Source organism: Myotis nattereri (genome assembly GCF_964212035.1).
Source record: "Myotis nattereri genome assembly, chromosome: 14".
NCBI lineage: Eukaryota > Metazoa > Chordata > Mammalia > Chiroptera > Vespertilionidae > Myotis > Myotis nattereri.
The window spans coordinates 28,596,574-28,882,016 of record NC_138089.1 but is presented as its reverse complement, the minus strand read 5'-3'; the positions used below and the strand labels follow the sequence as shown (position 1 = coordinate 28,882,016).

At 44.8% G+C, this 285,443-nt stretch overlaps 4 protein-coding genes across 5 annotated transcripts; 2 read left to right on the top strand and 2 right to left on the bottom strand.

The window, feature by feature from the left end:
* Nucleotides 1–21,341: 21,341 nt before the first annotated feature.
* Nucleotides 21,342–136,061, top strand: FGD5 (FYVE, RhoGEF and PH domain containing 5). Its single transcript, XM_081105673.1, has 21 exons — nucleotides 21,342–21,404; nucleotides 29,605–32,284; nucleotides 68,181–68,313; nucleotides 84,924–84,982; nucleotides 85,095–85,125; nucleotides 102,806–102,966; nucleotides 103,230–103,386; nucleotides 103,994–104,081; nucleotides 105,890–105,940; nucleotides 106,468–106,526; nucleotides 113,577–113,648; nucleotides 115,033–115,101; nucleotides 119,577–119,660; nucleotides 121,859–121,938; nucleotides 124,269–124,368; nucleotides 124,672–124,809; nucleotides 125,258–125,387; nucleotides 126,164–126,294; nucleotides 128,869–128,997; nucleotides 133,819–133,973; nucleotides 134,622–136,061. The coding sequence occupies exons 1-21, from the start codon at nucleotides 21,392–21,394 to the stop codon at nucleotides 134,656–134,658; spliced, it is 4,557 nt and encodes a 1,518-aa protein (XP_080961799.1). The 5' UTR covers nucleotides 21,342–21,391; the 3' UTR covers nucleotides 134,659–136,061.
* A 14,834-nt stretch (nucleotides 136,062–150,895) lies between these two features.
* Nucleotides 150,896–232,412, top strand: NR2C2 (nuclear receptor subfamily 2 group C member 2; the record flags this gene model as incomplete). Of its 2 annotated transcripts, none has more annotated exons than XM_081105671.1 (14): nucleotides 150,896–151,359; nucleotides 196,412–196,522; nucleotides 210,768–210,968; nucleotides 213,117–213,219; nucleotides 216,059–216,238; nucleotides 217,430–217,577; nucleotides 218,341–218,434; nucleotides 220,753–220,886; nucleotides 221,774–221,951; nucleotides 223,030–223,151; nucleotides 223,891–224,030; nucleotides 225,596–225,733; nucleotides 226,769–226,874; nucleotides 230,346–232,412. In XM_081105671.1, the coding sequence occupies 13 exons, from the start codon at nucleotides 196,451–196,453 to the stop codon at nucleotides 230,518–230,520; spliced, it is 1,791 nt and encodes a 596-aa protein (XP_080961797.1). In that variant the 3' UTR covers nucleotides 230,521–232,412. The 2 variants fall into 2 exon arrangements, with proteins under 2 accessions (XP_080961797.1, XP_080961796.1); XM_081105670.1 differs by lacking the exon at nucleotides 150,896–151,359 and adding an exon at nucleotides 165,519–165,578.
* A 6,900-nt stretch (nucleotides 232,413–239,312) lies between these two features.
* Nucleotides 239,313–251,760, bottom strand: MRPS25 (mitochondrial ribosomal protein S25). Its single transcript, XM_081105672.1, has 4 exons — nucleotides 250,196–251,760; nucleotides 245,472–245,578; nucleotides 240,279–240,366; nucleotides 239,313–239,598 (listed from the first exon to the last, which is right to left on the bottom strand). Exons 1-4 carry the CDS (start codon nucleotides 250,327–250,329, stop codon nucleotides 239,406–239,408), a joined length of 522 nt encoding a protein of 173 aa, XP_080961798.1. The 5' UTR covers nucleotides 250,330–251,760; the 3' UTR covers nucleotides 239,313–239,405.
* A 3,518-nt stretch (nucleotides 251,761–255,278) lies between these two features.
* On the bottom strand, nucleotides 255,279–283,636 carry RBSN (rabenosyn, RAB effector). Its single transcript, XM_081105669.1, has 12 exons — nucleotides 283,519–283,636; nucleotides 280,582–280,900; nucleotides 275,625–275,765; nucleotides 273,351–273,451; nucleotides 272,132–272,177; nucleotides 271,855–272,016; nucleotides 269,740–269,981; nucleotides 268,489–268,559; nucleotides 262,097–262,183; nucleotides 261,074–261,176; nucleotides 259,749–259,850; nucleotides 255,279–259,101 (listed from the first exon to the last, which is right to left on the bottom strand). Exons 2-12 carry the CDS (start codon nucleotides 280,727–280,729, stop codon nucleotides 257,965–257,967), a joined length of 2,340 nt encoding a protein of 779 aa, XP_080961795.1. The 5' UTR covers nucleotides 280,730–280,900; nucleotides 283,519–283,636; the 3' UTR covers nucleotides 255,279–257,964.
* Nucleotides 283,637–285,443: the final 1,807 nt, after the last annotated feature.

Sequence of the window (285,443 nt, the reverse complement as noted above, 5' to 3'; positions counted from 1 at the left end):
AGGGGCTGGAGAAATGAGAAATGGGTAGGGTGGGGGAAGAGCTGGGAAGGGACCTGGGGGGGGGGGGGACATGCTAACAGGTTGGGGTGCCCCAGTCACTCTAGTGAGGTGGGAGCCATAGAAGGTATGGAGCAGAGGAGGGACAGGACCTGACTTAGTTTTAACTAAGGATCCCTCTGGCTGTTGGGGAAGACAGTCGGTCTGCGGGTAAGGTAGAGGCAGGCAGAATGTGGCTATATTTTGAAGATCAAGTTAATAGGGTTTCCTAACAGATCAGATTTGCGGTGGGACAGAAGAAAAGCCTCAGGAATGATCAGTGTTCTGGGAGGATGGAGATGCTGTTCCTGAGTTGGAATGCTGTAAGGGGAGCAGGCTTGGGGAGGGGCATCAGGAACTAGGTTTTGTTGTGTTAATTCGGGAGGCCCACTAGGCACCCAGGTGAAGAGGGCTGATGCCACCTTCCCTGTCCCATCATCCCATCGTCCCATCAGTGCGGCTCCTCTGCAGGTGAAAGAGGAAAGGAGGGGACCTCTTGGGTCAGGGAGGAACTTTCTGGGGGAAGGGAGACTGGAGGGGCTGCAAGCACTAAAGGAAGTAGCAGAAAGGATCACACACACAGCAGCCCTGTGTGACAGGCTCTGAAACAGTGAAGAATCTCTTTCCACAGAGGCAGGTTGGCGTCCTTTTTGGGTCCCCGTCCACTGGGGGGCGTCCCCACACTGGCCTGATCTGGCCGCACTTGCGCCGTTGGGATGCACTGACTTCCCACTCACACCCTTGGTGCTTGAGGCTTCAGAGCAGCACCCAGTTTCGCTTTCTGTCTCCCAGGGCTATCCACGTCACGGCTCCCTGCTCTCTGCTCCGTCTCCACTACCCCTCTCCCTCAGCAGCCCTGTGATGTGGGGACCAACGCTGATGGTGATGAGGCTGGTGAGGTCGCCTGGGAAATGGGTGGCTGATTCCAGGTTACACAGTGATGATGGATGCTGGGCTTTTCCTCCCCTCCTTCCCGAAAGAGCCAGCAGGGGATAAACAGAGGGATGGGTCCCAGGACTGTGCCTCCTCCCAAACATGTGCTCAACCGTGTGGCCAGCCTTTAGTGACAAAGCCAGGTCCCTGAGGCGTTGGGATTTACTTTTCCCACTTAAATCTGACTCCAGAGATGACGATGCTTAACACAAAAGCCTATCCCATTTTGAAGATGGGGCATTGAGGCATAGAGATGTGAAAGGAGTTGCATAAGGCCACACAGCAGGTCAGTAGCAGAGCTGGAAGGCAAGCCCAGAGAATGTGGCCCCCCTCTTAAGAAAAGCCATGGGTCCGCGGGCAGAGGGGGCAAGGCTGTGGTCTCAGCCCTGCTGCAACCTCCAAGGTGCTGTCGTCTACCTGGGTAGAGGACAAAGCCCTAGAAGTCCGCCTGCCTCCCACCTGGCACTGTCAGCCTGTGGCAGCTTTCCTGTCAGTGGGCATGCCGCCTCTGCTTACACCCCCCAGTGATGAGGGCTCCCTCGCTCCTGCCCACCCATTTTCTCCCTGCTCTGTTCTGCCTGAGAGAAAACCCCTTTCTTCACCCTGTGAATCCAGTGCCCACTGGGGTCTGGCACTGTGGACCCCCAGACCTGCCTGCTCCCCCTGCTCTGTAAGGGCCTCTCTGACCTCCACAGATACAGACCTAGTAGGGTTCTCTGAACTCTAAAGCTTGTGGCCCACGGGGCTCTGTGTGTAGTTTGGGGGATTAATATAAAGACAGGCTGCGGCTACCTGTGTATGTGTTGTCAGGGAAGCACTGGCTTCAGGCTCTGCCTCCACCAGCCTCCCTACCTTTGCCCTCACCGTGAGGCCAGCCCAGTGCACTGTTTCCAGGGTCTGGCCCTTTTAAATTTAGCCGGAGGAAAAAGCAGTTTGTGCAGCCTGGAACGCGGAGACAATCAGCAACAGGAAAAAGTCATCCGAGGGGAGTTTTCAATGAATTATGGATGCATTGTTCCTGCGCCCAAGGAGCCAGGGCTGCTGGTCCAGGCCTCACTGACCCAGCCCAGGCCTCTGGGGCCAAACATTGCCTGGAGCTGCGTCAGGACAACACAATGTGGGCGTCTGAAGGCCAAAAAAAAAAAAAAAAGCAGAGGAAGAAAAATACTGGAAATTCCCTATGTCCCAGCTATGGAAGAGCCTTTCTTGAAAATCAACAGCAAGGGAAAGGTTGCTGCCCGCCCAGGCGGGGGACCTCGGGGAGGAAGTCACAAGCGATATTTTGAGATATTTTCAGTCTGGTATGATGCCGGTTGATTTTCCAAAACACGAGGGCCTCATGCTGAGGGGAGAGTTGAGGTTGGACTGGGGCTGACCGGGGGTGGGGCCCAGGCGTAGGATGGGCCAGGACAAGGGCATAAACAGAAATTGACCCAGTTGGAGTGCTCCGGTGTCCCAGCTGGCTGACCGCAGGCCCCTGGAAGCCAGGGGAGGCCCAGGGGGTCTCCTGTTGCCTGTTGATCCAAAGGCCCTTCCAGACCTTACCTTGATGAGAGGACCGCAGAGGAATCCTGGGGTCTCCTGCACAGAAAGCCTGCTGGGTGGCCAGGAAGTTCTGTGTGTTCATATCTCCCAATAGGGAACTCACTACTTATTGCTCAGCCCATCCCATATCTCCACAGATCAGACTGGAGGCACAATAACAACACCTCTGGAAGGGACAAAGTAATGAATAAAACAGAAAAAAACTGTGCTCACGGAGCTGACATTCTAGTGAGATGCAAGCAGCACACACAATAACATTTAGTGTGTTGGATATTGCAAGCGCGATGAGAAGATAAAGCAGGGAAAGGAGTAGGAGGTGCTTTGGATGCAATTCTGAAAATAGCGGTTTAAGGAGAAAATTTCTCCTCACTCTCAGCTGAGATCCAGCTCCCTGGGATGTCTCCCGGGCCCCCACTGTGCCCCCTGGACCCGCAGCCCTCAACTCCCTCGTCCTGGGACAGCCCTGCTCTGTTCCACGCTGAGCAGGGCCAGCTCCTCAGTAGAAGGGGGTCCCAGCAGCTCCTCACCCTTCTCCAGCAGCTCAGAGATTAATGCCTTTCCCAGGAGCGGGCAGAGCATTTTAAACCCTTTATCTCAATGAATGCACCCTGCGGCCCTAATTTAGCTGTTTTAGCAGCTGATCCCACTGTTACCTCCCACTGAGCTCACCATCCTCTGATGCCTTGTGCGGACAACAAGCCCCATCTCCTCCATCCACGGGTAGTTCAGCCTTGCAGACCCACAAAAAGAATTTGCATTTATTCCTATGGCTTCATCTTGTGCAATTCTGTCCTGGCAGCTTACAGAACCTTTTTGGCACAGAGGTGGATCATATATGAGACAGACAAAGAGTTAATACTAACATACAAAAAGTGCCTAAAAATAGGTAACAAAAATTAAGAAAGAAAGAAAGAAAGAAAAAGAAAGAAAGAAAGAAAGAAAGAAAGAAAACAAAAAAGAAAGGAAGGAAGGTGGATAAAGAATATGATCAGGCAATTCACTGCCGAAATGCAAATGACCAACAAACAAATAAAAAGATGCTCAACCTCTCAGGCAGTTGTGGAAATGCAAATTAAAAGAACAATGAGATGCCATTTCCTCCCATCAGATTTGAAAAAAATATTAAATATTGATGATATCCAGTGCCAGCAAGGAGGGGGGCAGTCAAGCAGTTTCAACTCTGCTGGTGGGAGTGTGAGCTGCTATAATCTTTTGGGACAGTCATCTGCAGTTTCTATTAAACTTTAAAATGCGTATGCCCTTTGATCTAGTAACTCCACTTTAGAGAAGTTATCCTGCAAAACCACATAGACACATAAGGTAATACCTACAAGGGTGTTTATAGCAAAAAGAGAGAGGGAGAGAGAGAAAACTAAATGTTGATTAATAGAATAATTTAATGAATCCTGGGATATTCTATAATGTGAGGCAGCTAATAAAAATAATTAGATATTAATGTAGGTATGTATAAATATATGAATGAACTTGGAGCCATGTTTATGGTATATTATTAGACCCAAAAAAAAGGTGCAAAGTCAGGTATATGGTGTGATCTTATCTTTGTAAATATGTTTGAGAGAGTAAACTAGAAAGAAATAGTCGCCAAACTGCTAACATCAGTTACCCTAGGACAAGAGGATTGCAAGGAGCAAGATATTTTTTATGTCACTTCTCTATATTTTTACTTTCACAATAACTTCTTGTACCTCTAATAATTTAAGTAGCAGATACTTTTTCTTAAAAGTCATTTTTAGCTGTTCTTATACATATCTGCTTGTCACATCGTCATAATGAACAAAGGACACTAGTGTGAAAGGTCGTGTTCTCCCTGCTGGGCTGGGTGGTGGGGGCTGGGGGACGGGGGTCCAGCCCACCGAGATCCCATTCCTGGGTCTTCCAAGAGATAGTCAAGTGTCCATTCCTCTGCTCACCTTCACACTGGCAGGAATCCCATTGCTCACTGAGCCTCATGAGTGATCCTTGCCCCACATCTGCCTTTCTCGTGCCTCATCCCACCTTCCCTGCCCTGTGAGCAGTACAGGTGCCAGAAACTGTGCAGAAGGGACTAGGCCAGGTTTTTCAATCTTGGTCAGGGATTTGGGGCCACCGAGTCTAGGCTCAGGACAACCACCAGCTGCCATCTTGCATGCCACCCCTGAACAGTGGCAGAGGCTGCTATGCAGAAAGAGATCCTGAGCCCATTTCTAGACTCACTGGCAAGAGTGCTGTGACCGATTAGTGGTGTCTGCTCTCAACAGGGGACTAGTGCACCAGAGCACCAAAGTTTCTGATTGGTCATGGTTGGTCTAGGCCAGTGACGCTCAGACTGACATCATGCACAAAGAGCACTGGGTGTCTTATTAACATGCAGGTTCCGGTCCAGCAGTTTTGGGACATGTCCCCAGATTTTGCATTTCCACCCAGCCTCTAGGAGATTCGGATGCTGCTGGCCCCAGAACCACTCTAGCACTTTTTATACCCATCACACCACTTGATTCTTGGAACAGCCCCAGTTATTGTTATCTTCTTTGACAAATGAGAAACTGGAGGTGCAAAAGGAAACAGGACTCTCCCATGGTCCCCCAGCTGCTGGTGGCAGAGGTGGGCTTGGATGGATGGCAGATCAATCACCAACCTCCCTCATCCCCAGCCATCTCCTCTCTGGAGCCAGAGACTAGCCAGAAAGACCCTTCTGCTCCCCGAAAACACTGCATTCAGTGCCATAAATGTCTCCACCAAGCCGGGTCCTTCCTCCCCGGCAGCCCTCACAGCAGGCTGGGTCTAGGGCAACACCGCGGAAAGGGAGGTTTGCCGACAGCATGAGTTATGGGCTCCGGGAAGCCCATTAGTCACTGAAGCGAGAGGAGTTAACTCGAGCTTATTAACTCTAAACGTTTATTATTCACATTGATCACCGCCGCAGACAGCACCCGCCACCCCACCTCCCAGGAGCCAGCCAGCGCATTCTAATGGCAGGTTGGCGATGCCTACATGTTGAGTCCCCAGGAAATGCAGCCAGAGCTCAGTCTCACTGCCCCTTCCAAGAGGCCAAGAAGGACTTCAGATTTTATTGTCAGTGTAGTGGGAGCCACTGGGTGATTTTAGGTTAAAAAGGTCATTAAGGGTTTCATCATACTTGACCTCCCTCCATGGCTATTTTCTCATCACTGGCCCTGTCACTCATATGCTCCCTGCTTATCTGCCAGCTCCTGAGCCAGACACCATCTCCACTGTTACCGGCTGGCCCTAAGGCTAAGGAGGTGGGGCAGCTGGTGGTCAGGAGCCCAACCTTAGGGTCTGCTTGGTTTGGTTTTCTGCTCTGCCACTTGGCAGCAGGTGCACTGTGACTTTTCAGAGACTCCATTTTGTCATCTATAGTATTTATTGAGCACCTACTATGTGCCTTAAAATTCAGTAGAGAACAGAAAAGCTCACCACTTTCATAGAATTTACATTCTGGAGATGGAGATGGGCATAAAGCTATTGAAGAAAATAAACATTAATTTCAGATAGCAGTGAGTATGATGAAAATAATCTGAAGTCACATGACAGTGAGTGACTAGGGGCATGGGAGGATGTTAGTGGCAGAGCTGGGGACACCTACATTTGAGCTGAGACCTGAATGACAGGAAGCAGCAGCCAGGGAGAGTTCTGGGCCACGGGGAGTCTAGGCAGAAGGAATAAACACCAAGGACGATGACCTTGGATCAGGCAAAGCTTAGAGTGCCTGGTGACTGGAGAGGAGGGTGGCTGGGATTTAAATGAGATGCAGAGGACAGAAATGGGGACCAGCAGCCATTGTAAGGACTTTAGATTTTATTGTCAGTGTAGTGGGAGCCACTGGGTGATTTTAGGTTAAAAAGGTAATTAAGGATTTAATCATACTTGACCTCCCTCCATGGCTATTGTGAAATATAGTGGACACTGGGGGTCCTGCCTAGATCCCTAAGTGCTCCTGTTCCCCAGCGACAGTGATGGCCGCTGATGCTGACAACTGCCCTTTCTCCTGAGCATGGCCCTCAGCTAACACCCTTCTTCATGGTGGGCCCCTCACCCAGGTGGGAGCCAATCTGTGGTGCTCTTTGCACTCCAGAGCTCCCCCAGGGACCAGGCTGAGGACACTCTCCAGCCAGGATCGCAGTCTTGCTTGGCTCCTGCATCCCTTACTCCTGCTGACAGCACTTCTTCAATAATTCACGTGCACCTGAGTCCCTGACTCAAGCTCTGCTTCCAGGGGACCTGAGGATTAGACCAGATGGTGGCTGTAAAGGCTGAACCCAGAACCTGCTGCACAGTGGTACTTCAGGTGACCAACTTGTCCTGGTTTGCCCAAGATGTGGAAGGTTTTAGCACTAAAAGTCCTGCATCCCTGGAAACCCCTCAGTCTTGGACAAACCAAGGCAGTTGGTCACCAGAGGTAACGGCTTGATGAAATGCATTTGTTCACTTAGAAATATCTCCTGGCCTCCCTGTGCCAGGTTCTATCAGTAGAGCCACAACAGGGTTCCATCCCCAGGAGCTCACAGACCAGTTGCAGGAGGCTGGCAATACCATCAGATGCTTCCTCAGGCCTGTGAGGAGGTCAGGAGAGTGACCTGTAGTGATGAGGTGGGGGCTGCCCTTGAAAGTGAAGGTGCTGCCCAATAAATGGGGCAGAGCACCAGAGAGAGGCTATGAGAAGCAGGTTTTGGGGTTCCATTGGCCTGGTCCTCAGCTATCCCACCCCTCAGTTCATCTAGGAAGGCCCCTCCAAATCCATCAGGAAGCCCAGAATGTCTGCAAAGCAGAGATCTCTTTGGGAGGAGCCCTCTGAAGCCACAAGGCCCCTGGGCCCTCAGTCAAGGCAGATAAGACAGGATAAGGAACCTCCTTTGACTCAGCAGGCACTGTACTGGTCTCTGGAGCCCCATCACAACCCAGACAAGTAGGCCTATTATCTACATTTGATAGACAGGGAAACTGAGACTTAGGGAGTAGTAACCTGCCCACAGTCATGTAGCCAGTGAGTAGTGGAGCTGGGGCAGAGTCTCAGGGCTCTCAGGCTCCACAGCCACTGAGCCAGTTAATTCATTAAAAAAGATAAGAGCCCTACCTGGTTTTTCCTCAGTGGTTAGAGTGTCAGCCTGTTGACTGAAGGGTCCTAGTTTCAATTCTGGTCAAGGGCACGTGCCTGGGTTGCAGGTTTGATCCCTTGCCCAGCCGGGCCTTGTGCGGGAGGCAACCAATCGACGTGTCTCTCTCCTGTCGATGTTTCTCTTCTCTACGTCTCTCCCCCTTCCTTCCACTCTCTCTAAAGAAAAAAAAAAAAAAATCAATGATAAAAATACCCTCCAGTGAGGATTAACAACAACAACAAAAAAAGAAGATAAGAAAGGTATTACTGCCCACGTTTGATTCATTCCTTTACACACACCCCTTTCATCCGTTCATTGATGTCAGAGGGGAATGGATAAAAGTACAGGATCCAAAACCAGCTCCACTGGGCAGAAGCTGTGGGATCAAAGGCAGATAACTTACCTTCTCTGTGCCCTGAGGTCCTCATCTCTCAGATTGGAGATCACAATAGCACCTCCCTCCAAGGGTTTTTATGAAGATTAAATGAGTTAATCCCAACTAAAACAGAGCCTGGCACATCACTTCAGCTATATGTGCTTTTCTTTTTTATTACTATTACTTAGTATGATACAAGTCATAATAATAAAACACTGGAAACAACCCAAATGTTCAGCAATAGAGAAGTTATTGGCCAACCATGATGTATTGATTCCAGTGGCTAGAATAGTAATTAACTCAGATGGTCTTGGTGCAAAACTAGACAAATAGACTAAGAAAACAGACCAGAAAGTCCAGGACTGGACCAACATGTATAGAGTCACCAGATTTATGACAACCAAGATGCTGTACAGTAGGAAAATGGTGTTGGATCAGTTGGATATGCATGTGGGGAAGGAAAGCTTCTTGGCCCCTACTTCACACTACCCACCCACCCCAATATCTGTTTCAGCGAACTCTAGGCAGCCCTCCACCTTGACCAGAAGAGTGGCTATGTGTGAGGTTACCCAATCCTACACTCTGAAAAAGGTGAACCCGGACTAATGAAGCCACTGTAAACGTGTGCACAGACTGATGAGAAAGCCAAGGTGAATTTCAGTGGTGTCGACGGCTTCATATGAATGAAAATTTGGGTTGTGATGGTTGCCCTTCCAGTAAAATGAAGGACAGTCCTTTATTTTGATGTTCACTCACACAACTTGCCCAATCCAGCATAATCACAGAGGGAAGATGAATTTTAGGCAACGAGTAATCAATAAGAAAGTTCCAATTTCCTTTGGAAAAAAGGAAAACATGTTTTGTTGTCCCCCGACAGGGAGATGGAAAAAAATAACATAACCAAGGGAAAAGTCACCCCACGCTTTCCTCACGGTGGTAGGCCCCCACCATTGTGGCGCCGTGAGGAAGTTGAAGGTTGAGTGAGCAAAACATGTTTTCCTTCGGCAGGACGTCTGTAGGAGCTGTTGGAATCAATTATTGGAAAACACAAACATAGAATAAACTTCAGCCCGTGGTAAACACTCACCCTTCTCTCTGGGATCAGGAAAACGAAGGCCAGAATGGGGGTCAGCATGGAACAGCAGGCGGGCACGCCGGGCAGGAGTCAGGGACCTGGGTTTGGGGTGAGGATAGGTGAGGCAGCAGCCTTCCTGAGTCTCAGTTTACCCATCCGCAAATCCACGATCGTGTGTCCATCTCACAGAGTTGGAGTGAACTCACTCAATAACCTGTTTAGTTCCTACCTTGTGCCTGGTGATGAGCTGGGGGTGGACACTCTGAGGTGCTGCTTTCCTAGTGCTGATGTGCTGGGGCCCAGCCTCATGGTGGATGCCCAGGGCAGTCTCAGTGGGCGGGGGTGGGGGTCACACTCAGGAGGGCCCCAGGCCTGGCATAAACCCCCATGTTCTGCTGTCACCATTTGAAATTCTTAATTTAAAAAAAATATACGTTTATTGATTTCAGAGAGGAAGGGAGAAGGAGAGAGAGATAGAAACATCAATGATAAAAGAGAATCATTGATCGGCTGCCTACTGCATGCCCCCTACTGGGAATCGAGCTCACAACCCAGACATGTGCCCTTGACCGGAATTGAACCCGGGACCCTTCAGTCTGCAGGTTGATGCTCAATCCGCTGAGCCAAACCAGCTAGGGTGAAATTCTTTCTTTTTGAACAAGAAGCAATGCATTTTTATTTGCATCGGGCCCCGCAAATTATGTGGCTGGTTCTAGATGAAAGGCAAGAACCAATGATGCTTTTCGATTGCTCACTGAGTGTGTCTGACTCCTCTTGGTTCCCTCTAAGACTTGGCACAAAAATGTGCTGATAAATGAGGGTGGAATGGATGTGAAAGGAGAAGCCAGGGGTTATAAACATTGCCCTACTACCTGTCCCAGGTGGTACCTCTACCACAGAAACCCTTAGGCCAGCCGTGGGCAAACTACGGCCCGCGGGCCGAATCCGGCCCGTTTGAAATGAATAAAACTAAAAAAAAAAAAAAGACCGTACCCTTTTATGTAATGATGTTTACTTTGAATTTATATTAGTTCACACAAACACTCCATCCATGCTTTTGTTCCGGCCCTCCGGTCCAGTTTAAGAACCCATTGTGGCCCTCGAGTCAAAAAGTTTGCCCACCCCTGCCTTAGGCCCTCATAGGTGCTGTGGCTACCACTATTTCAGGGAAAATTATCTCCATTTTGGTTGGGAAAGTCTGAGTTAAGTGCAGTGGGGAAAGCACCAACTATGTGATTACAATAGACCTGGGATCACAACCTTTTGCTGCTCATGGGCTGTGTATCCCTGGGCAAGTCTGTGAGCCTCAGTGTCCTCATCTGTTAAATGGGCATAATCATACCTGACATGGAAAGTGCTTGTGGAGATTAAATAGATAATGTTTAAAGCGCTGCAGCTGTACCATAGTGAGGAGGCACCAAGCTCACATCTCCAAAGGCAGGATCCTAAGTGAGGAGTTTATAGCTAGAGTCAAATCGTCCTCAGCCTTTAAAAGAGTTTGACTAGACCAGCCGTGGGCAAACTACGGCCCGCGGGCCGGATCCGGCCCATTTGAAATGAATAAAACTAATAAAAAAAAAGACCCTACCCTTTTATGTAATGATGTTTACTTTGAATTTATATTAGTTCACACAAACACTCCATCCATGCTTTTGTTCCGGCCCTCCGGTCCAGTTTAAGAACCCATTGTGGCCCTCGAGTCAAAAAGTTTGCCCACCCCTGGACTAGACCCTGGGACACTGTCCCTGCAGAGCAAGGGCTGGATGCTGCTGCCTGGTCATAAGTGAAATGCGAAAAGATTGTATTTAAAAATAGTTAAAAAGTAGTTAACCAAACTGTCAAGTCAGTGAGAAGTGGTGTGTGGATTAGACCTTCACAAACACAGGCAAATATCCACCTGCTAAAGACATCAAATCCTAACTGATTGCCTACTATGTGCCAGGTAATTCATTAAGAATACTTAGTAATAATATCTAATGTTTACCGAGCAGTTACCATGTGCCAGGCTAAGTGCTTGAGGGTCATTATCATATTTCATCTTCCTAATGGACATGAGCAGTAGGTGCTAGAAGCCCCCATTTGTGGGGGCTCAGAGCTGGGAAGTGGTGGGACTCGGGCTCGAGTCTTAAGGTGTGTCATTCACACCCTTGTCCAAACTCTGAGCTGTCAAAGTTCTGTCCCAGCTCTCACTGTGAGATCATCAGAATGATTCATTCACAGGTCCTACTAGGCCACACGTGAAAGGTCCTCTTGCCCTCCCCCACACACCATCCCCTCACCAGGGAACCCCCCTGAGCTGGAAAGGATCCGGCTCCAGCCTGCCGCACCTCCCCCCCCCCCCAACCCCGCCCTGCCACAAGGCAGCTCCGAGGCAGCTCCTGCAGGAAACCATGCACGCTGACTATAGTCTCTACTGAAAGGACGGAGGGCAGCGGCCATGGGCACGACTGGCGGCCAGAGCACAGAGCGTTTTAATGGTGCTCCCAAACTGGGCCTGATTCATTTCCCTAAGTGCCTGGGTTTCAGGTGGGAGGAGGTCACCTCAGCAATTTATGGTGTCTGTGACAGGGGGTCACATCAGCTCCCGGGTCCCACAACCACAAGGGTGTACACACGCTTATTAAGCTAATTAATACCGCCTTTCCAGAGCCGCTATCTCCCTGACCCTCTGCCTCGGGGCCAGCCAAGAAGCACAGTCTCCGCTCTGGAGCTCCCTGGGGAGAATAGAACAGGAGTCCAGCCTTGTGCATTGGGAAGGTGACATTGACACCTCTGTTCTGCAAAGCTATCCCGTGAGAGAAAGATGGCCTGTGAGGGTGTGAGCTCTCACTCCCTGGGGGAACTCAAGTGCAGGGGCATCAGAGGTAGAACATCAGGATGGATTGCTTGGCAGGGCCTTCCCAGGACTGCCCGGCTCCCCAGTGCGCAAAGGAGGGTTTGGACAAGCCTCCACCCTTCGGACATTTCTACACATTTCTTGGATTATTCATGGTCAGGTTCTTTCCTGTCTGATGACCCAGCTAGAACTTCTGACTCTTTGGCTAAAAAGGGTCCCTGTGTTTCTCCCACCTCAACCTCCACTGGCCTTTTAATGGGGCCACCAAAGTCTTAACTCCATGTTTCCTCAAATGAAGAATCTCAGTCGCAACCCCAGGCAGCCTTCACTCACTGGGTCTGGGATGGGGCTGTGGACTTTGTGTGGTCACCAGCCCAGAAGATTCTCCAGATGAGGACGTTCAGGTTTGCAGTTAACCCAGACACGCGGCCGCTAGCAGTGGCCTTGACAAACCCTGGGAGGAGATTTTTCAGAAAGTCATTTGTCATTGTCTCTGCCCACGGGCCCTTTCGGCTGGTGGGAGGGACGGAGAAAGGCATAGGCTCCTAGAAGTCAGTCTTGAATCCCCCTCACCTCTGCCACTTCCCAGCTGAGTGGTCTTGGGCAAGACTTTGCTCCTCTGAGCCTCTGTTTCCTCATCTGAAAAATGGGGATGATGATGATACATTCCTCTGGGCCCACTAGCCCCCCAGTGCAGTTTCTGGTGATGGTAACATAATGAGACAACATTCGCTTGTTCATTGTGAATAAATGTCAGTTCTTCCATAGGATGCACGGTTAATCCTGCTCCGCTCATCTCCAGCCAACTCCTCAGGAGAGCTGCATCCTGCCAGGGAGACTGCGGGAGCGTGGGAGTTTGGTACTCAGCCCAGGTCGAGGAGGGACACACCTCTGTGAAAAGGTGACATTTGAGACCTGACTGGTGAGGGAAGCTGGCCCAGGCATGAGAAAGTTTGAGAAGGTGTTTTCCAGAGTGCGGAAATAGCAGATGCAGAGTCCCTCGGCTGGAGGGAGCTGAGCAGGCCAGGGAGAGCGAGGAAGGCCAGTGTGGCCGGAGCGGAGAGAGAGGGGTGGTGGTGGGCGATGGGGTGGAGAGGGGGCCTGATGAGCTGCGGGAGTGGGGAGTCTTGGAGCCCATAGTAAGGAGAGCAGAAGTTATTCCCAAAGCCACTGTTGAGCAGCTGCTACATGTACCACAGTGCTGGGAGCTGTGTCCATGGCCGCCTCCCAGCAGCCCGTGGGCACGAAGAGAGGGAGGGGCATGCCCCGGTAGGCCGTCAAGGAAAAGGTTGGGTGCCTGAATAGTGCAGGCCAAAGGGTCCCTGCCCTGCCCCACCCCCCAAAACAACACAAATGACTGCCTCTCCCTATGACTCAGGTTTCTCCAGGGTCACAGCAAAAGGTCCCCCAGAGAAGACGCCTTTTGGAGTTCCAAGTCCCTGTCACGCTGAGCTGCATCCCATGGGTACAAACCTAAAAATGCAAATCAGAATGTGTCCCTCCATCAGGCTTGCTCTGAGAATGTACTCCCAAGGCTCCGATGACCAGCCCCTTCTTCCTCCTCTGTTTCCACTCACCTCTGCCCAGCATGGGCACTGCTCTCCCTACCTCTCCCCTGCTGGCCCCTCTGCCTGACCGCTGTCCTCCAGGTCTTCTCACGACAGGCTCCTTCTCATTCCCCTGGTGTCCTTGCCTCCCCTTGGCCACCAAGCTGAAGAGACCTCTCCACACTCGGCTCCACACCTATCACTCATAGCTCTGACCACTTACACTGATTTGTGGACTAGTTTACTGCCTGTCTCCCCCAACTACGACACTCACCCCATGGGGCAGGAGGTGTCTGTTGGTGGTGGTGTCACAGCTGCATGTGTGAACAGCTTACATAGTGAATATGTGTTGGATGAGTGAATGGTTTCAGTAAATCCTCGCAACAGCCCTATGTAGCCGGTGCTCTAATTGTCCCATTTTCACAGATAGAGAAACTAAGGCTGGAAGGTTAAGCCACTTGCCTAAGGGATGCAGCTTGTAGTGAGCCAAGACTTCAATGGACACAGCCTGACTTCTGCCCCCACACTTGTGCCTTGCTGCACTTGACTTGCTGTGTGGCTGGCCAGGCCTTCACCCTCTGAATCCACATCAATATTGTCATCCATGAAATGGGTACAAAATCCCAGCCCTGCCTTGTCTTCAAAAGGTGGTGAGATTGGAGGATATCATTGAAGAGTACCCCCCCCCCTTGTCACCTATACTGTACCACATCCACAAGAGGTTGGTAAAAAAGGATTCTTAGCCAGGGCTGCCCTCAGAAGGGTTAATGTGGCCTCTTTGTCCCATGGTTGCCATGGGGACAGTTCCTGTCCTTCAGGAAGCAGGGAGAGCAGTTTCCTGTTTTGAAGAAGGCTTGAGGGCTGTTTTCCTCCAATCAGCCTGCCCACAGAGGGGCAGGAAGCCCTGGGCCAGCCGCCCCTGTTGCTGGGTGTGTGGTGGAGCCATGCCCACACCCAGCCAGCCGGGAGGGGCCGTTGTGGAAATGCAGCCTCGGGAAAAAGCCAAACAGGCCAGCAGAAGGTAAAAAAATGGCTGGCCGGAAGAGGGTGGTCACTTCCTCCACAGACCTTGGATCCCACCCAGTGGTGATAAAAACGCCAAGCTGGTCCTGCCTAACCCCAGACTTCCCTCCCCCAGAGCTCAGCCCTTCCTTGGGGAGCCGAAGGCCTGCTGGACAAAGGCCTTTGAGGCCCCTACCCGCCCCTGTGACCTATATGCACTCCCACCCTGCCCCCAGTTTCCACCCCCACCCCCTGTCTTGCATGCCCTTTCCTACTCCCCTCTGCTTGTGTAATTCCTTCAGTGGGCAGAGCAAAGCCTTCCTCCTCCCGGAAGCCTTCCCAGCATGTATTTGAGCCCCCAAAACTATGGGTAAGAACATTCCTGAACTCGGGCCTAGCCTCTCTTTGGGGTCCCTACCACAGCATCCTTGAGTCATTATCTCCAGGCTTGTCCCTCCAACTCCTCTACCACACAGGTCTCACCATGTCACTCCCTCCCCTAGAGACACTCTATGGCTCCTCATCACCTGCAGGGTAAAGTCCAAACTCTTCGGCCTGCCACTGGAGAGCTTTTCCTCACACCTACCCCATGCATTGACCACAGTGTGCTCCTCCCCTTGCCCCAGCCCAGTCTTCCTCTTCCATCCCCACAGGCACTTGCTCAGGCTGTTTCCCTACCTGGAAGGGCAACCCTCCTCCTCCACCTTTAAAACCTAGCCAATGCCACCTCCTCTCCTGTAGCCCCTCCGTTCAAGTCAATCCCCTGCTTTCACCCCCAGCTCCACTGTATCACTGTGAGCCGACCCCAAGCCCCTCTCTCAAACTGTGAACTCTTCAAGGTCAGGAGAGTGAAGAGAGAGGGGAACATTCCTTTAATCCTTACCACGACCCAAGAGAAAGGTCTCATTATTCCCATTTACAGAGGAGAAAATGGAGGTGCAGAGAGATGAAGTGTCTTGCCCAAGGCCACAGAGCCAGCAACTGTTGGAGCTAGGGGTCTCCAAGCCCCGGCTCCTCATGCCTGGCCTGAGTGTGTGCAGTGGGGGTGGGGATGGGGGTGGGAGATGCCTGAGCAGAACTTATCTGCGGTTCCCTCCACCAACCTTTGGGGCACAGGAAGGGAAGGGTGGCCTTTTGAAGACATGTCCACCCAGCAGGTGTCTGGCTCAGATTTGTCCACCTCTGGAGCCAGGAAGGCAAGTCACTGACTTTCCAGGGGAAGATAAGCCCTAGAAGCTGATGCTGCAGCAGCCTGTGGCATTGCTGGGTGAGCCGTCCAAGGCTGCGGGGACCTAGGGGTCAACAGCTGAAGAGGCTGCAGGATCAGGGTCATTTCCTTTTTAATAACATGCATTTTATCCCTGGAGACAAGAGATATACCTGCTCCTTGGGGAAAACAGGAAACCCAGGGGGATTCAGCTATAGAGTGGGATGTAATTGGGTCCAGCTTTTTGGAAGAGCCCTCATCTCGGCAGGGAAACAAACCCTGAAGGTCCCCCCCTCTGGGTCGGGCCAGGAAGCAGAGCCCAGGCTTGCTCTCACAAGTCTCCCATGTTGCCCCCTCTCACCCATTCCAGTATACAGCAGGTGCTCAGTAAATGCTCTTCCCTGTCCCTCTCCTGCTCTGATTGTGGGGTTGAGTATTTTGTAAACATTTATTGAACACCAACTATGTAGTTGACATTTAAATAATGATTATTCTCATTCTCCCCGACTGTATGAGTGATTTCATTTAATGAACAGACACTATTTTTGTGTCCAATTGATGGGACAAGTGTGCTGAAGTGGGTAAGAAAGCCGTCTCCAGAGCCAGGATAGGATCCCCACCACTTATTAGCTGTGTGTCCCTGGTCAGCTGCTTCAGCCTCCCTGGGCCACGGTAGGCTCCTCTGTAACATGGGAGCAATAACCTTGCCTACTTCCTAGGTTCGTGGAGAGGATTAAATAAGCTAATAACATATGCAAAACACTGAGTGCACAAGATAAGCACCCAGCAAATACTATTTGATTTACCAATGGGGAAACTGAGGCTGGGACTTGCTCCGAGGTCAGTGTGGCTCCCGACCACCGCATTCTGCTGCCTGTCTGGGAGGTTTGTCCATGCGGCCTTCGCATGAGCTTACAGAGCCTGGAACTCTGTTTCTGACACGCGTGCGCGCGCACACACACACACACACACACACACACACGCAGCCACATCCAGATGCCCTGCTGGCTCTGTGCTTTGCAGAGGCTTCAGGCAGGTGAGAACAGGGAGCTGGATTTCAGCAGTTTCTATCTGAGGTTCCCTAAACTGTGTGCAGGGAGATAATTAGCCCCAATGGTCTAAGGATTATAAAAAGACAGGAGATGTTTGCTTACGTGGAGGATCCTGGTTTTTTTATGCTGAGTTATGTATGTGTATGAGTGAGAGGTATGAGGTGGGGACTTCAGTGGGGAGGAGCCTGGGTGTCTTAAAGGGTCCAGTGAGGGGTAACTTTGAGTTCAGAGGCCCCAGGGAACCGGTCAGCCTCCCACTAGGGGTCTAACGGCATCTAAGAGGAGTCTGTTTCCCCCATCAGTGCTCTCATCAAACTTATGGGCAATCTGCCATTGGGTGTCCTGCTTTCTCAGCCGGCCTGGGAGCTCGAGAAGGCCAGAGTGAAGGTGGCTGTTTACCAAGGACCTGACCCAGTGATTGGCACGGAGTAGGCACTCAGTGCACTTTTGTGGAAGGAAGGGAGGAAGGAAGGAAGGAAGGAAGGAAGGAAGGAAGGAAGGAAGGAGCGAGGAAAGTTGACTGCCTAGGACTCTGGCCTTGATTCTGCCACTGTGATCTTGGACAGATGTGGTGTACATGAATAGCACAGGCCTTGGGGACAGACAGACCTAGGTTTAGTCCCAACTGTATCACGAGCTCTGAGTCTTGAGTAAGTCTCACCTCTCTGACCCTCAGGTTTCTCATCTGTCAAATGGAGATAATGATGAAACCACTTCACATTCTCACAAGAAGCCTGTGAAGAGAGTGCTCAGTAGATGTAGCATCAGCATTGGTCATGACTGTCAGCATTATTACTGCCTGCTGCTATCCCCAGCCTGCTCATCTGGCAATGCCTTTTCCTACGAGTTCCTCAGGCGCGGAGGCTCCCACCTGGCTGTTCCTTGAGCATATCAGAACCTCAGCACCAGTTCCCTTGAACACCCCTTCAAGGGCTCCTGCAGACGTAGGCTGGGTCGCCCCTGGAAGCTGGGAGCTTGGCCGTTCTGACTAACCAAGGCAGATAGAAAGAAGGCGGGGTGGGGGAGAAAGAGGGAGGAAGAAGGAAGGCCTGACTCCTACTATGGATCAGTCGTAAAGGTGTCATGCCCCAACCCTGCCAGGCTCCTTTAGAAAAGCAAGGAGGGAATCCTGCCCTCAAAAGGCAAAGCAAGAGACTGTGCCGTGGGAGAAGGAGCGTGGTTTCAGGCTCCATGTGATTCCGACCGGGGCCTGGTGTCAGCAGGTGTGGATTCCACCACTGCCTGTCTCCCTAACTTGCTGTATGATCAGGCCAGTTATTTTTCCCTCGGGGCCTCGGCTTCCAGTCTGTCAAGCAGGTATAACCCCTACTCTGGGTGGCTCACGGTCTGCTGAGAGGAACAGTGTAATTTGGAAAACGTGAAAAGCTAGGCAGACATTTTGGCAGTTAGGAACCCAGACTATGTTCTCAGAGTGATGGGGTGTGCATCCTGGCTGGGCTGTAGGGGCAAGTCACTTCCCCTGTTTGGACCTTAGTTTCCCCATGTGTGAAATGGGGATATGATAATTCCTTTATAGGATTCTTGAGGAGAATACACATGTGTGAAAGGCTCAAAACAGGAGAAATGATGGCCATACTTCCCCACCCCCAGCCCCATGGTCATGTCCTTTTTGGGTATTTACAGCCATAAGGACTGAGCAAGTTCAAGCACTAGTATTACACCAGCCATTTGTAGAGCCTTATGGTCTTTCACATCCATTTTCTCTTGTTAGGAAAAGCAAACAAAGGAATGAGTGGTTCAGCTTCATAGCCCATCACTCCCCAACATGTGGTTTCAGCTCAACAAGTCCAGGCCTGTGTTTTTTCCCAACTGTCACTGGTGCTGTGATCTTTTCAGGTAGACTTTGCTTAGCCTCCAATCCCAAATTCAACAGCTGTGGAAAGGGCTTAGCAAGGCACGGAGGTCTCTTCCTGCCCTCCCTCCTCCTGTGCGCAGGCCCGACAGCAAAGGGTGATGTCGGTCATTGATCAGATGTCTGAGCTGAGCCTCCTTATTCTCCTGCCCTGGGATCCTAGGTCATTTGGGTTTTATTGCTAATTCCAGAAACAAGTTCAAATTTTAAGACATAGTTTCTTTTTGTATCGAATATACCCCTACCTTCTCCACCATCAGCTCCACCACCTCCCAACTCCATGACCTCACTCAACCACATTATCTCCACCACCTTCATCATCTTGACCAACTCTACCACCTCCATTATCTCCTCATGCCCATCTCCATCACATCTGTCAATTCTCCTACCTCTTCCACCACCAGCTATATCACGTCTTCCATCTTCACAATGACTTTCTTTAAAAAAAAACAACAACACTGAATTTATGGGGGACACTGGTTAATAAAATCATACAGGTTTCAGGTATACAGTTCTACAATACATTATCTGTGCATTTCACCATGATTTTCACAGCTCCTCTCACCTCACCACCTCAACCTCCTCTACCTCTTTCGACTATAACACCATGTCTCCCACATCCACTATCACTTCCACCATCACCTCTACCATCATTACCATCTCTATCATTGTTACCATAGAGTTGGAGCGAAAGGGGAGCCTCTCCTATTGGCCAAAATGGCATAAGGGGAGGTTCTTACATTTGAGCTTGATTGATGGGGGAGGCGGGGAGAGCCTTTCTGCATCACCTAATTGAAATTCATGTATTCCTACCTTCATTGTGTGCATTAAACCCTTCTGTGTGCTAGGCATCAATTGGCTCATGTAACAATTCAAACCCGACCTTCCTGCATGTCATAGATTTTTAGTGAGTACCTAATATACACCAGGAGCTCTGCTGGGTGCAGGCCCTCAGGTATCCAGAAACCTACCAGCTTTCCAATAATGTTTCGATGAGACAGAGGTCAGGGATCACATTCTCACCTCAGCGAGAAGATGGAGAAATCTGGGATTTTATCTATTTCTGTGTGCTTTGGCAGCACATTTGGCCAAAAAGAAATGGGGTGGCTTATCTAGAGCAGTGTGTCTCCAATTCTGATGCGTATACAGATCATCTGAAGATCTAGTTAAAATGCAGATTCCGGTTCAGTCGGTCTGGGGTGGGGGCTGAGATTCCGTATTTCTAACAAGCTCCTGAGTGACACCAATGTGTAGAGCCAAGAGGTGTTTCATATGCAATGAAAACATCTGATTATCTGGGACCACCTGACAGAAAGGATGGCAGTCAGAGCCCCTCTCACCCTGGCCCTTCTGAACCTCATATTGGGACACTACCACCCTCTATTCCCCCTGTCAACCACCTCTGGCTCCTGGAACAGGCCATGCCTTTTTACACCCCTAAATCTTTGCCCAAACTATTCCCTCTATGCAAAAGGCCTTCCCTTTGCTGAAGCCCCTCCACTTTGGAGCCATTTCAGAGTTCTCACAAGCTCCCTTGCATTCCTCTCCCCACCCCAGCACTTGCAGGAGGAAGCAGAACTATCTACCTATGTTTGCATGGACAGAGCCTAGCTCGAGGTGGAGGCTTGGTGGGGGTATCCGTATTGTCCCAGGGCAATGCTGGTCACACAGTGCGGAGAGTGAACACAAACAGGCTCCTCACCAACCAGGACTCCCTTTCAAACATCACCTCCTCAGGGAGGCCTTCCTGGATCACCCCTTCTGTACTCCAGTGATCCTCAAACTTCAGCTTTTATCAGAAAGACCGTAGGGTTTGTTAAATACGGGATTTCTGACTCGGTGAGTCTGGGGAGGGTCCCGGGAGTTTGCATTTTTAACAATTCCTGTGCTGGTTCGCTGCACACTTTTGAGGGCCACTGGTCTGCCCCATTGCCCCGGTTTTATCTCCCTCAAGGCACTTATCAGTCTCTGAAATGATAGTCATTGCTTATCTGCCTTGTCTCCCATCTAAGCTCCATGAGATACAAAAATTGGGGACTGTCTTGTTGGGCACTCAGCACAGTGTCTGGTGCAGGACTGAATCAATGTCCATGAAAATAAATAAACATAAAGATGGACAGTCCGCCTGGCAAAAGGACGGGGCTGGCTTCCCCCACCCCGATGCCAATCCCTTGAACCTCGCGCGGCTCCCCTGGCCACGGTCCCTTTAAATGTGCACGGGGACGCCTGCCCCCGACTCTCTCGATCCCTGACTGAGCAGAAAGGGAAAAAAAAGTCTTCCTCTTCGGGAGCGGGAGGAAACGTCTAGGAGAGGGCGGCGGCGCGGCGGCGGCGGAGGCGCGGGGGCCAGAGCGAGCGCGCCGGGCGCGGAGCGGGGAGTCCGAGCGGACGCCGCGCCGCGCGCTGCTCCGGCCGCCGCCCCCCACGCGGCGCGCGAGCGCCCCCTCCCCGCGCAGCCCGCGCGGCCCCGCCCGGCCCCGGCGGCTCCAGCCCCGCGCCCCCAGCAGCCCCGCGCCCGGGCTGAGTCCGAGTGGACGCGACGCCCGTGCTGTCCGGGCGGCCGCCGCGCGCGCCCCGCTCTCGCGCCCCCTCCCCGGCCCCGCCCGGCCCTGGAGGCTCGCGCCCCGGCCCCCGCTGGCCCTGCGCCCCTCAGGGAGTTCGGCGCGCGCCGGGGGGCGGGGCGGGCGCCACGGGGTGCGGGACCCGCCGCGAGGCCATGGAGTGAGGCGGCGCGCGGACTCGCGCTCGACTGACGGACGGACAGACGGGCGACCGCGGGCTCCTGGCGCTGGAAGATGAACAGAGCAGGTAGGAGGCTTCACGCGACCTCTCGGGCCCCGAGGGCAGCGCGCGAGGGGGCCCGGGCCAGGCGCCCGAAGTTGAAGCCCGTGTGGCGCCGGGAGCGACGGCCGAGAATCCCCGGACCGTCCTACTCTGCTGGGCTTCGGTGGAGATATGGGCGGGTCCCAGGAGGCTGAGAATCATCGGGGCCCCTGTCCGAGTCACCCCGCCTCAGGGACGGGGGCCCCCTCGGTCTCGGCGAGGCCTCACCCTGGCCGCGTACGCCCTCAGCCCACTCCCACGGCGGCCCCCGAATGGGGGTACCCTCGGCGATGGAGAAAGACGCCCCCTTCGCAGAGGCAGCTTGGTCGCACCCCTACACCCTCATCCCGCTCCTCGGGGCCCCCGCCAGACCCTTGCTGGCTTCTCTGGCACCGGATGCGTCCGCGCTCTCCCCGCGCCGGGTCCCCCATCACTTGGCGGCGCACCCCGCTCTCTCTCCACACCCCGACGTGGAGCTTACTCCCCGGATAGGACTAAAAAGGCCCCAATCGTCTCCCCTCTCCCCATAGCACCCCCGTCCCGGGCAGCGCCCGGCCGGCCTTTGTGCCTCCCCCGGGACCGAGCGGGGCCGAGGGGACACTCCCGGTCGGGGCCGAGCCGCACTCCGAGCGGAGTTCCCCCCCTTCCCTCGAGCCTCTGCCCGCGCATCTGACTCCCCAGTGCGGGGACAGGACGCCGTGCCGTCCAGCTGCACTTGGCAGTAAATATGCGTGGTCTCTCCGGCCATTTAACAGATGTAGCCACCGAGCCTCAGAGATGGGCGGTGCCGGGAATCTGCTCCCGGGATTCCCGACTCGTCCACAGGGAAGGCAGCAAGTCCCCCCAAAGAGGAGAGTTTGCAAGGGAACGGTCCGCTAACTTGCTTCATCCTCCTGCCAAGGAGCGATTCTTTCTCTCTCTCTCTCTCTCTCTCTCTCTCTCTCTCTCTCTCAGAATTAAGCAAAAGGCAGCCCTCTCCCCAGCCAACATCCGTGTCTGAAGCCATACTCCAAAACAGACATCCCTAAAGAAACAGGAAGCCACCATTTTGGCTGTCTTAGAACCATATATCCTGCTGCTGCTGCTGGTGTGTGTGTGTGTGTGTGTGTGTGTGTGTGTGTGTGTGTGTTTTCTTTTTAAAATCTTTAAAATGAAAAAAGTCATGGTGTTAGCAGTGAGATGCAGACAGGAGAAATTGCCTGGACTGACCTGAACAAGGAGCCGTTCGGGACTTGGGAGTGTGGCCGCCGCCGCCCGGGGTCCAGCTCCTGTTGTTGCTGAGCATGCGAACACCTGGACAGAGTGGGGGTCACGGGATGGGGGGCGGGTAGGAGCAGGTGTACTGCTTTGTGGGCCTGGAAAAGGTCGGAGAAGGGCCCCAGTGCCCAGCCAGCCACTCCTTGGAGGAAGAAGGTCGCCTCCCGCCTGTTCTGGCATAGCCTGGACAGAGCCGGGCTCGCTTTTTCCTACACTCCTAATAAAACTTGCTTTAAAACAATGGTGAGAGCGGTTCCAGTTTTCCCACGTTTCCCTGCTTGAGGCTTGGATGAGCTCTCCCTTCTCTGAGAATCTGGGGGATGGAATGAGCCCAGATCAACTGAGAGGCCTGTGTAGTCCCAGTAATTCTCAGCAGTTGCCACCCTGTGATGGCAACAATAGAAACCTCACATAATGATTTCTGTGTGCCGTGTACCATAGTGGTCCACAGACTGCATGGGACCATCATATACTTAGTTACGTGACCCTGAGCAGGTTACTTAATCTCTCTGTGCCTCAGTTTCTTCATCTGAAAAATGGGGATAAGAAGATCTTTGTCATTGAGTCCTCATGATTCAAAAAAGTAAAGCCTGTAAGGTGCCTGTGGTGTCTGTCACATTATAAGTGACTAATATTAAACACTACCTAATATTTATTGGGTACTTACTTAATATGAATCAGGTACTGCTTTAAGTGTTTTACTTGTATCAATGTGGTTTCCGTATTTACCTGATGAGCTGAGCACTATTGCTATCTTCATTTTATAGATGGGAAAACTGAGCTGCAGGGATTAAATGGTGACTGACTTAATGGGAAGCCAAGATAGGATTGAAACACAGACTGTCCAGCTTGAGAGCCTGCTTTTTTATCCAGTGCCCAACATAGTAGGTACACAGGAAATGTTTGCCAGTTGACTTTATTAGTCATCTTATGTCTGTTATTTCCCTTGAACTTCTCAAAAGCCTTAAGAAAAAAGGGAGTATTTCTTCCATGTTACCAAGAAAGAAACTGAGGCTCAGAGAAGCAAAGTGATGTGCCCAGGATCACACAGTTGGTATGTGGCAGAGCTGGGACTGAAGTCCAGGTATATCTGAGCCGGGGGCCCAGGCTCATCCACCTCTGTTCCATGCTGTTTTCCCATATAAGCCCTGTTGTGGATCACTGGACCAGCGTAATAGCAGCCTAATTAAGAAGTCATCTGGCTTGGCATGGACATTCCAGCAGGCACCCAGGAATGAAAGTTAATTTAAGATGCAATTGGAAGGTGAAATTGGAAGATAATTACTCTTGGAACATATGGTTATGAGAGTTCCAGGGGGAGTCAAGTGAACTGCAGTTAAAACAGGCTCAGGGACTAAAGACATGGATGTCAGGGGACATCATAAGAAGAGCCATGAGTTTAATAGTCTGCAGTTGGCCAGAGCAGAAGGCACTTACTGACTGGCGCAGCCCCCTCACTTTACAGCTGGGGAAACTGAGGCTCAGGGAGGAGAAGGGACTTGCCCAAGGTCATACCTCCCATTTAGGGCAGAGCCAGGAGTGGAGATCAGAGCTCCCAGTCCAATGCTCCTTCCAATACACCTTCTAATTGAACCTCTATGTAGCTGACAAGGGAGCAGTAAGCATGAACATGTGAGTGACAGATATTTAATTAAAATAAAGAAAGAAAATATAAACTGGTACCGAGGGCTGGCTGGGGATGATTTCTATCACCAGAAGCTGTTAAAAATCTCTTGCTCCTGTCGCTGAGGTTCTCCTACTCCCAGTTAACTCTTGGCATCTTGGTTTGAAGGGTATTCGAGTCATCCTCAGGCATAGCAAATTGCCAGGGGGTCTGGGGCACCAACTCAGGCTGGGGAGGTCATAACTCCCAGACGCTGTGATACAAGAAGAGAGGATTCATACAGCAGCCAGAAGCATTCAGGAGACAGCAGAGGACCACCAGCTCCATCCATGCTGTGTTCTGGGCAGTCAGAAAGTTAGATTTAACCAGAAGAGGGACCCCCAGCTCTGATTTATCCTATAATTCTCCTACCCCCACCATGTCCGAGCTCAGCCAAACTGGACTTTTTACCATACTCCCAAAGGTCTTTGTATATTACTGCCTCTGGGTCTCTTCACACTCTGTTCCCCATACCTGGGATACTTAACCTCCTTTTCAATTGTGAAATCCTCCCTGCCCTTTAATGTGCACCCTGGTGCAACCTCTTCCCTGAGCCTTCTCCAGGCAGAGTGGATCTGAGACCCAGATAACTTTGTACCAAGGGCAGGGGCTCTCTCTGGTTCCCTTTTGTGAGGGAGGCAGAGAGGGAGCAAAGCTGGAAGCCCTCACACTCCCTTCATTTTCTTTGTTCCTTCCTCAGTCTCCTTTGCCGACTCCTTCTCTCTCCCTCCTTGGTCTCGCTCTTTTCTCAGTCTATACTCCTTCACTTGGTGATCTCACCAGGTTCATGCCTTGACTTCCATCTCTGATGGAATCCTCCAGCCAGACTTCTCCCAGAACCCAGACTGGAATACCCAAGGCCCCGCTCGATGACCCCACTCTGGTGTGTGAAAGGTAACTCGGATCTAACATGTGCAAACTAAAATTCTGCTTTCCCTCCCTAGCACATGCAGACTTATCCGGCTCAGTTGGAAGCAACTTCATTTTTCCAGTTGCTCTGACTCAAAACCTTGGTGTTGTCCTTGACTTTTCTGTTTCTCTTACACGCAGTATCCAGATTGTCAGCATATCCTGCCAGCGATACCTTCTTGTTTGGAATCTGACCTTTTGACCACTTCCACTGCTACTAACCTGCCCCACCATCTCTTGCCTGGATTATTGCAAGAGCCGCTTCACTGTCTCCCTGTGTCCATCCTTGCCACTTCTGTTTAGTTCAACATATTAGCAAGAGTGAGCGTGTCCTTCCCCTCAAGGCCCTGCGTAATCTACACCCTCACCACGGCCCCTCTGACCTCATCTCCTGCTTCTCTTTTTCTCTTGCTCACTCCCCTCCAGTGACTCTGGCCTCGTTGGACATGTCCGGTGAGTCCTGGCCTCCCTTCCCTCTTTCAAGTCTTTTCTGTAATGTCTTCTCAGTGAGATCTATCCTGGTCACTCTATTTAAAATTGCAAAATCCCTCAACTCCTAATCTTTTTCCATAGACTTTATGATCATCTAACATAAAATATGTAAGAGTCTCATTTTATTTGCTTATATCCCACCAGTAAAAGATAAGGTCCATGAAGGACAGGGTTTTTGTTTAGTTTATTGATGTGTTCAGAGATTCTAGATGGGTGCCCACACATAGTAGGTGCTCAATCAATATTTAATGGAATTGGATGAAAGGAAATTGGATGGGAGCAGCGGAAAGTCACCCACCCTGTGGCCAGTCAGTGTTTCTGAGCTTGGGACTCAGGCTTATGTAAATTTCTTACCTGGCTAGTTGTTCCTGGTCTCTTTAGCCTCAATTTCCCTGCTTTGTTTCTTTTCTCTACCTCGCTAGAAGCTGGGAGCCCTGTAGAAGAAATGCTCAGTGGCAAAAGGGTTGAGGCAGAAGTTCAAGTGACTGCAGCAGGACACCCACATTCTATCTGAGCCCTGCTCCAGATTTGCTGAGTAACTCCATGCCAGTCGCCTGCCCTCTCTGTGCCTCAGTTTCCTCATCTTTCAGTGAGGGATCAGATAAGGCTTTTCTGGTTCTGGCATTTTTTGATCTCAGAACTGGAAGCAGGGCATGGACACTGCATTCTTGTCATTCGTAGGGGCTACATGGGGAAGGCATTTTCTTGCAGCATCACGCCTCAGACGCCCACTGTAACCTTTTCTGAGGAGACGGCACCCACAGATCAATAGCTTGATTGGATGAAGGATGGGGTGGGGGTGGGGGTGATGCAGCCAAGGTTTTGGTCATTTTTCAAGGCCTTTCTGTCTCTCTGTCAGGTCTCATGGCGCTCATGTGAAATACCACCTGTTAAGGATGAGAAATGAGAGTCCCTGCCCCTAAAGAATAATTTCATGCCAATGCCTAACACTTGATGTTAAGAGTATGGAGCTAATATTACATTACACTCTACAGCAGTATAGAGCAAGACTTACACCAGGGGAAATTATGGGGTAGGCAAAGACTGACTTCATTAGAACAATAGTAGCTACTATTTATTGAGTCCCCCTATGTGAATGTCTGCTACTAAGCACTTTTAATATGTATCTTTTAATCTTCACAACACCCCTTTGAGTGTAGGTGCTACTCTTGTACCCATTTTGCAGATGAGGGAATTGAGGCTTAACTTCATAGCTTATAAGTGGCAAAGCCAAATTTTGAAACCAGATCAGCCAGGCTCCAAAGGCTTACTCTGCAACTCTACATTGAGCTTAGCTGTTTAAGCTCCAAATTTGGGTTGCTGTTACTGTTTTTCCTAATGTGGACATACACTTTTCTAAATGAGGATATACTTGATTGCTTATGTAAACAAGGAGTTGGGAAGTCACATATTACATCTTGAAGATTCTGGGTTGTTATCTGGATGACAGTGGAAAGGCTGGGCATTGATGCAAACGAATGTAGTTATGGGTTAAGAGACTGATGTTATGGGTACATTAGCACTGGGTACTTTGACAGCTGTGCCTCTTTTCTCTCTTTTCTGCTGTCAGCTACTACATCTTATAGTCTTCAGTGTTCCTGCTCTTTCTCCCATACCCCTTCTAAATATCTGTGCATTGGGAAACCAGACAACCAAGTTCATTAGATGTATGTTCAAGTACAAGTAAAGAGACTCTGAAATGAAACCCTTTTAGGAACAGAATGCATGGGCTTTGTAACCTGTATTATGGTGACTCCAGGCCTTTTTTCTTTCCTTGGGGGCCTCAGCTGAATTTAATATAGTCCTGCCAGTTTAATACTTGTATCTTGAAATTGAGGTGACAATAGTACAGTCCCATGGATATGTCTCAAGTTAGAGCTGTGCTGACCAAGACCATAGCCACTGGCCCCATGTGGCTACTGAGCACTTGAAATGTGGCTAGTCTGAATTGTGACATGATGTATGTGTAAAATACACTTAGTTTGAAAAAGATTGTCAGTTATTTCATTAATAAATTTTGTATATTGATTACATGTTGATCCAAACATGATCCACTGATTACACGACGGTATTCAAAATAATATTGTTGATATATTGAGTTCAAAAAACTGTATTGCAAAAATTAATCTCACCTGTTTCTTTTTTACTTTTTAATGTGGCTATAAGATAATGAAAAATTATATATGTGAATATAAATGTGGCTTAAATTATGTTTCTGTCAGACAGCCCTGGATTAGTTTCGATTGGGGTTCGATGCTTCAAGGATTACCTGGGAGTCACATGTTGGGGAGGAGAAGAGAATCCCCTCATTTGCAGAATGGGTATAGACCTCCAGGCTCTCTGCTCCACCTTCTTTCTGTCACAAGCCAGGCTGTCATTCTGAAGCTGCTCTGTGTCAAACCCAAGCCTTAGTGGGGATGGAACTGGGAGGTGAGACTGGGCTGAAGTGAGACTTACACATCCTAATCCATGGGCAGTGGGGAACTAGGCAGTGCTTTTGATTTGATGGATTTTGATGGACTTGTATTCCTGGAAATCTGCCTTCCTCACTTTGACTGAAGTGTGCCCAGTGGCTCAGAGGTTCAGTAAGAGGCATGGAGGTGTGGGCTGGCTTGTGGTAGGAGAGATGCTGAACTTGGAAGTGGGTGACTACTCCCTTGACGCTATACTTGTCCAGGTCCCTTCCAGCCTACAAAACTTAGCTGAAATTTCTCCTTCTCCAAGAGGTCTTCCCTAACCATAGTAACTCTTGCTTCTCAAACTCCTGCTACGTGTACAGTTTGTACCACATCTTTTATTCTGCTGTGGTTAATAGATCCTCACCGTCCACAAGGGAAGAGGCCTTTTGCAAACATCCATGTTGTCAAATGCCATATCATTTCGCCCATGAAATTTGGATGCTGTAAAATTTGTATGCAGGCCACCTAGCTGGACACCATTCTGAGCATGTAGAATTCAGAGGTGACTCTCAAGAGAATCATATATCACTGTCACAAGCCTTTGGTGTGTTATTCTTGAGGGAATGAGATAATGGCTATTCAGTTATAATATTCCAAGAGTGTACAGCTCTGTCCTCCAATTGTTCTGTTAGTCTTCTCTCCCTAACTCAACTCTGAGTAGTCAGCAGAGGTGTCCTTCTCTTCTTCTTTTTTTAAAAAAAATACATTTTTATTGATTTCAGAGAGGAAGGGAGAGAGAGAGAGAGATAGAAACATCAATGAGGAGAGAGAATCATTGATTGGCTGCCTCCTGCACACCACCTACTGGGGATCGAGCCCACAACCCGGGCATGCGCCCTGATCAGGAATTGAACCGTGATCTCCTGGTTCATAGGTTGATGCTCAACCACTGAGCCATGCCAGCGGTGTCCTTCTCTTCTTGACCCTAGAAGACCCTACTGTATATAGTGCTATGGAATAGATACAGGTATCCAATGAGTTAATTGTAGAATAAATGTAAGCTCTATCAGGGCAGCAGGGATGGTGACTGTCAAGTTCAATATTGTCTCCTGGGTACCTGGCGCACAAAAAAAGTGTTTAATAAATGGTTGTTGAATGAATGAGCACAGTGATCTGCACACCTTTATTTGAGGGGTACAAGATGCCATTCGATCGGGTTTTGTTAGCTGGACTTTATATAGAAGAAATGCCTAGTCACCTTGTTTTCAGAATGAATTTTTAGTGGAAGATCAATGGATTTTAAAGATAATATAGAGGCATAAAGCTAAGCCAAAACATAGTAGATTGGGTTCACATGGGCAATTGGGAAACCATCTTCAGTGTTCTCTCAGAAATACTAAGTGGGAGTGGAAATAAAGGTAACTGTACTTTTTGTCTCCTTCTTTTCTCTATTTTCATCCTTTAGATTCACCAAAACCACCAGTTGCTCCCAAGCCAAAGAATGCCAGTCCCCTCACACCAGTGACTGCACCCAAGTTCCCTTCGTCACCCAGGCCTGACAGTCTTCACAGTCCCAACTCCATGTCGAGGGGGCCAAAACCCCCCATCGCCCCTAAACCAAGACTGGACACCCCCAATGAGTGGAGGGCCAGTGTGTACATGATCAACAGCTTGAACAAATGCAGCAATGGGAAGCTGCTCTGTGTAGATAAGGGACTTTATGAAGAGCAGCAGTCCAACCTGGAGTGCTCTGAGGCCGAAGCCGATGAGGATTACATCGTGGTCCCCAGGGCTCCACCGACAGAGGATGAACCCAGGGATGGGGACTCTGTGGAGAATGCAGTCACGGTGCCTCCGGATGCCACTGGGGAAGAGGAACCCCAGGAGGAAGGTGAAGAGGAGGGGACAGGAGCTGCTGCAGAAGTGGCAGCCCCAGCCGAAATGGCACTGGGTGGAGAGACTGATGAAGGAGTAGCCCCCATTCCTGAGAAGGTGAGGGCTGATGACTGCGCCCAAGACCCAGAGGAAGAGGAGCAGAAGCTCACAAATGAGGAGGAAGAGAAACTGGTGGAGGAACACAACATGTACAACCTGGAGGATAGGGGCCCATGGGATGGAGAGGCAGTCTTTTCGAGCGATATCATTCTAACTCAAGTTGATTTAGAGGATCCAGAATCACCTAGCAAGGAGCCTGGGCCTCTTGGGACACCCAGGGAGGCAGAGGAGGATGGTGAGGAAGGCTGTGCCAAGACAGAACCAGGGGTGCCAGATGAGTATGGGGAATCTGACAGGCCCACTGAGGAGGGTGCTGAAGATACCAGTGAGGAACCTCTGGAGAATGAGGGATTGGCCACGGGCATCCAGGAGGCGGAGATAGTCACAGACAACCCTGACGTCTCTGAGGAGGAGTGTGAAGATGCCACAGGCGGGGGCAACCGGGATGACCAGGATGAACTACCTGACCAAGAGGAGAAAACTGACCAAGAAGAAATGGCAGCAGTCATCCAAGAGGCGAGAGAAGACGTTGCAAAAAGTGAGGCCTCCGTACAGGATGAACCTGCTGAGGAGAGCTGCCAGATCATTCCTTTCGAGAATGACTGTATGGACGACTTTGTGACTTCTCTCTCAGGGAGTCCCTATGAGTTCTTTCCTACAGAGAGCACCTCTTTCTGTGGTGAAAGCTACTCTTCTTTTTCTGAGTCAGCGAAAGGCTTAGAGTCAGAGCAGGAATCAAAGTCAGGGGAATGTGCAGACCAGGACACCGTGGCTGGAACGTTGCGTGGCCAGCATGGCTCCCTGCAAGATGGCACTGGGGAGGGCTTCTCTGTCCCTAATGTGCTGGTCTTGCCAGAGGATGAGGATGCCACAGACGATGCGCTCACCAACCCCTATGAGCTGGGAGTCGACTTGGTGTGCGGAACCGACCCTGGAGAGGGAGAAAAACCCGAGACACAGGCTGCATCAGATGCCCTAAGTGGTTATGGCTCAAAAGAAGAACTGATCACTGATGCTGAGGGCGGCCTGATGCCCATCGACAGAAAGAACATCATCTCAAGGGCCAGGCCCCACTCTGGGAAAGTGCCTGGCTATGTCCCAGAAACCGTTCCAGAAGAAGCTGGACCAGAAGCTGTCTCATCGTCAGCCATTGGCATTGGCGTTGCCACCGAGGAGGCAAGAAAGATGGTTCTGTCATTGGAGGGGAAGCCACTAGAAGTCAGCAGGGCCTTACCAGCAAAGCCCAGAGCCTTCACTCTGTACCCTCGTTCATTCTCCGTGGAGGGCCGAGAGATCCCGGTCTCCGTGTACCGGGAGCCAGAGGCATCTGGCTTAGCCGACCATCGAATCAAAAGGAAGGATGACAACCTCTCTCTGCCCTGTGTGATTGGCTCCTCTGGGAGTTTCTCCCAGAGGAACCACCTTCCGTCCAGTGGCACTTCAACACCATCTTCCATGGTCGATATCCCACCACCTTTTGACCTGGCCTGCATCACCAAGAAGCCCATCACAAAGAGCTCTCCCTCACTCCTGATTGAGAGCGAGCCCCCAGACAAGCACAGCAAGAAGAAGAAGTCATCCTTTAAGCGGTTTCTGGCGCTGACGTTTAAGAAGAAGACTGAGAACAAAGTACATGTGGAGGTCAATGTGTCTTCTTCCAGGTCTTCTTCAGAATCCAGCTACCACGGGCCGTCCCGGCTCCTGGAAATTGACCGCAGGAGCCTCAGCAACTCCCCTCAGCTTAAGACCCGGACTGGCAAGCTCAGGGCTTCCGAATCACCCTCCTCCCTCATCTTCTACAGGGATGGCAAGAGGAAAGGCATCCCCTTCAGCAGGACGGTATCCCGAGTGGAGTCCTTCGAAGACCGCTCCCGGCCCCCCTTCCTGCCCCTGCCCCTGACCAAGCCCCGGTCTATCTCATTTCCCAACGCCGACACTTCGGACTATGAGAACATCCCAGCTATGAACTCGGACTATGAGAATATCCAGATTCCACCCCGGAGGCCTGCAAGGGCTGGGACATTTACAAAGCTGTTTGAAGATCAGAGCAGAGCCCTGTCTACAGCAAACGAAAATGACGGCTACGTGGACATGAGCAGCTTCAACACCTTTGAGAGCAAGCAGCAGAGTGCAGACCAGGAAGCAGAAAGGTACCGTGAATTCGTTTTCTATGTTGTTTAGCAGGTGTAACTGTCCCAGTGACTCGGGATGAGTGGTTTTTACCTCTCTGAGCCTCAGTTACGTCATCTGTGAAATGGGATTCATGCTACCTGATGGCAGAGTGTTTGACATCAGAATAGGTAATCTATGTGAAAGTATGATCTAAAATGCTAAGTTCAGTACAAATGTGAGCATGTGTATTTGCAATATTTGTGGGAGATTTCTGATCTAGGTAGATAGCTTTGGGAAAGTCACCAAAGAGAAGGTTCTGGAATCTTGCCAAACTAAATATCTTTCACCATCAGGAAAATACCCTAAATTGAGATTGATACCTTTTTATTGTGTAAATATACACTCTATTGAAGGGAACTAGAAAAGATTATTTAAATTGTTTCAAAAGCCAAGGGTGCCCTGAGCTAAATTTCTGAATAGAAGCCTTTAAGAGGTACATCCAAGCGGATTTTTTTTTTATTTTGAACTTGTTCACCTTGGAAGTGAGAGTGAAACACTGAAATAGGGGTTTTTCTGACCCCACCTTCCCAAGACTGACTGAACGCCCTTATTGATCATCCCAAGTAAATAATTGCCAAATCTTGCTGTTCCTTGTACATTATGAATACAACTTAACAGAGATGCAATTCACTCTCAACCAGTTACATTCTTTTGGGGCTACCTGATCTGAATTAATGAAAAGCCAAAATGGTTGTGATTTTAAAGGAAATCCTGATTCTTTCCTCTTGTGTGCACTAACTTAGCCCAGTCCCACACAGCTGTTGCTACTAGGTCTTCCTAGGGGACTTGCAGTAATGAATAGATAAGAATGATTTGCAATTAGCATTCGCTGTCACTGGAGTATAGATGCTAGAAGTGTTTCTATGGTTTATTCTCTTGAGTTTTTTTACATGGTTCCCCACGCTGGCTCTATCTTCTCCCTACCCCAGGCCCGGGCAAGACTATTATTAATTAGTTCTTTCTAGGATGAAAAGGTTTGTTTGCTGGAACAGAGGTAAATGCCAGCACTGCTGGAGGGACCAAATTCAGTTTGGAGAATGTGGATGTGTGGGAACTCTTAGAGGGCAAGAGGCACTGAACCGACAAGATCATTTCATTAATGGTTATCAGCAGGGTTTGATGACACCCGACCCTAGCTGAGTGCCTCTTAGCATTAATGAAAATAGAACCAAGCTTTGAAATCATAAAATCTCCATGCTGGAACGCATCTCAAAGGGTTCATGGTCAAGCCTCCCACTTCTAACAATCTCTACCTAAATTCCACAAGCTACAGGGAGCTCACTACCTTCCAGAGCTGCCTTTTCTGTTGCTAGGTACACTGATTACGTTTTTCTTTCTGACTGAGGCAAAAACTACCTCCCTCTCATATCCCTACCTCACTCATGCTGGCTCTCCCCTTTCGAGCCAGGTGGGTGAACCCTTTTCCTCTTTTGTGTGACAGCTCTTCAGAAATTGAAATCTACTGTAGAATCACAGAATGGTATAGCTGGAGGGGACCTTCAGGCAACATTTGGTCCTGTTACAGAGGTGGAAATAGAGGCACAGAGAAGGAAAGGGACTTGCCAAGGGTCTCTCAGCCATTTAGTGGAGAAATCAGCGCTAGGACTCAGATTTCCTGACTCCTTCAGGAATTTGCAGTGAATTATGCTGCGGGACGCCAAGTCTGGCTGTGCATGCAGCACACTGTGCGACCCCGAGTCACATTCACCTTCTAGTCGGTATATGGCGGTGCCCTCTGGGGTTGTGCACTGCACAGGTGTTGGCCATATGCAAAGGCCCCGATGTCTTGATCTGTAATTTGTCCAAACAAACAAGCAAAAAGCTTTCTTCACCCAAACTAACACAACAATAAGGGGACGTTACCTTACCTTGATTGTTTACTGTGTGACAGGCACTGTGCTAGGTGCTTTCCCTGCATATCTCACATTTGATGCTACAGCCTGGGGCTTTGGTTGAGTGTCCTAACTGTCAGACTCTGAATTTCCAAAGCACTGTCCCCCTCTCTGATACTGTTTCACCAAAGGCCAGACTGGCTGGGATAAATCTCCCATGCAGGAACCACATCCTCTTGGACATCCATCAGTGAGCAAAGCTTTCTTCCATTTTCCGGCATGAAACAGATGGGAGCAGAGGGGGAGAAAAATCCCTGCTTTGGGCTGGAACAGGCCTGGGCAAGGGATGTTTCAGACACATCAAGTTGAGAGACACAAGGGACTGCCAAGGGGGTGGGGGCTCCCCTGCTGGTTCGCCTGAATGAGAGCTTTGAGAATGAGTGGAGGGGTGCTGCTGATCTCAGACAGGGGTGCTTCAGGTTGGAACAGGGGCGAGAGGCAGTTCCTTCCTCCTCCTACTTGTCCTGCCCCATACCTTGCTTGAGTGTGAGGATCAGAGATAGAAGCCAAATAAATATCAACATCCTGAAAGAGCATAGGACCGTGCACCAGGAGACGTGAGTTCAAAGCCCACTCAGTCACTGACTTCCTGTGGGAAAGGGGTAGGCCACAGTTTGCTCATCTGTGAAATGGTGAGATTGGAGTAGGTTTGTATTCCTCAACCATTCACCTTTCCTGTACCACCTTTATATTTCTGTTATACTGCCTATATTCTCACTTACTTTTTGTCTTTCAAGCAGTCCATCTTTTTTATTTTGCAAAAATAAAATATTTAGAAAGGGAATTTTATGTCCTGATAGGATGTGAAAAAACAGTATCAGTTGCCATAAATAGAAGGCAGTTGTACAAATACGATACAAAGGAAAAGAAAATAACAGGTAAAATCTCGCTTGAGGTTATTACTTGCCAAGACTGTGAGCTGGAGGCTTGGTCCCTTTGTTAAACAGGGAGAGGTGTTAAAGACATCCTGGCCCCACACAGAGACTTTCTACTTGGCATAATCCAAAGGATTCATAAGGACTGAAAAGTGGTGTGATTCAATGTTATTTAAATCCAAGTTCTTTTTCCACTAAAAGTACTTTTCTTCAAGAAAGGGTAGAGTATATAATAGAATTCAGAGAGCCCAGAGGGACCCCTACATCAGAGCAGCAGCTCATCAGAGCGCTAATGGATGGTGATAAAGTTTCTTCTGTGCAGTTAGTTCCTCTGAGATTTGTATGCACAGATAATAACGTTTTAGGAGCTATAATAATATTCTTATTAACAACTTTCTATCTTATAAAACAAAATTGTATATACAGATATTGCCTATGTACATTTTCCCCATATACAATAAAAGTTTTGTCATCCATTAAATTATATTCTTTTTCCCTGAATTAACCCTCTTGGGGGAAAAAAGGACTAGAGATACAGTCCAATATTCCTACTTTTCAAATAGGTTGTTTTATGTCTTCAGTCAGTAGTCTTGGTTGCGGGAACCTAGGCTTGACTTCCGAATATCCATGTCACCTCAGTATGTTGGTTATGCACTAGGAGCTTAATAAATGTATGCTGATGGCCAGGGGTTTATGATTCTATAGGAGTAGAATTTTGAGCTTCAGAAGGGTTTGGGAAAGAAATATAATTTATTACGTACCTATCTTTGGCAACACAGTGCTAAGTGCTTTGTATGTACTTACAAAACACCCATTGCTGCAAAACACTACAAAAACTGATTTGTCCTAAGTATCTCATTTAAAGCCTCAAAACTGAGTTTGTGGATGTTTGTTGTTGTTGTTTTGCACGATGTTAATCACAGCATTATGTATCAGCACAGATCTCTGGTGTCACTTTTTTCTAACATTTCATAATGAAAACATTCAGACTTATAGGAAAGTTGTTTTTACAGTGAATGTTCATATGCTCAACCCCTAGGATATACCATTGCCAAATTGCCTTACTGTGTCGAGTGAAGTATGGAAGGAGATGGTCACACCATCACTGGGTAGGGGAAAGAGGGTCCCTGAAATGTGAGTAGAAAATACTTAGGACCAAACGAGTAGGAGTCCAGAGGAGGGTGGGATGGCTTCAAAGACAGGGCGGCATTTGAATAGACAGTAAAGGAAAAGTAGGATTTTGACATCTAGAGCAGGAGAGGAGAAAGGTGTGAGGGCATACAGAGAAACTTCGGGCTGTAGTTTTTAGCAGGTAAAGCTGTAATGAAAATTATTTTATCTTGCTTCAGAAGGTAGCTTGATACCTTTAGTCTGAAAAAATGGTTCAGATCGTCTGAAGACATGGAGAATATATGAAGGAAATTGGGTTAAAAGACTTAAGGACTAAACTCAGACACCATCTTTTTCTAATTTCTACTTCTTACCACCAAATCTTGCATCAGCTAATTCACTCCCTCCCGCTTCTAACATTTGTTCAGCCATCTACTAATTGTCAGCTACTGTTCCAGGTACCGGCTAGAGCAGGGGTGGGCAAACTTTTTGACTCAAGGGCCACAATGGGTTCTTAAACTGGACCGGAGGTATGGAACAAAAGCATGGATGGAGTGTTTGTGTGAACTAATATAAATTCAAAGTAAACATCATTACATAAAAGGGTACAGTCTTTTTTTTTTTTTTAGTTTTATTCATTTCAAACGGCCGGATCCGGCCAGCGGGCCGTAGTTTGCCCACGGCTGGGCTAGAGGGATGAAGGTCCCTGCCCTCAAGGCCTTTCAGTCTGGCTGGGGAGAGAGACTGATAGAGGTCATTAGAACCTGGTGTGATAAAGGCTTCGGTAGAGGTCCCTCCAAACAGTCCTGAAGGAGTCTATCGGAGAGACACTTGAGGTAGGTATGGCCAGAGGAATAAGAGTTTGTGATGGAGACAGACAGTCCAGGAAGAGCCACAAGCCTGTGCATGAGTTTGGAGATAAGAAAGAACCTCGAAGTGTGCAGATGGAGCTCAGTGTGAACATCTGTGAGATGATGTTGGGAAGGCAGGTTGGGGCCCAGCCGAGAAGGGCCTCATATATTGGCTTGGAGAGTTAGTACATACCCCTGGGCAGTGGGGAATCCAAGCGGGACAGCGGGGGCTGCTGCAATGGGGATGGTGCATTGTCACGGACACCTGGTTGACAGGGTGGAGAGCAGAGGGGATGGAGAGATGAGAAGCAGGTAGGTTAATCAAGAGGCTGTTGCAATGGTCCCCTCCAGAGAATATGAAGACCAAGCAGCAGTGGGAAGGGGAGGAGTGGAGTTCTGTCTCCAGAATGCCCACAGCAACCCAGTTCTCCAGTGTCCACTCCACGGCCAGCTTACGTTTGCCTTTGCTTTTCTCTTCTCATTCTTTTACTTACCTGTTATAGTCTGTCTGGTCCCAAATAAATAAAAGATTTGAGTTGGTTTTCAATAAGAGACAAAGCAGGAAATAATAAGAATCCAGTCCTGAGACGCGCCAGGCGTTGTGGGGCTGTGTCGTTGTTGAGGAGACTCGACGGGATTGGACTTGCGGTATTTTCACACTCGCTAACAGGTCGACATGCAAATCTTCGTGAAGACCTGACCGGCAAGACCATCACCCTGAAGGTTGAGCCTAGTGATACCATTGAGAATGTGAAGGCTAAGATCCAGGATAAGGAAGGCATCCCTCCTGACCAGCAGAGTCTCATCTTTGCAGGCAAGCAGCTGGAGGATGGCCGCACTCTTTCTGACTATAACATCCAGAAAGAGTCCACCCTGCACCTGGTCCTCCATCTGAGGGGTGGCTGTAAATTCTTCAGTTTTGCATTCACAGTGCCCAATGATGGCACTACTCTGCATTCCAGCCATTTGCCCCAATTTAAGTTTAGAAATTACCAGTTCAGTAATAACTGAATCTGTTCAGAGTGTTAATAAAAGTTTTGTTGCATGGTAAAAAACAAAACAAAAACAAAAAAGTCCTTAAAAAAAGAAGTTAAAGGATACAAGCCAAGTCATAAAGTTGGGCAAACCAGACCAAGGCTGGTAACTGCCATTTAAATTCTGAAATCCATCACAAAATCTAGCAAAGGGTGCCTTCTTCCCTCCTCCCTAACCCCCAGAATCTTCAGAATACAATAAATATTTTGATGAAGTGAGTCCTTGAGAGACTGAAACCTGACTTTCATTTTTTACAAAATAAAATTATTTTGTACTGCAGCAACAAATGTTCATATCATTGTAAAACAAAGGTGATTTACAGCCTCAGCGCAAAATCCTTTTGGCGGGAGGGGGAGATGTGGCAGAGTTGCATCTAAGCCTCCTGCTGACCATTGGTGCTGAGAGCTGCATGGTTGGATTTTCGGCAAATCCCCAACCATAGTTTTCATTGGCATTTTTGTATCTGCCTGTAAACTGGGAGCCTTCCTATGATTACTATGCTTTTGACAAATGAACTCATGCAGAGCTTTCATTAAGTTTCATTGAAAGGATCTGGAAATGCCATAAAAATTATTATAATCTCAAAACCATCACATTCCTAATGCATGCGGCCGGGCTTCTTGTTGAAATTGACTGATGAGAATATTCAGTTTTTAATTTTCTGACTTAAAATAAGACCATCTGCAGCTGTTTCTTTTAGCAATAATTTTTAATTAAATGCAATAAAACTTACAGGGAAGGACCCTAATAAGAAAATCGTGTCAGGAACACCCTTATTGTAACATTTACTAGAGTGATATTAAGGCCCCCCAACTATTTTTTTTTCCCTTGCAGAGCTATAATATAGACAGAATCCTGATTAAGTGTTAATCACAATGTGGTTTTACCTTCATAAAATCATGGTTTCCCCCTGTGGGAGGTGTGAAAATAATTCTCACTAATAGAAGATAGTCTCGTTGCATGAGTTCTTTGGTGAAATGTCAGCAGCAGGTCTCCTGGACCAGCTGAGCCCCAGAGGAGGAGCGAGGTCTTTGTTCCAGCCCAGTTTGGATGGTGCTGGATGTATTCGGGCCTCCCTGTTCCCTGCCTATTGATTGGGGATGAGCGAAATCATGCACAGGGTGCAGCCAAAGAGAAAAGTTATGCCTGCATTTCATGCATTCCTTCAGTAAATCCATGTCAAGTGCCTTCTAGGTGCTAGGCACTGCTCTGTGAACTTTGTAGCAAGCTGACAACATCCCTGCTCGGGCCCAGTTGATATTCTGGAAGGAGTCAGACAGTATACAGACTTAATAAGTAAATGAGGTAATTATAAATAATGAGATCATTCTTTAGAGATGAGATGATTCTTTTTATGAAAAAAGGAAAAAAGCAATGTGGTAGAAAGGGACTGGTAGATGGGGGTGGTCAGGGAAGGTTTCTCTGAGGAGAAGACATTTGAGTAAAACCTGGGTGATGATCAGACATCATCAGGAGGGAGGGCATTCCAGGCAGTGGCAACAGCAGGGACAAAGGCCCTGAGACTGAAAGCCCTTATAGGGTTTGTGAAGAGGCCAGGAGGCCAGTATGAATGAGTACAGAACACAATGGGAGAGTGATGGGGGATGGGGTAGGCAAGGGCCTATGTAAAAGATTTGGATTTTACTTTCATGAGATGCCATTGGAGGGAAGTGTTAGGATCCAGAAATGTTTGAATTATCTGAACTCTTCAGACCATTTCACAGAACTTGTACATTTAGGGCCAGATCAGCAAATGTAATTTGAAAATGTAGCAAAGAGTATTTCCTATTCAAAATGGTTCTTGAAGTGTAAAGAGGTCCCTGCCCTGACCCTTGGCTATGTGAGTTTTGGGTCTCAGGTCTCTCTTCCACCTGTGACTGCTCTGAAATGTGGAATTTGTGGTTCTGGGTTCCCCGTCTGAATGCTGTTTACAGAAGATGGTGTTCCAGGAAACTAGGAGGAGACTAGCCCAGCCACACCAGAGAAAGGATGGGAGGTGATAACGTTGGGGAGTTTCTTGAAAAGGAATGTGCTGCATTTGGACTTGTACTGCCTATGGGAACTAGTTTGATCTGTGAACCACAGGGAGCTATTGAAGGTTTTTGAGCAAGGGAATGACATCATCAGCTGTTTCTCCAGCAGTTATTGTCAGCTGCGTAGGGTGGAATGGAGGAAAAGAAGCTGCCACGGTGAGGTGTCTAAACATTAAAGGATGGAGGCATGGCAACAGGATCTAGTTCCTTCAGCCTCTGTAGTGTGATGCCTCCCAGCACGGCTACTGCACAATGTCTGGCTAGTGTGGAACTCCCCACTGTAGAGTTCTCAGGGTGGCTGATGGCATTTAGGCAGTACAGGTGACAGGACCAGAGAGTCAGCGTGGCACAGCAGGAAGAGACAATGAACTTGAGTTCAGTTCTGTTCTTATCATCTGATCTGAACCTCAGTTTCCTCACCTGTTCAACTGGTACAGTGGTCCGTTTATCACGGAGCTATCATGAGGAGTCAGAGATAGTGCATGAACAAGGGCTTTGTCAGGTATTAAAAACAAATACCGTCAGTCTTTTTGAAAAAAAAAAAATATATATATATATATATATATATATATATTGATTGATTGATTTCAGAGAGGAAGTAAGTGGGAAAGAGAGACAGAAACATTAATGATGAGAGAGAATCATTGATCGGCTGCCTCTGCATGCCCCACACTGGGGATCAAGCCCACAACCCAGGCATACGTCCTGACCGGGAATCGAACCATGGTCGACATTGAACCACGGTGGCCGGGCATACCATCAGTCTTGAACTTTGCTGCTAGGAGAACACATGCTGCTGTGCATCACAGCACACGAGGCTTTCTTGAGTGTTCACTATATGCCAGGCACTGTCTTAGACCCTGTGTATATATATTCATTCAGTTAATCTGACAAACAACCCTACAACATAGATACTTTAAAAAAAAATCTACACTTGGCAGATGAGGAAACTAAGGTACAAAGAAGTTAAGTAAAGGGCCCAAGGTTACACGACTGGTCAGCAGTTCCAGATTTTAACCCAGGCAGCTTCCAGCACCTGTGCTCTCAGCTCTGTTGTGAGGTCCTTCCTCGCTTTATGTGCGTAATTTCATCTAACTTGCTGAATTTCCTTTTGGAAGTAGCTACTCAGTCTTACTATTTTGATAGAAGAGGAAACAGGTTCAGAGTGGTGACACGGCTTGTAAGTCAGTCAGTGATGGAGCTAGGACCAGAAGGGAAGTATTTCTAGGGATGGATTCTTCCCTCATTCTGGTTTACCCTTTTTGAGAACTCCCCACTTGGAATTGACCCTCAGATGTCAAAGGTGAGGATACACATGGGGTATGAATCTTCAGCACTGAAATTGCCTTATGACAGGCAATCAGAATGAACACCTTAGGACTGCCACTTGCATAGGTCTGCATGGCCAGGGGATGATGTAAAAAACTATATATAGAGAGAACAGCACACATAATTGCAGCAGCAATCAATGGTTTGATATTATACTGAAGGTTAAGGCCTCCTTAGATCGCCTGGCTGGGCTCAGGAAGGGACCTTGGGGAATTTATCATCTGTGCTTACGATACTCTAGGTCAACAGGACAAAAAGCTCATAATAATTTCTGAGTGATGATTTAATGTGTTTCATCTGATTCTTTGAGAATGCCCCAGGACTGTTCAGCCTCCAAGAGATGAAAGCAGCCGCTGAGCCATGTGTCAGGGAATTCTGAGCTTGCAGCTGAGAATTGCGGTGGTTCCGTCTTGGAGACACATGTGTCTTGGCTGTTTTCCTGCAAGACGAATGTCTCAGGGTTGAGATTGTTTTGCAGGATGATGTGGCTGGTCTCTATGTAAACAGACCCCTTCTCTACATGCATAGGGTTGGTCTGGAGTCCTGGATAGGGCCCAAGGGAGATTTGTCCAGGTCAAGGCATGACCCAAGAACTTGAAACTGTAGACTTGCTTGCATGATTATAATTATGAAAACAAGACACGGGGGGGGGGGGGAATCCTGCATTACAGAATCTTCTCAGAGACCTTAAGTTCTGCTATATTCTGTTAGGATGAGACTTTCTTATACCAAGTGATGTCCTGTGAGCTCTCCGTCACGGTCAGTAGTTAAGAACAGTCATTGAGCTGTCCACCTGGTGAGTGAAAAAGATACTAGAATCTATCATGAGGCTGCTGTGACTTGCACAGGCCAGGAAGGTGGCATGACCTACCTTAAGAGGTTGTTGTGAGGTTTGAATGAGTTAGCAGTTGCAAAGGATATATAGCCAGAGATGAGTGCATTTTAAATGCCCAGTGTACCTAACTGTTCTAGTTAACACTATAGCAGTGTCTGTATTCATGAAATTCCAAGAAGACATTTGTGAATCCTCACCCACAGGAGCCAGAGTTTCTGAGGAATGCAGTTTGAAAACCGCACCTCACCTCAGGTAATCTGGGCATGTTTCTTTTAATAAGTGCTATCTGTTGAATATACATATTTATAAGGCTTGTTTACCAGTAATGTAATTGGTGCTTTATAGCACCCTGTGCCAGACACAGTAGGGGAGGTGGAGAAATGGTAGTTCCTACCCATCTTTCAGAAACAAGCCTTTTGTTCTGTTGAATGGGGAAAGGAAGCAACACTCAGCAGGTTCCACTATCTGCCAATATTTTATATACATCTGTACACTCCACTGCTTTTATGTGTTATCTCTTTGATAATCAGCCCCATTTACAGGTAAGAAGACTGAGGCTCTAGGACATCATGTGGCAGAGAAGGCAAATGGGACCCAGAGTGGGCACAAGAAAGCAGGTCCCTACCTCATGGAGCGGTGCATGCTCCTGGCAAGAGCTGCCCCCACCTTAGGAGGCAGTGAGTTACCCTCACTGTGGATATGTGCAAAGGAGCTGGGTGAACCCTGGCCAGAGGCTATCCTGGAGATTCCTTTTGTGAGCCAGAAAGCTGGGCTAGAGAACCCAGAGAAACCTTGATGTAGCAGCTACGTACGTGTGCACTGTACTTTACATTTTATAAAGCTTTCCATGCCTGTTAGCTCCAGCAATCACTCTAAGACATGGATTAAAAGCACAACTTAAGTGAAGACCTAAAGGAGTATTGGTGGTAGCCAGGCAGAGTTATTTTTTGGGTGGGGCCTTGGGTAAGCCATTTTCCTGGAAGGTTTCCCAGTTTCCTTGACTGTTAAGTGGGGACATCAATATGACAGGTATCTAATGGTTAAGAATAACCCATGCCAAGTGGTTGGTGCAGGGCCTGACATGTAGTGGGTTCTCAGTGAATGTAATTATGATTACTGTAATGCTTGTACCTACTGTGAGGAAAGGATCTGAGGCAATGTAGGAAGAGAAGGTCCCTATTAAGCCTGAGGGTTTAGGTAATACCAGGATAGGAGTAATGAAGAGCAGAAAAGGGACTGGAGGCTCAAAGAGTATTGTCCAAGATCACATAGCCGGCAAGTGTGTGAAGCTACCATGTCACATGTTCCATGGGAATTGAGGTGAACAAAAATGGGTCCCTGGGACTGACCCAGAGCAGGGTGTGGCAGGTCCTGGGCCACACCTGGAACTGCTCTGGGTGATAACAGAAGAAAGGAGGGTGATGTCATGCAGCTAGGGATTGTTCTGGGCTCATGCTTCCCTCTTGGGAAGCTCCTTGTAGATGCAACATCTGGTTTCTAGGGAGGTACCTGGTCCAAACCCAAGTTTCCTTGCTGGCCTGAGGCCAGAGGTCAAGGCTGGGTTCAGAGCTGCAGAGTGAGTCAGTGGTGTAGTAGGGAGTAGAGTTTAGGAGGCTGCTCAGGCCCCCAGGTTTCCATCCAAGGCTGGCCAGCAACACTTGTAGTGAAGAGACTTTTGCTCCAATTTTGGTCTTTCTTTGACCCTCCCTTATACACCAGTGTCGGGGAGGGTGATTCAAGATACCACTGAGCCCGTCTGAAATCCTTCACTTGACAGTAGAGAAAACTGAGCCCCAGAGAGGGCCTTCAGTTCCTCGACTCCTCCTTCCACCAGATGAGCTGCCTCCCTCTTAATGCATGAGGTGATGCTGGAGAGGACAGTGGGGGCAAAGGAAGGACATGGCATTCTGATGGGGGAATTTCAGACACTATGAAATGCTTAGGAAAGTGTTTTGGAACAGAAAGCTCTCTTTGTGTTCCTCAATCCCCAGCAGATGAAGGCATCCTTGCTGACCTCCTTTACCTAGGATGGATCACTTTCTCCTTTGCACTTCTGTGTATAATCTGTCTGCTGTGTTGTTTATGTAATAATCTTCTCTCTCCCTTACTGCACTGTGTGCCCCTCCAGGGCATCACCACCTACAACTGATCTCTGTGTACCCAGCACTTGGCATAGCTTGGTACCCAGATGGTGCTCAATAAAAGTTAGTTAAGTAAATGGATGTATTTTGGGGATAACTGTGTTATCTCATAGGGGCACATCCCACCAGGCTAGGATTTTCCATAGATTCTTCCCAAACCCTAGTGTTACTCTGGGTGTTGGGACAAGAGAAACAAGGCAGGTTGACAGTCGGCCTGGGGAGACAGACACAAAATGCCTGATTACACAATTAATTATTATTATTTTTTATTTTTTTTTTTACGTCTCCTTCTTTTATTGTAATGTATAAAACAAGGTGAAAAACTGCCATTCTCTGGAGCATTATCCGAGTATGCTGGGGTCCAACCCCAGCAGGTCCAGGGGTCCCCAAAGGTGTGGATGGAGTCGGCGAAGAAGGAATGACACGGAGACAGCGTTCAGTTGATCAGCAGCCTAGCCAGGATCTCTAGCCAAGTTCTGGTCAGGATCTCCAGCCAAGTTCTGTGTCCATGTTCTCTTGCTAGGTTCTCCAGCCAGGTTCTCCAGGTTCTCCAGCCAGGTTCTGTAGCCATGTTCCCTCGCTAGGTTCTCCAGCCAGGTTCTATCCAGGTTCTCCAGCCAGGTTCTGTAGCCATGTTCCCTCGCTAGGTTCTCCAGCCAGGTTCTTTCCAGGTTCTGTTGCCATGTTCTCTCGCTAGGTTTTCCAGCCAGGTTCTGTCGCCAGGTTCTGTCCAGGTTCTCCTACCAGATTCTCTCGCTAGATTCTGTGTCTAGGTTCTGTGGCCAGTTTCTGTCCAGGATCTTTTGCCATGTTCTCTCCAGCGAAGTTCTTCTGTCTCTAGGTTCTGTGTAGGTTCTGTGTCTAGGTTCTGTGTCTCTTGGTTCTGTCTTCTAAGTTCTGTCTCTGATTACACAATTAATTATTGAAATTCAACTGTGCAGAGTGCTCCAAAGAAGTGCGGGCTGTTCTAAGAGCTTCTGATAGGTGCCTTGACCTATTTGTGGCTGGAGAAAACTTCTGAGAAAATGAGACTTGGGCCTTAATATGATGAGGAATTAACTTGATAGGGGGGGGGGGGGGATCAGGAAGAACAGTCCAGGCTCAAGGAACACAGTGTGCACAAAGATCCTGTGAGAAAGGTAGTTAGTGTTCCCATTTTACAGATGAGGAAACTGAGGCTCAGAGCAGGGTCATGACTTACCTAAGGTCACATAGGTAACTCAAGAGGAAGCTATGGTTTGCATGCAGATCTATCTGACTCCAGAATCTAGGTACTTTCTTCTGCCGGCTATGCCCTAGATCGACGGTAAGCCCGAGCTAGCCTATGTGACATAGTGTGCCGGGCCAAAGCCCTCCCTTCCCACTGAGAAGGTGGACTCCACACACCCACAGCTCCACTCCCTCCCCACACCCAGGGCTCATCCACACACAAATCCTTCCTTTTCTCATTTGCTCTGCATTTCCTTTACCTTAGCCTCACCTACCTGTGTGACTCTTTCCTCAGCCATCATATTATGGGAGATCATGCAACAGACTCTCTCAAGCTCCTGACAGTCTGGAATTTTTACCACATATAAGTCTGACCTTGGAAAACTTCTGTGAGCCTCAAGCCTAGAAAGAAATACTCAAACCACTTTAGAGCAATTCACTGGGCATCTTCTGTGTGCCAGCCCCTGCAGGGTTGGGAGCTGGGGCTTACAGATGAGGCTCAGACTTAAGGTCTGTGGGGGAGGCAGATCCATAAACAGCTGACTGAATGCTGTTAAAAGTCTGATCGGATAATGAACAACATTCTGGCAGCACAGAAGCAGCAGCCAAGTGCAGTGAAGAAAAGGCTTCCCTGAAGAGTTTGCAGGGTTCACATTGGACATTTGAACTGGACTGGAAGAGTGAGTAAGAGTTTGCATGGTTGAAGAAGTGTAGGAAGGGCATTGCAAAGGGAAGGGACAGCATGTGCAAAGACACAGTCAGAAAAGTCCTGAGTGTACAAAGACTGAGGACAAGTACGCAGTGGCCAGACTTGCATGTGGTAGGGAGTGACCAAAGGTGAGAGTTTAAAGCCACTGGCTTCAGGTTCTAAAGTGCAGAGGGTAGACTCAGAGGCTGAGAGTGCCGGTCAGCAGAGGGGCCCTGAGATTCCGGGGTGTTGGGGGGGGGGGGGTGGGCAGAGGGGAGGCTTTCTCCTGCCCTTGTAGCCTCCAAAGGCAGTCCCCTGCTCTTTCAGCCTCCACTGAAATGATCTGGGATTATGCAAGACGCCCCTCCCCCACAGTTGGAAAAGGGGAAGGTGTGGATGTAACAATGTCTTTTGAGGCTGGAGTCTGGTCTACCTCCCAATTATCCCTGGGGAGGTGACTACTCAACTCACAGGGCTTCATTCTCAAGTTGCTGCTAATCAAGGATGCCTTGGTGACAGGCATAAATTAGTTTCCTTTGAATAGGCCAATTAGAGCTAATAACTGGGGGAAATGTGCATAGGTGGTTTTGGTCCAAGGGCCTTCTCTAGATTGTGGTTTTTCAGAGTCCTGTTCGACCCCCATCTCCCTGGTCTGAAAAGCAGCTAGGTTTCATGTTTTGTATAAATGATGTCCAGCCCTGCATGGACTCTCCTCCTTCCACAGGCTGGGCACTACTCTGTGACCCACCATATTTAAAGTGATTATCATTCATAAAGGTGTTCATGGTGTCCCACAGTTTGGTTTTGGACTGGCTTAGTCTCCCTCTGAGAGCAAGAACTGACTCTTTGTCGCTCTGCCTCTTGCCGTAAACCTTTTTGCTGTGCTCTGCTTTCTGGGCCTCATTTTCCCCATTTGCAAAACAAAGGGTTCCGGGAAGTAATTTGTATGGGCTGACATGCTTTTCAAGATGACATATTAGTTTTCTGTTGTGCCATAGCACTTGACCACACATTTAATGGCTTAAAACAACATCAACTTTTTATCTCAACAGTTCTTTAGGTCAGAACTCCAGTGGGCTTGGCTGGGTACTCTGCTTAGGGTCTCACAAGGCCAAAAGGAAGGTGTCAGCTGGCCTGGGCTTTTATCTGAAGGCCATTGGGGAGAATCCACTTGCAGGCGCATTCTGGTTGTTGGCCGACTTCAGTTCCATGTAGGAATTAGGTCCCTGGTTTTTTGCTGGCTTTTGGACAGGGACTGGGTTTTGCTCCTCGAGGCTGCCTGCATTCTTTCTCGTCCTGTCCATGTGGCCTTCTCCTGCAACAGTGGTTGAGTCTTTCTCACAGTTTGAATCTCTGACTCCAGTCAGAGGAAGTTTTGTTTCAAGGACCTGTGTGATTAGAGTGGCCCAGCCAGATAATCCAGGATCATCGCCCCATTATAAAGTTTGTAATCTTAAGTACATCTGCAGAGTCTCTCTAGCCATGTAATACAGAATAGCCATAGGTCCCAGGATGAGGATGTGGACATTTGAGGTCCTTGATTCTGCCCATGACAGTCTGCCCTCTGACCCTCAAAGATTCACGTCCATCCCAAACACAAAATTCACTTCATCCCAAGGTCCCCAAAGATCTTATCCCATGAAGGCATCAACTCATATCTCTTCATCTAAATCGTCTAACAGGGTAGGGTGTGGGTAAGGCTCTGGGTATCATCCATCCTGGGCATAATTCCTCTTCATCTGTGAACCTGGGGAACCAAAGAAGTAAGCTGCCTGTTCCCAAAAATACAAGATGGGACCAGTTATAGACATTCCAGTTCAAACAGGGAGAAATGGAAAACAGAGTCAGATGACATTCCATAGGTCCTCACACCCCTCTCCCAAAACAGTGGGGGAAAATACATAGAATTAGCCCCTCAGCTCCCCCCTCACTTCTGCACACAGTGGCTATCTTGTCGCTAGGATATGTTTGCACATCCTTGTGTCAGTTGATTAGAAGCAGTAGGGAATGCATTTGAAATGTAGCAAAGAGGATTTAGGTAGGACTTCAGAGCAAATTGGATATGAAAAGGGTTTGCTAGCTCTAGGAAAGGAAAAGCATGTGCTTCGGCACCTACTCTGTCCTTTCCTCAACACCAGGAAGTGGGAAATGCACAGATTTTCACATTAGATTTTCCACTTTCCAGCTGTGTGTAGTTAGGGGAAGTCATTTCACCCCATTGAGCCTCAGTCTCCTGTGCTGTAAAATGGGGCTATTACTGTATATGTCATAGACTTGTTGGGAAGATCCAGTGGGAATAGTATGTGGAAAGTACTTTGTAGACTCGGATCTTTGTAGCTGTTTGTGGTCTGAGCCCTGCTGTGCCCACCCTGGGGTGGGGGTGGAGGGTCCTAGGAAGCTTGGCTGTCATGGCATCTCCTCTTCCTTCTTTGGAATGACCACCACCCCCAAGCTAATCTGACAAGAGGTGCAGGATCCTGTCTTGTGTGGCATTAGCACAGAATTCTGGCCACAGAGGAGGAAGTCATGCTGTTGAGATAGTCCAGTGGGAGTTCATTTTGGTTCAGAAACGTTTTTAAAAATGTTTTTGTAAAAGGCAACATGCACTCCAAAAATTCAGATCTGCAGGAGAAAATCAAATCCTGCACCACTGAGTTCCTGTCCTCCAGCTCCCTCCCAGATATTTTATGTACGTGCAAATATGCACGGATACTTACGTATACATATCCCTCCCTGGCTCTTGACTTTTTCTCAACATGGGTAGAAATCTATTGAATTCATTTTCCCAGACCTTGCTTTTATCGCTTCAGACATTATTCCCTATCACAGCATATAGATCTGCCTCCGTCCTTTTTAATGACTGCGAGGAATTCCAATACCTAGACACCTATTGACAGATATCTAGTTTCCAGTCTTAACGCTTCTCTGAAAAATGTCACCATTGGTAATTTTATAAACATATTCGAACACATTTCAGAATATATCTGAAGGTTTTTTTTAAAAGACAATCCTACCATGCTAACATAATCACTATTAGCATTGGGGTGTGTTTTGTTCTTGTCTGGTGTGAATGTATCTAGGATCTCTTTAATGTGGATGTAGTCATGTTACGCATAAGATCTTTTATCTTGCTTATTTTATTTAATTGTGTATTATATTTGCCTATACAATATTATTGAATAACATAAATTCATAAAAGTAACTGTGAGACAGTCTGAGATAAGCTCTGCAGTACCAAATGACTGCACACATACTCCATTGGAGAGGTTGTGCCCCAAATTAATGTACTCATTCCCTTTCACTGTAAATTCAGTGTCTGTAATATCCTGCTACATTGTAAAAGTGCTTAGGTGACCATATTTATAATTAAAGCTTTATCCATGTTTGGGTTTGTTTCTCTAGAAGAGATTGCAAGGGGAATGGGGGTTCCCTGCTGCCAGGTGCTCTGCACTAACCCCCTGAGCCTGCTCAGTTAGTCCCATCTAAGACCGGAATGGTGGCACCATCAAGGGGCAGTGAGGAATGATTGTGAAGACTGTTCATAAAAGTGGAGGCAGTGGGGGTTATAATGGTAAAGTGCAGGATGAATGCTTGCCTCCATGTGGGGGCAAGGCCGGCATGCATGCATTTGCAGAGCGCTGCGGGGGCCTGCTGGGTTAAATGCGGCTCTGCAACTGGTTGGTATCAAGTTATGGATGGCTGACGAGCAGATATGGGTCGGTGTGAATAATTCAAGATTTTGAGACACAAAAAGGATTACTGGAGGGAGGAAGAAGATGAATAGGCTTAGTTAAGGAGAAGACAGATTTTGTAGGATAAGATTTCAGGAAAGATATAGGAAAAGTTTGACACCAAAGGGCATGAGTATAACTGACAATCGTCCTTTCTCGCTTATCTGGAAAGGACACAAGTAGGGAGTGGGGTCCCCAGCAGTCTCCCGTGCATCAGTGCCGTCACCAGGCACCAGGCACCAGGCAGGGCTGACCTTACCAGTATGCTTGAGGGGACCAGCCCTCTCCCACCTGCTTCCTACCATGTCCAGGGTCTCAGACCCTGGCTTCTTGCCGTCCTTTTTCCCCAAAGAAGACTCAGGCAGTTGCTAAAATCAGGGTGTTTGGCTTCATCTCTGCTTAGTGCAGCCCTTGGCCTGACAATTAAGTCAGTGCTGTTTTTGTTCTTGAAAAGGCATTACATCTTGGGTCACTACAGTTTTCTGGAACCCAGGAAATTATAACTTCACATTACCCTGAGGAAACACCAAGTTGTCCTCAAATCAGGTCCGTCCACTATTTCCCCCACAAAGAATGCAGGAGTGGGGCCTTCTCCAGCGACCTCAGACCCTGAGATTTCAGACAGCCTTCCTGCTGCACTGTGAGACCAGCCACTGCCTGGGGGCTGGGAACAGCTTTCCTGGGGGACCAGGCACTTCTAAGAGCGGCCCCCTCCGCATCACCAGGGCCACATATAGCAGGTCACACAGGCCCCATCTGGCTGTGAAGTTGATGAGGCCCGCTCCCTCTCCTCAGCTCCACTCTTCCCAGCAGGGCCCAGAGCCTACCTCAAGGCCTTGAATGCTTGCTGACACCCATTTCTCCCAAAGTCTCTGTGCTCCCCTCTCCATCCCTCAGTCAGAATTCCATCTTGTCCTCTTGCACCTCCTGAGCCTTTGCCCGAGCTGTGCTTTGTGCCCAGCTGCTCTGTCACGCCTTCTGCAGCTTCACATTCCTCCCAAGGGTACAGTTTGGTCTGTTTTAAGTACCACCTTCTCCATGAAGCCTTTGTTGTATCTTCTGAAATCAGCGGCACCTCCAGCGTCATCTGAATTTTCCCCACAGTTTTCTCTCCTCTTGCGACTCCAGGGCCTTTCTGCTGCCTTCCCATTTTGCGGCTATGTGCATGTTACTGAGTTAGCTCCCTGCCTCTCCCGTGTCTGGCAGGAGTCCTGCATGTTCAGTTTTGTGTTTGGATATGAAGATGGGCAAGTGGTGAGTGGACAGAGAGATGGGTAGATAATTGTACAGGAGGGTGAGTGTCAAGCACTGGTCCATTGTCCATGGCGTCATCTTGTCCAAGACGGATTGGCCCAGGGAAACCTCTGTGCCGTGCTTCCTCCCCACCATCTTCCTCCCCACTGTTAAAATAGAAAACAATTACTGTATTTTTAAGAGTTGTTATATTTGTCAAATGAAGTCTTATGTTTCTTGTTCTTAATTTTCAAACTCTGGGAGTTGAATACGTGATATTCCTTCAAGGGCAAGGGAATCTAAATCGAGTTGCCTTTTGCTCATGTTTGACATTTTGCTTGATTTATTTATTTTTCCTTTTTGGTTTCTGGCTCTCCATGAAAGGGAGGGTCTCCATCCTGGACTTAGCACAATACCTGGCACACAGCAGGGTCTCTGTGAATACTGAACAGCATCACAGTGTGCGGAACAGCCTAGGAGCCCTTGGGGGCTGTGCAGCTTGGAGATTGTCCTGCACATGTGTTAACAGTGAGATCTGAGCTTGAGAAGAGAATGAGGCTGATGTGCTGTGCCAGATGTCCTCTGCTGTGGTCTTCTCCTTTTAGCCTTGAAACCTTGGCCTGGGCTCCGCCTTCCCTCCCGAGATGCTCTCTTGGGGGCTGACACTGCATCAGACCCGACTGCAGACAGCCCTCCTCCGCCCCAGGACTCCACAGCAGGCATTGCATGCAGAGCACCATCTGGATGCCAAGAGACTCACCAGTCCTAAGGGGGGGATATGCCAGGTTCACCCTGCCCTTCTCCCCCACCTCTGCTATTGAGAAAGTCCCAGCCAGCCCCACCCCATCAGGGAGCAGTTTTCATGGACAAAGAACTAGGCTGGAGAGAATGTAGGAATCTTGTTATCTAGAGAGCTTTTCCAGCTTCTCTTGATCCTCACAGCAACCCTTTGGGATTCCCACCTGACAGGTAGAGAAACTGAGGCTCAGAAAAAAGAAGTGGCTTGCCTAAGTTTGCCCACTAGGGGAGCTTGGATTTGAACCTGATTCTCCTGATCCTTCCAGGTACAGCATTTCTTAAATCTTAATATGGCTAAAAACAGCAACAACAACAACAAAACCCCAACACCTATTAAAATGCAGATTTCTAAATTCCGAACCCAGAGTTTCTGGTCCCCAAGGTCTGGAGTGTGACCTAGGAATCTGCATTTGTAACAAATCCTCCAGATAACCCCAATTCACCCTTAGAGAAACACTCCCCTCCCTAACCATGTGCCTTCTCCTTAACTAGCTTTGTGGAGAAGTCACCTCTCCCTCAGTCAGGTCCATTCCAGAGGGAAGGAGGCCTTGGGACCGGGCTGACACTTCTGTGTTTCTGTAAAGTAAGGGATAGGAGAAAGGGTCTCTTCAAGGACGCCAGCCTGCACAGGTAAGTGTAGTTGGCAGTGCTTGAGCAGCTTGCTTTTCAGTCAGACTTGGTTTAAAACCCTGGCAACATAGTTTAGCAGTTCTGTGATTTGGGACTAGTCGTTTTATGCCTCTGCCTCAGTTTTTAAATCTGTGAAATGGAGCTAATAATCCCTTGTTGGGAAAACTAAATTAGTGTTGTGCTTGAATAAAAAGGAAACCCCACTTTCTCCAAAATAGAATACATAAAACCCCGTTGTCTCGCCATGCCATTGTTTGTGCTAGTTTTCCTTGCTGGAAAATCTTTCCCTCATCTCCCCTAGTAACCCAATACTACCAGTCTGGTCAGTTGCAAAAGTCCATGATGGGTGTTTGTTTTATTTTATTTTTCCTATCCTGTCACTAGTACATGTCAACAAAATGTTCTTGATGCCCCGACCCCAAATCATTTCCACTGTAAGGGTTCTGAAGGCAGAGGGGGATTCACCTGCAAGAAAGGCTTCATCCAGTTGCATTCTGAAGTCATCCTCAACGTGCTGGCCTCATCCACCCATAATTTATTCTACTCTGGGAAATTTGAATGAAAACTATGATGTTAGTCACTTTGCGATTGGAAGGGACTTTTGAGAAGGGGCGACCCACCTCTCACTGAATGCTTCAGTTCTCACCAAGCCAGTGCTTGAGTGCCTTCGGGGGCGGGGTTCGCATCTCCTCATGCAAGGCTGTGGCATCCCTGCAGTTGTGTCTATTAGTTCCTCTTCCTGCTCTGAGAGGTTTCAAAAGTTTCTCAAATAAGGGAGTCTGGGAACAGGGATGAAGACAGCAGGACTCCACTTACTGAGGCTGGTATGTGAGAGAGTTTATCCAGACAGGGACCCAGACCCTTGAGCAGGGTCACAAAGTGGGCTTTGTAGCAGAAGCAGCCTAGTTGAGGTGAGCTCTGGAGTGGAAATCACCCCAGTATGCTGTTTTACAGGCTTTCCCATTTGTACACCACCTTAATACACTTTATCATAGGATCCTGCGGAGCTCAATGAAAGTCTCCAGTTCTTCCCTGACTAGTGACAAAATGAGTCCCAGAATCTGGAGGGGCTAAGACTAAAGTTGGGGGCCAGGGGCCCCGTAGGTAGAGAGAAAGGGCGAAGAGATGAGGAGTCGGGCTGCTTGCAGGCTGGATTGGAGCTGGGTGTAGGTGCAGAGGTGAGAACCCATGCCTACCAGACCCTGTTGATTTAGGTAAAGACAACTTGCTCCTATGAAAACTCTTCCCTAGTTAATGAGACTTCCAACTTGCTTCACATAAGACTTTTCTCCTTGAATCGGTAACTTGGGGTTTTGTTAGAAACGCAGATTCTGAGGCCACACCCCAGACCCTGTTTTCATTGAACCTGAGTACACAGTCTGATCTTGATGTAGAAGAATATGTTTCAGCCAGTTTGGGGGCTGAAGGGATGCTCCACAGGGGAGCTGAAAGATGGGACTCGTGAGGATGGGGCTGAGGGAAGAGGGTGCCGTGCCGACCTCTCGGTTTTGTTTTCCAGCTCATTGCCTCATTTCCAGCACTTTTCTTTCGTCCCAAGCCAGAATGGCCTATGTGATGGGTGGTTTTCCCAGCCTTCCATTGTTGTAGTCTCTGTCCTGGATGTGTGGGGAGCAGGCTGTGCCAGATGGTGTTGCGGCCAAACTCTCAGAACCCATATTTCAAAGCAATTACAAAAATAAAAAATAAAGGAAAAAAAAAAAGAAAAAAGGCAGGCTTAGTTGCTTAGCTCATAAATACTTCCAGATACTGGGCCACAGGCCCCAAAAACTGCTCACATGGCACCCAGGCCCATGGCCGGGAGTCACCTGGCATGCCCCTGCACTGAGTCTTGAGTCGGGAACCACCATTCAGGGTTAGGTCGCTCAGCCTCTCTGGGCCTCAATTTCTCCTCTTAGTTGGAAGTAATGATGCCTACCTTACAGGCTTGTAGGGGGAATCAACTGAGAGTAAATATGTGGAAGTGTTTGTAGACTGTCAAGTGCTGTGCAGTTCTTAGAGCTGAAGGTTTTGGGAAAAATCAAAGGAGGCAAAACTTAGGGAATCACTCCCCTAGAGGCAGCATATGCAGTTTCTTTGGAGTCAAAGATCGGTTCTGGTCCTGACTCCACCACTTCACAAGCCTCAGTTCTGCCATCTGTGACATGGGCTGATAATACCCCATTTGCAGACCCGTGTGAGGAGTAAATGAGGCCGTGCAGGTAGGGACTTGGCCAGGGCTTGGCGCACAGGACGCTCTTGGGGTAGCCACAGTCTTAGCGCTATGCCATGAAGGACTTTATCGTTAAGAATGAGATTTTTGTGATGATTTGCTTGGGACTGTTGTCCTCTCCATTAAACACCTAACGTGTCAGTTTGCTTTCCTGCCCACTGTCCCCCTTGACCCCCCAACAGTCTGTGAGGTAGGTAGGCAGAGCAGGGATTTTCGCCACCATTTTATAGACGAGGAAACTGAGACACGGAAGGAATGGTTTTGCCTAGGTCACAGGGTGACTGGAAGAACAAGAATTTCTGGACTCCCAGAACAACCTTTCCAAATCTGAACTATTTTGAGGTTGAAAATCCAATCCCAAAATGTATCCTTAGTGGGCTGTAGTCTGGAGACGTGGGTCTGTCCTGGATGGAGCTTTCAGTAAACATTTAAAACAGCAACAACATAGCTCCTATGTTAAGAGTCACTGTTCTAGATGCCTTTTATATGTTAACTCACTAAATCCTCACAAAAAAACAATGAGAATAGGTACTATTATTCTCCTCACCTCACGGATGAGCAAACTGAGGCAGGGAAAACTCACCCCAGGTTGACTAGCTGGGAAGTAAGTGGCAGAGAACTAGGTTTGGAAACAGGTGGGCAGGCTCCAGATTCTGTGCTTCTAATCAGCATTCTCACTCAAGGACTCATGGCAGTTCACGTAGAAGGTGCTGGGGTACAGAGGTGAGGGGACATGACCCCACATTTTGCTGTAGACTTGCCATGCAGCCTGGGGCAAATCTCTTTCCTCCACACTCCCGGCCTTACTTTGCCTACCTTTGTCATGGGAGCATTAAACTGTCCAGCTCTAGCAAGGGTGGCATTTTTCTGCGTCCCAGGGAATGTCTGGGGTGTGGAGTGGCCGGCTGGAGCCCCAGCCAGCCATTGTGTGTTAGACTCACAGGGCGGCTGGGTGTGGCCCCAGCACTGCCAGGCTCTCCCCAGGGAGGAAGTGTCCATGTTTACAGGAAATGCAAGACAAGGCCTAGGAGGTGGGTGGAGGAGGGGCAGCCTGCCTCGAGGAGCCCTGAAGATGTGTCTGGGCACTGGTGGGGATGAGGGCAGGTGCCCCTCTTCTCACCTCAAGAATGAGGCTTTTTGTTGGTGTTGAACAGAAAGGTCTGACTTCCCAGGGACCCCAGTCCCTCCTCTCCCCGCCTCCCCACTAGACTGCCAAGCCCTATAGGCCTCTAAAACCCCCTCCTCCCATGGGAGGCTCCTGGAGCAGTGGAAAGAGTGTTGAGCTGAGTGATAGATCTACTTCTATTCCTTCTGGCTCTGGACCTCAATTTCCCAACCTGTTAAATGGGTGACTTGTCGCAGCCCTAATAAATGCACAGCAAAGCTCACTGCCCTCGTGGAGCCCACAGCCCAGCTGTGAGGACAAGATGGGAAAGGAATAGGCCAGTCCCATTCAGCCCTGTAACCCAGCAGTACAGGTTGACCTCACAGAAATGTCCCTTAAGAAGAGTGTGTAAATTGAAATTTTGTAAAAAAATGGGTCCTGTGTTGATTATACTGGAAGTAAGGGTTATTTTTTTTTTTAAGCCTGAATAAAAATTGGAAAGGAAACTAACTTCATTGAGTCCACGCCAGGCGTCAGGCACTGTCGTCATTGCTTTTACATGCTCCAAATCACCCTTGAAGAAGCAAGAATTATATTTGGGGACAGAGGACCTGAATTTAAGTCTTAGGACTGCCACTTGCCAGCTGGGTCACCCTGAGCAAATCCCTGAGCTTCTCAGAGCCTCATTTTCTCGTGTGTGCAATGAGGATACTAGTTTGTTATGTCCTGCACCTTCGTCTTCATCACACAGGCTTGCCACCGGCTCCCCAGACAGTAACCAGCCTCCCGTGGTCTCCAGCTTCCAGGGTGTCTCCCTCCCTTCGCTGTTCACAGGTGGGCAGGATGAATTCGCCAGGGAGCACAACTGGTCAGGTCCTTCTCCTGGCTAGCACCCTTTGATGCTCGCCAGTGCCGCTGGGATACACAGTCCAGGTGCCTTAGCCCTGCATTTGAGGCCCCGGCTGCCTCATCAGCCTCTTCTCCCAAACCTCCCTACCTCATAGTGGGTGACTGTGGCTCCCCATACTCCCGCCCTGGCATTTCTCCTCCCTGTGCCTTTGTGTAAACTTCCCTGGAAGGTTCTCCCTTTCCACTCTTTTCTTTGTCTCCTACTCAACCTTCAGACTCAGCTTAGATCTCACCCTGGGCTAGAACCCTCCTGTGTTCCCTCCCCTGCAACACACAGACTGAGGATCCCTTTTCTGTGCTGCTGTCTCAAAGCACTCATCACCTGTCTCCTATCTGTCTGCCTGTGTGCATCCCCACTAGGCCATGAGTGCCCTAGGGTCAGATAAGGTGTATCTCCTTCACCCCTGTACCCCCAGCACCACGTAGGGCAGAGCTGATTTGGGTACATTTCAATCTGTGTCTGTTCACGGATGTACACAGGGACCTGGCTGGAGGTGTTCCCCATGAGTCAGTTAAAACCAGGAGGTATTAAGTGAGCACCTGCTAAGTGCAGAGTTTAACATGGTGGACTGTCAGGAAGGAGCTCAAGTTTGGTGAGGAAGAGAAATCTTGTCAAAAGCTAAGATGAGGGGTGTTTGTGGGTACTGGGACATGTACGGTGCCTTTGCAAGTAGGTGTGGCTGGGCAGGGCAGATTCTGAAGCTTACCCAACTTGGGAGGAGCGGTCTCTTTAAGAAAAAGATTATGCAATTAAGAATATAAAATAATTTGTAGAGCCTTGAAAGAGACCCATGCAAGTATGAAGCTTACACCTTACTATCTTCCTGGTAGACCTGCATTAGTAGTCAGAGAAGGCTTCCTGGAGTAGGAGGTGAGGTAGGCACTGGGTCCAGAGAGGAGACTCCATCAGCAAGGGCATTGGGGCCCTGGCCAGTGTGAGGGTGTCAGGTCAGCAGACGTCCCAGGCATCTGTTCTCGGCTGTAGCCCCCGCCCTGGAGAAGCAAGGTGGATTTATAGGATCTTAAAGGCCTTTGACAAAGGGAAGCATTTTTCTGAAAATGCTTGTTTCCCATTTGACGCAAAGGAAGTGGATGGAGTTCAACAAGACCATAAGATAAACCATGTGACGAGAGTGCGTGTGTGTTATTGTGTGTCTGGGTTAAAGTGTGTTGCCCTTGCTTCATCACCATTCCTTCTGGATCTGAGCCCTAGTGTGTTTGTCTCTGTCTGGCTCTGTGTGATTGATTTCCTATGTCCTCATCTAAGCATTCCACTCTGGCCACATGTGACTCATATGGTCATGCATGTCAGAAAGGCCTTCAGCTCCTGCCCTCCTGTGCTGGTTGCACTGTGGATACTTCTCTGTCCTGGCACCTTTGGCACATGTGCATGTCTGTCTCCCAGCACAGGGAAGGCAGCAATGAACCAGGGGAATAAATGGGTCTAATGAGTAGGTCCAGCTATAAGTCATCTGCTTATGGTTCTGTCTGGGAAAAGTTGATGGAAGGGGAATAGCAGAGTGGACCTTGGGCAAGCTGTTTAACTTCACAGAGCCTCAGTTTACCCAGATGGAAAATGGGGATGATAATGGTGTTTGCCTTATTAAGTGGTGGAGAGGATCAAATGGGATAATCCATAAGATGCATTCAGTGTTCAATAAACATTAGCTGCTGTTGCTGCTAGAAGCAGTGTAGAGTAGGTTCTGTAGGACAGGCTCTGAAACCAGATTCCCAGTATTCAGACCCCAGCTCTGCACTTACCCTGCTGGCACCTGTTTCTCCATCTATAAAACGGGCATGTTGCTACCTACAGGATACAGTGGTTGGAGAGAATTCATAAAGCATCTGGCACAGAGTAAACACCCTAAAATCTCTGGCTTCTGCTTCTATTATTGCTGCTGCTGCTACTATTGCTATTATTATTGCCTGGCTGTGCCCATGTGGAAGGGAGAGGTGGGACAGGGTGACTTTTTCAGATACCACACACAGAAACCACAAACTACCCCTCTCATAGTTCCTGGCGGCTTCAGATGTGGTGTGTGGTTATGGAATTATAGTGCCCTTCAAAGGAATCTTCAGCCATTGCATCCTCTCCGGCTGCTCCAGGCGGCAGCAGTGGCTCCCTGCCCCTCCCGCCTCCCCTGTGGCCTGAATCCCAGAGCAGAGACAACAGGGGGAAGATGTGTTCCAGTTTCCTTGTGTTTTGGGCTGGCTGCTCAGGATCAACAACCAAGGAGCCCATTTTGCAGATGAGGAAACTGAGGCCCAGAGAGAGGACACGGTCCACCCAGTGTCACACAGCAAGTTGGTGTCAGAGGTGGGCCTAGAGCAGTCTGTAAGACCTTGAAGAGCTATGCCTGATTAATTCAGCCCTTGCCATTAGATCAAACTGATTGTAACAAATAAAACTGCTAGGCACTGTGCTGAACAGTCCAGCTACCTCATTCATGCACATCATCTCATAAACCCTGAAAAGGTAATTACTGTTACCAGCTCCATTTTACAGATGAGGAAACCAAGGCAGGGAGGTTAAGCAACTGACCTAGGGTCATTGGGCTGACAAGTGGCAGACCCGGGTCCTCACCTCAGAAGATGGAATTCCAACACTTGTGCCCTTTATCATTAGCCTCTTCTGTGGTCGCAGAGAAGGCCAAAATGCTCGGGTCAGTGGTCAGAGTGAGGCCAGGCCTGTGTTCCAACAGCACGCTACTGCTAAGGGCCAAAAATGCAGGACCCTTTCTCTGCTGCCCACATCATATTGTTTCTCAAAACCAGGACTTTAGAGACCTCTGTACTGGTGGGTTGGGAGCTCTAGATTATGATTTTTTTTTCTTGTATGTTATCTCTTTATATTAGCCTGTCATTTTCGTGAGGCTTCTGCAGATCTTCTAATCATAATATTTTTCTCCCTGGACCTCTGAACCTCAATTGATTATCTGAAAAGAAAGCCTTTTGTAGTCACAGTTATATTTCACTTTGGCTAGGAAAAACGGCAGTGTTTGCTTGGGGTGGGAACAGACTGAGCTGAAATCAAGGAAAACAAATTTCTTTGAAAATCCTATAACCATTTCAAGTCCACTAGGGTGGCTAAAATATAAAAGACAGATAATGGTAAGTGCTGATGAGGATGTGTAGAAATTGGAACCTTCAACACTGCTGATGGGAATATACACTGGCACAGCCACTGTGGAAAACAGTCCGGTAGTTCCTTAAAATGTTCAACATTGAATTACCATATAACACAGCAATCCACTTCTAGGTATATCTCAAGAGAAATGAAAATATATGTCCACACAAAAACTTGTACATACTTGTTCATAGTATTATTCATTGGTCAAAAAGTGGAAACAATTCAAATGTTCATCAACAGATGAATAGATAAACAAAATGTGGTACAGTGGAATATTATTCAGCCATAAAAAGGAATGAGCACTAACAGGTTTGGCTCAGTGGATAGAGCTTCGGCCTGCGGACTGAAGCGTTCCAGGTTCGATTCTGGTCAAGGGCATGTACCTTGGTTGCGGGCACATCCCAGTAGGGGGTGTGCAGGAGGCAGCTGATCGATGTTTCTCTCTCATGGATGTTTCTAACTCTCTATCCCTCTCCCTTCCTCTCTGTAAAAAATCAATAAAATATATATATATATATATATATATATATATATATATATATATATTTAAAGGAATGAGGTCCTAGGACATGGATGAGTCTTGAAATAATTATGCTAAGTGAAAAAAGCTAGATACAGAATGTCATATATTGTCTGATTTCATTGATATGAAATGTGCAGAATAGGCAAATCCATAGAGACAGAAAGTAGATTAGCGGTTGCCAGGGATTGGAGGGAGGGAAGAGGACTGCTAAATGGTGTGGGGTTTCTTTCTGGGTTGATGGAAATGTTCTAGAATTAGATGGTGATTGAGGATGGTTGCACAACTCTGTGAATATACTGAAAAGCACTGAATTGTACATCTTAACAGGGTAAATTTTATAGTATGTGAATTATAACTCAATGAAAATGTTATAACAGAAAACAAATCCCTATAAAACCATTGACACTGTGTTTTAAGAGGAAGGGTGGAGATGTCACAGGTCAGAGAGCAAGGATATACTTCTGTTTTTACTTAGTGAAAAATGGAAACTAATTTTTTTAAAAAGCCTCTCCTTCAGTGCTGTTTCTGGGAACCATCACAAGCACTATCCCTTGGCTGACCTGGGTGCAGACTGCATTCCCTCTAAGAGGGAATGGAGCAAAGCCTCACTCTAGAAGTGAGGAGGCTCCAGACAGGCAGCCGCTCTCAGAGCCTGGCCTCCATGCTGTGGGATGCATGCAGTCTGACCTCAACACACAGTTTCACATGTGACAGTTCAGGCCCCTTGGTCTCCAAACTTTCAGCGCTGACCACATGGCTCTGTTGCCTATTTTCCTGACTGACATCTTTCATGACTCCTGATTTACGGATTTTAAAAAATGGAAAAATGAAGACTGAGGCGTTTTGTTTCTGAGAGTTGTGTTTCTCTACCTCTAGTTCACAGATGTGCACACTGAGACCCAGCAGGATGGTCCTGTAGCCCCGATCATGCAGAAGATTAGAGATGAGTCCAGGACTCCCAGTTTGGGATCCCTCTCCTCTTCAGCTCTTTCCATTGTCTCAGATTGAGGGTTCCCGGCTACAGTGCAGATAGCTCTACCTGTGAAAATCCCAATGTCCCTTTGAGAAAGGGAAGCATGGGAGGGGTCAGTTTTGAGTGACAAGGAAGCATCAGAGCAGAAGGTGCCAGCTGGGGAAGGCCTAGAAGGATCATTTGAGTGAACTCTGAAAGGGGAATGGGAAGTAGGCAAGAGACAGGACTGAATGTCTGAAGATTTGGAAATCCCTGATTGTGCACCTAGCCCTCCCCTCCATCCACTTCCAAACTCTTCCAGCCGCTCTGCTAATTAGGATAGTCATGTTCGCCAAATCGTCGTCCTGTCGTTCTCCATCTCAGACTTTCCAGCTCCCATCCCTGAAGCTCCTGCCCCTCCCCACTAAGCTGGCAAGCTTTAGAAAGGTCCTAGTCTATCTTGGAGGAGCCAAAGGATGTTGCATCTGCACTCTGGCCTCCTTCACACATATTATAGCACCGGCATGGACAGACTTTGGGGCCAAAGCGCCTGCTGAGAGATCCCTAGTGGGGGAAATGTTCCTTTTTTATGAGTTATTAGGCCCTTTTGGCTGTGCTGGGGGTTATGACTCGCAGCAAGTATCATAGGACAGGATTTAATAGGCTGAGTTGGATAGCCCTGGGCTGGGTTGCAAAGTGCTGGTCTCCCCACATGGATGCACATGTCCTTTTATGACTCTAGCCTGCTGGAAAGGACTGTGCTCATTTGAAGGGTCATTTAAGGTAATGAGCTCTGGGCAGCTTTAATTTATGTTCCCTTTAAAGCACAAGTTGACCCAGAGGGAGGACACAGCTCCCTGGAGATCAGTCTGGGGGTTTATAACTTGGGCCTTGTGCAGGCTCTTCTGGGCTGGCCAGAAAGGACTTACTACATGCCAGGAAGTGTCTCTATCATGTTCTCATTTAATCCCACAATGAACCTACAGAGTCTTCCCCACTTTACAGATAAGAAACTGAGAGGTTGGGTGACTTGCCTAAGTTACACAGTGACTCTCTTCTATCTGATGCCAAAGTGTAGGCCCCTTGGTCTCTAAACTTACAGCCCTGACCATGTGGCTCTTTTGCCTGTTTCCCTGGCATCTTTCATGACTCTTGATGTAGAGATTTTAAAAAAATTAAAACTGAGGCGTGGGAAGGTTAAGCACCTTGCTTAAAGTAGAGCTGGAATTCAAACCAAGCAGTCTGACTTCTGAGTCCACCCTCTTAACCAGTACTTTACACTATACTTTCTTTGAGGCCAGAGAGAGTACTTCAGTCACCTCTGATTCCTCCATGAGATAGCTCCTTGAAGTAGGTGCTAATCTATATTTGTTGAATAAGTGAGTGAGGGAATGGGTGGGTAGAAGGGTGGATGATTGGATCGCTGGATAGCTAAGGGGGTAGATGGAAGGATGGCTGGATAGATGGCTAAGTGGATGGGAAGTTGGATGGATGGACAGATGGGTGGGTGAGTGGATGGAAGAGGATATAGATGGGTCAGTGGTTGAGTTAGAGGGCTTTCTTATGTGTAATATATTGGTAGATGCACAGAAGCTGTCTAGAAACAACACCTCACTTAGTTATGATTATAATAGGTATTTTCTTTAGAGAGGCCATAGAACAAAAACATTGTGTGTTTGTTTTCCACTAGTACCTATAAGACAGAGCCTGGAACATGGAGGGCTCTGGATAGGTGTGTGTGTGTGTGTGTGTCTGTGTGTGTGTGTGTGTGTGTGTGTGTTTAATGATTGAAAAACCAAACAGACAGGCACCAGGTAGCCAAAAATATAAAGCTTTGCAGTCTTCCTTAGACCATACCGTGCAAAGGACCCATCTCAGAGTTGTATGTTTACAGACCGGGGAGATGGATGTGGTATGTAAGGTTCCCAGTCAGTTTCCTCAAGGGAAGAAGTGGTTACTCACCCAAGACACGAGTTTCTGCCAGAGCCTGCCTGCCAGAGCATTTGGACAGAAGGTGTCAAGGAAACATTTCTCAGAGCTGTTTTCTTTCCCTGGGTGTGAAGCTCAGCCTGGTAACAACTATCAAGGGTCTGAAGGAGCAGATCTGTAGACACTTGTGGTCTTAGAATCAGAATGTGTTGGTTTGCTTATTTAACTGATTTCTCTCCAAGGTCTGTCACTACAACTTTCATTGAATCTTCAAAGACACTGGATGATACTTGCTCTTTTCTGTTGTGAAAGCACATTTTTAATGGAAATTTATCCTCATTTGTTGTGTTCACAGTGAAATAAAAAAGTCAGAAATAACATCAGAGCACCTGAACCTTTGCCTCCTGACTTCTGTTTAAGGGATCTTTTGAGAAAACAGAAGTTACAAGAAGAAGTAGAATTAAAAGAGCATGGGCCACATTTCTAGCCAAAGCTGAGGTTGGATTGAGGACAGATGGTTGGTGGGTCAGAGGTCACTGGGCTTATTTCTGTGAGATCTGGGAATTTCCAATGCTGAGCAAGATCATTTGAATCAGATGTTATAGATTAATAATTATATGGTGTATTTTATCTTATTTTATTGTTAATCCTCACCTGAGGATATTTTTCCATTGATTTTTAGAGAGAGTGGGAAGAAGAGGGAGAGACAGAAACATCTATGTGAGAGAGACACATTGATTGGTTGCCTCCTGCACACACCCTGACTAGGGCCGGGGAACCTGCTACTGAGGTACGTGCCCTTGACCGGAATCAGATTCGGGAACCTTCGGTCTGCGGGCCGATGCTCTATCCACTGAGCCAAACCGACTAGGACTATATGTTTTATTTTAAAGCAGTGGTTCTCAACCTTCTGGCCCTTTAAATCCAGTTCCTCATGTTGTGACCCAACCATAAAATTATTTTTGTTGCTACTTCATAACTATAATGTTGCTACTGTTATGAATCGTGATGTAAACATCTGATATGCAGGATGGTCTTAGGTGACCCCTGTGAAAGGGTGGTTTGACCGCCAAAGGGGTCGCGACCCACAGGTTGAGAACCGCTGTTTTAAAGTGTTAGAGGAACACACAGGGTGACTTCATGGGTATTATCACTTAGGATGGGACCAGAGTAATAGCACATGTTAAAAATTAGTTGACTTTAAGACAACAGTAGGTAAATAATAAAATAACTCATTGAATCCCTCAGCTGTTCAATTAATTAGGCACCGCTGAGGCTTGGAAAAGTTAAACATGGCCAATAAGTGACATGCCAGAATTGGAACGCAATCTCACATGGGAGTGTGAGCTCTCATCTCTGCAATCCACTGCCTCTTGAAAATAAAATAAAAGACAGCACAAATAACAAAAACAAAACCTGCTTTGCCCTTGCAGCCTCACATCCCACGCCACACCTCGGCACTCTGAGGGAACCCAGGTGGGCCTCTGTTTCCATGTCTGTAAAATGGGATTGAGCATTGGGAGAGTCCTCTTCGGAGGCAACATGCGTTGGCCTAGATTTGTCATGTGACCCTGACCCAGTGCCTCCCCCTCCCCGGGGTTGGGGAGGTGGCTTTCATGAGCTCTCTCCCCAGTGTCACCCAGGGCTCAGCGGGGCTCCATGGAATACAGTCCTGTGCCCGGTTTGAGACAGAGCCCCCAAGTTCTGTGATGCCCAGCAGCATCTGATGTTGGACAGACTTCACAGCAAGCATCAGGGCCCAAGGACACCCACCTTCCCATGTCCCAAGTTGAGCAGAGCCTTGCCTGACAGCCTTAGCTGTTGGATTTGAATTTCAACAGCACTGGAATATCCCTGAACAATTTAAGCAAGAGGGTGACACAATCAGATTGGGTTTGACAAGGTCCCTCTGGCCACCGGGTGGAGAACAGATTGGAGGGCAGCCAGGGTGGGACGGGAAAGAACAGAAAGCAGCTGTTACAGATGTCTGTCCAGGCAACAGATGGCTTGGACCACAGAGGTTAGGATAGAGATGCAAGCAGAGGTGAAAGATATTTAACAGTAAAACTGGAAGAGGTTTAATGCTTAAGTGGCGGCTGGCTATGCAAGGAGATGCGCAGATTTCGGGCTTGCTGCTCGGGAGGATGGTGACACCACCACCCTGTGGGAAGCTTGACTGGGGAGTCCTTTCCTCCTTTTCAACACATTCTAGGAAAGGCCTGGCATGTACCTTCTTTTCTTGATGAAGAGGAATGGTTTAGGACACAGTGAACTGCTCCATCTCTTACCATTACTGGTAATCCTCCACAGGAAGTCATGGGGCCTAATGTAGCCATTCCTCTTAAGAGGTAACATGTGTTGGCCTAGATTTGTCATGTGACCCTTAAGGGGAGAGCAGGGTCCACTCCCTGCCTGCTGGACATATGGTTGCAAATCAATGCAGGTGGCTCTCGAGGGAGGGGAGCTAGAGCTCAGACCAGCCCATGCAGTCACTTTCCTGAATGTGGTTCTGAGCTTGCTGAGCAAGTACAGTGTGCCTAACCTTTAAGCTAGGGACAGACAGCTCCTTAGTGGAGGGAACTGGTGGTCCCTGACCGTGAAGGAGGTATAGGGAGGTCCTTGGCGGGCTCTCTCATGCCTTCATACACCTTGGCGATATATAGCTTGTTGCAAAATATGTTGTTTGCTCTCATAGTTTGAAAGAAAAAGGCCAACAAAGTATTTTTTTGAAAAGAAAGAAAAAAAGGTCTAACCAGCAGAGTAGCCAGTTGGATAGTAAAGTAGATCTTGCCTCAGCCTAGGGTTCAGGGTCAAGGCTCAGCCGGGGCCAGGACTGAGTTTTGGCCTCTGCACGCAAGTGCACAGTTACAAGTGCCCTCCACACATACATTATGTCAGCAGACGCCTAGGCAGGAGCAGGCCCCACCATCACAGGCCACCTTATCCTTGAGCTCTCTGGCCTCATGGCCCCCATGTGGACCAGCAAGTGGATGCTTCCTTCTCTCCTCCCATTCATTCATCTACCCATCCATCCCTCCATCATCCCAGCATCTCATGCTGGCATTCCCAGAGGGCAGGAATAAGTGTGTGATAAAAAGTTAACACATTAAATGCCCAGTCAGTCACCGGTGACTGACACTATACTTTCCGTCCGGAAGACAAAATAGGCTGGGCGCTTAACGTGTTAATAAGACTAGGTGCCTGGATTTTGAGTATGAAGAGAAGTCTGGGACCACATTGCCAAAGGCAGGAGGGAGCCATTGAAGGTTTTTGAGCACGAGAGGGGTATGGCCCAATCTCTACTGTGGAACAATTACTCTGCTGTGTGGAGAGGGAGGCCAGGAACAGGGATCAGGGCAAGGAGGATATTATGGGGCCAGAGCTTCCTCTGTGGGGATGGCTTGGAAGTTGAGAAGGGAGAATTCTTCTCCAGGTTGGTCTGTGTCACATGCTAAGCTCTTTGCTGCCTCAGTGCCTTTCCATAGCTGCCTTCCCCGCCTGGAACACGTCCTCGTGCTATCACAAAGCTGGCTCCTTCTCCTCCTGGTCTCACACTCAGAGAGGCCCTCCCTGAACTATCTAAACAGTTCCACTTGGTTATTCTCTATGAAAGCACTTCCTTCTGCCTTTGGCTCAGCGGATAGAGCGTAGGCCTGCTGACTGAAGGGTCCTAGGTTCAATTCTGGTCAAGGGCATGTACCTTGGTTGCGGGCACATCCCCAGTAGGGGGTGTGCAGGAGGCAGCTGATTGATGTTTCTCTCTCATCGATGTTTCTAACTCTCTATCCCTCTCCCTTCCTCTCTGTAAAAAATCAATAAAATATTTTAAAAAAATAAAATATAAAAGAAAGCATCTCCTTCCCATCCTTTACTTATTACAATTTATGATCATACATTTAGTTGTTCCTTTTTGAGAACAGGGACCATATCTGCTTTAGTCACTTGTGTTTTACTGGTTGTCTAGCTCTGTGCTTGACATAAAGCAGGCAATCATAAATATTTATTGAATGCATCTATGGATTAATTAATGGAATGCCTACATAGTAGCCATAGCAGTATAGATATGAGATTGTTATCATACCTGTAGAGCTGACCCTTGAACAGCACGGGTTTATACTACACTTAAACACGTTTGTTCAAGGGTCAACTGTACTTTCTTTTTTTTAAAAAAAATATTTTATTGAGATGTGTCTTGTCCATGACCTAGCTGATGGCAAGCTGGGATTAGGGGCCGGCATGTGTATCCCACACTTTGTCTACCACATCCTTGAATTTCTTCTTAAGCTCAGAGAACATGGCCACCTGTGGACTGACCCTGTTGTCTGATCAGCCAGTCTAGACCACCAGATCAATCATATTGGATATCTCTTGTCCTCATAGTAATTATTTCTACCTTCCTTTAGCATCACAGCCTGCCTTGTATCTAACAGGAGAAGGATCTGTCTTAGACAGCATGTGTAAAGGCACTGAGGCAGAGTTTGGCATGTTCAAGGAACTAAAAGGAGGCCAGCATGACTAGAATGGGGGCAGGTAGGAAGGTTTGTGTCTGCATGTTACCCACTTCTGAGCCTCCATGAGGGCACAGAGCTCTCTGCACAAAGAGCACTTGTTATTGGCTTATAGCATTAATTGGGCCCCTGGCCTATTCCCTTTGTCTTTGCTGGACACAGAGCTCTAACCTTTTCTCTCCTCTGCTCTGACCCCAGTGCCTACACAGAACCCTACAAGGTCTGTCCCATCTCAGCCGCAGCCCCCAAGGAGGACCTCACATCGGATGAAGAGCAGGGAAGCTCGGAGGAGGAGGACAGTGCTCCAAGAGACCCCAGCCTCACCAACAAGGTAGGGTGCCCCACCCAGGGTAAGGGGCCCATGGGATGTGGGGGATCAGAGATGTGAAGGTGGAGAGAGGATGGCAAAGGACCCACTCCATCCCCTTTTGATGTGGAGGGAGCTGCTGGCAAACAGCCAGGCCCACGCCGGATACAGAGGCTGAACCACAGAGCAGCTGGGGCTGCAGCATTCCGACACATGGCAAACACGGGGTCCTGTGTTGGTGATGCAAGGGCGGCTGCTCCTGCTGAGACCTCGTGGGTTGAGGAAGTGTGGGCTTCCCAGAACCTTTGTGCATGAACTAGAACAAAGCCTCCTGAACGAACCCAGACAGAAAGTGGGGAACGTGAGGGTGAGATGAGTTAGAGGAAATGAATGAGTTTCCTTAACTGTGTCCAGAAATCTGGAAAGACTGCTGGTTTCTCCATACCCTGCAGTGGTGCACTAGGAGGTGGGGCTGAGAGAAGGGCTGCCTAGCCCTTTGCTTGGAGGCAGACAGTCACTTGGACCCAGACCTTCCTGTGGAGCATTGGTACGTGGTGGTAATTGCAGTTGTCCTGCAGTACCCTTGGGCTTGGTTCCAGAACCCCCACAGATACCATAATCCACGGCTACTCAAGTCCCTTCTATGACCTGTCTTCGCGTAGAGGCTACAGCAGGGTGTGCCTGTGTATCATTTTATTCATGTGCCTTCAGCATAGTGCTCAGAGTGTGGCAAATTCAAGTTTTGCTTTTTGGAACTTCCTGTGATTTTTTTTTTTTAAGAATATTTTTGATCCTCAGTTGTTTGAATCCACAATATATGTGCTCACTATTGGGTGCTCATGGCGAGCCCCGTTTCACTCCCATCCACTGACATCATCTCATTCCTTCCATACTCCCTTTCTGGAAACCGAGAATTTCTGTCCATATTTGACATTTGAAGAAACAGAGAGGTAAAGAACTTGCCCAGGGTCACACAGCTGCTATTCAGTGTTACCAGGGAAATATCTCAGGGTGATGAGAGCCAGGAATTGAGACCACAGGGACACCCCTGCTATAGGGGGACAGGCTAGGAAGGGTTCGGTGCTTGAAATTCTCTCTACTCCGTCTTCTGGGCCCCTCTCCTGTCTGCCTGTGAGGAGTAGCTGGGAAGGCAGGGGAACACTGCCTCCTATCTGACAGACCTCCTGTAGGCACCTTGTCCTGTGTCTGTCTTCCACACTTTGTCATCTCCTTCCCATCCTAGGCTAGGTGTGTCACACTGATGAAAGACTGTTCGTGTGGAAGCACTCAGCAGGAGTGCCTGGCCCTCACCCAGCATTTTATAACTCGTTATGTCTTTCATTTTGTTTTTATACCCTTGATTTCTTTTAAAACTTCATTTATCTCTCCATACAGTGCTTTCATAAAGTGACCTAGCCAGTGCTATGGGGAACCCTGAAGGGGGCTTTCCCACCTGGCCCCTCATCCCCTTCCCCTTTCGCTCTTGTCCCTGCTTCTCCCCCTCTAGATAGAGAGTGAGTGCTTTCCTGGCACCAGACGCTTCCACATTTGTTATCTCTTTTATTCCCTGTAACAGTTTCAAAGTCAGTACCATCATCCCTGTTTTACAGTTGAGGACACAGAGGTTCGGAGAGTTTAAGTGGTTTGCCAAGACCACACTGCTAGTGATTGAGGGGGTCGGGATTCAAAAACAGGTCTGGCTGGCTCCAAGCCCAGTGTTTGTCTTTTGCTGCAGTCCTGGGGGCCTTCTCTTACCTCTCCACCCCTCCCTGTTTCCCAGAAAGGAACCACTGGCTTTTTGGGGAGAAGGAAGGGGAATGTTGAGTTAGCATGCCTGTGCCTGTTTGGAGATAGATTTGCCTTTTCTGGGCATCCCTGAGGTCATGGGACCTGGGAGCAGAAAAATTATGGTAGTTCTTGGGAATGTGGTCTGAATCTGAGATCCGAATCGGATGTGGGTACCCTGTCTGGAAGAGTTGAAGAACTGATGTGACTTTCTGTGCTCTAAGGTCCCCCACCTCGTGTCGGCTTCTTACCACAGTTACAGAGTTCTCTGTTAGATCTTCTTCTGGAATCATCCTCTTCTCCCCTCCAGCTGTGTTACCGTTGACCAGTCGCTTTCTTTCACGCATCTCAGCCTCCCGTCTCTAAAATGGGAGCATTAATAGTAACTGCTGGGCTATGGGTTGAATAAGAACACAGATGGGAAAGTGCCGGCCACATGGTAGGGGCATAATAACGATCTGTTGTTTCCCTCTGGCAGAGGCAGAGGGAAAGTGGGAGAAGGGAGGGTCTGGCCTCCCAGGACCCCTGTGAAGACATGAGGTATTAGAGCCCTGGACACTGGTGATCGGCAAACTAGCCTTCTGGTCTCCAGGCTGCTCCTTGGACACCCCCAGGAATAAGAAGCTTATAAGAGGCAGGATAGCATAGAGAACAAGAGGTTCACATCCAGCTTTGCCTCTTGCTAGGTGAGTGATTTGAGCAACTTCTTAACCACTCTGTTCCTCAGTTTCCCATCTACAAAATCGGGAATACAATCACAGTACTGCTTCAGAGTAGTTATGAGAGTAAATACGACTATGGAAACGGAGAACAATGCCTGACACACAGGAAAAGGACACACAAAGGTCAGAGCTTTCGGGTGGGAAACAACCTGCCTCAGTTCATGTGGGACTCGGCCACAATGCCAAGTCCTGGAACTAAGGCAGCTCCTGCCTCTGTCAGGGGCCTCTGCTACATCCCGCTGGGGACAGGCCAGTGTGGCCAGCCAGGTGTGGGGCCTACATAGGGAGCCCTGGTCGAGACAGGAGCATCCTGTCATTCTGAGCACAGAGAGAGAAATGCGGGTCCTGATTCCCCACGGCAGGTCAGTTCACTCTCGGGAGCCCAGCCTTCTTATCTATCAAACGAGGCTGAGCTTCTCTGTCCCACCACCCTCTCCTCCTTCTTTGTGAAGTTTTCATCATGTGCCAAAGTCGAAATTACCTTTAAAAGTTGCGTTTTCATCACACAAGATGTGCTCTACTAGAAACTCCCTGTAGCATATGAAATCATTACAGGTGAAGGTTAAAGTCCCTTGGAATCCTCCTTCCCAGTCCCTGTGCCCTTACGGAGGTAACTGTAGTACACAGTTTGGCATGAATCCTTCCAGAACTTTCCTCCTGAATTCACCTACATACTTTATTATGAGTGGGAAATGGGTAGTATTGTTTGTGGAGTTATTTTTCCATAAATTATTTAAAACTGTAAGAAACCTGGAGTAACGTGGTTGGGTTTGTACACAAAATTCTTATTTTCCCATATTGGTATATAGAACTCTAAATTATTTTTTAGTGCTGCATAGTATTCCATTTTATGGCTATGCTGTAGTTTATTTCACCATCCCCCTGCTGAGGGACCTTTACAGTGTTTTTCATGTGCTTGCTTCACCAACAGCATTGCAGTGCACTACTCATACACCTCCTTAGATGCATGTGCAAGATTTCCTCCAGGGTAGATCCCAGAAGGGAATCAGTGGGTCAGAGAGCAGTCCTTGTACCTGCCGCTAAGCTGACCCCTAAGAGGCTGTTCCAGAGCACTTCCTGGCTCTTCCAGAGAACTCAGTGTGGAAGAGCTCCCAAGTTTCCAGGCCTCAGGGCAAGCGTGAAGGGAGATTTCCAGAGTGAGCAATCTTTCCCGGCTCCTTTTTTGCTGTAGACACTTGGTGGGGTGGGAGTTGGGGAGGAGGAGCATTTATTCCTTAGTCTTTGTCTCCCATGGTGTCTGAAAATTCTATTTGTCCAAAAGGTAAAGACCTCTCCTCTCTGTGCCTCATCACATCATTGGGAAAATGGGACCCAGATTTCCATCTCCAATCACCTTCCAGGACAGGCCTAGAGAAGGTGTGAGTGATCAATAGAATTGCTCCCCACCCCTCCCCCTGCCTCAGGAGTCAGGTTGGGGGAACGGAGGGGTGAGTCTCACCCTTCCTACAGTTTGATATGGTTTATGTAAAAATAAAGGGCGGTGAGCCCCACCTTCCTAGATGTTTTGGGGTGACCAAGTCAGGATGGGAGAGGTTGTTGGAGCAGGATAGGAAGCTGAACCCAGCTAGTCCACCCACATGGGACCTCTTTCTCTCTCCCACTCCTAGACATACAAAGGGTGTGGGTTGAAGGAAGGAGGGGGCAAAAAGGAAAAATGAGAAGGACTTAAAAATAGATCTAGCTGTGAAAGGAGACATTCAAAGGCTGGCTGGCCTGTTGCTCCTCCCTGACAGTGAGCCCAGTTCTCAGACTAATGGGTACTTTTCAAGCTAAATACCAGCTCCCCCGAGACCAGCCCAGGGGTTGGCGGCCCCTCCCTAGCCCGAGACCCCTCGTCACTGAGTTTCCCTGACAGGTCCACCCCTGAACCCAGGCAGAAGTTAGTGGCCTGCCTCTGGAGCAGACTCTCCTGCCATCACGCCCTCCGTGGCTCCCCATTTATGCAAGTCTTCTCCTCCCTGGCTGCACCCGAGGTTGTCAGCCTAGCCCAGGCCTCCTTGCAGACCTCACACCCCTAGGCCTTGTACCTTTGGCCTCACCCTGACCATCTGCCTAAGTTAAAGGGTCCCCAGGAGACCTGGTTATTTCCAGGGGCCAGTCTCCAGCCTGGGTTAAGTGTCCCCATGGCTTTCTCCATGCCACAGGCCTCGGAACCCACCTGTGAGGTCCTGCACATTGGCCCCGCTGCAAAGGCTACTTCCCCTGGTCCCCGGGAGGCCGTTCTAGACTTGCATAAGCTTCCTCAGGCTGCAGCCTGCTCTCCTTCCCAGACAACAGCCTTGTCCCCTTCCCAACATGAATTCCCTCCCATCTGCAACTCTTCTCTCTGTATCCTCACTCGGTTTCTCCCTGTCCCTCCTCTTCAACAGAAATTTATTTATTTACTAAGTATTCACTGAGCACCTAATATGTGCCAGGCACCCTTCTATGGGCTCAGCATACAGCAGCCACAAGTCAGACTAGGCACCTCCCTGTCCTGGTGGCATTTACATTTTAAACAAGAGGAACGGTCAGCCAGAAACTCCTGAGGTGGCACAGGTGGTGAAGGTGGTGAAGGTGCTGTAACCAGACAAACAAAACACATCTTGATGGTGGAGGACAGAGCACCAGGGGTGAGGATGGGGGGGGGGCGAGGGGAGAGTTAGGGAGGTTAGAGTAGGCCTTTCCCCCCATTTAAAAAATTATGTTAAAATACACATAATGTAAAATCCACCAGCATAACCATTTTTAAGTGCATAGTTCGGTGGCATTAAGTACATTCGCACTTGTGCTACTGTCAGCACCATCTGTCTCCAGAACTTTTTCATCTTCCCAAACTGAAACTCCGTGCCCAATCAACATTAACACCTCATTCCTCACCCCACCCCCACCCAGTCCCTGCCGATCGCCCTTCTACTTTCTGTCTCACTACTCTAGGGACCTCATACAAGTGGAATAATACAGTATTTGTCCTTTGTGATTGACTTATTTCACTTTCCATAGTGTCCTCAAGGTTCATCTATAGCAGTGGTTCTCAACCTCTGGCCCTTTAAATACAGTTCCTCATGTTGTGACCCAACCATAAAATTATTTTCGTTGCTACTTCATAACTGTAATGTTGCTACTGTTATGAATTATAATGTAAATATCTGATATGCAGGATGGTCTTAGGCGACCCCTGTGAAAGAGTCGTTCGACCGCCAAAGGGGTCGCGACCCACAGGTTGAGAACCGCTGATCTATAGTATAGCATATGTCAGAATTTTTTTCCTTTTTAAAAAAATTTAAAAATATATATTTTTATTGATTTTAGAGATGAAGAGAGAGATAGAAACATCAATGATGAGAGAGAATCACTGATCAGCTGCCTCCTGGACACCCCACACTGGGGATCAAGCCCACAACCCAGGCATGTGCCCTGACCAGGAATCAAACTTTGACCTCCTGGTTCATAGGTCGACACTCAACCACTGAGACACACCGGCTGGGCAGAATTTTTTTTCCTTTTTAAGGCTGAATAATATTGCACTGTATGTATAGACAACATTTTGCTTATCCATTTATAGGTTGAGGGACACTTGAATTGCTTCCCCATCTTGGCTATTGTGAATAATGCTGCTATGAACATGCGTATACAGATACCTGTTTGAGACCTGGCTTTCGGTTCTTTTGGATATAGATCCAGAAGTGTAATTGCTAGATCATATGGTAATTCTATGTTTAATTTTTTTTTTTGATTTTTTACAGAGAGGAAGGGAGAGGGATAGAGAGTTAGAAACATCGATGAGAGAGAAACATCGATCAGCTGCCTCCTGCACACCCCCTACTGGGGATGTGCCCGCAACCAAGGTACATGCCCTTGACCGGAATTGAACCTGGGACCCTTGAGTCCTCAGGCTGACGCTCTATCCACTGAGCAAAACCGATTAGGGCAATGTTTAATTTTTTTGAGGGGCCACCAGACCGATTTCCATAGCAGCTGCACTCCCACCAGCAATGCATGAGGACTCTGATTTCTAAGGGAATGCCTTCTTGATGAAGAGGAAACCTCTGAGCAGGGAGCTGAATAGTGTGAGGGAGAAAGCAATCGGAAGATCTAGGAACAGAATGTTAGAACAGCTGTGCAAAGGTGGGCTGGTGGGAATGGCCTTCTTGAGCAAGAAGACTTGGCCAGTGTGGCTGGAGCAAAGAAGAAGGAGGTGGGTGGAAGAAATTCTGTAGGACTTCCCTCAGCCCACAAACATATTCAAACCTTCCCCATGCTTCTCCACTTCATTGTTGTCATTTGTTCCGTATGACCTCCCCTGACCTCCACAAACCAGGCCCTCTCCACACTGTCCACCTCAGACCCCCGTCTTACTCAGCTCAATGGCCTTCCCTCTTCCTTTGGCTTCTCAGACTCTATCCTCTCCTGGTTCTCTCCCTACGCCGTCACATGAGACATTTATTTTCCAAGGCCTGAGCTCTGGCCCTGCCTCTCATTTTGTGTCCATTGCTCAGTCAGCCCGTTCCAGGGCAGTGGCCAGCCCTACTTAGATGGCATTCCCAGAGGTGACTCTCTGGCCTGACCCTGCTGTGCAGCCCCACACTCTAGCTTCCAGCTACCCTATTAAGCCCTTCTCGGGAGCCCTGCAGACACTTCGAACTCCACACATCCCAACCTGAACTCGTTATCTTCCCACCCCACCTCCGACCTGCTTCTCCTCTTTGTTTCCTCTTCTGGTTGTTGGCACCAACCATTTCATCTTCTGTTGCCCTGTGTTAATCATGGATCAAATGAAATTCAACAAATGTGTAGACCTTTTGCAGATATCATGAAGGATATAAAAATGAGTTCTATCTGTTCTTTTTTTTTTTTTTTTTTAGGTCTGTCTGTTCTTCAAACTCACCCCAGGGCCTTTGCACTTGCAGTTTTCTCTACTTGAAACACTATTCCTGCCTTTTACACAGTTGGCTATAGATCTTAAGTTAATGTCACCTCCTTAAGAGGGCCTACCCTGCTCACCTGCTGTGTCTGGCAATGGGATTTCTGTTTATTTTCTTCTTCATGCTTACCTCAAACTGTGATTGTATTCTTTATTTTTCTGCAAATTACTTGCCTCTCCCTGTCAGAATAGCTCCCTGGAGGACAGGGACCTTGCCCAACTTATTCACAGTTGTGTCCTTACTGCCTGGCACATAAAATAGTATTCCGTGAATAGCTTAGAATAAACTAATAAAGAAATGAATACATTAGACTTAGCTCCTGCATTTAAGTAAGGAAAACAAACTTAAATGCAAGACAGTTTAATAAAATGAAAACACTTATTTGGTTCTGTGTGGTTTACTTGGCATAGTGAGGGGCCAAGCTGCGCTCCAGCCCTGCTTCTCACCAGCTGCCCAGTAACCATGCAGAGAGTGCAATGTTCAGTACAGTCACACAAAGAGATACTTCAAGGCAGCATGAGTGGAGGAGGATGAGGGAGGCAAACTCTCAGAACACAAGGAATAGGAAAGGATAGGGGCTCAAAGGTTCGGGAGGTATCCATGTACCCACATGTCTCACACAACTTGTTCCAGGTCTTGGAGGGCTTGGGAGCTGTCAGGAGCCAAAGGGCCGGATATGGGGACAGTGAGAATGCCCTGGCACTGAGAGAGCTTGTTCTGTGGCTGATTTTCCTCTCTGCCACAGTGCCCCTCCACCCACTTGTTTATGATTTGGGCCCCAAGGTCATACTCAACCTTGCTTTCTCCTTCCTGACTTCGTGGCAGTCACTGTGTACACCTAGTATATAACCCTGGTGCTGAAAGTTCGCCATGCAAGCCCCACACTGGCCTTTTCCTGTTGTCCAACAGTCCGAGCTTGCCATTCACAATCACAGTCACTTGGAGATTCTGGAAGGTGAGAGAGCTAATATGGGCATTTGCAGATCACTTTGTTTTATTTTGTCTTTTGTTGTGGTAAGAACACTTAACATGAGAGCTACCTTCTTCCATTGATGGATAAGTGGATAAATAAAATGTGGTGTATACATATAGTAGAGTATTATTTAGCCTTTGAAAGGAAGAGAATCTTGTCACATGGATGAACCTGGAGGACATTATGTTAAGTGAAGTAAGGCAGTCACAGAAGGACAAATGCTGCATGATTCCACCAGTATGAAGAACCTAAAACAGTCAAATTTATAGGAGCAGAGAGCAGAATGGTGTTTGCCAGGCACTAGGGGAGAGGGAAATTGGGGGTGGCTAGTCAATGGGTAAAAAGTCTCAGTTATGCCGGAGATTGCTTTGACTTACAGGAAGGAAAACTAAAGCTCATAGAGAGGCCATCACTTTGCTCAGGGTTATTTGGCAGGTCAGAGGCAGTCAGGAGTAGAAATCAGGCTTCCTGTTGCCTCATTCAGGGCGTGCCAAGACAACTTGATGCTTCTAGTAATGTATTGCACATTGCAGACAGAATCAAAGATTCTGTCCAAAATTAGAAGTTTTCTTAAAGTATCCAGGCCAAACCCAGACTCACACTAGCCAATAACCAGAATAAGGCAGGTGTCCACATGAATTAGAAGCTGACCCCTTGGTCCAGGGGATGGGCCTCTCTTTGGTCCCACTTCTTCCCCCTTTGTCCTAGCACGCATTGCCTCATCTTCTCCATCCGCATCCCTTCTCTGCCCCTGTGGGAGCACAAGTAACAGCTAGGATAAAAAATGAGCCATCTTTCTCTGAGCTCCTCTCTCTGAATTTTCTAGCCTTTGAAGGCTGTGCTGGAAATCCCCATCTGAGTTCCAAGGGGGAAGGACCATGGCCCTGACAGTGGTGCCCAGAGGCACGTTGGAGACAGTGTTCTCCTGGAGTCAGGCTTCCTAGCACTCTTCCTTTTCCAGGTGTGACTTCAGAATCCTCCAATGCGCCCTTCAATGGGACCCTCAAAACAATGAAGACTCGTTAAGAATATTTCCCCAAGGCTTGAAACAGCCTCTTCCCTCTCTCTAGAGATGATTCTTTTTTCTTTTTTTTTGATGGACTGCAGAGCAGAGGAGGCTGACAGATAGGGAACATGGGGTGCCTGCCTTGTCTTAGTGGGTGACCTAGAGACACTTACTGAGTCTGGAGGGGATTCTGGGCATAGGAACTTGCATGTGCCAAAACGGCCCGGAGGTAGGAAAAAGTAGGCTGATCTTAGGAATAAAATAGGGTTCCCTGGGGCATGAGGAGCGCAGGAGAAGTGCTGGAAGGGTCTTCAGGTTAAGTACAGCGAAGGGCAGGACTTATTTGTCCCTCAGTGTCCTCATCTGTAAAATGGAGATAATAATGGTAGTGCCTGCCTCATAGGGTGTTGGGAGGATTCAGATCATACGTACAAAAAATTTAGAGCCACACTTAGCACATACTAAGTGTTCAATAAATGCGAGCTGTTACATTATTAAGTAGGAATTACTATTATTATCCCTGTTCTATAGATGGGATTCAGAGAAGAGAAACAACTTGTCCAAGGGCATAGGTAGAGGAAGGGGTAGAGCCCAGGATTTGGAACCAGATTTTCTGGCCCCAGAGCACAGGCTCTCAGCATAATGCTAGATGACAAGTTCTTCCTGTCATCTAGTGCTGAGGTGCTACAGGAGCCACTTGGGGCTGCAGGAGAAGGCAGAAGGTGTCTGCCATGGCAGAGGATGGATTAGAGTGGGTCGATGCCTGGAGCTCTTGATGAGCTAAGCAACATGTTCAGCAGAGGATGTAGGGATGCTAGGTAGCTGAGGTCCAAGATAGGGACTGAGGAGCTCATCACTTTAGAGGCAGAACAGTTCTGAGTGGGAACAAGCCCAGGGTGGATTGAGTGGATGTAGATATCTGAGAAGGAAGTCTTACGGCAGAGGTTCTCAACCTGTGGGTCGCGACTCCTTTGGGGGTTGAACGACCCTTTCACAGGGGTCGCCTAAGACCATCAGAAAACACATCTATAATTACATATTGTTTTCGTGATTAGTCACTATGCTTTAATTATGTTCAATTTGTAACAATGAAATTGGTGGTCACCACAACATGAGGAACTGTATTAAAGGGTCGCGGCATTAGGAAGGTTGAGCACCCCTGTCTTACGGAGACAAGAGGCTGAGGGTTACAGCATGGAGATTAGAGTTCCCAGGTGACCGTAGGTGGAGAGAAGAGCTGCAACTGGAAAGGGAAGCTGAGCAAGACCAAGACGTCAGGATGTGGGGCTTGGCCAGGACCCAGCAGAGATGAGGTTGAAAAGAGAGGTGGCTGTTTAAACATAGAGCAGGTGTGAACTCAAGAGCCTGCCAGCAGGGAGAGTGGTGACAAGCGAGGAGCTTTGAAGGTGCGCCCGCCTCTTCTGCAGGATGGGACATCAAGAAGTAAGACCACGTGGCCCCTGGTGTGCGTGGGGCCATCCTGAGGGCCAGGCCAGAAAGCCTGGGGTTCTTGACCTGCTTCTCCCAATGATTATTGTTAATATGGTAGTGACAGTGATACCTCGTTTTTCCATTGCTCTTCACTGAGAGAGAACAACTTTTCCATCCCTGATTCTATATGATTGTTACAACCTCTTTACCTGTAGCTCTTAAAACCTTTTGGTCTCAGAACTCTTAAAAATGATTGAGGACCTCAAATAGTTTTTGTTTCTATGAGTTATATCTATTAATGTTTACCACATGAGAAAGTCACACTATCTTTTAATACATTTTAAAATAACAATAATAACCCATTGTATGTTAACACAAATAGCATTTTTAATGAAAAATAACTGTTTTTTTAAAAAAGTAGTGAGAATGCCATTAGTTTTGCTTTTTTTTTTTTTCCATATATCATTAATGTCTGGTTTAATAGAAAACAGCTGGATTCTCCTAGTTGCTTCTGCATTCAGACTGTTGGAACTGTTGTTTTGGTCACCCTTCATGAAAACCCAGGCTCACACAGATATGTAGCTGGAAAAGGGAGGCAGAACCCCAGAGGTTCTGGGACCACACTTGGCGAACTGCTGTTCTAGAAGGAGGCTAAGTACCCCCATTTTAAGGCTGGACAGTGAAGCACAGGGGCCAGGACTCCCAACTGTTTTTGTGACCCACTGTTTAACCTCAAAGATCCCTAAAGGAGGGCTGTCCCTCCCAACCTGACCTGGTCCCAGAATAGTCAGCAGTGACCTGGCTGGTTTGCATGGGGCCTGAGGAGGAAGTGCAGGACTGGGCAGCCCTAGAGAACAGAGGTGATAAGCTGCTTCAGCCTCCGACAGAGGGGCCAGCAGCCACCTGATGTAACACCCACAGCGTCCGCCTGAGAAAGGCGATAGCCCTGGCGCCCCAGGCCCCGTGCTCCTGGGAGGAACCCTGTTCCCAGAAGTCTGTCCCTGGACACTGCCGTCAACCTCAAAAGTTCATTTCCTGGTTAAATAAACATCTATATTAAATGGCCCGGTTGGACAACGCCCATAAGCAGCTTCTGAGGAGAGCCTGGAGCACATGGCCTCCCTCTTGTCTGGCTGTTGAAGACACATCCATCATTGGCAGACTCACTAAAGCGGGACGGCTGGTACGTCCCACCCGGAGTCTGCCTGTCTGGCAGAGGGCTGCAAGGGACGTGCAGAGTGGCCAGTGCCCCGACCCTACCAGAAGTCCAGCCCACAGCTTTGAGACTGTAACAATGGTAATGACGACAACACCAAAAGTGTGGGCGGGTTGACCACTTCCATCCATCATCTTATGGAGGGTGGGACTATTGACCCCCATCTTCCAGAAGAAGAAACTGAGGCATCTGAGAGGGGTTTGCCTTTGATCGCAGAGCTGCCCATGGCCTGGCCGAGATGTTGATCCGGGTGCCCTGATTTTTGGTATAGTTCTTTCCTACATACGCAGTAGGCACTGCTTTGAGGGTAAGAATCAGAAGAGCTGAGGCCCAGAGACTCGCCCAGGCCACTCCTGGAGTGTAAGTCTCCTGCTGCTGGCTCTTCAGGGCAGCTAAAGATAGGTACTTCCCAATTTGAAAAACCCACCATCATCTATAATGAACAGAGATGCCATTCACTGAGTGCTTACTATGTGCCAGGCACGTTGTTTAGTGCTGGGATGTTGGAGCCACACTCTCTCGATTTGAATCTTGGATCTGCCACTTATTAGCAGTGATTTTGGGCAAAGGGTATGATTTACTTGTGCCTTAGTTTCCTCATCTGTAAAATGGTGATAATAAGTACCTACCTCATAGGTTTTTAGGAAGATTCAGTGAGATAATATGTGTAAAGGCATGCACGCACGAACGCATGCACAATCCCACATCCAATTGAGTACACACACTTCCAGCAGCACACATGGAGACCACAGCTAGACACACTGCTGCACCGCTGCACTGTCCTCCATGAATACATCCATCACCTAAATCTACCGCATTTACCAAGCACCTACTATATGCTGGGCACGGGGCCCACAACAAGGACTAGCCCCTGAACCCCCTTCTCCAATCACTAACACTGTTCAGGTTGTGATGCCATCACCATTTCTTAAGTCCCAATGAAGCCCCTATCCCTTTCCTTAAAAAAATATAAGAAAGAAAAGGAGATAATATGTGTAAAAAGGTTAGAGCTTAGTACATACTAAGTGTTCAATAAATGCTAGCTATTGTATTATTAAATAGGTTATTACTATTATCATCATCATCCATGTTTTACAAATGGAACTCAGAGAAGAGAAATAACTTTTGTCCAAGGGCATAGGTACAAGAAGAGGTGGAGCCCAGAATTTGAATCAGGCCTTCTCAGCATCATGCTGGATGACAAATGAGAATTGAATCACAGGCCCCTGGAAAATTGGAGGTTGGAGGTCATCTTGACTCTTGTCCTCATTTCGTAGGGGAAGAACCTGAGCTTCGGATCTCTTGACTCCCGTCCTTCCTCTGCAGAGTAACTCCCTTTATGGAAGCTTGACCACAGGGTTTTCTTAGCTGTTGAGGCCTGTCCTGGCAGAATGCATGTTCCATGGAGAGGGTTTTGTTTACAAATCCTTTTCACACGTGGGACTCTGAAGGAGCCCCCGCATTGGGACGAGTGAGCCACTCTTGTCCACAGAGCCCCGTGCTAGCCCTGCAGAAGCCGAAGGCAGACGGTGAGTCATAGTTCGGCGCCAGTGGGAGGGCGGGAGGCCAGGTGAGGCTGGAGGCTTCTGCAGGCCTCACAAGTTTCCCTCCTGCTCCGTGGATGCCGTGACAGCTGCAATGAGATGCAGGCGGGAGATTAACTAGTGGTTCCAGGGTCTGGACTGTTAGGGTGGCTTCAGAGGGACTGAGTCTCCAGAAAACACTAAGAATCTATTAGAGACGGATTAGCTAGGGTGGGAACTCATTTATTGAGCACCTATTACGTGTTGGGCAGTGTATCTAATTTTATCAGTTTGTTCAAACATTTATTGAATTTTGTGTGTAAGGATAATATTAAGGAGTGTGCCTGCTATAAAGAAAAGTACAGTGTCCTGGCTGGTGTGGCTCAGTTGGTTGGGCATGGTCCCTTGCACCAAAAGGTTGCCAGTTCAATTCCAGGCCAGGTTATATGCCCAGGTTGCCAGCTTAATCCATGATGGGGAGGTGGGGTGCAGGAGGCAGCCAATTGATGTTTTGCTCTCACATCATTGTTTCTCTCTCTCTCTCTCCCTCTCCCTTCCTCTTTCTTTAAAAATTAATTTTAAAAATCTTTTTAAAAGAAAGACAAATATAGCAAGATAAAGGGTTAGGGTAGTGGTTCTCAACAGGGGGTGAGGTTTTGCCCCCAGAGGACATTTGGCAATGCCTAGAGACATTTTTGATTGTAATAAATGAAGTTGGGGGCTGCTACTCTCATCAAGCGGGTAGAAGCCATGGATGCTGTTAACAGTCCTACAATACATAGGATAGTCCTGCAACTGAAGTTGCTGGCCCAAAATGTCAGTAAAGCCCAGGTTGAGAAACCCTAGGTTTGGAGAATGTGTGTTCTTCAGGTCAGGTGGCCACAGATGGCCACACTAAGGATGGGATGTGACTTTTGAGCAGAAACCTGAAAAAGTCAGAAAATAAGAATGAGAAGATCTGGAGAAGAACATCACAAGCATAGAGAGCAGTGAGTGCAAAGGCCCTGCATCAGGAACACATAATCAAAAAGACCAGAGTGTGAGGTCAGGTTGATTATTTTCCCCGTATTTCAGATGAAAAAATCTAAAGCTCAGGGGTAATGGTTTGCCAAAGGTCACCCAATTAAACAGTGCTGGGCCAGGATTTGAACTTGGATGTGCTTGATTCCAGAGCCCATTTGCTTTCCACTGCCTCAGCTGCTACTGTCAGATGATAGATTTTTAGGTAGATATTTATGTATAGATAGATTTATAGATCTATAGATGAATTTATATATATATATATATATATATATATATATATATATACACACACACACACACACACACATATGTTTATAAATATATATATATACTAGAGACTCGATGCAGGAAAATTCATGCAAGAGTAGGTCTTCCTTCCCCCAGCTGCTGGCACTGGCTTCCCTCTGCCACCCGGGACCCAAACTGGCTTCCCTCGGGCCTCCCACAAGCACCTGGGATCAGGCTGGCTTCCCTCCAGCCCCAGCTTCGTCAGGAAGGACGTCCGGAATGACATCCGGAAGATGTCCGGTCTAATTAGCATATTACCCTTTTATTATTATAGACACACACACACACACACACATATATAGATATATATATATATAGAGAGAGAGAGAGAGAGAGAGAGAGACTCATTTAATCCTTACAGTATACATGTGTGTTAGATAACATTCTATTATTGCACCCATTTTACAGATAGGAAAATTGGGCATAGAGAGGTTAAATGATTTGTTCCATTTGTGAAAAAGGCAGAGGCAGGATTTGAACCCAAACTGCCTAGTTTCTGAGTTCATGCTCATAACTGCCACACTGTAAAGTAGTTGCTCTCTCAGCAGGTAGTGAGTTTTTAGAGTAGATTGTTCACTTGACTAGTAACTCCTCAAGTTTGGTAACACATAGGAAGTGAATTTAAAGGTCATTTTGTTCACACATGAGGAAACAGAACTGACCTCAGAAAGTTACTTGTGCAGGGTTGCACAAGGAGGTGGTGGTAGAACTGGAACCAGAATCCAGGCATCCCTCCTGAGTGCCCTCTGCTCCACCACGGGCCACTTTGCACTCCCCACCCCCACCCCAGCCATACCTGCACATTCCCAGCATCCACCATCTGTTCTGTCAGGCTGCCCATAGAGTCTTTGTTCTCTGGATCCCAGCCACCAGCCATGTCTGATATGTGGCAGGTTTGGAGCTACAGAGGAGGGGCCTGCTTGTGACAGAATGCCCAGGCATCTGCCTCGGCCGCTGCCCGTCCTTCCTTACGGTGCAAAAGTTGGGGCTCAGATAGGTTATGTGACTTGCCTTCTGAGGTCAGCCAAGACCATTAATGCTTCCAAAGTAGATCATTCTCTCACTTATTCATTCTTTCAGTCAAAAGAAGGAATCTGTGGTATGCCAGGCACCGCTCATGCAGAGGTGAAATTGATGGTCCCTGCCCTCCAGGGGAGACATAATTGGTGTCCATTTGCAGTCTCCTTGTAGTTTAGCGTCTGATTCTGCACTGCTTCGTATTGCACTGCCCGGAAAGGATAGCTAACCCAACCAGTTCAGGGAGGGTATCAGGAAAGTCTCCTTGGAAGAGGTGATAGATGCCGTGGCTAAGTCTGAAAGGATAACTGGGAGTTAGCCAGGCAGGGAAGGGGACAGGGACACTGAGGGGACAGCATCTGTAAAAACAAAGGTAGGAGAGAGCTCCCTATGCACAGAGAATTACAGGTTATTCAAGATCACAGCCGTGTTAGTGGCCACTTATTGGCACTTACTATGTATCAGACACTGTGCTGAGCATTAGCTCAACAACCTTCTGAGTTAGATGCTGTTTATGTCCACATCTACAGATGAAGAAACCGAGCTGCAGGAAGGGTGAAGGTCACACAGGTAATGAGCGCCAGAGAATGAACTGAGAAGTTCTTGGAATTTGCCCTCGGCAGCATGGAGGTCCTTCTGTGAACCCGATGCTTGTGGATCCAAGATCTCCGTCTGGCTGCCCCCATTGGTGCTGCCCCTCCTGACAGTTCTGTTTCCTCCCACAGGTGGAAGGACAGTCCAGAGCCCATGTCATCGCACAGGAGCTGCTGTCTTCAGAAAAAGCGTGAGTCCCCAAGCAGCTGCCTGTGGCCTTGAGCTTGTTAACACAGCATCACCCCTCCCTGGCTTACACAGGATGGGAATTAATGCAAACTCCACCTCCTTTCCCTCCACAGATACGTGGAGATGCTCCAGCACTTACATCTGGTGAGTTAATCATTCTAATTGCCAAAACAAATTGCCCTTTTACAAGGCGGTGATATAAGAAAAGCAGTGAGGAGGCAGAGGTGATTTCCATGAACAGAGGCTTGGCAGTAGGCATGTGTTCTCAGAGGCTTTTCAGGGAAGCCTGTCTCCTAACCCACATGCTTCATGGTGGATGGTGCCATGCTTTCTGTGGACATGCCTCTCTGCCGGGTGGGGGCTGCTTGGGGGACGTGGTGCGATTTCTGGAAGGATAGCTTCCGCTTGTTGAGGAAGGCAGAAGGAGGACAGCTGTAGTTTTGAGTATTGCTGTGTGTGTGTCTGTGTGTAAGTGTGTATGTGTGCATGTATATATGTGTGTGTGTGTGTGCGTTATATATTTTGGTCCATATAGAGAAGGTGATGTGTTTGCATAGTGACAGAGCAGTTGGGGTATCATGAGGCTTTCCTAAGTTATCTCAACATTGGGGCAATTATGCCTGACTTGGTGGTAAAGGAATCCTCTGGACTCTCAAAGGAAAGGAGGCCAGACTTGGGGACTGCCCAGATATCAGACACCTCTACCCTTCACAACCCACAATATTGCCTGGAAAGTTTCCCTTTGCCGTCTGATTCAGTTCAACAGATATTTTTTTTTCTTTTAATTAAATCTTTATTGTTCAGATTATTACATTTGTTCCTCTTTTTTCCCCCCATAACTCCCCTCCTCCCAGTTCCCACCCCACCCTCCGCCCTCACTCCCCACCCACTGTCCTCATCCATAGGTGCACGATTTTTGTCCAGTCTCTTCCTGCATCTCCCACACCCCTTTCCCCCCCAAGAATAGTCAGTCCATTCCCTTTCTATGTCCCTGATTCTATTATAATCAACAGTTCATTCTGTTCATCAGATTATTTATTCACTTGATTCTTAGATTCACTTGTTGATAGATGCATATTTGTTGTTCATAATTTGTATCTTTACCTTTTTCTTCCTCTTACTCTTCTTAAAGGATACCTTTCAGCATTTCATATAATCCTGGTTTGGTGGTGATGAACTCCTTTAGCTTTTCCTTATCTCAACAGATATTTTTGAACGCTTGCTCATGACAAGAGTGGGGAAATGGAAAGACAGATCAGACAGGGCCCTTACCCAGGAGCAATCTGGCCAGTGAAGGAATCAGATTAGTGAATCAATATTATTCGGAGCACAAGGGGAGTGACTGACAACCTGGGGAAATCTAGGCAGGCTTCCCTGAGGAGGTGATATTAGAGGAAAGGAAATAGGGGTACAGCAAAAATATGGAAATTGAAAGGATGTGGTGGGCTCAGCTACCCCAGGCTTGTGACAGCTCCTTAGTACTCTGGGCTTTTAAGTCATTTGCAGTCTCCTTGTAGTTTAGCATCTGATTCTGCCCTGCTTGGTATTGTTTGCCATGTCTTTCCAAGAATGTCAGAGCTGGGGATGTCCACCCTGAACATTTTGTCGGTGTTGATTTGGAGGTTCAGAGGGAGTGACTTGCCAGGGTCACACAGCAACTGAGCCAGTCATTCTGATTCTCAGTACACTGTCGTCACGTGGTAATCCTGAATTCCCAACTGCCTTTGGATTTCCTCGGGGTAGGGACTTCTCTGGAAGAAGCAAAGCACCAAGCCAAATCTCTTGCCGAATGCAGTTGAGGTCCCTGTCAGTGATACTGCCTTGGGGTCGCATTGCCATGTAAGCAGGGGCCCCCAGGTCTCGAGGAGGAGACAGAGCATTGCTCTGGTCTGCCATCTCAGCCCCTCATTTTTGCCCTCAGGAAGAGTGCCTTGTGTGCATTATTCAAACCCAAAGCCCTCGTGTATGAGATGTAACAGTACGCTCCTCCCACCTTTACATCTAAAAGATCTATTTAGCAAGGGCAGCAACGATCACTCATGTTTTTTGCTTCTCTCTCACTTGCTTCTGAGCTGGCAGCATGTCAGAGAGGGGCTAGGCTTTTTTGTTTTATGACTTTGTTAAGAGGTTTTTAACTGGGAAACTTCCATCTGTGTTTGCACTGCTTCCTGCCAGTTGGAAAGCTGCTGAAGTTGCTGGTAATTCATAATAACCTGAGGAGAGAAAAAAAAGAGCCCATAAAAATCACAACTCATAAGCTAGTTGCGGGAAATTGAGGTCTGGAGTTACATGTATGATGTCAGTGCTTATGGGGATAGAAATGGCAGAAATGCCACAACGTGACTCCAAGTCCTAGTCTGGGACCCTAGTCAGAAGGAGACTCTTAGACTTTGGGGCGTTTCACACCACTCCCCAGCCTGGATCTATTGCTGATTGCTAAGTCGGTAGGTTCTCTTTCAGAGCTTCTCCTTAGAGACGTGATGTTGTTGAAATCCCAAGGCTGCCCAGTGATGAGGAGGGGCGACCACACCTTCTAAACCTCCCCAGCTAGCAAAGTCCTTGACTCCATAGGCTGTTGTTGAGAGGGGATGAGGGTGGCCCCTGGTCTTCTGAGTTTGGGATTCAGCTCTGTGCTTATTAAGTAGTACTAGTAGATAGAGCTAACTCGGAGATTACTAAACATTCTGGTCATCCAAAATTGAATTGTAATGGTCAAGATCCTGTTTTGTAGAGCCTATTAATTAAGAGTGGGTTTTACATGTTTTAAATGTTTGTGGGGGGAAAAAGGCAAAGAAGACGGAATGCATGACTGAGACCATCTGTGGATCACAAAGCCTAAAGTATTTATCTGTCCCTTTACAGAAAAAGTTTGCTAACTCTGGTTTAAAGACTCACTTTATCCTTCCAAGAACCTAGTCAAAAACACATTCATCCTCCTGTCCATCTGCCTTCATTCACCTAGCCAGCCTTTTGCCCGCTCATCTGTCCTTTCATCTAGCCATGCAGCCATTACCATCCTCAGTTCATCCACTACTAATATGTGCATCCATCCGTCTAACCATCCACCCTTCTACTCATCCAGTCATTCAACTCTCCATCCATCCAGCTTACTCATTCCTTCTGAATGGAGCAACACAGGATGGACCATAGGCAGTGAGGTAGGTCTTGGAGCCCCAAAGATGAAAAAGGCCCCGAACCTGCTCTTGAGTAGTCGCTCACGTGGGGAGGAGAACGACATAAGTCTGCAGGAGCGTAAGGGAGGGAGAGACTTACTCTCCTTTGGCCTATCTAGGAAGGCTGGCAGAAGAATTGACACTGGGGTGGACTTTGAATCAGCCCACAAGGCCAGGTTCTAATGGAGGAGGGCACGGAAGGCAGGCGGTCAGCGTGGAAACGCTCACTGGCCTGAATGTACATGATATGTCTGGAGAATGGTGCATCATCACATATGGTTAGAACATGGATACATTTGGAAGGGTAGGTTAGAGGTGGAATCAGGGGTCAGGTGATGGGTCCAAAACAATGCTCGGACCAGATTGAGAAGTGCTTACACTGTCAGGCTGACGTTTTATTTGGGCCAAGGCGTCAAAGGCCTGTTCAGAAGCCAGCCTGCCGACTAGGAGAGGTGACTGTGGCAGTTATCACCATCTGACGCCCCAGGAGAAGTTCTTACACCTCAGAGGGCCCTACGTGGTCTGGTCCTGTCTGCCTCTCCTGCACTGTCTCCAGCCACAGAGCAAATGAAGTCACGTCTCCTGGCTTTTCCACTTGCTTTTCCCTCCACTGGAATGTCCTACCCGTGATCTTCTCATAGCCAGTTCCTCCTTCTCACTCTGGTCTCAGTTCAAGTGTCACCTCCTCAAAGAAGAGGAGGTGCCCCAAAACTTAATGGCATAAAACAACCATTTTATTATACTCATAGATTTTCTGGACTTTGGACAGGACAAGGTGGGGGGGAGCATGTCTCTGCTCCACGATGTCTGGAGAAGACTTAAAGACTGGGGCTGACTCACCTGAAACCAATATAATATTTTATGACAACTATAACTGAAAAATAAATTTTAAAATAAATTAATTAAATTTTAATTTAAAAACAAAGGTCAGGGCTGACTTGATAGCTAGGGTCTGGAATCACCCAGAGGTGCCTTCACTCACATGGCTGCTGGTTGGTGCTGGCTATTGTCTTGGACCTCAGCTGGGCTGTTGGCCAGAACACTTACTTGTGACCTCTCCATGTGGTCTCTGCATGGGCAGGTTTGGGCTTCCTCACAGCATGGTGGCTGGGTTCCAAGAGTGAGTGTCCCAAGAGCGAGCCAGGAGGAAGTGCGTGGCATTTTTATGATCTAGCCTTGGGAGTTATGTCACACCACTTCCACCATACTCTCATTAGCTGAGACAGTCACAAAGGTCCACCCAAGTTCAAGAGGAGGGAATGTAGTCTCTACCACTCAGCAGGAGTATCAAGCTCACATTGCATAAAGACCATGTGAGACAGAAGATATTTCTATGGCTACTGTTGAAAATATACTATAGAAGTCTTCCCTAATAATTCTGTGTCAGTTAAAAATTGTATTTGAGTCCTGACCTGTGTGACTCAGTGGTTAGAGTGTCGGCCAACAGATCTAAGGGTCAGGGGTTTCAATTCTTAGTCAAGGGCATGTACCTGGGTTGCAGATTCGATCCCTAGTCAGGGCCTGTGGAGGAGGCAACCTATCAATGTGTCCCTCTCATGTCAATGTTTCTTTCTCTCACTCTCTCTCACTCTCTATACCTCTCCCCCTCCCTCCCACTCTCTTTCCACTCCCTCTAAATATTAATGGAAAAAATATCCTCGGGCGAGGATTAACAAAAAAATTTGTATTTGACTGCTAGTAATAAAAGCCCAATTATGATGGCTAAAATAATTTAGAGACTATTCTCCCATGTGAAATAGGTCCAGAAGTAGGAGGTCCAGGTCAAGTTTAGAAGCTCCACAAAGTCTCAGGGACTAAGGTTCCATCTATTTGCTGTATCCTTTCCATGGGTCCTCACAAGCACATAAGGCTGCTGCAGCTCTAGCCATCACATCCATGTCCCAGGCAGGAAGAAGGAGGTGGTGGGGGTGGGGGGAAGGGGATGGGGGGTAGTAAAAGCTATGCTACTTTATGAGTTAGTTCACTTGAAAAAGAATTCCCGAAAGTTTCTCTCAATGACTTCTACTTCCATTTCATTGCACACTCCTAGTTGCAAAGGAAGCCAGGTCAACTGGAAGTCAGTATGTCAAAGCTGGGTTCAGTTCAGTGGCTGTGCTTCTTGTGTGTTCATTCTGGGGCCCAGGCTGAAGGAGGAGCAGGTACCCTGGGGAGGCTCTTCCCATGGTGATGGCAGGAGAGCTAGTAGAAACACCAGAGGGCTTCTAAGATTCAGCTCAAAACTTGCTCTGTCCACATCCCACTGGCCAGAGCAAGTGCCGTGGCCAGCCCAAAGGCAAGGGACAGGGATATGCTCTCTCCCACAATGAGTCTATGGCAAGTGTGGATGCGGGGAGGGCAAAGATCTGCAACTGTACTGCCTCTTGTACACTCTCTCATGCTTCATTTTATCTTCTTCATTGCCTCTTTAACTACCTAAAATTATCTAATTTATGCATCTGTTTGCTTGTTATGTTGTGTTTTCATTTTCATTCAGTTCCAAATACTTTCTCATTTCCCTTGTGATTTCTTATTTGACTCATGGATTATTTAAAATAATGCTGTTTAATTTCCAAATATCTGTGAATTTTTTCAAATTTCCTTCTGCAGCTGATTTCTAATTCTATTGTGGTTGGAGACTGTATTTTGTGCGGTTTCAGCCCTTTTAAATTTTTTGAAATTTGAAAATTGTTTATGACCTGGCACGTCCTGGAGAATATTCCATGTGTGTACTTGAAAAATAATGTGTTTTCTGCTATGATTTTTGAATTATCCATTGCTCCCTTCAGTTTTGTCTGTTTTGCTTCATGGTTACGGGAGCTGTTTTTAGGTGCTTGTCTATGGTCTGGCTCCCTCACTGAGCTTGGAGCGTCTTGAGAGCAGAACTTGACATTCCCAGTGGATTGTGATGCTCAGTGCACCAATGGTACTCAGTAAACATCTGATGAATGAGTGAGTGTGTGGCAGGGTCAACCCTTCCAGCCGTCTTAGCATCTCTTCAGTCAAAAATATTTTCTGAGCACTTCCTGTGTGGATACAGGGTACATATGGAGGAATGATAAGGGGAGGTCCCTGCCCACCAGAAACTGATGGCCTATGAGAGAGATGGGCATGGAAAAAAGCCATATTAATCCTGTGGTGTCCAGGGGAAGCACCTGCTTTAAGTTTCTGGGGTCTGAAAAGGATTCCTGGAGGAAACATGACTAAGTTGAGATTTGAAGGCTGGGAGGAGGTAGCCAGGTGAAGGCTTGCATCTGGCAAAGGAATCAGGATGTACAAAGGCCTGGAGGCCAGTTAGAGAAGGGTGTGCTTGGGAACTGAAAGAAAGTCAGCCGTCTGCAATGTTGTGAGTGAGCGAGAGAACTGAGGCCAGCAAGGTATGGGGCAGACCCGGGAGAGCCCCATGAGGCATGTTTGGCGTTTGGGTTTTATGCCCTGAAGGCCCTGGGGAGGCTGCAGGGTGATTGCAGCAGAGGTGACAATGGACTGGAGTGTTGTAGGCAGGTTTCAGGACTCATGTGCTTGGTGACTGATGGACTGTGGGGTGCATTAGAGGGAGGGAGGGCTCCAGGCTGACCCTGGATTTCTGTCTTGCTAACTGACTAAGAAGGCAAGTGCTGGAGGGGCTCAGGTTAGGCTTGGGGAAAGATGATGAGTTCATTGTGGGTCTTGTTAAGTGTGAGAGGCTCAGGGAAGATTACCCTAGTGGTCAGCTGGGCATGGGATGTGCACTGGAAGTGATCAAATGTAGAGATGTTAACTGAAGCTCCTGGAGAAGCCCAGATTTCCCCAAGGGAGTATGTGCAGTCAGGTGAGGGCTCTCAGGTACCCTGAGGAAGAAGAAAGTGGTGCCCTGGAAGGTGTGAGCCTAGGGACTGGCAGGTTTTCATAAAGGGTCCGAAGGGACTCCGGGAGAGGTTTGGGGAGGACATAGTGCAGAAAGGCACGGGAGGCTTCTGGGTCCAACCTGTGCGCATCCCACTCACGCACCCCTGCTTTCCTCAGTGGCAGTGACCACTTGAAAGGTGTCAGGAGAGCCCAGGACAGAGACCGACTTCTCAGACTGCTCCGAGAAAGAGGAGATTCATTCAGAAGCCCTCCCTCATCACTCTGTGGGAGTTTCATTAGGCTGTGGCCTCAGTGCCAACATGACAGCCCAATGCCGGATCTAGCAGCACTGTTGTAATTTATGAGTTTGCCTACCTAAATTGGTGTGCCATCGGTGTGCTCCCCACCGCAGTCCCCTCTTCCCTCGCCCAGCGACTCCTGCTCCTCATAATGGTCAGTGTCCAGTGTCTTAGATGCTGTAGAGGAGTGGGGGGCGGTGAGCATGTGTTGATCTCTTATGTGTGCTTAGCAGTTTATATACATTATTTAATTGCACATAATTTGTGCTCAGTAAATATTTTCTCAGATGGCCGGATGGGCCCCAAACTGAACCTCAGAGAAGATCACTTACCCAAACTCACACGGCCAGTGAGAAGGGAGGCCAGGGCTGTTTGACTCCAGAACCCTGGATGTGGAACAGTCCGGTTCGGTGGTGAGGAGCCCCAGGAGGGAGGAAACCAGTGTGAGTGCAAGGAATGCAGTCAATGAAGGCTTCTTGGGAGAGGGAGTTTTGAAATGGACATGAATGGACAGAAAGTAGCAACAGACCTTCCAGAGGGTAGGAGCAACAGGAATAAGTGCACAGAGGGGTGGGGTATGGGAGTTGGGGTGGGGTATGGGGTGTACAGGAAGTGTCCAGAGAGCGGTCTTTAGAGCGAGCCTGAATGCCACGTCCTAAGGTATTTCAAAGAGAAGCGTAGGAGTTTGGGAGCCCTGAGGACTTGAGCAGAGAAGGTTGGTCTAGTAGGTTGAGTGGGAGGGAGTGATACTGGGACAAAGTTTAAGCCCCAAAATGCTTGTATTTTCATTTAGTCCAGGAAAATAAATTGCTATGTGACCCTGCAAAGTCTGTTGTGCCTTCCTCCCTCACCTTGAAGTAGCTGGTGGAACTCAGACATTTTTAGCCACAGATGCTTGTCTTCAAATAAAATTTTACTGAGAACCTGAGAAGAGTGCATGAAAGTGGAGGTGCTTTGGTTCAAAGGCATATGGAGGCCAAAGTTTGGGCTCCCTTAACCCTGGGCCTCCATGGAGCACAGTGTGAAAAATATTCATCTAAATCAATGGTTCTCAAAGTGGGTCCCCAAACCAGCAGTGTCAGCATTACCTGGGAGCTGGTGAGAAATGCATATTCTTGGGCTCCCTCACAACTGCTAAATAAAAAACTCGGGGTGTGAGGTTCAGCCCTGTGTTTTAATGACCCCCCCCCCCCCCCCGCCCAGGAGCTATGGATGGACAGTAACTTTGAGACTCACAGACAGATGATCCTATAAGGCCCCTTCAGCATGGACTCTCTGTGATTTCCTGCCCCCAGAAGCCAGCATCCGCTAGGACACTGATTCCCAATCCTGGTTGTACATGCGTACCTGGGAGCGTTAAAAACTACAGATGCTCATCCCACCCTCAGAGATTTGTACTTAATTGGTCCAGGGTGCTGCCCGGTCATCCAGAGTTGAAAAGCTCCCCAGATAATTCCAATTTGCACCTAAAACTGAGAACCTAGTGAAAAAGTACAAACATTCATTCAGCACAGTTAGAAACAAAGCCAGGTCAATGTGAGGGTAAAACCAAAGGGAATGAGACGCATTCTGCTCTCTGCTTAGTTGGAGGGACGATAACAGAAATATTCAGAGTAAGTAAACAGCCTGACAATGCAAAATTTTTCAAAGCCATTGCTTTTCAGGCTGGGATATTTATAATCCTACCAACGTGCAGTAGGTGCCCAGGAATACGCGAGGCCACAAGATAAACAGAGCACATTTCTAAGCGCTTCTGCCTTGCTCTAGATACATAATTTTAAATAAATTAAATCAGGCATGGATATATTTTGGAAAATAATGTAAAATATGCATTAACTTTTAAGCTAAAATATGAGACTTCAGAGACATTCTGAGACCAGGGTGGCTCCCTTCAGGCTGTGACCCAACATTTCCGGAGGCTATAGGCCACATGAGAGGACCTTAAACTGACTGCTGAAGTAACCTAGGAAATGACCTCATGGTGGAGGTGGCATTTGAAGCAGCTTTGAAAGATAAGCAAGATATGAATCAGATTCCAAAGGCACAGAACAAAGATAGAGGCTGGAAAAGAGGAGTCATAAAAGCAGCAGTGCTCAAAGTGTGGTTCTGGGACCAGCAACAACAGCAGCACCTGGCAACTGGGGAGATAGTAAAATTATCCAGTCCCACCTTGACCTACAGAATGGAAACTCTGGGTCCGGTGAGCAATCTGTGTACTTTGAACAAGTTCGTCAAGTGACTGTGAGGCACACTTAACTTAGAGAACCACTGGTACACAGAAATGAGCAGTCAGCTGCAGAGGTAGGCTGGACCGGCTTTTGAAGGGCCATGAACTCCAGGCCCGGGATTTCCACTTGGCCCTGAGGTCTAGACACAAATGAAGGTTTTAGAGGAGACACAAAAGCAGTGGGGAAAAGAAGTGCTTGTTCTCTCTCCCTCAGGGACCTCAGAGAACTGGTTTTTTGAACAAGTTTTACATACAGTTAAATGAACAAATCTTAAAGAGAGGGCTCCAGTTTTTAATAACTGTGTGCATTTGTAACCACCACCCTGATATAGAACATTTCCATCATGCAGAAGATGCCTCTCATGCCCCTCCTCAGTCAGTCACTCCCCAGAGGTTGCCACTATTTTGCCTCCTTCACATTCCATTGGGTTAGCCTGTTCTTGAAACTCATATGAATGGAATCATGAATTATGTATTCTTTTGTGTTTTGTGTCTGGTGTCTTTAGCTTAACTTAATGTGCAAGATTCATCCACGTTTTCATATATATATATTCTTTTGTATGGATATACCATAGTTGGTATATCTATCCTTCTGTTAATGATTATTTATTTGGGTTGTTTCTAGTCTGGGCTATTACAGGCAGATCTCAGAGATATTGCAGGTTCAGTTCTTCACTATTGCAGTAAAAGTGAGTTATAATCTTTGCTGGTGGAGGGTTTTGCCTTCCATTTGCAAAAAAAAAAAAAAAAAAATCTATAAAAGTGTATTAAAGCGAAGCACAGGTATGCCTGTATAAAGCTGTTATATCTTTTAAGGAACATATGCACTCATTTCTCCTCAGTATTTTACCTTGGAGTGGAATTGATAGGCCATAGATTTGGCTTTATTATAAACTGCCAAATAAGTTTACAAAGAGGTTGAAGAACTATATACTCCCACACTGAGGTGTGGGAATACAACTTATTCCTCAGGCTTACCAGCTTATTGGTATTGTCAGTCTTTTTACTCACAGCCATTCTGGTGATTGTGAAGTGGTTTCTCACTTTGGTTTTAATTGTCATTTCCCTGAAGATTAATGAAATTGAATATTTTTCCTTCTGTTTATTAACCATTTGGAAATCCTTATTTGAAAAGTGTCTTTTGCTTCTTTTTTAATTGGGTTGTCTGTATTTTTCTTATTGATTTGTAGGAGTTCTTTACATATCCTGGACACAAGCTCATTTTCAGACATGTGTATTGTGAATCTTCTCCCAGTCTGTGCCTTCCCTGTTCAATTTTTTAACAGCTTAATTGATATATAAATTTCATACCATCCAATTCAGCCATTTAAAGTATAAAATTCAATGGTTTTTAGTATGTTCAGAGTTGTGCAATTATCACCACAATCATTCTCATCACCCCCAAAAGAATCCCCATCCACCTGAGGTAGCACTCTCCTTCCCCCCACCCACTCCAAGCCCTGTGCATCCACCAGTCTTGTTCTGTCTCTATTAGATTGACCTATTCTGGATATTTCATATAAAGGGAATTATGTAATTTGTGGTCTTGTGTCTTTGGCTTCTTTTACCTAGCATAATGTTTTTAAGGTTCATCTATGTCATATGTAGCATCTAACAGTACTTCATTCCTTTTCAGGCTAAGTAATATTCCATTGTGTGGCCAGACCACATTTTGTTTATCTGTTCATCACTGGATAGACATTTGGGTTCTTTCCACTTTTTTATTATTTTGAGAATGCTGCTATGAACATACATGTACAAATTCTTACATGAATATATGCTTATCGTTCCCTTGGGTACATATCTAGGAGAGCAATTGCTGGATCACATGGTAACTTTTTAACCTTTTGAGGAACTGCCAGACTGTTTTCCAAGTGGCTGCACCATTTTACATTCCCACCATCGTGATGTGAGGGTCCCATTTTCTCCACTTCCTTTCAGTGCTTGTTTTTATATGTCTGTCTTTTTTAGTGGTATCTCATTGTGGTTTTAATTTTTAAATGTTCCTAATGACTAATGTTGTTGGGCATCTTTTCATGTGCTTCTTGGTCATTTGTATACTTTCTTTGGAGAAATGTCCCTTCAAATCCTTTGCCCATGTTTAATGGGTCGTCTTCTTATTATAATTCTGTATAGAAGTCACTTGTCAGATATATGATTTGCAAATATTTCCTCCCATCCTGTAGGTTGTCTTTTCACTCTCTTGATGGTGTCTTTTGAACCACAAAAGTTTTTAATTTCTAATTTCTCTGAAGCCTAATTTCTCTATTTTTCTTTTGTTGCTTGTACTTTGTTGTCACATCTAAGAAAGCGTTGCTTAGCCCCAAATCACCAATATTTACTCCCATATTTTCTTCTAAGAAGACCAAGCACCCAGCACCCCTGGGAGAGGGAGTTTAAGCTCTTCCATTTAAGTCTTTGATTTTGAGTTAATTTTTGTATATGATGTAAAGAAGGAGTCCAAGTTGATTATTTTGCATGTGCATATCCAAATAGCTCAGCACAATTTGTTAAAAAGACGATTTTTTTCCCCATTGCAATGCTTTTTGTCATCCTTGTTGATAATCACTTGATCATAATGTGAAGGTTTATTTCTGGATTCTCAATTCTATTCCATTGATCTATATGTCTGTCCTCATGCCAAGACCACACAGTCTTGATTCCTGTAGCCTTATAGCAAGCTTTGAAATCAGGAAGTGTGAGCACTCCAACTTTGTTCTTTGTCAAACTTGTTTTGGCTCTTCTGGGTCTCTTGCACGCCCATATGAATTTAGGATCAGCTTGTTAATTTCTGTTAAAAAGGCATTTGGGATTTTGATAGAGGTTGTGACGAGTCTGTATATCAAGCTGGGGAGTGTTGACCTCTTAACAATATTAAGTTGTGAACATGGGACATCTTCCTATTTACTTAGGTCTTTAATTTCTTCCAACAGTGTTTTGTTGTTTTCAGAGCACAGGTTCTATGCTTCTTTATTAAATTTATTCCTAAGCATTTTTTTTCATCTTACCACTTTTAAAATGATTTTAACCTTTTATTTAAAAATAATTTCAATTTTACAGAAAAGTAACAAGAGTAGGAGTAGTACATTGAACAATCAAATTCCCCTTTTCCATATTCATCTTTTAACATGAAGTCCAAATTATATATTTTTTGTATAGTTAGTACTATTTGTAGACATTTTTTTCATCAAAACTTTTTTCAGTGCTTTCTAAAGAGAGTGGAAGGGAGGGAGGGAGAGAGGAGAGAGAGAGAGAGAGAGAGAGAGAGAGAGAGAGAGAGAGAGAGATTGAGATTGATTCATCAATGTGAAAGAGACACATTGACCAGCCACCTCCACGCTCACTGACCCAGGCCAGGGATCAAACCTGCAACCCAGGCACATGCCCCCCACTGGGAATCGAACCCACAACCCCTCGGTGTATGGGCTGACACCCTAACCACTGAGCAACACCTTTTACATTTTAAGATGTCTGTGCATGCCCACAGATAATTGTTTTCAGGGTTTCAAAGTACCCTTCAGTGGTTGACCTGGCCAAGTGAAATTGTGTTCCCTGTGCAGCTCAGGGCTTGCCAAGGCGTTTGTGACATGGGGGGCCTTGGTTGAGGTTGGTGTGTGTTTGGCCAAATGGGATCCCAGTGAATCCACTTGACTTTTGGCAGTGACATCAGTAGTTTAACCACCTCCAAGGACATTGTGTCTACCCACTAACTGTTCAGCCCAGAGAACAGGGATGCTGTGTCACCCAGAAAACTCAATAGTGGGTTTGGAGAAGGGGAACGTATTCAGGGGACAAGGCCCCTGAATGTGGGCTCCCCTCTTCTACTGCAAGCAAGCCCATTGTTTCTGAGAGCCCTGTCTGAGCCACCAATAGAAGGAAGACTTGGCGTGGGACAATGGGAAGAGCTAGGGTTTTGGAATCAGGCTGATTTGGGCTCAATCTTGCCATCTTGGTGGCGTTGGATAAGTTGCTTAATTTCTCTGGACATAATTCCCTTACTGGGAAAATGGAAATAATAATAACGCCAAAGCGATAGGCTTCTTGTGAGGATGAAATGAGAAAAGGAATGTACAGCGTTGAGCATGCAGTGGCTCCATGGCATGTGTCCTCAGTAAATGTCAGCTGTTATTTGTTGAGCACCTTCCTTGGGCTGGGTTCTAGGGATACAGAGATAAGTACTACCCAGTCTAAGGAGAAGGAAGGCACAGAAGGAAGTATTCCTAAAACACGACAGAAGGCAGTCTGCACAAACCCTGTGAAGAAGGTATTCGTATTCCCATTTCACGAAGGGGGAAATTGAGGTTCATGGAGATGAAGGGGCTTGCCCAGGGTCACCCGTAGGGGTATATCTAGGTAGAGGAGTCGTTTGTTTTCTGAAGCCCTGTAAGGTTGCAGCAGGGACTCCACAAAGAGCTGGGGAAACAAGTATGGTGAGAGGGTGGACTGGTTCAGGAAGGCCTCAGGTTCAGAGGGGTTTGGATTGAACCCTGCAGCCATTGGGGCCAGTCAGGTCTTCCTCCTTATTGTCTCTAGTCCCTCCACTCTCTCTGTCCCCTTAGCCAGACTCTGGTCCAGTTTCGAGTCTTGAACTCTCTCCTGCTCTCCTAGAATGGCCGCCTCACTGGTCTCACTCCCATTCTGGCCATCCCCCGTTTCTCCCAACAGAGTGAACTTTCTAAGCGTCTGATCACATTGCTCCCTGCTTAGCTCTAGTCAATAGTTCCCCATCACCCTAGGATGAAAGACAAGTCCCTTGAAAAGTTTTCAGGGCCGTGTAGGATGGAACCCCTGCCTGACCCTCCAGCATCAGCATGTTCCAGTCCCGTGCACTTCTTTCAAGGCTGCACATACCCCCATACACTGCACCCAAACTGCACTCAGCTCCTCAGTTCCTCCTCCACTTCAGGGCCTTTGCGCATTGCTGCCCCCTCCACCTGGAACACCCCCCTCTTGTCCCAGTGTAGGTGTTACCTCCCTGGCAGGCCTTCCCAGAGCTAAGCCAGGTCTGCTCGTAGGGACTGCCATGGCCCCTTGCTTTTCCCCACCACAGCACATACACCCCTGCGTTGAAATGACCTCTTTACTCATTTCTTTTCCTCCAGATTACAAACTCTTTGAGGGCAGAACTGCATCTCTCCTGCTCCCACTCTCTCCCAAGGCTTGATGCAGAGCAGGCATTCAGTGTATTTGTTGAATGAGTGAGGGGATGAGGGCCGGGGATCTTCCACCACCTTCCTGCCTGGGAGATGGATGCCAGGACCCCCAGGTGCGATGGTGGGTCAGAACTACTGAGGGAGCAGAAACTCTCAGGGAGTGATGGATGGTGTGGCTGGCACTCGGCGCTTCCAGCTGATGCATGAGTTTTAAGAACGGATGTATGTGGCGATTCTGATTATGCTCCAGTTTTTTAAATGAGTCACGTTGATGATGGCCATCCTGCCCATTGGGACTGAGTCAATTTAGTGAGAATTAATTACAGACAAGAAACCAGCTTGCAGAGTAGTTAATATTGAAACTCCCTGGAGTATGATGCAAATGCAACCGTCAGTCCTGTCTTTGCTTGTCCTTCTCTCCCGCTCCCTGCCCACCCCCTTTCTGTGGTGCTCAGGGCCTGGGCATTGGGATGACTGGATTCTAATCTTGGCTTCCCCACGACTCATTCTCCTTTTCTGTTAAATAAGGGTCCGGCAATCCATCAATTAGCAAGCATTGAATCGCTCCTTCTCTGTCACATACTCTGCTGGACCTGAGAAACATCGCAGGAAACAAAACAGACATGGTCCTGCTCTGAAAATGCCATGTCTGAAATATAATCATAACTGCCTCAAGGACAGCACTTTATAGTTTTAAACATCAGGATGCACTCCCAGCACCTCATGCTATACGGTTATCCCCATGTTATAGGTGAGGAAACTGAGGCTCAGATAGGTTACAGTTTGCCCACAGTCATTCAACTACTCTTGTGCTATAGTTAGGCTTGAACCGGCCAATGAGAGAATATGTCGAAAGTCCTCTGTCAATCAGCTGCCCAAGCGAGAGGGGTTATTGTCCTCATCAGGGTGTTTTCTTTCTTTCTCGGGGATGCCAGGGCTGAGAAGACTCTGCTGGGCTGGAGGCTGGATCCTCAACATGGAGACTCACAAGGAAAGAATGGGAGGGTCCTCTTGCTCCCAGATCAACAGAGAAACCTCCCCTGCAGATTCAGAATGATCCCGTGTCCTAGAGCCATCTGTGGCCAGAAATAAGAACTAAACACCACCTCCCTACCTAGCAGCCCTCTTGTAATTCACACTTTCTCTGCCTTCTGAAACGTGCTTTCAGGAAGGGCTATGGTTGCTCAGATACAATGAGATTTATTTCTAATTATAGTTCAAGCATGTGGCTTCCACTGACGGACACACAGTCTCTTCAGCCCAGAGAATCTATCCATTAGTGACAGACTCAGCCCCAAGAGTTTCTGACCTTCGTGATGGGCCAGAGGTTCCCCAAGACCTTCGAGTTTTACCAGTTTGGGGCTGGTGAGGGCCAGCCTCAGCAGGGACCAGCTCATCCTCCCTCCTTGGGACTACAGGCTAGGGTGGGCCGCCCTCCCCTTGTCCTCCCTCGATTCCTGGCAGAGCAGGTTGCCGCAGCAGGAGGTCAGCGCAGGACAGGATGAGGTGTTCAGGAAGTGAGACCTTTGTAACCTCCACATCTGCTATCCTGTACGACAGCACAGACAGCCTCTTTATAGATGATGGAGGGGCATGGATCTCCTGCCTTTCATGTTCCCTGGCTCACTCCCTGTCAGTCCCTCCCTTCCCCCCCGCCCCCCCCCCCCCCGAGTCTCCTGCTCTCGCTCTGTCATTTCTCATTTTTTCTTTATCTCTTTCCACCTTTCCCTCTCTGTGCTCTAACCCCACCTTCTGCCCTTTCTCCTAGCCTTCTCCTGTCCCCACTAGATCCCTCTCTCTCCTGCACTCCTTTTCTGTGTGGGAGAAGACAAGGAAGACTTCTTGGAGGAAAGGCTGCCCATCCTCTCAGGCACTTTCCCCTTTTAGATCTCTACATAGAGACCTTTCTAACAATAAAGACTGTTCAGCAATGGAATTTACTGTCTTGCTCAGTAATGCGTTCCCTGTCAGGGAGGCAGTCAAAAAAGGCAGAGTGACCTGAATGTTGTAAAAGAGATTTGACCTTCCTGATTTAGGCTGGACCACATGACCCTAATACTGAGGTTTTCCCAATATGTATTGCTCCATAATTCAAGTTCATTTCAGGATATCTCCTGTATTTAAAGCTACAGACCTGAGCCTCATGCAAAAGCAGTTGTATTTAAAGATAAAATATTTTTGTTGTGAGAAAGTTTTGCATTCTTTATCATTTGAATGTTTATTAAATTTAGTTTGCTATTTAAAGTAATTAATCGTGATACAGAAATTTTAGAAAACAGAGACAAGAAGGAAAAAATTATTCCTAATTCCATACTTCTGACAACAGCCACTGTTTTCATTTCACTCCATTTCCTTTTAGCTTTTTCCTTTGTTCATTTTTTTACACAACCATGTTCGGGTGAGAAGACAGCTTTGTATCCCTTCTTGATTTCTTAGCGCCAGGACATGACTATTTCACATAGTCACCATCTGCATCATTTTTAGTGACTGCTTGATATGCCATGGAGTGGATGCCTATGACTTCTTAAGACTTTGTTGTGAAATGACAGAGTGCATGAATCTCTTCAAAGATGGCTCATTGTTAAGAAAAGCTTTATCTTTCTTCAGAGAAGGAATTACCCAACTTCTTATGCACCTTGTAAAAGAAGAGCATGCACCCAAGTTCCCACAAGGGAGGGGGTGGAATGAAACTGCTTTAAGCCCTACTCCAGTGGTTCTCAACCTTCTGGCCCTTTAAATACAGTTCCTCATGTTGTGACCCAACCATAAAGTTATTTTCATTGCTACTTCATAACTGTAATGTTGCTACTGTTATGAATCGTAATGTAAATATCTGATATGCAGGATGGTCTTAGGCAACCCCTGTGAAAGGGTCGTTTGACCACCAAAGGGGTCGCGACCCACAGGTTGAGAACCGCTGCCCTACTCTGTGCTGGGAGTCGCATTGTGTGCTCATTAGGCATCAGTTACCTGTGGTCACAGGTGTGTTGTCAGCCCTGTTTTACAGGTGAGGATGCTGGGGTCTGAGACACTGGTTTAAGGTCCCAGCTGTCTGTGTAGGCCAGGGCTCCAAAGCCGCAAGGGAACTGCCAGGGAGGACGGGCTCAGTCCTATCAACCCGTGGGTAACAGGCCTTTGGGGTTTCAGGATTTCCATGGAGCTGTTGTGAGGGCCTTGGATGGAATGGACCAAGAGGGCAAGGACACATTGGCCAGGGAGGAGCTGAGGCGAGGCCTGAGCGAACTCCCAGCCATCCTCAACCTTCATCAGGGGATCCTGGAGGAGCTGGGAGAGAGGCTGCTGCACTGGTGAGCAGTCCCCGGACTCCCGCCCCGACCTCTGTTGCTCTAGGGGGTTGGGGGGTTAAGAACCCCACCACGTGAAATGGTGTCTTCATTTGACAGATGTGGAAGTCGAGACACAAAGGTGTGTGATCATTTGCCCAAAGTCAAACAAGTGTGGGAGGGTCAAGCTGGGGTCCTCACCTGGGGTGTGACTCCAGCTCTCACGTCCAGCACTGTGCTGGTCACAAGGCTGAGTTCTCGCTGTCCTGTCCCCCTCCCGGCTGCAGGGAGGGCCAACAGAAGGTGGCCGATGTCTTCCTGGCTCGGGAACAGGAGTTTGACCACCACGCCGCTCACATCCTGCAGTTTGACAGGTATCTAAGTCTGCTCGCTGAGAACTGCCTCCATTCTCCCCGGCTGGCAGCTGCTGTCCGTGAATTTGAGGTGGGTCCCTTGGTCCTCTGAGAACCTGCTGTAAGGATACAGGGGTGGAGCTGGGAGGGTACGGCTAAAAGCAAATCAGTGGGGCTTCTAGATCAGTCTGCAGCTGGGGGACAGAGGGGTGGAGAGGGTGACCCAGCAAGAGGAAGAACCCAGAAGATCCCCTGTTGGACAATTAATGACAACTCAGTGAGCCACAGCCACAGCAAGGGTTTAAGTGGCCCTTCGTCGGTCCCAGTAGAAAAGCACAAAGTAAGGTGGAGCACAGCCATTTGAGTGACCAAGAAATGGCCACCAACTGGGGATCCAGTTACTGGGCAGAAAATGCAGTGCTTTTTTCTATTACTAACACTAGATGCACAGCTGGGACTGCAAGAGGCATATGACTGCGTGTAGCACAGAGTGCGAGCCTAAGGAATGAACTGTCGCAGTGGGGTGGTGCTCATCTGGGAGGCCTTCCTGGAGGAGGGGGAACTGGTTTAGAGATGGTAGAAGCTCAGATTGGCCAGGAAGAGGTGTGGCTAGGACAGTGCAGGTGGGATTCAGGAGCCTAGTTCCTGAAGGCCAGGGTCCCTGATGGAATTTTGTCCTCCCCGTCTCTTGGGAACAGCAGAGTCAGCAAGGAGGCGGCCAGAACGTGAAGCACAGGCTGCTGCGGGTGGTTCAGCGCCTCTTCCAGTACCAAGTGCTCCTCACAGGTGGGCCCCATGGGAGGTCAAGGTGCACTGAAACTGTGGCGAGGGAAGGCCCCTGAGGAGGGGTGGGGTGATGATGGCAAGATGTGTGATGGTAACCTCTCCTCCCACCCTGGCAGGAAGGGGTGGGGGAGGACTGCTCTCAGTTCCTGCTCCCTGCCTCTCCAGAGGGACCAGACCCTGCCACCACCTTCTCTCCAGCTGAGCTTTGGACCCGGTGCTGTCACCTTGGGAGCCGCACTTCAGAGGCCACCTCTTGTGTCTTCCTCCAACTTCTCCCATCCTAAACACAAACTCACACTTTCCCGCATTCTTCATTTCCTCCCTGTCTTAGTGGGTGGCTGGTTTCCTAAAGCGGTTCTTATCACCCAAGTCCTCCTTGTGGCTGAATCAGTGGCATTTCCCACCTGGGACCTTCTGGCTCTCTCTGTGGCTTTGTCACTGACCACATCCTGCTTCTCCAGCCTATCCATCCTGGGACCTGTGACATACTCTCTCCCCTGCCTCTTTCTGACTGCTCCATCATCTCTGATAACAACCTTTCTTCCTCCACTATCCCATAAATGTTTGTGTCTCTTGGAAGTCAGTCCTAGGTCCTCTTTCTTTCCCTCTCTACAAATTCTTCCCAGGAAATGTCATCCTCTTTCCCTTCCTCCACCTGCCAGAAACACACACACCTCTGTCCAGAGCTCCAGACCCATTTACTCAATTGCCCCTTAAGTGGACAAAGACCCCTCGCCTGGGGAGCCAACATTCTAGTGGGTGAGATAGACTCACACCTAGAAATATTCATGTACATCAAAGTAGTGACCAAGGCTGTAAGAAAAATACATGAGAGCCAGGAGACAGAATTCATTCATCTAATTCAACAAATATTTATTGGGCATCCACTGTGTCCCAGGCCCTGTGCTAAATGCTAGAGATATAGCAGTGAATTAAGCAGCCAAACTTTATAACACTGTGGAGCTTATCCTCTAGACCCGTGATTGGCAAACCACGGCTCGCGAGCCACATATGGCTCTTTGGCCCCTTCAGTGTGGCTCTTCCACAAAATACCAAGTGTGAGCGCGCACGTACAGTGCGATTGAAACTTCATGGGCCATGCGCAGAAGTTGGTATTTTGTGGAAGAGCCACACTCAAGGGGCCAAAGAGCCACATGTGGCTCGCGAGCCGTGGTTTGCTGAGCAGCACTTTGCCGACCACTGCTCTAGACCACTTTGAGGAGGTAGCATTTCAGAGATCTCAGCAGAGTGAGGACATGAGCCCTATGAAGATCTGGAAGAAGAAAGTACGAGGTAGTGGGACTACTGAGTGCAAAGGCCCTGGGATAAGAAGGAGCTTGTCATGTTCAAGAAAGAGCAAAAAGCTAGCACTGCCAGAATGAATGAGTGACTTAGAGAGGCAGCTGGAGCGAGGCCAGCCTGTGTTGAGCTTTGTGAATAAGAATGTGTTCCAACATCACCCTCTACTGTGTTGACAGTCACGTCTGTCTCCCTCAGACATGTGCTTCCTAGAGGCAGGCTCTCACCTTGCTTGTGTCTGTACCCTGAAGGCACAGCAGAAAGTCAGGCACACAGCAGTCGCTCATGAGAGAACGACTAGTCGTGGTGGCAGTGGTGCTGGTGGCAGTCCTGGAGGCCTGGTTTTGTGGTATTATCGTGGTGTGATGGGGCTAACAGGGGTGACAGGGTGGACACCCCATTCTTCAGAAACATTTCTTCCACCTCTGGAGAGAGAGGGGCTCCTGCTGTGGACAGGAGGGGCTGGCTCATCAGGGCAAAATGACTCCTGGCTCTTGTTCTGCCTGCAGACTATTTAAACAACCTTTCCCCGGACTCCGCTGAGTATGATAACACACAAGGTAAGTCCAGCATGAACCCAGAGGTGGGGACACAGTCCTGTTTTGCCCCAACTCTGGACTCTACATCAGTTCTAGGCCCGGGACATAGTCCCCTCCCCACCAGCTGGGGGTGCAGTGACATGAAGCTTCTAGGGCTTCTAACGTGACCCCCTCTTCGCCTCAACACGGGACTCCCCAGGATGGGCTCTGGTCCAGTCAGGAGGAGAAAGGGGCTAACAGACTTGGTTATGAGAGGAGGCAGTGCCACATCTAAAACACTCACCGTGTCCGTTTCCTCCCTATTCTGTGTGGCTGTCCATGTGACCTGCCAAGTGGTCAAATATTGTTACATGGCACAGCTAGGGTTGGGCCTGTGACCTCACCCAGACATGGGAAAAATTAGTGCCACCCACTTACAAGGCCCTGAAAATGCAGTGGTCTCAGGAGGTGGAGTGGGGAGGGGAGAAGACAGGCGAGAGGTGAGGATGGTGGCAACTAGACTGGCCCTCCCCAGAAGGCCCAGCTGTCTGCTCTGCTTCTCTCCTCAGGCGCACTGACCCTCATCTCCAAAGTCACAGACCACGCCAACGAGAGCATGGAACAAGGGGTAAGTCCAGCTTCGAGGCTTCTTCTGTGGGGTAGGACTCCCTCCTCCATGTCCACGTCTACTTGGAGTACAATTTATGTACTATATGTAGCATATGTTTAAAGTGTACAATTAAATAAGACTTGATGTTTGTGTGTACCTGTGAAACCATCTCCATAATTACAATGCTGAACATATCCATGGCCCCAAAAAGTTTCTTTGTATCCCTGTATCATCCTTATCCCCAACTCCCAGGCAACCACTGGTTTGCTCTCTGTCACTATAGATTAGTTTTCATTTTCTAGAATTTTATAAAATAGAATTATTCAACATGTACTCTTTTTTGTCTGCCTTCTTTCACTCCTTTATTGGATATTTGATATACAGATATTTTCTCCCAACCTGTGGCATGTCTTTTCATTCTCTTAGTAGAGTCTCTGGAAGACCAGAAGTTCTTAATTTTGATAAAAAGCCCACTTTATTATTTTAGTTTCTTTTATGGATCATGATTTTAATGTTATATCTAAGAAATCTTTGCCTCACTCAAGATTACAAAGTTTTTCTATTCTGGTTTTTATATTTTAGAAGTTTTCTAGTTTTAAATTTTACATGTAGGTCTCTTAATCCATTTTAAGTTTATATTTATGTACTAGAGGCCTGGTGCATGGATTTGTGCACTGGTGGGGTCTCTCAGCCTGGCCTGCAGGGATCGGGCTGAAATTGGCGCTCCGACATCCCCCCAGGGGTCCCGGATTGCGAGAGGGTGCAGGCCAGGCCTAGAGACCCCACCAGTGCACGAATCCATGCACTGGCCTCTAGTATGCATATAAGATCTTTGGTTAATCTCTTCCCTCCCTTCTCCCTTCCTGCTGAGATTCATCAGTCTGTTCCATGTTTCCATGCCTGTGTGTTGAGCGTCTGCCCCCTGGTGATCAGTGCGCGTCACAGCTACTGGTCGAATGGTCGCTTAGGCTTTTATATCTATAGATGGTATGAGATTTGGGTAAAATTCAAGCTTTTACATATAAGTATCTAATTGTTCCAGCACTATTTTTTTAAAATATATATTTTATTAATTTTTCACAGAGAGGAAGGGAGAGGGAAAGAGAGTCATAAACATTGATAAGAGAGAAACATCGACCAGCTGCCTCCTGCACATCCCCACTGGGGATGTGCCCGCAACCAAGGCATATGCCCTTGACCGGAATCAAACCCAGGACCCTTGAGTCCGCAGGCTGATGCTCTGTCCACTGAGCCAAACCGGCCAGGGCCCAGCACTATTTTTTTAAAAGACTGTCCTTGAACTCAAACCTGCCTTATCCCACCAGGCCAGACTTCCTTGTGCACATTGTAACCACAACCTCACACATACTCTTGTACCAACAAGCATTTGTATGCCAACATGCTCCTCACGTGATACACATAAGCTCACGTAGGGAACATTTTTTTCTGACTTCTACATTTGGGTCTTTTTTATTACCTCAGCCATGAGGTGTGTCATTCAGTGTACACATGGGGCTTGGGGTTGGCACGAATGCCCAGCTCCAGCGTTAGACAGCATTTACAGCAATGACAGCTCCTTCAAGGACTGATCAGAGGTTTGATCAGAGGATGAATGCACCTGGCCTCTAGCTGCAGTTACTCAGACCAAGCCTCAGGAGGTTCCCTAGAAGAAAACTCAGATATCTGGCCAACAAGGTCAGGCTTTTGAGACTTGAAATCAAATTGTCCATTGATTGCCTCTTCTCCACAGCATAGAAGTAAAATATCTCCCTCCAGAAGAGAGTGAGGAGACATGTACGAGTATGGACTCTACCATTTTCACCTTTTTTAAAATCCTCACCCGAGGATATTTTTTCCATTGATTTTTAGAAAAAGTGGAAGGGAGGGAGGAAAGGGTAGAGATAAATAGATAGGTAAATTATATATATACCTATCTATTTATCTATCTATATCTATATCTATATATCTATATCTATCTATCTATCTATCTATATATATATATATATATATATATATATATAGAGAGAGAGAGAGAGAGAGAGAGAGAGAATTCATGTGAGAGAGACACATCGATTGGTTGCCTCCCACATACACCCCGACTTGGGCTGAGGATCTACCCTGCAACCCAGCTATATGATCTCGACTGGGAATCAAACCGGTGACTCTTTGATGTGTAAGCTGACGTTCTAACCACCATGCCATGCCTGCCAGAGCTCACCTTCATTTTTTTTAATATACTTCATTTTTTACAAATCTTTTATTGAGGTAAAATATAGTGTGTTCCAAAAAATGTATACACACACTTTGAATAATTATAAAGGCAGTGTTTATTAAAATACATTTCATTTTCAAAATTGAGCTATCAGCTGTTAAAGTGTGTATACATTTTTTGGGACACCCTGTATACATAACAAAGATTTTGTTATCCTAACAATTTTTAACCACATAGTTCAATGGCATTAAGAACATTCACATCGCCGAAGCCGGTTTGGCTCAGTGGATAGAGCGTCAGCTTGTGGACTGAGGGGTCCCGGGTTCGATTCCGGTCAAGGGCATGTACTTGGGTTGCGGGCACATCCCCAGTGGGAGATGTGCAGGAGGCAGCTGATCGATGTTACTCTCTCATCGATGTTTCTAACTCTCTGTCTCTCTCCCTTCCTCTCTGTAAAAAATCAATAAAAATATATTTAAAAAAAAAAAAGAACATTCACATCATTGTGCAGCCGTCATCACCATCCATCTCCAGAATGTTTTCCCCCTTCTCCAAGTAAAACTCCATACATATTAAGCACTAACCTCCCATTTCCCCTCCCCTCCCCCCAGTACCTGGAAACACCATTCTACTTTCTGAATAGTCTTTACATTTTAGAAAAAGTTTAGCAGAAAATTTGAGAAGATAGTACATAGAGTTCCCATGTATTCCACACACAATTTCTCTATTATTAATATATTAATATGGTACATTTGTTATATTAAAGAACTAATATTGATAACATATTATTAACTAAGAACCATAGTTCATTCAGATTTCCTTAGTTTTTGCCTAATGTCTTGTTCCAAGTTCCCATCCAGGTTATCATTTAGTCATCTTGTCTCGTTAGTCTTCTCTTAACAGTTTCACGGACTTTCCTTACTTTTTAAAAAATATATTTTTATTGATTTCTAAGAGGAAGGGAGAGGGAGAGAGAGAGATAGAAACCTCAACAATGCAGGGCAATCATTGATTGGCTGCCTCCTGCACACTCCCAACTGGGGATCGAGCCTGCAACCTGGGCATATTTTCTTGACCAGAATCGAACCCGGGACCCTTCAGTCCACAGGCCAACGGTCTATCACTGAGCAAACTGGCTGAGCTGACTTTCCTTACTTTTGATGACCATGACAAATTTGGGAACTCCTAGTCATGTATATTGTAGGATGTCCCTCTTTTGGAATTTGTTTTTCTCATGATTAGACTGGGTTTGTGATTTGGGGGTGAGGGGGAGAATAAAACATGGAAATAAAGTATCACTTTCATCAAATCCCTATGAAGGGTACATGCTAAGCAACATGATTTATGACTTGATGTTGACATTGATCGCCTGGCTGAGGTAGTGTTTGTCAGGTTTCTCCACAGTAAAGTTATACACACATACTCACCACCGTGTCCATACTCTTTGGAAGAAAGTCACAATGAACAGCCCACATTTAAGGAATGGGAGTTATGCTCCCTCTCCTTAAGGGCAGAGTAGAGTATCTACCTCAACTGTTTGGGATTCTTCTGCATGAGAGAGTTGTCTCGTCTCCTTCATTTGTTAATGTCTTCATTATAAGCAAATAAATCATTTATAGCAGTTAGGACTCGGGTATTTGCTTCATATTTTGGGTTATAATCTCATACTGCTTTATTTATTTTACTTATCAAATTGTTCCAGTGTTGGCTATTTGGAGCCCTTTCAGTTGGTTCCTGTACCCCTTTCACGTACCCCCATGCATGTGTTTGAGTACTTTTTTTTTTTTTAGCACTTTCTTATTTTCTGGCACTACAAGATACTCCAGGATCATCTATTATATTTTCTGCCCTAGGCTTAGAATCACCCATTTCTCCAAGGCACCCTGGTTTCTTTAATGGTATTAGAAACCAAGATCTGGGCACTAGGTATGCTCATTGCTACTGGAATATTGTTTTATTTAGGTCATCTTCGCTGACAGAGCAAAGAAATATATGTGTATGTACAGTTGACACTTGAACAACATGGGGGTTAAGGGCACCAACCTCTCATGCAGTTAAAGTTCTGAGTATAATTACAGTCGGCTTTCTGCATACACAGATGCCCAACTGCACATTGACTCTTGAACAACATGGGTTTGAACTGCGTGGTTCAATGGAAAGAATTCCATATAACCATCTACATTAAGCTAAACAGAAGTTCTTACTGATGTCTTCAATTCTAATCGTTACTGCATCAGTGGATCGTTCCCTTGCTTATCTGTAAATTTCCACACAAAAGTGAAAAACCTAGTTCCCATCATTCATCATCCATTTACTTAATTGGTCAGTTTACTAATTCTTGAAAGATATTTTCTCCTGGGTATAGAAATCTGAGTGGACCATTTTTTCTTTCAGTACTTTTAAAATGCCACTCCACTGTCCTGTGGCCTGCATAGTTTCTGATATGAAATCTGCTGTAATGGTGATATTTCTCTTTCTTATGTAATGTGTTTCTTTATTCTAGCCTTCAAAATCTTCTCTTTAAATTTGACTTTTAGAAGTTTGACTATGATGTCTAAGTATGTGTGATTTTAGGAGCTTGGGTGCTTCCTAGATCAGTGATTGGTTGTAATTCACTAATACCATTTTTTAAAATTAGTTTACCTTTCACTTACAGTTGACATACACTATTATGTTTCAGGTGGTCATTCATTACTTTTGGAAATTTCTCTTGGTTGCTCTTTTTTTTTATTCCCCTCCAGCACTTTTTTTTTCTCTTTGTGTTTCAGTTTAGTTAATCTCTGCTTACCTAACTCCAAGTTCATTGATTTATTTTCCTCATATATGTAGTTTGTTGCTAAACCCATCAAAGAAATTCTTCATATGTGACGCCATAATTTTCATTTTTAATATGTCCCCTTGATTATTGTATAGTTTCCTTTTCTGCTGAAATTCTCCATCTGTTCATGCATGCTGTCCTTCTTTTCCACTAGCTCCTTGAACATATTAATCATACTTACTCTGAAGTCCTTGTCTGATGATTCCAACATCAATGCCACCTCTCATGATTTTATTGAATGCTTTATCTCTTGAATATTAATTGGGGTTCTTTCTGACTTTTTGTAGTGTTTGGTTGAATACCAAACATTATGTGTAGAAGAACTGTAGAGACTGAGGGAAATATCTATCCCCAGAAGTGAGCGTGCCTATTATCATTATTATTATTATTATTATTATTATTATTATTATTTTGTCATGCTGTTATGGGGGCAGTAGGAGTTGGGTCAATCCAGTAAATGAATTGGGTTTAGGTTTTTTGTCACCATTGTCACCGTCAGCACCCCACAGATTTCATGCTCCTCTAGAAGGGGACTGTTGTTACCTGAAGTTCCAGAGAGTTTTTCTTATATTCCTGCTGTCTTGTCAGCTTTTAGCAGCTCCTGTGGCACAGAAGGGACCTCTCCCGTGCTCTGGCCCCTTCTTGAGGTAGACTACTGTTTCCTGTTACTCGGTGTTAGGCTCATACACCGTGGCTCTTCAGGACAAGCTTCAGTCTTCAGCAGGGCCTGGGGGCCGAACTCTCAGCACCCCTGCCCCTCCCCTGCATGGCAGCCATGACCTGCGGCAGGTCTTGGAGGTTCCTTCCTTGTACTGTTGTGCCATCCTGGACCCAAGGAGTTACGCCCCCCCTTCTTGGGACAGACAGCATTTGTTTTACCACCAAAGGCAGGGAGCCGGCTCTTCCTGGCCCCCTGGCTCCCCCAGTCTTCCTATGAGCATCTGGTGGAAACTTCTGGAAAAGAGCTTGTAGATGTTTCTCATGCCTGGCCCTCCATGTTATTCTGAACTGCCCCACCAGCCCACACTTGACCTTTAAGAAACCATTAACATTTTAGCTGCTTTCTATTGTGTGCCAACCACCTCTCCCCTCCTGTGTGTCCCAAAGGCATGACGGTTAGTATCTCCGTGGAGGGGCTTGCCAGTCTCTGGAATTTCATTCATTTGGTGGCCTTGTGACCTCAGCTCTCCAGGAAGCCTCAGAAGAGTTACGATTTTGTCAACTGTCTGTGTTTTTTTTCTCACTGTTATGGTGGAGCATTGTTTTCTTGCAGCCTTCTACATCATCAGTGGAAATGGAACAACTATCGAACATTTCTAATGTGTAGAATTTTATGCCCAGAACTATGAACAGTGTCAAGGCCTTTTCAGGGTAATTTCTCTGCACACAACTTACCTCATTAGTTGACTTTAGAACCTGACCCTGTGTGAGGCTCAAGGGGCACCTGCTTGTTGTTTCTGGTAGTATGGGGTGCTGTGCAGAGGGAAAAAGGTGTGTCCCTTTGTATATTGTGGATGACCCAGTGGGGTGCTGACAGGAGTTCTCAGGCAGACACACTTACTTTTCTTCTAGGAGCACAGACCCATTTTCTCCCCAAGTGGTGAGGCCACACCCTGGTCTGTAATCCCAGAGAGACAGACTGGCCTTGGGCATTGTCATCTCGGGGTTACTGAAGTCTGGATGCTCCAGGCCTTATGGGAGACACAGGCTTAGAGTAGGCGCAGTGGCCCAAAGACAGCCGGACATGTCGGATGGCAAAGCAAGGCCAAGAGACCATCGCCACGGTGTGCAGAAAGGTGGCAGTGTCGGAGCCCAGGCCCAGAAGGACTGGCCTGATTATGGGCAGTCCACACACAGCATCCTGCAGATCCAGGCTCAGGTCGCAGTCCTGACCCTGACGGGAGGTCAGGTTTGGGGCAAGGTCCTTCTGGGCTCCACTTTCCTCCTCTAAAGCAGAAGCAATACCACCCCTTACAGAGGAGATAAGATTCCTTGAAGGGGTCCTGACCATCTCTCCCTCACCCCGTCCCACCCACAGGAAAACCTGCAGAAGCTTGTCCACATTGAGCACAGCGTTCGTGGCCAAGGGGATCTCCTCCAGCCAGGAAGGGTGAGTGCCACCGCCACCATGGGCAGGGGCAGAGGGCGTGCTGGCAGCAGGCGGGCGAGGCTCTGATAAGCCCCATTGTTCAGCTGGGCTGGCCCCAGGCAGGCCTGGCTGCAGGTGCTGTTTTCCCGAGGAGGAGGGAGGGCAGGGCTGGGCTCACAGGGCCCGTGGGCCGCCTCCCCTGGGGTTTTCCACTCTCAGGGCCTTTAAAGCAACAGTGCTGTTTGGGTTCAGTGTTCCCTGTGGTTCTCTTCACCTCCGAGAAGAAGCGATGCCAAGCATTTTTAGTTCAGTCCAGCATTGCTGAGAAATCAGGAAAACCATCTCTGAAGAGCCCCAACATAGCATTTTAAAAAAACATTTTTCAGGAGACAAATTTATCCACTTCTTAAAATTTTTTATTTTTATTAATTTCAGAGAGGAAGGGAGAGGGAGAGAGAGATAGAAACATCAATGAGAGAAAATTATTGATCAGCTGCCTGCTACATACCCCCTGCTGGGGATCGAGCCTGCAACCCGGGCGTGTATCCTGACAGGGAATTGAACCGTGACCTCCTGGGTCGTATGTCGACGCTCAACCGCTGAGCCACGCCAGCTGAACAATTTATCCACTTTTAAGCTTCCAATGGAAAACGTAAAACTCAGCTCAAAAATAGTAAAAAATGTGTTCATTACTTATTACAGTTGATGAAGGACAAGAGAGAAAGAAATGAGATATTGTGCTCAGATTTTACTCAAAATTAGCAGGGCTCTCACTGGTCTGAGATTCTATAAAATCACACTTAATGTTTTGGCCTGGGTCATCAGTAAATATTTATTAAGCATCTATTTGTATGCTCCAGCATTTCAAGGGGGATACACCAACTGTTCATGCAGCTATTTTAGCAAACCTTCAAAGGCTTTGTTCTGGATGGACTTGTGGCAGCAAACCAGGGTGAGAGTCATTGTTTGGACCACTCTGGGGCTTGGTGTAATTCAAGGTGGAATGCTCCTGAAAGGCCAAGAGGTCTATCTCCAGAGCTGCTATAGCATACACAGAGCATCTCGCTCTTCTAAAAATTTGTTTTTAATTTTATTGATTTTAGAGAGAGGGGGAAACATTGACTTGTTGTTCCACTTATTTATGCATTCATTAGTTGATTCTTGTATGTGCCCTGACCGGGGATCGGACCCACAATCTTGGTGTATCAGGACGACGCTCTAACCAACTCAGCTACTTGGCCAGGGCCCAAAGCATCTCTCTTAGGCTGGGAATCCCCCCAGGAGCTGCTCTCTGGTCTTCCAGGAAGCATCATAATTTAAGTTTCCCACTCAAGGGCCTTCCACCCTTCTCTAGGGCAGTCAAGGGCATCAGCCTGACCACTGGTGTCTGCTTCTCTCCTCACAGGAGTTTCTGAAGGAAGGGACACTGATGAAAGTAACAGGGAAAAACAGACGCCCCCGGCACCTGTTCCTGGTAAGTACCTGGCCCCCCAGACAAGCCCTGGGACTGTCAAGTTCTGTGGAATTTCTAGGACTAGTATTCAAGGACAACTGGAAGGCAGGGGAGGAGACTAGAACAGAGCGGAATCTGTAGGATGAGGGTCACTCTGTGTGCTGAGCTTCCCAGAAAGCTGAGAGTTTACCCTTGGAAACCACCACCCATCCCTCCCTTCTTTCTTTCCCTCCTTCTTTCCTTCCTTTCTTTTCTTTTCTTTTCTTTTCTTTTCTTTTCTTTTCTTTTCTTTTCTTCTTTCCTTCCTTCCTTCCTTCCTTCCTTCCTTCCTTCCTTCCTTCCTTCCTTCCTTCCTTCCTTCCATCCCTCATTTATTATTTCAGCGATTTTGATGGAATGGTGCCAAAAGTTAAACATTCTAAAATCAGGAATAAATGTCCAACTGCTTTATCTAATGCATGAGAAAACAGATCCAGAAAAGAGAGTTGACTTGGCCAGATCTCTCAGCAAGTTGGTGGCAGAGCCCCGGGGGAACCAGGGCTGCACCCCGAGTCCAGCACTTTCTCCACTGTGCACAAGACAGAGTATAATGTAACATTTTTGGTGATTTATAGCTACAGCCTGGAATACCAGGGAATGTCCAGGCCTATGATGTAGTAACATCAACCTCTGTGGCTGCTAGGCTACAAGCAGCTCTTTGTGCCTCCAACCAGCTATCTCTTACTCACTCCCCATGAGAACCCCTCACTCTGGCTGGTTTGTGCTGTGGTGCAAGGGAGAAATTTGGCCACAGGCAAGAGATTAGAACCCCAGCAGGAACTTCAAAAGGTATCTTTGAAAGTGGATAATTCAGAGTGGATAGTTCAGAGTGGATAACTCATTGGATAGTTTGAGTTCTCAAAAGGATCGCAAAGTCCCCACAGATGCTTGAGTTCCTTTCTCCAGGTAGTTTTTTGAACTCTGCATATACCTCTGGTGACAGGGAGCTCACTGCCTATTATGACATTCATTAATTCTGCAACTCCTTCTCCATCTCCTTCTGTGGGCCAAGATCTGTGAGGGTATATAGACACGGCCCCTGCCCTGTTGTGGATCTTGGAGTCCAGTGAGGAAAGTCATCCCTTGTTCCATGTTAGAGTCTCAATATTTGAAAACATTTTCTATTGAGCAGGAGTTCATACCCTTGAATTTTGGAGATCTGTGTGGCAGTGAGCGAGACTGAGCTGGTTAGATATTGATCTGACACTTAGCTCCTCTGTAACCCTTAGACAGATCACAGACATGTCTGAGCCTCGATTTCCCACAGGGAAAGTGGAAATAGCGGGCAGTTTGGGGAATTAAATGAGGCCCATAGAGGCAGCTTGTTTGATAAGAATTTCCACCCTTCCCTCTGACAGTTATCCCATGGGACACAGGCCCTCCCTCCGCCCAGAGCTGTAGAGTCGTCAGCTCCCTCTGCCCCAGCACAGCTCACGACTGGGTCCCAAGGCCTTTCTTCTCCAGGATGAAAAAGGGAGACATCCAGGATGGTGATGAGGAGCACTGGCTTTGGAGTCAGACAGACTGGATTCTCATGCCAGCTCTGACTTACTGGCTGTGCAACCCATGGCAGGTCCTGCTTCTTCTCTGAGCTTCAGTGTCCTTCTCTCAACAAGGAGGGAAATAGTCCCTCCTGTAAATGAAGGAAGTGCATGAAGCTAGAGTGGAGGGAGCTCCTCCGTCTTGATTCCCATCTGGCCAGCTCCTCTGGCTATGTCCCTTTCACAGGGACTTCGAATGCCAGGCACAGACACAGTGTCCTTCCTCGCTCCTTCCCTTCCCCCATCTGTCACCACCCCCCTCCCCCTCCCCCTCCCACTTCTTCTCTTTCCCTTTCCCATGCTCCCTCCAGCATCTAGTTGACTCTTCTCCATAGCCTCTCTCTCACTCAGTCATGATGACTGGCCTGGGTCTCTCTGGTTCCCTATCATTGTTTGTCTACAAGCCTCCCTGCCCCCCTTCTTTCTCCCCCCCCCTCCCGCCCGCCCCACGGCCTAAACCCAGGTCCCTTTCTCTCTCTCTCTCTCTCTCTCTCTCTCTCAGCACTGGACCTTCTACTAAGTAGGTGTTAGTAACATCCTCTGGAGCAGTGGTCTGCAAACTCATTAGTCAACAGAGCCAAATATCAACAGTATGACGATTGAAATTTCTTTTGAGAGCCAAATTTTTTAAACTTAAACTATATAGGTAGGTACATTGTTATTAACTTAATTAGGGTACTCCTAAGGCTTAGGAAGAGCCACACTCACGGGGCCAAAGAGCCGCATGTGGCTTGCGAGCCACAGTTTGCCGACCACGGCTCTGGAGAGATAGATAGCAGGAGGATAGACAGACATTCTTGAGCCAGGGAGCACCATGGCGAAAACATTAAGGAACAACTTTTATTCCTCACAAGGTGCCAGTTTCATAAAATAATCTTAACTCAGAATAAAGTCAGGGCATGTGTCCACCAACACAGGGTTTTCAGTGATGCTATGGAGAGGTTCCCACTGTGGCACCCCCCCCCACCCCTGCGTCCCATCCAACCCCAAGCGGTGGGTGGTACTGGAGGCTCCTTATTGTGAGAAATCCGCCCTTTCTCCTCCATGAAGAATTTCTCTTCCTTCCTCCAAATTGGGGCTGTAAAACACATGCTTTGAAGAAGAAAGGAGAACCATGGGCAATTAGGAGGCAGCCTGGTCCTGAACCCATCAGGAAAACCTCAGGGTGCTAATGGCAGTTGCCATGGCAGCAGGTGCTTAAGGGGCCTTCAGAAAAGGCTGGGACTACTCTAGTGAGTGACACAGGCGGGTTCCTCAAAGTAGGCTAATGAATGAGGCTCTGCATGGGGTTGGGTCACTGTACCCAGGTGGGGCCAGGACTCACTGTGCGGCCACTCCCAACACACCACACCACAGCTGAACGCACTGGAGGCACACTCATTTAGTTGCCACCCCGGCTCTGCCACCTGTGAACTTGTGACCTTAGGCGCGTGAACTAGCCGATCTGTGACTCAGTTTCTCTCGTCTGTGGCTGCTTTGGAGCTACAATGGCTAAGTTGAATAGTTGTAACAAAAACTGGCACCTTATGAGGAATAAAAGCCCATCGAGACTTAAATATTTACTATCTTGCCTGTAAAAAAATGTTTGCTGGCCCTGTTCTCCAGCTCCAGTTAGAGACAGTGAGGCCCAGAGACAGGAAGGGTTTGCCTGAGGTCACACAGCAGCTCAGTGTCTCGGCCAAGTGTCTCGCACAGCTCTGCCTGGGACGTCGGGGTCCCAACTGGTGACAGGAAAACGCACCATGCTGTCCCCTCAGCAGACTGTCTGCAGGAAAAGGAAGTGTTAACTCCGAGTTCTCGCCCTGTTTCAGACCTTAGACGCCATGTTCTGGTCAGTGCCCACAACACCCCTAGTTTACATTGGCTCCCATGCATAGAGGGCTCCCTCGGGGCCATTCTCTCTCAGCATCCATAAAGAGGTAGGGGCAGAGATGCTCCCAACTTCCCAGGTGAGGAAGCTGAGGCTCAAAGGGGGAAACAGCTTGTCCATAGTCACACAGCAGCTACAGAGGGAGGGTCAGGATTGACAGCCCACAGACCACCCGGAGTGTGAGGTTGTTTTTTCAAACTAAACCCTGTAGTCAAACAAGCATTCTTCTCTAAGGAGGTGAAGTGTCTTTCATTCTGTTTCTTCCTGTCTTCCTTGTATGGGGATGGGGAGCTTTAATTGTTCATTCAACAGATATTAAATGAGCAACTATTATGTCACTGGAGCTCCCTTTCCTCAAGGAACTCCCTCCCTCTTTCCTTAACTATGCTTCACAGAGGTTTGATTTATAGAGTAAGATGCGCCCATCTAAGGTATAGATGCCAAAGTACATTGACAAATCTACTGCCACTTGGTCAGGATATAGAACATTCCAACCCTCCAGGAAGTTCCCCTGTGCTCCTTAGCAGCCACTCTCCCCGCCCCTGCAGCCACGGGCAGCCACGGGCCTGGTTTCTGTCACAGATCAGTTTTGCCTGTTCTGGAGCTTCCAGTGAATGTCATCAAGCAGTGTGTTCTCTGTCTGGCTTCTTTCCATCAGCATGTTTTGGGCTTCATCCGTGTCGTTGTGTGCATCATCAGTTTGTTCCTTTCGATTGCTGTGTGGTATTCCATAGTATGGATGCACCACAGTTTGCTAATCCATTCACCTGTCGATAGTTGGGTTGTTTCCACTATTTGGCTATTGTGAATAATACCTGTATGCACCTCCCTGTCCTTGACTTTTTGTGGGCACTGCATGTATTCCCCTTGAGTTTTTACCTAGGAGTGCAACTGTGGGGAAGGTGCTCACGTTTTAGCCCACGGTTGTTTTGCTGTCTCGTGGGGGCCAGTGGGGAATGCAGGAATACCTATGCACCCAGTGCTCAGTGATCCTCAGGACAGAAGCTGGGACCAAGACTTGTGTGATGGGGTTTCCTTCTCCCCAGATGAGCGACATGCTCCTGTACACGTATCCCCAGAAGGATGGGAAGTACCGGCTGAAGAGCACGTTGGCAGTGGCCAGCATGAAGGTAAATGCCTAATGCTGGGCACTCGGGGGCAGTCGGGAGACCCCAGGTGAGCAGAGGACAATATCCCTGCTTCCAAGAGCTCACAGACCATCTGGGAAGAGGGGGGTCCTGAGGAACAGCGCTATGTTATGGGTTACAGCAGGATTATGCTATAGATAGGCCAGGGCTGGGGTTGGGGGTCGGAGGGGAGGAAGAGAGGAATGGCAAGGAGGGCTTCCTGGAGGAAGGGAGCTGAGTCCCATAGAGAGCATAGTCTGTGGACAGGTGGGGAAGGGTGCTTTAGGAGGAGAGAAATGTGTAAGCAAAGGCTTGAAAGGAGAAACAGTATGTGTTTGGAGGATTTTTTTTTTAATATATTTTATTGATTTTTTACAGAGAGGAAGGGAGAGAGATAGAGAGCTAGAAACATCGATGAGAGAGAAACATCGATCAGCTGCCTCCTGCACATCTCCCACTGGGGATGTGCCCGCAACCCAGGTACATGCCCTTGACCGGAATCTAACCCGGGACCCCTCAGTCCGCAGGCCGACGCTCTATCCACCGAGCCAAACCGGTTTTGGCGAGGATTTTTTTAATTGTGGTTAAATATACATAAAATTTACCATTTTAACCATCTTTAAGTATACAGTTCAGTGGCATTAAGGGCATTCACGTTGTTTTGCAACCATTACCATCATTCATCTTCCCAAACTGAAACTTTGTACCCATCAAGCACTAACTCCCCGTTCCCACTCCCTTTTCTCTCTATGTGATTTTTTAATATATTAAATTTTGTTGTCAATCCTCGCCCGAGGATATTTTTCCAATGATTTTTAGGGAGAGTGGAAGAGAGAGGGAAAGACAGAAAGAAATATTGATGTGAGAGAAACACATCAATTGGTTGCCTCCTGCATGAGCCCCGACCAGGGCCCAGCTGAGGAGGAGCCTGCAACCAAGGTACGTGCCCTTAACCAGAATCAAACCCAGGATTCTTTGGTCCGCAGGCCAATGCTCTATTCACTGAACTAAACCAGCTAGCACTATATTAAATTCTTTATTATGTAAGTTTCAGGTTTACAACGTTATAACTTACAGACTAAAAAGTGATCATCCTCAAAAGTCTAGTTACAATCCATCACCACAGTTGACCCCTTCATTCTCTTGCTTCCCAAGCCCCTTTATTCTCTGGTAATTGCTAATCTTTCCTCTGTATCTGAGTTTATTATTACTTTTGTTTGTCTTTTGATTCCACATAGAGTGAAATCATATGTTATTTGTCTTTCTCCTCCTGATTTATTCTCATTATACCTTCAAGGTCCATTCATGTTATGACAAATGGCAAGATTTCATTCTTTTTTATGGCCGAGTAATATTCCATTATGTAAATGTACCACATCTTCTTTATTCATTCATCTATCAATGGACACTTAGGTTGTTCCCATATTTTGGCTATTGTAAGTAATGCTGCAGTGCACATAGAAGTGCGTATATATTTTTTGAATTAGTGTTTTTATTTTCTTCGGATAAAGGGAATGAAGTGGAATAGCTGGATTATGGTAGTTATATTCTTAATTTTTTGAGGCCTCTCCATACTGTTTTCCATAGTGGCTGCACCAATTGCACTAACAGTGTACATGGGTTCCTTCTTTGGCAGCTCATAGAAGTGGAATCACACAGTATTTGTCTTTTGTGAGTGGCTTACTTCACTTAGCATTATGTCCTCAAGGCTCATCCATGTTGTAACATGTATTGGAATTTCCTTACTTTTCGTTTGAATAATATTCCGTTGTACATATACACCACCTTTTGTTTGTCCCTTCACCCATGGATGGGCACTTGGGTGGCTTCCACTTTTGACCATGGTAAATAATGCCGCTATATGCTAGATATCTGTTCAAGTAGCAGATGCTTTTTAAACAAATGTAAGAAAGATGCCAGCCTAGCTGGACAGTTTCGTGTGTAAAGACAGAGAGACAGGAAGAAGGGGCCCTCGTCATGTGTTCCCATATTTTGAGTTGGCAGCCAGGCCCCACCACACACACACACACACACACACACACACACACACACACACACACAGCATCTCCCATGTCTCTGAGCATCTGAGGAAACTCAGGCTCAGAGAGGCACAGTGGCAGGACCAAAGGAAGAATCTAGTCTGTGGTTGCCCCTTCATGCCCCCCTCACCCCCATGCTGAGGTGCCCCTGTTGGTTTCCAGGTCAGCCGCCCTGTGATGGAGAAGGTGCCCTACGCCCTAAAGATTGAGACTTCTGAGTCCTGCCTAACTCTATCTGCAAGGTATGGGGAGGAAGAAGGAGGGAAGGCCAGGGGAGGGGGGCGAGGGAGGCAAGAAACAGAGTTTTATAGGTGGGAAAGTTTGGAATAACAAATGTTGGATGTGTCTTTGGTTTTATTTGGGTACTAGAGGCCTGATGCACGAAATTGGTGCAAGGGGCTCAGCCCCCACCACCACAGCTTCCTCCGGAAGGTTGTCTGGAAGGACATCCGGTCTAATGAGCATATTATGCTTTTATTATTATAGATCCTTTGCATCAAAGAACTTCTTTTTAGTGTTTCTTAACCATTTTTGAATCACAGGCCACTTTGAGAATCTGATAAAACTGGCTTCTCTCCCCCAAAATAAATGTGCATGGACATAAAATTTTACATAGAACTTTGGGGGTTTCTAGAGCCCTTTTTCTTAAAATTATAATAATAACAATACCTCATGGTTGTAAAACTCTACAGATTATTTGGTCTTTATAGCAACACGAAAAGTTATGGTGAGTAAAGAATGCATTGTGTGCCTTATTTAATAAATTATCATTACTTTCAGGCTTTTGTGTCTGGAGAGAAAAAGCAATGAGTGGGCGTTCCCTGGTTTGGGGTTCAGCCTTTCTCTCAGAACCCTCTGTTTTTCTCCAGGCCCTCGGGATGCCCAGGGGTCCTTCCTTGCTGGCTTTAGGCAGTGAAAGAGGCTCACCTCCCTCACCCTCCACATTACCCTCCCCCCCACCCCTGCTTTCCGGGCAAGGCCAGCGCAAGCTCAGAAACCGGGGAGGCGTGGCTGCTGCCAGGCCCTCACTGGGCATGGTGGGTGGGACGGGTTCCCAAGGCTTGGGAGTCTTCCCTCTCAGGTGTGCGTGACCCAGGGCTGGCAGCCGTGCCCAGTGTGGGGTGGGGGTTCTGGTGTGGCATGGGATGTGCCCACACTGACCCACACGCTGTCTCATAGATGTATTGGTCCTTAAGCCTTTATGAGCCACTCCTCATGGCAGGTTCTGTGCTGAGGACACATGTGATTTGAGCTTTGATTTGCTTGGGGTAGGGGGAGCCCACATTCTGGGTAGGAGTTATGAACTGGTTACAACACAGAACATAACTGTATTGTATGTTCAGGTTATGTGCCTGAATTAATAGTGGTGGTGGCAAGAGGAACCTGCATTGGGCACCTGCTGGGTCTCAGGCCCCTCCTCTGACCCTCACCACCACCCTTGCAGGTGGGCCTTGCAGCTCCTGCCATGCTTGGGGAGCTGAGGCCTAGAAACGGGTCACACAGCCCATGTGAGGCAAAACTGGGGTTCAAATGCACGCCTGTGTGATCCAGAGCGCTTTTCCACTTAGAAATTCCAAGGAGTGACCCCCTCTGCTGGAATGAGGGGAGGCTTCCTAGAAGAGGTGATGCCTGGGTGGGGTTCCATGGCCTCTTCTCCCCTCATCTCCAGGTAAAATCAGAGACCTGGGGAGACCCAGGGTATGGTCTCTGTTTGTCCAGCCATCAGGTGAGGGTGGTGACAGGCCAGGCTCAGCCCTTCAGATGGGGCTGCCCATCTCTCTTAGGCAGGGACACTGCCCTTTGGCCAGTGGACTCAAGAAGCCACTGTCACTGACAGGCCGGTCACCTCCCTGCTAACCCAGACACTTCACACTGAAGCTTCCAGGGACAGTGGGACCCATACATCTCCTTTTAGGGACATGGCATCTGGCTGGCTGCCACCCTTCCTCCCTCCCGGGCCACACTGGTCCCTTCTCCGGCTGAGCCTGCGTACTTTAGTGTAGGATGGAGCGACACCTAGTGGGCCCCGCAAGAATTAGGCAGCTCTCAGCCCAGAGCGGCTGTCACCACCTTCCAGGCACAGAGCCAGAATGTGGGAAGTCAGCTTGTTGGATGAATAGGAAGTGAAGTGAGAAAGTGCGGGCAGTTGGAGTGACTGGGACCTTGGCCCTTTCTAGCTTCTATCTACCCTTCTCCCCTGTCCCCTGCCTACCCATACCTCCTAAGGTGTGGGCCCCTCAGAGCTTCCCTCCGAACACCCCTTGCTTTGCTATTGCCAAAGTCCATCTACATCCCACATGTCATTTCATCCCCACAAAAGCCTTGGGAGTTAGAGGAAGAGTATGGACACTCCTGTGTCCCAGTGACGAAGGGGCCTGGGGGACCGCAGCGTGCCCTGCCGCCCTGCTAGCAGGTGGAGGCGCTGAGGTGCGAGCCTAGGCCTGTCTGGCAGGTGGCCCGCACTTACTGGTGGGATTTCAGATGCCAAGAGGTTCAGGCATGTGTGATGGGCAGGGGCCTGCCCTGGACTTGGTCCCCTCGTGCAATCGCTAACTCCAGTTTGTGCCCACAGCTCCTGTGCAGAGCGGGATGAGTGGCATGGCTGTCTGAGCAGAGCTGTCCCTGAGGACTATAAGGCCCAGGCTCTGGCTGCCTTCCACCACAGCGTGGAGGTGAGTGGAGGCCCTGGGACACCAGCCACACGCCTAGGAAGACTTGCAGCTCTTTGCATCAGGGCACCGGCTCCTCCTCCTCCTACCTACCTCTCCTGCCATATTCCCACTGGCTCAGGGCAGTCACTGTGCAACCCCAGCCTGGAGCACAGCACCTCCTGTTGGCTGTTTCTAACCCAAGATCAGCTTCTGGAGGATACAGGATGGGGAGGGGGAGGCTACAGAATTAGAATGCACCCTGTCCCCCACACCCATCCAGCTGGTCTCCTGACCACACTGCTTCACCCCATTCTGTTGCTGTAGATACGAGAGAGGTTGGGGGTCAGCCTGGGGGAGAGACCCCCCACTCTGGTGCCCGTCACACATGTTATGATGTGCATGAACTGCGGCTGCGACTTCTCCCTCACCCTGAGGCGTCATCACTGCCACGCCTGTGGCAAGGTGAGTCACTCCATTGGGGGGAATGTGTGCATGGGGGTGGCATGGGGTGGGGATTCAGGGGCATCCAGCAGCTGCTGCGTGCCAGCCCAGAGAGGAGGAGTGTTCACACCAAGCCTGCGAGGTAGTTAATGCCCATTTTGCTGGTATCCTCAAACCATGGTGCCCAAGCCCAGGCCCCTTCCTTAGCACCGCCATGCTCCCAAAAGAAAATCACAGCATATGTGGTTATTGTCCTCGTAAAAAAACAGTATCTATTGTGGTTAAGGGCTCATCAGAAAAAGAGATAAGCACCTGCACAGAACTCTATGCAGCTGTACTGGAAAGGCAGGCCGACCTGGCACAGTCCCTGGAGGAGGTGGGGGCTGTAGGTGGAGGGGTGAGGATGCTGGCCCTAAGCATGTGCTGAGATGAGAACCGTTCCAACATGCATCCCCAACTGGGCCTGCAGATCGTGTGCCGGAACTGTTCGAGAAACAAGTACCCTCTGAAGTACCTCAAGGACCGGATGGCCAAGGTCTGCGATGGCTGCTACGGCGAGCTAAAGAAGAGGGGCGGGGACGTCCCAGGCCTGATGAGAGGTAACCTGGGACCACCCTCACCTTTCTTCCAGGTGGCCCATGTGGCTTCTCCCTGGCCTGTGGTTGGTGCCCGAAACCACTTTCCCGGGAGGTGCAGACAAAAGCAGCCCTTGAGGAAGAACTAGGGTTTTAAACTCACACCTGGGGCACCATTTCCCAAAATGCTGGTCCACAAAAAATTGAAAGATGCTCCCAGGAGAAGGGTTCTGTGGGCAGCTAGGTTTGGGAAACACTGGGTCAGTGCCCCTCAGTGAAGCGGAGAGCTCACATATACTTTGCCATAGCAGCCTCTTTTCTTCTCGAGAGTGTTCTGTAGGCCTGTTTTCTGTGGGCCCTTTTTGGGGATAAGGATTGTGAGACGGGTCACAGAGTTGAGGGTCAGGGAAGGGCTGAGGGCTCGCTGACAAAGGCGCCTGCGGAAGCTGAGCTGGCTCTTGAGAGACTGTGCTCAGGGGACAGGCTTTGCCCAAGCAGGGCTGGGCTGGAGGGAGAGCAAGTGTGACCTGGGCCTAAAACCAAAGAGTTCTCTGGGGCACCGGGGCCATCCGAGCACAGCCCAGCCCCTGCCTCCTGGAGACCTGGAGAAGCCTTCCCTCCCCGCCCCCAGGGCCTTCATGTCAGCAGAAGAACGTTGCCCATTTTTCTGATCACACTTAGACCCCACGGTGAGGCTGGTTCCCACCTTGGGAAGGACCAGGAGCTCCGATTTACAGGAATTGGCGTGCCTGTCCACGTGGACACTTACCTCCCTTCCCCGTAACTTGTCTTCGTTACAGAGAGGCCAGTGAGCATGAGCTTCCCTCTGTCCTCCCCCCGCTTCTCGAGCAGTTCCTTCTCGTCCGTCTTCCACAGCATCAACCCCTCGACCTTCAAGAAGCAGAAGAAAGTCCCTTCGGCCCTCACTGAGGTAAGGCAGGTGGGGCTACCTGCGTGGACATCTTGGGATTTGGACGGTTCATGGTCCTCCTCTGTGAACAGTGTCAGACCCCTTCCCCTCCCGGACTGGGCTTTTTGGGACAACGAGGACCCCTAGTGGGAGACATTCTGTTTACAAGGACAGACTCACCTAACAAGGGAAGGCCTGTCTCCTGGGCATGACTGAGAAGATGCCTGCTTGGTGGCAGAGGGCAGGACTCAAAGTGGTTGTAGATGGTGTTAGGAGACATCTTTCACATCCTTCTCTCTGACTTCTTGTCCAACTCTCTTTCTTCCTTTCTCTCTCTCCAGCCCCATAGCCTAGACCTAGTCCAAGAGTACTGCACAGACCACTGGGGCTTTTCCAACTAAAGCAGCTACAGCGCTAGCTGAGGTCTCCCATAGCAGCCTGTACCATCCTCTCACCCTGGGGGTCCCAAACAGGCTCAGGTGGTGAGCCCCCGGGAAGCTGCAACTCTTTGCGGGAAACCTCAGAATTGGCTAAACTCAATTCCATCCTGCAAATAGGACTAGACTTTATACGTCTAAATTCTAATCACAATCACAAACAAATGTATGCCCATGAATATACAAGCTGTTGAAAGAAGTGTGATCAGCTGTTTCCAATTTTTTTCATTAATATTCATTAGCAAGTAGTAGGTGGCAAGGATTTAAAAGTGTTAGGGGATGAAAAATTTAAATCGGTACAGTTCTATCCATTAACTTAATTCCCTTTGCATATTAAAAATCTTGGGATTAACACATACATGGTAAAAAATATATTTTTTAAAAAGCATGAAAGAATATATGATGAAAGTAAGTTTCTCTCCCTCTCCGAACTCCTTCAGTCCTACCCATCCCAGGGGGTAACCACCATCAGATTTCTCATGGATCCTTCCAGAAACTTTAATGCATCTACATAACGAATATGTACAATTATAGATCCTCTTTTTTACCCAAAAGATAACATATTATACTGACTCTTCATTTAATTTCTCTTAGATATTATTTCCCATTTGCTCAGCTATATAAATCTCACGTTTTACATCGTATGGTTATCCCATCACTTATTTAACTAGTTCCTTCCCATAAAACCAGGAAAGTTCATCCTGTCACTCCTCCCACCCGAGTGTTCCATGGGGGCAGAGTTTAAGAATCAGTGCTCTTACCCTTCTAGCATCAGGCTGCTCTGATCCTGTTGCCACATGGTTCTGACCTAGCCAGCCCCTTGCTGATTTTCGCCCAAAGTGACAACCTTTTTATTACCCAGCAAAGCCTGCACTCAGCGGGATCGGCAGTAGCCCCAGGAGACATGTGCCTCGGTCTCCTGCTGTGCTCTCCCCTCCCCCACCTCACCAGCAAGACCCAATCCCCATGAGAAAGTCTACAGAAAGCTGCCTCCCAAGCGTCTGTCAGAAAGGGAGGTTGCAGAATCGGTTTCCCCTGTCATGTTCTGTCCACGCTGCCTTTCCTCTCGGTGAGATGTTTCAGCGCAGCAAGTGTGTGTGTGTGGGGGGGGGGGGGGGGGCGGGGGGCGGGGCTGGAGCCCATATCTGGTATAGAAGTCCTGGACTGTGGTGGGCAGATTTCTTTCCTATGCTTCTCCAAACAGCCAGAACTGGTTGTGGCTTCCATTCCCTACACCAGCGGTCGCCAACCGGTGGTCCGTGAGGCCCAAAAGGTTGTCGACCGCTGCCCTACACTGAGGTTTGTTGGCCTCTGGAGTATCTGCTGAGAGATTCAGGTTCTTACTCTCTCTCTCCAGCTAAATAGGGATTTGACCTTTGGTGGCCCTCTCCATTCCTCTGAGCCTCAGTTTCCCCATCTGTACAATGAGAAAGTCGAATGAAATTATTTCTTAGCCTGGCCACATTGCTCTAACAGTAAGATTACTATTTGTGGAGCACCTACTATGGGTCAGTCACTGTAGGTCATCTGTTTTATGTCATTTAATTTCAATATAACTAGTAAGGAAGCCGAGACGTAGAGGAAGTAAGTGAATTGCACAGCATTCCCTGGCAATGAACTGGCAGCACCTGGACTGGAGCCCTAGGTTGGTATTACTCCAAGCCTGTGTTCTTAACCCCACATAAAGCCTGTCCGACAGGCGACTAAGAAGGGGAGGAGCTGACACATCCCATTAGGCAGGAGATGATAAAACCTTTAGGTAAACAATACAAAGCGGATCCCTCCTTAAATGCAGGAAATCAATAAGCCGAAAACTGTAAGAATCAGTTTTAGAAGGAAGAAAACCTTTCCTTCAGGTATCAGTGTTGTAATGTGGGGGTTTGGGGCTTGGGGAGGACCAGGAATCTAAAACACCACTAGAGGCCAGCACTGCTGAAGGCAGTTTTTGACTCTTGGGTCTGCTCAGTAAAGCCTGTGTTTCAAACCAACGTACTATTTTGCTGCCTTTGAGGTGCTGGATGGATCCTGAGACCTCATCCATGTCTCAGACTTCAAAGCTGTATAAACAATGTGCTCACTGTTGTGCATGTCATTTTGGCTCTGTCTGAACTGTGCCCTCCACCACCTGGTGCCGACCACTGTGCTTCCCTTCTGACAGGTGGCTGCCTCCGGAGAGGGCTCCGCCATCAGTGGCTATCTCAGCCGGTGTAAGAAAGGCAAGAGGCACTGGAAGAAGCTCTGGTTTGTCATCAAAGGCAAAGTGCTCTACACCTACATGGCCAGTGAGGTAGTGGTGGTTCGCACTTCCTCTTCTCTCTCCTGTGAAGGCTCGAAGGTTAAGCTCGAGCCTGAGAATGTCCATGTGGGGTGTGCACCGCACCCTGTCACCTCAGGGCAGTGTGGGGCCTGAATGCTGGTCCCAATTCCCATGTCAGACAAGTCTTTATTGAGCAATGCCATGTGCTGAGCATTGCTGTGGACACACGACTGCGTGTCCATCCCAGATCGAAGGAATTTGCCGTTTCTGTGTGGAGGGAGATAAGGCAGTACAGCATGCAGACCTGTGCACCGAAGTATTTCAATGTCACAGGCCCAGCATCCCGTACGAGCCCAGCACTCTCCAAGAGAAAGCGGCTTTCTCCTCTCTACTTTGTTTAGGATCAAATTCAACAGGTTGAAGGAAACTGCCACACTCTTTGTGCATTTCTTTTAACGGAACTGCATGGCCTCATAGTAACTTTTCTATTAAGTAAAACTTGTTTATATTTTTATAGAACATCTTACATTTACATTTTCTAAAATATTGGAGAGAGGGCCTTGGAAATCAAGCCTCCTTCCGGAGTAGATAGGTATGGGCTGTGCTTCTGCAGCAGGAGGCTGTCTGGTCCTGACCCACGCAGAACTGTAGGATAATGTGAAAGATTTCCATGTCCAGGCCCCACCATCTGGTGGCTCCCACAGGCTAAATAAATCCGCTTTGAAAATGGGACTTCAGTGCATTCTGCCCAGCTGCAGGGGGTGGGTGTCCCACCCCTGAGGATCTGCACAGAACACAGGGCTGGCCCCTTCCCCTGACCACAGATGCAGATGCTGGTGAGTGAGCAAAAGCAATTTCCTTCTTCAGGACCTAAAGCTTCCCTCACAAAGGACCCGTAGCCTTGACGGCTGCAGTCGGCACTGTCCTCGGGTGTTCCAGAGCCAAGCGGGGACACGGACCTGTAGAGGGGACCCCCTGGGCCTGAGTGACTTGGGTGCTGTGTGAGGTGGGCATTCCTCGAGGGGGTCTTTCACTCGCATGTCCACAGATGCGGCTTTCTATGCTGGGGAGAGTTTTAATCTTTCCAGGACAAACTGAAATGTGATGTACTATCCTCTGCAGCCCAGGGCAGCATCTACCTGAGCAGGCATTCCACAGGACACCACAGGGGTTCCCTGGAAACAGGGTTCGAGGGAACCCTGGGTAGGCAGTGAGTGGGACTTCCTCACAGTCATACTTCTGAGAATCTCTCATATACAAGGCCATGTCATGGATCTCTTAAGACGTGGAGATTTCCCAAGCTGGGCAGACCATAGGTCATTCCTCATAGAACATCACATAGAAGTGTTGTTGCACAGCACACACGTTGGGAAGAAATGCTGGCTTAGATGAACAAAGGCTAGTGATAATTAAGTAACCACCAAAGAGAAGGTGAGTCCTATCTGAAAATGGAAAACCCAGTCTTTAGGTTCTGAGCAACAGTTGTCATGGAAGTAACATCATAAGTTGATTTTAAAAGATGAATTTAATTTAAATATGCTTCCAAAATAGATTCTTCCAGAGAGGAACTTGTGTAATTTCTCAATGAGCATATTCTAGCGTTAGGGCCTGCTTTAAATTCCATCAAAGAAAAAAGGTTTGATAATGTGAATCACTGACTATACTACTGTGAACACATCATATACCCTGAACTGACCAAAGTCAATGAAACTTGCTGTTCAGTGACAGTCCTGGGAGAAAGTGACTTTATAAATATAAAGGCATTTTTTTCTTTTTTCTAACATCTTATTTTTTAGTTACTATATTTACTATTTATCAATATAAAAAATTTCAAACATCAAGAAATGGTGAAAGAATTTTCAGTGAACTGTCATATATCCATGAACTAGATTATGCAATTAACATTTTACTGTATTTCTTTGATCAGGTGTCTGTTTATTCATTCATCCCTCTTCCTTTTTATTTTTTTATGCTTTTCAAAATGTACTTCCCCCTATTTATGTTTTTTCCTTTTGAGGTACAATTTCCATATAATGAAGTACACAAATAGTATATTATTTTATAGGTTTTGATCATGCATCCATCTATAAACCCCACCTTATCCCTGTCCCAGAGGCAACACTGATTTTTTTCCACCATAGATTCGTTTTGCCTCCTTTAGCTCTTCATATAAATGGAATCACGTGGACTTCTCCCACTCAGTCCAGTGTTTTTGAGACCAATCATGTTGCATACAGCAATAGGTCATTCCTTTTTATGGCCGAAGTAGTCTTCCATTTTGTGAATATACCAGTTTGTTTATCCATTCACCAGTTGAAGGGCATTTAGGTTCTTTCCAGTTTGAGAAAATTACCAATAAAGCCACTTTAAACTTTTACATACAGGTTTTTGTGTGAAAATAGGTTTTTATTTCACCTTGGATAAATACCTAGGCTTGGAATTCTTGGATCATAGAAACTTAGGTGTTTGTGGTTTATAAGAAACAACCAGACCCTTCTCCAAAATGCTGTACCAGTTTACACTCTCCTCAACAATGTGTGTAAATATGGGCATTCTGATTGCTCCACATGTTGGTATTGTCAGTTTCTAACTTTGGCCATTCTGGTGAAGGTATAGTATCTTATCTCACTGTGGCTTTAATTTATAGTCTCTTAACGACTGAGATTTTTTATGTGCTTATTGGCCATTTGTATATTTCACTTTGAGAAGTGCCTGTTTAGATCTCTTGCCCATTTTCTAAGGTAGGTTGTCTTCTTGTTCTTGAGTTACCGTTCTTTATATATCTTTATGGATACCAGTCTTTTGTTAGATAAATGTTTTATGAATATTCTCTGTGACTTGCCTGTTCATTTTCTGAATGAATGAATGAATCTTTTGGTGAACAGAAGTTTCTATCTTCAGTAAAATGTATATTTTCCTTTATGACTATTGCTTTCTGTCCTAAGAAATCTTTGTCGATTGAAAGTAGCAGTTATTCCCCTGTATTTTCTTCTGAAAACATTACTGTTTTAGCTTTTACATTTAGGTCTATTTCAAATTAATTCTTGTGCATCGTGTGATGTAGAGGTTGATGTTCATTTCTTCCCATATATTCAGTTGTTCTAACACCATTTGTTGAAAAGATTTTCCTTTCCCTATTGGTTTATTTGGATGTATTTGTCACATATTAAAGAACAGAATGAGTGTAGTTCTACTTCTGGGTTCTCTATTCTGTTTCACTGATATATTTACCAATCTTTATGCCAGTACCATGCTGTCTTAATTACTACAACTTTATAGTAAGCCTTGAAGTCAGGTTGTGTCAGTCTTCCAACTGTGTTCTTTTTAAAGAATGTTTTGGGTATTCTAGGTATTTTGTGTTTCCATATTAACTTTTCAATTTCTATTTTAAAAAGCCTGCTGAGATTATGAGAGGGATTGAATCTATAGATCAATTTGGGGAGAATTGGCTTCTTAACAATATTGGCATCTTACAATTCATGAACATGGTATTAATTCTTACTTATCTAGTTCTTTAACTTCTCTTTTAATGTTTTTAGTATGTAGGTCTTAGACTTGTGTTCTTGCATTTCTGTTAACTTTATACCTAAGTATTTCATTTTTGGGGTACAACTTTGAATGTAAATTACTCTTTTCTAGTTGTAAATAAGTTTTTTTTAATGATTATTCTTACTAAACTCATTATTAGTTATAGTTGTTTTGTAATCAGTCATGTCTTTGTAAGCGCAGATAGTTTTACTTCTTCTTTTCTGATCTTTATCTTTTAGTTTTTTTCCTGCCTTAATACAGTGGCTAGGACCTACACAACAGTGTTGAATTTCATTGATAAGAGTAAACACCCTCTTGCCTTGTTCCCAGTCTTAGGGGAAAAATATACGGTATGTCACTACTAAATACGATGTTAGCTGTAGGTATTTTATAGATGCACTTTGTCAGATTAAGGAAGTTCCCTTCTACTGCTAGCTTGCCGAAGTGTGTGTGTGTGTGTGTGTGTGTGTGTGTGTGTTTTGTTTTTATGATGAATGGATGTTGAATTTTGTCAAATGATTTTTCTGATCTAGCAATCTTTGAAAATTGAATTCCCTTTATACATAAAATCTTCTCCCCTCCCTTCTCCTCCCATAACCATTCTAATGTGTTTAATTATATCTCGTTTATATGTGGTTTAATAAAATTGTATTATGAACATGTATTTTTTTTCTAGTACATAAATGTGTGTATATAAAAGTATCTTTATATATTAAAGCTCTTTTTTTCCACCAAGCACTATGATTTTAAGGTCCATCTAAGTTCTCTGGGTATATCTCATTGCATGGTTAGCACCTTTATAGCTTATAGACACCCTGGGTGCTCCATCCTGAAGCCCTGTGAATGAAGGCTTGGGCAGTGAGTACAGAATGTTATCAGAAGTAACTTGAGAAAACTAGCTGAATCACTAATTGAATCAGCGGAGAGGGGGCTAGAAGGTGATCATGAGTCCAGATTCTGGCTCTGCCCTTTATATGCTGTGTGATCTTTGGAAGTTATTTACCATCTCTGAGACTCAATTTCTTCTTAGAATGGAGGTGATATTTTCTATGATTGCTGTGAAGATTAAAACAAGATAATGTGAAGGTGAAAATGCCTGGGTCCTAATAGGCTGTCACAAAATGATGTTTCTTTTCCTCCTTATGTTTGATCTTGGCAAGAAGTGGGGATGAAAAGTATGTGTGCAGTTATTTCACTGTGTCCAAGGCATGTCCCAACAGAAAGGCTCATCATGCACCTCAGATTGGAGGTATCAGTGAGCGCTGAGCTGGTAACTGTGTGTAGTGCCATATTTAATACCAGTTTTTCCTCTGCCCTCTGCAGGACACAGTGGCCATGGAGAGTATGCCCCTGCTAGGGTTCACCATTGCCCCAGAAAAGGAGGAGGGCAGCAGCGAAGTAGGGCCTGTTTTTCACCTTTACCACAAGAAAACCTTATTTTATAGCTTCAGAGCAGAGGATACCAATTCAGCTCAGAGGTAATCAAAATAACTAATCATGTATTTCCTTGCCTCTCATTCAGAAGAAAACAAGTTGTTACCTAGGATTTTGGTTTCTGTTCTCCTCCAGCCATCCTATCCCATCAAGTCCCTTTGGGCCACAGCAGAGCAGTGGAACTGCCTATTCATAGTTGTGCAATTTTATTTTATTTTTTTATAATCCTCACCTGAGGATATTTTTTCCGTTGATTTTTCAGAGAGTGGAAAAAATATTCCATTGATTTTCAGAGTGGAAGGGAGGGAGGGAGGGACTAAGTGTGAGAAAGAGAAAGAGAGAAACATCAATGTGAGAGGGACACATAGATTGGTTGCCTCCCACACATGTCCAATCGGGGTGGGGCCAGGGAATCAAACCCTTCGGGCCACAAGCCGACACTCTAACCACTGAGTAACAACGGCCAGGGCAGTTGTGCAATTTTTAAAGATTATTGATTTGTTCGTACAGGCATGCATTGATTCAGCAAACCTTTGTACTGTGTTCCAGGCCTTTTGCTAAATGCTGGGGAAACAAATAAATATGAATATGACATGGTCCCTAAGCTTAGGCTAATACTAATAGAGTCTAGTCACTTACAGAGTCACAGGCACAGTCACGACACCAAGTGTCTCCTCTCTTTTGTTTTACAGGTGGATCGAGGCCATGGAAGATGCAAGTGTGTTATAGCAGTTATCAAGCATGTGGACTCAGAATAAACTCTTAGGTTGATGTGTGGACCCATCCAGAAGCCAATTCGTGTTGCTACTCATCTGCACACATGTTGGATTCAGCATGAGGGCCTGACCTTTTCTGCTGGAACCCCCTCACTCACACCTTCACAAGTGGAGCCCTTAAGGGATATTTATGGACAGTTCCTTATCTGTCTCCCCATTCGCCACCCTGTCCCACCCCAGCATAAACGATTTCCTTACCCAGTAGTGAGTAAAAATTCAGTAACTTGAAGACATGGAAACCAATAGAAAAGTACATTTTAGAAATGCAGGCTTTTTAGTAGAAACAAGCTTTTTCAATTTTTATTCCTAGTAAACATTGTCACCTTTCACATTGTTGATTTCGGTGCCTCAGGTGAAACAAGAAACAACCAGTAAATAACAACTACTCTCATCAAAAGCACTTTATTGTTTTACTGAGTTACAACCTCCAGTTTTATGTTTCCAAGTGATTTACTTAAGTAAATAGCAGATGGAGTTCTGTGGACTAATTCGCCACCAGGACGCAACAAGGGTGTACGGAAGATTGACTTGTGCAAACCTGGCTGTGGCGACACGCGGAGGGAAGGGTCCTCCGCGGACGGCGCACGTCACTGGATAGGAAGGCGAGGATCTCCTCCTCCATTTGATCCTGTGACCTGTATACTGACACAATGACTTAGCAAAGGATGGACTCCCTCTTTCCCACAGCATCCTCATCACTACACCAGTGCTGGAAGCTCAGCTGCTGGCAGGTCCGGCCCTTGCCCCGGAGGTCACTGCAAACCCTCCAGAGACAGGGTCTGCTTTAATTTATTGTGTGCCTTCCTGAATCTCACCCCACACGAGCTGACAGTGTTATGTTTATGAAAACCTGTTCTTATTTCGACATGGTAATCCTTTCTGTATTACTGAAACCTTGAGAGAAAGAAAATAAGACATGAGCAGCAGGTGAATTCGTGGTCTAGGCCAATGGCTCTGGGCACAGTGAGGGAGCACAGAAGTAGTGGCTTGAAGATACTCTCTAGGTGCCTGGGGCTCAGTCACCTCCCGCTGATGACTGCTGCTCATTATGCTGGAAGTATTTTTACATAAAGCAAATTGAGGGGTGGGGAAACAGGTGGAATTCCTTGTTATTCTTATCAAAATAAAGAACGCATATCATTTTCTGATATCCTATCCCCATCCTCCTGCTGCCCATCCCCTAAAAAGAAGGCATTTGCTGACAAACTTTTTGTAAAAAGCACCATCTCAAGGAGTTAACAGTAAATATTTTCAGGGGAATTTTTTTTCTAGTTGACAATTCTTTTTAAATGTTTGCATTAAATATTTAAAGATTGTAACTGATTAGACAGGTCTTTTATTAAATTTTGAGGACTTAATTCCAGTGCAATCATTTTCATCTTTAGACATTTGAATGGGCCTTTTAGACCCTCTGAGTTTTTTAAAAAAAACACAGCAGGACTTCAGCACCAGGCAGTGGAGGTTTCACCAACCTGCTGTGTACCACCACCCATTGTCAGCTTCTGAGCTCCAGGTAGAATTATGTGTCTGGACGTCATTTGAAGGCTTTTTTTTTTTTTTTAAACCATATAATATCCTATTTCTGATACTCTGTAAAGCAGAGGTAATAAGGCTTTTATTTCTCATTGAATAGTTACCTTAATAAAAACACTGGGGCAATAGATCAAATATACTCAATGGGTTTTGCAGAAGGAAGTGGCAGGGGCCACCAAGCTCCTCCCTAGCTCGTGTGTGATTGGACAAGGACACGCCTGTTTTTACCTGTCCTTCCCATGGTTCTTTGTATACTCATTTAGGCCAATTTCTCCTAGCCAACTTTACTCCTTCTTCCTTCCCTGACCTTCTTCCTCTAGCCCATTTTACATGTCTTGGGACCTGCCCAAATGAAGCCGCACAGGTGGTCTGAGGGTGCTCCTTCCCACTGGGCCTGGGAGGCTGGAGCAATGGACAGCTTTAACACCACGGGAAGTAATGTCGCCTGAGGCCCCCCACGGTATCTGCTTTGCCCCCTGCTCCCTGGGCACAAAGCAGCAAAGGCTGCTGGGCACCTCCAGCAAAGCCTGTTACTTGAGAGGAAGTAGTATTCTGCCAAGCTGTGGCTCAGAAATGAGAACTCAGCCCTGAGCAAGTAACCCACTACAGAAGCTCTCCGCTTCGGTGTCTTTATTGGTCACATAGAGACCACTCCAGCTTCCCAGAGAGTTCAGGGGACCAAGTGTAAACTGAATGTTTGTGAAAGTGGACTGAAGACCATACACGTGGCATGTTATTGTTATACAAAGTGAAACGTGGTGGTGGGATCTGCTCTGTGACAATACAGTACAAAATGAAGACAATGTGCAAAAGAGACCCTCCTTCTTATCCATGAAAATGGCAAGAAAGAGCCCTGGCTGGGTGGCTCAGTTGGTTAGAGCCGTGGTCGGCAAACCGTGGCTCGCGAGCCACATGTGGCTCTTTGGCCCTTCAGTGTGGCTCTTCCACAAAATACCACATGCGGGCACGCATCACGTACAGTGCGATTGAAACTTCGTGGCCCATGCACAGAAGTTGGTATTTTGTGGAAGAGCCACAGTCAAGGGGCCAAAGAGCCGCATGTGGCTCGTGAGCCGCAGTTTGCCGACCACTGGGTTATAGCATCATCCTGTACACTACCAGTAAAAGGTTGCTGGTTTGATTCTGTCAGGGCACACACCTATGCAGTCAGGTACAATCCTGGGGCACATATGCCAGGCAACCAATTGATGTTTCTCTCTCACATCAATGTGTTTATTTCTCTCCCCGCTTTCCCCTTCCTCCCTCTCTCAAAAAAATCAATAAGAACATATCCGTGGGTGAGGATTAAAAAAGAAGAAAATGGTAAAGAGAAACCAGGCCTGGGGAAGGCCTGGTGTGGGTAGCATGAACTCCTGTCTTCATCGGGTATTTTCTTCCCTGTTTGCTTTCAGTGACCTCTCCTTGAGCTCTTCACACGCATATCAGGAAAACACAGATTTCTGCAGGGTTGGCCTCTGTCTGCTTCTCAGAATCAGTAAAATTTTGTAAAACTCAAGGTTTTACTGAAAGCTGGCAGCACTACTTATTATAGTGGCTTACCACCTTCCCCACAGACTGAATGTGTCTTTCCATCCTGAATTAGTCTGAGTAAGTAGGAAGAATTCTGTTATTACTAATACAAAACACACAAGAAACACAGCAGTGTCCAAGGATACCGAGTTCCTGGGTCCTAATCATTCTTTTATGTACCAAAAATATGTTCTGAATTGTTCTGGCCAGGCTGGCAGACAGCCTCACCACTCATTCTCCCTTGGATGCAGCCTAGTCCTGTGTGCAAGTGTGGAGTGAGGGGCCGATGCTCATGCTGACCTTTGGGCATCCACCATGCAAGCCAGTGGGGAGGACCTGTCAGCCCTGCTAAGGCCACTGAAGGATACTCTCGTTAACAGTCTTTTCTTCATCTACTTCAGTCTTTCATTTGATTGACAATGTAAATGTCATCGCTGAACACTGAAGCCCTAAATGGAGACTGTGGTGAACTGGGCTAGAAGTGGGAGGACCAGGCTGGAGCCCAAGTTTTTTTCTGCTACAGGGCAAAGTAACAACATGCTGGAAGATTCTGTGAGTTGATTTGGCCTGTGATTTGCAGCTTCTGTGATCAGGTAAGCTTCTGTGCTCCCTTGCATTAATGGTCAGTTGTCTATTTTCAAGAGCAAGTAAAAGGAAACCAACCTCATGCTAATTTAAATTACAAAACTAGCTCAATAAGAGGAGGTACCAAAGCAGGGCAGGTTCAGGGTTAGAGAGTATCCCCAAGAATCAAGCTTTTTGGGTTTCTTTGACCTTTCCACTGTCAGCTTGATTCCTGGGCTGGTTCTCAAGAGGCTGGCTCAGCCGTGGGCAAACTACGGCCCGTGGGCTGGATCCGGCCCATTTGAAATGAGTAAAACTAAAAAAAAAAAAAAAGACCGTACCCTTTTATGTAATGATATTTACTTTGAATTTATATTAGTTCACACAAACACTCCATCCATGCTTTTGTTCTGGCCCTCCGGTCCAGTTTAAGAAGCCATTGTGGCCCTCGAGTCAAAAAGTTTGCCCACCCCTGACCTAGAGGCTTTGTTGTTAGACACAATTCTGACAGTGTACCCAGAACACCCTGAAGGTCAAAAGCCACAGGGTACCATCCCATCTCTCCCCAAGGTGAAGGACAGAATCCAAAGCTAGTGCAGAAAAGGCTTTTCCAAGGAACCTTTAGCTTCAAGGTGCATGTCCTGACCTGTAGTGAATAGGCTGTGAGGTTGAAATAATCTCATTAAGAAACTCAAGGAATGCCACTTTTAGACTTTGTGAGTGAAAGGCCTTAAAAAAACATTAAGTCTTTACATCAGGATATATTAGTGCAGAGGTCTAAGAAGTCTTGACTCTTAAAAATACCTGTCTCTGGTTTTGGAAGATCCAAAATTTGATTGGTTACTGATAATAGTTAGGTATAGTGATTTTTTAAATGTATGTTATTAAAGGCTGACTACCCACTTTGAATGATTTTCCTAAGAGATAAATAGTAAATGACTTAATGTTCTCATTAGAGAACAGTAGGATCTTGTAACAAAAGACATTTTCATGAATTAAGAAATTAATGTGAGCGAAGTATATATTGTACTACTCAGCAAATGATAGTATGTTTGAGTTTTTCAAAAACAATTTCTTAAAACAGTTATGATATCCTAAGAGTCTCTGAATCTTTTAAAAATTGGTAGTAATCTGGTTACTTGGCATCCAGGACCTTGGAGATTTTCAAAGAATATAATTTTTTCATTAAGATAGTCATAGCTTGAATCATATAGGTTGAACCTAAAATTCTTTCTGAAGGTGATGATTATTCTTAGAAACTAATTTAATAAATGCTAGTATTGAAAGAATCTTCGTAAGTTTTGCCTGTACTTGCTATATAAATATGTATGCCCATCATTTTATTACCTTTGTTTCTTATGCTGTTCCTTTGTAAATAAAATGTAAAATAAATGTACTTTTGTAACTTGGAAAAACAGAAACAAACCAAACCAAAACAAAAAAAATCCACTCATCAGAGGAACCGAACCGTTCCCTTTGACCTTCACATAATCTTCCATAAAAATGATTTAGATCCTTTTTGTTATGAAGCAAAAGGGTAATGCCATCTGTAGATCCTCATTTAATTGGCAGCATGTTTCAAGCGGGTATTTTGAAACATGAAAACATTTGGCCTGTACAGCAAGAATTCAAGTTACTCAATTTCATTTTATATCAAATAAAGAAGTGGCTCTTTACGAAAATAATAAATAGCCATAGCTGGTTTGGCTTAGTGGATAGAGTGTCGCCATGTGGACTGAAGGGTCCTGGGTTCAATTCCGGTCAAGGGCACGTACCTTGGTTGCAGGCTTCTCCTCAGCCCAGGCCCCGAAGGCTACCAATCGATGTGTTTCTCACACATTGATATTTCTCTCTCTTTTTCCCTCTCTCTAAAAATCAATGGAAAAATATCCTCAGGTGAGGATTAAAGGTAGATAGATGGATAGATAGAACCTACTTCTGAGCAATCCATATCATAAACCAGGGAACCGTGGACAGATGAATTTTTTGAGAATTTAATTTTACATCATGCTTCAAGATATTTGAACCAAGTTACAACTTGGAAATAATACCTTTTCAAGGCCCAGGAAACCCCAGGTCAGAAGCTAAAAGGACATGACTTTCAGTAAGTCATGCTGGATAAGGTGTTCCTGTGTCCCACCTCCCCCATGACCAATTCACCACAGGGTCAGTCTTTCCCTTTTCTCTTCCTGTGAAAAATAAGGGCCAATTTTATAGAAATTAAGATCTAAGTAGCCTTCTACTGTGACAGAACCTGACTTTTAACAGAACCATGGAAGTGGGTAGAAGAGAGTTTTCTTCCTCTCAAAGTTCTCAAGGACAGAAGAGAGGAAATAAGCAGAAATAACTATTAATAAATGTTCCATCACTTGCTAGCCATCTGACTTTGGAGAAGTCATTGCCTCTATTTAATTTGTTGTTTTTGTTAATTCTCACCAGAGGATATTTTCTATTTATTTATATTTATTTATAGTTATTTTTTATGAGGGTGCAAGGGAGAAGAGACACAGAGAGAAACATCAATGTGAGAGAGAGACACTGATTGCCTCTAGCACACACCTCCACCAGGGCCAGGGATCGAGCCTGCAACTGAGGTATGTGCCCTTGACCGGAATCAAACCTGGGACCCTTAGTCCAGTGAAGGCGAACCTATGACACTCGTGTCAGAGGTGACACGCGACTCATTTTCTTGGTTGATTTTTCTTTTTTAAATGGCATTTAAATATATAAAATAAATATTAAAAATATAAGTCTTTGTTTTACTATTGTTGCAAATATTAAAAAATTTCTATATGTGACATGGCACCAGAGTTAAATTAGGGTTTTTCAAAATGCTGACATGCTGAGCTCAAAAGGTTCGCCATCACTGCTTTAGTCCATGGTCCGATGTTCTACCCGCTGAGCCAAACCAGCTAGGGCCTCTGCCCCTGTTTAAGATCTCAGCCTCTTAAGCTATAAAAGCAAGGTAATATAATTATTTTGAAGATTAAACAAGATAATATGTAAGTGTAAGGAACATGCAATTTGGTATTCTGCAATTATATCTGTTCAGATTCCATTCTTAACAAATAAGGCTAATAACAATTATAGGAGGTTTAAAAGTTTGTTTTATAAATGTCATAATTATATGATATAAACAGAAGTTTCACAAAATATTACTATATATAGCAATAAAGCATAAGCTATTACAGAAAAATTGATACAAAGATGTACATAAGTACTTATGAAGGTAATTATTAAGCCTTCCTATGAAAATAAATTCATTCATTCATTGCCTCTGGAGATGGGGACCTAGAGGATAAGGCTATCCACCTCCTGTCCAGAGAGCTGGTCATAAGTGCTTCGACTGTTGCGGTAATGCGCCCAAGCACGATTGTCCCCATGATTATAGGAGGAAGCATTGCTGTGGGCACAGGGTTCCTTTTTGCTGTTTTCCCGCAGTTATATGAGATAGATGGAAGACCCTTCGATGCTTATATACATGAAGACAGAGGAGTTCCCAACACCCGCGGAAATTTACAACCTTGGGCTCCATCAGGAGCTAAGCCTACAATGGAAATTGTGAGCTGCATCATCAAATGAGCATTGGGTATCATGTACCACATGATTTGCAAACCTCAACAAAACCCCATGGCTCAAATTAGAAGATGATTCAGTGCATTATACTCTACAGTCAAGCCTGGGGTCCAACCACCAGTGGTTGATACAGATCCTACGTTTGATTTAAAAGCAGCAGCATCCTGGCTGTCCTCCAAAGGACCTGACACCATCATCCTTGGCTCGTTACTGAATATGGAGAACCATAGTACAGTAGGGCCTACCAGGAAGGCATTCATTGCACAGATCAACCTCATTTCATCCTATGCAGAAATGACGCCCTTACTATGAGGCATTTGTGAATGAAGGCTTGTCAAGAGCGTCCATGCTTCCAGGTGTTGGCAGCAAGATCAAAGCCTTTACGGATGCAGAGAAGGCCTTGCGAGAGCAACATGGGGATACAATGTTCCCCTACCATAAAGCTCTTCAGCTCCCTGGCCATGAAAGGCTTGCACTGGTCAATTTCCCTAATCTTTGCAAGGTCGAGAACACGAGAAAAAGAAGAATCGACAAGACATTCCATGATTACAAATCTACTGAAGAATCACTGTTATCATTGACTGATCGAGAAGTTGAGGATGCTGTTGCACAACCTCCCATGAAAAAGAAGATAAGTTCTGCAGATGCTGACGGGTTGAAGTCTGTCTTCAGAGCCACAGATCAAGAAATCAACGAAGCAACCAATAGTGTTCAAGGCAACGTGCCAGTGAGCCTAGAAGCCGCATTGCTCACGTTAACCGAAGCTCTCAGACGCAATTAAGGACTAGGCCATAAACCAGTAACCAATAAAAAACATGACACGGTGTCGCTGAGAGTCCGCATCAGCACACTCGAAATAATTGCTGACAGATTGCTAGACAGTGATCAGGACGATGTCCAGCTCAGCTCCGAGGACGAGAGCAGGAGCGAAGCAGAGGAGATCTTTACAAGAAAAACACAAACAGAGAGGACGGAAGCCAGAAAAGAGGCCAAAGAAGGCACATCTCGCAAGGAGATAATCTCGGAGTCAGAGACAATGGAGATAACGGAATTAGCAGCCACAAGCGAGTCTGTAACACTGGACCAGATGACAGTGGAACAAACTGTCAGCCAAGTTCAGGGGACGCTGTCAGTGGCTCAAACTCAGTCGGCAGAATCAGGGTGTAGCATCTGGAGCGCACTGCTCCAACTGGTGGAGGTGCTGAAAAGACCCTCTGAATCACCTGGACCACAACTTAAAGCTCTTGAGGAAAAGACAGACAATGTCTTCAAAGAATTAAAGGATATACATGAAGAAATCAGTGATATTAAAAGACAAACAGGCTAAGCTTATCTTCTTACGTCGCTACATGTGCGCCACAATACGACTTATTCAATATGGAACCGAAATACCCGAGGTTAATGAGTTACTGAGAGCAATGCGGCATATGGCTTATCCATGTTGGATAAATTCCAAAAATCAAGCACAGTAATTGGAATCAGTCAAAGGATGTCAATGAGATCCATTACGGAAGAAAGCAAAAGATTTAAAGATCAGCTCATATGAAGTATCTTAGCTCCTAATACAAGAGGATTAAACATCATTGATTACTTAACTCCGTGTAGTGTTGAAGGAGCTAATAAATTGCGGATAGCAACATGGGGGTGTGTACTTCATGGAGTAACTATGCCATTCATTGCTGAACAATTTGCATTAAGAGAAACAGTATCTGAGCTTGAGGTTGCACAGTCAATAATATTTTGACTGGGTAACAACTTGTTTCCAAGGGAGTGGATGGTACAAAGAAAACGCCCTCTTTACATTGGCTCATGAACATTTGTGAAAATAAACAGAGGTGCAATTACAGGACTATCAGAAGGCCGCATTGGCAAGATGGCAGAAGATTTAATACCAACTTGTGACTGGATTAAAATCAAGGGTGCTGTAGGACAACACTTAGCAAGATTACTATCCATTTTGTTGAGTGAAAAAGGTGTCCACACACCTGATCTTCCTGTAATAATGGGTGGCACCCTTACTCACAGGCTCCCAGGCCTCTGATGATCAAGCTGGACTTGCTGGTAGCTTGAATGTTCTATCTACACATGTAGGTTTTACCACAAACTACATGACTGACTTTGACAAATCACAGAAAGATTATACCATCCATTTCAGGCCGCTTTCCTACACAGCCTTATCTTCCCAATTACACTTCGGAATCCTTGCAAATAAAACTTACCTTACATTTTTGTGCTCAGGTTGCACAAGAGAAATTCAAGAAGACTTCTTTTCCTTGTCAAGACCTCCCATGTATAAGGGGATTCCAATAGACCACTTTTCAGCACAGTGGTTCTCAACCTTCTGGCCCTTTAAATACAGTTCCTCATGTTGTGACCCCCAACCATAAAATTATTTTCATTGCTACTTCATAACTGTAATTTTGCTACTGTTATGAATCGTAATGTAAATACCTGATATGGTGGTCTTAGGCGACCCCTGTGAAAGGGTCGTTTGACCCCCAAAGGGGTCACGACCCACAGGTTGAGAACCGCTGCACTAGCTGGTATGGAGACCCAGATGTTGCAGCAGGCTTTAAGCTAGGAGTAGAAATTTTCATGTCACTTTACCAGGAATCCCGTGAGTTAGATTCATTACTTGACTCAGGCCAATCACCATGTCATTTAGAGAGATTTTCGCTGAGCCATTTAGAACCTCTACCAGGACACCTAATAATGGTATCTTTCTGGTATGCAGGCAGCCTACGAAGGAGTTTGGTTAGACCGGTGTCATCCTACTTAAAGGCAGTTGCATACATACCAACATCCTCTCCTACACTTCGATGAACATGCGATGTCATGTTCTCGTTATCAGACAGGAATCAAATATTTGACCCTGCATCAAAAATTGGAATTTTAAGCAAGTTGTTGCCTGCAAGGACATCATTACAAAATGCTCTCATTGCAAAGTTATTGCTTGCTGGATTAACATTCCAGTCCCAGAAGTAATGAAGGTTATGAGAGACTGAAGTTCGACAAGATCGAGCGTGAAGTTTCTTCATCACCAGATATTGACTCCCTTATCGGGATGCTTAAGCCGCTTGTTAAGGCAGGAAAATGGAGAAGTGATGTTAAAGAGATGGTGTCTTTTATTAGAGGAGCAAGTTGCCAAATGCACTCAACTATTCATTCAATTCTCTTATCTCAGTTTTGGCATCTTTCCCATTTGCTTAAGGCTTTAGTTGCTTACAAAAGGGTTGAACTTATTGTTTTCTCCAAAGATACTCCTGTTGAAGTAATTGTTGATGTTTGTCATGTTACAAAGGTTGTGGTACACACTATGGGTGATCCTACTGTTATTGAACAAGCAGAATGTGCAGACTTGTGTGGAGCAGTTTCTGCAAACCTCCTGACACAATTATCACTTGCCACCCTTCAATCTGCAAGATTCTATTATGATCATGCAGGAATAATGGCTGGCGCAATTCACTACAAGCCACTCGATGATGTATTTTCAGTTCAGGGGCCTTGTGGAGGGTTTCACACCATGTGTTTGATGGAAAATAATATTCCTATTGATCTAGGGGAGACCTGTTGCAAACCTTATAGATCTTCTGATCTCTGTCCAGCTGTATGCCCGGTGTTAGAATCTCTATTTAAACTTGTGGTTGTAAGTGCACTGGATTGCTTAGAAGCTATAGAGAGAGAAGTTTCCTCTACATTCAGGACAATCCAGGAGAGGAGAAACAGAATGGTCCAGGGAAGTCAATGAGGATGGAGGGCTAATGGTTCTGGTTCAACACCTCCACCAGTATCTTGAATTAATTCGTCGGGCATTAAACATTGTATGTAAACCACAGTGGATTTATTATTTACAAGATGTAAATGATGGATTGAATATTTCAATGTCTGGACCTGGCTTGCGCGTGCCTGTCAGATCCACTGTTTCGTCTATGATTTTAATCTACGATAAACAAGTAGACATACCTTCCCTGGTCCGTCTCTTATAAGTGCCCGTTGCTGTCATTTAGGGGGGGAAAAAAAAAGGAAAACTATTATTAATGCTATCACAAAAGCAATGCCCTTACCAGTAAATAAATCTCTCCTTGATAATAGTAACTTAACTTGATTTTCATCGACTCAACATTTTTTTTTGTTAATTCTCACTTGAGAATTTTTTTTCCATTGATTTTCAGAGAGAGAGTGGAAGGGAGGGGGAGACACAGAGAGAAACATCGATGTGAGAGAGACACAATGATAGGTTGCCTCCTGCATGCACCCTGACCTGAAGCCAGGGATCTAGCCTGCAACCAAGGTACATGCTCTTGACTGGAATCGAACCCCTGACCCTTCAGTCCACAGGCTGATGCTCTAACCACTTAACGTACTGGCCAGAGCTCAACATTTATCTTTTAAATGCAAATTTAAAATACCCTTGGATGGCAAAACATGTTTATTTACTCTGTGCTAGGTACAAAATGAAACTTCATGATATAGTAGTTCCTGCCCTCTAAAAGTTCAAAGGCAAGTCAATTAATGATTGACTGCAGAACAGCCTAGTTAAGTGTGTGTAAGGAAAAAAAAAAAGACCTTCCCAGATGACCACAGAGGGAACACATGGGTCTCATCAAAGACCACTGTACAAGGAGCCAGAAGCCTCCAAAACTTGTTTTCATGGAATTCATTTGTAAAAACAAAACAAAACACAAAACCAAAAAGATGGGACAATATGAATACTGCTATATACTGTTGCTGGGAAAAGCATTTTTTCAATAATGTCCACTTCATATCACTTTGTACTAGGGACCATGGTAAGGGCTGAGATAGAGAAGGACAAGGCACATCTTGATACAGAGCTCATAGTCCGGGTAGGTGCCACACAAGGGCAGATATGTTATCACTCCAGAGGAGTCCCCTGTCCCTGTGAATGAATAATCTTCAGGCATGGTCAAGTAGTTAAAAAGAAAAATTATCCTAACCTGCATTTCAAAAGGTGAAACAAAAAGTTTTGTGTGTTTTTTTGTTTGTTTTATAGCCATTTAATATTTTTGAAATTAGGTCAGTGATTCAGGCTCAGCAGAAATGCTGATGCCAGGCCCCACCCAAAGCTTATTGCTTCAGAACCACTGGGGGCCTGGCAATTCTCCAGTCAAGAACTATTTATGTATGTATATATGTATGTATGTATTTTTGTTAATCCTCACCAGAGGTTATTTTTTCCACTGATTTTTAGAGAGAGAAGGAGAAAGGGAGGGAGGGAAGAAGAGGGAAGAACGAGAGAAACATCGATTGGCTGCCTCCAGGACCCAGTCAGATGGAATCTGTAATCCAGGTTTGTGCACCTTGGTGCAGAGGCCGGTACTCAAACCATTTAGCACACTGGCGAGGGCTAGCTATACTTTTTCTCACTGTCAATTATTAGGAAATATCCACATTTGTATCAACAGTGCTTTCTCAACCTTTAAAATAAAGGGTTCTTGACTCTCTGGCCAATGTGGCTCAGTGACAAGTGTTGGTCCTCCCACTGAAGGATTGAGGGTTTGATTCCCAGTCAAGGGCAAGGACCTGAATTGAGATTTGTCCCCACCCAGATGGGACACATTTGGGAGACAACCAATCCATGTGTCTCTCTCACATTGATGTTTCTCACTCTCTGTGACTCCCTTCCATGCTCTCTAAAAATCAATGAGGAAACAGTATCCTTGGGTGAGGGTTAACAACAAATATGTATAGTACTAGAGGCCTGGTGCACGAAATTCATGCACTGAGGGGGTGGAGTGTGTCCCTCAGCCTGGCCTGCGCCCTCTCGCAGTCTGGGAGCCTTTGGGTGATGTCTGACTGAAGGCTTAGGCCTGCTCCCCACGCTGCCACGACAGTCCCAGCTGTGAGCCCAGCTTCTGGCTAAGTAGAGCTCCCCCTGTGGGAGCGCACTGACCACCAGGGGGCAGCTCCTGCATTGAGTATCTGCCCTCTGATGGTCAGTGTGCATCATAGTGACCGGTTGTTCTGCATATTAGCCTTTTATTATATAGAATAATACAACTTGAATAATTTTTGTGATTTAGTATCCATCAAGTGTTACAAAGAGGTCTTATTTAAAGAGAGTTCTTATTAAAAAGATTTCTAGCAAAAACACAATAGAGCGAAATATGGCACTATGGCAGTGCCAACCTCAGCTGCAGAGGTTTGTTACCTGCTGGTATTATTTGCTATCTGTGTTTACATGTGCATCTGTTTTCAGGAGAAGAAAAGCCGCTCAAGTGGGTCAAGATTATTAATATTAAACAACTAACCTTTAACTGAGAATTTACTGAGTACTATCATAAACAGGGTACACTGATGCAGCATAGTTTACAGCATAAGCCTTAATGTCAAACCAGATCAGAGCCCTGGCTTCACTTACTACACTGGTAGCATCTGGGCATTGGAAATATACACCATCTTATAAACATTAATTATTGTTTAGTATTCATTTCAAAATCTAGTACAATTATGTGTTTGCAATTAAAACCCCAAAATTCACCAGTGGGTGAATTTTTACACTATATCTAGAAGCAATATTTAATATTAAAAACTTAATTTTTGAAAAAGAACACAAAATTGCAAAGCAGTTCGTGGTTACAAGCATGGCCCATTACAATACTGTTACCTTAGGCCTATCACTTGACTTTCTGGTCCTTATCCTTCTCTCCTGTAAAATCTTCCTGCCATAAGAGGATTTGACCATATCATCTCTTGAGGCCCCTTCCAGCTTCAGGAATATGTTACCATGAAATTACAAAATTTAATTGTTTTTCCCACTTACTTTCTTGCAAGGTGACAACAAGGAAGAAGGGAAAATCGATGTGTTTAAAGCATTTCCTATCAAGTAGAAATATTGTAAGATTAAGGACAAAATACTCAAAGTTGGGGTCAACCTGATAAAAGCCCAAATGGCTGTTTAAAAGGTTAACCTATCCATCTTGGAGACAGTATTCATTCATAATAGACAAGAAAAGTGCAAGAAAACAAATCAATCAGCAGAGGATCGCTGGCCTACAAAGAATGATGATCGAGGAGAGTCCAGCCTAAACACTTCAGTGGTCTGCACCCTCCAAAGCAAGTCAAAACCATAAATTAAGAGAAATATCTAAGGGATTCACAGGGTCAAGAGAAGCAACTTCCTTTATCTACCTAACCTATTTTGCAAAGAGTTGCTTTATATATACTTCTTTTTTTCTTAATCCTCACCAGAAGATTTTTACTGATTTTATTGATTTACTTATTTCAGGGAGCGGGAGAAAGAAACATCCACTGGTTGCCCCCTGCACGTGCCCCGACCTCTCAGGTGCACGGGAGGCCGCTGTCAGCATGAGCCACACGCACGGCCGGGGCTGCCCATCCTCCTGTACCATCGTTTACAAGCTCCAGACCGCGAGGGAAAGATCCCACGGTCACTAAGAGACGCCAAATAATAGGTAGCGAAGGGTTTCAACACTTTATCTGATCCTACCAGAAGCTGGTGCATCCTCGGACCTTTAAAACCTAAATAAAAAGTCGTATATGTGCAGTAGGGCCCAAACCCACGCAATAAACCACCCCCTTCTTCCGACCTACAGTCGCTCTGCGGTGCGACTGCTGCTTCCATCAGCTCGGCGGGAGGCCTCGGCGGAGGCGGTCACGGCCAGAACGCAGCCCCCGCCCCGCTCCGCTCCGCTCCCCCGAGGGGCGTGCTTGCACCTGAATAACGGGGTCCCGCGTCCCCAGGTCTTTAAGACGACCAAGCGGCCCTTTACCCTAAGCACAGTGGCGGCGCGCCGTTTAATTTCCATTTTCGTCTGACCGCAGTGTCGACCGAGTCCCGTCTCCAGGCCTCGGGACCGACAGCGCATCCCCAAGCATCCGCCCCGCGCCGCCGCCGCCGCCCGGCCCGCCAGGGGCCGGAGGAAGCAGTGCCGGCCGCGGCGTTCCGGTGCGCGCGCGCGGCTCAGCCAATCGCGTGCTCGCCCGCCCCCCGCGGCCGCAGCGAGGCTGGCGCTGGGAAGAGGAAGAAGAACATTCGCCCTCCTCCTACCAGCGCGCGGGCGGCGGCGGCAGCGGCACCGGGGTCACGAACTCTGACCTTTCACTGACAAAAACAATAACAAACCCCCCCTTCCCCGCGACCCCGGCGGCGCCCCCGGGCCCGCCCCCGCTTTTACCTCGGCGTCTCGTCTCGGGTCCGCTGCCCCACGAGCCTGCGGCCCCGGGCTCCCGCCATCCGCCGACGCCGGGAGCCCGGCCTCCCCACGCCCTGCCCTCCGCGCCGGGGGCCGCCCGTCGCAGACACGGGACCTGCTCCGAAGCCGCTTTGGCGCCAAATCCTGAGGTAAAATTGAAAAAGGGGCCGGGGCGGGGTCGGGCCGGCGGCGGAGGGGGCGGGCCTGGCGCGCGGACATGGAGGCGCCGTGTCGGCGGCTGAACCCGACCTTTTTACCTTTGCCACGGGGCGGCAGCGGCGGCGCGGGACGCTTTGCATAGTGGGCCGGGCCGCTCCCTTCCCCTCCCCGCCCGCGCCGGGAGCAGCGAGCGGGCCCCCCCTGACCGGCCTGGCCGGCGCGAGGGTGGGGACAGAAAAGGGGGAATGGCCGCGGCCCCGCCTCACAGCTGGCCCTTCGCCAGCGCCGCCATTTTGTTCTCGATGGAGAGGGCTCTGGCTGGGCCGGACTTCCCTCCTCCTTGTCAGCTTCCTCATCCCTGTGGTCCCTCCTTCCCTCACTCCCTGACTCCTCGCCCCTCCGCTCCTCGTGTGCCGTTGGCGGCCGCCTCGGCCCAACCGCCGTTTTTTCTGAAGGGGAGTGTGGCAGGCGGGTACGGAGTGCCGCCTCGTGAGCGACGGCTTTGCCGACCAATTGGTGCCCACACAGGAGGGCCGGGACCTGCGCTCCTTCCTCCGAAGCTCTGCTGATTGGCTCGGGCGGGAGAGGGCGGTCCCCGCGGGGCGCTGGAATCCTGGCAGGGCGGGAGCAGGGGCGGGGCGCAGCGTGGGCTCCGGGGTCATGGGGGCGCGGCCTGGGCGGGAGCCGGGAGCACCGGAGAACCGGCGGGGGGCCGCGCGGTTTCCCTGGGCCTGGAGCGCGTCCAGGATGGGTGATGCCGAGCAATAGTGATAAAGGCGGCGAAGCATCGTGAGTCCACGTCGCTGACTCGTGGGGAAGACTTTTCGCAGGCTGGACACCGTTCAGGGCCCGGCTCTTTCCTGTATTTCCGGCGCAGCCGCGGGCGAATCTTGAGGCTCAACTTCATAGATTATAAAACGGGGAGAATGGGCGTTCTTGCCAGGCCGGACCTCCCTTCTCAGGACCGTTGAGTGCTCTACTCGGAAAATGGAGTCAAGGCTACTTTGTGAACCCCAGAGTGATGTAAAAATGGTGTTATTGTTGAAAATCGGGTGTAGAAGCGCCAGGAATGGAAAGCTTAAATGTATTGAGGGCTTGAGAGAACACAGGTGAATCAGGTAATTCTCTTCTCACTCATTAAATGCTTGTTTGCTTAGTTTGGGGCACTGGGGATACATCCAGAGAACTAGCTAGACAAGGCCTCTCTCCCCTCTTAGAATTGGGGATGGGGGTGAATAGGCAAATAAAAATACGATTTCAGAGAATGGCAAATTCCAGAAAAGAAATGAAACTGAATTAAAGAAGATATGAGGAGACAAATTTAGATTGGGTGGTCAGAGAAGGCCTCTGTAAGGTGGTGCTTGAACCAAGGAACCTAAGGGGGCGGGGGAGGGGGGAGAACAAAACAAAACAAAAAAACACGAACCACAGGTGTAGCGGCCCAGGTGTAAAGGAAGGAAAGCATTTGGTGTGATTGGGAACAGGCTGTAAATTGGTTAGAACTACTTTGTTGTTCTTTCTATTATTCTGCTCTACCTCCAGGCTAAAGTCTGTGAAATATGACAAAGGTAATAGTAAATCTTCAATTTAACAATGAAAAAGAAAGAGTCAGGGAAAATACAGCCATAAATGAATTGCTGATAAATATATGACTTGGGAGGGAAACCTCAGAAAATCACAGATTCAAATCCTTTGTCAGCCCCTTATATCCATCTTCAGTTCATCAGGTATTTGCCTCCGGAATTAGGTGCCAGACTGGAATACAGAGATGACTAAAACGTGTGAATGTGATTCTATACACAAGTTCTGTTTTCTCCCTCTCTCATCCCCATATATACACACACACACACAAAATGTTTTAAGCCAAAGCTAATTACTGTGTTGGTTAACAGTGTCAGCATTTACTAGCTGTGTGACTTTGGGTAAGTTACTTAACGTTTTTGAGCCTTACTGTCCTCATCTGGACAATCATAGAACCTTCTAGAATTGAGGATTAAATGGGTCAAAGTAAATAAAGCGCCTTGCACATAGTAAATACTAATAATTGGAATTAAAGGATATAAATGGTGAAATTTTTAGTCATGTGGTATAGGGGCAAAACACTGGATTGGAACACTGGGGTTCTAGTTTTGACTGTTCTGCTTTTGGTTATTAATTGGCATCCAGACCAAAAATTTGTTTAGAAAACAAATGGAACCAATAGTCTAGCAAAAAGTATGGGGTACTTTACGATTTACAAGACTCTTACAAGCATTATGTTGTTCTTACCCCACTAGAACCGATGTAATTGTGGAGGTCCTTTTCCTGCTGTTTTAAACTTTCTAAGATGTTCCATCATTTTCTTATGGCTGTACCCCTGACCCCCTGTGCTCTAAACACACTGGCTTGCCTTCAACTTCAACCGTGACTCACCTTAACCCCAGGCCCTTTCACATGCTGTCCCCTCAGCCTGAAATCCTCACAAGCCCTCTTCCACCCCCCCACCCCCCCACCCCCATACACACACACCACACACATACATACCCTAGTCCTGCAGATCTCAGCTCAAGCATCACTTCCTCAGGGTAACCCTCTCTGATGCCCAGTGCCAATCTAGATCAGATTCTTTTACTACACTGTATTTTTCCATTATAACCTTAGTCTCACTTTGTAATTATACTCCATTATATGATTGATTGATATGTGTTCCCCTTACCTTGAGGTAAACTGCATGAGAGCAGGAATTATTTTGTTCATTATATTTCCAGCACTTAGCAGAGTGCCTGGCACTATTTGTTGAGTGAATTAATTGATAATTTATGATATCACTGGTAACTAAGTTACTGCTCATTAATGGTAACTTTTTGTGGGGGCTTGTTTGGCAATTCAGATAGCAGTGCCAGCAATAAAATGTCTATTACAGTATTTGGATGATTTTAGAAAGTGGCCCCTCACAGATGGCACTGACTGGAGACATGAATTTCTTTTTACCCACTTATATGTTGATTTTATGTTTAGTTCTTTTTAAAGACCAGAAATAGATAATAATAAACTGAATTACAAAGTAAATTAATGAAAGTTGATGAGTTCATATGGAACTCATTAATAAACAAATAGTCCAAATATAACGATGTCATTTACTTTAACTCAGCGGTTCTCAACCTGTGGGTTGCAACCCCTTTGGCAGTCGAACGACCCTTTCACAGGGGTTGCCTAAGACCATCCTGCATATCAGATATTTACATTACGATTCATAACAGTAGCAACATTACAGTTATGAAGTAGCAACGAAAATAATTTTATTGTTGGGTCACAACATGAGGAACTGTATTTAAAGGGCCAGAAGGTTGAGAACCACTGCTTTAAATGAAGAAACAAAGCACCAATATGATTTTCTTGAAATTAAAAATGCTAGTCTTTGTTTCTCTATCACAGGGAAGAGAAGTAGGTTTGCAGGGAGATGAGAGCTGAAAGTGTGGTCATTTTTATTTTTAAAAAATTTATCTTTATTGTTGAAAGTATTACAGATGTCCCTTTTAACATGATTGGCCCCCTCCACTCTGCTCTAACACTCCCCACCCTCCCTCCCTGCAGGCCTTCACCATATTATTGTCTGTGTCCATAGGTTATGCATGTAAGTTCTTTGGTTAGTCTCTTCCTGCCTTCCCTCTGAGGTTCATCAGTCTGTTCCATGCTTCCATGTCTCTGGATCTACTTTGTTCATCAATTTATTTTGTTCATTAGATTCCACATGTAAGTGAGATCATGTGGTACTTGTCTTTCTCTGCTGGCTTATTTCATTTAGGATAATAGTCTCCAGGTTCCTCCATGCTGTCTCAGAGGGTAAGAGATCCTGCTTTTTTACAGCTGCATAGTATTTCATTATGTAAATCTGCCACAGCTTTTTTATGGACTCATCTGCTGATGGGCACTTGAGCTGTTTCCACATCTTAGCTATTATAAATAGCTCTGCTGTGAACATAGGGGTGCATGTATTCTTTCTGATTGCTGTTTCAGGATTCTTAGGGTATATTCCTGGAAGTGGGATCACTGGGTCAAATGACAGTTCCATTTTTAATTTTTTGAGGAAACTCCATACTATTCTTCATAGTGGCTGCACCAGTCTGCATTCCCACCAGCAGTGTACTAGGGTTCCCTTTTCTCCACATCCTCGCCAGCGCTTGTTTGTTGATTTGTTGGTGCTAGCCATTCTGGCAGGTGTGAGGTGATACATCATTGTCGTTTTAAGTTGCGTCTCTCTGGTGATGAGTGATTTTGAACATTTTTTCTTATGTCTCTTGGCCATCTACATGTCTGCTTTGCAAAAGTGTCCATTTAGGTCCTTTGCCCATTTTTTCATTGGATTATTTATCTTCCTTTTGTTAAGTTGTATGAGTTCTTTATATATTTTGGAAATTTATCCCATATTAGATGTATCATTTGCAAATATGTTCTCCCATACAGTGGGATCCCTCTTCATTTTGTTGATGCTTTCCTTAGCTGTGCAGAAGCTTTTTATTTTGATGTAGCCATTAATTTTAAATATTTATTCTTCCAAAGATAAATGGATTCATGTAACAGAATTATTGAAGAATAACCTTTTAATTGCTTTCCCAAGTTTAAAAGCTTACTTTGCAAAGTATATGTTAAGCTTCCACCTGAAAGTCTGGTAAATAGACCATTTTTGCTGACTTATTTTACATACTACTTACTTTTTATGTGTTTTTATTTTTTATTTCAGAGAGAGAAGGGAGATAGAGAAAAAAATCAATGATACAGAGAAACATTCATCAGTTGCCTCCTGCACACACCCCTACTGGGGATGGAGCCTGCAACCCCATGTGCCCAGACTGGAATCACACCGCTGAACTTTCGGTGCATGGGACATGGCTCAACCAATTGAGCCACACTGGCCAGGGCTATATAATACTGATTTTAAAAATAAAATGTTATAATATTTTAAAACCAATTAGCAGTCACACTTTTATTTAAATCTTTGGTTTTGGATTCTTCTATCCTGTTACAGGAATTTTTGGTACCACTTGTTCAACAATTTTGATTCCTTGAATTAATTACTCAGGGTAACTAAAGAACTGAGAGTTTAATGTTGTTTTACAACATGAAAATACTTATTTATTGCTTCCAACAGTTGTATTTAAGATGACCTTGAAATTTTGTTCTCATGAACATGCCTTTACAGAAAATAAAATCCGTATGTGTAATAATCTTACTTTTTGAGGAATTCCGGAAAATCTTAACATTTGTCTCCAAGAAGTCAAGTAACAGTTCAACGCCTGTCTCTGGAACCTTGAGTGGGTAGCCTATCTGAGGCTTATAGATTTCCCACTTTTAAAATGGGGAGGTGGGAACCAACACTGAGATTGGGGCCAAGAGTAGGAGTCACTTGTCCAGGTTACATAGAACAAGGCAGGTGGACCTGTGTAGAGCAGACGCCCTTCAACCTTGGTACTGAACCACTGGCCTTTTGTGTCTAGCTGTCTTAGTGTCTCCACATATTGAGGGCTCTCATTTGGGGTTTTTATCTTTGAGTTCTCTTACCTGTTTGTCATATGCTCCTTCAGTCCCAAAGCACGTCCTAGAGCAGATACTAGTTCCCTTTAATCAGTACCACACAGGAGGAATCTGTGAAGGAATCCATCTTAGAGCTCAAGTCCAGCGTCACACCTGATGCAACACTTTGCAAGAGTTTTGTTTAGCTCTTTTTACTTTATTACTGGTAATGAGAAACTTAAATAATGTTGACTTTTCCTCCATGTGTGATTATCATCTTTAACGTGATGTACACATTCGTGTTCCTGTCGCACATTGTAAAAGATAAGCTCTTATTTGTTGGAGTCTCACTTGCAACCTAACATGACTGGAGGCTGAGATTCTCTTTGTAATTCCCTCCCATCCCTGCCATTTCTTCCCCATATCCCTTGCCATCTATTTCTGCTACCTGTTCCCCATCCTCTCTTCAGGGGCCTTGAGTGCTAGAGAGTTTTAAGCAACAGGAGCTCTGTACCAAAAGTCATGACTGTTTGGAAATTGCAACTCAACTAGCATAGCTCCCAATAATGAGTGGTAGTGGATAGAAAGGATGACAGTTCAGATGAGGGCATTGGCATAGGCATTATTACAAGGAGAGAAGGAGCAGATGCATACCCCTGGCATCTGGAGTCTTGGAGCAGAGGTATGGGAAGTGAATTATTAGGTTGAGAAAGAAATAGGCTAGCTCAGACACTCAACTGTTGTTTTTGCTTCACTCCTGGACTCCAGGTAGCCTATAATGATGAAAGCTAACCTCAGGGGGAAAGTGTGATTTTTAGGGACAATAAAAATTAACTCTCCCACTGTAAGAGGCCTGAAGTCCTTACATAGGAGGTAAAACCTTTCATTCCATAATTATTCTAAGCTCTGGAAATGTTAATAAGTTGATAGGGAGGAGTTTCATTCCAAGTGTAAAAGAGGGTATCATTCTGTCCTGTTTGGATTAGTGGAAGATGTGAAAGAAGGTATTGAGGCCTAGAAAATTGGGTGAATGCTACTGAAGAGTGAGGAGGAGAAGCTGGCAGTGCTAGACTCAAACTTGAAGACTTCATGGTTTTACTGGGAGCCATCTTACTTACCTTTATTGTTCACGTGTTGATAGAAAAAAAAAAGGTAAGCAAAAAAAAAAGTTTCTTACTATCTGCCCACACATGCACTTTCAATAACTGCCTGCCTCTGTACCACTCTCATTCTCTTTCTCTCACCCTCCCTTATTGCTTCTGCAATAATACATCTTTTCACTAGGTTAAGTAAACCTGGAATTGAAAAATCACCTTTACCATGGTTGAAAGCACAGAGTTTAGGTCAGCCCTTGGCTGAAAAGACTGGTAATCAGAACATGTTTGTTACTTAATGCAATGCAGATTTTTTAAAAATTAAATTTAAGTTTGTTTCTTTTCTAAAGTAAAAGATTGTTTTTTAAAAAAGGAAATTTTCAAATGAAGGAAAGATAGCATTGCAGCAAAAGGCACATACTAAAAATGTTGTCAATGGATTATGTGACTTTAAGTGAAACATGTAATGAAACCAGTTTTACCATAGGCTACTGGATATAAACAAGAGTTAAGTTTCTAGGGTATCTCATCAACGTTATAATAAAATAACAGTATTCAAGGACCTGCTGTATTTAGGAATTAGTGATTGTATAAACTAGTTATTAAATGATCTAGCTTATTGATTCAAGCAATTTGTTTCCTTGCTGCTCTCCTGTCACTTTAAAAGATTCCTTCCGCTTGACTTTTTCTGGGAAATTATTTTGAAGGATACTGATATAGAGGGGATGTTGTGTTCTTAGAGTCAGAGTGGCCTGGAAGACTTGAAACAAGTTGATTAAACTTCTGAATCTGTTTTTTTTTTTCTGTATGTATTGGTAGTGCTAATAATACCTAATCAGAAGGTATTTTAAGGATTAAATGATGCCTCCTTTTATATAAGGCACATTGTAAATTCTGAGGAAGTCTGTCCTGCTTTCCTTCCATCCATCTGTCCCTGGCTCACACTAATAGAAATGAAGAGAGTTTTTATCACCCTTACACTTAGGCCCCTAGAAAGGTGAGGAAAATCATGCAGTGTGCAATGATTTTTTTTTTTTTTTTTACAGGAAGACGCGCAGAAAGTTGTAGCACTGCTCTGGTAACATGAGAACTCCATAGATGAGAACCACTTCTTTCCCCACTGTTCAATGTTTACCACCTCACCTCGCACCCCCTAGCACACATATATCATTGCTGTCCCTTTCTTGTAGCCCAGACTTGTAATAAGTTTCTTGTGTAGGGCAGGGAATCACCTGACCTAAAAGCAAGTAATCTTTGAGTTTAAGTAGTGGCAGGGTTTCTGATTGAAGTGGCAGGATGTATATCTGAACTTGACCTTAGAGCAGCCGTGGGCAAACTACGGCCCGCGGGATGAATAAACCTAAAAAAAAAAAAGACCGTACCCATTTATGTAATGATGTTTACTTTGAATTTATATTAGTTCACACAAACACTCCATCCATGCTTTTGTTCCGGCCCTCCGGTCCAGTTTAAGAACCCATTGTGGCCCTCAGTCAAAAAGTTTGCCCAGCCCTGCCTTAGAGGTATCCCCATGAGCCTTTCTTTTGATGAACATTTTATTATATTAAATCTGCCACTTGATTACCATATCCTGGTTTCAAGTCTTGATCTATGATTTCAAATCTTTAGCTATGTGTTTCTCTCTTTTTTAAAATCCTCTTTCAGGCTATCTAGATTCTTCAGTTTTTATTTTCCCATGAGTATGAATAAAAAGACTCTGACAGCCCAACTGGTGTTGCTTAGTGGTTGAGCGTTGACCTATGAACCAGGAGGTCACAGTTCGATTCCCAGTCAGGGCACATGCCCTGGTTGTGGGCTCAATCCCCACTGGGGCGTGCAGGAGGCAGCCAATCAGTGATTCTCTCTCCTCATTGATGTTTCTATCTCTCTCTTCCTCTCCCTTCCTCTCTGAAATCAATAAAAAGAAAAAAAGACTCTTGACAGTCACAGCATAACAGAGATTACACTGAATATCTTGGACCTATCAAGAAGTTCTATTACCCATGCAGTATTTTGAAAATAGTTATTAGGTATTGGTTTATTTTTAAATATTTGTGAGATTTATCTTAATTTAGTCCTTTCATTTTGCCCAGTTAATACAATTTAACAATGAATTACAAATGCTATGTGAGCATATGATGCATGTAAATATAGTTAATTTCATGTGGATCTTATGTCAAAATGAGAGACCTATTTCTAAGTGTAATACACATTGTATAAATTTGAGTTATTGCGCCGAGACCGGTTTGGCTCAGTGGATAGAACGTCGGCCTGCGGACTGAGGGGTCCCGGGTTCGATTCCGGTCAAGGGCATGTACCTGGGTTGCGGGCATATCCCCAGTGGGGGATGTGCAGGAGGCAGCTGGTCGATGTTTCTCTCTCATCGATGTTTCTAACTCTCTATCTCTCTCCCTTCCTCTCTGTAAAAAATCAATAAAATATATTTTAAAAAAAATTTGAGTTATTGCTTTCAGATTTCTTTTTTTTTTAATATATATTTTATTGACTTTTTACAGAGAGGAAGGGAGAGAGATAGAGAGTTAGAAACATCGATGAAAGAGAAACATCGATCAGCTGCCTCCTGCACATCTCCCACTGGGGATGCGCCCGCAACGCAGGTACATGCCCTTGACCGGAATCGAACCTGGGACCTTTCAGTCCGCAGGCCGATGCTCTATCCACTGAGCCAAACCGGTTTCAGCATCAAATTTCTTTGAGAAAGTAAAAGTGGCACCATCTCCTTGCACCAATAGTAGCTTCCATGTATTGTATGTCTGTTATGTGCCTGGCATTGAGTTAGGCTCTTACATACATATTTAAGATCTAATCTTCACAATAACCTCATGTGGTTTAGTATCAGAAAGATCGACTTAGTGCCAAAGCCTTACAACCCAGTATATTTGTTTAGATGAGAAACTATCAAGACAGTAGATATTTTTTAATGTTATATAATTATGGGCCATGCAATACATAAATATGGATAATATGAATCAGTTGATTGTGAAGGGAAAGGAAGGCTCACCCATTCCTATCAATAAAGACAGAGTTTCCTTGTCCCAGGGCTTGTTTATTGTTATTTGAGACCCTGGCTCCTAAGCCTGCCCCTGTGGAGAACATAGCTGAGCTGTCCTGGTGACTTACTGGGTATTCAGGTGTTCACAGTCAGAGCCCAGCTTTCACTGCAGTGGGGTTTGTAGCTCTGCTTCACAAAGGAAACCTTGGTTGCAAAGTTTGGTCAGCTGTACACTTTTTGTGAGCCTAGAAGAGCTTATTCAGTCACCATAGTTTTCTCTACTTGTTTGTTACTAAAAGGGTGATACTGATCTCATTGTAGTTGAAAGAATATGTTATAAAACCTACGCTTGCATAAAGACAAGCAATAATAGTTTTACTTCCATCATCCTATGGTTTGTATTATAGTTTTTATGTACTGTGCCCTGTTGTCATACATGTGCAATACAGGAAAAACTCACATTTAAGTTAAGTTTAAGACGATGCCTTCATACTTCATAATAGTCTTTGTTGCCACCACTTTCTAACTGGCTCTCCATTTGTAGTCTCTCCTTTTTTATCATCACGTTGTTGCCTAAAGGAATTTTCTAAGATCCAGATGTGATTACTTCATTTTTCTGCCAAACCTCTGATAGTTCTCTGTTACCTATCGTATCAGCCTCTCTCCTCCCCTGACCTCTCCAATAATCCCCCACCAGATTTCCTACTGTTCCTCAAATATGTCGTTCTCTTTCATACCTACCAGTTTGTATGAGCTGTCATCTCTGCTTAGAACTCTCTCCATTCTCCTCTTTGCTTATTGAATTTCTACTCTTCCTTCAAGACCCAGCTTCTCTCCTATAAAACTACCACAAGCAGAGCGAGATGCTTCTTCCTTTGGATATTCATTGTAGCACTTAACACTGCATAGCTTTTATTGGTTTCTTTCTAAAATTCTTCAAGGACAAAGACTTTCTCCTCCTTTTATTATTGTCATTGTTAATTCTCAGCAGTCAATTCATTTACTATTTCACAGCAGTTGCTTAAAAAGGATTGGTAGTTCTTCAACTTGATTAGCTTAAAATTACCGTTGAAAAATATTCTGTAGCAGTTTCTTTTTTTACTTAAGCTATTTGGTCTTTTCCGGGAACATTATTTGTGTGCGGGAGCAATCTTCAAGGGTTAGGGAGCCGAATAGGTCAAGGACCAACCTTTGAAGACCTCAAGTTTCTGTACCAAGAAAAATAATGTTTTGTTCACAGTGCTTGTAAGTACAGTTCCTGGTGTAATCATTCAGGAAATGTCAGTTACTCTCAGTATTACCATGCTTAGCTCCACCAGCCAAGAAGGTTGTTTTTAAGTGTTTTTTTTTCCAGTTTGTAGTATCAAAACAGTAGGTTGTTTGTTTGTTTTTTCAGACTTCAAATGCAAAATTATATTGTGCTAGTGACTGGTTTTTCAAACTACATGTGGGCACAATACATTGTTCCCTGGAGTTTCTCATTTTAGGGGGATGCCCCCTAATTGACAACCATTGTCAAAGTGCTCTACCTTTCCTTCCTACTATGTGGTCTTTCTGTCTAGGATTACCTATTTCTGTGGTAGCAGTAAGAGAAGCTCTCAGGTGAGAATCTTACCCTCTGGCATTATCTTTTTTCTTTTTTTTTAACCTATGCACTTGAGTTAAATATTTTCCCTGATGTCTTTCATTGTGATATCCTGAAAGAAGGCCCTCTTTCTTATTTATATATGAGAATAAAATATGGTTTGCGACTTAGCATATTTTCAAAAATGATGAAATGGAAAATATTTTTTGAAATTACCGTCTCACTTATCTGCTTTCACTGGATTTAAATCTTTATTGAAAGCACTTGCTTTTCATAATTTCTCTTTCAATACCTCTCTCAATGTTATTCTCACTCTTTGTCTTTGCTTATTTTTCCTGAAGGTGCACATTCCTCCTTGTTCATTTTTAAGCAGTTCCAAAACTGCTGTTGATGATGCCTGAAGCTGCTTTGGAGGCAGAAAACCAAGAGTGAGATCAAGAATTGTAAGAATTTAAGTTATAAAGAAAGGTTGCTGCTCCGGGTCATGAGTGTTTGAGATAATTAAGGAAGTTGGTATGGGCAAGAGAGCAAAATGTGTGTGTGTGGGGGGGGGGGGGGGGGAGGGGTGCACTTGCCCTAACAGAGCAAGGTTTATTATAAAGCTGCAGTAATAAGATAATGGTAGTGGCATGGAGAAAGATAAGTAGAACAGTAGTGGAATAGAATAGGGAACCTAGAATTACATCCACACATACAGCCTGAGATATGGTAGGCAAAAAGGATAGGTTGTTTAGAAATGGTCCTGGAAAATTGATTATCCATACAATGGGGGGAAAAATGGATTCTTCCCATCAAACTCAAAAATCAATTTGCAGATGGATTGAGGACTTAAATGTGAGGGACAAAACTCTTTAACATTTATAATACATAACATTATACTTTTAAAAAAATCCTCACCCAAGGATATGTTTTTATTGATTTTAGAGAGAGAGGAAGGGAAAAGGGGAGGGAGGGAGGGAGAGAGAGAGAGAGAGAAATGTCGATCGGGTGCACGTGCCCCAACCAGGGGTTGAGCCCGCAACCTAGGTATGTGCCCTGACTGGGAATTGAATCCACGACCCCTCGGTGCATGGGATGATGCTCTAACTCTGGTTCCCAACCTTCCTAATGCCACAACCCTTTAACACAGTTCCTCATGTTGTGGTGTCCCCCAACCATAAAATTATTTTCGTTGCTACTTCATAACTGTAATTTTGCTACTGTTATGAATCGTAATGTAAATATCTGATATGCAGATGGTCTTAGGCGACCCCTGTGAAAGGGTCGTTCGACCCCCCCCCAAAGGGGCTGCGACCCACAGGTTGAGAACCACTGCAACTGATTGAGCCACACCCGCCAGGGCATAACATTATACTTTTGACCTTCAGGTAGGATAGGATTTTTATAAATAAAACATAAAAGTACAGATTATAAAAGAAAATATTGACAGCCTTATTAAATATATAAATATTATACATATATATTAATAAATATATATAAATAAATATATAAATATTCAGCCTTATTAAATTTAAGAACTGCTGTTCATCAAAAGACACCATAAAGTAAATAGATGTGCTACATAGCAGAAGATATTTATAATTTATGTAATCAATAAAGAATTAATATTTAACTTTTCTAAACTAAACATGTTAATTACTACATCTTCCTTTGTGACCTAACATCTAGAATCATTGGTCGTTAGCAGTATCTTGGAGCCCCCAAGTCCTATGTGAGGTTGATTGGCCTATAAATTTAGTGTTCAAGTGAGTCATTACAGACAATTTTCTGAGTTACTAAGTCATCTTTATCAGGCCGTCAGTCATCTGTTAAATCCACTTCAACTCAAAACTTGAAGGCTTAAGCTACCTCTTTTAGGGAAACCCAATAGATATGTCTTTCTAGTACTCTTATTTCTATAGTAAATAATAATATTCCCAATTGATATTTCTGATATTCAAATTCATAAATTTCTTGCATCAAACAGCTGTTAATAACAGCAACAGAAATGCTTGTAACACCTAAAAGTGGTAAAATTAATAGTTGCAGCTGCATGTTTAGATTTTATTTCTTATATAATACCTATTGGCTATCTTTATCCACTTTATTCCTTAGAGAGTTCTTTTGAGACCTCTGATTTTATAGAAAAAGAAGGAACTCTGTAGACTTTTCACATGCAATAATTGTGTTTTTATCAACAGTCAAGTTGTTAAGAAACTTTTCTGATACGTGTGAAATGATTTTTTTCCCTCTATTTCTTTTAGTTGGAACTAAACTATAACTAGGGGAAAAGATCAGAGTGTTTCTCTATGATTTTTCTTCTAGAAACAATGAAAAGTAAAGAAAAGTTAAAAGTCTTAACTACTTATTAAAAAGAATAAATAACCAGAAACACTACCTCTGTAATTTCAGATCATGTACTGTTATGTGAAGATGAATTACTGACACTGGTGACCTGGTATCCTTGTGGCAGTTGGTGCAGTACCTGCTCTTACAGGATGTTGTCTCCTTGAAGGCAGGGGCCAATTATTTTATATTTATCAATCACAGTTTCATGCTTCTATCTCTCTCATTACCATGTTGGCAATAAAGTAATATGAAGGGGAATTATGATCATAGAAGGAACTGTCTAATAGTGGACAGAATGATATAGGAAGTCACCAGAGAGTGGAAAGGCTTGATAGAGATCAGTGCTTATAAGTACTACTTAGAGGCCCAGTGTGCGGGATTCATGCACTGGTGGGGGCATGGCCTGTGGGGATCGGTCAGCTGAGCAGCTGTGGACCCGCCCTCTGAGTGGCTGCTCCCACTGTGGGAGCACACTGACCACCTGCATTGAGCATCTGCCCCCTGGTGGTCAGTACGCATCATAACGACTGGTCCACCGGTCGTTCCGCCATTTGGTCACTGGGCTTTTATTATATAGGATAATATCTTAGGTAAGAACTACAGGAAAGTGTTTATAAAATTACATTGTGAAGTAGTCTAATTTGTGATTGAGGAAGGGCCAAACAAATGAAATGTGTATGCATTTGTGTATGTTATACATTCAGTAGTACCATATAGTTTTTATATGTAAATGCTGGAAATAAATACCAGAACTTTGTTCTCCTGTTAATCATGGGACCTGTGCAGTCAATAATGAAGTCTTTCTGATTTGTCAAGGAATTAGATATAGAGTGGAATTTCTTTATCCTGAATTCTTTGTGGTAGAGTATTCTAATGGCATGGGTTTAGGGACTATTCAGGGTAGCTATGTTTTATGACCTGAAGAGACCAGTAGGTCTGTTACATCAAAAATGCTAGTACGCAAATGATCCTGGCCCAGGAGACTAGCACAATTTTTGGTCTTTAGATGATCTTCCTCAATTTTTACAAATGGTCACACTGTTGTTGTTATTCTATGAATAGGAAGCTGAATTGTCTTGTTTTTCTAATTTAATGAAGACTTAAAATATAAATGATAAGTGTATGGGTACCATGTTCTTCGCCCACTTTAGTAATGCAGTCTACTTACTTTTTTCTTTGTTAATGATAGTATTTGCCTTTTCACTTAAGAGTGAGGTGTGTTAGCACCTGGGTAGGGTTCTCAAACTGCCAATAGTAACAGAAGTATAGTTGATGATAGCAATCTACTGCTCTGTATTCAAAGTTGACCACGCCTTTCTCAGATAGCCACTTATTCAGCATAATGTTGCAGGGAGCTAAACAAAAAGGTGTGATTCCCATCTCCCTGAGAGGTGAACCAAGCTGTTACAACCCAAGAGACCTGATAATTAAAGTTCCAAATCCATCTTTGTCTGTATTTACCAAGGGAAGTCTTGTTTCCAAATTGAAAGTACAGCTTTAATTCCAAGGTTCTGTCTTAGTTCATTCCACATTTGACACTTTGCTAATATTGTTTATGCTAATTAAATTTGGTACCTGCCATTGAAGAATTTGGTGCAGCATATCCAGATATGCTTAGCCTTGTTTTCTATAGAGGGAAAAATCTGTACAAAACATTACCAAAGATGAATTTTGATTGCTGATATTTTTCAAGTAGCCTGGTTTCTCCCCAGCTGATAGAAGTTGCTGCATCTTTCCAAACAGGTTCTCTAATGATCTTGCTTCACCATGGCTACAAATATGGAGGGGCTGGTTCAGCACAGAGTGGGGACCCAGCAGGTGGCTGAGGTGAGTGACAGGGGCTAGCACGATAGCTGGCACCCTTGCTTTTGATAGGAAAGTACATCAGTGTGCTCTGTTGTTTGAAAACAGTCCCAATGAAGTCAGGATGTAATCTAAATCCAAAGCAGGATGATGCTGCCATGGAAGAAAAAATGAAAATGACAAGAACATTTACTCCTACTATCCTTTTGCATGAATGGGGTGGCCTAGCTGCATACAGTAGGTGACTTTAAAAAATTTCACCTTGAAAACTAAAAGAATCTGATGCTTATCAAACATGTGGGTACAGCTTTAACCCCAAGGTTCTGTCTTAGTTTATTTCACATTTGGTACTTAGCTAATATCATAGTATGGTGGAAAACCCAATTATGTGCATTCTGCAGTCATTATTGACCATCTACCTTGTACTGGAGATTTTGCTTAGTGCTGAGAAATATGGAGATGACTGAGCCATTGGTCCTTCCTTTAGCATTCTCAGGAATGGGTTAAAAAGTAATTATAAAGCAGGGTGAGAAGTACAGTTCCATGGGAGGAAGGTGATCCTGGAAGTGGGTCTTGACTGACAAGTAAACATTTGTCAGACTGACCCAAGGAAGTGGGGTGGTAGAAGTCAGAAACCTATAAAAAGTCATGAAGTAGCTAGGTATGTTCAGGCAACTTGAGGTGTAAAAGAGGGAAATAGTGCCAGATCTTTTCACTCTGTACCAGGTCCTATGAATAGTCTTCAATCATCACAACAACCATACAAGTTTAGGATGATCATTATTCCCATTTCATAAGTGAGGAAAGCAAGGCTCAAAGGCAAGTAATTGGCTAAGGGCACACTGATTCAGTTCTGTTTCACTTCTTCCAATAAACCATGCATCATGTTGCAACTAGGAGCGATTAGGAGGATTCAGATTTATATTTTTGAATCAGTATTCATATTTCTAGGGTAAAAATGCAAATTTTTCAAAAAATATACACTTAAAGAAAGGATTTTTAAAAATAAAAACTAAGTGCACACATACCTGTTTAAACCAATAAAAGTAGTGAGCAGATTTTTCAGATTTTAGATCAACCACGAACTTAAAGGCAACAGTGTAACTAATCATTCCCTTCCTCCAACAAATAATGATTAATATTAACTAACTATGATAATAGATGGATTTCACACATTTTTTTAGTATTATATTTTTGAAAGGCCTATCAACTATCAAAATGCTTGTGGTTATTTGTTGCTTTAGTTTCTGATAGGAATAATTTTCTTGAAAACCATTGTGTGTTTTTTTCAAATATTTAGGGTTATTTTGCATTTAATATAGTTTCCAATTTAGGATGATTTGGAGATTAGTTGTGGATCACTGCTGTAAAAAGGTCATCATTAATTCTTTAGGGGAAACGTTTAGTAACCTATAGTAACTTATACATTAATATATTTTGTGTATGTATTCAGAAAATTTGCTACCTTACCTAAAATTTTTGGTCAGGTACGTTATTTCCTTCAGGAAATGGAGTTTTATATAGTATTAACATAGTGCAACTATTGTTACCCATGGCAATTTTAGGTTGTTAATGTTACCCAGTGCAGTTTTAGGAGATTTCCAAAATAAGAGAAGGCATTCTTAATAGGAGTACAAAAGCAATCTTCCTACTTAAAATATTCCTTAAATTTCCTTGCTATTATTTTGAGGGATAGGTGTATGTGTGTTTTCTTTGAAATTTTGAGCTTAATAACTTTGAAGCTACAATCACGTGCCACTTAACAATGGGGATATGTTTTAAGAAATTCACTGTTAAGCAATTTTGTTGTACAAAGATTATAGAATCTACCTACATAAACCTAGGTGGTAATAGCCAACTTACTACATGGTGTAGGTCAGCATTTTTCAACCTTTTTCATCTCATGGCACATAAACTAATTACTAATTACTAAAATTCTGTGGCACACCAAAAAATATATATTTTGCAGATCTGGCAAAAAACAAAACAAAACATGAATAATTTTGATTCACACCCAATGGCTATTGTGTTGGCTGTTGTCATTTTTTTATTTGACAGTCTAAAGGAAAAGAAGTTAGTGCCCTTGACTAAATAGTCAGGTATTGCATGTTTAAAACTTCTCATGGCACACAGGCTGAAAATTGCTGGTATACCCTATTGCTTCTAGACCACAAGTCTGTACAGCATGTTACTTACTGTACAAAACAACATAAAATTAAACAAAAGAAAATTATGCAATCAAGAGATACGGTAAACATGAGGTGTATGAGGCTGAAGTAAAGAGTACAGTCTAGCCCTGGCCGGGTGCTAAGTGGTAAGAACACTGGCCTGCACACTGAAGGGTCTCTTGTTCAATTCCCGATCAAGGGCATGTGCCTGGGTTGCAAATTCGCTCTTGCCCTCCAGCGCATACTAGAGGCAGCTGGTAGATATGTCTCTCTCACATCAATGTTTCTCTTTTTCTCTCTTTCCCCTCCCTTCGTCCCTTTCACTCTCTCTGAAAAGCAATGGGAAAAATATCAAATGAGGATTAACAACAACCAAAAACACAGTATACTCTAAAATAATGATAAAAAGTATAGTATAAAAAAAAGTATAGTATAGCCCTAGCTGGTTTGGTTCAATGGGTAGAGCGTCAGCCTGCAGACTGAAAGGTCCCAGGTTCGATTCTGGTCAAGGGCCCAAGTTGCAGGCTTGATCCCCAGTAGAGGGCATGTAGGAGGCAGCCAATCAATGATTCTCTATCATCATTGATATTTCTATCTCTTTCCCTCTTCCTTCCTCTCTGAAATCAATCAATCAGTATATATACATACACACACACACACATACATATATACATATATATATAAATAAATTAAGTATAGTATAGTAAATACATAAACCATTAACAGTTGCTTATTATCATTATCAGGTATTATCTATATATATAAAAGGCTAATATGCTAAGTGTTCGTCCATCTGGTCACTAAGATGCACACTGACCACCACGGGGCAGACACTCAACCCAGGAGCTGCTGTGACATGCACTGGCCATTTACAGAGAAACAGCACCGTGGACCTGGCGCCCATAAAGCAATACTCGGCTACCCCCAAGTGGGACATAGGCCCCGCCACCACCCCAGAGCGACATCCCACCAAATCGCAGCCAAAGCTGCCAAGACCCCATGGTGCAAAATGTGGCCCACAGCCAAGCCCAGCCCAGAAATGTGGCTGTGGGCGCCGGGTAATAATGTCACATAGCACGCCCAGCTTCCTCTCCCTAGCGACTAGCCTCCTTGGAGCTTCTTCAGCCCAGGAACACAACTTGCTTTATAGCCAGGTGCAAACATTTTACAGTTCAACCAAATATTTGTGAAACATTTTCCCGTGCCTCATCTCATTTGATCCTCACAGAAGTCCTGGAGTAGGTAGATAGGAGACTTGGTAGAATCCTATTTTCTTTTCATTAGCCAGAAAACGGAGATTTAGAAAATTTAGAAACTTGACTCCACTGAAAAGAAGAAATGGTGGACCTTGAAAATGACGTCAAGTTTTCTCACTGCACAGAATATAGTCAAACACTGCTGCAGTTAAATATTTTACCCTTTGTTCTCCCTGCATGATCTACGATAATAATCTGCTTCGTATTGATATTTACTGCTATGTTGCTCAGTTACCTGAAAGAGAAGTTGTGGTGCTTCACTGGGCTGGAAAAAGTTTAGCCAAATCAGAAAGCAGGTCTAATTAAGCAAGTTTATTCTATCCTATATAATAAAAAGCTAATATGCAAATTGACTGAAAGGCAGAACGACCGGTCACTATCACGCTCACTGACCACCAGGGTGCAGACGCTCAATGCAGGAGCTGCCCCCTGGTGGTCAGTGCGCTCCCACAGGAGTGCTGCTCAACCAGAAGCCCTGAGCTGGGCTCATGGCTGGCGAGCGCAACAGTGGTGGTGGGAGCCTCTCCTGTCTCCGCAGTAGCGCTAAGGATGTCCAACTGCTGGCTTAGCCCCACTCAGATATCCCCCGAGGGCTCCTGGACTGCGAGAATGTGCAGGCCGGGCTAAGGGAGAGGGACACCCCACCCCCACCCCCACAAGTGCATGAATTTCTTGCACTGGACCTCTAGTGTATATATAAATGGCTAAGTTGACTCCGGCATGCGTGATACATATAAAGCTCTCACTGGTGCCAGTCATACACGTGTGTTTCAATCTGTCATTGGCGATCATGAATTTGGTTGACACTTCTATTACAAAGGATGAATAGTGATATTAAAATATTTCTTATAATTAATTTCCTTTCAGTGTGCACAAATTTGTGCACTGGGCCTCTAGTATACTGTATAAATTGTGTGTGCTAAACTTTTATTCAGCTGGCAGCACAGTAGCTTTGTTTTCACCAGTATCCCCACAAACATGTGAATAATACAGTCACTAAGCAATAGGAATTTTTCAGCTCCACTATAATTATATTGGACCACCATTGTATATATGGCCCATTGTTGACTTAAATGTTGTTGTGCAGTATGTAGCTGTACATAAGGGGTGAATAAAAGTAGATTTACAGTCATATGGAAATAATACAAATAAATAATATTATAATGAATAATACATTTCACATACAACTGTAAACCTACTTTTTCCCACCCCTGTTCAGTCTGATTTCAACTTTGTAAATATATCTAATGTTTAACTATAGTTATATGCCATGTGCTATATGATACAGTATGCCAGGTATTGTGCTAAGCTCATTTTCTCATTTAATACTTCCACTAACACTATAAGGAAAGCATTATTATTTTCCTCACTTTAAATAAGAAGAAACTGAGAGATTTATTTTGCCAGGTTTCAAACACTTATCTGAGTGACTTCAGAGCCCAGCTTTTAACCACTATACAATAAGTCAATTTTTTAAAATATCCTTAATGCTAATAGTATAATTAGTTTTCTGGATTTGCACAATTGTCTTTATACCTTCATTTTCCAGATTTTTTTTTCATTTTCCAGATTTTTATTGTAACACTTTGTAAGAGTCAATAGCACTCTTATTTTTAAAAAAATTAATTGATTCTTTTCATGATCACGGAGTACCAGAAGCATCGAATTTGGGGTTTTGCTAAATCTATGCACTGTGGAATTGACTATAGATAAAGAACAATATGGTTAGTTTTTTTAAAAAAAGGATAGTTGACAGATGAGAATTTGTAATTAAAGCAGTGGGAGATTGATCATATCTAACAGTAGAATTTTGCTTTACATAAATGAAATAAATTTTGTGAAGGGCTTCAGTATTCTTTAAACATTTAAGATTTCCCTCTCTCACTGGAAATTTAAAACAGACACACACAGACAAGTACATATAAAGTGTATTTCTTCATCATTGCCTAAATAAAGTAAAGATACTATTCAGCTCTATAAAATGTTTTGAGTCAGGAGAAATTTAGGATTAAGAGTTGGAGCACTTTGAGTCACTTACTGATTGGCAGAAAGAAACCACTCATAGACCCAAAGTATAAGTTGCTTTTTATTTTTCCACAATGGAAGTGAGGTGACTTTACATATCTTGGCAAGATTAGTCCCTGGTCCCTGGGCTGTGTAAGGGGCTCAAAGCCATCAGATGTTCTTTGAACAGGAAGGTTCTGTCATCACTGAGAAAATAGCCAAATTCTTACAACCCCATTACTCTTTTTATCATCAGGGCTTGCATCACCATTGCATAAAACTTAATGTGCCATATAAGGGAATATTTAAAAACATAGGGCTTTTTCAGTTACTGAACGAAAGTCAGTATTGGCAAGGCTACATCCTTAAGCAGGAGAAAGCAAAGTCATCGCTCAGGTTTCAAGTTTCCAGTATTCTGGAAAGATGTAACTCATTGCGTTAAATTTTATTATTCTGCCCTCTTACAAACTGGACATTCAAATTTTCATTTTCTTGTCAAAGTATACATACACATAGATTTAAAAGTTGGCCAATACTATGTTTGGCTTGAATTAGAGAGGCAAGCTCCTGAACCACCCCACCTTCTTTTTATCCCCAAGTCTCCCTCTCTAAATTGATCTCTTCTGGTATTTAACTTTTTATTTATAAAAATATTCTTACTCTGTTTTGTTTTTTAAATCAGTGTAAGACATTGTCCTTTTTTGGGAGAGAGTATTTTGTTTGTTCTTTTAGTTGATTTTAGAAAGAGAGGAAGGGGAAGAGAGAGAAAGAAACATCAATTTGTTCCACTTATTTATGCATTCATTGGTTGACTTTTATATATGCCCTTGACCGAGGGTTGAATCCGCAACCTTGAGGTATTGCGACAATACGCTCTAACCAACTGAGCTACCTGGCCAGGTGGGAGTTGTTGGTTTTTTTTTATTGTATAAACTGTAAGATTTATCATTATAACCATTTTTAAATGTGCAGTTCACATATGACATTATTTTGCAAACATCACCACCATCCATCTTCAGGACTTTTTCATCTTCCCAAACTGAAACTCTGTATCCTTTAAACACTAACTCTCATCTCCAGCCATTGGCAACCACTATTTTTACTTTCTTAATTTGACTACTCTAGGTACCTCATATAAATGGAATTATAGAATATTTGTCATTTTGTGACAAACTTAGCATAATGTTCTCAAGGTTGATCCACATTGTAACATATATCAGAATTTTCTTACCTTTTAAGACTGAAAAATATTCCATTGTATCTGTATACCACATTTTGTTTATCAGTTTATCCATCCATGGACACCTGGGTTGCGTTAACCTCTTGATTCTTTTGCAAAAAATGCTGTGACAGCCCTGGCCAGTATGGCTCAGTTGGTTGAGCATTGTCCCATGCATGGAAAGATCATTGGTTCAATTCCTGGTCAGGGCACATGCCCAGGTCAGGAGCTCCATCCTGGATCAGGGAGCATATAGGAGGCATCCCACTGATGTTTCTCTCTCTCTCCCCCCATTCCTCTTTTTCTCTTAAAAAAAAGGGGGGGGGGGAATGCTGTTATGAATATGGGTGTACAAATACCTTTTAAATTTCACTCTTTCCATTCTTTTGGGTATACACCCAGAAGTGGAATTGCTGGATCATATGGTAATTTTATGTTGAATTTTTTTAGGAACTGCCATACTGTTTTCAATACCAACACTTACTATTTCCTGGTTCTTGGGTGTGTGTGTGTGTGTGTGTGTGTGTGTGTGTTTTATTGTTGTTAATCCTCACCCAAGGATGTGTTTTCCGTGGATTTATAGACAGAGTGGAAAGGAAGGAGGGAGAAATATCTATGTAAGACAGACATACTGATTAGTTGCCTCCTGCATGCACCCCACCAGGACTGGGATTGAACCTGCAACCCAAGTACCTGCCCTTGACTGGGAATTGAACCCAAGACCCTTCAGTGAGCAGTCCAGTGCTCTAACCATTGAATCACACCGGCCAGGGCTTAATCATTTTTAAAAAAATATATTTTACTGATTTTTTACAGAGAGGAAGGGAGAGAAAGTCAGAAATAACAATCAGCTGCCTCCCGCACACCCCCCACTGGGGATGTGCCTGCAACCAGGGTACATGCCCTTGATCGGAATCGAACCCGGGACCCTTTAGTCCGTAGGCCGATGCTCTATCCGTTGAGCCAAACCAGTCAGGGCTAGGGCTTAATCATTTTTAAATATGCAGCTCAATAGTGTTACTTATACTCATATTGTTGTGCAATGGATCTCCACAACCCTTTTATTTTGTAAAACTGAAACTATATTTATTAAACAAAATTCTCCATTTCCCGGTCCCTAGCCCTTGACAACCACCATTCTACTTTCTATGACTTTGACTACTTTTTTTTTTTTTTAAATATATATTTTATTGATTTTTTACAGAGAGGAAGGGAGAGGGATAGAGAGAGTCAGAAACATTGATGAGAGAGAAACATCGATCAGCTGCCTCCTGCACACTCCCCACTGGGGACATGCCCGTAACTAAGGTACATGACCTTGACCGGAATCGAACCTGGGACCCTTGAGTCCACAGGCCAATGCTCTATCCACTGAGCCAAACCGGTTAGGGTTTGACTACTTTTATACCTCATATAAATGGAATCATATAGAACTTGTGTGTTTTTTCCCAACTAGTTTATTTTACTTGCATAATATCCTCAAGGTTTTGAGCTTTCTATTCTATTACATTGGTCTATATTTCTGCCTTTATATCTCTACCATAGTGATTTGATTACTGTAGCTTTGGAGTAAGTTTTAGCAGTTTGGGTCCCTTGAGATTCCATATAAAGGTTAGGATGGATTTTTCTATTTTATAAAACAACATTGTTGGCATTTTAATAGGGATTACATTGAGTCTGTACATAGCTTTATGCGATGTTGACATCTTTAAAATATTAAATCTTCCAATCCATGAACACAAGATGTTTTTCCATTTATTTATGTCTTTAATTTCTTTTAGCAGTGTTTTGTGGTTTTCAGTGTACAGCTCTTTTACTTCCTTGGTTATGTTTTACAGATGTTCCCCTTTTTACCCCCTTGTCCCCTGTCACTTGGTTCCCACTTCACCCCAGGCCTTCACCACCCTATTGTTTGTGTCATAGGTAATGCATATATGCATATAAGTTCTTTGGTAAATCTCTTCCAGCTCTCTTCCCCCGCCCCCACCCCTTCCCTCTGAGATTCATCAGTCTATTCCATATTTCCATGCATCTGGTTCTACTTTAGTCATCAATTTATTTTGTTCATTAGATTCCTTGTTCATTTATTTTGTTTTTTAGATTCAGTTGTTGATAGATAGATATTTATTGCCATTTTAGTGTTGATATTTTTTATCTTTCCCCCTGTTCCCCCCAACCCTTCCTTCTCCTTCCCCTTCTCCTCTGTGTATCCTTCATTTCTTACTGGTCCTTTTTCATGTCTCTGATGTTCTCACTAATTTCCTTGAAATTCTCACTAAGATCCTTGAAGTTATCATTAAGGTCTGTGAGCATCCTTATAGTAATTGTTTTGAACTCTGTATCTAGTAGTTTGCTTGCTTCCATTTCACTTAGTTCTTTTTCTGGAGATTTCTTCTGTTCTTTCATTTGTGAGGTGATTGCTTTCTTACTGAGTTTTGAGAATTCTTTATATATTCTGGATACATGAGGTATATGGTTTCCAAATGTTTTCTCCCAATCTGTGACTTATCTTTTCATTCTCTTAACAGTATTTTTGAAGAACAGATTTTTTTCTATTTTGGTGAAGTTTACTTTATCAATTTTTTATTTTATGAATCATGCTTTTGATGTCATATTTTTACATCTTTACATAACCTAATGTCACAAACATTTTCTCCTGGTTTTCTCTGGAAGTTTTATAACTAGATTTTATATTTATAATTTTCTTCTAATTTTTTTAACTTTAATCATAGTGTGATCAGAGAATCTGGTTTGTATGGTAACAATTCTTAGAAAGTTTTTTTACTTTAAGTTTGGTGTGTCACCTTCCTAAGTATTTATGCTCATGTATATGTAACTATAGAAATATATAGGTTTTTAAATTTAACATAAAATTTTTAAAAATCACACTAAATATGATGGTCTCAACATTTAAGTTTTCCAAACTTTCTTGAACATAAATTGTATATGATGCCTCCTTGGGCTTACTTGTGAGTGTATTTCTCTAGACTAAAAATAGAATTGCTGAATAGAAAGCTATCTGGGTTTAATTGTATCTTCAAAGTTTTTGCTTTTTTAAAAATTTTTATTCTTTTTTTTTTGCTTTTGTTTTTTAAACAGATTTTTAGCAATCATATAGCCTTATATGCAAGACGTAGCTGGGCCATTGATTAGGTCAGTAGTTTATTCAGCAAGCATTTATTGAATATACATTGTGTGACTCTTTTAGGGGTTTTTTGGTTCCTTTGGAACCAGTGCCTCCCTTTTATTGCAGTATTTTTAATGACCCGTTCACTATACCAAAATAATACTCATTGGGAATATAACCACTCAAACACAAATATATTTTAAAAATCAATATAGTACAATAAGTATGTGCAAGAGAAGCAAACGGAAAGCAGTTTATTATAAAGTAATGTGTATTTCGTGTAAATGATCAGACACAGCTATCATAGAAGATATAATAGAGAAGTCAGATGGTTGTACATACTTAAATAAGCTGTGACTGTAAGAGTAGTAAGAAGATGAAGTTTTTTTGTAGATGAAATATGAACAGTGGAACTGGAATAAAAGTAGTGTTAGAATAAGGAAGAAATGGGATTCTTAAAAAAAATTTGAGTTAAAATATATGTGAGGAAAGATGGATGGATAACTTGATAGTTACCAAGAGGGCTAGATAAATAGCTTTGTAGCTAGGAACCATACCCAGATCTTACTGAAGCACCTGTCTGATAAAGCTCTAGGTGCACACCACACTGCTGAGGCCAGACTTGAGGCTCTTCTTACTGAACTCAAGGTGTTCCCCACTTGGGGTGCTCTATTCAAAAAAAGAGATGTGGTTGTCGCAAGGTGGTTTTATTTACTTTAGCAAGTAAAGGAGACTATCCAAAACTCTGTCTTCCTGAAGAAAGGCTTAGCTATCACTTATATACACTACTTGGTTAGTTATTTGTTGGTTGATTTCTTGGCCTCATTTATCTTGTTGAGTTACTGTCAGCTCATCCTATTTACAGCTGCATCTGCAAAATACTGTGCTACATTTTAACATTAGTAAGAAATAACATTTAGTAAGAATGGGGCAAACCTTAAGACCCTCCTCCTATCTTAACATTCCTGCTGCCAGTGCATAGTCTCAGGCTCTTGCATCTGATTTGACCCCCTGCCCTTCAAGAGATACCAGACCTGGAAGTATCTGGCATTTTCTGCTTCTACAATTGGAGGTAGGATCTGCCTCATATGGATTCCCTGAGAGAGGGAATTACTGTGTTCCCTAGAAAAGTAATTTAGGACTACACACTGATAGAGCCCTTTCAGTATTTATGATAGTTCGTGTAAGGTGGATTCCCAGAAGTAGAATTACCAGGTCAGAGGGCATGAACAAATTTTTATGATAAGAAGAGCAGACCTATTGACCTCAACAGTTGGACCTTGGAGCGTTTTGTTTACTTGGATTAATCTTTCCTTTTATACATCATTTATTAGTTGTACTTAGTGAATAGAGTGTAATGTTTTTTAGATCTTTAAATACTTGAGGTAGGGAGGGACTGTAATCTCCCATTTTTAAAAGAGGAGAATCATTTCTTTTTTTCCCCCCTCTTGATTAATTTTTCCCTTCGGGTTGGGAGCCTAGGTTTGTGCTAGAATTTGAAAAATGGATGACATATTCTCTTAACTTAGTTTATTTTAAGTTAGTACACATACAAACTTGTAGCAGTGTGGAGATCTTATTATTTTAGTTTCCTTCCTCTCTAAATTCCCCATCCTATATAAAAGTAAATATCCATAAACTCTTCCCACCTGTCCCCAGACTTTCATTTGTTTTGTTGACTGACTAGTATTTGTTTCATGTTAGTTAAGGTGTTAAAACAGGTGCGTCTCCATGTCAAACAGGAGGCTACAGGTTGGCTTTAGTGGCAAGTGCTCTTGGCCGGCAGCCAAAGAATCTGGGTATTAGTTCCAGCCCCACCTCTAATTCACTGTGACTTCAGGAGCTCCCTTTCCTCTATGGCAGTGGTTCTCAACCTTCTGACCCTTTAAATACAGTTCAGTTCCTCATGTTGTGACCCAACCATAAAATTATTTTCGTTGCTACTTCATAACTGTAATGTTGCTACTGTTATGAATCGTAATGTAAATATCTGATATGCAGGATGATCTTAGGCAACCCCTGTGAAAGGGTTGGTCGACCGCCAAAGGGGTCGCGACCCACAGGTTGAGAACCGCTGCTCTGTGGCCTTACTGGAAGGGTGAAGCTTAGACTTGAAGCCATTCCATGGCCTGTTACAGTGCTGTCTTTGCACTGCCTATGCTCATCCTCCTGCGAGAATGGGAGGCTGCAGAGGCTAGAACTCTGACCTGTATTCACATGTTGAGGCGATGTAGTCAAATGTTTATTAAATGAGCCCAGTGCTGTTTTTCTTGTGGGTGTTTTTGTATGTAATGTAGACTGTTATGTTGTTGCCTTCCCTTTGAATGAATAAGGAATTTGCAAGGACCCTATCTAAAAATATTAGCTTAATATATTGTGAAGTTGAAAATGCTGTATGTAGAATGTGGTATTTCTAAGTTCTCCAAATCTTCCTCCACTCCTTAAAGTTTTAAAACTATTTTGAATTTGTTGGACTCCATGGTAACATTCTTAAGAGCTCTCAGTTGAGGTGGTCTTTAAAGGAAAGGGGTTGGGAGCATTTAGCAAAGGTAACAATGCAGGTGAAGGGAGAACTTTGTAAAGCCAACTACATCTTCTCTAGAAGCAAATTAATCATATTGTTAGACAGACTGCTTCAGCAGCTGGTGAAACAGCGGGAACATGACAATTTTGCTTCCTTAGTTACAAGAAGTGATAGTGTTCTTGACCTTCAGCAGAGCAGGGTCATGGAAAGGGCATCTTTATACAGCCTTGTCAGATTTTAGTGAATGGAATCTGCAGTGGCAATTTGAAAGCAAATGCCTGTGAGTTCCCCAACCAACCCCTCGTCATTTGGGTTGGACCCTCTGGTCTGGAAGATTGCTGAGGAAAAATGTAAATTAAACTGCAGGGATTCTTTAGCATGGTAAGTGTAAGGGTCCTGAAGAAAACAAGCCTTTTCTCCTTCTCTCTGTTACTGTAGGGAAGCCTGCTTGTAATGTAGTGTATTTCACTTGTTTTTCGAGCAGTTGATAAATTGCAGTGGATTTAGACACCTATTTGAAGGAATTCATTTTAGTGTCTACTGTGCTTAGCACCTAGCAGATTACTTCTTTATAGGCATATTCTTTTGAGTGTGCTGGGTAAATTCAGGGGGTCAAAAGCCATTTGCTTGTTTATTATTGTCTTCAGCAGGTTAATCTGCCTATGAACAGTTTGTGAACCATATTGCTCTTAAAAACATTGTTTTACATAACTACAGGTAGTAGTTGTTGACTTTGGATCTTTGTTTTTGTGCCAGTAAATTTAGGGCTGTAGTTTCATCTTTTTTAAACATATTATCACCTGGAAAATTGAAGAATTGGTTAATTAATTTTGTTATGAATGGGGCTGATTTATAGTATTCTGCTTTGATTCTTTCATTGACTTTATACTAATAAAGAAGAGCTGGATTTGCCAGTCTTCAAGAAAAGTAACTCTTTATGAATGTGGCACATGGACATTATAAGGTTTTAATCCTCTGTGAGGTAAGGGGTAAGCATTTTAAAGAACAGCAGCTTCCTGTGGATTCTTCTCTCTGTGATTCAAGTTGCAGCACAAAGAGGGTTTAACTCTTTGTCCATTGACCTTTCATTACACTTGTTATTTAATGATCTTTTGAAATTAAAAATAAAAGGAGGATGTAGTACATTTCAGTTCAGGATAGAGGTGTCCTCTACCTGAAACCATTTACCCACTTAGGCATTTACGGGTTACATTGTTCATTTTTTCACTGGGGATGTTAAGGAGAAGTCGGAAGTTCCTGATTGATATTTGTAACATATTAGGCCTGCACAATCTGTTTTTTTTTCAGAGTGTGTGAACTTTGTTGCCCTATTAATAACTTAGGGGAATGTTGCAGCCAAAATCCAAAATAAATTACAGTTTAGAAACTCTTTTTTTAAATATTTGCTCAATAGCCAGTGCTGTCTTTGGGCATTCTTTTCATCTTTTAGCAAATGACTGTGTGTAAACTATAGAAAAATTTCCTGAGGATTATTTCCTTTAAAAATGCTACCAAGGCAGTGTTATATTATGATGAATAGAGAAGGTTCTCCATGTTGAAAATGTATGAATTTTCCCATCAACCTCATAATCCCAGGTGTGTCAATGGAAGCCAGTATTCCTTGGTTTATAATCAACGGTCGCCAACCAGTGGTCCCTGAGGTCCGAAAGGCGACCACTGACTGGTTTATATATAATAAACTTCCAAGGCAGGTGTTGCGTGGTACTGATAGAATATCTAATTAGCAGACAGGCACAAGAGTAGAGTAAAACAAAGAAAGGGGTAGGCAGAGTCCCAGGACTGAGTACTGTAAAGACTTCTTATTTATTCCCGAAGTTTAAAGTGTTCACTGACTAAGCAGTCATTGTGGGCCTAATATGTGCCTGGCTTTGGGAGTAAAAGGAGAAATAGTAAATATACCCTCATGCCCCCCAGGGTAGGCTTCAACAGGCAGTTACAATAAGTTCCCTGGGGAGAGTGCTATGATGCAGGAGCTCTAGGAGCTCAGTGTGGAACATGTATACCAAACTGAGGGATCAGGACGGTCTGGCCAGAGGAGCAGGGTTTTAGTAAAACTGTCTTAGCCAGTAAACATTTGTGTATTGAAGCAAGCATGGTTAATGTTAGAAAGAATGTTGAAGTGACACAGCTGATTTTACCCTTTAAGCATGAGTCACAGACCAGGCCTTGAAGACCTGCAGCTAAACATACTTATTTTTACCAAGCTGGCTCATAGCTTAATTGAGTCCTTTGGACTGGCAGTTAGTAGTCCTTTGGACCAGCAGTTTCCTGGTCAGAGTGCAAGTACTCTGGCCAACATATAACACACACCTGGGTGGACATTTGTACTTCATCGTGAACTAAAAGATCCTGCCCTGTCCTTTGCAACTTGAGGAGGTTGAAGAAAGTAGAAAGTAGGCTAAGACTGTCATCAGGTACTGAAAAGGTAGGCAGGAAAAAATGGAAAGCAAACCCTTCAAGTAGTCAGAAATTCAGCTAATATTTTTAATATATTATGTAGATTTCTCTTATTTATTATTTGTATTTATTTACTTATTTTTAAATCCTTACCCAAGGATATTTAGAGAAAGAGGAGAGAAGGGGAGGAGAGAAGGAGAGAGAGAAAGAAGCCTTGATGTGAGAGAGAAACATCAGTTGGATGCCTCCAGTATGCGCCTTGACCAGGGATCAAACCCACAACTTAGTATGTGCCCATTTCCTACCTTAATACCTGTTCATAATATTAGGCTCTAATCTACACAGCTACAAAAATTTTTCAGAGGTCCCATCATAGCATCCCTTTGCTGAATCCCAGGAATATTTAAGGCTGTTCACCCAGTCTACATTTATTACTGAGTTACAGGCAGCCTGTAGCCCACGCCAACTTGACCCATGTCCCTTCTCAGGCAAATTTGTTGAGGGTTTTGGGCTTCTCATATAAAAGGAATTATAAAATTTGCAAGTGTATCCCTTAACAGGTGAGGGAGCCAGAATCCCGGAGATTATAAACTGTAGCTCAGGCAGAATTGCAAAGCTGACAAATAGCAGTCTAAGTGCCCAACCCACACTTTTTCCCTTTTGGCCTTCCATCCCCACCCCACTCCACCCACTCCCAGATAACTTGAAGGCAAGACCAACTTTAGAATGCTCTGTGTACCCAGCACACAGCTCCAGAGTGGCACAGGGTCAAGGCTCAGCAGGTTCCAGTGAAGTATGGCCAAGGTCACTTTTGGCTTACTGTTTAGAAAGCTCCTTTGAGTCCTGTGGAATATTGTTTTTTCTTTTAATTTTTTATTATTAATTAAAGCTTTATTGTTCAGATTATTACATTTGTTCCCCCTTTTTCCCCCCATAACTCCCCTCTACCCAGTTCCCACCCCACCCTCCTCCCTCACTCCCCACCCACTGTCCTCATCCATAGGTGTACGATTTTTGTCCAGTCTCTTCCCGCATCCCCCTCACCCCTTGCCCCCCCAAGAATAGCCAGTCCACTCCTTTTCTATGCCCCTGATTCTATTATAATCACCAGTTCATTCTGTTCATCAGATTATTCACTTGATTTTCAGGTTCACTTGTTGATAGATGAGTATTTGTTGTTCATAATTTGTATCTTTACCTTTTTCTTCTTCTTCCTCTTCTTAAAGGATACCTTTCAGCATTTCATATAATACTGGTTTGGTGGTGATGAACTCCTTTAGCTTTTTCTTATCTGTGAAGCTCTTTATCTGACCTTTACTTCTGAATGATAGCTTTGCTGGATAAAGTAATCTTGGTTGTAGGTTCTTGGCATTCATCACTTTGAATATTTCTTGCCACTTCCTTCTGGCCTGCAAAGTTTCTGTTGAGAAATCAACTGACAGTCATATGGGTACTCCCTTGTAGGTAACTGACTTTCTTTCTCTTGCTGCTTTTAAGATTCTCTCTTTGTCTTTTGCTCTTGGCATTTTAATTATGATGTGTCTTGGTGTGGTCCTCTTTGGATTCCTTTTGTTTGGGGTTCTCTGCACTTCCTGGACTTGTAAGTCTATTTCTTTCACCAGATAGGGAAAGTTTTCTGTCATTATTTCTTCAAATAGGTTTTCAATATCTTTCTCTCTTCTTCTGGCACCCCTATAATTCAGATGTTGGTATGCTTGAAACTGTCCCAGAGGCTCCTTACACTATCTTCGTGTTTTTGGATTCTTCATTTTGCTTTTCCGGTTGGGTGTTTTTTGCTTCTTCGTATTTCAAATCGTTGACTTGATTCTTGCAATCCTCTAGTCTGCTGTTGGGAGTCTGTATAATATTCTTTATTTCAGTCAGTGTATGCTTAATTTCTAGTTGGTCCTTTATCACAACCTTGAGGGTCTCATTAGATTTCTTGTCGATCTCATTAAGTTTATCGGCAGTTTCTAGAAAATTCTTGAAAAACCTTAAAAGTGTGGTTTTGAACTCTATATCCAGTAGTTTGCTTTCCTCCATTTCTGTCATTTGTGTCCTTTTTCTTTGTCTCTGCATTTTTTTATGCTTCCCTGTGTTGATAAAGTGGTTTTCTGTGCTAAGTGTCCTCTAGGGCCCAGTGGTTCAGCCTCCCCAATTACCTGAGGAGGACACTCTTGGTGCACCCCCTTGTGGTCTTTGTGCACAGTCTTGTTGTAGTTAAGCCTTGATTGTTGTAGGTATCACTGAGAGGAATTGACCTCCAGGCCAATTGGCTGTGAGAATCAGCTGTGTCTGCTGTGGGAGAACTTCTGTGCTGGAGACACCCCTCTGGGGCAAGACTTGCTTCAATGGGGCTTTGGTGCTCACTGAGTCTGCCCCCTGAGTGTGTCTTCTATGGTTCCATGGAGCTGCAAACTGGATGGTCCCACTCTGACCTCTGGGTTTCCTGGCTCCTGGATCTCTAGGGAGGTGCTCATCTAGCCTTTGCCTGAGGCTATCCAGCAAAAGCCTCCCTGCAGGGCTTGGGCGGGGCGGGTCCCACGGGGTCAACAGGGTGGGGCTAGCAGTATGGCGTCTCTGCTTCTCAGTATCCTGGAAATCCCTTCCAGCCCCTCCGAGAGAAAGCTGCCCTCGAGTTCCGACCGCTGCCAGACAGTCCCGCTTCTCCCGTATGAGTCTGGGTCCATAGAGATTCGCCTGGAATATTTTTTTAATACTTTCAAATAAACTTTCTATTGTAGTATAAGATACATAAGTTCATAATTTATAGGTGTATAACACACTGAATTATCAGAGAGAACATTACCATGGTTAAAAACACCACCCAGGTTAAGAACAAAATAGAATTTCCTGCCCTCCCTAAGTTGACCTCTCTCCTGACTACTTTTACACCTTGGATTGCATAATTTATTTGTTCCTTCTTTTTTTTTTTTTTTTTTTTTTTTTTTTTTAAATATTTTATTGATTTTTTACGGAGAGGAAGGGTGAGGGATAGTTAGAAACATCGATGAGAGAGAAACATCGATCAGCTGCCTCCTGCACACCTCCCACTGGGGATGTGCCAGCAACCAAGGTACATGCCCTTGACCGGAATCGAACCTGGGACCCTTGAGTCCGCAGGCTGACGCTCCATCCACTGAGCCAAACCAGTCAGGGCCCTTCTTTTTTTAAAAAAAATGTTAAGAGCTTTATTAAAATACTATAGGCCCAGTGCACAAATTCATGTACCAGTGGGGTCCCTCTGTCTGGCCTGCGGGATCAGTCCGAAATCAGCTCTACAACATCCCCTGAGGGGTCCAGGATTGCAAGAGGGTGAAGGCCAGGCTGGGAGACCCCACTGGTGCACTATCAGGACCAGGGAGGGATACGGATGTTGGCCATTTGGGGAGGGACTGCAGGAGGGCTCCAGGGCGTGTCTGGCCCATCTCACCAGTCCTAATTGGCCGGACCCCAGCAGTACGCTAACCTACCTGTCGGAGCGTCTGCCCCCTGGTGGTCAGTGCATGTCATAGCAACTGGTTGACTGTGTCCCCTGGTGGTCAGTGCACATCATAGTGCGTGGTTGAGCGGCCTTAGCATATCATTAGCATATTACGCTTTGATTGGTTGAATGGACGACTGGACACTTAGCATGTTAGGCTTTTATTATCCTACTAGAGGCCTGGTGCACAAAATTTGTGCACTCGGGGTGGGGGTCCCTCAGCCCGGCCTGTGCCCACTCCCCGTGTCAGTAGGACATCCTTAGCGCTGCTGCAGAAGTGGGAGAGGCTCCGCCACCCCTGCTGCACTCACCAGCCGTGAGTCTGGCTTCTGGATGAGCGGCACTCCCCCTGTGGGAGCACATTGACCACCAAGGGCCAGCTCCTGCATTGAACATCTGCCCCCTGGTGGTCAGTCAGTGTCATAGTAACCACTCGTTCTGCCATTTGGTTGATTTGCATATTAGCCTTTTATTATATAGGATGTAATAAAGAGCTAATATGCAAATGGTCCTCACACCCTTGCATCAGGGGACCTGAGGCCATGCCCCCCATCCCAGGACCAGGGCACCTGAGGCCGTGCCCCTTGCCCCGGCACAGGGCTGGGAGACCTGAGGCCATGCCATGCCCCCCGCCTGGCACCGGGCCAGGGGACCTGAGGCTGCGCCCCCCCACCCGGCGGGGCTTGATGGGGGTGGGGCCAGCCGGGTCTGGGTCTTGAGCGATTTCAGGGTGCACAGGGGTGGGCGGGGACTTGACTCTGGGTCCCGCAGCATGCCCCAGACTCTGACAGGAGGGAGATTTTCATATACGTTTTACTAATTTTCTTTCATCTCTGACACTTCTATTATAGAGAAAGGGCAAATAGCAATATTAAAATATTTCCTCTAATTAATTCCCTTTTAATGTGCATGAATTTCATGCACCGGGCCACTAGTATAGAATAATTCACATACCATACAATTTACCTATTTAAATTGTACATTATGTGGCTTTTAATATATTTATAAGGTTGTGTACCATCACCACTAACTCCAAAACATTTTTCATTATACCAAAGGTACCTTACATCTCTTAGGTTTCCCAACCCCCACTCCTCCCCCACCCACAATTCCCTATTCCCTCAACGATAGGCAACCACTAATTTACTTCTGGCTTTTTTATCACCTTGCCTATTCTGGACATTTTATATAAATGGAATCATTCAATATGTGGCCTTTTGTGTTTAGTTTGCTTTCACTCAGCATAATGTTTTCAAGGTTTATTGATGATGTAGCATTAATCAATACTTCATTTCTTTTTATGATAATAATAGAAGCCTGGTGCACAAAATTCGTGCATGGGTAGGGTCCCTAGGCCTGGCCGGTGATCTGGGCCAATCGGGGCCTTCCAGCTGCCAGCCAGGGCCTCCCTTTGCTGGCTGCCGGCTGGGGCCTTTCTTCATTTCACACCGCTCCCTGGTGGTCAGTGCATGTCATAACAAGCGATCAGTTTCCCAGTTGAACTACCGCAGGTACAATTTGCATATTAGGCTTTTATATATGTAGATTCTGTTGTATATGTATACCACATTTGTTTGTTCATTTGTAGATAGTCATTGGGTGGTTTCTCTTTTTTGGCTAATAGGAATAATGCTGCTATGAATATTCATGTGCAGGTTTTTGTATGACATGTTTTCATTTCTCTGCTGTATCTACCTAGAAGTGCTGAATCACATGACAATTCTGTGTAAGCATTTGAAGAACGGTTTTCCAAACTGTCTATACTATTGTATATTTCCATCAGCAATGAAAGAGAGTTCCAGTTTCTCCACATCCTTGCCAAACTTAATCTTTCTTTTTTATTATAACCATCCTAATGTGTATGAAGTGGTATCTTTTTTTTGATCGATTTTTAAATAATTTTTAATTTTTATTGATTTCAGAGAGGGAGAGAGAGAGATAAAAACATCAGTGATAAGAGGGAATCATTGATTGGCTGCCTCCTGCATGTTGGACTGAGCCCGCAACCCAGGCATGTGCCCTTGACCAGAATCAAACCTGGGACCCTTCAGTCCGCAGGTCGACGCTCTAGCCACTGATCCAAACTGGCTAGGGCTTAATGTGATTTTGATTTGAATTTCTGTAATGGCTAAAGATGTTGAGCATCTTTTCATGGAGTTATTGGGCATATGTATATCATCTTTGGAGAAATGTCTATTCATCTTCTTCATCATTTTAAAATTCTTTTAAATAGTATTGTAATTGAATTATAAGAGTTTTTTTCTTTTTTAAAAAATATATTTTATTGGGTTTTTTTTACAAAGAGGAAGGGAGAGGGATAGAGAGTAAGAAACATTGATGAGAGAGAAACATCAATCAGCTGCCTCCTGCACAGCCCCCACTGGGGATGTGCCCGCAACCAAGGTATATGCTCTTGACTGGAATCGAACCTGGGACCTTTCAGCCTTTCAGTCTGCAGGCCGATGCTCCATCCACTGAGCCAAACCAGCTAGGGCTATAAGAGTTCTTTATATAGTGTCAATATAAGTCCCTTGTCAGATATATGATTTGCAAATATTTTCTCCCACTCCCTGGATTTTTAATCACTTTCTATATAGTATCCTTTTAAGCACAAAAGTTTTCAATTTTGACAAGGTACATCTTACCTACTTTTTCTATTGTTTTTGTTTTGTTTTTAATTTAAGTTCTTTATTGTTTAAAGTATTACATAAGTCTCCTTTTACCCCATTGACTTCTCCCTGGCCGCCCCCACCCCCAGCACATGCCCTCACCCTTCCCCCGTCTATGTCCATTGGTTATGTTCTTATGCACGTATACAAGTCCTTTAGTTGATCTCTTACCCTTTACCCCCCACCTTCCCTCATAGATTGCAGTCTGTTCAATGCTTCTATTGACTATGGTTCTATTTTTGTTCATCAGTTTATGTTGTTCATTATATTCCACAAATGAATGAGATTGTGTGATATTTATCTCTCTCTGACTGCTTATTGTGCTTAGCATGATGCTCTCCAGTTCCATCCATGCTGTTGCAAATGGTAAGAATTACTTCTTTTTTACAGCAACGTAGTATTCCATTGTGTAGATGTACCACAGTTTTCTAATCCACTCATCTACTGATACGCACTTAGACTGTTTCCAAATCTAAGCTATTGTAAATTGTGCTGCTATGAACATAGGGGTGCATATATCCTTTCTGATTGGTGTTTCTGTTTTCTTGGGATCTATTCCTAGAAGTGGGATCACTGAGTCTCTTCAATAAATGGTGTTGGGAAAATTGGACAGATATATGCAAAAAAATGAAACTAGACCACCAACTTACACCATACAAAAATAAACTCAAAATGGATAAAGGACTTAAACGTAAGACGGGAAAGCATAAAAATCCTAAAAGAAGCCATAGGCAGCAAAATAGCAGACATTTGTCATAGCAACATCTTTACCAAACAGCTCTTAGGGCAATGGAAACTAAGGAGAAAATAAACAAATGGGACTACATCAAAATAAAAAGCTTCTGCACATTGAAAGAAACCATCAACAAAACAACAAGAAAGCCCACTGCATGGGAGGACGTATTTGCCAATGTTATCTCTGATAAGGGTTTAATCCCCAAAATTTATAGGGAACTCATTAAACTTAACAAAAGGAAGATAAACAATCCAATCAAAAAAATGGGCAAAGGCCCTAGATAGACACTTTTTGAAAGAGGACATACAGAAGGTCAAGAGACATATGAAAACATGCTCAAAGTCGCTAATCATCTGAGAGATGCAAATCAAAACAACAATGAGGTACCCTCTCACACCTGTCAGAATGGCTATCATCAATAAATCAACAAACGAGTGCTGGAGAGGATACAGAGAAAAAGGAACCCTCTTCCACAGCTGGTGGGAATGCAGACTGCTATAGGCACTCTGTAAACAGTATGGTGTTTCCTCAAAAAATTAAAACTGGAACTTCCATTTGACCCAGTGTTTTTTTAAAATATATTTGTATTGATTTTAGAGAGGAAGGGAGAGAGAGATAGAAACAACAGTGATGAGAGAGAATCATTGATCGACTGCCTCCTGCACACACACACTCCCACTGGGGATCGAGTCCACAACGCAGCCATGTGCCCTTGGCCAGTATCGAACCCGGAAGCCTTCAGTCCACAGGTCTACACTTATCCACTGAGCCAAACCAGCTAGGGCAGTTTTTCTATTGTTTATTGTCCTTTAAGTATATTGGCTAAGAAATCAATGCCTAATCAAAGATCATGAAGATTTACACCTATTTTTTTTTCTAATTTTTATATGATGTGAAGTAGGGTTTAATATTATTATTTTTTTTATTGATTTCCGAGAGGAAGGGAGAGAGAGAGAGAGAGAGAGAGAGAGAGAGAGAAACATTGATGAGGGAGAATCGATTGGCTGCCTCCTGCATGCCTCACACCGGGGACCGAGCCCACAAGCCAGGCATGTGTCCCTGACCAGAATCAATCCTGGAACCCTTCAGTCCACAGGCCAACACTCTATCCATTGAGTCAAACCAGCTAGGGCTAATATTTTTTTATAATAAGAAAATAAAAAGAGTTTTCTGTTCAAGGAGAGCCTCACTAGTATAATTTATCACATGTAACAAAACACATACTCTGTTTATAATTCAGGCTTTAGAAAAATTTCAGGAAGTTTGTGATAGTATTAATAGCTACTACCTACTGAATGGAATTAATACTTAACATATTATTCATTAACCCTCTCAGTAGTCACATAAAGTAGTAATAGTATGTCTACGTTGAATTTGAGGGAGCTGAAGTTTAGAGTGTTTATGTGACTTGCTAAAGGTGACACTACATGTTTCAGAGTTCATGTCTGTTGGATTCCATAGCCTGTTGATTGTTTTCAAACTTCTAATAGATTGGCAGGTTGGAGTTCTGGGCAGGGTGGAAGAGCCAGCTTGGCACACGCCTCACATCCTCCACGTGAAGCTTTGATGAGATACTTGAACTACAATTGCCACCACTGTTTTGGGTCGGGCAGATAACAGCTCTGCAATAGGCAACAGGTTTGGGTACAGGGGCCAGGAGCAGGACAACAGTATGACTCTGCCGCCAGGGGACCCATGAGCTTTGTGTAGACCCTGAGCATTCCTCCCCATTTTCTCTGTGGTGCCTTTCAAGCTGCTATCCCCACACTGGAGCTCAGAAGGAGTGAGTCCAAATTTCTTCATGGCAGTGATTCTTCTCCACCCATTTGAATTCAGAAGAATGGCATAGACATCTTAAAAAACCACAGTGCTGTTCACTTTGCATAAGAAGGAACTCCAGGAAGATGGCAGCTGAGTAGGGGGATCTTGCTCACAGTGCCTACCAGAACCAAATTGGAAGTTACAGCTAAATTGAGAAACAATCACTCTGAAATATCTTCTACATATATATAAAAGCCTAAGCGACCAGCCGGTAGCTTTGACACCCAATTACCACCAGGGGGCAGACACTCTGTCCTGTAGCTATGCACCAGGGGGCAGACGCTCAATGTAAGAGCTGCCGAGTTGCAGTGACTTGGCAGCTGCAGTTCTCAGGTGACACACCTGGAACCAGAGAGGAGGGAGCCCGATTCCAGGGTGCATCACCCAAGAACCATCCTCTTGCAATCCAGGACCCCTTGGGAGAATGTCAGCCCAATCCCTACAGGCCAGGCCAAGGGACACCAGGCATCTAGTTAACTATATAAAAAGGAGACTTTTAACCAAGGACTGTAAAAGCCACATCGAGACTGCACCTATACAGCAACTTGCACATGGTCAGAGTTGAGCCTCACAGTCAGTGAGCCTGAGGGTTGATTCCACACATGACCAGACCAACAGCAATCAAAATCCAATTACATTAGGAGGGCCCACATATTCCATACCAGGGACATTTCTAGAGCATCAGACTCAGGAGATCAAGGAGATTTCACTCCTGGGTCTCACAGAACACTTTACTACATAAGGCCACCCCACGAAGACTTGGAGGCATAGCAACTCTATCTAATACATAGAAACACAAAGAGGTAGCTTAAATGGGGAGACAAACCCCCAAATGAAAGAAAAGGAGGAAACTCCAGAAAAAGCTAAATGAAATGGAGGCAAGTAATTTATCAGATATAGAGTTCAAAGTAATGGTTATAGGGATGCTCAAGGAACTTAGCGAGAATTAGAAGGAGCTTAATAAGAACTACAACAGCATGAAAAAGGAAATAGAGACCATGAACAAGAACCAGTCGGAAATGAAAAATACCATATCTGAAATCAAGAATACACTGGAGAGAATTAAAAGTACATTGAATGAAGCAAAGGATCAAATCAGTGACTTGGAAGACGGGATAAAAACACCACCACCACCCAATTAGAGCAGCTAAAAGAAAAAATAATTAAAAAGCAGGAGGGTAGTTTAATGGAACTTTGGGACAACATGAAATGTACCAACATCCTCATTGTAGGGATACCAGAAAGAAAAGAAAGCGAGCAAGAAATAGAGAACCTGTTTAAAGAAATAATGACAGAAAACTTCCCTAATCTGGTGAAGGAAGTTACACAAGTTGAGGGAGCACAGAGAGTACCAATCAAGATGAACACAAAGACCCACACCAAGAGATATCATAATTAAAATGACAAAAGTTAAAGACAAAGAATAATCTTAAAGGCAGCAAGAGAGAGACAGAAAGTTACCTATAAGGGAGTTCCCATTAGACTGTCAGCTGATTTCCCAACAAAAACACTTCAGGCCAGGTGGGATTGCCATGAAATACAGTGGAACCTAGGTTTTTTAACTTAATTGGGTCCGGAAGGCTGTTCAAAAACCGAATAATTTTTCCCGTTAGAAATAATGTAAATTGAATTAATCCATTCCAGACCCCTAAATGATACCATTTTAATCTTATATATAGTATATGTCTAATGTACTGTTTAATCTATAAATAAACACTTTAGAACTAAAAAACATGAAATGTACAATAAAAATGGTGATGTACTGTACATTTTTAATAATAAAATGACAACAAAAGCAAAAAAAACAACATGAAAATGTTCACCGAACAATTTTCTGAGTTATTAACTTGAGATTTAGCGGTAAATTGACTCATACATGCACATTCTCTCCTTTGTTGCTTGAAAGGCATGTGACTTTCAAGGCATTCTCACCATTGATGTTTCTATCTCTCCCTTCCTCTGAAATCCATAAAAATACATTTTTTAAAAACCAACCTCAAAAAACATTCCAACACATGGAGGCTAAATAGTATGTTAGATCATGCAGGTATCAGCGTGAAAGAGTTCAGTTGAGAAGCCAATTGTTTGAGATGGGATACAGTTGAGAATTGAGGTTTGACTGTATGCAAAGTAATGAAAAGCTAGAACCCAAATCCAAGACTACTCTATCCAGCAAGACTATCATTTGAAATTGAAGGTGAAATAAAGAGCTTCCCAGCTTAAAAAAAAAAAAAAAAAGCTAAATGAGTACATTAGTACATTACCATCAAACTAGCATTGCAAGAAATGTTAAAGGGACTACTTTAGGAGGAAGAAATCGAGAGAGAGAGAGGAACATAGGTATAAAGGGAAAAAAGGAATGCAATCAATAATAACCTTAAGTGTAAATGGATGAATGATCCAATCAGAAGACATAGGATAGCTGAATGGATAGGAAAACATGACCCATATATATGCTGTCTGGAAGAGACCAAGTTCAGAGCAAAAATGAAGGGATGGGAAAAAATATTTCATGCAAATGGAAATGAAAAAAACATTGGGGTAGCAATACTCATTTCTGACAAAATAGACTTCAGAACAAAGGCCATAAAAGGGACAAAGAAGGTCACACATAATACTAAAGGGATCAATCCAACAAGAAAATATGATTCTTGTAAACATACATGCACACAATAGAGGAGCATATAAATATATTAGGAAAAAAACTTTTGGTGGACTTCAATGGAGAGATTGAAAGCAATACAGTCAAAGTAGGGGACTTTAACACCCCACTGACATCACTGGATAGATCTTCCAGACAAAAAAAATCGGGAAGAAACAGAGACTTTAAATGGCACTCTACATCAGATGGATTTAATTGATATCTACAGAACATTTCTTCCCAAAGCAGCAGAATACATTCTTCTCAAGTGCACATGAAATATTCTCAAAGACCACATATTATGACACAAAAGAAGTCAACAAATTCAAGAAGACTGAAATCCTATCAAGCATCTTCTTGGATCACAATGGCATGAAACTAGAAATCAACTACAATAAAAACACTCAATCCCAGCTGGCAGTGTGGCTGTGGTTGAGTGTTGATCTATGAACCAGGAGGTCACAGTTCGATTCCTGGTCAGGGTACATGCCTGGGTTGTGGGCTTGATCCCCCAGTGTGGGTCATGCAGGAGGCAGCCAATCAATGATTCTCACCATTGATGTTTCTATCTCTCCCTTCCTCTGAAATCCATAAAAATACATTTTTTAAAAACCAACCTCAAAAAACATTCCAACACATGGAGGCTAAATAGTATGTTATTAAACAATGAATGGGTTACGAATGACATTGAGGAAGAAATTTTAAAAACCTCCTGGAAACAAATGAAAATGAGCACACAACCCAAAATCTATGGGACACTGAAAACAGTCTTGAGAGGGAAGTTCATAGCATTACAGGCCTATGAGGAAACACCTCAAATAAACAATGTAACCCTACAACTATAACAATTAGAAGGATAACAAGAAAAGCCCAGAGTAAGTACGAAGAAGGATATAATAAAGATTAGAGCAGAAATAAATGACATAGAGACTTAAAAAAAAAATAGAAAAGATCAGTGAAACCAAGAGCTGGTTCTTTGAAAAGATAACCTTTACCCAGACTCACCAAGAAACAAAGAAAGAACCCAAGTAAACAAAATGAGAAATGAAAGAGCCAAAATAACAGTTGACATCACAGAAATACAGATGATTGTTAAAAAACAACAACGCACACAAAACTATGAACAACTACATGCTAACAAATTGGACAACCTGGGTGAAATAGACAAATTTCTAGAAACAGACAACCTTTCAGAACTCGGGAAGAATCAAAACCTGAGTAGTACAGTAACAACTAATGAAATTAAAGCAGTAATACAAAAAACTTCCAGCAAACAAACATCCTGGACCGGATGGCTTCACAGGCAAATTTTACCAAACATTCAGATAAAAATTAACACTTCTCACACTATTCCCAAAAATTCGAGAGGAAGGAAGATTTCCAAGCTCTTTACAAGGCCAGCATTATCCTAATTCCAAAACCAGATAAAAACACAATGAGGAACGAAAAGTCAGGCCAATATCGCTGGTGAACATAAAGGCTTAAATCCTCAACAAAATATTAGTAAATTGGATCCAGCAATACATTTAAAAGATCATACAGCATGACCAAGTGAGATTTATTCCAAAGTCACAAGGCTGGTACAATACTTATAAGTCATTAAACATGATACATCACATAAATAAAATGAAGGATAAAAATCACATGACCGTAGCAATAGTCATAGAAAAAGCATTTGATGAAATCCAGCTCCAATTTTTTATAAAGACTCAGCAAAGTGGAAATAGATCATACCTCAACATAATAAAGGCCATATATGACAAACCTACAGCCAACATACTCAGTGGGCAAAACTTAAAAAGCATTTCCCTTAAGATGAGGAGCAAGAAGACAGGGATGTCTGCTTTCACCATTTTTTTGTTAATATATTTTACTGATTTTTTTACAGAGAGGAAGGGAGAGGGATACAGAGTTAGAAACATTGATGAGAGAGAAATATCAACCAGCTGCCTCCTGCACACCCCCAACTGGGGATGTGCCCACAACTAAGGTACATGCCCTTGACTGGAATCGAACCCAGGACCCTTCAGTCCACAGGCCGAGGCTCTATCCACTGAGCCAAACCGATCAGGGCTGCTTTCACCATTCTTATTCAACATAGTACTGGAAATCCTAGTAACAGTGATCAGACAAGAAAAGAAAAATAAGGAATCCAAATGGGAAAGGAGGAACTAAAATGGACATTGTTCACAGATGACGTAATATTGTACATAGAAAAACCTAAAGACTCCACAAAAAAACTACTAGATTGAATAAATGAATTTCCTCAAAAAATTAAAAATGAAACTGCTGTTTGATCCACAATCCCACTTTTGGGCATATATCCTAAGAAGCCAGAAATACCAATCAGAAAGAATATATGCACACCTATGTTCATAGCATTATTTACAATAGCTAAGATCATGGAAGCAACTCAAGTGCCCATCAGTAGATGAGTGGATAGAAAAGCTGTGGTACATTTACACCGTGGAATACTATGCAGCAGTAAAAATGAAGGATCTCTTACCCTTTGAGACAGCATGGAGGGACCTGGAGAGTATGTTTCTCTCTCCTCATTGATGTTTCTACCTCTCTATCCCTCTTTTCTTCGCTCTCTCTAAAAATCAGTAAAAACATTTTTAAAAAAGAAGATATCAATGGAAATGCAGGCTGGTACAGCCACTATAAAAAAAAGTAAGGAGTTTCCTCAAAGAAGTAAATATGGAACTGCCATTTGACCCAATGATCCCACTAATAGGAATATATCCTAAGAAATCCAAAACACCAATCAGAAAGAATGTATGCACCCCTATGTTCATAGCACAATTTATAATAGCTAAGATCTGGAAACAGCTCAAGTGCCCATCAGTACATGAGTGGACAAAAAAGTTGTGGTACATTTGCACAATGGAATATTATGAGACTGTAAAAAAAGAACTCTTAATTTTCAGAGTAATAAAAGACTCATCCAAAATTCTAAATGTTCGTTATTAAAGAAGGAATTAATAAGTGTACTCTAATGAAGTGACTGGCCAATTACTTTTTCTTAATTACAAATAGTAAACAGCTAGCAAATGCATGTACATGGATTCTGAAAAATGTATTCTCCAGGATTTGAGCCTTATCATACCTTCTCTAAAATAGTTTGTGTCTATTCTGCTTATCTCTTAACCAGGAGAGAATTTATATGAAGCATTTTGTAAAGTGAAAATCCCTATGAGAATGTTGGATTCTGTTATTGTGAATTTTTGTTGGTAAAATTAATGCTTATGAAAGAAAATATCTTTATAACTTAACCCAGTAATTAATCATGATATCCTTTATAAAATTAAGATATATTAACTTGCCAAAGCCAGTTTGGCTCAGTGGATGGAGTGTCGGCCTGTGGACTGAAGGGTCCCAGGTTTGATTCCGGTCAGGGGCATGTGCCTGGGTTGCGGGCACATCCCCAGTGGGAGATGTGCAGGAGGCAGTTGGTCGTTGTTTCTCTCTCATCGATGTTTCTGGCTCTCTGTCTCTCTCCCTTCCTCTCTGTAAAAAATCAATAAAATATATTTTTAAAAAAGGATATTTTAACTTTCCATAAAATTCATCCTTTTAAATTATACATTGTAGTATAACCATAAAGTTGACAGCTACCACCACTATCTAATTCCCAAAATTTTTCATCACCCCAGAAAGAAACTTTATACCTATTAGCAGTTAATCCCCCTTCCTCTATCCCCTCAGACCTTGGCAACCACTAACCTACTTTCAATTCTGATTGTTTTGCCTGTTCTGGACATTTTATATAAATGAATTCATAGAATATATGGTCTTTTTTTTTTAATGTTTTACTTACTAGTATTTATTTTTTATTTTTGTTGTTGTTAGTCCCCACCTGAGGATATTTTTTCATTGATTTTTAGGGAGAGTGGGGGAGAGAGGAAAAGAGAGAGAGAAATACTGATGTGAGAGAAACACATTGATTGGTTGCCTCCTGCACGTGCCCAGACCAGGGCCTGGGCTAGGGAGGAGCCTGCAACCAAGGTACGTGCCCTTAACCAGAATCAAACCTGGGACCCTTTGGTCCACAGGCCGATACTCTATCCATTGAGCCAAACCAGCCAGGGTGAATATATGGTCTTTTGTGACTGATATAATCAATGCTGTCAAATGTATCAGTACTACATTCCTTTTTATTGCATGGATATATGCTACATTTTATTTATTCATCAGTTGATAGACATTTGATTTGTTTCTACTTTTGAGCTACTATGAATAATAGTATGTGAACATTTTTTACAGATTTTTGTGTGGACATATGTTTGCCTTTCTCTTGAGTATATACGTAGAAGTGGGGCTGGAGGTTGCCAGGACTCTTTCATGGGTACTAATCCCAATAGTTTTCAGTGTTACATGGTTCTGTTTGCCATCTTCTACAGTGTTACTAGAGCATTCCTTCTGGAAACTCATCTGAAGGAGTGTTTTATAGGTAGCTTTGGAGACAGTGAAAAAATTCAAAGATCATCTTTAAAAATCTATTTTGGTAGCTTTCTATTGTGTTAAAATTGTGCAGAGCAGACTTGAAAATTCCTCCCCCCACCTCCTCCCTTGCATGTACAACATTAGAAACAGCTATTTTACGATTGTATTTTCTTTGTACCATCCTGTGCCAATATCTCATTGATTCCTTTATCATCCTGTGTCCATTCTAGAACTACATTAGTTAATCACTCAAGGCCACTGTGAAAGCAAAAGGCATGGTCCCTAGGCCACCACTGGGCATCTTTCTGAGCCCCCTTGTGATCTAGCCCACTTTTTGCCCACAGGTACCACGTACACAGACTTCTCGGCCAGAATCTCCAGGGATGACCAGCCCCTCCCCACGCATCCAGATAATCTCCACGGACTCTGCGGTAGCCTCACCTCAGCGCATCCAGGTACCTGCACCAGTCCCACTTGGTTCTAGCCACCTGCCTAAAGGTTTCACTAAGGAGTTGAGTCTTGGGCATCAAGTATAGTACAACTTTATTCTTTAAAAAAACAAAGGAAGTTTACATTTATTTGAACTAACTTTTTTTTTAAATTCTCACTTGAGGATGTGTTTTTTATTGATTTGAGAAGACGGGGGGCGGCGGTGGGGAGACATTGACCTGAGAGAGAAATACTGCCTTCCATATGTGCCCCAACCGGGAATCGAACCCACAACCTTTTGGTATACAAGATGACACTCTAACCAACCAAGTTACCCAACCAGGGCTAGTAAATTAACTTTTAATATAAAAGTCTATAAACTTACTTCAAACTATTGGAATGAAGTTTCATTTTATTATGTTATGTGCGTCCAAATTGAGAGGTAATAATATGTCCTACTGGTTAAGAATATGGGCTCCTACTTGAAGTCAAATCCAGTGCCCCACTTTATAGTTTTTTGTTTAATCTAGAAAATTAACTTTTCAGTGCCATGTCTCATTTAGAAAATGTATATAACAATAATAATAATCTATACTAATAAAAGGGTAATATGCTAATTAGACCGGATCAACCGGCTATCTTCTAGATGTCTGACTTCCTTCCGGACAAAGCCATGGTGGTGGGGGCTGACGCAGAGGCAGTTAGGGGCAATCAGACCAGCAGGGGAGGGCCATTGGGGTCAACCAGGCCTGCAGGGAGGGCAGTTGGGGGCGACCAGGCCTTCAGGAGAGGGCATTTGGTGACGAGGCTGGCAGGGGTGGGCAGTTGGGGGCATTAGGCAGGCAGGCAGGTGAGTGGTTAGGAGCCGGTCATCCTGGATTGCGAGAGGGATGTCTGACTGCCGGTTCAGGTCCTACCCCACAGGGATTGCACCTAAACCGGCAGTCAGACATTCCCTGAGGAGTCCGAGATTGGAAAGGGTGCCGGCCGGGCTGAGGGACACCTCTCCCCGCCCCCCATGCACGAGTTTCGTGCACCAGGCCTCTAGTAGTAGTAGTAGTAGTAGTAGTAGTAGTAATACTTATAAGGTTATTGTGCGGAGTCAATGGTATATTGCTTGTAAAGTGCTTAGAACAATGCCAGGAACCTATTAATGTTTAGTATGTACTAAGATTATATAATAACTATTATTACCAGTATTGTTGTTGTTATTAACTAAATAATATTCACTTATGGGAAGTTCAGTCTTAGCCAGGACTCTGAACACAGCTACCTCTGGCCGACTGGACAAAGAGAAGATATAAGTATCAAAAGTAGGATCAACTTAGGTTAAAGATTCATAATTATTTCAATAAGCTGAATCAAAAGACCGAACCAAAAAATCATGAACAGAGATGAATGGCAGGAAAGAAAACATTATTACATAACATGAGTTTAAAAGGATATCAGAGTGGACAGGTATTTGAGTGAATAGGTATTAAAGAATTGTTTTCATTTACGGTTAAGCTCAGTACAAGTGAACAATATGATAGAGTAACTAGATAATTTCTATAGTTTTTGCTCACTCGTAAAAGTGATTTTATGGACTGTATTATAAACTAAGCATAGAAGAGCTCTAATAAATGAAATAAGTTAAAAATTACATTCCGCTTATGTCTGTATTGCATAATATTTTATCATAATTACAAGAATTCTTATGCTTGTCATTATTTTAACTTTACCCCAAGTAGAAAACACATATTTGAGTGTTTGGAAATTCAGAAGTAATCGCCTGACATTAATGCTTTACTATTGACCAGAATTAGGACTTTATATAGCTAAATTATTTTTTTCTCTTTTACTTGTTTTTATTTGCTGATTGTAGACTTCAAAATGGGTCTTTTAGCCAGACCAGTGTGGCTTAGTGGTTGAGCATTGACCCATGACCCATGCTGGTTCGATTTGCTTGGGGTTTTGGGCTCAGCCCCTCAATAGGGGGCAAGACAGCTGATTGATAATGTTTCTCTCTCATCGGTGTTTCTATCACTCTATCCTTCTCCCTTCCTCTCTCTCTAAAAATCAATTTAAAAAAATATTTTTAAAAAATTGGGTCTTTTAAAGTTTTCTATAGTGGGTGTTAGGATCCCGTCTACATAATTCTCCTTACTGGGAAAGTACCTAACTTTGCATTTAACCATGGCTATTACATCATGGTCCTACATCCATCTGAGGGCAGATAAGAACATAAAGGGTTTCCCAGGAGACTCTCAGTAGCTAATGTATATTTCAAGAGAGTGTACATTTTCCCTGTATTGGTATAAGTAGAATCTGTCTAAGGGCCATTCTAGCAACCTGTTCCATATACAGTCAGACTATTTCCATTGCCTGGTGTGCGGGTCATGGTGACATTGCTGTCCTGACTGGAGTGCAGTAAGGTCTTGTAGATTAGTTCCCTGGCATTGAACTTTCAGTCTCTCTAAGGAAGATAACCCATTAGCATGATTTTTATGTATAGTAAATATAATTGAAAATCTTTTTATTGCTAAAAATTTGGACATACCTAAGTGCAACTGAATTGACTGCATTTTAAGGTTTGGGGGTTTTTTTGTTTTAAGAAAAATTAATGTAGCCCTGACTGGTTTAGCTCAGTGGATAGAGCGTCGGCCTGCAGACTGAAGGGTCTCAGGTTCAATTCTGGTCAAGGGCATGTACCTTGGTTGTGGGCACATCCCCAGTGGGGGAGGGGGGTATGGGAGGCAGCTGATCGATGTTTCTCTTGCATCGATGTTTCTAACTCTTATCCCTCTCCCTTCCTCTCTGTAAAATATCAATAAAAATATATATTAAAAAAAGAAAAATTAACGTTACAGGATAATTTCTCGGTTCTTGCTGTTGGTGCTGATGGCTTTGATGAAATTTCATTTCTAGCCCTGACTTCAGTGATGATTCCCACATGCCCTGAGATCTGGGAAGACAATAAGAACTATGATGTTTTAATGAATAACAATGCTTGGAACCCAAATTGTAGCTTCTAGCTTCTGTGATAAGGTTGAGAGAAAAAGATTATACTATAAAGGCAATATTTAAGAGCTTTGACTCTGAATGGAACAGACTTAGGGTAAAATCTTGTCTCCCCTCAGCTATGTGACCCTGAGGAAAGTTTCAATAATCTGTATGTATAGATGTAAAATAACACCAAAAATAGTGCCTAATTTATAGAATTTTTAAAGGATCAAATGAGATAATTTATTTAATCCTATAGAAGGCAAACATCAATAAATGTTAGCAGCTTAGTTACAGTTTTTTATTTTATTGTTGTATAATTTTAAACTATGGAAAATAGTACATGGAAACCCATTATACCCTTTTTCTAGATTCACCAATTGTTTTCTGTAACATTCTGGGTGTGTGTATGTATATATTTGCTGAATCACTTGAGAATTGAAGACATCACGCCTCTTTGTCCTGGATAGTTCAGTACTTATAAGAACAAAGACATTCTCTTACATAATCACAGTAATTATCAAAATCCTGAAATATAATGTTGAAATATGCCATTATCTGATCCATAGTCTATATGCTAAAATGTCATCAGTTGTCCTAGTCAAGTCCTTTATAGCTATATTTTCCCATTCCAGAATTTATATTACTGATTTTAATAATGATGATACTAATTAAGGTGTGGTAGTCAACACAAGACCAACATATCTAGTTATGCAGGCCAATGGAAAGTGAGCTTGAAACACAGACTTGTGTTCATCAGTATCATGTTATTCTAATGGCTGTAAAAGGGCTTTGGGGCAAAGTGAGAAGGGTGGCATTCCTCAAAGTGGGAGAGGCTGAGATTGAGAGCTATTGTTTTTTTTTGGGGGGGGGGGTACAGCAATCTAGGGTGGGAACTGTGGGAGAAGATGGGGGATTAAGGGGACCTGACCAGTGTGGCTCAGTTGGTTGAGCATCTTCCCATGCACCAAAAGATCCCAGTTCCATTCCCAGTCAGGGCATATTCCCGGGTTGCGGGTTCAGTCCTTGGTCAGGGTTTGTTGCTTGCAGATCTCTCTCACATTGATGTTTCTCTCTCTCCCTCTCTCTCCTTCATGCCAGGGTTCTTGTCCCAGCACCAAGAAGGGTTCAGGAATCTGGAGAAGGGACTGTGCATAGATTAAATAGGAATCCAGAGACTAATAAAGAATCCGGAGACGAAATATAATTTTGAAAGGCATTGGGGGTCAGAGGAGCTTAACTAAAGGAGCTAAGAGCCAAGATCTTAAATCTAAGGTCTTAGGTTCTCTCCGTCCCCAGGACCCCATGCTTTTTATTAACACAATTTGTCCTGAGACAAGGCAGAGATATACACTTAAAAGGGTCAGGGTTTGGTACAGAGTCCATTGTCAGAATGGGGGAATTAGCCCACGGCTGTTCAGGTGTTTGGCCAGTAGGAGACAATAACATGTAGTTTAAGATGCCTTTTAACTGTCTGGCAGCCACAATCAATTTAATGTATCCTATTCAGGTTTGGGGAAATGCCTTAAGCCATTCCCAGATGCAGGTGACTACATGTGTGACTCAACCCTGTTGAGTCCCCAAGTCTCATCAACCTTTTGATGAAACTCTTGAAATTATGACATGCTGGAATTGGTCTACGGCATTCCTTCCCTCCTTCCTTTCATCCTCTCCTTCCTTCTTTCTTTAAAATCATTTATTTTAAAAAGAATAAAGAAAAGCCATAAGGGAACACCACTTATCTGAGAATGAAGCTTATAGCCTAGGCCATTGAATCACAAAGTGGCTTCTCACTAAATCTCACAGGTTTTCATCATATGCACATCTTTCCAGGTGGTTTTCAAATTGTGTTCTTTATTGCTTCTCAGATTACATAAACATTAGGTTCAAATTTTATTTTTTTAATCCAGCTTTCAAAGTGATTGTGATAGATTAAAAGAAAAACACTTGAATGTGTCATGTTCCAAAGTTGACACACCAGAGATCACCAGTGCACTCACTTGTACTGCCATGTTTATTCTCTTTGGGGCAGACCGTGGTATAAAGCTTCTCTTGCCACCTTTGTGTTTTTAAGGTTTTCCTGAGATCATACTCCCCATTTCAAGTTTGTGTTTTTCAGGAGAGCATCATTTTACTCATTGTTTGACCTAAGGAAATATTTAAATTTGAGCTTACAAAATTCATTTAATACTTCTTTTATCTGCTCTATATATTGAGGTTTCAAATTTTATTAGGAAGGGATTCTGCTATTTATATATATACTAGAGGCCTGGTGCACAAAAATTTGTGCACTCGGGGGGCAGGGGTGAGTCCTTCAGCCCGGCCTGTGCCCTCTCGCAGTCTGGGACCCCTCGGGAGATAACGACCTACTGGCTTAGGCCTGCTCCCGGGTGGCAGAGGGCAGGCCCAATCCCTAGGTGCAGCCCCTGGTCCGGCTCAGAGCAGGGCCGATTGGGGAGTTGGGGCACCGCCCCCTGTCATGCACAGAGCAGGGCGGATCGGGAAGTTGCGATGCCACCCTCAGTCATGCTCAGAGTAGGGCTGATTGGGGGGTGGGGCACCGCCCCCTGTCACACTCAAGGCAGGGTCAATGGGGAGGTTGCGGTGCCACCCCCTGTCACGCATAGAGCAGGGCCAATCAGGGGGTTGGGGCGCTGCCCCCTGTCACTCACAGAGCAGGGCCCATCAGGAGGGTTGGGGCTCTGTACCCTGTCATGCACAGAGCAGGGTCGATCAGGGGGTTGGGGAGCTCCCCCCTGTCACGCACAGAGCAGGGCCCATCAGGGGGTTGAGAAGCTCCCCCTGTCATTCACAGAGTAGGGCCGATAGGGGAGTTGGGGCACCACCCCCTGTCACGCACAGAGCAGGGTGGATCAGGGGGTTGGGGCGCCGCCCCCTATCACCCACAGAGCAGGGCCGATCAAGGGGTTGGGGTGTCGCCACTGTCACACTCAGGGTAGGGCCGATGGGGAGGTTATGGCTCTACCCCATCACACACAGAGCAGGGCCCGTGGCGGGGGGTTGGGGCGCCGCCCTCTATCACCCACAGAGCAGGGCCGATCAGGGGGTTGGAGCGCCGCCACTCTCACACTCAGGGCAGGGCTGATGGGGAGGTTATGGCTCTACCCCGTCACACACAGAGCAGGGCCCTTGGGGGGGGGGGGGGTTGGGGTGCCGCAACCTGTCACACACAGAGCAGGGCCGATCAGGGGGTTGGGACGCCGCACCCTGCCACACACAGAGCCGCAGGGCGATCAGGGGGTTGGGGAGCTCCCCCCTATCAGGCACAGAGCAGGGCTGATCAGGGGGTTGGGGCGCCTTCCCCTGTCACGAACAGAGCAGGGTGGATAGGGAGGTTGTGGCGCTGCCCCCTGTCACGCTGATCCCGGTGCCGGGAGGCCTCTCAGCTCCGCTGATCCCGGTGCTGGGAGGCATATTACCCTTTTACTATATAGGATAGAGGCCTGGTGCATGGGTGGGGGCCGGCTGGTTTGCTCTGAAGGGTGTCCTGGATCAGGGTGGGGGTCCCCACTGGGGTGCCTGGCCAGTGTGGGTGAGGGGATGATGGCTGTTTGCAGCTGGTCACACACCCTTCAGGGTGGGGATCCCCACTGGGGTGCCTGGCCATTCTGGGTGAGGGGCTGAGGGCTGTTTTCAGGCTGGCAGGTGACTGAAGCTCCCAACTGCTCCTTTTTTTCTTTTTCTTTTTTTTATTCTGGGCCAGCTTTAGCTGTGGCTCCAGCTCTGAGGCCTCTGCTGCTGAAAGCAGGTATCTGGTTTGTTTGGGTTCTATAATCGAAACACTGTATCAACTCCAGCTCTGAGATCCCAGCAGCCTGAAATCAGGTTTCTGGGATTTTGTTTAGCTTCTATATTTGTAACAATGTTTCAAACTGCAAGCTCAGAGGCCGGCAAGGCTGGTGGGGAACGTTGGAGTCGTCCATCACTGAAGCAAGCAAGCCTCATGTTAGCTTCAAGCTGCCTGGCTGCTGGCCGCCATCTTGGCTGGCAGTTAATTTGCATATCGCCCTGATTAGCCAATGGGAAGGGTAGCAGACGTACGGCTAATTACCATGTTTCTCTTTTATTAGATAGGATATTTAATTTTTCAGTCTTTATAATGGTCCCCTGGGGAAGGCATCTTGAGCTCTTAAAGCACCCCATGTTGCTTAATTTTCCCTTCTACTAGCTCTTAATTCCTATGTATTCCTTCTTTGAGCTTCCCTTACCTGTTCTCTGTCATTTCTACATCCACAACCATCTGCTGTTTTCTTTCTCACTCTGAGGTTCTAGTGGCCCCTCTCAGGTACTGATAGTAGCTGTTGCTTGTTTGTAGGTTTTGAATGGGTAATAGATGCATGCCATAACAAAAACACCAAACAGAGTAAGAGTAAAAGATGAGTCTTCTTTCCTCCCCTTCCCCAAGTGTCTCCCTAAAGGTAGCCACCGGTAACACATTACTTACTTATTCTTTCAAACAGGCTCTACATATGAACCTACAAGCACTTGTATAAATACATGCAGCATATTTTTAAACATGTGTCAACATTCTGCCCACACTTTCTGCACCTTACTCTTTTTCCTTAACATCTTTTGGAGATGGTTTTGTGTGATACACATAGAACTTCCTTCTCTTGAATGGCAATTTGATGCCCCATGGATGCTGCAAAGAATAACCTGCTTAATTTAGCACATGTGAAAGTATTTCTGTATGATCGATTTCTCAAAGTAGGATTGCTGAGAAAAAGGGAGTATCCTGTGTCAATTTTTTTTGTTGAGGTATACCATAAGTCCTTACTTAACATCGTCAGTAGGTTCTTAAACTTTTAAGTGAAACAATGTGTAACAAAACCAATTTATCACAGGCTAATTGATATAAACAAATTCCTATAGCATCTCATCAACACTATAAGGAAACAACATTGAGTGTTGTTCAGGGGACACTGTTATTGACATATAACATACTAGTTTTCAGGTGTGCAACATAATGATTTGATATTTGTATGTATTGGGAAATGATCACAATAATAAATCTAGTTCATCATCATACATAGTTACATTTTTTTCTTGCAACAAGAACTTTTAGGATGTACTCAGCAACTTTCAAATATACAATACAGTATTATTAACTAGTCACCATGCTGTACATTACATTTCTGTGACTTACTTATTTTATAACTGCAAATTTATAATACCTTTTGGCCACCTTCACCCATTTTGCTCACCCCCCATTCCTGCTTCTGGCAGTCACCAATCTGTGTTCTGTACCTGAGTTTGTAGGGGGTTTTTGTTTGTTTTGTTTTGTTTCTAAGATTCCACATATAAGTGAGAGTATATGGTAAATGAGTATTTAACAATATTAATTCTTCTAGTTCATGAGCATGGAATATCTTTGATTTATTTATGTCTTCATTTTCTTTTATTAATGTCTTATAGTTTTTAGTATACAGGTCTTTCACCTCCTTGGTTAAATTTATTCCTAGGTATTTTTTTTTTATGCAACTGTAAATGGGATTGTTTTCTTAATTTCTCTTTCTGATAGAAACACAAAAGATTATTCTAACAGGTTTTTTAAAATATATTTTTATTGAGCCTGATTGGTGTGGCTCAGTAGTTGAGTGTCAACCTGTGAACCAGGAGGTCACCATTCGATTTCTGGTCAGGGCACATGTCTGGGTTGTGGGCTGGATCCTCAGTAGGGGGCATGCAGAAGGCAGTCGATCAATGATTCTCTGTCATCATTGATGTTTCTATCTCACTCTCACTCTCCCTCTCTGAAATCAATAAAAATATGTTTTAAAAAATTACTTACCACCTAAATTTTGTAAGGGGCTAAATGGAGAAGTTATTTGTTTGATCATTGCCTATGAGCAACACTTAACTATTCATATGAGTTAAAATTTATATTTAGGTAAAAGATTGATTTACCTTTTTGCATAGGTCAAAAATATTTTTAAACAGATTTCTTTTAATTTAATCATGTTTGCTATCGTCCTTTGTTATGCTCTAATATGTCCTGACCTATAACGATCTGACAAATTTTATATATATTTATATACTTATTTACACATGTATGTGTATGGTAGGTATGTATGCATGGATGTGTGTGTATGTATATATAAGTTGTATAAGGTAAATATTAAATAGTATAAGAAAACTTGAAGACCTGGTTTTAGGAGGGAAAACCCCCTTGAGTGGCTCAAACTCCCAGCAGGGTCAGCCCATATCCTTTTCTGGGCTCCTTGGGTTGCTCTTCATTGTCCTTGGGCCTAAGATCAGTTCTAAGAGTTCCTTCCTCTTAAGGCTTTCTGTATGCCAGAACATTTCATGTTACTTGGAACATTTTCCCTAAATCTTTATCTGGCTCCCTTCTTCTCAGCCTTGAATCTTATTTTAAATGCCACTTCCTCACAGAGGCCTTCCCTGACCTCTCTTTCTAAAGTTAAGTGCCTGTGTTATTCTTTCTTACCCCAGCCTGATCTTTTCCCTCATAATATCTAGCATAAACTGAAGTTATTAACGAGTTGATCCTTTTACTTATTTGTTTTGCCAGTCTTTTCCACTTAAAAGCATCATGAGAGCAGTAGCCATTTCCATAATGCCTGTAATCTAGCAAAGCACCTGGCACAGATTAGAACCTTTAAGTAGTTGAGAAATTAATGAAAGAGTGAGGGAGCCATAGAAAATCTTGATTTTTCCCACTGGGAGAGAGAGACTTGATGAGCTGAAAGGCTAAGACAAGACAAGTGAGGAGAGAAGTATGTGAGAGCTCAGAGGGAGGAAATACTTTTATCAAGATCCTGTTATGTTCTGGGCAGTGTACCAAGTACTTCCACAAACATCATATTATTTCACTTTTCTAGTAATCCTTTTTCATAGATATGTAAACAGAGGCTCAGAAGGCTCATATAAATGCTTCACATTGATACAATTAGAAAGCAGTACAGCAAGCATTTCATCTATGGCTCTAGCTGCAAAGCCCTATCTCAGAATCACAAACTCAGGTGTTTACAGGTCCAAGTTGCCAAAGTGTAGGGATTGAGATGAACCAAAGAGCTTGTGCCTCTGGCTCTAAAGATCTAAATAGGCAGTTAAACCCAGCCAGCCTATGCCATGGAGGAATTGGGCCCGGATGGCCAGAGCTTCCAGTTTGTCAGGAGAACTATAGATCTGATTTTTCTGGGAAATATTCTATTTTTAGACGTTGGTAACCAGTTTTTTAAATTTTTAAACTTTGGGAAGCCAAACAAAAGTTATCCAGTGGCTGGTTTTTGCCTTCAGGTGGTCCATTTGCAGGCTCTTCTTTACAACAGAAGTGATGAGCCCACCCTGGCTAGAACAGAGTGTGGAAAATAGCATTGTGTCACTTCACATTAAGGTCCTGTGGGAGCAGAACTAGACAGGACCTTGGGCTAGTAAAATATAGTCAGCTCTGCTATCATATGACATAATGCATTTCTAAAATTTCCTACACTATTCATAATTGTGCAATCGAAACCACAGGGCTTATGGGAATCTCTGGCTCTGTCATCACATGGCCTTCTTATAAGGACATCAATCATTGGATTTAGGGCCCATTCTATTTCCACTGTGACCTCATACTAACTTGATTACATCTGCAAAGGCCCCGTTTTCAAATAGGGTTACATTCACAGGTCCAGGGGGTCAGAACTTTTGGGGGGACATGATTCAACCCACAATACCTCTCCTCTCCTTCATTCCTCCAAAGGATTGTCTAAATGTTAATGAGTTTGGATGCATCTTTTTTTTTAATATATTTTATTGATTTTTTTACAGAGAGGAAGGAAGAGGGATAGAGAGTTAGAATCATCGATGAGAGAGAAACACTGATCAGCTGCCTCCTGCACGCTCCCCACTGGGGATGTGCCTGCAACCAAGGTACATACATGCCCTTGACCAGAATCGAACCTGGGACCCTTGAGTCCACAGGCTGACGCTCTAGCCACTGAGCCAAACCGGTTAGGGCTGGATGCATCTTCTTAATTTGGTATTTCCTTGGTCTCATTAAACAGGAGTCCACCTGCTCATGTATGTTAGCGATGTCTTGGTTTGCTTAATGGTCATCACCTTAGGGTTCCAATGGGATATTTAGGGATTATGTTTTTCTGCTTACATTTCTAGCTTTTTCATCTCTCTGAATGGAAAATGTAAATGTCTTCGGAAGGGAGAATAAACAAAAATATTTTTAAATGTTTGTAAATAATTTATTGAACTCATGCCGTTTTCTTTTGAAACAGCCAGCATTGTCTGATTTTCCATATCAAATAGTTAACAAAGCTCTTGTATTAGACTCTGTGAATTTCCTGTCTAACCATGGAATTCTATGTCACAAGTAACAACATCTATCAAGATATGGCACAGCCGAAACCGGTTTGGCTCAGTGGATAGAGCGTCTGCCTGCGGACTGAAAGGTCCCAGGTTCAATTCCGGTCAAGGGCATGTACCTTGGTTGCAGGCATATCCCCACTGGGTGGTGTGCAGGAGACAGCTGATCGGTGTTTCTCTCTCATCAATGTTTCTAACTCTCTATCTCTCTCCCTTCCTCTCTGTAAAAAATCAATAAAATATATATAAAAAAAAAAAAAGATATGGCATAGATTCCAGACCTGCCCATGTATATGCTATAGGAAACTGAGTTGCAGCCAGATATGCAGCACATCTCCCCTTGCCCGAGGCCCCGACACAACAACCCCAAGACTCCTGTTTGAAGTGAGAGACTGTTGGTGTCCTCAGGGAGAAGGTGGACAGTGCTCTCAGCTGGGCACTTATCCTGGGAGAGAGCAGGGCAAGGGTCTAGAACAGCTTTAAAGAACCTGATGAGTGGGAATAAGAGAAGTTACTCTTGTTATAGGAACTACTAGTAGCCCGGTGCATGAAATTCGTGCACATTAAAAGGGAATTAATTGCCCTAACCGGTTTGGCTCAGTGGATAGAGCATCAGCCTGCAGACTCAAGTGTCCCGGATTCGATTCTGGTCAAGGGCATGTACCTTGGTTGCAGGCACATCCCCAGTGGGGAGTGTGCAGGAGGCAGCTGATCAATGTTTCTCTCTCATTGATGTTTCTAACTCTCTATCCTTCTCCCTTCCTCTCCGTAAAAAATCAGTATTTTTTTAAAAGGGAATTAATTAGCAGAGATATTTTAATGTTGCTCTTTGCCCTTTCTCTACAATAGAAGTGTGAGAGATGAAAGGAAATTAGTAAAATGTATATGAAAATAATATATAAATTTATTAATAAATAAACAGTAATAAAAGGATATAACAACAACAGAGGCATCATATAAAAACAACAAAAACATGATATGAAAACAACAGAAACATGATATAAAAACAACAGTGATGCAAACAGTGACTGATAAAGTGATTAAACTTATTCTAATATCTCCTTGAACACCACATTAAGAGTGAAAACACTTTCAGAGTGCTTGACTAATTTCCCTTGTGATGAAGTACTTAGAACTTTAACTGTAACATCACATGCTCTTCATACTCGAGAGAAAACAACATATAACTGACCATGTGCAAAAACGGGTTCAGGTAGGAATATGCCTACTTTGTCTAGAGTTTGTCCTTGTGACTTATTAATAGTCATCACAAATGCTGGCATCATGGGAAACCATCGTAGAATCAATTTAAATGGGAGGCCAGTGTCAGATGGGGACAAATTAATTCTTGGAATCAGAATCGCCTCTTCCTCTGCAGATCCTGTTAATACTTCTGCTTCGATAATGTTAGGTCGTAATCTTTTGATAATAAATCTGGTACTTTACAAAGACTCCATTTATTATTGAGATTTCTCAATAGCATGATGATTGCACCCACTTTCAATTTTAATTTATGAGACAGCATTCCGGAAGGAGTAATACTATTAAGAAATTTGATGGGAAAATTTTCCTTTTCAGCATCATCTGTGGAATCAATGGAATCATCAGTTAAATATGTGTGAAAATCTCCATCAAGTATATCCAGATTTTCTTCTTTTAATTTTTGAACATGCTCATTTTTTGGACAAAGAATTGCACGTTTAGATATATTTTTAATATTATCTATAGCAGTGGTTCTCAACCTTGGCTGCACATTAGAATCACCTGGGAATCTTTTTAAAAACCTGATTCCTGGGCCTCATCCTCTGGAAATTGTTTCTTTGTTATGGGGTGGGACCACAACGTTAGTAACAAAGAAACAGAATTAAAACTTTATTGTGGGGAGCCCCTACAGTGTTTTGGACAGGTTCAAGCCTTGGACTGATGAGAGGTCACAGTCCTCTCATTGCCACATGCAAGTCCCAGCTTGGAGGGCAGGGCCCCCCCAGCACAGTTATAGCCAACAGCTATAGCAGTAAGCTTGAACCTATGGTCCGAACACGTGGCCCCATGCGCCTGAGTGATGTAGGCTTGATAGAGTTCAGATGCATGTTGTTGAGTAGGATTGAAACCCAGGAGAATGTTGTAAACATCTTGGTCACGCCCTTACTTTGCCTCATAGCATCTGCTATAAAATAAAGGCATGGCTGTGGGCATGGTCGCTGTCTCTCAGAGAAACAGTGTCCAACCGAGACCTGGCTTTCATTCTCTTGTCTGTCTTTTCTAAGCCTTTCAGCCACCCCACTCAGGTTCACCCCTGGCCGTGCTGGCGTGGCACACAAAGATATGCCTCCAAGCTCCCAGGGCAGGTTCCTGCCTCAAACCCCACCCTTACAGGAAACAGCTCGGGGGAGGGCACAGCCGTTGCCAAGACAGCCCCTTATTATGATTACCACAATAAGTTTAGTTAACATCCATCATCACATATAGATACAGAAAAAAGAAAAAGAAAAAATGTACTTTTTTCTTGCAATGAGAACTCTTAGGATATATTCTCTTAATATCTTTCAAATACACCATATAGCAAAGTTAACTGTAGTCATTATGTTGTGCATTAAATTCCCAAGACTTACTTCTCTTATAACTGGAAACTTAGGCCTTTTGACCATCTTCACCTAATTACCCTTCTTCTCACCCCTAAAGGGCATTTTCATTCTAAAATAGTGGGAATGATACCATCCTGGAATAAAGTTTTATGAAAAACTTTAGCTTTATGAAAATTGTATTCTGAAAAGTTCACTGTTGTGTTTTATTTTTCTCACTTCACCATGCACTGGTGAAACTGCATCTTTGACCAGCATTGACTCCAGGACAGCGTTGGGCAATCACTACTTTGAGCACCACGTGCAGGTGCTCAAGTCGCACAATGCTCCGTGAGAGTAACCTCCATGTTGTGTCTTGTAGATTGTGACAGACCAGCAGACAGGACAGAAGATCCAGATAGTCACCGCAGTGGACACCTCTGGATCCCCCAAGCAGCAGTTCATCTTGACCAGCCCAGATGGAGCTGGAACTGGGAAGGTGATCCTGGCTTCCCCAGAGACATCCAGTGCCAAGCAGCTCATATTCACCACCTCAGACAACCTCGTCCCTGGCAGGATACAGGTAAGGCCTGTTGACAGAGCATTCATTTATGCATTTCTGCTACTGGACTTGTTCCTGACTGTAACCTCTGCTCTGCCTTGGAGGCCAAATCTGTTTCTAAAAGATGCTTTGGGGACTGGCAAACATGGCAAGTTGCTGCTTTGGCTAAAGTAAAACGTCAGCAAATGAATGGCAAGCCCAGCAGGCAGCCAACTACAGTGCTCAGATGGGATGGAAGTTAAGCCAGGAAAAATCAGTGGCACACAGGAGACTGTCATGAGTGAGCTGGCACTGAGGCCACTTAGTTAACAAAGGCCACACGGTGGCAGCCCTTGGCCCAGGATATTTTAGGGATACCACTTTGGGCTGACCACAGTCAGACAAGGACAACTTGTTCTAATTCTTACTTCATCCTTGTCCAGATGGTCAGGCCTGGTCCAGCTCTTCATTGTATCCTGATTTATTCCTGTGAACCTCTGGGACCCTCAGTTCTCATCTCCACCTCTGCCCTGCTTCTCCCTACTCTGGCAAGGTGGGATAGGGTCAGGGGAAGATACAGAAAGGAGAAGAGCAAGGGCTTGAAGGAAAGCAGGGTTGTTGGGAAACACTGAATTTCCAAGCATAGCAATTAAAGGAACAGACACTTGAGGGCAGTGTCCCATGGTGGACAAGCATGGAGTATGTTTTGTCAGGGTTAAATAGGAATTACATGTTTTTGTTTGTTTTTAAATTTTTAAAAATTTGTGGTAAAATAGAACAAAATTTACCATCTTAATTATTTTCATATGTACAGTTCAGTGGCATTAACTACGTTCACATTGTTGTGCAACTACTACCACCATCCAACCATCCATCCACAGAACTCTTTCATCTTCCCAAACTGAAACTGTGCCCATTAACCACTGACTTCCCATTCCACCTTTCCCACCCCCAACCTCTGGCAACCACCATTCTATTTTCTGTCTCTATGAATTTGACTACTCTAAGGACCTCATGTAAGTGGAATCCTGTAATATTTGTCCTTTTGTGAATGTCTTATTTTACCTAGCATGTTTTCAAGATTTGTCCATGTCATAGTAGGTGTCAGAATCTCTTTCCTTTTTAAGGCTGAATAATATTCCATTATATGTATATATCAAATTTTGTTTATCCAGTCATCTGTTGATGGATACTTGGGTTGCTTTTACCTTTTGGCTATTGCAAATAATGCTGCTAAGAATTTGTGTGTTTTGGGGATAGACTTTCTACTATGGAGAAAATTAAGGAAGGAAAGGATTTTTTTTCTTCTGATAAAGCTGGGTTTAGAATACCAATTTGTTCAACTTTCAGAATTGTGCTTTTGAGAAACTCATAGTACAGTTAGTAAATACTGCCGCAAACTTGCTTTCCCACAGTACATTCTGATAATCTGAAATCAGAATTCCTCACTGCTAATTTAGACTACTCCTTGTTTGTGAAAGGATGGCTATTGATTTTGCTGCATGTTTTACAAAAGGTCATTCTATATAATGATTTCTGTATATATTTCCACCATACATATATCATGGTACATTATTTGGTACATTATTTAATAACAGCTATTTTTCACTTTCTCATATTGGTATCAGTTACAGTATTCTTCAAGACTAGTAGCACTATTTGTCACCCAGAAAGTCACCTACAAATAAAGGAGAAATAGCAGGTTTTGGAGGTCACCTTTTCTAGTTATTTTACTCCCAGATGCCTCAATAGGAGACCTGCTTATAACTAATAAAGCTTGATTATTTCTCTGCCAAATGTACATCTCTGCATATTTTCAAGCTATTTGGTGGGAATAGAGGCAGCCAAAAACACCTTCAATGTCTTTATGTTGAGGCTTCTATATGTGATTCCCCACATGGCCCCGTCTGGGTAACTGTGGTAGCCAGATAGGAGAGCAGATCGGTGAAAACCAATGCTTGACCCTGTCGAACCCCCCAGACCCCTACCTCCTGAAGAAGAGGTGCAGTTCAGATGAGCAGCAGGGCCATTCTGGGTGTCAGATTAAGTTGTCAGGTGGAATTTTCCCAGTTCTGGCCAAATCAGCTCTCCTGCATAGAAACTCAAGATGAGGAATTTATAGTTAAGCATCACTTTGCTTAGCAGTCTGATTTTTCATCTCCGCCCTGCTTGTGTCCTGATTCTTCTTAGATCGTCACAGACTCTGCGTCTGTGGAGCGTTTGCTTGGGAAGGCGGAGGCCCAGCGGCCCCAGGTGGTGGAGTACTGTGTGGTCTGTGGGGACAAAGCCTCTGGTAAGTGACCCTGCGTCACGCTAGGTGCACATCGCGGCCCAGACTGGGGGTGAGGGGTAATGGAGAGAGAACATTTTCTATAGAGTTGTAGGTTCAAGCCAGGAACTCCACTTTTCTTACTGGGTAATATATGTAAGCAAATCAGTTTGTCAAATTATTAGGATCAAAAAAGTCAGGAAACTATTTCTGTGATTTGTAAATCATGGTTGAGCTTTGAATATGTATGTGCTACTAAGAAAGTAATCACTTCCTTAATCTAGTCAGTATTTGCAGAGTGCTTTGCTGTTTGACAAAATGTGTTATTTAGTCCCCCTTCATCCTATAAACTATCTCTGTCATCCATTCACTGTAACCCAGTATGATAAACTGCTAAAATGCAGGAGAAGGGAGCATGTGATCCTGGCTGGAGTCCCAGGGTCAGGAAAGGCCCCTAGAGTCACATCTGTGAACCTTGGAGGTTGACTGTGCCTACGTGAGGTAAAACAGAAGGGCATTCCAGCCAGGGCTCAGTTTGATGCCCACACCCACAGTGTCTTTGGGGAAGAGCTCCTGGGCGTATGGGTACCAGGAAAATGGAGAAGATGTCTAGCCCAAAAGTTTAGACTTTGGTCTGCTAACACTGAAGGCTGTAGAAGATAAGTGAGGCAGGCAGGGAGGAATAGAGGAATCCTATGTAATAAAAGGGTTATATGCAAATCAACAGAAAGGTGGAATGACCTGTCACTACACTGACCACCAGGGGGGCAGACGCTCAACGCAGGAGCTACCCCCTGGCGGTCAGTGCGCTCCCACGGCGGGGAAGGGGGATGTGGAGGCCCACTTAGCCTTAAGCCAGGCTCATGACTGGCAAGTGCAGCAGCGGTGGCAGGAGCCTCTCCCTCCTCGCGGCAGCCCTAGGGATGTCCAACTGAGGGTTCCCGAACTGCTAAAGGGTGCAGGCAGGACTGAGGGACACCACACCACCCCCACCCCCAGTGCACGAATGCCATGCACCAGGCCTCTAGTATTTAATAAAGGTCCAGTTCCAGTGCTGCTAGGGGCTCAGGTCTGAGTTTTGTGGTAACTGCTTAGTTCCACTTTATTCTGTGGTCACAAAATTTAGAGGAACTTGAGAAACTTTGTGGTTCTGGTTTCTTATTTGTTTGGTTTTTTGTTTTGGTTTGTTCTTTTGTTTGTTTGTTTTAAAAAGGAGTCTGGACCAAGCCTCTTAGGAAGACAGCTCTAGGCAAGAATCTGTAGAAGCTCCAGTTTCCCTTGCAGCTTGTGACACGATTTGCCCTATCAGGGGTGTCCTGGCTCTGCTCCTACCCCTTATCCTGGTAAATCCAGCCCATTTCACCCCTTTGAAGCTTTCACCTGTGTTGCCTCTGTCCTCATCCCCCTTTTATAAAACAGACCTCACTGAGCATTTGTTACATTCTCTTATAATTGGTTTTTACAGGCCTGTCTTGCCCACCAGAATGTGCTCTTTTTGTCAGACCCCTCCATCACTGTATCCCTACCCACTGCAAACTTTTGAACAAATGAATGAAGCATGAACATAAGGAAAAGGGCATGGAATCTTTTGGGCTTCCCCATTTGTCACTCTCTTTCTGGGCTTAAAGAAACAGCCTAGTCACAGGCTCATACTGCCATTGTCTCCAGATATTGGAGATCACTCTAAGAGTTAGAAAGCCTAAGGAAATACCCTGTAAAAAAGGAAAAATGATGCCTACATGGTAGGTAACAGTTTTAGCACAACTGTTCTTAAAGGCACAAAATGGAGACCCTCCAAGTATACTGTTGGGGAATGGCTCCAAGTGCTAGAGCTTAGGACAATAGGATGCTCTGTAGCTGCTATAAATGATGATCCCATGAAACGTGTCCTCCCAGCAGTAGCTAAGACATTAGGTTACATAAGACTGAACTATGTGGTGATGGAAGGAGACTTATTGTGGTGAACACACAATACATTATGTAGGTGATGTATTAGAGAATTGTATACCTGAAACCGATATGATTTTATAAACCAGTGTCACCCCAATAAATTCAATTTTAAAAAAATAAAACAACTATGGTCAGTCCCAGCTGGGAACAAATGAGTTACAATGCCTGTGGAAGCACTTTGTGAACTAAGAAGGGTAAACTGAGGTGGGGGCTCTTAGTGTCATTGGTAAGTAAGGGTTAGAGACATCACAGTAACCAAGATTAGAAAAAGCTGTGTAATAAGTGTATTTCTAGGACTAAGTTTCCAAAAGCATCTGACTAGTTAACCCAAGTGAACTACATGGCAACCTTCCTTCACCTTGAATCTGCTCAGTCACAGTCCTCATAATTCCTCTCATCATTCCACTTCCTCCAGGGGAGGTGTAGGGCCCAGGACATGGTTTACACAGGGGGAATAAATACAGGAGTGAGACCCTGTGTGCTAAAATACCACATGCATGTGTTTGCTACCTGCCACTCTTGGCAGGACAGGGGAGCTGAGTAGCTTTGCAAGCTTACGTCTGCAGAGCCAAGACCAGGGTATGTGCAGAGGACAGTACAATTCAGCCATCCCCCGAGCTCCTACTGTATGGTAGGTCCTTCATGTACTAAGAGCATTAAGCACATGCCATTTACCAGGTGTCACATCATCTGTCTGAGCTTAAATTTTTTCATCATGACCTTCTAGGGCTCCTGTAAAGATTATAGAGAAATCACGTGAAAGACTCGCTAACTTCTAATTACTAATGCTTAATGCTAAGACTGGGCCTCTGACTGCACACCAGTCACTTTGGTAGACATACATTAAAAATAGGGCCTGTGACGGGTCACCTCTTTTCTTGGTAAAACTGCTTCATACACTCTATCCTCTCAGGCCGTCACTATGGGGCTGTCAGTTGTGAAGGCTGCAAAGGTTTCTTCAAAAGGAGCGTAAGGAAAAATTTGACCTACAGCTGTCGGAGCAACCAAGACTGCATCATCAATAAGCACCACCGGAACCGCTGTCAGTTTTGCCGGCTGAAAAAATGCTTAGAGATGGGCATGAAAATGGAATGTGAGTAACAGTATTAAAGAAACCACGTGAGTTAACAAGGAGGGAGAAAGTAAGCATTAGTCTGTTAACTAAGGTTTCTTTGTCTGGCTTTAAAATACTAAGAAGAAAAAATCCACTCACACTTCATTTTGGTTTACCTTCGGGCTCAACGTGGTGTGTTTCAGTACTGACACTGCTGGGATTGGTCAGTTCCCGTGTATGTGGAAACCTACTCCCAGTAAATCAGGAGGCAGCAATGTGGAGTGGGGTAAACACAGGCTTTGTAGTAAAGCTGATACCAGATCAAACTCTAGCTCTGCCCCTTAGGAACTGTGAGGCCTGGGGAAGACATGTAGGTTCTCTAAGCCAAAGGGGCCTCCTCTTTGAAAGAGAACCCTTTACCTTACATATTGGATTTGGAGTTTAGTCTTTCTTTTAATAAAAAGGTCATTATTTTTCAGTTGTTTCTGGCATGTATACCTATTCTTATACCAGATTACTGAAGGGAGAAGTTGCTAGGGTGATAGAAAATTGACAACACACACTTTGCAGAAGTCATGCATACTGGAGGTGGACATAGAGTTGTTCCTCTACAATGTGTAGCATTGGACAAGCTCTCTGTTGAAGACCCACTTGAAGACGAGTGTTTCTCACCCTGGAGAGAGTCCCTTTTGTTAGCAAGTATAAAGTGAAAACCCAGCCCTAGCCCATTTGGCTCAGTGGATAGAGCGTTGGCCTGTAGACCAAAAGGTCCCGGGTTCGATTCCGGTCAAGGACACCTACCTCAGTTGCAGGTTCCTCCCCGGCCCAGGCCCTGGTTGGGGCTTGTGCAGGAGACAACTAATCAATGTATTTCTTTCACATCGATATTTCTCTCTCTCTTTCCCTCTGTCTTCCACTCTCTAAAAAGCAATGGAAAAATATTCTGGGGTGAGGATTAAAGAAAAAAAAAAAGACGTGAAAACCCAGAGGGCTCAGGATGGACCCTCACAAGGCCATGTAGATGCTAGGCTGCAGTTCCTTGTAGGCAGTGCCCACCATCTTGAGCTCTTTTCCTGCCTTTAGATTTGGCATGGCATTGCTTGGCTTTGAACCTTTAAAGCTCCTTTGGCTAAAAAGTCCACTATGAAAATTGAGCTTGACTTTCTAAGTAAGACTATGATTTTTATTGATTCAAATCTTTCCTCTAAATATGAATTATTGTGATTTAAGCTGTACAGAGTGAACGGAAGCCCTTTGATGTACAGCGGGAGAAACCAAGCAATTGTGCTGCTTCAACTGAGAAAATCTATATCCGGAAAGACCTGAGAAGTCCTCTGATTGCCACTCCCACATTTGTAGCAGATAAAGATGGAGCGAGGTTAGTCTCTGTTTTGACAAAGGGTAAAACTACCATCAGCCTTTGTTGCTGATCAGAGGAGGCACTGGTGTTTTTTGGAAAGGGGGCTTATATGTCTCCCCACCTGCCTGGAAAGCCATCAACTTTGTCTTGCCTCATTCCACCCCTTTTGGAGCTGCTTCACTCAAACCTCTGTACAGTCCTGAGGATGGCTGATGGGGTCAGAATTTTTCAAGGGCTCAGATTATGTCTTGCAGTTTGGCATTATTCATACAGGAAAACAGTTGTGGAATTCCAGATTGGGATTTTTTTGTAGTACAGACAAAAGGCCTAAGTCCCAGATGTGGGCCCAGATAAGTGCCACAAGTTAATTTATATGTTCTTTTTAATGTAACCTATTGAACTTCATTTAAAAGGAACAGAGAGCAGGAAAACAAGAAATCCAAGGGTATCACCGAAAGAACTAGAATTGAGAATGCTTTAGTGATATTCTGAAGATCAAGTTAACATTATTTGGCAGAGCAGCCAAAGTCCCCAGTCAGTACAGAAGCAAGCCCTGTGGATGTGCGTCTGTGTGTCATCCTGTCTCAGGCTATAGACCCAGCTGTGTGCACATCTCATTGCAGAGAAAAAGGGGTTGTTCAGTCACTTAGTGTCTGAGTCTAGTTAGAGCTTTTCTTTTACTCAGACAGCCCTGCAGATGTGGAAGAGACAGGGAAATATAGCATGATCATACTGCATTAAATGTTGGAAGCTACTCTGGGTTTCTTTATGTTTTAAATAGACAAACAGGTCTTCTTGATCCAGGGATGCTTGTGAACATCCAGCAACCTTTGATACGTGAGGATGGTACTGTTCTCCTGGCCACAGATTCCAAGGTGATGTTATATGCCTTCTCCTCCATTTTTATGTTGCAGTGCAGACTGCTTTTCTAAATGTGTGCACCGTCTTCTTCTTGGCCTTTAGAGACCACATTGGAAGCATGACCTTCTGCTTCTCAGTTTACTTGTGACTTAGCCCCCAGTGATTTGTTTTAGGGATGCTGATGGCTTTCAGAAACTCAGGGCTGGCTAGTCATAGTCATAACACGGTCTAGAGTTCAATTTGGTGAAAGTTCTAAGGTTCTCTTCTCTATTAACACATTGCGTACCGCATAGAAATCTCTAAGACATACGCCAGAGACCACACGTTTTTGGGCAAACTGCATGTTATTTAAATCATCATAATGCACTTTAGGTGTTGTTTTTCAATAATTATAACATTTTTATTTACAAAAACAATTAAACAATTAAAGTTCCTAGTACTTTTTTAATGTATGGTACTGCGTAAAACATTTTCCTCTATGAAGAGGGACCAAACAAAATTTACATACGTATCTAGATTCGCTCCTTTTTCCATGGGCGTGAAAAATGAGAACACTCGTGAGCGGTACAAAATGTGTTAAGATGTTCACCCCCTGGTACACACATTGACAAGCTACTGGCATGCTGAAGAACCAGCTACTTATCCTAAGATGGCCTTACAAAAGCCTCTAGATCAAGCATACCAAACTCAAAGACTAACGCGGGCCAAATAAACAAGTTTTAAGTTTATGTTAAGTTAAGTTATGCAAAAAAAAAAAAAAGCTTCAATTTTCATAGAAACATAGGTTTATTTTGATAGACATGCTAAATACAAAGGGCTGAAATAAGTGAGTCATCGTTAATGAGTATTTGTTGTGGGCCACATGTGGCCCTCGGGCCTCAAGTTTGACATGCTTGCTCTAAATGATCTGCAGGAGGAAGTTCAGCCAGGATTTTAACAATTCTAAAACTGTTAGGATAAATAAGTCATAGGGAATGTTTGTCAATCCGAGAGAGAGAAACAGAAAGAGAGAGAGAGAACTGGCTAATTTATAAAGATAACTAAAGAGGAGGGTTTTATCCAGGCAAGGGAATCCATTGTCTTTCTCATCTTGACCCAGGTAATGAAGTGGCAGCCAGCCAGGGCTGAGGTCCGATTTTCTTCCCTGAAAGGAGTAACTCGGTAACAGAGCACTACTGGCACTGCTGCCCTTAGAGTCAGAGCTGGGCCTGCAGACTACCTTCTCATGTGTTCACATGCACATCAATGTGCACACTCTGTACATTAAGGAGCATCCTTTTTGGGGAAAGAAAAGGCAAAAATTAGAGCCATTACTGGCATAGAGAGATGTCCTCTACCTAGTGGTCTTCAGGCTGGGCTGTAAAACTGAAAGGAAGGATCAAATAACCTTAAAACTCCTGACTACCAAGGGATTTCACAGCAACTGTTCTGTTGTGCCTCTTTATTGGTAAATAACGTGCCTTTAAATGGCTATACTACATTCAGTTTATCTATTAATCAGCTGATGAACATTTGGGTTGTTCCTACGTTTTGTCTGTTGTGAATAGTGCTGCTTATTAACATTTGTGTACAAGGTTTTTTGTGCATGTTTTTATTTCTCTTATGTACATGTCTAGAAGTGGAATTGCTGGTCATATGGTAACTGTGTTTAAACTTAGAGGAACTGCCAGACTATTTTTCGGTGACTATATCATTTTACGTTCCAACTAGCTGTGGGTGAGGGTTCCAGTTTCTCCACATCCTCCCCAACACTTATCTGTTTTATTATAGCTGTGTTAGTGGGTGTGAAGTAGTAGCTCATTGTGATTTTGATTTACATTTCCAGTGATGTTGAACCTCTTTTCATGTGCTTATGGCTATTTGTATGTCTTCTTCTAAGAAATGCCAACTTAAATCCTTTGCTTATTTTTTAACTGGTTTCTTTTTCTTTTTATTATTGAGTTGCAAGAGTCTGTTAGATATTCTGGCAACTAAACTATTATCAGATGTATGATTTGCAAATACTTGTCTTGTGTATGTGAGGGAGGGGGTGTATTTTTACTTTCTTGGTAATGTCTATTGAAGCACAAAGGTTTTAATTTTTATGATATTGTTTATCTTTTTGATCTTTCATTTTATCCTGTATAGATTGTGTAACTACCACCACAATCAAGATGTAGAACAAATCCATCACCAAAAAGATCTTCCTCATACTCCCCTGTTGTAGTCATACCCCCCTTTGAAGCTGTTTTTAAACCAACATTATGCCTTCAGTAGCCTGAGAGTCATTGTGTATGCATATTCATCATGTGTGTGTTCATCTTTTAATGTTACTATTTTTTTTGTTTAATAGGCTGAAACAAGCCAGGGAGCTCTGGGCACACTAGCAAATGTAGTAACCTCCCTTGCCAACCTAAGTGAATCCCTTAACAATGGTGACACTTCGGAAGTGCAACCAGAGGACCAGTCTGCAAGTGAGATTACTCGGTATGAACCCATGAGGGTATAGGCTCCCCTCCTGACATGCACACTCAGTCACTGCATTGTGAGGGTGGGTGGCAGCATTTTTAACACTCACCCTGTATTTAATCAAGGATTGTAAAATTGTCACAGTTCCCCTGAACATCTGTCTCCTTTCACAATCAAAGTTGCTTTTCATTCCAGACAATGAAAAAGGACATTGAGTAACTCAGTGCAAGCAGGGGAAAACTCTTCAGTGGACAAATGTTACTCTTTAGTCATTATTTATTATGCCTGGATATTAATAGCTCATTCCCTTTTCACAGTTCTGTTTTAGCCTTTTTTTTTTTTTAATGCATTATATTGACTTCAGAGAAGGGAGAGGAAGAGAGAGAAACATTAATGATGAAAGAGAATCATGGATTGGCTGCCCTCTACTGGGGACCGAGCCCCCAATCCCGGCATGTGCCCTGACCAGTAATCAAACTGTAACCTTCTGGTTCATGGGTCACACAAGTGTGCTGGTTCTTATGTTCACTTGTGGTCTGATAGCAAAACTGAGATCTGATCCCGTGGAAAGGAGATAGGGTCTGGTTCTGCCACTTGCTCTGTGGGCAGTCTTGGAAAGTTAATATCTCTAAGCCTCAGTTTTCACATCTATGAAATGGAGAGAATTCTGCTTTGGAGAATAGTTGTAAAAAATAAAAATTACATGTAAAAGTAATAATACATAGATTACTGCCCGAAGTGATGTATAGGCAATGCATAGAAGCTTTCATTGTTATCCTTTCTCTCAGCAGGTAGAATATAAGTATCTTTCCCCAATGCATTGTTTTTCTAAATTATGTCTCAGCTAGAGTTCATTTTCCCTAAAAGCTGTGGATTTATAATACTTGCTTCAATTTTGCTCACAGGGCATTTGATACCTTAGCTAAAGCACTTAATACCACAGACAGCTCCTCGCCTCCAAGCCTGGCAGATGGGATAGACACCAGTGGAGGAGGGAGTATCCATGTCATCAGCAGAGACCAATCCACACCCATCATTGAGGTTGAAGGCCCTCTCCTTTCAGACACTCACGTCACATTTAAGGTGAGTGTGTTAAGCCTAACCATGTGCCCCCAGTCTACTAGCAGAGGAGCTTTGTCCCAAAGCTGGTCTCAGTTTAAAAATCAAACCTTGGAGTAAGCTCATTTCCATATTGTGGCGTTTGATTGGGATATTATATTCTAGAACTGTATCCCCATTACAAAGCACTTTCACTCATCCTTTGTTCACAGTGGCATTTGGCTCTGAAGGTAACCCTGATAGGCTAGGGCCTATTAGCTGACTGCTCTGCCTCCACCTTCTGATAATGGCCTGGCTCCAGTACAGGCTGAGGCAGGCCCGTTGGTCTGCTCCAACAGCAGGCAGCCAGTCCTCATGCCCACCCATTGGGTCCTGACCATTTACCCTCTAGAATTACAGAAAGTAGATATCTGGTATCCTTGATGGGTGCTGTGATGCCCTCATAGGTCTTCCCTATCCTCTCCTCCACTGGCCTTTCTTCTATAGGACACTCCCAGCTTCCATGAGGCCCTCTTAATCACTAGTTCTCTAGAGTGAGTCTTTCTGTTCCCCAGCATTCTTTACTAGAGAGATCTTGCCAGTCACTTAGGAAGGTTAGGACCGTGCTTATAATTGCCCAATGTACTGAGGACACAGATTACCAGTGAGATTCAAGCTTCAGAGGCAGTAGAGCTCCTTGTAGACAGTGGAGCTCCTGGAGCCCAGGCCTGACATTCTGGTGGTGGGATATCCTCCTCCTGCCTCTAGGTTTCTGCTCAGCTCTTACTTACAGTTGCCTTGAGGCCACCTACCAAGTGTCTTCTAATCCAGCAATTTGACCCCTTTTTCCCAATTTGATTTAGACTTTAACCTATGACTCAAAGTGGATTTGCCTTAGAACAAATAATTTATTTGAGGCAAGAATTGAAAAGTATGTATCAGTATGGGTAAGCTGGGTTGGGGGGTGGTCCCCATCATAGATGGGTCCACTCAGAAGCTTCAACATCAGAGATGGTGTCTCTGGCTGCCATGATGTTGAAATGCAACAGGGGTTTGTATTGACAAACCAAGCCATCCCCTGTCCCTCTGTTACCTCCTGTGCTCTGTACCTTCTCTTCTCCAGCTAACAATGCCCAGCCCAATGCCAGAGTACCTCAATGTGCACTACATCTGTGAGTCCGCATCCCGCCTGCTTTTCCTCTCCATGCACTGGGCCAGGTCAATCCCAGCTTTTCAGGCACTTGGGTAAGTGGCCTTTTTCTCTCTGTATCTCCAGCAAGGGTCTTCCCCTCTCTAGGAATGGTCTGGAAGATTTCTGAGGGCCCTTCCAGTTTGTTCCTATGACCTGATTTTTTTATTAAATATAGCCAGTGGACCTGTAGCCGGGGACCATGGATGCTAATGTTGCAGTGTTCCTTAAATCTTTATCAAGCTTCCTCCATGTGCTAAGGACTTAGAACTAGCAGCTAGGGATGGAGTGGAATAGAATCAGGAGTCATCCTAAAATCTGGAGACAAGTAGGGACATGCTGCATATGGGGGCATCTGAGATACGGACATATTGTTTTGCAATGCACCTGCCATATCATCCTAAGTGTAAATTACCCAAGGCAGGGATGAAAACTGACCTCCTCCCTACTACAGTGTCAGCTCCTCCTTTGCAGGGTTTGCAGGCCCTCAGTTCCGGTGCCTAGATGTAGGGTCTCCTCCAGAGTCTACACTCGGCTCTTAGTCCTTTAATTGCTGCATCCTCTCACGACAGAGGCACTAACTTACATTCAAAGAATCTTTTTTAAGAGAGTGGATAGTTTATCCTCAGAGAGACTTAGTTTAGAGATTCTTATACAGTGGTGTTCTTAGAAAATGATCCTGAATATACCATAGACCTTCAATACACACTTGCTGAATCCACTTGTTTGGGGCATGCTGGGGTTTGGAGAAGTGCCAACTCACACCCGCACCCACCCTCACCTCTGTGTCCCCAGGCAGGACTGCAACACCAGCCTGGTACGGGCCTGCTGGAATGAGCTCTTCACCCTCGGTCTGGCCCAGTGTGCCCAGGTCATGAGTCTGTCCACTATCCTTGCGGCCATTGTCAACCACCTGCAGAACAGCATCCAGGAAGGTAGGGCGGGACGTGGGGGAGTATGTCTCCCATCTAGGCTGGCCCATCACAAATTGGCTAGTCTTAGTATCCAACACCATCCATAGGCTGAGGGAGGTTTAACTTTTAAGTCATAAGAACTTTACTAGTCAGCATATTTAAATTTCTGCGTGATTGCCTGTTTTTCATGTAATGAATATGAAAGGGGGAGGGGAGAAGATAATTGAAAAAAGTTGGCAACTTCCTGCTACATAGACATGTAGTGATATTTTCAGAATAATCACAGCTTATGTTTCATCTTCATTAACAGGTTACCCTTTCGTATGTAATATTTCACATAGCTTCACAACCCTATAAAGTAGAAACTATTATCTGTGTTACATATGGTAAGGTCCCTGGCTTGCCCCAAATGAAACAGCAAATAGAACATTTGAGGCACCAACATAGGTCATGCAGACCTCCTGTTCCAGGACAGTTACCTCACCCAGTTCCTTGTGAATGAACAAATGACTCTCTTCTAAGATCTGTGGCAACCATCTAACATTTGGTGGACAGATCTCAGTGTGTCAGAACTGGGAGACATCTAGTGCAATCTGTCGACATGCTGTGTGTCCTCAACACACTGAAGAGCACAACCAGGATTCGAGACTAACCTAACACTGACAGTCTACACTTGCAGCTGAGTGGGAATTCAACTGTACTTGTAACTGAGCATTCCAGGTGTTTGATATCTAGCAATGTGACTTCACCTAGTCACACCTTTGTTTTTGTAGTTAATCCTTTGAAATAGTTATAAAAAGGGGTTTTTTAAAAAACCCTACAACATTTTATTGAATTTAAGTTAGATCTCTTTACAAATGAGCTTTTAGTTCTTTTTTTTCTTTTTAGCTGAGTATGATGCTGATACCCCTCAGCAAAATGTTGTCATGAGGACTAAGTCAGATAACATATAGAATTGTTTTGACAAGTAAAAAAGTCAACATTTTAGGTAGGTAAATATTTATTAAATGCCTGCAGACACTTAGAAAACCTAACCATTGATAAGAACACACAAATGGGACTTAAGCACGGAATAAAAGGAATTACCAATTTATACTATACGCCAAAGGTGCTGCCTAGGGTTGGGCCAGGGAGAACTGCAGGTCTAGGGGTTCATTATTGAAGCAAAATATATAACAGAGTAGAATTGGGATACCGGTTGTCATTTCACCTTCAACGTAAAATGCAGCTCTTGACCATCTTGAGATAACTGATTTTTAAATTAAAACATGAAGTTAGCCCTAGCTGATTTGGTTCAGTGGATAAGCATCGGCCTGTGCACCTAAGGGTCCCGGGTTCAGTTCCGGTCAAGGGCACATCCCCTGGTTGCGGGCTTGATCCCCAGTAGGAGTGTGCAGGAGGCAGCCAATCAGTGATTCCCTCTCATCGATGTTTCTATCTCTCTCTCCTTCTCCCTTCCTCTCTGAAATCAATAAAATAACATTTTTTTAAAAAAACAAAAACGTGAAGTTCTCTTTCCCCTCAAAGAACCTTGTATTATTATTATTACCAGCCTTTCTTAGGGGATCTGTGATATTGATTTCTAGATAAACTTTCTGGTGACCGGATAAAGCAAGTCATGGAGCACATCTGGAAACTTCAGGAGTTCTGTAACAGTATGGCAAAGCTGGATATAGACGGCTATGAGTATGCATACCTTAAAGCCATAGTTCTCTTTAGCCCCGGTAAGATACGCGGTGGTGGCGCATGTTTTCCACCTGTGTCTAATGATGTTTGTTAAAATGATGTTTGTTAACATGAATTGTTGTAAAGATGTCAGTGGTGTAGAGAGCCCTGCCAGATTGTGACTGACTGTACTCACAATAGGTATGCTTTGTTAACTTAGGTAAATACATACATTCTTTTAATTCTTGCCTTTACAGTCCCAAAGAAATGGCTTGATATACGAAATAGATTTAATCTGTAATCTAATTAAACCATTGGCCAGGCAAGGGCATACAAAATAGGGTTCTACCATCCTATGTCTTTTTTGATTTGTTTGCTCTTTGCCAACTTTCAGGTTATGTTAGCAATATAAATTGAAACTGCACAAGTTTACCCATAGTCTCTGTGGAGGGCAGTAGCAGCAGTTGCTACAGGGCACATGACAAGGTATGGTCACAGCAGGTGAAGAAGAGGCAGCAGGAATTGTTGGTGGGAAGTAAAACAGATGGGCTGGCCTCACTCACTTCCCCTCGGAGCCTCCTGAGAGGTCACTTGGGTGACTGATGTCCTTACCATTGTGTTGAACAGATGGGGTTGTAAAACAGCTTAACTTTTCCCTTTCTTCCCTGCCCTCCACTCACAAACAACAAACTAGCTAGTGAAAATGGGGAAATTATGTAATTAAATATCTAGAAAACAGTTTTCTAGATATTAGAAAATAAATTTCTAATTTCATGCGATAGTTTTAAAACTGATGTTTTTTAGAGTGGTAGAAAGTCAAATATCCAGAACCAGTAGTTGGGGCTGCTGAGGCTGGAATACTACTCAGGAGCTCAGCTCCCTCCTGGGCACCTCCAGGCCTTGGCTGAGCATAGGAAAATCCAGTGTTCTAAACACTATCCCAACCTTCAGAGTTCATTCTATTGATCAGCCTTCAGAGTTCATTCTATTGTGCTTGAGAAATTTGTGAGAAGTTTGATTAAAAATAAGTTCTAAGCAATCCGTGAGGCTTTCCGAATACAGAGGGCAATTTGGGGGCACTTTTCTCTTTTCAGATCATCCAGGTTTGACTAGCACAAGCCAGATTGAAAAGTTCCAAGAAAAGGCACAGATGGAGTTGCAGGACTATGTCCAGAAAACCTACTCAGAAGACACCTACCGGTGAGACACACAGGCATATGCTCTTGCTCAGGGTGTAGAGGAATGCAGCTGGATCTGTAGTTGCAAATATAAATTGTTAGCCTTCCTATTTCTAGCAGCTGGTAAAGCCTCCATGTCATCACACCTTAGTTCCTGCATTTCATAGGTGGGAATGGAATGTGGACAGTGCCAGGCAGGGAGGGTCAAGATATCAGGCCATCCCATCGTTGCTGGGTAATGGTGGGTGTCAGGACATTGGGTTTCTCCTCTGTGATTTGGGGGTTAGAGCCGATGCTCTGTGGTCTCTTCTGGGGCTGACATGTGTGAGGCATGAGTCCTGGAGACACTCCTTGTCCAGAACAGTTGGAAGCTCTGCTCCTCTGATCCGCAGCCACTCCAGAGGCAATGCTAGAGGACTTGGAAGAAAAGTTTGCATTAACTGAAACCAAACCTGACCCCTATAAAGCAGTGAGTGAGCAAGTTGTGTAAAATAGTAATTTCACCCACAGATAAAGGGTGAAATTTCTCTGTGATTGGAGGCGGGAGGGGGAAGGCCTATGGCTGGCCCTGCTGGCAGAGTCTCTCCCTCTGCTTTAGGCACACCTCCATGGCCCACAGGCAGCTTTTGCCAAAGCAGAATCCATTTTCTACTGGGATCACTGAAGACCTCACCATGAATCTAGAATATCTTGAGCCTCAATACACACAGACTGGGACTGTCAAGTAATGCACCATACTCAGAACTTATACATCCAGCCAGGCATGAAGGCAAAATGTCCCCCAAAGAGACTACTCCACCACAGTATGCTAGTATCACCTTGACAATAGCAACTCTCTGGTCTTTGAAAGTAGATGTTCTGAAAAAATCCTGAATCACTCCTTGTCCAGTCAGGGACCCAGGAGGAGAAGGGGGCAGGCAAGCCAGGTGATTTGGGACTAAAAGTGAGATAAGGGAGGCTTTCTCATAGAATTCAGAACCCCACTCAAAGACATTTCCCAAAGAAACAGCCCTAGTAGAATGCTTTATACCCTGTTTATACGTCACTTTTTTATTTTCCCATCCTTATCCTTTTTCTCATACCATTTTTCCTCCTGAAATACCCTCTCATTCCTTTCCATTCTTTGCATCTCTGCTGACAGACAGCTTAGCCAGCCTCTTAATCTTAAGGAGGCCCAGCTGAGATGTGGCATGCTCCAGGAAGTCCTCCTTGATTTGCTTTTGCTAACTTCCTGACACCTTGCAGCTGGTCAGCCTCTCCAGGCCTGTGGTGGTGTCCCCTTACACCTTTGTGTGCCCTGCAAGACTTGCGGTGCTGGGTGAATGGATGGTCCTGGAATGCTACTTTCATAATATGAATGTCTTTTCCCTTTTAAAAACAAACATAAAATGGAATCTCCTTCCGGTGGAAATTTCATTGTAAAGGGAAAGTATTTGAATAGTTAATAAAGCTATTTAAAATTAAAAACACACAGACACAAAAAGCATGTTCACTGTAGGAAAAGATTAGAACATTCTGAAAAGCAAAAAGACATTTTTTTTACTCTGTAAATACCACTGTCTAGATCAGCCGTGGGCAAACTACGGCCCGTTTGAAATGAATAAAACTAAAAAAAAAAAAAGACCATATCCTTTTATGTAATGATGTTTACTTTGAATTTATAATGTTCACACAAACACTCCATCTATGCTTTTGTTCCGGCCCTCCGGTCCAGTTTAAGAACCCATTGTGGCCCTCGAGTCAAAAAGTTTTCCCACTCTTGGTCTAGATTACCATTTTATGTATTTACTTCCAGAAGTTTTGTATGTACCTGTAATTGGAATCATAAAATATAAAGTAAGGTTTGGTAACCATTTTTTAAAATTTAATATTCAATGAGTATACATATTCTTCATCATTTTCCAAGGCTGAGGAAATGCTGTAATGTAACATTTCCTGCTGATGAGAATGTAGGTTTTTTCCAGACTTTGTGCAGTGGCTATGGAGTGACTTTAGACAGTGGCCCATGGCCCCATGGCAAGGTCATGGTGTGCCCTCCCATCCAGGGTTTCTTCAAAAGAAAAACAATTTTACTGTTTTATTTTAAACTAGAGGCCCAGTGCACAGGGTCCCTTGGCCTGGCCTTTGGGAATTGGACTGAAACCAGCTCTCCAATATACCCGGAGGGGTCCTGGATTGCGAGAGGGCAGTTCTCGGGTGACACACCACAGAATTGGGCTCCCTCCTCTCTGGTTCCGGGTGCGTCACCCAAGAATTGCAGCTGCCCAGTCACCGCAACTTGGCAGCTTCTGTGTTGAGCATCTGTCCCCTGGTGGTCATAGCAAGTCATAGCTACCAGTTGAAGCACCTGCCCCCTGGTGGTCATTGCACATCATAGCTATCAGTCAGATGGTTGCTTAGGCTTTTATACATATAGATTATAATGTTAAATACTGGAAACTAGGGCAATATAGGAAAAGTTTTAATATGTAAGATCACTCTAAATCCCAATACCCAGAGGCTAACCATTAGCATTCTTGGTACATATCCTCCTGAGTACCATTTATGCATGTGTGCACAAATAAATACAAGTGCAACTGTGCTGTACTTGTTGCTTCACAACCTCCTTTCGAGTTTTTATTCAACTACATGTCATGGACTTAATGAATATGGATCTTTTTTTTAATATATATTTTTATTGATTTCAGAGAGGAAAGGTGAGAGGGAGAGAGAGAAACATCAGTGATGAGAGAAAATCATTGATTGGCTGCCTCCTGCACACCACACATGGGGGATCGAGCCTGCAACCCAGGCATGTGCCTTGACCTAGAATCGAACTGTGACCTCCAGGTTCTTAGATTGAGGCTTAACCACTGAGCCATGCTGGCCGGGCTGTGGATCTTTATTACCCTTTTTTAATTTTTTTTAAAGATTTTTGTTTTTTTGTTTGTTTTTTGTTTTTAATATATATTTCAGAGAGGAAGGGAGAGGGAAGCGATAGAAACATCCATGATGAGAAAGAATTGATCGGCTGCCTCCTGCACATCCCTCACTGGGGATAGAACCCGCAACCCAGGCATGTGCCCTTGGCCAGAATCGACCCCAGGACCCTTCAGTCCACAGGCTGACACTCTATCCACTGAGACAAATCAGCTAGGGCTTTATTACCCTTTTTAATGAGTATGTCTTGATCCATTATATGAAGACAACATTTTTTTAACCTGTCCTCTGTTGATAGATTTCCACATTTTTCTTTTGGTTGGGGGTAGAGAGCTCCACCCCCACCAAACAATGAAGAGAACATTATGTGTACATACATCTTTGCAGTTTTTAAACTTTTTTTCTCATGAACTCCTACAAGAGGAACTGCTAAAATCAGAAAAAGAAGAGGTGGATAGTGGATGGATCTATTGTTAGGTTCAATTCTGAGCCGATAGGGCCCCTGAGAGCCTGTCCAGGATGAAGTCTGAAGGGCAGTGAACCTTCCTTTCTCTAATGACCCTCCTTCTTACAGATTGGCCCGGATTCTTGTCCGCCTGCCAGCACTCAGGCTGATGAGTTCCAACATAACAGAAGAACTTTTTTTTACTGGTCTCATTGGCAACGTTTCGATAGACAGCATAATTCCCTACATCCTCAAGATGGAGACGGCAGAGTACAATGGCCAGATCACCGGAGCCAGTCTATAGTGCACACCACACACTTGCTGAGGAGCAGAAATGGCCTCCCGGGACCGCTCAGAGAGAAAGAAAATGGAAGTAGTAGTATTTTGGTATGTGCAAATATTTCCAGTATGTCCATCATTTCCTACCTGGTTCCTTTGTATCTGTTAATCCCAGGCAATAGCAACTAAAAGACTAGTAGGATCCTTTCCTGCCATAAGAAATGTTTTAATGCCTTTTGATGAAGCAGTAGATTTTGAAACAATCTTTTAACTCAATTTGTATTTAGAAATTCTCAAAGGGCAAAAAACAAAGTTTTATAATGTCAGAGACTAGTATTAAAACTAAAAGAACCTAAGAAAACAGTAGTGTGTATATATTAAAAATGTCCTTGGAATTAATAGCTACTAATTACCAGGGTAATAATATTAGCACTTTCTAAGCACTTCTTACCGATACGTAATGTTAGCAACATCTTGTCTATGTGCAGGGCAAATGGAAAACAGTATACGTCTTTTGCCGAAATGCTAATAATTTCTGTGAAAATGCAATAGGGTATAGGAGACAATCATTTATGTTTAAGAAAAGGCATCATTCCTAATTATATGCATACTTTGGTGGTATTGAACTGAATTCCTGTGAGCAAATGAAAATGTGGCTTATCTGTATCATGCAGTAAGTGGGAGTGTGCTAGCACAGTTGGTGGTGGCCCAAACCAAAAGCTTCCTCAGTCAAAGAGCTGATTGATGCTCGTCAGATTCCCTGGTGTCTGGTCCTGGTCTGACAGGCATCTTCAGGTGCCTGATTCTCAGAATTGGATTGCAACCAGTTAGACATTGCCAATTCCTGCAGTAATTAACATCCCCAAATTACCTACACTATGGCAGTTGGAGCTTTCTGACCAAAAAGTGCAATTCAGCATTTTGAACCCTTGACAGTAGTACTTCCTAAATACAATCTGGGTGGCTGCAGTTTTCAGATAGAGGGACATGGCCTTCCTGGAATGTGAAGGTTCCTCTCCGGGATTTCTATTCCAAGTGACTCTATGGGCCTGTGTTCCTGCAGTTCAGAACTACTATGGGGGTGGAGTATGTGTACAGGATCTTGCTTCCTGGCTAGGGCAGTGGTGGTGAAGCTGAATGGAAGGGTTCTCTGTTGACCTTAAATATCAGGGTTTTCTAAAATGTCTCCAGACCCAGTATCTCTGTTGGCAAGTTTTTGAATGGCACTGGCCCACCGTGCACTTTGATTCCCCTAGGTGTGTGCCAGCAAAAACCCTGGAGCATTTAGGTAACGGATGCCGAAGCAGGCTGCCTGCTCCTTAAAAAATAACCCTTAATTCCCACTTATCTCCTTTCTCATAACTTAGAGCAACCATCGTATACAAGGACAGAATATGGTTATAAGGAAGTTCTATCTAGAGAAGTGCACCCATAAATTCCCATGGATGTGAGTTGCAGTGAGTATTTCCTTTGGGAAAAGTGGTGTGCCCAAGACTGAGTCAAGTACTTTGCATTTTCTTTTTTGTGTATATCAGAATAAGCAACTACAATTAAGGTTAAGCTTGCATCTCTTTAATCTTTTGATCAGATCTCCAAAAAGATCCCTGGGCACTCCCTGCCTCCCAGGCACTCCCTGGTCTGGGCCCTTAGTCATAGTAGGCACTTCACAAGATGTTGCATGGGTGTTGGGCAAGCCAGCCACAGGCTTACGGCAAAATGGGATGCTTTAACCTGAAGTGTTAGCAGCACTTTATGAAAGTCATTATTGAGGATTAAGTGGGAACAGTTCAATTCTAGTTAATATCTTGCAAATTTTGGAGAATAGTGAAGTGTGCCCATTATAAAATGATGGAAAGGATAATGTCACCATCTTAAATGTTTGGTTTTCTAACTTTGAGTGATTTAAATTTTAAAATTAAGACCAAAAATTGGCCAAGACAAATGGAGTTAGGGCAAGTTTGTATCATTTCTGCTTGTGAGGGATTTTAGCAGAGGGCATTTTGAAGCATGTTCATGCATCTTACACAGCTAATTGTCTATTTTTCTCTTTTTAAATATAAGCATGTTTGTTGATCATAGAGTGGCTCCCTGAAAATGTATATTGTGTTACATCTTTCAGATCTGAGTTCTGTGTTGGTGAGAAGGTTCGCACTGGCCAACTCCCACATTCCCAGGGGCAGGCCCTGTGGAGTCCTGTATCTATCAGGCTTTAGTTTCTGGTTGCCTTAAGATATTGGGGCAGCTTAGCCAAGACCTAGGCTGCAGTCCTGACAAACCCACTTCTTAGATAGGTTGGGAAGAGAAGGTGATAATCAGGAGGAGGACAGGGAACACTTGGATAGGGAAGTGTCATACCCCTAGCAAGATAGCCCCTGAGAAAAGTCATTTTAGTTAGGAGGCTGCTGGTTCTAACCTGGTCCTTTTCCTTGAGTCCCTTTGCTTGTGGTGGCTGATTTCCATGGACCATTTTGGGGTTTGTGCACTCCTCTTTAGTTTCCCATATCCTCTTGGCCTTACTCTGAAGTGGCCTGTTCCTTCAGGATCGGGTCCCACACAACCTGAACTGTCGCTGCCCCAAATCACTTCAAGTTTTTTACAGGTCTATTCCATCTCTTGTCAGATTGGTTAAAAGAAACGCAAAGTCAAGATTATTTAAAGGGATCCTAAGCAGATATTTGGGCTCAACTTTCACAAGGCTTTCAAACTCTAGATTTAGTGAAGTAGACCAGACCTCTGCCTGCTGAATCTCAGTGAAATAAGGTAGGAGTTAAATTCTTTGCCATGTAGCTATTCACACATACCCTTCTGCTGACTTAGCCAGTCCTCCCTCAATGGGGGAGGCTACACTGGCTAAGGGAGGTGGGGACAGACATACACGGTTGCTTTGTGGCTCTTTTCCAGTGGTATCTCAGATAATGTTGGACAGTTATGTATTGTTGAAATTTGTGGAGTTCTTTATGTATATAATAATAATAAAATAAAATAAAAAGACAGGAAGAGACTTAGAAAAAGACCAAATTACTCATGCAAATAATACTTTCCAAGTTATTCCTGGAGAGTATTTTTAAGGCAGTATGTTACCGCCTTCCTAATTTGAGATTTTTGTGTTTATTGGGGATTACATTATTTATTGTCTGATCTCTGTGGTTGGGGTTCTTTTTTGGTTTTTATATTTAATTTCAGGTGTAGTCACTTGTAAGATGTGTTATATAATATCCCTCGAGGGATTTTCTAGCTTGTCAGTGTCAGTATTAAATGTGGACTCTGTTTTGAGGCAGTTGCCACCAGTCATGGTGATAGCAATGGGCATGTCTACTCTACGCTCCCAAATGTATAGCAACACACTATAGCTTACTTAGCAGTTTTGCTTGTTTGGGGAGCCAAGCAAATTGGCAGGGAGCCAAGAATTAGAAGGTTCTCTGGCTGTATCTACTGCTTTTATTCTGGGAAAATCACATCCTAATCCTTTGGGGTAGTTTCCAGCAGAGTCGTCTCACTCCCTACCTGCACTCTGCCTGACAAGCAGCCCTTTGCTGTGGATCCAAGTACTGTGACCTGGTTAGTTAGAGTTCGGAAGTACATGGCCTCCTTTTCAGTGGAAATTGCCTTATGTGCAGTGGAGCTATAGGTGGGACATTTGAACCCTTCTCTGAGCCCAGGTCATGAAAAGTGTCATCTTCTGATATTCACCTTTAACTTGGGAGGTCAGTGCCCTTCAGATCCTGGAAAGTCTGAGCAGGCAGGGCAGGTGACCCATGCTTTTGTCCCATGTCCATTCCCTAGATTGCAGGCTCTTTGAAAATGTTTAACTTTGATGTGAATTTGTAATTGAAGACAGAGTGGGTTTGGATCTCTTGTACACAGGGCTTTGGACCTCGCCATGTGCCTCCCACCAGTGTGGCACAACTGTGTGTCTAGCCCTGAGCTCCCCTTAGCACATTGTGTGTGTACAGATTACCGACTTGTATGACTAAATGAATGTACATGTGTTTATATCTTCTATATATGTACAGTGTATATATATAGTGTGTATGTGTACATAGGTGTATATTATGTATACAGACATGTAGCCACGTATCCAAACTCTCCTTGTTTTAAAGAGAATCTATGATAAGAGTTACTAAATTGATGTGGGTACTCCAAGATCCCTCAGCAGGATGGATTTGCCAAGATTTTAACTCCATTTTCCTTTGGGTGTGTCTGGCTGAGGAAGGCCATGAAGTTAAAATGTTCACTTTGTACCAGGGAAAGTTCCAGACAGAAAGGTCCTAACAATGACATTGCTATGTATTCTCCAGTGTGAGACAATGGCTAGGAAGCTGGAAGACAGTTTATCCTAACGTCCAGAAACTAGGTGGGGATCTTTAACCTAGTTGTCACCTCTTTCTGGCCTAACTGGAAGGAACTTGGTAGGTCAAGCTGTGGGCCTTCCCTGGACTCCTTGTCATGTGATCAGTTTCAGAATGGTCTGTGTCATGGGGCCTGGCTCCCAATTTTCCCCACTTGCTCTGGACTCAGCAGACGGTGGGCGCTGCACTGTGGCTAAACAAATTCCCATCTAACGCAAGTTGTGGGGGGGAGACAACCGACCAAGCATTCTTTAAAAATAAGCATAATTGTTGATGGCTAACTTTATGGCATAAGTTACAAATCTTAAATTACTTCTCCAACTATAGCATGCAAATGAAATCCACTGACTTTCTCTAAATTATGATTTTAAAATCTCAGATAAAAATTGCATTTTAATATGGATATGCATGCCCTTAAAGCTACAGATGCCAAATGTCCAGCTCTACTCTGGTGAATTTCCCCCCTAAATCGGACTTTAAACTGAAACACAGCGCTCAGGAGCCAGGCCCCAGCCCAGCTGTAGTTGCTCATGGACCTGGTAAGCACAGGGGCCTGACTGATGGGAAGGCTGGAAGCTGGCCTGCTGGAAGAGATCACTGGATAACTGCAAAAACATAATCCACAGGTGGTGGTGGTGGGTTTTTTTTTAATCTATTGAAATGTTTGAAAACACTTCATTGAGACCATAGTACTCAGTGCCTTTTGTGAGACTGGGCCATTCAGCCTCCAGCTTCCCCATCTGTGTTGTAAAGCTCCTGTTGCTTCACTGGCCGCCCAGCAGTGATTGTCACCTTTCCCATGTCCTTGCCTGTCGTGACAATCACTATTGAAGGTAGCTTTCCAATTCAAATAATACAAATGGAAGCTTGACAGTCTCTAAGTGAATCTTTAAAATAAAACTTTTCATTTGGGGCTAATAGCAGCAATCTAAAACTAAACAGTTTAAAGGGAAAATCTGAGATATTTTTAATGCCCAGCTATACTTTTGATTAAGCCAATAATTTTGGTGTTTCAAAATGTATACTATATATAATAGAAAAAAAAGTGCTATAAAAATGCTGAAAAAATGCTCAGCAACATTTATCAATTGTCAGGTTGTGGTAAAGCTTAATATTTGGATAACATTTGGAAATAGACTTTACATGAAAAATAATTGGCTTTTCTCTAGGAAAGTATAATCAGTTGTCATTTTAACAAGAGCATTCATGGACTCAATTGCTGCTGCCACGTACAACTCAAGTGCTGGAATATTTTTCTATATCCCCCCAATTATCTTGTAAACCAGTGTTCAACTAGTTTTATAACTGAAAAGCTGCACATTTTTCATAGTACAAACCATAGTTTTTACCTGTAGTTTGGAACTGTTAAAATGTAGCTAAGTATTACCAGCCCTTTTAAAAGACATTAAAGGAAAACTTGGGTGTTAGATTTTCTTGGGACCGTTTCTGTACCCTCTGCCCTTCTCAATATAGAAAATATTGTTTATGCCATTACATTTTAATTCCAGGTTTAAAACCTGTTAAAAGCTGTAGCTTGAAATCAGCTTTATGTGATGGCATTTAAAATAGCATGTTCTTTTTTAATTGAATTTTATATCTAATCAATGTCTTCAGTCTTGAAGAAGAATTTGCATTGTTGTGTTTGTATATAGAGTATTGCAGTGCATGAATTAGCTTTATGCATTTTATTAAATGCTGTTTCAATGTGGCATTGTTGTGGCTTAATACTACTACCTAAATGAGGTTTATACTATTAAAAGTTAATTAAAGACTAATGTGCATCTTGTTTATCCTTTCTCCTCACAATAGTAATAACAATAATGCCTGACCACCAGGAGTCCCCAGAGCGCCCTCACCTAAACACCGAGTAGGTGGTGAGGACACACCTTAGTACAGTGGGGCCTTGACTTACGAGTTTAATTCGTTCCGAGACCGAGCTCGTTAACTCAAATTACTCTGTCAACTCAATGCAAAAAATCGGCCGAGAGACAGCTGGTATCTCAAAAAACTCGTTAGTCGGGACACTCATAAGTCAAGGCCCCACTGTAGTCAGAACCCTGTAGCTCTCATCTCACCTTAGCCAAAAGTGACTTAGCCCCATCCATTGATGGCTCACTGGACTTGTTTCTGGAACAGGGCTTGGGTTGCCAAAACTCACAGACTGCCATCACAGACACAGAGCCAGGTCTCGGACCAGAGCAGACATATTCTTAAAGTTTCAGAAGTCATCTGACGCATTTTACAGATGAGGATTCTGAGGTCCAAAGTCAAGATTCTTGGCAGAACCCACTGGCAGCCAAATAGCTTTCAAAAGGAAAAGGAAATTGGTCACTTCAGCAGAACAAGGTTGAAAACCTCTGGCGAGCATTGGTTATGTGAATAAAATTAAGAAACTAGATGAATTATAAAAATCCTCATAGCAATCATCTCCAATAAGTTCCTCCCATTTCTGTAAATTTTAAAATCTTTTATCACTGTTGAAGTAGGAAATGGAAGATAACTGTTTAAAGAGATAATGCCCCCTAGTGGTGTTCGTTTCATGAATCATTATCTGTCTATGAAATAGCCCATGAAAAAACAGTAATGGTGGTGCTTTCCCATCAGGCACTGGACATTCATTCTCTCTCTAAAGAAGGGTCACTAGCTTGGTTTGGGGCAATCCTGGCTAGCTACCTTTCTGGGCCCTGTGGACCAAGTAGGGAAGGAATACTTCCCTAAGGCCCTTTGTCTCACCAGCTGTGGAGACAAACCAAAAGGAACAAACTCTCGGAAAAGGCTTGGAGGCCCAGTAGGAAGTCCAATCAGCTGGTGTGAAGGCCATGCTACAGTCAGCAGGTGGGATTGTTAGAAACACTGCAGGAATTGAAACTAGGGATTAGAATGAAGGATAAATTTTTCTAGCCACCCTTCAAAATGGTGATGGGGAGAGGGCACCAAGATTTTGAATTTCAATTAAAGAAAATTGAAGTAAACCTGCCAGTTACACATTAGACCCAAACAGACCTCCCCTTCTTAATCCCTCCAAGGCTATCACCCTGAACACAGGTCTGGTGCAAAACCACAGGAAACCATAACCTGAGCATCAGATGTGAAAAGAGCCAGGTTTCTCAATTTAATGGGATAATCTCCCAACATTCAAATAAAACACATTTACCCTTTCCAGTTTGGCTCAGTGGAAAGAGTAACAGCTGTGTGCTGAAAGGTCCCGGGTTTGATTCTGGTCAAGGGCATGACCTGCGTTGCAGGCTGGATACCCGGCCAGTTGGGGAACATGTGGGAGGCAACCAATCAATCGATGTGTCTCTCTCACATCGATGTTTCTCTCTCCCCCCTCCCTTCCACTCTCTAAAAATCAATGGGGGAAAAAATATCCTTGGGTGAGGATTAACAACAAAACACACATTTTAGTTTCACATTCATTTCCCATAACTAACTTACCTCATGGAGTAATGCCCTTATTCCCATTTTACAGCAAGTGTTATGCCTTGACCAAAGCTCCCATCAGAGAGGAACTCAGACCTTAAACCTGCTCTTGTAAGCCCACCTTTTTTTTTTTTTTTTAATCTTTAATTTCTTTATTGGTTAAGGTATTACAAATGTGTCCTCATCCCCCCATAAGCCCACCTTCTTGCTTGCATCCATTGGTCAAAGTCTCCTGGTCTGTTTCCACGGGTCTGTTTCCAGCTGGTCCTTTACTTTTGATTAAGTAAACCTATTCTTAAACTGACCCTAGAGGGCTTTGGTGTCTCCTAAGCGCTAAAACCAGCAAAACTCAAGTAGCAGCAATATCCATGTCCTAAGGAGGAAAGGACTACTAGGCAGAACTACTAAGTAACACCTCACACCCTCTTCCAAACTTTAACTCAAGAACTGAGCAAGTGCCCTAATCTGTTTGGCTCAGCGGATAGAGCGTCGGCCTGCAGACTGAAGGGTCCCAGGTTTGATTCTGGTCAAGGGCATGTACCTTGGTTGCAGGTACATCCCCAGTAGGGGGTGTGCAGGAGGCAGCTGATCGTTTCTCTCTCATTGATGTTTCTAACTCTCTATCCCTCCCTTCCTCTCTGTAAAAAAAATAATAAAAAAATATATTTAAAGAAAAAAAAAACTTGAACAAGCAAGAAGGTGAACAGGCAGCTTCCACAGCCAGGTCCCTCAGGAGGAAAAGGTCAGCTGGCTTTAATTTAAAAGTGAGCACTACACAAAGGTTTGCCCCAGGATTTCTGAAAGATGCCCAGAGAGCCTGAATGGAGGGGAACATCCACACTGCCAGCCACAACTAGCTCCAACCAGACTCAACTGAATTTTCAGAGTAGGATCTGGAAGAGGAGTCGAAATCAGTGGAGACAGGGAAAAAGCCACAAGACCAAGATGTCAATAGGCTGTGGCCCTACACCTTCCTAATCCCAAAGTCCTGTTCCCATGCAGGCCTTCCTCCTGTGCCTCGCAGACTGGATACACACCATGCTGCTGGAATTAAGGAGCATTTTATTGGCAGAGTCTCTGGGGACAGAACCAGGATCTCCCTGTGGCCAAGGTAACCCTCGCCCACAGGCCTGGGGCCTTAGTCCTGGGCACTGGCTTTCAGAGTTGCTTTGTACTTCCCTGTCATCTCCTTGGGTAAGGGCACCAGGGCCGGGCAGGGCACCTGCCCTTCCACCTCACAGATGCACTCCCGCAGGCAATACTTTCGAGGTCCAAAGTGGGCTGGATGAGAAAGCTCCTTTTTCTCCTGCTCTTCTTGCTTGAGGGTTTCCCTGCCAAAGAGCACAGACAGCAACAAGGTGTTGGCAACAGTGCTCTGAGCCTCTGCGAAGCACAGAACTTCTCGGAGTGGGCGCCACCCTCAGCCGGGGAGACTGGGATCTCCTGTGTCTCCTAACACGCTTCTCACTCCTCAAACCTATCCCTGCCCTCCACAGGGAAGGCCTTCAGGATGTGAGCAGTGTCAGGCCCAGGGCAGAAGGCACTTGGAAAGCACACTCACGCCAGGCCAGCACAGGAATAGTCAGCCCTCAAGACAGCTAGGGGCAGCCCCATTTCTGACAAATGAGACCATCAGAATAAAGGGGCCTGGAAATGCCTCCAGGTGCCTTCTCAAAGATATTCCGCTTCTTTCCCTTCCCTTCTTTCCTCCATGGAGAGAAAAGGGATGTGTCACGGCAGGCCCCAGGGTTGGTCACCTACCATCTCCAAACGGGTATGTTTCTGGCCACACAGTGCAAGTATTTTAGCTGCATCTCAGCTTCCCACTGACCAGGAGGGATGGATGACTTACTGTTACACGTCTGGTGAGCAGCCAAGTCAGATGGAACGGACTCTCCAGCCCACACTCTGGTGAGTGTCTGGCTCACAGTCAGAGAACCTGTCCCTTTCCTCTCTCAAAATCTCTGGGCTAAGACCTCTGCTCCCCTCCAGGTGAACCCCAGCAACTCACTCATTCTTGCCCAGGATTTTCTTGATGTGCTCCATGATCTCTCTATTGCTCTTGGTCTCTACATCCACGAGAACCTGCTCACCAGTATCTGAAAACAGAAAGCACAGAAAGAAGAGCGTTCCGCAGCCTCAAACGGTCATCTGCTGTTTGCTAAGGAGGAATATTTTAACAATAAAGTAAATATATTTGTTTACATAACCCATTATATACTACCACTTATTTTCCGATATTTCTTTATAATGAGCAGATATAAATTTTAGGTATGTACAAAAACATACTACTTTAATAGAAAAATTCCATGTTCATGGATAGAAAGATTCAATGTCATTAACATGGCCATCCTCCCCAAACTGGTCTATAGATTCAATGTAATCCCTATCAAAATCCCAGCAGGTGTTTGTGTAGAAACTGATAAATTTAGCCTAAAATTCATGCAAAACAATTTTGAAAAGAAAATGGAGGAAGGACATTCATTTTCCAATTTCGAATTTACTATAAGCTTCAGTAATCAAGTCAAAAACAGACTACAGAGTGATAGAACAGAATTGAGTCCAGAAATAAACCTTTATATTTATGGTCAATTGATTTTCAGCAAAGATGCCAAAACAATTCAGTGAGGAAAAATCGTCCTTTAAACAAATGGTGCTGGGACAATTGGATAGCCACATGCAAATAAATGAATTTAGACTTTTACTCCCAACATTAAAAAAAGAAACAAAATACTCAAAATGGACCAGGGGCCTACAACTTCTTGAAAATCTTTAGAACCTAGGCAAAAATATGCCATCAAAAACGTGATTATAGAAAAAAACCTGATACACTGAATTTAAAATTCAAAAATTTTGTTCTTCAAAAGGCACCATAAGCAATAGACTGGGAGATAATGTACAGAATGCATATATCTGATAAGACTTGTATGTCAACTATATAAAGAACTCAAAACTCAAGACAATCAACTAAAAAATGGACAAAATATGTGAATGAACATTTAACCAAAATTAGTCATTAGTCATAACAATGAGCTATTAAGAGTGGCTAAAAATTTTTTAAATGGGCAATACTAAGTACTGGTAAGGGTGCAGAGTAATGGAACCTTTCTTACATTACTGGTAAAAATGCAAAACATTACAGCCAATTGAGCCAATGAATTAAGACAAAAAAAGAAAAAAATTGATAAGGAAGAAATAAAACTGCATTTGCAGATGACAAGATTGTGTATGTAGAAAATTCTAAGGAATTTAGAAAATAAACTATAATGTGTTTATAAGCAAGGTTGCAAGACACATTCCATATAGAAAAATCAATTAGCCCTAGCCGGTTTGGCAGCCCACGGACTGAAGGGTCCCAGGTTCAATTCTGGTCAAGTGCATATACGCCGTTGCAGGCTCGATTCTGAGCCCTACTCAGGATGCGTGTGGGAGGCAACCAATCACTGTTTCTATCTCCCCCTCCCTTCCACTCACTCTAAAAGTTAATGGAAAAATATCCCCGGGTAAGGATTAGCAACAACAAAAATCAACTATACTAACCAAAAAACTGAAATGAAATATGGTATTTAAAAATACCATTTACAATAGTCACAAAACATACTCAATTCAATATTGTTAAAATATCCATACGCCTCAAAATGATCTATAATGTAATTCCAATCAAAATCCCAACAAGCTTTTTTCCAGAAACTTGCCCAATTTTAAAGTTTACATGTAAATGCAAAGAACCCAGACTAGCCAAAGGGAGTGGGGAGCAAAAGCACAAAGTTGGACTTATGCTACCTGATCTGAACACTTATAAGACTACAAAAAACAAGGTGTGCGATATCAGGACGGCACTAGTGTAAGGACAGACATAGGTCAGTGAAAGAGGATGAGAGTTCAGAAAATTTTTAAATGGACAAAAGACACAATTATACTCTTTACAAAACAGATTTGAATAGCTAATAAAAAGTTATGAGAAAATGCAAATTAAAATTTCAATTAAAACCCACAGGAATGGCCAAAATTCTTTTGTATATGGTAAATTACATGACATAAAAATCACCATTTTAACCATTTTAAAGTGTATAGTTTGGTGGGTTTTGGTACATTCAAAATGTAAAACTAATGTAAAACTATCACCATTATCTAGTTCCAGAACTTTCTCATCACCCCAAACAGAAGCTCTTTTGCCAATTAAGCAGTCATGTCCTATACCCCACACCACCCCAATCCCATCCCCTAGCAAACACTGTCTTGTCTCTATGGACTTGCCTGTTCTAACATTACATATGAGTGGAATCACAACCACATTCTTTGGTTATGACCCCTTCCTCAATCTTCAAAGCCAGCAATGTTTTATATCTGGCCATTCTTCATAGTCACATGGCCTCTGATTACAGCCGGAGAGGTTCTCTGATTTTAAGGTCCATGTAATCAAACTACTGCCTGGAGGTGAGATGGCTCAATCATTTTGGAAACCTATTAGGCAGTTTCTAAGAACATTACCCATCTCTTCAGCATGAGGCAGAGGCTTTGAAGAGCTGAGCGCCTGGGTCCACAAAGACAACTTGTGTTGAGAAGATACTACAAGCACCTTATCTTAGTAGCCAAAACCTGGAACAACCCTTCACAGCCAGGGAGGCGCACCACTCAAAGCTTCCTTTGAGGAAGCCCTCCTGCAAGGAGCAGCCAGCTGAGAGCCCAGCTGCTGTTTCGGGAACCCACCAGAGCCACGCACAGGCTCTCCTTGGCCTAGGTCTAGGACCTAGCCATCTCTGCTCCGAGTGGAGCTACGACTTCCCCTGGGGCCGGCCCAGACTTCCTAAGAGCTTCACCACCATCTTAGGTGCCTCCTGTCCAGACCGCCTTCCTTTTCCCTTTCCTTTTCGAGATGTCAGACCTGCTTTGCCATATGAAGATTTTCCCTACCCACCCCTCTTTTATCTCTAATAAATTAATCTCATATTTCTGTCTTGGTAGTTAATAAAAACTCGTGTGTTCATCAACAGGTGAATGGATAAATAAACTGTGGTATATTCCTATAATGGAATACTACTTAGCAAGAAAAATGAATTAACTACTGATACATATAACATGGATAAGTCACAAAAACATGAGTAAAAGCCAGGCACAAAGTACATACTGTGAGATTCTATTTATATGAAATTCTGAAACAAACAACAATAAACTATGGTGAAAGAAATCGTAACAGTGGTTGCTTCTGGTGGAATGGGGAATTAACTTGAAAGTAGCACTAGAGAACTTTCTGGAGTAATAGAAATGTTCTTGAGCCCTGGCCAGAGTGGTTCAGTTGGATGGAGCATCATCCTGTATACCAGAAGGCGTAGGTTCGATTCCTGGTCAGGGCACATACCTAGGTTGCTAGTTCAATCTCTGGTAGGGGCGCATGCAAGAAGCAACCAATCGATGTTTTTCTCTCTGTCTCTCTCAAAATAAAAGTAAAAAATTTAAAATCAATAAAAATAGCCCAGCCGGTGTGGCTCAATGGTTGAGCATCGACCTATGAACCAGGAGGTCCCAGTTCGATTGCCAGTTAGAGCATATGCCTGGGGTTTTGGGTTCGGTCTCCAGTAGGGGGTGTACAGGAGGCAGCTGATCAATGATGTTTTTCTCTCTCTCTCCCCTTCTCCCTTCCTCTCTGAAATCAATAAAAATATATTTAAAGCACTGGCTGGTTTGCTCAGTGTCTAGAGCATCGGCCCACGGACTGAAGGGTCGTGGGTTGGATTCTGGTCAAGGGCATGTACCTCAGTTGCAGGCTCGATCCCATGAGCCAGTCCTGGAACGTCCAGGAGGCAACGAATAGATGTGTCTCTCACATCGATGTTGCTCTCCGTCTCTCCCCCTCCATTCCACTCTAAAAAATATCCTCATTTGATAACAAGTACATATATATATTTTTAATCAATAAAAGTAAGTATTCTTCATCTTCATTGGGAAAGTGGTGACATAAAACACAACTGTAGGAACTCATCAATCTATACACATTAAACCTGTGCATTTATTATGAGCAAATTATACCTCAATAAATTTTTTTCAATGCAAACACAATATATACACAAAATTGTCATACCACCCCTACTCTCTTCACCTACTTAGCTTGCTCTATTTTTTTTCATCACACTTACCTTCTAGCATACTGTCTTGTTAAGTTTTTTTTTTTTTTTTTTTTTTTTATATACTTCATTGATTTTTTACAGAGAGGAAGGGAGAGGGATAGAGAGTCAGAAACATCGATGAGAGAGAAACATCGATCAGCTGCCCCCTGCACATCTCCCACCGGAGACGTGCCCGCAACCCAGGCACATGCCCTTGACCGTAATCGAACCCGGGACCCTTCAGTCCGCAAGCCGACGCTCTATCCACCGAGCCAAACCGGTTTCGGCTTGTTAAGTTTCTTGTTCTCTCTCCTGCTAGAGTATTATCTCTACAAGGGCAGAGATCTTTGTATGGCTCCCTGACACCCAAGTACCTAAAACAGTACCTGGGTACCTAGCATATTTGCTAAATAATCTGGCCATTTGGGGCCAGAAATAAAATGGGAAGAACATTATTTTGTTCCCCAAAGCATTTCCCATTCTAGACTTCATTTGATTCTCTTAACCATGTAAGGTAGATGTTATGCCTTTACTTAAGAAATAAAGCAATGGGAATGTTTCTTGCTCAGGGTCAGAATGACTGAGAGCTGGACCAAAATCTCTGGTCTTCTGACTTCTGGGTGCTAAGCCATATTTAACTGAATAAAGTTCACTTGGTCCCAGGTGGACACACACAGACATATACTTTTCAAGAGAATGTGGCCAGCCTAAGAGGGGCTTTGGGAGACAGGAGAGGGGAGGTTTCCTGGGAGAGGTGATGCTCAAGATGAGTCTTAAAGGATTATTTTTTCAATTAAATAAGCAAAGAAAGTAGAAAGGGGATTTCATCAGAGGGCTGGCATGAGCAAAGGTATAAACAAAGGTGTGGCAAGGAATTTTGAAAAATTAGTCTGTGTGGTGTGAGGCATATGAAGGCAACAGGAAACAAGTCTGGCAAAGGAGAGGGAAGAGGCATCCAGATCTCAATGGCCATTGAAACCAAGGTGACAGGAGCAATGTTAGTTCACAAGAGCTTGTACCTCAGGTCACCTGACTGCTATGAAAGGAAGGACGGATGGGAGGAAACAGTCCTGGAGCCCAGCAGAGGCCCCCTTACTCACCTAAATAGAATCGAAGGAAGGGTGATGGTGTCATGTTCTTAAACATCATGATCTGCACCCAAGGGTTTTTGTATTGGATTTGAGGTATGTTGAAAAACACAAATTTCCTGCAAAGGAGGAAAAATTAAGCCCATGAAACAAGAGTTTTTAACCTAAAATTTTGCATACCTGTGTATTCATTTTTAAAGGGAAAAGGTCTGGAACTTTCATCAGATTCTCAGAGGACTCTGCCTCCCAAAAAAGGCTGAGAAAAGCAGCAGCTTTCAGGAATGTTAGTGTGTTCTCTGAGTGTGGGTATTCAGACTCCTGGTTTGCCATCCGAGGGAAAAGAAATCTATATCCCTACCTCACACTGCACACTAACCTAAAACTCACCAAAGCAGAAGTATAAATGTTAAAATGGAACTATGAATATCTTTGATCTTTATTTAAATGATGGTTACACAGGTGTATTCATATGTAGAATTCATTGAATATATATACTTCATGTAGATTGTACAAAAATTTAAAAATATACAATAAAAATAATAGAATATTTTTATAATCTAGAAGTGGAAAAACCTTTCAACTTAGAAGATTTAAAATATAAGTGTAACTACATTAAAACTTATGAGGTCCTGGCCAGGTAGCTCTGTTGGTTAGAGCATCATCCCGATACACCAAGGTTGCAGGTTGATCCTCGGTCAGGGCACATATAAGAATCAACAAATGTATAAACAAATGCAACAACAAATCTCAATCTCTCTTCCTCTCTCACTCCCTCTCTCTCCCTGCCAGTCTGTCTCTAAAAAAATCGAATTTCCTTGTCACAGAGTTTTACCCATCATTAGTTAAGATTTACAGTTCAACAAGAACATAGGGCAAAAGCCACAAATAGGCAGACAGCCAAAAAACCTATCATCATATGAAGGGATTCTCAATATCTTTCCAATAGTCATGTAGATTAAAATATAATTGTATCCGCCGAAACCGGTTTGGCTCAGTGGATAGAGCGTCGGCCTGCGGACTGAAAGGTCCCAGGTTCGATTCCGGTCAAGGGCATGTACCTGGGTTGCGGGCACATCCCCAGTGGGGGATGTGCAGGAGGCGGCTGGTCGATGTTTCTCTCTCATCGATGTTTCTGACTCTCTATCTCTCTCCCTTCCTCTCTGTAAAAAATCAATAAAATATATTTAAAAAAATAATAATTGTATCCGTGCTCGCTTCGGCAGCACATATACTAAAATTGGAACGATACAGAGAAGATTAGCATGGCCCCTGCGCAAGGATGACAAATTCGTGAAGCGTTCCATATTTAAAAATATATATATATATATATATAATTGCATTCACCCCTTAGATTGCTAAAGATTTTTTTGAAAGTTATAGAAGTTCCTTGGCTGGGTAGCTCAGTTAGTTAAAGCATCATCCCATATGCCAAATGGTTGCAGGTTGGATTCCCATTGGGCACATACTTAGGTTTCGGGTTCAATCCCCAGTTGGGGTAGCCAATCGATGTGTCTCTCTCACATCAATGTTTCTCTCTCTCTCCCTTCCTCTTACTCTAAATTAATAAAACATATCCTCAGGTGAAGGTTGAAAAAAAAAAGTTACAGAAGTGAGGAAACATTTACTGAAGAGTATAATATAAATTGGTTTAACCTCTTTAGAGGTCAGTTTGGAACCAGCAAAATTTTAAAAGCATCAATCTTGACTCAATTCTTCTACTGCTTCTAGTTATTTTCACATTTGAACGTAAAGATATGGGTGGGGTTTACTATAGCATTATTAGTTACAGCAGAGGAACAGAAAAAACTTAAATGCCCCTCAACAGAGGTCTGACTGAATCATTACAATACAACTGTGTGTTTGGATCTCTCTCCACCTACTCTCCACATTGAATGGTTCATCTACATGGGCTATGGAAACAGGATTCCTTGCCCTCTGGATTCTGTTGCATTTGGCCAACAGGGAGCACCGGCAAAACTGGGAGGGAATAAAGTCACGGTGTTTATTTCACCAGCTCGTCCCCTGGCTGAGTCCCAGGCAAAGCAGCCCTCTCTGACTTCCCCTCACTTCCGCTAGCCTAGACCTGGAGTATTGCACTGTTCCCTGTGGTTTCTTTTACCCAATCCTCCCCACACCTTTGTCAGTAGTCCCTTAATTAAAGGCTCCCCAAATAACTGAATTTATTTATTTTTTATTGACTTTAGAGAGGGTGGAAGTGGGGGAGGGAGGGAGGGGGAGGTAGAGAGGGATAGATGTGAGAGAGATTCATCGATCAGTTACCTCATCGACTGGAGATGGAACCCACGACCTAGGTATATGCCCTGACAGAGAATCAAACCCATGACCTTCCAGTGCAACCAACTGAACCAAACCAGCCAGGGACCAAATGATCTGAATTTAAATGCACCCTTCGCAACCTGCCCCATACACCAGAGGACAGAAAGATGTGAGTGGTACATAGGACAGAAGGACAATCACCCAACTACTATTTTCTAGCTGTGTGACCAGGGCAAGTTAGTGCTCTGAGCTTCCATGTTGATGCCAAAGAGATGACAGTGTAAGACAAGTGGTCCAGACTGCAGCCTGAAGTCTATTTTCAAGAAGATAAATTTGACAGAATCAACAGAAAGCCTGACTATGTGACCATTTATTTGGGGAGACTTCTATACTTGGGGCAAAATCTGAGTTAAAATGAAAGAAAAACAATGACAATTATTAATTCCAGGGAAAACAAAAATCTTTACAAAAACAAAAAGGAAAAATAATTATAGTACTCTATTTGGCTCAATTGTATGTAGTGTTTTCAGAATCATATTAATTTAAACGTTGAATATTCTATCCAAATTCTGAAATGACTATGTTGGGAAGACTGGGGAGTGGGAGGGCCGAGCAGTATACATGTGTTGAGGGTGGGCAGTGGCAATGGTAGTGAAAGAGCTAAACCCACATCTTCCATCGTGACAAGGTACGATCATGTCTAAAGCTAAGAAAGTGAGAAGGAGCTCTCGAAGTTACTTAACTACATGGAGGTAAAACTCTAATGGTTCAAGTTGAAAGCTGCCGCTTCTAGGGGAGGAAGTGGAAATAGGGTGCTACCTATAAGCCTTGAAGACCAGGAGAGCACACAGGGCTAGAAGCTCAAAGACTGAATTTACCTTCCTAGGCTTAACCTCAATTCCGGCCCCGCAGCAGAGAATCCCAACATCGCAAATAAACCAAGACATATACCCGTGGGAATTTTTCACACCCTAAACTACGAGGACAAAGATTCAACAGGATCGTTAAATGGTTCTTGCTGCAGCATGGGCAGAGACTTAAGAACGATAGGCAACTTCTAGTTGAGCACCGCACTTTATTCTCAAATCCCCACAGGCAGGGTTTTACAACTAAGGCGGTCAGAAAAATTAAGTAAGCTGCCCTCAGTCAACAACTAGTAAGTGAAAGCACCAGTGCTGTGATTAGCATCTGGACTTCTTTACACTGTCCTGCCACTATCAAATTAGCCAATCTACCTAAATCCTGAGGCTCAGGGCAAATGCAGAACTCAATAAATACTAACAGCTGTTACTTCTCTTACTGCATCTTAAAGGCAAGAACACCTGGCACAGGTGAGTAGGGACTTAGCCCTCAGTGAACAAACCAGTTCCCCACACACCCAGCAGACAGCCCTAGACTATGGCCACTAGCACTTGGAATGAAGGGACAGCTGAAATGCTGAGGTCACACGAACAAGCAAAGAAAGTGCAAGTGGGGCTAGAAAGTGCAGGTCAGGCAGGTTCAAACCCAAGGGCACGAAATTACAAAAAGGGCACAGGTGGGAAAGGCAAGCCTTACCACTAGGAGCAAGACACACACACGGCTGGCTGTATCCTATTTACCTAGAGCAGTGGTTCTCAACCTTGGCTGCACATTAGAATCACCTGGGAATCTTTTTAAAATCCTGATTTCTGGGCCTCATTCCGGAGGAATCAGGATTTTAAAAAGATTCCCCGGTGATTCTAATGTGCAGCCAAGGTTGAGAACCTCTGACCTAGAGGGCATTAAAATACTTGAGCAGGTGAGAATGGGACTTGCACACTCATTTTGAGTGGCTGGCCTTTTAAACACCAGAGGTTTACATATGAATCTGAACTTCTGGCTTATTGACAAATCTGAAATTCTCCCCGGAGCAGAGGCAGCAGGTTGCCTAGCCTCTCTGTGCATTTCCTGGGCACAACGGGGTTTCTGTGCAGACCAATGAAGAGAAGACACACGCAGCTTTCAGAGCCTGCGGCGCATGTAAGACATACACCCAGCAGCTGTTACCGCTCTCACTGCACCCCCGCGGCGGCCCTGGAGCATCAGCACCACCCCCGTTTGGGACACCGACAGCAACGCGCCCACAGCCAGCAGCAGGTGGGAAAAGGACCGGAACTGGCCCGCCGCCCCTGGGCTGGGCTCCACTCAGACGGCCGCCCCCGCCCCCTCCCCACCGCCGGCCTGGGGGTCCCAGGCGGTTATGGAGGCCGTGGCTCCCCGGTTTAGCCTTGTCCTCCCCCCGGGAGGAAGGTGGGAGGGAGGCTGGTCCTCCGCTCCCGACCTCAGCGGGCACGGCGTGGCCAAGCTGCTCCAGCCTCCAATTCTGTCACATGGACCAACCTCGGGGGCCAGACCCAGAATTCAGCGCTGTCCCGGGTCTCCCCGTTACCAGCACGTTGTTCCAACCACGGGGGACGCCCTCACGGGCGCGGACTGACCTGGCGCCTTCGCCCAGCTTCCCGTGCGTGTTGTAATTCACCGTCATGACCTTCACCGTGTCCTTGAACACCACGTCCCCCTGGCCCAGGTACTGCAGGGTGCGGCGAATCGGGAAGCGGCCTTTCATGGGCATGGCTGCGCTGGTCGAGCCGCGAAGCGAGCGGCGAGGAGTGACCAGAGCAACAGACGCCGCCGCCGGCGGACCTTCCACCGCAGCTCCTTCGCGCAGTTTCCACTTCCCGCGCAGACTCACAGGAGATTCCTCCCGGCAGCCAACGCGGGTGCCGCAGGGCAGCCTGGAACTTGTAGTCCTGGGCTGTCGGTGCTTTGAGACGGGGTTGGGGGTGGGAGCACGTCCAGATTCGCTTTAGAGCACCCTCTTCCTGAAATGTTTCGTTTTCTATGTAGTCGTCTTCTCCCCCACAAGGAAAAATATTTTTAAATAGGATCAAACTCAATCACAGACAACAAAGTTACAGCAGAACATAAATCAGGAGAGCTGAGTTCCGATACCAAATCGGGGAATAACTTTCTATTCAACCTCAAATAAGTCAGTTTTCTTTCTCTCAGCTTCTCCAGTTTCAAAATGAAAGGTTCGAACTATGCAATATCTAACATTGACTTAAAAAAACTGATTTGCAAAAGAAAAAGAAAACTTTGGGTATACCCCTTCCAGATTTAACCACTTAACATCTCTGGACATCAATATTTTTCATAAGCCAAACGTGAATGACATGCATTTCTGAAGTACTACTGTTACTGATCTGAGAACATTATTTCTCCTTCACTTTTGAAGGATAATTTTGCCAGATATAGGACTCTAGGCTCGTGGGGGGAGGGGGGCAGTCTTTCAATGCTTTAAATTTTTCACTCCACTGTCTTTTTGCATAGTTTCTGACCAGTAGTCAGCTGTACTTTTTATGTTTCTTTATAGGTAAAATAGTTTTTTCTTCTAGCTTCTTTCAAGATTTTCTCTGTCTTCGGTTTTTGCAGTTCGAATAACATACACTTAGGTGTAGATGTTTGGCATTTATGCTGCCCAGTATTCTATGAACTTCCTGGATCTCTGGTTACTGGTGACTGTCATTAATTTTGGAACGTTCTTAGCTATTATTGTTTGAAATATTTCTTCTTCATTCTCTCATTTTTTTCTCTCCTTCTGGTATCCCAATTTTACAGCTTTTGAGATTTTCCCAGAGTCTTTGATACTTTTTTTTCTTTTACACTTCAGTAGGGAAGTTTCTGTTGACCTATCTTCAAGCTCACGGGTTCTTTCCTCAGCTGTGTCCTGTTTACTGATGAGCCCATCAGAGGCATTCTTTGTTCGTTTTTTCCCCCCAGCATTTCCTTTTGACTATTTCTTAAGAGTTTTCTTATCTCTGCTTACATTACCCATCAGTTTTTGCATATTATTTACTTTCACCATTAGACTCCTTAACATAATGTTAAATTCCCTGACAACTCCAACATCTGTGTCATATCTGAATCTGATACTTTGTCTCATCAGACTTTCTGTTTTATTTGCCTTTTTTGGCATGCTTGTTGTTTTGGTTGAAAGTCAGACAATATTGGCTGTATTGGGTAATAGGAACCAAGGTTTAAGAAAGCTTCTGGTATGTGGATTTATGATAATCTGACTAGGGGTTGAACTGTTTAATGTTTGCTGTAGCTGTAGGTCAAGCATGTCAAACTCAAAGGCAAACATGAGCCAAATAAACAAGGTTTAACTTTATGTGGGCCGCAAAAAAACAAAAGCTTCAATTTTCATAGAAATGTAGGTTTATTTCAATAGAGACATGCTGAATACAAAGGACTGAAATAAATGAGTAATCGTTAAAATAATACATTTTAATAAAAATTAGTATTTTTCTTGAACATTAACTTACCAGACACTGAGTAACTGCACAAAAATTAATATGGGTAATGCAAACTTATTTTTCTTGTACTTCGAAAGTGAAATATTTTCTGTTGTGCACACCAAACAAGTCAGTACAAGACTAATGACGTGGCAATTGGTTACTAAAATATTCACTGCTAGTATGAGTGGAGAGAAATGGTGCACCTGCACGTAAGACGAGTAAGGGAAATGAATGCAACACAATGACAGTAATCAGTCAATTAGCGAACACTGTAGTTTGTTATTACTAATTATGTATAACAGGATATTGTAAAAATTAAGTTATGGAATTTTTATTAAAACGTTTCATACATGCTGTTATATTGGCTGGGCTACAAAAATATTCATTGTGGGCCACATGCGGCCTGCAGGCTGCGAGTTTGACATGCTTGCTGTAGGCGCTAGAGACTTCAAATTCCTCTAATCTTTGTTTTTACCTCCCCTCTTGACTTTGGGCTTCCTTAGATAGTCCTCCTCAAAGAGTTTGTGTTTTGTAGCTCTCTTAGCTATAACCCACTGCTATTACTAGAGCTCCGTTGGGGAGAGAGAGAAATTGGTCTATAGTCTTACAATAAAATCTCAGTATTTTAGTGGGCCTGTGTCCCTGGGCTGTGACCATCATAAATGTTTCTTATCCCTGTGATACCTACATATATATAAAAGCCTAAGCGACCATTATGACTGGTCAACCGAACAACCAGTTGACTGGTTGCTATGATGTGCACTGACCAACAGGGGGCAGATGCTTCATGTAGGAGCTGTCCCCTGGTGGTCAGTGTGCTCCCACAGCCAACCTCCCGAATCCAACCAATCTCCCACAGTCCCTCCCCCTGGCCAACCGGCCCCAATTGGCCCTGATCAGGACTGGGCAAGATGGCCTCGATCAGCCCTGATCACTGTCCAGGCTGAGGGACCCCACCCATGCACGAATTCGTGCACTGGGCCTCTAGTTATAATACAATACAATACTAGAGGCCCGGTGCACAAATTTGTGTACAGGTGGAGTCCCTCGGGGTGGCCTGCAGGAATCGGGCCAAAACCTGCTGTCCAACACAACCTGCAGTTCCTACCTGCTGCTACCACTCCTAGCCCCACTGTGCCTGCCGCAGGCTTGCGCCCAATCAGTCCTGATCGACGGAGGCTCGTGCCTCCACAGCAGCACTCACCAGCCCTGAGCCCTGCATCTGGCACCCTCCTGAGGGGAGTGGTCTGTGGGATTGGGCCAAAACCAGCTCTCTGACATCCTCCAAAGGGTCCTGGATTGCAAGAGGGTGCACACCAGGCCGAGGGACCTCACTGGTGCATGATCGGGGCCAGGGAGGGACCATAGGAGGGCTCCAGGACATGTCTGGCCCCGTCTCGCCCAGTTCTGATCGGCCGGACCCCAGCAGAGAGCTAACTTACTGGTTGGAGCGTTGATCCCCCAGGTGGTCAGTGCACACCATAGGAACTGGTCAGCTGGTCGTCTGCCCCCTGGTGGTCAGTGCACGTGCTAGCGAGCAGTTGAGCGGCCTTAGCATATCATTAACATATTATGCTTTGATTGGTTGAACAGTCGATCGGTCACAGGAAGACCAGACACTTAGCATATTAGGCTTTTATTACATAGGATATGTATATTTGGCCACTGTTCCTCGTTCCCAGCTAGAGCTCCTAAAAGCCTGTAATTTTCTTAATGAGACAGAAGCATCTTTTGTCATAATCTCTGGATTCTGTCCCTCTCCCTGAAATGGCTCTGGTTAAAAGTGAAAGGAGCATCTTTTGTTGTAACAATCCCCAGTTCAAACACACCTGTTTATGCAAATGAAGTGACTTTCGGAAAGCCCCAAGGGATGGGGGCTGGTTACCAGGAGAACCATGTGATTAAAAGCACAGGAACACTCAGCCCCAGCAATTTGTCAAAATGTTCCTAACATATATGGTTCCAATGGCTTTGCTCCAAGTAAGCAGACCTCAGCTGTGACTCTGAACTTACCTCTTTCCAGATTTTGGGGTGGCCATTTGTCCTGCGAAGTCAGTTCTCTGAGGGTCCAAGAAAAGTCAGTGATTTTCAGTTTGTCCAGCTTTTGCTTATTAGGACAGGAATGACAACTTCCAAACTCTTGGTGTGCCTGAACTAAAACCAGAAGTTTGTTCTGACAGATTTTTTAAACTGTGCTAGGCCACTGAAGAGTTTTAGGCAGAAGAGCCTTGACCTTAAAGTCCACAGGGAACGCTTCCTATGGATGAAATACCCCATCCCACACCAGACACATGAGTGTCCATATACAAAGCAGGCCAGGGCAGTGTGGGTTTTGGAGTCAGACAGACCTGGGCTGGAATCCCAGTGGTATAACCCTGAGCCTGCTTAATCTCACCACGTTCATTTTTTCATCTGTAAACTGAGGTTGTTGGGAAGATCAAGTGAGGTAATCCATGCATAATATGTAGCATTCTGTCTGGCCCACAGTGAGCACTAAATATTATCTCCTCCTGGTTTAGTAATCTATACAGGTCTTAGGAAGTTCCATGTCAAAGGCTCAAGTGATATCAGTATTAGAAACCCACTCAGCAGCTCTAACCTGCCCATCCCTGCCACCTTTGGGCCAGACACAATGCTTGTGCATTCCCACTGTGCCTGGCCCAGATCAAACCCTCCTTGCTACTTAGGGCCATGTGGGTCAGGCAGACCAGGCTTTAAATCCCCATTCCAGCCCTGACTGGCAGTGCGACTCCAGCCAGGCTAACCTCTTTCAACCTTTTTCTTCATTTGTCAGATGACTACCCGAGTAAGTACCTCACAGGCCTGCTAGAAGACCTAAATGCAGACTGTGTGACTGCAGCAGGGCCTGGCACAAATGGCAGCGGGAAGGGTCCTCAACCTTGTTAGGCCTGTTTCTTCCATGGGGATAATAGGATTGTAAAGTTTTACACTGTGCTTGTGTGAAATGGTTCATCTAATTAACGCTGTAGGAGTAACTGGGGATAGGGCAGAATTGGAACTCACATTTACCCAGTAAGAGCCCAGTGACCTTGATTCTGTCTGGAGGCCTTAAGCCAACAGGTAAAACAGGAGCTAGGGCTATCTTCTGATACTCAGGTCATGAAGAAAGTGGGGAAGGTATGTTATCTGGTGACTCTCATGCAACACGCATGCACATATACATACACATCTCCAACCACTAATATTTGTTATTTTATTTTTTAAAAAAGGTTCCAATACCAGGCCCCAGTGCATGCAAATCAATGTCTCCATCATTGTCAGATGACCAGCATAATCTGCCACCACAGACTCTAACCTGGTAGAGACCGGCTTCTCACTTTGAGTCCCAAGCTAACTATGCAAATGTTCAATCTACCGCATGGCTCATGGTGACTCAGGTACATTTTAGTGTCTGAACAACAAAAACACATTGAGTTGCAAATACACTGAATAAGTATCCTTAGTGTATTAGACAGGGAAAAATACAAACAAGGCATAAAAGGAAAAAGCCAAAGTCTCTTCCACATATGATCTGTTTTTGGGAGATCTGCCAATGCTATATCAAGAACTTGCTCGTTTTCTGATGAAGGACTGCAGGAGGTGAAATACCCACATGAGTCAAGAACTTGAAGTTGTGATTATAATTCATAGTCCGTCTTTTCCGATGTTAACCCACCTCTGTAAATCCAACCGTGTGCCTGTGTGAATTCTGGGAAATGGTCCTGCTGAGGGATAGCGAATTCTAACTGCTATCATGTCTATGATTATAGGAGAAGAGGGCCATGGAAGGATTAAAGAATTTGTGGCAGAGGACGGCCACAGAAGAATTCAATCATATCAGAGGGTTTTAGTTTGATCTAGGATACTCAGTGTTTTGGAGGGAGGAGGGTTTGTGTACGGGTTTTTTTGTTTGTTTGTTTGAAAAACGTTTCCTATGTGTGGTTCTCAAGGCTTAGTTACGTACAGATTGCTACTTACGGTTGATTTCAAAGAAAGGGTATGTTTAGTAAACTAGTCTTAATTGAAACCAGCAGCTAATTGAAAGAGATATATTCTCATAAGGAAAGTAATTATGATGTAAAGCAGCTTTGGCAGCATTTAGGAACTACCTGCTTTTTGGCAGAGACCTTCCTCCCCTTCAGTCAGAGAGAAAGGACAGAGTGAGCAGGGAGGAGCATACAGCCACCCATGAAGCCTCCAGAATTACAGCATGAAGGGCATGGACCTCAAAGGAGAAATGACGCCTGTATGAGGCAGCGTTTTAAATGCCTGAATGCCAACTTCCCATAACTACCATGACAGCAAGGTTGGTACTGGCTGACGTTAGTAACCACTCATGTTCCTTTGTGAACAGAACCCAAATGCAAAGAGCCTTCCACTGACTCCCCGTTCCCACATCCCTATACACCCCCTTTTCATTCAACTCAAAGATCCAGCAGGTGCTAAAGAAATGTAAATAGTGTCAACACAAATACAGAATATTTTTATACCACAATGTTTTTCAAACATTCCCAAGATCAACAGGAGTCTTCCCAGAATGTAACAAAATGAAGTTTAGCTCTCACATCAGTAACCAGTGAGAGTATGGCCCAGAGTTAGTTAAGGGGTATAAAGTGACTAGTGGTCAGTTATTGTTCATTAATTAACAAGTGTAATTACAGGAACTCTACCCAAAGCTGAGCACACTTGGATATCATGATGTCAGATGTCAGTTAAGGGTTATGTTCCCATAATCCAAAGCACCAGAGCTAAATTAACAAATTTCCCTTTTTGTCCTTAGTTGGTGAAGAGTTCAAGAACTGCCGTGTTACTAGAATGGTCCTGGGTTGTGCTTCTTCAAACATTTCAGTTTTTTAATGCTAAACATTGGGAAGAAAAATCTCACCAGCGCCACAGGTCAAGACAGGATGAACAAAAAGGGAAGAAGGCTGATCAACTAGCCTTGGAAATTATTTTGATTTACCTTTGACTTACGGAAGTTTCTATCTGACAATGTTCCAAGAAAGCCTCCTGATCACTCATTCCTACATTACAGACAAGGCCTCTAAAAAAATCCCAGCTACAAGTCATTTTGCCAAAGCTCAAGGAGATTTCTCCAGGGTCAGACAATTGTTCCAGTAGTCAGAGATAACAGACAACATTTGCATGGAGACTCTTTTCCCAAATAATACGACCTTGATCAACCAAAAAGTTAACCACTCTATTTTCTAAAAAGCTCATGATCAGACTACAGTGATACCTCAGCACTGGGAGTTTAACTTCCTAAAAGAGACCAATGAGAACTTAAACTGAGAGGGAAACACACCCTGGTGAAACCTCATCCTCTTCACCCGCTTAAAAAAAAAGTGCTGGGATCTCCTGGGTCCAAACTGGCCCCTTCCTAACATACCTGACCCCTTCCTTTGCACAGGCAGGATGTACCCAGCAGGGCAGAGGAAGATCCGGGGAAAGGAACCCACAGCCTAAAGAGGTCAGGCTTCTGCCAGAGGAGAGTGCGGTTTAAAGGAATCCACCTTGTCAGTCTTGGCTAACGGAAGGCCTGCTATAAGGCTGCCCTATAATACTCATAATGACCAAAGACTAGACAGGACAAATGGACCCACGAGGTGCACACCAGGACCCAACAGAAATGCATTTAGTTATATCTCAGTAGTGAAAATTTTAAGTCCCTTCTAAAGGGAAAAGCCAATTTAAAAAAAAAAAAAGCCCAGGAAAAACAGCAAATGAATGCTGATTCTTCCTGTTCTAGATCCCATTTATTTTTCAATTGTAGTGAAAAAACCTCCAAGTACACAGCATGAAATAGCAGATTTCCTCCCCTAACGTGTATGCATCTGAATTCTCATCCTGCCTCCTGCCCATCAATTCCACCAACCCGCTCCTGCCAGGCCCCTGGACGCAAAGGTGCTCTACCTGCCCAGTGGCCAGTCAGAGCCCCGCTTCTGTTTGGCCAGAGTACGCTTCAGCTCCCTCAGGTTCTCTGTCAGCACCTCCACCTCATCCAGGCGACCGCACTGCTTGGCATCAAAGATGTACGCCTTGATGTTATCGATCTGCTGGAGGAGGAGCTCCTCCTCTATGGGCTCCTCGCCCTCTGGCCCACTGTCACTGTCCATCTCGAAGGGGTTGGTACAGGTGGCTTCCTCAAAGGGGTTGCCAGGAACAGGACGCTCATCCTCCTCACTGAAGGGGTTGGGTGCTGGGCTGTTTGAGTTAGTGAAGGGATTCCCTGCCACTGCTACCTCTTCCTCCTCTTCCTCAAAAGGATTGTACTCTTTGAGGATGCGGGATGGAGGGCCACAGGAAGGCTCTGCAGCACGAGGGCTGGTAGAGCCCTCCGCTGTAGGGCTAGCGGAGTCTTCCTCTTCAAAGGGATTTAGGGAGGGCACCTCGCGTTGCTGTGACATGGTGCTCGGGGGCAAGAATTCCTGGCCAAGGGCTGGGGGCCCAGACCACACTCTGACAGGCTCAAGAGCAGAGCTGGGTGAAGGGGTCTTGGGAGTTGCACTGCTCTGAACTGGTGAAGAACCCAGATCCAAAGCATGAGCAAGGTGGGTGCAAGGCTCTGTGCTGGGCTCCAGCTGAAAAGGCCTGATTTCTCGGAAGTCCAGGGACCGGGTCCGTGTGTGCAAGGATGCCGCCTGGAACTGCTCCCTTTCTCGCTCCCACTCCCGTTCACACAGCATCTGCAGCTGTTCCCGCTGCAGGTCCTCCTCCTCGGCCTGCTTGCGGGACAGCTCGATGGCCTTCTCTGTCTGCTGCTGGTCATACTCATCCTGCAACTGCCGCAGGTTCTCCTGCAGGGTGCGCACTTCATCTGTCCGGCCTGCGGCCTTGGCCTGCTTTATAAATGATGTGATGTTGTGGATCTGCTGGAGGAGGGGGTCCAGGTCTTCACTCTGCCCCTGACCTCCTGATAGGGGGAGCCAGCCCTCAGCCTTTCTCAAGGGGGCAGAGCCCCTTCGAAGGTACACCACCTCCCCATTGGCACGAGATGGCAGGTCACTCCGCCTTTCCTCAAGCCTTCGCTGGGACTCCAGGGAAGCCTAGGGAGACAGCAGAACCAAAGAGAAAAAACAGTCACCAGGACATCAGCAGCCACACAACCAGCTGCCCTCTGCAGTCTCACTATTCCTGTACCTGTGAGACTCCAACTGCCCACCTCAGGACTAAGACAGCCAACTGCTAAAATCAAAACATGCTTTCGTTTCAGGGGGAGAGGAGGGACAAACCCTGATTCTCAAAAATAAAATATTAGTAAGTTAAAGGATAAAATTTTCTCAATCTTAGATCCACTGGCCATACACTTGTCTTAAAGCACTCATCTACACTAGAAACTCACACAGTATTACATTGAATACTGCATATTCCAAAGTGTTCTACAAAGAACTTCCTGATGTTTGGGTCCTCTGCAACCTGTAATGGAGGGAGGACAGTCAGTCTCCATAGTACTCTGGACAGAAGAAAACCAGTAGCACCTCTGAAGGAAAAATAGGACTTGCAGAGGAAAACAAACAATTCTGATGTCTACAGATGAGAGTGAGGCCAGAACAGAACAGAAGACAAATGGAAACTAGAGAGAGCAAGAGTTCTGGTGCACAACCGCACAGGAGCTCCTGGGAGCATGGGGAGCCTCTGTGCTCAAAGAGCCCCAGAGAGGAAGCCCGATGCCGGATCCCTGAGCTTCACTCACCTGCTTCTCTAGCATCTTCTTCCTTTCCATCTCTTCCTTCCTTTTCTTTAGTTCCTCAAACTGTTCTTGGGTTGGCAGTGACATCAAACCAAGCAACTTTTCCTACAGGGATTCATAGACAATGTTACATTTAAACCTTTAATGAACCTTAGCCCTGTGGCGAGAGTCGTTTAGGCTAAGCCATTCCATCCTTGGACAGTCACATTAATTAGCAGTAGTAAAAAAAGACTAAACCCCTAAATGGGTCAGAGAGTCAGCTTGCAAATGGGCCTGCCTGTCCCTTATGAAATGACCAATACCAGATATCCCAGTTCTCACCTTCCTCATGCAGCCTTCTCCCTGCCCACCTGCCTAAACGTGTAAGCCTCCACCCGAGCTTCCCACCAGCCTTTCCAGGCTTTGTATTTGTCCGCAGCACTTTCCAACGTAAGCTGTATATTTTAGTTGTTTCTCATCTAACCCCCTCTCTAGAACAGACGCTTTGTGAGAACAGGAATGTTGCCTTTTTGCTCACGGCAGGATACCCAGCACCTAGAACATTGCCTGGTACACAGCAACACTCACCAAATGACTGGAATATAGCCACTAATCAAAAGGAGAAAGGCCTGATTCTCTGCAATACAATGTTGGAAAACTAACCCAATAGGACTTTATTAAGTCTCTCTTTCATGGAGCCCAAAGGTGGTTAAATGTGACTCCCCGAGGCGCTTCCTGAGGTAGAAACAATCAGATCTAACCACCTAACTTTAGTCTGCCCTTGAACAATCAGCTGTTTCCTTCCAATGGCCCAGGAAAAGTCCCTTAGGATCTTATCCCAAGGAAGAAATACTATGTACACATATATCCAACAGGCAATACTCATAATGGCAAAAAATGGAAATCTATCAAATGTCCAATGAAAAGGGAATAATTAAATAAAGGATGGTACATATATCAAAGCAGTACTTTATAGTAGTATTCAAATGATAGCTCTTTGAGGACCATGTAAAAAAAGTACTATGATATAAAATTCAGTGATAAAAAGAGAAGACACAAATGTGCAAATAAACACTAATTATAACAATTATATTATAAATGTAAAAGGAAAAAAATATATATGTACCAGAATAATGGGTGGTGGTATTGGGGACATTAGGATTAAAAGTAGTTTTTACTTTTCTTTGAAATCCAGATTTTTCTCTAAATATGGCATAATGCATTTTTAATCTTAAAAAGTAATCCATGTCCAAGAGGAAATGAACAAGCCAGTGACTTGGTCTGCCTCCTGAAAGGTAGAAGAGCAGGGAGGCAAGTGCAATGTTTCTGCCACCCCAGGATGGCTTTACCTGCACAAAAAGTGTAGCCGAGTATCTGATCATCCTCTGCAGCCGCAAAGTGTTTGGATGTGGTGGAGGGTCCTGGTTCAAGCCTAAGGTTAAGATCTTCTTACTGAATTGGAACAAACACATCAATGTAACCAGCGCTGTCAGCCTCAGAAACAAAGTCTTTGAGCTGCCAGGCTTGCCTGCTGGGAAGATTTGTGGAGGAGACAGATTAGAGGCTCCACCGAAGTCCTTGAAGGCAAAGCCCGTTTCTTACCCTTTGGCTGTATCCAAGGCCCCTAACACAGCACAGGGTACATGACAAACACTTGGCCATCGAGGGCTGACCATGGGTGCAGGGGCAGCTTCAAGGATGAGTGATGAGCAACCACACATGGGTCTGGTGCTTAGAAGAGCCGCGTGCTTGGTTTAATATTCTGCTGTCACTATCTTAAAATTCTTACAATTTTGAACAACTTACATTTTCACTTTGCACTAGGCCCCACAAATTACGTAGCCAGTCCTGCATGTACGGATGAACAAGGATTCCTCACCTCAGTTCTTTCCCTGAGTCATTGTACTTCCTACATTGCAAAGGGCTGATTTAACCCCAACATCCAGTCCACAGTTAAAAAGTAGCTGTTGATTTGAAGAAAGAATCTGGGCTCCAATCCTGGCTCCACCACTTGTGCTAGCTGTGGTGCATTGTCTCACTATAAAATGGGGTGCTGATCCCTACTTCACAGGGTAACTTTGATAGGATAAATGAGTTGCACTCTATGAAAATATCCAGTGATATTTCCTGGCACACAGCTGGTATTCAATAAACTCACCTTCCTTTATAATAATGCTGAATACTAGAAATCCTTAACCAAAAGTTACTGAGATGTGTTGAGTGCCAAAGCTGACACTGTCCTCAGCCTCATCATTACAAATACTGCTGTCATCAGGACTCCGGGTAAGTTCAGGTCTGCTAGTCACCCACTACCTCATTAAAATAGCACCTCCTCCACTCAAGGCAGCAGGTAAGACATCACCAAACATTACCTTAAAGCGTCTATTAGCTCGTACACTTTCTGCACTTCTATCCGAAGGTCATTGGCATGTTCCAGTCTATAGGTTGTCTCTCCAGCACTAAGGAGAAATCAGAGATTTTTATTTTAAGTTTTTACATTTTTTATTTTCAGAAAATATACAGCCAGGAGTCATTTTATTTCTACTGTGGAAAAATTATCATGAATTATTTAATATTTAATTGCATTAAGATAAATTGGGCTTTCATAAGATTTAGATATAACTTATCTTTGAAAAGCTAAATTAGCTTACTGACTACTGAATCTGTTACATTAACTGAGTTTAATTTTCACATTACCAATTGTTTTTATGGCTTATGTGGGGAGCAGCTATAGGGTTAAACCTCGGACTGACCTGTTGGCAAAGTCACAAACAAGTCCCAGCTTAGAGGGCACAGTCCCCTTAGCATAATTAGGCTTGACCTTATAATGCTCCCTAGATCTTATCTGGGAAGCTAATGGGCTGAGGGAGATGCAGCAAGTGCTGCCAAAACAAGTGAAACTCACAAGAACAGTGTAACTATGGTAACCACTACCTTGTTTACCTCTGACTATAAAATAAAGGCTCAGCTTGCCTTGGGATCTCTCTCTGTGGCCTCAGCCAGACACAAGGAAGATCCACAGAGACTAAAGAGAGCTATGCTGATCATCTGAACGCTGTCTCCGTGTCTTTCATTCTTCGCCGACTCTGTCCACACCTTTAGGAACCCCTGGACCGCTGGGGCTGGACCCCGGCAGGCTTATACTAGAGGCCCGGTGCACGAAACTCTTGTACAGGTAGGGTCCCTAGGCCTGGCTGGTGATCAGGGCTGATCAGGTTCCCTGCCTCCCCACCTCCTCCTTCCCTTGCCACCTGCACACCACCACCACACAGTTCCCCCTGCCTCCCCACTTCCCCCTTCCCTCACTCCTTCAGCACCCCGCTGCCACCACTGGTCACCCACCATGTTCCACACCCCCCCTCCCCCCCGGTGGTCAGCGCACATCACAGCAAGTGATCAAACTCCCATTCTCCCAGTTGAACTCCCGAGGGGATACGTTGCATATTAGCCTTTTATACAGAGGGAGACTAGAGGCTGAATTCGTGCATGGGGGGTAGGGGGAGGGACCGTGAGAGGTTGGCCAGCTGGAGGAAGGACCGTGGGAGGTTGGCTGCCAGCCCCAAGGAGGGAGCCAGCCCTCAGACCCCCTGGGAAAGGGGCAGCGCCCACTGCCACCCACCCCCGGATCCTCATCCCAGCCCAGGCCCAAAGGCTCCAGCAGGGTCGCAAGAGGAGGCGACAGTCGCCGGGCCGGGCGCAGAAGGAACAGACGCTGACACCGCCATAGGCGCCCCGCCACCACACAGTTCCCCACCTCCCTCCTCTTCCTTCCCTTGCCGCAGTGGGCGGGAGGCCCCCAGGGAAGGGAGAGACAGGAGCAAGACAAATCCTTGTGTTGAGGGCTGACTTTCAATAGATTGCAGCGAGGGAATTGCTCTCTACATACGAAACCCCGACCCAGAAGCAGGTCTCTACAAATGGTTTAGCACCAGGGGCCCATGGGTGCCAGCCGGCCAGGGGGAGGGGCTGTGGGAGGTTGGCTGTGGGAGCGCACTGACCACCAGTGGGCAGCTCCTGCATTGAGCGTCTGCCCCCTGGTGGTCAGTGCACATCATAGCGACTGGTCAACTGATTGTTCCAGTCATTTGGTCATAACTGTTGCTTAGGCTTTTACTAATACACACACACACACACACACACACACACACACACACACACACACATACTAGAGGCCCAATGCACGAGCCGCCTTTCCACCTTCCCATGCTGCCCAGAGGCCCGGAGCGGCTGAGGCAGTGCGGAACCCCCAATTTTGCCCCACCTCCAGCCGCTGGGCACCTGCGTATGCAAATGAATCTACCATCTTTGTTGGGTTAATCTGCATACTCACTCCTGATTGGCTGGTGGGCATCACAAAGGTATGGTCAATTTGCATCTTTCTCTTTTATTAGTGTAGATAGATACACACTGAACAATTTTTCAACATCATTTAAAATGACTGAAAAACAAAGGTCTCCAATATGTATGAATTAAGTAAATGTATATTAATTAGAATTTGAACACTTACTTTCTTCAAGAACAAAATGTTAATGGCATAATCATTAACTGTCCATGCATCAAAGTTGAGAAAATGAATTCACTTGGAATCTTTATTTCAATTTGCTAGCAAATATCATACTACTTAGAAGCCATTTCACATTTCATCGCACTGACTAGAGCAGCGGTCACCCACCTTTCGGACCTCACAGACCACCAGTGGTCCGCAAACCACCGGTTGGCAACCGCTGGACTACAGAGTATAGCCTAAGACAGAGGTGGGCAAACTTTTTGACTCGAGGGCCACAATGGGTTCTTAAATTGGACCGGAGGACCGGAACAAAAGCATAGATGGAGTGTTTGTGTGAACTAATATAAATTCAAAGTAAACATCATTACATAAAAGGGTATGGTCTTTTTTTTTTTTTTTAGTTTTATTCATTTCAAATGGGCCGGACCCAGCCCGCGGGCTGTAGTTTGCCCACGGCTGGCCTAAGAGGACTCTAAAATTTCAGGCCTCACAAAGGGACACACAGTTAATTCTCTTCAAGTGGCATTTCAGACTTTTGCACATAATGTACAAAAGTTTGCAAACACCATAGGCCTCAAGGACTAGCTCTTAAACTCATCACCAAAATAAATGCAACTTAACCTTCTTTGGCCTACTTCCCCTAAACAATTTCACTATATCTAGTAAGATGCATGACGTCGTTTACTAAATGAATTGGTTACACTACATCAGAGTGAAAAACACTTGGCTTTTCTCACTCAAAGGCTACCCAGACACAACAGGAACAACTGGAAAGCTGATCAAGAGATCCCCAATAGCGATATGCAGCCCAGCATTGCATCAATTGCCCCATGCTCTTGGGTCTCATGAACAACTGCTCCCTACATGAGAAAGGCACTTTGACTCCAAATCCAGAAGGAGGAGGAGGAACTCTGCCCAGGGTGGAGCAAGGGATAACAGGGAAGGCCAGAAGCGGTTTAACTCCATCTCAGAGAAACAACAGCAGTTATTGTGTGGTCTTAGAATTGATCATTTACAAATCTGTCACCCCCACCAGACTTTTAAATTCCAAGTGCTGTGATTGTAGCTTTTCATTTTATGTCCTCAGTAACTAGCACATGGATCAAGCTTAATCAGTTTACTGAGAAGAGAAACATTTCAGAAGATCTTGCAGCTATTAATCCAGCCTGAGCATTGGCCACTCAACCCCGCTTCTGAAGCAGCAGCAATTTAAGTTAAATAAGCAGAAAGGACTGCTGCGCTTACCTATTTTACCATCTATAAAACAATCCTAGCTGGAAAAATGTTGGTGTGTGCTGTAATTTGAGGATTCAGTAAGACTGTTCCATTATCTTTCACTACTTAATCTGCAAAAAAGAACACTGGACTAGAATTGAGAAAACCTGTGCTTTATTTCAATATCTCCAAGTCATGTGGAAAATAACAAGGTTGGCCCAAATCTGAAATCACTTCCCCTGGTTGCAATTATGTCAACCAACCGCATTTCCCTCAGAGCAACGATCACATCTGTAGTTATCCTGTTCCTTATTTGTTTACTTGGATAAGGCCTGTGCTCCTACAAAAATGAAGCTCCACAAAAGTGGACATGGTCTTCACTGTTCATTGCTGCAGCCCCAGCACCTAAATTAGTGCTAGGAATAGAGCTAGTGCTTGATAACTATCCACTGAATGAAAGAGTAAGAGAATGAAATGCATGTAAAGCCCTTTAGAACCAGCCTTTCTAAGAGAAGGAGTAGTTAGACATTTGGAAATGTGCTCAGTATGGTAGCTCCCACCTGGCTAGGAAGGCCCATGAACCATAATTGTGTCTGAGGCACAAAGCAAAAACCAACAGAACTCAGGGAGAGGAGTCCCTTGGTAACAATTTCATGAGGAAAACACTGAGTGCCAGATGAAACTTCCAGGAACACAGCTCTCCTTGCTGACGTCCATGTAGAAGACAGTCCTGCTCTAATGTCAAACCAATAGGCAGGGATACAGGAGGGGTGCGGATTCCAGAAAGCTCCAGGGGGAAAAGGATTCTCCATGCCAAGAACTTTCCATTTGGGGGAGGTATGTGTCAGAATCACCTGGGGTTCTGCTTCCAATCTGCTCACAGAGAGGGCAGACTGAAATTCTTGCTCATTTCCCTGCTGTTCTTTAGAAACAGTGCTCTGGCTAAAGAATGGAAAGAGAAAAATCAGGGTCTAGGAGGTACAAATATAAGGAGGAAGGGGCCATAGGACAGTGGTGGCTGAGAGGGCTCAAGAAATAGGATTTGCTCCTCTTCCACTGTCTGCTGCCAGGGGCTGCAGACATCTAGTTGTTAGGATGGAGGGAAACTGGGACAGGGCCTACAATGGTTTCCCTACCTTTTTGCTATTCTCTTCCCTGTGGGCTGGGAAACATTGGGGAAAGAACAGGGAAGGGAAGAAGAGACCCAAAGCAACAGTAGAGTCAGGAAGAGATGTAAAAGAAGGAGTGTTTTTGCCACAAAACAACTGGATTTAGTCTTTCGTGTTTTGTAAGTCAAAGATTTACAAACTCAAGAGTCAGGAAACTCTTTAAGGACTATACAAACAAAAAAGTTAATTTTATATATAAGTTCCACTATGAGCTTAGAACATGGTCATTGACATCATAAAGGTCACTGACACACTTTGTTTTTTGAAACCACTATACAATATTGCCACTGTATGTGTCCAAATATTCTAAACAAAGCACATCTAATCCTACACGCATCACTACAAAAATGACAGGTGGCAACACAGACTTAAAACAAAGGCAGACAATCCTCAAACTGAAAACACTGAATACCTTAATTTTTTCTTCTGAAGGCTGGGAAAACACTGCTGGGATCTGACTTAATAGTAGCACCTCAAATTCTAGCTCACACATCACTACCCTTCAGAAGGAGCAAAGCTCTTAAGAAAAGTCAGCAATTTTTTTCCATAAAGGGAGAGGGGGAATGAGCTATGACTGCTAATAAGTGGGGAGCTTCTTATCAGGATGATGAAAAAGTTTTTTTAATTGACTTTAGAGTAAGGAAGGGAGAAGAAGAGTGAGAGAAACATCAATGTGAGAAACATCAATCGGTTGCCTCCCATATGCATCCCAACTGGGGACCAAACTGGCAACCTGGGCATTTACACTGACCAGGAATCGAACCAGTGACCTTCTGGTGCACAGGATAATGCTCAACCAACTAAGCCACACCAGTCAGGGCGAAAATGTGTGTGTGTGATTTTTAAATATATTTTTATTGATTTCAGAGAGGAAGGGAGAGGGAGAGAGGGATAGAAATATCAATGATGAGAATCATTGATTGGCTGCCTCCTACACACCCCCTACTGGGGATTGAACCTGCAACCTGGGCATGTGCCCTTGACCGGAATCGAACCCGGGACCCTTCAGTCCATAGGCCGATGCTTTATCCATTGAGCCAAACCGGCCAGGGCAGGGCGAAAATGTTTTAAAATTAATGCAGTGGTGATGTTTGTGAATATACTAAAAACTACTGAACTGTATATTTTAAAGGAGTGAATTTTATGATGCGTGAATTTTATCTTCATATAAAAAAGAGTTAGCCCTGGCTGGTGTTTCTCAGTGTTTAGAGTGTCGGCCCACATACTGAAGGATTATGGGTTCAATTCCAGTCAAGAGCATGTACCTCAGTTACAGGTTCAATCCCCGCCCCAGTTGAGGTGCATGTGGAAGGCAACCAATCCACATGTCTCCCTCACACTGATGTTTCTCTCTCTCTCCCCGCTGTTCCCTTGTTCCCTCTCTCCTTCCCTTCAACTTTAGCTAAAAGCAAGGGAAAACTATCCTTGGGTGAGGATTAACAAGAAAAAAAGCAGGAGCAACAGATGGCTAGCTAGATTTGGCTTATGGGCTGGCATTTGCCAACCCCTGCTCTAAAGGAAATGCCTGCTCTAAGCCCTGACACCTCAGTGTTACCCTGAAGTGGCATCTATCCAGGCATGAGCAGGAGACACACTGCTCTTCCTCACCTCCAGATGCTGCACTTGGCAATGGTGCCTGTCGCCTGAGGCCCTTCCCCAACTTGCTCATTCAGAGTAGCTGGGGTCCCCTCAACGTAGCTACAGAGGACGGTAACAGTGCCACACGGAAAGAGACATGACAAAGATTCTCTGCGGTCGGTCACAGAAGAAAAGCACAGCCAGAGTTAAGATTTCCTTTTCAGCTACTAAAGATTTGACCTATAATGCCTAAAACAAGTCAGCAGTGGTTCAGAAAAAGAGAGGAATAGCTTACTTTAATGATGCTGCCATCCTGATGTACTCGGGAGCTTTTTGGTCAACTTTCTCCATGCAAAGCTGTAGTTTCTAAGAACAAAAAAGAAGAGTAAGTGGTGCTCTCAGGGTACAGAAAAGCCTACCCAGAAGTTATGCTGCATCAACAAAGATATATTTAAACTGTATAGTTTTCTAAAATAGAAAAATGCAGATAGTGCATTTTTTGTGGGTTTTTTTGTTTCTTTTTACTGTTATCCATTTCCTGAGTCACAGACCTACTTTCCAACACAAAATCTTGCAGGAAGGAAAGAGGAACAAGGCCTTCCAAGACACAAGCCAGAGTTTACAGAGGCAGAGAAAAAGATTAGTTGTTTTTAGGTGGGAATTTCTAAATTACTTGAATTAGTTGGACTTTCTCTGCCAAGGGAAGACACCAGCACAAGGCATCGCCAAGGCTTACTTCAAAAAAGACAGAAGCAAAAAGCAGTGGCAACTTACAAAATGAGATATCAGGTCATGAACTCCACATAAAGGATGGATAATGGCTGCACCTGCAGCTCAGCATAGGGTTTAATTAACACCATTTTTAGTAACTTGAATATTTTCATGGTGGTTCCAGAAACACAGCCATTATAAGCTGCAGAACTGCTAACAGGGACCCTTCAGTGCCATTAGCCAGACACTGTTCCTCTGCTCAGAGTTTCACATGAGTTGCCTCCTCTCCCAGGGCTCATCTCCTCCCCTCATCTCTTCCCACTTCCCTCCCTACCCCCTCAGCTTGGCCATTGGGAGGCCAGCCTCTCTGACACTAAATCTCATGTGTTTGTACTACACTATGTTCCTCTCAAAGTAGCATCTACTAAAGGTGTTCTAGAACTGAGGCATGTGAATGGACTTAAATGGGGACAGGACTCTCCTGGCCCACTGTCACCACCAGCTCCAGCTTCCACCCTCACTCACAGAACCTGTCCACACCACATGGCAACAATCCTTTCTCCTCTTGTCCCAGGGCCACCAAAGCCTCCAACCTCTGTTTTCAAAAGGGCAAGAAAGTGAGGGAACAAGTTTGTGGCAACACACCCAGGATGTGTCTGTGACTCACCCAGGGCCCTAAGTTAGGAAATCATGCCACAGAAGCCCTTTAGCAAAAACTAAAAATGAGTCAAAGAAACAACTTTCCAGATCATCCTCCCAAATCTGCAGGCATGGATGTAATGAGCAGCCCCATCTGCCTCTCGAATCAGACCCAGGACTGTACTCAGCAAGTCACCTCATAGAGCTTCACAATGTCGGGGATGTGCTCCTTCTCGTCAATCTGCTGCTCTCTCTTGAGCAGCGTGCCCTTGCAATGGGTACAGCAGCGGATCCGGTCATCATCCTTCTCATCCAGGACAGAGCTCACACTGCTCACACTGCTGATGCTGCCCCGGCGGGAGCCATGGACACTGTTGGGTGACTGGCTAGGGCTCGTATGGGAGCTCACAGAGTCCTTGCTGGCACTGGTAAGCTTATCTGTAAAGCACAACACAGGACAGGCAGCAGTGAGCCTGAAGCCTCCAATCACTCCACTGCCCACGACAGGAGGGGAGTCCATGCTGCTGGCGAGATAAGAGCAGGCTCTGCCTATAAGCAAGAAGTACCCATATCTCTGCCTCTCTGGGGTCAGGTTCTGTGGCGGGAGGGACTCCCATTGCCATCCAGGAGAGGGCCAGACCACCTAGTCTGTCTTTGAGGTTCTAAGGCCCAGCCCTAGCCTAGCCTTACCTCCTACCGCCCCCTCCATTTGCCACGCCTCAGACACAACCCACATTCTTCCTGGACTGTCCTGACAGCCTTCCCCACTCCCAAACACCTGACTCCTACACCTTCCAAAGCTCAGTTCAAAGGCATATCCTCCAGGAAGGCCTTCCATAGTCCTCGAGGCAAAAATGATCTGCCTTTCCTATCAGTTCTTACCATGTTGCCCCTCATGGAGAACTTTTCACTTTTCTCCCTATGACAGGTTATGTACACCCCTGAGCTGCACTAGGAATCTGTGACTCTTTCAGGGTAAAAATGACTTATTCATACTTAAATCCCTACATATACTACAGGGCCAATTCACAGCAGCTGCCCAGTAAATGTTGGTTAGTTAACCCAAGAGGAGAGAGGTGAACAGTGTCTAACAGTGAGCTTATAAAGTCTCAGGTGAGACAGAGAGTCGATCTCAAGGAGAAAGGGAAAGTATCAAGGTAATGTGTGCCGGTGGATGTCAGAGCTGGACAGAGGAAGCATCTGCTTCTGCCCCATGTTGTCCAGATGCTCCATAGCCAATAGCATATGCAAGGTCAGCGGAACTCTCCAGGGTTGCAAAACCACCCAAATGTCCCAGAATTGGCCAAAAGCCCATAAGATCATCTTGAGCAACTTCTAACCAGCTGAGATTCAGAGTTCTGGACATCTGGTTCCACCTAACCTTTGTAGCTTCATTCCCACAATTCTCCAATGTCTTCCACACTCTCCCAAATATTCTGTTTGCTCATCCACTAACCTTCCACAGGGCCTTTCCAAATTCCATGCCTTTGGTTCTGTTTACCCAGGATGTCCTCCTGCCCCATCTCTTTGCAATCCTAGTCATCTTTCAAGGCACTTCTTGAACATCACTTTCTGACCTTGAGGAGCCATGCTCTCGCTCTCCCCCAGCCTCCACAACACTCAGTGTCTCTTGTATTATGGCATTACAGCCTGTTCTATATGACAATGAACATTTGTGACTTTTATCTCAAAGAAAAGGATGAGTCTGCTGCTCAATTTTTAAGACCATCTCCTATAGTCTCCTCTCAACCCCTCATCTGCCACTTCTATGCAAAGCTGATAAAGATTTGGTCAGCTTCTCCTGAGTGCCTGATGCAACTTCTCTCATTGTACTCATCTCTTGTAAAGCAATTATCTGCTTGTGAGTCTATATCCCCTGCTAGATGCTGAACTCCTTGGGGGAATGAACAATGCCTTATAGACCAGAGGTGGGCAAACATGACTTATAAGCCAAGTCCAGCCTGTTTTTGTATGGCCCTTGAGCTAAGTATGGTTTTTACATTTTAAAAAGTTGTTTAAAAAAAGAAGAAATGTCCCAGAGACCATATGGAGCCCACAAAATCTAAAATATTTACTATCTGAACTTTACAAAAACAGTTTGCTAACCCTTTTTGTAGACCATTGCATCCCTGGCCCTTAGCACAGTGCCTACCCTGTTCTGGGCTTCATTGAATCAACAAGTGCATAAATAAAGATCCCAAACACCACTAATTTAAACAAAAAAAGTTCAAAAATCACCCAGTAATAATTAACAAACAAGCTAGTCTCGGGAAGAGATTAGGGTCTAGGGTCCCGTTGCCATGTTACCTACTTGCCAAGGGAAGGCTGATGAGCTCCATACATTTCTTGCACATTATAGACCCGCAGAGCCGGCAGTGGTGGCGGCGGTTACGGATGCTAAACTTATTCCCACAGTCTGGACAAAAAGGGACATCCTGGTCGTTGACCCAAGGCACCACAGACTTTTCTATTGCTTTGAAAAGAATAAAACAAAAACCAAACAAATGAAAAAGCAAGCCATTTAAAAAAGAAATTCGGTCATGGAGAAAGATAAATAAAATAAATGTGAGCAAAGTTCTTAGAGTTACCTCGGATCTTAGCTGACTCGGCATTCGTTCTGTCAAATGCAGTGAGCTGACAAGGAGAAAATAGTGCCAAATGTAATCATCAGGTGATGGATACACTTTTCACAGGCAAGAGGCATTAAGCGGAAATGACCATATCTGCATTTCTCAAGTCTCACCTCTCATCTCCAGTCCCACAAAGTCACGTGCAATTTCACATGGGATAATCTAGAAGGCACCTCCCTTTCTATGACCCACTTTCAATCTCTTTATTGTCAGTTAGCCCTTTAAGTCTTAACCAGGGGAAGGCAAAGATGTGATGGGGGTGGTTCCTGAAAGCAATGGAGAACTCCTGATTCTCCACAGTCCTACTGGACAACTAACCTAGCCACATATTTCCCTCCTTCACAGTACACATAAAGAACTGTACCAGGTCCTGGCCGGTGTGGCTCAGTTAGTTGGAGTATTGTCCCATACACTGAAAGGTTGCAGGTTCGATTCCCCGTCAGGGCACATACCTGGATTGCGAGTTCAATTCCTAGTCGGGGTGCATAGGGGAAGGCAACCGATAGATGTTCCGCTCTCACATCGATATTTCTCTCTCTCTTCCCTCTCCCTTCCCTTCTCTTTAAAAATCAATAAGCATGTCCTCGGGTCAGGATTAAATTTAAAAAACGTAAAAAACAACTATACCGGTGTTTGCTGCCATGCCCACCACACAATCCAGCTTATATACAACAAGCATCTCTAGGGTCAAAGTAAAACAGAGTGACCGTGGCATGGGACACGCAGTCAGACCAGAGAACAAAAGGCCCAGCCCAGATGTTTCTACACCAAGTTCTCCTCAGAGACCTGGTCACCAGCTCCTCTTTGCCAAGAAATGGTGTCACACACTATGCGCCACTGTGTGATTACGCAAGGTCGAGAGGCTTCTCCAGAGAGGAAGCGGAAAGGCTCTGAAGACAGAAAGGTTTTGCAGTGTTCAGGTGGGTTCATAGGAAGGAAAAGGGAAACTGGCTATGTGGCAAGTCTGTCAACCTGGGCTATTTCCTTCAGTAAACCAGCCAGCGAGAACTGTCCCTACATTCTCTGTACCTCTCTAGGTGAGGCATTGCTCTGCCAGCATCAGACACTGCCAGCACCCAATATATACAATCTACATAACACATGCTGCAGAAATGTAATTTTCCCCCAGAAAATATATACTTGCAGAAAAAAGGTGTTTTAAAACAGCAAAATTTACCTTTTCCAACCTGATTATTAATTTATTGACTTCAACAACATAGTGGTCAATCCTGGCAGCTCGGTGTTTTTTAAAGTCTGAAAGATGGCTTCTCACAGCACCTAGAAGGAGAGGAGGTGAGAGATATATGACTTGTCATTTCTCTGAGGAAGCCTCTCTACTTTGCTGCTTATCCTCAATAAATTTTAAAAACAAGTAAAAATTCTAGGATTTTAGAATCTAAAAATTCAAAAACTAGGAAAGCATCCATGTATATTTCCTTTTCTAACCATACTCTAATTAAAATTTACTTTTGTGTTCTTAGGGGTGACTATAAATATTAACTTCTAAAATTTGCCATTTGCTTAACCTTCCCAAAATTTGTGACTTCCTTCAGCTATTGAAACAGGCAAATTATTCAGAAAATCACCCTGATAATTTAACATTAGCTATCATGAAATAAGTTATCAAAAAAGCTAATAAGGCCCTGGCCAGTATGGCTCAGTTGTTTGAATGCTCTCCCATGTACTGAGAGGTCAGAGGTTCAATTTCCAGTCATGGCACATACCTGGAGTTGTGGGCTCGATCCCCAGTATGGGGCATGCAGGAGGCAGCCAATTGATATTTCTCTCTCTCTCTCTCTCTCTCTCCTTTCCTCTCTAAAATCAATAAAAAACATATTTTTTAAAAAGCTAAAATAGCTGAAACCGGTTTGGCTCAGTGGATAGAGCGTCGGCCTGCGGACTGGGGGGTCCCAGGTTCGGTTCTGGTGGAGGGCATGTGCCTGGGTTGCGGGCACATCTCCACTGGGGGGTGTGCAGGAGTCAGCTGATCGATGTTTCTCTCTCGTCGATGTTTCTGACTCTCTATCTCTCTCCCTTTCTCTCTGTAAAAAATCAATAAAATATATTTTTTTTAAAAAAGTAAAATAATTCACATACCTGAAATTTCTCTTTCATGTTTCTAATTGGCTTTCAGATATAACTCATAATTACATGTGTATAGTATTATTTTTAAAGCCATTTTCTCCTGACTTGATGAAAATGTTTCTACTTCCCAATATGGTAGCCACTAGCCACATGTGGAGATTGAGCATCTGAAATGTGGCTAGTGTATGGCTGGAAAACTCACTTTTAATTTTATTTAATTTTACTTAAATTTAAATATCTATATATAGTAGTAGTTAGTGGCTATCATATTGGACAGTGCAGTTCTGGAACTTTCTTCATTCAAAAAGACACATTCTGTAGTGGCACTATAAGAATATGATAAATGACCCTGGGTAAGTATTTCCCTTTTTAGAGCCTGTTTCCTCATATATAAGTGGGAATGAACGTCACTATGCATTCTATCTCACAAGGCTTTGGGTGAAAGGTGAACAAGGTAATGAATATGAAAATATAAAAAAGCACATGTACCCGAAACCGGTTTGGCTCAGTGGATAGAGTGTCAGCCTGCGGACTGAAAGGTCCCAGGTTCAATTCCGGTCAAGGGCATGTACCTGGGTTGCGGGCACATCCCCAGTAGGAGATGTGCAGGAGGCAGCTGATCGATGTTTCTCTCCCATCGATGTTTCTAACTCTCTATCTCTCTCCCTTCCTCTCTGTATAAAATCAATAAAATGTATTTAAAAAAAAAAAAAAAGCACATGTAAGATTAACTAGTTCATCTCTGTGCAGCATGATCTTTTGGTAACAGTTTTACTGAAATATTAGTCACATACATACAATTCACCATCTCAATTCAAATGTACAAATTCAATTGTTTTTAGTTTATCCAGAGTTGTGCCACTATTACCAAAACATATTTTAGAATATTTTCATCAACTCAAAAAAGATGATTATTTTTAAAATATATGGTACCATAATTATGTGTTTCATAAAATTAACTGCGCAAACCAGTGCCTCTCAGTAGGCAGGTAATGTCCTATGTGAGAGGAGACAGTCCAGTCAGTGGAATCTGTGCCTGGATTGATGTCACAGACGTGGATCCCGACTCCAGTGTCTGATCCTGGGCAGATACCCAAGGGGTGTGATGAGTGTTAAATGAGAGCACCCATGGGAGCACCCATGGGAAGCATTTAATGCAGTGCCTAACACAAGGGAGGTGCTCAGCTCATTCTTGTCCATTTTCTCCCTCTCACTACACTAGACATAAGGTCCACAAAAAGCTTAGACCATTCTGGTTTGCTGATGCCTCTTCAACCAACTCTTCAGACATTACCAAGAACATAGAGATGCTCAATAAGCATTTGCTCAATAAACATTTGCTGAATGAATGAAGAGAGTTTCTTACCAAGCTCTTGGGGTTCCCACATGTAAGGATCAACCCCTCCATAACTGAAAGACTCGTATCCTTGGGTCCCTGACTCTGCTCGGTCATCTCCTTCTCGTTTTAACAGCCTGTTCTTTGCTTTTTTAGCCTTCTGAACAAGACCTTGAAAAATAGAAAAAAAACACCATAAATGAGTCCATAAAAAACAGTCAGTAAAGAGTGGAGGGAGATCTTAAAACACAAGAGTTAAAGAAATAATTATGCTTTGTATAAAAAATGCTCAAGTCCTAGCCGGTTTGGCTCAGTGTCCGATAGAGCGTCGGCCTGTGGACTGAAGGGTCCCAGGTTCAATTCTGGTCAATGGCACATGCAAGAGTTGTGGGCTCGATCCCCAATGTGGGGCTTGCAGGTGGCAGCAGATCAATGATTCTCTCTCATCACTGATGTTTCTATCTCTGTCCTCCCCTCCCTTCTGCTCTGAAATCAATAAAGATATATTTTTTTAAATGCTCAAGAAAATTCTGGATCCCAAATAAAATACAATAATAAGCATTCAACCACTATACTACAAATACCAGAGCAATCTATTCACTTCTCAGTATTAGCAGTAAATGTAAGAAGTCCAATTAAATGAAAGTGTTAAAAACAATTTCAGTGAGGGGACCAGGGTAACGGAAATATTTTTTTCTATATCTTAATTGGAGAGGTGGTTACATGAGGATATACAATTTTCAAAACTCCCCGAATTGTATACTTAAAAGCTTATGTGTAAACTAAACCTCAATTAAAGTTTTTTAAATCAATACTAATGTATTTACCCTAGGGACTCATGACTAAACACTTCTTGTTTACCTCCAGGATGAGATTCAGCCAAACCATCATCCTTGAGCTGTGTTCTCATAATGCTGAACTGTACATAGAATTCTTTTTCCTCTACTCACTTACCAAATGTATGTGTGATAATATTGACAAAAAGCTTCAAGAAACAGATATAACACTTAAAACACAACACATCTAGTGGTAAAAAAGAGAAAATGAATGTTTCCTGAATTAATTCCTTATATGTACCAGGCACAAAGTAAAGTACTTTCTTTCCTTCTTTTTTTTTTTTGGTTAATCCTCACCCGAGGATATTTTTTCCATTGCTTTATAGATGTTGATGTTTCTCTCTCATTGATGTTTTTTTTTTTTACTTTTTTTTTTTTATTGCTTAAAGTATTACAAAGGGTATTACATATGTGACCTTTCTTTTTCCCGCCCTTGACAATCCCCTGACCTCCCCTACCCCCCAGTGTCTTATGTCCATTGGTTATGCTTATATGCATGCATACAAGTCCTTCGGTTGATCTCTTACCCACCTCCTTCCTGCCCCCCAACCCTCCCCGGCCTTCCCGCTGCAGTTTGACGATGTTTCTTTTTTTAAAAATATGTTTCTATCGATTTTAGAGAGAGGAAGGGAGAAGGAGAGACAGAAACATCAATGATAAGAGAGAATTGTCAGTTAGCTGCCTCCTATATGCCCCCTACTGGGGATTGAGCCTGCAACCCAGGCGTGTGCCCCGACGGGAATCAAACTGTGACCTCCTGGTTCATGGGTTGAAGCTCAACCACTGAGCCACACTGGCCTGACTTATCGAGATTTCTATCTCCCTCTCCCTCTCTCTCTAAAAATCAATAAAAACATATTAAAAAATAATTTTTTAAAAAAGAGAGAGACATCAATTGCTTGCTTCCCACACATGGAGGGGATCAAACCTACAACCCAGGTACATACCCTTGACCAGGAATCAAAACCACAACCCTTTGGTGGGAGGATTGATGCTCTAACCACTGACCACACCGGCTAGAGCTAGCAAAGTACTTTCAAAAATACCTTACGCCAGTTCATGCTCACATTATGAGGCAGGTGATATCCCTACTTACAAATGAGGACATGACATCAAAGAGGGGAAAAGATCAGAGCTTACAGGCACCAGGGTTAGAACTGGAAACCTCATGTCTGAAACAAGAGCCTCAGTTCTTCCGAGCCAGCATTGATTTCAAAACTGTGCCTCTGCAGAAAGGAGTTCAGCCACCTCAGTTGAGGTGAGAGGACCTGCTATCAAAATAGAACAACAGTCAACTGGTGGAAAAAAGAATTCTCAAATCTAAGTTGCTCTCATAATGCTCTTAAATCTTGGGTGCCTGCTATCCGTTTCTGCCACTAGAATCAAGTAGAAAATATCAGATTTAATACAATATAACCATAGCCCTGGCCGGTTGCTCAGTGGTTAGAGCATTGGCCCACATGGTTTGATTCCCAGTCACGGGCAGTACCTCAGTTGTGGGTTCTATCCCCCACCCTGGTCGCAGTGCATGTGGGAAGCAACCAATTGATGTTTCTCTCTCTCTCTCTCTTTCTCCACCTCCTCCCTCCCCTCCACTCTGTCTAAAACAATCAATGGGAAAAATATCTTCAGGTGAGGATTTTAAAAAACAAACAAACAAAACCACTCCCATAGCTTTTCAAATGTAAATGCAGATATGGAGGGGCTTGGGGGGGGTGAAATTAACAAGGTTATAGACATGTCCATTCAGGCTAATAAGCTGATTCTTTATCAGTCACTCTGGTATGGCTTTCTCCAACTGGAAAAATAAGGTCCTCCAGAGCTAAAGGACACCCTCTAAAATATATCAAGTAGTGTTCTTTACAACAGGAGAGAGGAAAGTACCTGATGTAACAAAGGGTTTAGGAGACAGGAAACTGAAGTTAGAAAACATCAACTCGTTTTTGCAAACAAGACTAAACTGTATTGAATTAAACAGGCCGACCACGCCCTGTAGCCTTTAGGAGGCATAGAAAAACCTGGTGATCTCACCAGGGTAGGTGTAGCCCTTCAAGGGGGGCCAATTAAGAACAAGCCCATATGATTTTAGAAAACACTTACAAGGCAGAAGCCAAAGTTAATTCTCAACCACCTTTTCTTCTATATAGATGTGCTAAACTGAAGTTGAAACGGGGCTGGAGCCCAAACCCACTGACCACTTTTTAGTAATGACAAGTTTATATTTTATTTAAACTGCCTCCAAAACCTGAAACCACGGTTCACTCTTTTGGTTTTAATATTTCATTTGCTTAAATTAGCAATGTCATAAAATTTCTAAAAAAATCAAAAGACCAAATGGAGAGGTGTTCCTCTTCTCAAAGAATTTCTCAAAAATCTCTGATATCCATCTTTAAAACTTTATTTTCCTGATTCTGAAATAGAGAAAATTACAACATAAGTAAGAATTCTTCCCTGACTAAAGAATGCTTAACTCAATCTCTTAGTAGAGACTGAGGGGGGAGGGAGGTGGTGGAAGGAGAAAAAACAAGTGAATACTTTGAAGTTTCTTTCACAAGGAACGAAATTTCCACTCTATTTAGTATTATCTAGATTCTCATATCTATTATTCCCTAAATAATCTTAAATATTTTTCCTCTAATAAAGGGGGTATTATAAAAGACATCTGAGGACATTCTATAACCTCTCTACCCACTAGCACCGAAGTATTAGTGATATCACAATATATGACCCAGTTCAGCTGATGCTACATCTGGACACGCATAGAAAATCATGGAGGCCCTTCAGTTGTCCAAAGGAAATTTAGATAATTTGTTTGTTTTCCAGCTGCAGTATATGCAGTGATGCCATGTGGAAGGAACAGCATTATTAGACTTAGAGGTGATAGAAGACCTGGGTTCAAAGCCTAGCTCTGCCAATTCCTCTGTGACCCTGGATAAGTTATGCATCTCTGAGCCTCACTTTTTCTCTGTAAAATGAGACCAATCACCTTGTTGCAGGGTTGCTAGGAGAGTCAAATGAAATAACGTATGTAAAAGAACTCTGAGAACTGTACGTGCAAAAGTTGGGTGTTGTTTTTTGTGGGGTTTTTTTTTGGGGGGGGGGGGTTCCTAATGGTTATAACTCTGCACCAGCCTCTACAGTCAGAATCCAGCTGGTCCATCACAGGCCTCAGGATGTTGAAAATGTTTTACATTGCAATGTATTTGGACAGAAGTTATAAGTGTCAATGTTTTCAGCAACTCTTCTTTTCTGAACGAAAACATGTGACACAGAGTGTGACTTTTGATTGGAGAGTGCATGGGATTCACATGTGTGCAGGCCAAAGTACACTTAGGAATACATGACCATTCCTTTCTCCCACCCAACAAAGATCTGTGAATATAGCATCCAGATCCTTTGTCTCATTGCCTTCAGAAATGCTACCAGCTGTAAGCAGGTTAGCGGAATCACTAAAAAGTGAGTTCCAGAGCAGCTGCATTGTATTTAGGGATTTCAATCTGAAGTCCAGGAAATGAACACTACATATAGTCAAAATTACTTTGAAAAATTATTTCTGCAACTCTCCAGGACCTGAGTCCTTGGAAGGTCAAAAACCAAGTTTTAACTTTTTAGGTTGTTTTTCTGTTTTTCAACTATGACCTTCCTTTTCCTGGGCTGCCGGGGACAAGGTCTAGTTGAAGAAAGAAGGATGGCAGGAAGGCTTGAATTTGTGACAGTAAGTCAGTAATGTGCCTCCACTTTCAAAGCAAAGGAAAGGAATCCAACTCCAAAACCCTCATAGGCTGGCAGTTAGATCATTTAAACAGCCTAGCAGGAGGCAGCAGAGCACAGTAATTGTGTTTATTAGGTTCAAAGCCTAGCTCTGCCCAATTGTGTGCCTTTAGGGCAAGTTATCTAATCTGTGTCTGATACCCTCATCAGTAGAACTGGGTTCATAGGCACATAGCTATTGAGAGGATTAAATGAAGTTAATATACAGGGAGACTTTCAGCAATGCCTGGCACATGGTAAGCACTAGATATATGTTTGTGACTATTATTATTAATTTATGATTATCATGTTCTGGTGGCAACATGGAAGCTGATGAAAATTATCCCATGAGTTAAAGCTCCCACTGACAGAATGGGATAAGCAAGATCCTCCCCTCTTACTTTTAATTTGCCCTTTGACATCATGGTCTTCCCCGGAGTGTTCTTCCTCATAATGTGTCTGGAGCTGATAGAATGACTGCAGGTCCTTCAGGCACAAAGGGCAGAGGAAGCCTTCCCGCACCTCCCCTGGGTCATCCAGAGAAGCCATGGGAGTATCCCTCTCAACCCCCACAATGCAGGGGCCTCATGTCAAGAGTCAGCCTGACTCCTCCACAAGGAACAAGGCTCCCGCAGCATTAGCTTAACCCAGCAGCACACAGATGATGGGGAAGTGGCATCATGGCCGTGGACAGGGCTTCCTCTCTGGAACACGAGAAGCCTTGAGAAAGGAAATAAGAGAGGGGGGTTAAGTCAATCAGGCAAATTAGCAGGAATTGAGAATCCCCCCCGCCCCAATTCAATAAGGGTCTTTAATGTTTGCTCAGCAGAAGTTTGAGAACACAAACTGCTTTCTCAAATCCTTAGATGAAAACACAAAACCTAAGATATGAGAACATCACAGGACAATGGAAACTCAATAAAGTGGGAAACACAGATTCTTGAAGCTAAGAAAGGAAAATTCAACTTCAACAGCAAACACAATACTAAGGCAATTCTCTAACATTTGTCCCAAATGGTCTAACGTCAGGAAAGTGTATAGCCACAGGGGAAATGTCTGAAGTACTTATCAACAAACAGAAGTATTCCTTTGACTCTCTGTACCCTGAACATTTATTCAACCACAAACATCGAGCTCTTGCACCTGTGTTAAAAAAACACAACAATTAGAAAGATTGGGTCTGCCCTAATAAAACCAAACTGAACAAAAATCCCAACATCAGTGTAAGGAGAGCATTAGAAACCTAGTGGTCAAAAAGAACAATCTTGCCCTCACTGCTTTGGCTCAGTGGATAGAGCGTAGGCCTGGGGACTGAAGGGTCCCAGGTTTGATTCCGGTCAAGGGCATGTTCCTTGGTTGAGGGCACATCCCCAATCGGGGGTTTGCAGGAGGCAGCTGATCGATGTTTCTAACTCTCTCTCCCTCTCCATTCCTCTCTGTAAAAAATCAAGAAAATATATTTTAAAAAAAGAACAATCTTTTTAAAAAACATTTTTACTGATTTTTTTTTTTTTTTTTAGAGAGGAAGGGAGAGGGAGCGAAACATCAATGTGAGAAACTTCGATCAGCTGCCTCCTGCATGTCCCCTACTGGGGATCAGTTGAAACCCCAGCATGTGCCCCCGACTGGGAATGGAACTGGTGACCTCTCTGTGCATGGGACGATGCTCAACCAACTGAGCCACTCTGGCCAGGGCAAGAAAAATCTATTTTGTGTTTTCTATTTGTACAGCACTTTCTTTCCAGTGAACTTACTAGATTTTATAAACCAGTAAGTGACAGTTGAGCAGGCAGCCTAATGTTCTCACTGCCTCAAAAATAAAAAGACCAGCCCTGGCCAGTTTGGCTCAGTGGATAGAGCATTGGCCTGCAGTCTGAAGGGTCCCGGGTTCGATTCCCGTCAAGGGCACATGCCTGGTTGCGGGGTTGATCCCCAGGAGGGGACGTGCAGGAGGCAGCCGGTCAATGATCCTCTCATCACTGATGTTTGTATCTCTCCCTCTCCCGTCCTCTCTGAAATCAATAAAAATATATATTTTATAAAAACCACACAATAACGATTTTAAAGACTTAAAAAACAAAAAGACTTGGTGCTTGAACAATTTAAGGCTCAACAAGTTACCTTCTCAGTTTTACTGGGCCATGGCAAAGTCACTTCCAATGTCACCTCAGAAAGACACCCGGCCACAAGGAGAACCCAGACAAAACCATTCCACAAATGCAGAGACATTCCTCCCGCAGAGCTCGAGGCCAGAAACCGAGAGACAGAGAGAGAGAGACAGAGAGAGAGAGAGAGAGAGAGAGAGAGAGAGAGAGAGAGAGAGAGAGAACGAACGAGAACACACTGTCTGGCGGGTGAAGCGGGGCAGGGTGACAGGGACCCAGAAAATAAACAAATGGCACATCGGGCCCCTGTGTTTTCCTTCCGGTGAAGAAGCCCCGTGACTGGCTGCACACAAGCAGATCTCAGCCCAGTCCCCTCCCAGCCCGGGGGTCCTCTGGGCTTTAACCCCGAGAGCCCCTTCCTTCCGGGGCGCTCTCCCCGAACGACCGCGAGTCACACACACAACCTTCACCTCAACCCAGCCTCAGGGTCTCAGGAAATGCCCGTCGCCAGGGCCTCCTCCCACCTGACGGGGCAGCCCCTGCCCTGCTTCACGGCACTGAGCTCCGCCTAAAGAGACGGCGGAAGTTTTCCCCAGCAGCACATCCGCAAGGTCTAGCCCAGCGCCTGGCACAAATCGCGAAGAAATTCGATGAAACGCTAAGATCCTGTGACCAAACATCACCGCCAACCAAGCTCTATCACAAAGCCCCAAACCAGACCCCACAACCATAACGTATGCGCGTCCTCAAAATAACGCACGGCCGTCTGGCTCCTATCCCACCAGCTCGAATGCTACGCGGCCACATGCCCACCAGGCGACACATCACACAGCGGCGTTCACCACGGCCTCAACGTCGCACAAAACCCGCCTCCACACGAGTAGGCACAGGCGGCAGAACCACACACCACACGGAAGACTCACCCCACAGAGCAGACATGACAACTCCACACACCACACAGACCCCACACAAACTCAGGCCTCAACACACCGCCGCCCCTCAGCCACACAACCAAACACAAGTGCACACGCCCCGCGTAACCACACAGCCCAGCAGCGCCCACTCAAAGCAAGCACCCAGGGGCGAACCGTGCGGCCCGAAAGCCACATCGCCCACCAGGCGCGGCACACCCACCACAGCCACACCATCCAACACCCGCGCGCCCGCCCGTCCCCGCGCCTGAGGGAGCCGCGCCCCTCGCCCCTGGGGTCAGGCCTGGCCAACCCTCTGTACCCGGTCGGGCTTCCGCGGGCTCGCAGGCCCGGCCAGGTCTCCGCCCAGGCTCTGGGCCTCCACAGTTTCTCACACAGCCGCGGACGCCATCTCCATCGGCGGCTCGGCGCTCGACAGGAGCACCTGCGGCGGCGCGGAAACCGGAAGGCAGGCTGAGCGAGGAGTTCCGAGTCCTCGATGGGCGCCCGGCGGCTTCCGCGCAGGCGCCGTAAGGAGACGTTTGGGCGTTCCCAGGTGCTCACGTTCAGTGCGTTCAAGTCAGCCCCTCCCCCTCCTCCCCTTGAACAGGTGGGGAAACTGAACCGGGGGTGCAATGAATGAGGCAGCAGGGGTGGGGTGGGGACTTAACACCTCCTACCCCAACCCCAACTACAGTTCTAAATTAATTCACGTCGATTAAAGTTCCCGAGAGCTAGAGATAATAGGAATATTCTGGAGAGTTAGAGGATGCGGTGTTGTAATGTACCCCGCGAATCACAGAAGGATGCCTCAAGAAGTCGAATTAAAGAGTCACATTTATTGCAAACCAGGACTATGAGGGGCCCTTCCCCAAATCTCATAGTAACAAGATGGTCGAAGATCCAAGGTTATATAGGCAAAAAATCACAAAGGTATTGATTACATCCCAGGGTTTGGAATGAGGAACCTGGCTCGCAAAAAGCAGTTTACAGAAGCAGAAGCAGCGTGTTAATTATAGTTTTGGGTCTCGGGGGTCACTGAATTGACAGAAACACATTATCTAGAGCCCTCGGGTCTGGAATGAGGAACCTGGGGTAAACGTAGGCATGTTATCTAAATTACAGTTTTGGGTCTCCAAACACTGAGTCAACAAGGATACGTTAACGGGAGCCCTCTGACCTTGGGATAGCTGTGCCGTCCTTCCCAGGTGAAGGAAAAATGTGCTTTCTAAGACCAGTATGACCACAACCCATGGGATATTCACAGTACAATCAATAAGGCATTTAATCAAATGGGATGATTTATATAATTCAGAAAATCAAAATAACCTGTCCATTGTTAAACAAGGCAAATTGGTACCATACTTCAGTGGAAAGAAAGACCCGTGTTAGAGCCACAGGAGAGTGAGGACCTAGAACGAGAGGGAGTATCCGTCTGCAGGGTGTGCAGTATGCTCAGATCTGGCATTTTCAAATGCAGAGCAAAACCATTAGGGGAGGGAGAATTGGAGAAAGGTGGTCCAAAGGTACAAACTTCCAGTTATAAGATATATAAGTAGTAGGGGTGTCATGGGTAACAGGATGGCTGTAGCTAACACTGCTGTATGGTAGGAGTAACCCCTAAGAGTTTTCATCACAAAGAGATAAAACATTTTTTGGCTTTATTTTTATTGTGTCTATAAGAGAAGATGGATGTTAGCTGAATCTGTTATGGTAATCATTTCACAATATAGGTAAATCACGTATATGTATATCATGCTGTATGTCTTAAACTTACATAGTGATGTATGTCAGTTATTTCTCAATAAAACTGGGGGGGGGGGGCACAGCATATGGTGTAATTGTCACATGGACAAAGAGCAAACAAAACAACCAAAAAAATCTACAGTGAAATATCACCTTACACCTGTTAGAACAGCTATTATAAAAAACACAAGAGATAAGTGTTGGCGGATGTGGAAAAAGGGAACACTTGTGCAATGTTGGTGGGCATGGAAATTGATATAATCACTGTTGAAAACAGTATGGAGGTTCCTCAAAAAATTAAGAATAGAACTATATGATCTAGCAATTCCACTGCTGGGCATTTAGTTGATGAAAATGAGAACACTACTCAAAAAGATATATATTACCCTCTCCCCCATTCATTGCAGTATCTACATAATAAAAGCCTAATATGCTAAGTGTCTGACCAGTCATTCAACCAGTTGCTATGATGTGCACTGACCACCAGGGGGCAGACGCTCC

Bases quoted from the DNA above. Each gene is read 5' to 3' on its own strand.
- FGD5 (XM_081105673.1), top strand. The intron at 125,388-126,163 runs GTAACCTGGGAC...TCTTCGTTACAG, and splicing joins CGTCCCAGGCCTGATGAGAG to AGAGGCCAGTGAGCATGAGC. The intron at 128,998-133,818 runs GTAGTGGTGGTT...TGCCCTCTGCAG, and splicing joins ACACCTACATGGCCAGTGAG to GACACAGTGGCCATGGAGAG.
- MRPS25 (XM_081105672.1), bottom strand. From the start codon at position 250,329: ATGCCCATGAAAGGCCGCTTCCCGATTCGCCGCACCCTGCAGTACCTG. The intron at 245,579-250,195 runs GTCAGTCCGCGC...CCTCCTTTGCAG, and splicing joins AAGCTGGGCGAAGGCGCCAG to GAAATTTGTGTTTTTCAACA. The intron at 239,599-240,278 runs GTGAGTTGCTGG...GCTCTTTGGCAG, and splicing joins AAAATCCTGGGCAAGAATGA to GGAAACCCTCAAGCAAGAAG.
- RBSN (XM_081105669.1), bottom strand. From the start codon at position 280,729: ATGGCTTCTCTGGATGACCCAGGGGAGGTGCGGGAAGGCTTCCTCTGC. The intron at 273,452-275,624 runs GTAAGAAACTCT...CTCTCCTTCTAG, and splicing joins GTGGGAACCCCAAGAGCTTG to GTGCTGTGAGAAGCCATCTT. The intron at 261,177-262,096 runs GTAATGTTTGGT...GTTCCAATTCAG, and splicing joins GAGCTAATAGACGCTTTAAG to TAAGAAGATCTTAACCTTAG.